Source organism: Abrus precatorius, unplaced genomic scaffold, assembly GCF_003935025.1.
Source record: "Abrus precatorius isolate BTA unplaced genomic scaffold, Abrus_2018 Scaffold5, whole genome shotgun sequence".
Taxonomy (NCBI): domain Eukaryota; kingdom Viridiplantae; phylum Streptophyta; class Magnoliopsida; order Fabales; family Fabaceae; genus Abrus; species Abrus precatorius.
This window is the reverse complement of record NW_020874395.1, coordinates 15,468,399-15,756,756: the sequence shown is the minus strand read 5'-3', so window position 1 is coordinate 15,756,756 and position 288,358 is coordinate 15,468,399. Positions and strand designations below refer to the sequence as shown.

Genomic DNA, 288,358 nt, shown 5'->3' with positions numbered 1-288,358 from the left:
AACTCATTTCTTAAAATTAACAAAACTCTATCATTAACAAATATACTTTTAATAATAAAAAAGGGTAAATTGGGGTTCTAAAATATAGTTTTGATATTTGATCTCTATATAATATTTTGAAACTCCGAAATAAAATCAAATAGATTAACAAATATGTAGTTATGTGATATTTTTTAATTTGTTTTCACTTACAAAAGAACAATTGTAAATTTGTTAGAAATAAAATAAAGAATAGAGTAACAATTTAACATGCATTAACAATTTGTACATGAATGCATGTCAAGAGGATGGTGTATCATTATTTCTCTTATCAAACCAACCCGTCCTCTCTATTAAATAAAGTTTCCACATTGAATGTGATTATGAAATAAAGCCTCCTCTTCTGGAATAAAGGTACATTTCTAAGTGAGGCATCAGGTACGTGTATCTAATCCATATATGGTTCTATGGAAATATTTTACCTCATTTTTCTATCAATCTATTTATCAAAAAATATATATGTATTAAATGAGAAAGTTCTTTGTTATACAAAAAATGATAATAAACAAAATGATGAAACATTTACTAGTGCAATAGAATAAAGGTAAATGATGAGAAAACTAATCAGAACCTGAAACAGAATCTACGAATTCTCCATTGATGAAAAGCTTAGTAAACTTGAGTGTTGGAATCTTGACAAAAGGGTCTATGTGGCTGTTGCCATTGTTGAGATTTTCCATCCTTATCTTCTTCTATGATTGTTGTGATAAGCACCAAATAAGTTTATGGAGAAAGGAGGGAGTGTGGTTGGGTATGTAGAGGGGGCACAACAGTTATTTATATGAAGCACTAAACATATGCATATCTCACTTAGGTGTTTGCATAATGTTTGCTGCAATTAGGGTGGTAGAGTGGTTGTTAGCTGCGGAAGATCATGTGGTAGGTGACTGAAATAGGTGGAAAGATATCAATCTCAAAACAGTTTAATTTGTTAGTAATTGGCACCTTCTAATACAAAGAACTCACCTTTTCTCCTTTGCATTTCCCACTTTGAATGCCACTTCAGGGCCAGAATTTGTGGGCAATGCAAAGAATGGTGTTAAACAGAATCAAGAGTGGATGGAAATAATGGACCTCAGTAACTGTGTGTCCATTCTTTTATACTAAATTACCAATTATTTTTTACTGTTGCACATACAGTTTTTAATAAATTTATTATTTATTAAATAGTCTTATACACATTGGTGGTGTTTGGAAACATAAACTTGTAATTTATTTAAGAGTTCATAGTTTGTTTTTTTTTTTTTTTAAATAAGCTAATAGAAACATTTGTCAACTTCAAAATATAAGCCCTCTAAAGAAACCTCATAATAAAAAGAATATTTTAATTTTAAAAAGCTTATTATTAAAGTAGCATTCAATTTATAACTATTAATAATTTGATCTAGTTTATACTTTTATCCATTTAAATAAATTATACATAAATATAAATCATGAATCTCTCTCTCTCTTCATTCTGGTCTTTTAATATATTTTAACTAATTTTGTTAAATAGCTCTAATTTATTTAACTATTTGTAAAATTATAAAATTTCAGCTATAAGTTATAAGTTTTCACTTAACTTTTCATCTATAAGCTTTCAATTACTTTTACCAAGCAAAGTCATTATCTTATTATTTTATTGTAATAATATTAATTACATCATCTATAAAGCCTAATATTAAAGGAATATAAAGAATTTCTTATTATTTATTATTTTAAAGAAATTAAAGTAAATATTTACCATTGAAATATATTAAAAGTTTCTTATTCTTAAAATAAAGAGTCACAATTTTTATATGAAAATAAATTCAAAATATTAGAATAAAAACTATTTAAAATTCATTTCATATTAAATATTTTCTAGATCTAGTTGTATAAATTATGTCCATTTTTAAGATCTACGGATTTATTTATTTTTTCTTACTTAAGGAATTTTTTTATATTGTTTCCCCTCCATTTTATAGTATCATTTAATAATTATATTATTGTCTTGACTTTTTTAGTAAAATAATAAAGTTGAAAAACTAATTATAAAAATAAATAAATTAAATATTTCCCCTAAAGTCATGGCCAATAAAAATAGATGTGACATGTCAAAGTAAAACACGTGTCATATTCTAGTGGATTATTTTTATTTTATTGAATATATAAATTAGAGATTGACAAGATAAAAAATAGACTTATTCTTATGTGTGTTGCTTTTAATGTTGAAGTTTTAATTTAAAATTTTATTTTTAATTTTTCCTTTATTTTGACCAAAATTAAATATTTACTTTTTATATTAATTTTAATTTTTCTTTCATATTAATCAAAATTAAAATTTAAAATTTATTTCTTAAAATTTTAAACTCTAGTCAAATGAGAGGAAATAAAAACTTTAATCTCAAATTCAAATTTCAATCCATGAAAAAAAAAAATTAAAAGTTGAGCTCCAATTAAAATAAACTTTTATAAGAGAAAATATATTTTTTAAATTTAAATTTCAACAATCAGAAATAACAGTTCAAACTGTGTTACGTGTTAATTTATAATACGTAAATAACAAAAAAACACATTATAGAACATTTTATGCTAGTGAGTCAATAGCAATGTGAATGATGTCACTTTTTAGCATGTGGTGTTTGTTTTTAAATTTAAAATTTTGGAATAATATAATTTAGATAAATAGTTTAAAATAGCATATTTCTAATAAAAGAAAGTCTATTGGCTTGTCCATTATGTTTTATCGTTTATTATATTTTAATAATTTATTTTTATTTCTTATTTGATTAAGAGATCTTATTTAATTGTGATCCAACAATGGACCACATAATTTACCATAAAAGATACTTTTTATTGTCATTAAAAAAGAGAAATATATTATACAAATGTTAAGATGTCATTTTTAACTAGTTTTAAATTACATAAAGTTTCTTTCACTAACCTAATAAATTAATAATTATACCAACCATTTAGCCGGTGCTATGTTTTCAATAGCTGATGATGCTACCTAACGAGATTAATTATTCTTTTTTAAAAACAAATTAAATGACTAATCAATATATAATCACAACAACCAGTGAACTTTTACTCTACCATCCTCATATCCTTTTAAGATTTTGAATCATTATTGATGAGATGTTAGGTGTAATAAAAGTTATATCCTTCACCTTGTAACCTATTTTTTAAGGATAGTTAATTTTCTTTAAATTCTGAATAAAAGTTGAAATATGTAGCTAAGATAGGTTTTGTGTATAAGAAGAACCAATCCTGTGATTTTCTCATTTCAAGTACTCAACTTACTGAAATTTTTATAATTTAATCTTCATATTTATTTTCCATTTTCCATGTAATCTTATGTTAGCCTCTTGTTAATTGGGTTCATTAGGTGTTATGCTTCATTTCCTTTCTAGTCTTTGCTAAATATCAACTTTTTCCTATTTGATCTTTTTAAATATTACAAATTTCTTATTTCATTTTTCATTTTTTTTTAGCGACATAGGCATTTAATGAATAAAACAAATGAAATCCTAATAAAACAACTACCATAAGAGAAAAAAAAATTGAAGACTCGAGCATTTTGGGTTTATAGGTAAAGCCTTGAGGAATTCTCCAGAACACCCAACATCGCAGAGTGGGCCACCCATTCTCTTGAGCTTTGTGGACTGTGTGGGCTATTATTGGGCCTGCACCATGCCCAGTGCAGAGTCCTTGTTCTGAATTCTTAATACACTCCACCAAAAAAATAAAAATATAAAAAATTCTTAATTCAGAATGCATTCTGCAAACACGCAGTGGTGCACATGCTGTGCTTCTAAATAGAATGGATTTATCTGTGCTCCATTATTGGTTTTTACTTCAGGACTCTCTTTATTTTTTTTATATATGTTGTCCTTATTATCATGTTGACTAATTATTATCTTAAATATTAAAAAATGCGTAAAAATCTTTTATATTATCTAATATTATGACGTCAGCATGCACTTATTAAGGTACGAGTGACATTCTTGGTCAATTAGTGTGTAGCAGTAGTTAATAATGCTATTAACACCCGTTAACTTGTTTCACCTTAGAATTAGAACAGAAACACCCTGTTGGCGGCTCTACGTGTTTCATGGTTTGCAGGTGACATGGCTTGCGTTCTTATTTCATTAATTTAACAAAATTGTTATTTGTTTACATCCAATTACCCTCCAAAACATGTGTTTAATGTTACTTTGAGCTCTGAAGCTTCGACAAAGCTATATAATTGAGATACCTAATAATTGTGGAACGTTAAACAAAAGAACAAGATTTTAAACGTAATATTATTATTGACACTGTTAATGTTGTTCTTGAATAATAGGTAGCATTTTACTTTAATAATTTACATTAAAAGTGATCACTAATTCACTTTGAATGTGATTCTTTTATTGGATACTGGTAGAAGGCCTTCTGTTTTTGCCAAATGAAATAATAGGAAACATGTCAATGCATTTAATGCATGATAAGATTGCGTAACGGCACATCTAACTTTGTATTTTGTGGGGTTTTTTTTATTAAAAAGACAAAATTATGAGCCATAATTATATTCAGTAAATAAGATAACATATAGATAAGTATTATTGATTATTGATTTGAAATTTATTATATTTATAAAATATTTAAATTTAAATGAAAGGCATAAATTATTATTTACCTGTTTCTTTTAAAAGAATTAGTTTTACATTTTTTTATAATTCAGTTTCTCCAACTTTTTTTTTGTTTTATCTCTAATATATTTTTAAAATTTAGCACATTTTGATCCTTGGGATAAATGGTGGTATGGTTATGTATGAAATTGTCATACATTATTAGTTTTTTGTGAAGTAAGTGAGAAAAATCAAAATTAAAACTCGAAAAAGTATAAGGAGTAAAATTAAAAATTACAAAAATTTAAATAAAAATTCTCATAAAAATATAAAGATAAAAACATATTTAAACTAATTATTTTTAATGCTCGTTTCCAGCGTTCTCATTTTGTTTCGAGTTTCTTATATATTACACAAATATTATTAAATTAAAATTTTACATAATTATTATGGAATTTAATAAATAAATATATAAATATATTTTAATAGGATAATATTTCTAAAAAAAATATTTATTGCGGGTTTGGGGAGGACATTTTGCATCGCCAATATTTAAAAAATGATATATTGAATTTGAATACATTTATTCGTAATTCACAAGTCAAAATCCAAAACACACGTATTTTGTCTTTTTCTTTGAACGGGGGTTGGGGAGAACGGTAGGAGATACGCAAGGATTCAATAAACCAAACTCGTCCCATTTTTTATTTTTAAATAAATAAAAGATAACTTATTATTTACATTTTTTTATTTCTGAGAAAATATCAAATTTCTTAATATATATAGTGAAAAAAAGAAGAAGAAGTTACTTTTCAACAATTTTTACGTTAAATATTTTTTTACATATTAACTCACTTCTGGGATAAAGTTCATTTCATTCTTTATTAATTATTTGTCATTTTTATCAAAATTTTAAATTATTAATTATAAAAATAAGATTAAAAAAAACTTAAACGCTCGCATATATTTATCATAATATGATAGTAATTTCTTAGTTTATATTTGTTTAATCATTTATGGTATCGTAATTATCTTTAGCTTAAATTTACTCTAAATTTTTAAATTGTTATATAATTAAATGGAGTCCTCACATAAATTTTCTTTCTCATAAAATTATTGTCCACATCTTTAGTGAATTTAAGATAGAAAATAATTTAAAAGGTTCAAATTTTAAAAATTGATGAAAATTGAAATACCGTGTAAGATGATGCTAAATTTTCAAAATGGGAAAATTAAAATGTTAATAATTTTGAATGAAATAAATGTATATTCATCGATGTCGAGGAAAGCATGCACTATAATGACTTAATCAATTGAGTTTATAAAAAAATTAAGAAAAAATGACAATTAATGTTTTAAAAATAATTTTAAAAAGTCGAAATACAAACTTATGATTGAAATCACTTTGTATTTTCATGGAATAATTACGATGACGTGTTTATTATATTACCCATCTTAAATAGAGAATTGGGAATGATTATATTATAAATATGAATATTTAATATAGTTATTTTATTCCAAATGCAAAGAAAATTTACTGTTTTGATATTCATTTAGATATTCCTATTACTAAATATTGTTTGTTTAGGTGTTATATACAAGTATTAGAGTAAATTGCATGTTGCAGATGATATCCACGTTTTACTAAAATAAGTTGTGTACGGATCCACTTTTGTGGTGCTGAGGCAGCTCTCCACATAAATATTTTCATATTATATACAATAAAATATTAACCTTAATTTTTAAGAAAATAATAATAATTTTATTTTTTATAAATGTTTATCACACTTTTATAATTTTAATAAAATAAATATATTTTTAATTTTTAGATGCTTATTTATTAATTAAACTTTAATACTATGCTTCGATCTAACGGAAAATGAGTAGAATATAGTGAAGAAAATAAAATAATAAAAAATTTTATTTATTTGAAAAAAATGAGAAGACAATATAAAACAGGTAATTTATATTAAAAATATATTTTTATATATAATTAAAATTTTATTGTAACAAATAATTAAACATTTTAATATACTCTTTTTTCTTGATTGTGAATTTTTTTATTTTATATTTTTTAAAAATTATTTTGATAAAATATAAAACATTCTCGTCACTTTTTTTACACAAAGTCTCACCATTTTGTGTGAGAAAAATTTTTAGTGAGTTCCAAAAAAATGTATATAAAACAAAACATTTAAACAGATTAAAAAAAATACACTTTTTTATGTACATAATATTTTTACTGAAACCAATAAAGAATAACATTAACCTTACACATATCATATGAATAAAAGTATATCCATAAAATATTACCCACATCTATATTTTTTATTTTTTCATTTATCTACTAAATATAAACCAACTTAATTTAAAATAAGTATTTAATTAGCTTTAAAAAAATTTAATCCTAAAAAATTTAAGTATACATGCATCTCAAAAAATAACCTCCAACCGAAGGAGATAGTTTTGTATTTACAAATAATTTTTATTTTTATTTTCTAAACCAAAAGACCTTACATTTATCCCTTTACTATCATTTCCTTCAACTTTGTTTTGACAAAGTTTAAATTCTCTTATTACAAATTTTTCTCTCAATTTTTATATTTTATATATTTAATATTGTGTATGGTGCACCTCTCTTTACAACTTTTTTAATGTCCTAATAGTATAGTATTTTTTTTTTCTTCTGGTTTTATTCGACTAATTTTGAGTCTTCTAAGTTTTAAAAAATATAAAGAAATTACAATTTTTTATAATATTAAAAAATATAAAGATGTTCAAAATTTTCAAAAGCTAAAAACTCTTAAAACAACAATTATGAATTATGATATGTATTTATAGTTTTAACAGTAATACGTTATATTTTTAATACTACCACCGATTTATGTGTATCCTTAGCTTTAAATTTCTAGATCTATTATTGCCTTAGGTGACTAGAAGTTACCTAATTCTGGTATATGAAAAAAGTACCATTAATTAGTTATAAATACATTCTTATACTCGTTGAATTTTAAAACTGTACCTTTCCAATGAGATTAATTATATTTTTTAATTCTCTTAAACAGTGAAATTTAATTGCTAATTAATTTTTTTTATCTTCTCTTTTATTCTTTTCACTCTTGACTCTATACAAAATTTTAGAAACTTACATAAATTTAAGAGTAAATCATTATAAGTTTTGACAACTTAAAAAATAAAAAAATAAAAACTCAAGCTAGTTGGCATTTGACTCTCGTTTCATGTAAAAAAAAAAGTTTAAAAATAAACAAATTTAATTTATAAATGTGAGGATCAACTTTTAGAGTTGAATGAGAGAGCGTTTTTTTTCCATGAATTAGAGTAGTTTCCATAAATCTCCACATGTGAAATGATTTATTGTTGGATTGAATTGAAAATTTGACAATAATTTTTCAATGTTTGAATCTTCATTTTAAATGGCTCTATCATCAAAACAAGTTTTGTGATGTGACTAATATTGTTTACACAATATTTTTATTTTAAGAGTGTTTTCATTTTCTTAATTTTTAATTTTGTAAGTTTTGTTATTTAGTTTTATTGACCGGTTACAAATGTGCTTTTTTCCTCTTAAGTTTAGAGTGTTTTTCATATTAAATAATTTGGTATTTAACTTTTATTTTATTATTTTTAATTATTATAACAATAATTTTTTTTCACTTCTGGTAAATTTGTGCAAGATAAGATTTTAATTTTATTATATTATTTATTAGTACATTTGTGTTCGTGAATATCAACCACTCACATAAATTTTGTTATTTTATCTCTTTTTCATTTTTTATTTTAATTTAACTAATAAAACAAAATCAACTACAATTCGTCACTTATTCTTGTGATGTCTTTCTTACCAAGAGGTCCTACTGATTGTAAATACATGCATTGCAACAAATTACAACTCTTTTTATATGAATATGATATTTTGAGAGAAATTACAAAAATATGATAAATTTTTAAAAATAATTAATGATGATTTTTTAATTTTTTTCGAGAATCGCCGTTTATTTTTTTTATATTTTAAAAATTGTCATGGAGGAGTTTTAATTTTTTATAATTTTTAATATTTATTTGAAACTGTAAATTTTAGTACTTTATATTTTTTGTCGTTATGTTTCTGAATCTACGGTCCTGTATTAAAATTTACCATCAACAATTATTGAATTTTATATTTTTGTAATTTTTTAAAAAGCATCATATTTTGATATATTATTTTTAAAACCCGTAATTAAAATAATCAACCACAAATTAGACCTTAAATTCCAAAACAAGTTAACCATGCAAAGATAAAGGTTAAGTAGAGATGTAAAACTTTCAAAATTTATCAATACAGTTTATTAAGCTTTTTCTTTATGTTACTCGTAAATTACAACATATTAAAATCAATCACTAGACTATTTATAAATCAAGTATATTTATCTTGATCTTTAATTTAATAACTCAAGTTATCATACTTTGCAGGAGTAAAATGAAAGTGAAGAGGAAGAAAAATGGAACCTTCAAAAAGTGCTGTACACATCAATTAAAGAAGTCAAATCAATAATGCAATCTAAAGACAAGTATAAAATTTTAAAACTATAATTTTGTAGAATAATTTAAACAAAATTAAAATTTACCCTTTGGATGAGAAATTAGTGAAATGGTCCAATATTTATCCAATGAGAATTACTACAATTAATCGTATTTTTTTAACCATTTTAAGATTCTAAAAATGTAATCCATATATATTGTTAATTATTATTTTTAGGTGTTAATTAATTTTTTCTCTTCAATCTAACAGAAAAATCGATTTTGATTTTTCTTTCCAGTAAGAAAATATTAGCATGTTTTACTTTTGGGATCGCTGCTAAACATTTCTTTGACTTTAATGATGACAAAGTACATTATTTCCACGCTAATTGATTATAAACCCTTTTCAACAGTTATTGGTAGGCGGTTAGTTGATTATTTCTATTTACCTTTCCAGTTTTTAGGAAGAAAATCTTAATTCATACTTCTTTCGAATTTTCTATTTATTTGTTTTTGTAATATTTTTATTTAAAATTTCAAGAAACTATTGAATATTACTATTTGAACTATATATATATTTTTACCAAATTTTTAAATATTTATTTATACACTTATTGTAAATTAAATAAATTAAATAATAAAAGATATTTTAAAATTGAAATAATTTTATAATAAATGCTAACAACATTCTTAATGTATTTATTACATATATTAAATACTGCATTTTTATTAGACATTTTTAATGTACACTTGAAATAATCATTAGGATAACTCAAATTTCATTAACACGAGAAAGAAAGATAATAAATAAATAAATTTGCACCTTAATTTTTAAAATGATTTTTAATAATATAATGAATGATAATTTTTTTATTCTATCAAATCCACGTTAAAAATCACAAAATATCAATAGACTTTAGATACAATCAACCTCACCTTAACTATATTCATGCATGAAATGTTGGATTCTCTCTAACTAGTTGCAATATTTAGAAGGACGGTGAAAGGGATATGGGATAAATAAATTCTGTACATAAATGATGCATTTAGATAAGGAATTGAATCAAGCACTAGTTTAATAGATTTCTATTATGTGAAAGTTAATTTATAAATTATATAAAAATGAGAAGACTAAGATTAGACGTGTTACAAATAGTTATTGTTGGAACATTTATGCCTTCCCTATAGTAGATGGGAAAGGACATAATATTAAGACATGTAACTCTGCTTTTTTACACCCAAGAAATCAAATGTGGTAGATTTTACTACAATTTCCTAGTCTCACTATCTTAACTCTACTCATGCTTGATGAACCCTAAATAAATGGAACCTTCACTAACAAACAAAGGTGTGAAAAAGAGAGTAAATTTCCTGCAATCAACAATTCAAAAGGGCATATGCAAAGGTGCTGAGAGAGGGAAAATACCATACTTTAAATAGAGGACGATCCTCCTTCAGTAACATTAGTGCCATTAAAAAGGATCAAGCAGTAACAATGGCTTGCATTGAAGGATCATTGGTGAAAAATAAAGCTACCATGTTATCCTCGAAGAAATAACTTAATCTTTTATTCGTCCCTGACAAAAAATTGAATTTGTTAATATCTTTTGACTCACATTAGGTCAATGAATACAATGTGAGGGTTAATTAACCAAATAACTAGGGTACCGAATGTCAGGCTACAAATTTGAGGAATTAAATGTAATATTTAAAAACTAATAATAAACAATTAAAGTTAAAATTTTATTTCAATAATTTATACAATAAAAATTAACACATATTATCAAGATAAAATTATAATTTTAATTAAGAAATAATACTAAAATACTTATAAAATTGTACTTACATTTAATTTGTCAAATTAGAGAGAGTCAAGGGAAAAAAGTGATTTGGGTCCAGAAATAAATTGTCTATTATTCATTATTTTGAAAGGGGCACAGAGACTAATGTGTCGTGTTTGGCACAACGTGCCATGTTTCTGTGACTCTGTCCACTGGTTGCTCTTGTCTCTATATAAAAAAGTTCCTCTTCCAATTTCTTCAAATCAAAACAGTTTACTTCAACAAGTTGCCTTGTGATCTTGTCTCTGCAAAAACATGACTGGTCTCTCCAATGGCCACGCTTCTTCCTTCTTCAAGATGCCCCCAATCAAATTCACCAAGCTCTTCATCAATGGAGAATTTGTTGATTCCCTTTCAGGTTCATAATTACTCTACCTCTTTAATTTCCTTTTCTTTCTCTTCTTATAACTTTCTATATATACTTTTCTCTTATTCATCCTTCTTCTCTAATCTCCTTTCTCTTATCTTTCGACCCCATATCATTTTTCACGTCAAAACACAATTATAAAATATTATATCTCATTAGATGATATTAACTACATAAATATTATTAGTTTGATCAAAAATTACTTTTTTAAAAAATAATTAAGAATACGCCATAGAAAATATTAAACGATAATTCCAAGGTAGATGAGGATAACAGCTTGGGTGTATATATATAGGTTAGGTTGATTCATTGGTTGGTGTAAAGCGGGTGAATAGATAAGAGTTCCCCAGCAGCCGTTATTCTCAACCCATATTAATAAATTTAAAATTTTATTTTTTATATATACATTTACAATAGCCGTTATATTTACATCTATCTCTTTTACTTTATTTATCACATCACATAATTTTTCTATCTATTTTTTTTATGTCACCTCTTATCATGCTTATTGATCTTTGCAGTATTCATAATAAAGTAAACTTTAGCTTTATGTAATTTATATTTTAATTAACTGTAAAGGGTGAAAAATGATTGCAGAAAGCTAAACACGAAATATTAAAGTGCTTTATTTAAAAATAAATAAATTTGGAAAACATTTTTGTGCTATTGTGTTTAATTTTTTTTTATAAAATTGGGAAAAAAAAAAAAACAGGAAGGGAGTTCGAAACAATAGATCCGAGAACCGAAGAAGTGATTGCGACAATAGCAGAGGGAGCAAAAGAAGACATTGATGCTGCTGTGAAGGCGGCACGTGTCGCTTTCGACCATGGTCCATGGCCTCGCATGCCCGGCGCTGTACGTTGTCATTTCTCCTTTTCTTCTCTTTAGAATATTATTTGTCGCTATTTCGTAGTAAATGTTAATTATTGTTTTTAATGATCAAAAGTTCATTATTTTAAAAACAAAATAATTAATATTTTTCATAAAATTTAATTTAATTTTTAATGAACTATTACGTCTGTCTATTTCTTGATAATCTTCATAAACTTTTTAGATGCTGCCTCTGTTTCATTTGACTTTCTCTCTCTCCAGATGAGTTCCCGGAAGTTTCAGTCACTAATAAATTTTTAAAAAATCAATATCTTAATATTAATTTAAAGGTTAAAAGTATTGTTCATAAGTTTTTATGTTTTTAATTTAATTTCTAAAATTAAATTTAAGCATTTAAAAATAATAAATTTTATTATGAAATATTATTATATTATAGATATTAAAAATGTTATCTAATAAGTTAAATACACATTAGTTAGAATTTAATAAACTTTTAATTTTTGATACATTTTAATAAATTTTTATTTAATTTGCTAACTAATGTACGATACCCTTCATTAATTATGCGTTTTGACTTTTTCCTCCCACTTGTCGTTAGAGGGAGCCTCGTAGCAATGGTAGCAGAATGCACGGCCATTGATGTGGTTGACACATAGTTTGCATTTATTAGAAATTAATTTAACAAAACTTTCAAGAAAAAACAAACCATATGTTGATACGATTGACGCATAATTGGATTTGAAGTAAATTGAATAACAACAAGTCGTTAGTCAAATCGTAGAAATGCTTGATTATTTATTAGTAATTATTTTATTTGATTGGTTTATTCTGAGGATTTTTTTAATCTTTTGGATTAATCGTTCAAATGAATAATATTAAGTTGATAAAATTATGCCAGCATAAGTTAAAATTGTATAAATAACATTTAAATTATTATGTAATTTAATGAAGTCAGTAGCATATTTTATGTATTAGAAATAGATTTTTCTGGATACATTGTACTAGGAAATATGAACTTTGTCCATACTAATGACGTATGAGAGCATTGGACCACTCAAGTCAACATGGTGACAACGTATAAAATGATTCAAATAATTTTATAATTATAATTAACTACTATAGCTTTTATTTATTTGAGCTTTCGTTTGCATATGTTTAATTTTAATGTTTATATCTTTATCCTTGAACATCCACTCTGATTTTCCTTTTCTGAACTTTAGTTAATACAATTTTATTTCTAGAAAACAAATAATCTTTGTTTTTATGAATGATTAGTTTTGTAATTTAACTTATTAAAGTGTTAATGTTTAATAATTCAAAACTTAGTGATAAAATAGAGATTTATATTTAAAAAATCAAAATTATGCAACCCGTGTTTTTTTTTTTCATTTATTAATTAATCTTAGCTGACGAAGAAATTGAAGAAACAATAGCGAGATCCTACATTCTTTTTATGTGATACTGATAGGGGGGAAATATACTTTCCATTTTAAAATATTTAAAATTCTTAAAAACCCCTTTATTACCACTTTTTTAATTTTAATTTAATTTATAAATCCTGTTGAAAATCACCTTATCAGAGCACAAGTGGAAGAGGGAGGGAATAGTAAAGCATTATTAAGCCATCTCTTACACGAATAATTTAAGTCGGATAAAGATTTTAATCGGTGGGAAAATAAAAAGTTCATTTTTAATATAATAAACATTTAAAATTTTAATAAAATATTATATTTGCAAATGCTTAAAATTGGAGTAAGATTAATATTATTTTTAAGAAAGGGATGTGGTTTGAGTACTTAGCATTAAGGATGACTGACTATTGAAAGTCAAAAAGAGCCTAATAGAACATATCGTGTATTTTGAGTTTGACTTATTTTATTATTTTTCTTTGGTCTTTGAGTTTGACTTCAAATATGAACAAAAACTCTAATGCTGGGCCGACGCTACGTTCCAAAGAAAGATCTTTTCAACTTTACTCAGTCCATTTCAAAATTCCACGCCAATGTTAATGATTTTGACAATCTCAATTTTTAATATTCATTTGAAATATATAAAAAAATTTAAAATAATTAGTATATTTCTGTATTTTCAGTGTAATAAATATTTTATTTTTTTAATAAAAAACGTTATGGTTTAAAATGTTCAAATTAAATTAAGAACTCAAAATAAACAAATATACATAACAAAAATAGATATCAAGTATAAACGCTTGAGTATACGTTAAAATAGCCGATTATTGAAAAAAAAAAAAGAGAATATTTTGTGCTTAATGTTTATATAGTATATTAAATTTGATATGGTACGAAAATCAGGAAAGAGCAAAAATTATGATGAAATGGGCAAACCTTATTGATGAGAACATAGAAGAAATAGCAGCATTAGATGCCATTGATGGAGGAAAGTTGTACAATTGGTGCAAGGCTGTTGACATTCCTGCGGCAGCAGATACCATACGTTACTATGCTGGTGCTGCTGATAAAATTCATGGAGAGGTCTTAAAACCCTCTAGAGAGTTGCATGCGTATACTTTAATGGAACCAATTGGTGTTGTGGGACACATTATTCCTTGGAATTTCCCAAGTACTATGTTTGTTGCCAAGGTTGGTCCTTCCTTGGCTGCTGGTTGCACTATGGTCCTCAAGCCTGCTGAACAAACACCTCTCTCAGCTTTGTTTTATGCTCATTTGGCTAAGCTGGTATGTTCCTTCAACAAATGCTTCATTTCATATTGATCTATTTGGAAGAACTTATCAACAGATTATGAAAATAGCTTATGGTTTCAATAAATATCTTAGTATAATTTATCAAAATAAATTATTTTTAATTTATTCTAATAAATTTGTTACATACACTATCGTTTTAAAAAACTTATTGCATATTTTAAATAAGTTTTGTATCCAAACACATTCATAAAATATAATTGGCATTTACAAGTTTATTACTACAGTTTAAGCTAATGGGTTTTCCATGCTTGTTTATCTTTTAAAGGCTGGAATTCCAGATGGAGTACTCAATGTGGTACCTGGATTTGGCCCAACTGCAGGTGCTGCAATAAGCTCACACATGGACATTGATAAGGTATTTTACTTGCATGTCAAACACTAAGAAGTAGCATGGTTTAAAATGAGACTAATAGAAATGGCTTGATTGTGCATGTGTATACAGGTCAGCTTTACTGGTTCGACAGAAGTAGGACGTGAAATAATGCGTGCTGCAGCTAGTAGCAATTTGAAACCAGTTTCACTTGAATTAGGAGGCAAATCACCCCTTTTAGTTTTTGATGATGCTGATGTAGATAAAGCTGCTGAGCTTGCTCTATTGGGTATCGTATTTAATAAGGTGAAATTTCTTTTAAGATATCTTATTCCTTTTATTAAAGCAATCCAAATTAATATATTTATTCTAACATGTATTTTTTCTCCTCCTGTCTTATTTCAGGGAGAAATATGTGTTGCTGGTTCCCGTGTGTTAGTTCAGGAAGGAATCTACGATGAATTTGAGAAGAAGTTGGTGGAGAAAGCAAAAGCTTGGGTGGTTGGGGATCCTTTTAATCCTAACTCTCAACAAGGGCCTCAGGTATGAACATAAAATAGCACAATTATGTCTACATTAGCTATAAAAACATAACATATTAAGATTTTGGATATGGGTCTGATTCAAAATTAAGGAGAAAGTAGTTTATTTATATAAAAAGGCGTAGTAGTTTAGAGTCATAACCCTGTTATATATTGTTTTACTAATTATCTAACGCGTTTTCTTTGTTTTCTAGCAAACCTCCAATCATTTTATTAAGCATTACTCTTGGCTGCATGCAGAACAGAAAATGAGAGTAGTGATTATAATCCTCTTCTGTTGGCTAATATCTTTTCCTGTTGTAGGTTGATAAAAAGCAATTTGAGAAGATACTTTCCTATGTTGAGCACGGAAAGAGAGAAGGTGCCACCCTTTTGACAGGAGGTAAAAGAGTGGGTCACAAGGGTTACTACATTGAGCCCACAATTTTCTCTAATGTGAAGGTGAATTTTAACCCCACAAAAGTATAAATAGGTTCCTTCAGAATAATTAGATAACTAATCATCATATTTTGTTTTCCTTTTTTATTCATAATAACCACTTCAGGAGGACATGCTTATAGTACAGGATGAAATATTTGGCCCTGTCATGGCACTAATGAAGTTTAAGTAAGTTCTAATCTTATTTATTTATTACTATTATTGTGGTTCTAGTAGTACCAAAAAAATGCATGAAAACTATATTGAAGGATAATAAATGAACAGGAATATTGAGGATGCAATTAAGAGTGCCAACAATACAAGATATGGCCTAGCAGCAGGCATTGTGACCAAGAGCTTGGATACAGCAAACACAGTGTCAAGGTCCATTCGTGCAGGCATTGTTTGGATCAATTGCTACTTTGCCTTTGGCAATGACATTCCTTATGGAGGGTACAAAATGAGTGGATTTGAAAGAGATTTTGGATTGGAAGCTCTACATAAGTATCTACAAGTTAAATCTGTTGTAACTCCTATTTACAATTCTCCCTGGCTTTGAAAATTTTCTGTGGGTTGTGTGTGTATGAACAATAATAGTGAGTGATATAGGTGCTTTTACATATATACTTCATTAAAGCAATAAAATTGGAGCATTTTATATTACATACAACCAATTCTTTGCATGCATGTGTTTCCGAATTTATCAAAGCCCATTATTGAAACTTGAAACTTCATGTTTCTATCTTCTTTTTTTTCTCTTGGTTTCTTCTCTTTATGGATGGACAGAAAATGCATACTCTTGAATAATTGAATTGTATCAAATATACTTAGAAGTTAAATTAACTGACTATATACTTAAAATGATAAGGGACTGAGAATTTTTTATATATATATAGAATGGAGCAAAAGTCCAGAAGCAAAAAAAACTAGGCACTAAGCCTAGATCACACAGTTTCTATAGAATCTAGCCTTAAGAAAGTTCATTTAATACTTAATTTTGTGTTATTAAAATAAAGTTCATTTAATTATTATTTTTTAACATAAATATTTTTATAAGAAAAATATTAAAAATTAATAAAGGATGTCTGTCCACTAATTTTTTCTTTTGTCCAAGACACTTGAAATTTGAAAGTTATATCAGTCTTGAGTCATTTGAGTCTATTTGAATGGATTTACCTAAGAAGCTAAGCTTTTTAGGATATCGATTCTTTTTCGGCTAATATTTGAAATCTCATTTAAAGAAATAAAGTTTTTTTTTTTATCTCTCGAACTAATAGGCATGAATAAATTCAAAATATTATTTTAAAAAATAAGGATAAAATATATTTTACAAAGAAAAAGATATTGATCATGCTAAAAAAAATCACTAATCTTAGTTTTAATAATAATAACATTTTATTAAAAAATATTTATTATATTTTTAAATACTTAAATTTAACTTTTAAAAAATGATCTTAACAGAACTCTATTAAAAATAAGAAAACACTTTCTGAAATCACTTTAATTAGTTTGAATTTGATCACTTGTTTTAAAAATTGGCCCTTTTCTGACTTGACATATAAACAAGTAGCCATACACATCAAGAGCCTATGCCTATTTATTTTCCATAACTTTTAAACATTGATTTAAATGTATCACTTAAATGAATTTGCTAACATGAAAGTATCTCTGTCGTGAGGAGTATAAAAGTTTTAACAAATTTTCTATCCTACGGAATATCATACAAAATAAGAAATTAATCAATAATAGTTTTATTTAAAATTATAATATTTAGTATTTAATTATATTAAATTTTTAATAAAAATTTAGTAATATATATATATGATTTTTTATTACGTGTAATGTTAAGAAAGTTAAAAAAGTTGTTATTTTAATTATACTTTTTTAGTTATATTTGTAATTTTTAACTTAAATAAAGATAAGTCATTATAAAATTATTGTTGTACGGATAACTATAGTTTCATTTTAAATACTTTTAATTTAAAATAAATATTTACATTTTTAAAAGATAATTGTCACTTTAAACAGGTTCATGTACTGATAAATGGATTTACTGATTAAATAGATTGCTCTACATACTTCGACTCAAATAATTGGATTCAGATCCTCTCATGTTCTGGCGGGAAAATGATGTTCAAATTTGCTTAAGTAAATTTTAAACTGTTTAGGCGAATTAAAAATGACTTAAGCGAATTATGCAAAAAAAAAAGGTAAATTATGTAAAAAATAATAGCATGTTATTAAAGGATAAAATTTTACAAAATTTATTATCGAAGTTAATTTTACTCATTCAGAAACATTTAACTGTGTCAGCAAAACATGAATAAAAACTCTATTTTATTCTATTTCATCAATAGTACACAATTGTTCACAATGAAATTTACTCAAAAAAAAATTCGTTAATACATAGACAAGTCAAAAACAAAAGAAACTGAAATATTCTATTCTATTCCATTCATATCAAATATCATCTAATAATAAATAGGAGATGATGAAGATAACAAAGAAACTGAGGCATTCTATTTCATTTCATTCATATCAAATATCATCCGAGAATAAATGAGAGAGGATGAGGAGCATTCATCCTCTCCCATTTATTCTCGGATGATATTTGATATGAATGGAATGAAATAGAATGTCTCAGCTTCTTTTATTTTTGACTTGTCTATGTATTAATGAATTTTTTTTTGGTAAATTTCATTGTAAACAATTGTGTCCCATTAATAAAATGGAGTTTTTATTTATATTTTGCTGCCATAGTTAAATATTTTTGGATGAGTAAAATTGACTTTGATAATAAATTTTATAAAATTTTATCCTTTGATAACATATTATTTTCTACATAATTTTTTTTTTTTTTGTATAATTTGCTTAAATTATTTTTAATTTACTTAAGTCGTTTAAAATTCGCTTAAGCGAATTTGAACATTAGAATAATGTTGCCGTCAAACATGAAAGAATTCAAATCTTAAATAATTAGCTCTAAACGAACTTTCTAATCTGACCTAACACTACTAAAGACTAATTTATATTATCATTTTATTAATTTTACTATTTCGTACAAAAAGTAAAAAATAAAATAAAATAATCACATGCTCACAGTATAGAAAATTAATAATAGTAAAAAAAGACTTAAAAAATGAGTATTCCAAGAAGGTCGGCGGGGTTGTTGTAAAAAGAAGTTTAAAACATTATATATACACCTATTTAATATTATTTTGTAATTCGATAACGAATAACTGCAATTTTTAAAATTATATATTTTTTAGAGTTATTGTGTAGGTTTGAGATGCAATTCAACTAACCTTTTTTATAATTTTTTTTCAAATAAATAATAATGTATTGATAGTTCATTAAAGTTAAATAAATTGTGAATTTAAATGCATGAAATGTAAAATTAAAAAGCATATATTAACTTATATGTTTGTTTATAAGTTTATTTTTTATTAAAAAAATTCTCTGTCACGTGTTAGACTCATCTATAACACGAAATGTTTTAAAAGATTCTTCTTTTTTGGATCTTTCGTTCTTTTATATATAATGAATTCCCCTATCTCATTTATCTCATATCCTCCCTCAATAGTTTCTTCAACTTGCTTTGTTCCCACTTCATTGTCCTACACCAACATGGCTGATCAGGACTTCAAAATGCCCACCATCAAGTTCACCAAGCTCTTCATCAATGGAGATTTTGTTGATTCTCTTTCAGGTTCTTAATCTTAAACTTAGTAAACACTTTTCTCTCTCTATTCTTTCCTTTTATATATGCCCTTCACTTCCACTTCTTTCTGGGTTATTCATTCATACCTCCCTCAATTATTTCCCTTTGTTTCCTCATAAGTAGAGCACTACCCCAAATTAATGAAACATCACACGTCACTTCTATACATAGTTGATGAGGAAAACCAAGTTCTAAAGGTTATAGCGGTAAGATGTGTAGTAAGTGGTGAATCGATTAGTACATCAATGTTTCGAAATATTAACATTTTGTTTTAACTAATTCTATTTGAATAATAAATAATTCAAATCGGCAATAATAAGACCAAAATTATCACTTGTTTGTTTACTATAAAGTTGTAGACCCACATTGGCATGCACCAAATTTTGTTCCCTCAGTGGATTGTATAAACGACGTCTTGTGTAAACGTTTCAACTTGAATTAAAATATGTGCTAGATTCATTTTTAGGCATTAGTTTATGTAACCCCGTTATTGACGGACATCTAATTATATAAGTTGAATGGCAAACCAAAAAGGTTTATATTCTCAATAATGCTACACAACTAATATTTTATTTTATTCATATTTATAGTAAAAAGAAAACCAAGATATCATGATTATTCATGACAAAGCCAACCACTAACATTATTTTAAGATAAATAAATTGATGATAAAAGATTCATGTTCTTGGTGCCTAAGCTTTTTCGTTTCTTTGTATAATAAAAAAATAGGACGAGAATTTGAGACAATAGACCCAAGAACGGGAGAGGTAATTGCAAGGGTGGCAGAAGGAAAAAAAGAAGACATTGATGTTGCTGTGAAAGCTTCTCGTGTGGCTTTTGACTATGGTCCATGGCCCCGCATGCCCGGCGCGGTATCTTATCATTTCTTTACCCTTTAATATTAACTTATTACCATAAATATTAAAAGTAAGAAAGCAGTATGATAGAACATTCTTGTAATTTTAAAATTAAAAATACTTCATAGTTTTATACAAAGTCATAAAACTATATGTATGACAGAAACTTTAAGGAAATTAAATAATTATTTGTATTTTTATTTAATTAAGTCTGTTTTAGAGTTTAAATACATGAAAATAGACAAATATGTATATTTTTATTTAATCACATAATTTTTTTATCTCAAATTTTCCCTTCATGAAACGAACTCAGGAAAGAATATTATAATACAAGAGAAGCCATTTTCATGAATTTAGAAACTTTGTTATTTTCTTAATAATATGGATTAGTAACTCTAATATCCTTATAGTATGCTTGTCTGTTTTAAAGTTTTTCAAATTACCTAACAAAAATGAGAAAAATAAATAAACAAAAGCTTCAATTTTTACTTGTCATTTTTCGTTGTCTTTTGCAACATATTAAACATAAAATGATGGGTCAATCAGGAAAGAGCAAGAATTATGATGAAATGGGCAGATCTAATTGATCAAAATGTAGAAGAATTAGCAGCACTAGATGCCATTGATGCTGGAAAGTTGTACCATCGGTGTAAGGCTCTTGAAATTCCTTCAGCAGCAAATACTATACGTTACTATGCTGGTGCTGCTGATAAAATTCATGGAGAGGTCTTAAAACCTCCTAGAGAGTTGCATGCATATACTTTACTAGAACCAATTGGTGTTGTGGGACATATCATTCCTTGGAATTTCCCTACTTCCATGTTTTTCACCAAGGTTAGTCCTGCATTGGCTGCTGGTTGCACTATGGTCCTCAAGCCTGCAGAACAAACACCTCTCTCAGCTTTGTTTTATGCTCATTTAGCTAAGCTGGTATGTTCTTTCAACAAATGTTTCATTTCATGAATAAAACATAATTGGCATTTACAAGTTAATTACTAGAGGGTAAGTTAATTGGTTTTCCTTGCTTTTATCTTTTGAAGGCTGGAATTCCAGATGGAGTACTCAATGTGGTTCCTGGATTTGGCCCAACTGCAGGTGCTGCAATAAGTTCACACATGGACATCGATATGGTAGTAACTTAATTACATACCAAACATTTGGAAGTATCATGGTTTAGTGTGTTAAACGGATGAGATATATAAACTTGAGTTTGAATGAACATTATTTTATATAAAAGTGAGTATAAAATTATGTAATTTATGTTTGAAACGTTTTTCTTTAAAAGTAAGTTCATAGTAAAATTCAATATAAAATTATAAATACTTTAACTCAACACAAAAGTTATAATATGTGCATGAAAAAGCATTGAAAACTTTGTAAATGTAGACTTAAAATTACAATTTTACTTAGTAACTTTGATGTAAACGTAAATGCATAAACACTTAAATATGAATCCAAATGTGTTGATTGAAAGTAAAATTATGAATCGGAGTAAACATGAATGCTTAGCATTAGCTCACACGTGAATTTGAAAGTAAAATTAATTTTGGTTAAGGGCAATTAAACATCATTTTTTTTGTAGAATCATTTTACATTGAAATGAACATAATTTTATGAAATTCAAAATATGGATCCAATTCCATTCATGGACTTGAAAGTTAGACTGATTGAAAGGGATTGATTGTGCATGTGTAGGTCAGCTTTACTGGTTCAACAGAAATAGGCCGTGAAATAATGCGTGCTGCAGCTAACAGTAATTTGAAACCAGTTTCACTTGAATTAGGAGGCAAGTCACCCATCGTAATTTTTGATGATGCTGATATAAATAAAGCCGTTGAGCTTGCTCTCTTAGGTGTTGTATTTAACAAGGTGAATATTCTTTCAAGAAACCCTGTTCTTTATACATATAACAGCTCATTTTGTACATTTTCTAATAGTTTTTTTTTCTCTTCTTGTGTGATTTTCAGGGAGAAATTTGTGTTGCGGGGTCTCGTGTATTTGTTCAGGAAAGAATCTATGATGAATTTGAGAAAAAGTTGGTGGAAAAGGCAAAAGCTTGGGTGGTTGGGGATCCTTTTGATCCTAAAGTTCAGCAAGGTCCTCAGGTGTGGATATAGTAGCACATCTCAATTATGTTTTTACTTGTTCTAAAACAGAGAAATGAGATAAGTTTACTAATTAAGATTTAAGACCCTTTTTTATTGTCTAACAATTTCCTAGTGTAGGTTGACAAAAAGCAATTTGAAAAAATTCTCTCTTATATTGAGCATGGAAAAAGAGAAGGAGCCACCCTTTTGACAGGGGGAAAAAGACTAGGCAACAAGGGATACTACATTGAGCCTACAATTTTCTCCAATGTTAAGGTGATTTCTAAATCCACAAAAGAGTCAAAGTGGGTTTCATTAGAACAATTAGATAATTAACTATCACATTGTCTTTTGCTTTTTATTCTTAACAACTTGTTTAGGAGGACATGCTTATCGCAAAGGATGAAATATTTGGTCCCGTGATGGCACTGATGAAATTTAAGTAAGTTAATATTTTTATTTCTTTAAGATGCGTTTGGATAATAATTTAATTAAACATTAATTTAATAAGTTTCAATTTCATAAGAAGTTCATGTTATAAATTTGATCAAGAAACTCATTGATGTTTAGTTTATTTAGTAAGTTATATAAAAAAATGGATCTAAATACTAGCAGTTGGAATTCATGGAGTTATTTCTAGAGTCACCATATAATAGCTCAACATTTTATTTTATTTTATTTATTTATCTTTATAAAATTTTTATAAGCTCTTTTAAATTCGTTATTTTAACTTTTGTGGTTATCAGAAATATGTGCATTTGTTGATGATAACTAAATTTAAGTATTATATATGAACAGAACCATGGAGGAAGCAATTAAAAGTGCCAACAACACGAGATATGGCTTAGCTGCAGGAATTGTGACAAAAAACATAGATACAGCAAATACTATGTCAAGGTCGATTCGTGCAGGCATTGTTTGGATCAACTGTTATCTTGCCTTTGGGAATGATATTCCTTATGGAGGTTATAAGATGAGTGGATTTGGAAGAGAATCAGGATCGGAGGCCCTCCACAAGTACTTACAAGTTAAATCTGTTGTAACACCCATTTACAATTCTCCTTGGCTTTGAATTATGTGTCCTGTGAGATCTGTGTGTGTTACAAATTGTGCTGAACAAGACACGAGTTTCAGCCAATATTCTTCATTTAAGCAATAAAATTGGGACATGCATGTTTGTTTTATCCAATCTATTATGTTTTATCTTTTCTCTCTATTTCGAATGGAATAGGTCGATGCATTCAATTAAATTTATTGTTATTTCACACATTATCTATCATATTTTTTTCCTTTTTCCTTTTTCTTCCTATTTTTCTTTTCCATATACCCAATCAAGTTCATATAAGAAGTGTCAAGATATCATCACCGGATAAGATAACACGGAGGCAGAGCATAGGTTCAGCCCCGAACTCGGCACATAGAAGCTTTTTAAACCGATCCCATTTGAACCAGTTCCAATAATACCTTAAAAGTTTTCTTATAAAAATCTGATTTAATGACAAAAATTCATTATGAAAGATTTAAATAGCCTACTAAATGATATTCTTTTGATTATATATTTTTTTAACTAAAATAAAACTTCCCCCTTAACCTAACCGTTTACTTTTACTAAATTTAGATTAATGTGCTGAAATTTAATGTAAAACTTTAATAGAGGGATTAAATTAGAGAATAACAGGAACATAAAAAGTTGAAACGTAAAAGAACACAACATTATACAGTGAGATTTGGGTCCTGAATAAATAATTACACTAGAGCCTTAAATTCCTTAATCCTGAATTGCTTTCACTTAGCGATTTTGCCCCTGAGCTTGACACCGAGGACTCTCTCCATCTTAGCAAGCACGGCCTGGTTAGGCAAAGCCTTGCCATTCTCGTATTCCTGCACAACCTGCGTCCTCTCGTTAATCTGCTTCGCCAGCTCAGCCTGACTCATCTTCTTCTCCAAACGCGCCTTCTGTATCGCGTGCCGCACCTCCCCCGCCACGCGCTCCAGAGTCGCAGGTTCCGTCCCCTCGTCAAGCTTCCTCGTGTTCAGAGCTGGACCGGGCTTTCTGTTGGAACCGCCGTCGAACTTCTTCACCGTTAGAACCTCCGTTCCGGAGCGTAGGGCCTGGTTGACGGCCTTCGGGTTTCGCAGGTCGTGGGCCTTGGGCCTGGACTTGTGCAGCACCACGGGCTCCCAGTCTTGGGTTATCACTCCCGTTGATCGGGTCGGCATCGTCGCAAGTTAAGGTAATGAAAACAACAATGTCTTAATGAATGAAACGGTGTGTGAATGATGAATCAATGGGTATTATATTTCCATGCGTGAGTGTCTGGAACGTTCTATTTCCATGCGTGAGTGTGACGGTCAATTCGATTCGCGTTTTCTCCAGAAAGTTCAGTTATTGGATTTAGGAAGATGAACCATTACGTGGCAAGCGTTCTTGCTTGCGTGCCACGATTCTAAATTTAATTTAACATTTTTAAATTAGTAATAAAGACTGTATTAAAATATATTTCTATAATTCTTTGGTCAATTAAATAATAAACGTGTAAAGTTCATAATAATGCTTATAAAATTTTATTAATTTAAATTTTAAAAATAAAAGTATTCAATTCATACAATTTAAAAAATTATTATGTAAACTGTAACATTCAATCAGAATCAGCTCAAATGTGTAAGTTTGTGTTTCTTTTTCAGTATGATGCTTTATAACAAAAATAAATTGTATGATTTTTTTTTCTATTAAATTCTTCAGAATTATTTATAAATGGCTTATGACTTTTTAGAATTTTTTAAGCTTAATTTAATAGTTTTTTTTATAATTTATTAATATAAATTATTTTTAGTTTATTTTATTAAATTTTATGATTAATTTTTCTTGCATAAACTCTCGTATAGAAATTATTATAGAAATAGTTTATTAAACAAAATGCCTAAATATAACCTATATACATATTTTTTAAAAGTCAAGCAAAACTAAGCAATTAATTCTAATGCGAAATTAAAAAGTGAAGCGGAGTCGCAGTACGGTAAAAATATCTAATTCTACTATGTCTTAATAATTAAAAAAATTAATTTAATTTTAAAAATCAAAACAATATAAATTAAAATTATGTATGTTTATACAATTAAATTTTTTATTCATATTTACAAAATTATCAATCTGCTTCTATGTCTAAATTGTGAATACTAATAATTACACAAGATTATTTTTACAAGTAATTTTTAACGGGAGCTCTTTTAAAAGTATTTTCATACGAGAAAATTGTAGAATTTTGTTAATTATATTAAGTAATTTTTTACATTATATTTTTTAATTTAATATTAAATTTTGTATTTTTTAAACTGTATTTAAAATAATAAATATTTATTATTAATAATTATAATATTAGTTATTATAAAATTATTAAATTTTAAAATTGTTTATGATATTTGTAAATATTTATTTAAAATAATTTAATTTAACATAATAATACTCATATAGTACACAAAAATGTTATCAATAATGTTTATAAAATTGTATCTTATTTTTATTTTATCGCGCTTATAAAATTATTTATTTTAGAGTGGTTTAAATGTTAATGTTGTTTCTGTGTATTATTTATTTTCACATAAATTATATACTTTATGTAAAAAATAAGCTTTACTTAAAACATATACAAAAATATTAAAATATTTTATTTATTATTTTATAACTAAATTTAAAATAAAATTATAAAAATTAAATCATCTAATCGAATATTAAAATTCAAAGTCAAATTATAAAAATATTAAAATAATTTTTTCTGTTAAAAAAAATCGAATATAAGTTAGATTAAGAAATTATTAGGAGGATCAAATAATCTTTTCTTTTTCCTTATTTAAGTCAACCCGCAATAAGGCCCGCACATTAACCTGTTGCTACACTAATTTTTTTGGCGCCAAAATTTTCACTTTCTGAAGACATCTCTTCTTTCTTTTGTTTTTTTTTTTTTACCTCTGTGGCCGTTTATAGGTTACTAAACCTATCTCTCTCTCTCTATTGAAGATGAATCGCCAGAAATCCTTACTTTCATTTTTCCACAAAACCACGCCGGAAAACCGCAGTTCCGGCCTAGGGCGAGCTCCCGGTTCATCGGTTCAGCAAGCCGACCGTATTGACACTGCCGCCTTCAATCAGCAGCCGACGGCCGATGACGTCAGAGGAACCGACACGCCGCCGGAGAAGGTGCCACGTCAGGTTTTACCGGCGAGTTTCGCGCCAAGTGAGAACAAATTTGGTCCGTCCCTATTTGAGAGCATCATGCACAAATTCGTCAAGGTCGATGATGACGAAAGAGTTATTCAGAGGTATATGCAGTCAGAATTTTTTTGCCGAGAAAATGAATGTCTGTTATCTTTTTTAAGTTTTCAGTATTTTCTTCTATTGCTTTCGTATTCTTTTGCATATAAAACACCGATGGATTTAGTTTTAATAATTTACTAGAAAATAATGCTGAGGGGTTGTCATTGAACTATATAAAATTAATAGTACAATGTACATTGAAATTAAAGCACGAATAGGCATTTTTTGAAATTTGAAACACTTCAACAGAACTTCATTATTTAGCGACTTAGACGGTGCGGAACAAACAATGCTGCTGAAATTGAAAGTTGAAACAGTTCCTGAATCATAACGATGTTAGTGTGCAAATTGTTTTGCAGGAGCCACTTGTCAAATGTTAGTTTGCCTAAATCTTCATCATCGGGACTATGTACTGAAAGTAACCGTAAAGAAGCAGCTTCTCAACCTTTGGTAAAAGCAAGGGATAATGCTGCAAAATTCAAGGAAAAGACGATTAATCAGGAAAACATCATCGAGATTGAAACTGATGATGATATTACTGGACCAGTAACCCCAGGGATGCAGCCTCTTGCTTCTCATGCAAAGCGAAGTCGCGAGGATGGATCCAAGTTTTGTTCCTTGCTGGATTCTGGCAAACGAGTCAGATTTCTTGAGGAATCAAAAGCTGTGAACATGACTGAGAAGGAAGCAGAACTGGCTAGCAAGTTTGAATGGCTCGATAATTCTCGAATCAGGGATGCTAAAGGAAGAAGACCCAATGATCCTTTATATGACAGGACGACACTTTATATACCTCCAGAAGTTTTGAAAAAAATGTCAGCATCACAGAAACAGTATTGGAGTGTCAAATGTAAATATATGGATGTTGTGCTATTTTTTAAAGTGGTTAGTCAATCAAGCACTTTGAATATTGACGTTTTAATGTTTTATATTATTAATTCTTTTTTTATGCATATGCCTTTGTTAATAATAGTGTGCCATAATAAATGGTCAACACAGGGAAAGTTTTACGAGCTTTATGAAATGGATGCTGAGATTGGCCATAAGGAGCTTGATTGGAAAATAACATTAAGTGGCGTGGGAAAATGTCGGCAGGTGATTTCATGTTTATATTTGTTTGGTTCTTGATCTATTTTCCTTTTAGTTAATCTCTTAATTGAGTGGTTTTTACTTGTTGATTCAGGTTGGTATATCTGAAAGTGGGATTGATAATGCTGTTCAAAGCCTGGTTGCTCGTGGGTAAGGATGGAATGGATTTGATCTAATAGTTTATCTATATTTATTGTATGCTAAATGGAGATTTTGTGCACCATAGGGATAATCATAGCTAATTCTAGATAGATTGGAGTAAATGCATTAAGTTTCAATGATAAATTTACAAGTAATCTCCCATATTAGTCCTTGAGATTGTATGAGTTGAGCATTTTAGTTCTTAAAAATTTAAAAATCATTTGCTAGTCCTTGAATTTATAAAATGTCAGTTGTTTTAATCTTTTTTGGGGCAAGATAACAGTGAAAAAATAAAGTGAAACAATTAAAGTAAAATACTCTTTACAAAGTTGATGACTAGCGTATGCTTTTAGAAATTTTAGAGACTAAAATCTCCAACTTACACAATCTCAAGAGGACTAGTCTGAAGTTTACTTTAAATTTAGAGGTTGATGTCCTAGTTAACTTGTAGACTTAGTATGCCTTTTTCTTTGTCAAGATATAAGGTTGGACGAGTGGAGCAATTGGAGACATCTGAACAAGCAAAAGCTAGAGGAGCCAACTCTGTAAGTTTTCCTATGCTCACAGTCGTGTTGGCTACCTAGCATCAGAAAATTCATGTAGATGTTTTAATTATTTGGCTGTGCTTGATGAGTTATGCTTCAATGAATATTTTTTTAATATATTCTGTAGATGTTTTAATTATTTGATTTTATCCAATATGATGCAGGCAATTTTTTATGAAGTTCCTAATTGATATTTTAGACAGTAAACTTGATTGATAGGATAGGACTCACTGTTGTCATTTGAAAATGTTTCTTTCTTTGTTTATTAAATTATTATAACAGACTTCAGATCAATCTTTGTATAATGTTGTAACCAGTATCTTTAATGCCTACAAGTTGACTGCTTTTTTGCATGGTATGATCCTCACCACTGGATTGCAGGTTGTTCAGAGAAAATTAGTTCAGGTAGTCACTCCATCAACCACTGTGGATGGTAATATTGGTCCTGATGCCAATCATCTTCTTGCAATTAAAGAGGTTCTCACTTCTCACTATTGCTAAGTTATTCATTTTTTGTATGCTATTCTGAATATCTCTAATGTATAATGTTAATACTTTGAATTTTTTAATATGATGGTGAGTTAAGTGTTTTCTACAGGGGAACAATGGTTTGGATAATGGTTCAGTTGTGTACGGATTTGCTTTTGTTGATTGTGCTCGGCTTAGATTTTGGGTTGGTTCTATAGATGATGATGCATCCTGTTCTGCTTTGGGGGCTTTATTGATGCAAGTATGCTCACAATACCCCTTCTTTTGCCAATTCCTCTTTTGTATTCTGTTTGTTAGCTAATGTGATTCTGGAATGGGATTTTAGGTGTCACCCAGGGAAGTTATGTATGAAAGCAGAGGTGCACAGTCATATTACTTTGTCTTTAACTTGAAGTGAAATTTTGGCTTCACAATCTTTGATACATGTTTTCTGACACACTATTAATGGGTGAATTTTATGTGGATTTTCCTGAATAACATGAGCCAGGGAGCCCAATTTCTATAGAATGGGGCCCACATGAAATTTATCCAATAATAAGAAATGTATTGGAAATAATGTATTAATGTGTGTGTTGCTATAATTTCTTCTGACTTGAATGCATTATAATTCCTGAGATTATATAAGATTATTACTTCATATTAAAAAATGATGTTTTACAGGGTTGTCCAAAGAAGCTCAGAAAGCTCTTAGAAAATTCTCGTTGAATGGTGAGATGTGATATTCCGTTGTGGTTTAGGGATACACTAGCATGATATTGAAAACATTCCAGATTTTAAATGGATGTTTCTGCTACTTTATTTATTATGCTTTCCCTGGAAGCTATATGTGAATTACAAAAAGACTGGCTGGAAAATTACCATTCTGGACGATTTTGTATGATAAGTTAATAACAGGCATCTAGTATTGGTAAACTATTGCAACTTAAGTTATGCCTTGATGGAGCTAGTTTTGCTTTGACTTAAAAGATAAGTGATGTTTTAATACATACACAATACGAAATGTGCATTATGAATGACATATGCAGTTAATACTTGTAACTGTATCCCTATGATGTGGACATTACCTTCATCTGTAAACAGTCATATTTATGCATTTTATATTATGTTTATATGCCAAATTGCTTGTAATTTATTATTTGATTGACAAAAAGATTATGCACTTACATTATGACAAGTTGCATTACGAATAATAGTCTCAAATATTTGTACTTTGTTGCAGTTAGATACTTTGGCAAAATATCAACTTTTTAATATGCTCAGTTGAATTTATTTATTTTAAAATTTAAAAAGCATCCTGGAATCTCATTATTGGCTTCTGGTCCTCTTGTAGGTTCAACCACACTACAGTTCACTCCAGTGCAGTCGATCACTGATTTGGTTAACACTGAAATTAGGGATTTAATTTGCTCAAAGGGATACTTCAAGGGATCCTCTCATGCACTGGATCATGTACTGAGCAATGTGGTTCATCGTGAAAGCACCTTGTCTGCTCTTGGTGGACTGATTGGTCATCTTGATAGATTGATGGTATACTTTTGTGCTTACAATGATTCCCTTCTTGATAGGGTTAGCACTTAAAAGACTGTGTGTGTATGTTGTTTAGGATAATTAATCTGTTCTACTTTTCAATTTTCATGCAGTTAGTTGATATCCTACAGAATGGGGATATATATCCATATCAAGTTTATAGTGGTTGCCTCAAAATGGACGGTCCAACATTGATAAATCTAGAAATCTTTGGCAATAATGAGGATGGTGGCAAATCAGGCTAGTTCTTGTTCTTTTTGTGTACTCTTAATTTTCCAGATTATTTTCATTGGAAATTTCAGTATGAAATCATGACATCCATTCTGCTTGAGTTTCAGGCTCATTGTACAATTATCTTGATAACTGTGTAACTTCATCTGGAAAGCGGCTTCTTAGGAATTGGATCTGCTGTCCATTAAAAGATGCTGAAGGAATTAATAACAGGCTTGATGTAGTGGATGATCTAGTGTCTTACCCTGAGATTGTATCACATATTGCTCAACATCTTCGGAAGCTTCCAGACTTGGAACACTTGCTTGCCCGACTTAAATCCAGCCTTCAACTATCAGGCCCTCTCTTACTGCCATTGTTGCGAAAGAAAACATTGAAGCAGAGAGTGAGTTTTGTTACTCTTTTTTATGCCAAATTTGTAAAGGATATGCTAGTTATTTCTTAGTCCAATTTCTGAACAATTTTTCTATATCCATTTTTGCCCTAACCTATAATTTTAATGTTGTAAGAAAAAAAAAACAAAAACCTGCTGGCAACATCCCATTTGATTATCAAGATACTTGTGTTTGTCTCTCATATCTAAGTTGCTTTGTTAGAAGGAAAAGCACGTGGATATCACATGAACACTGAATTCAGTATTCGAGAAATTTATCCTATAAAGAAAAAAAAATCCGGTCATATTGATTGTTGAAAACTTAGTTGTCCACGCTGGCTAACCTATATACTCATTTAGGGTTTTTAGACTAATTGATATAAACAAATTTGTACTGAAGTTGAATGATTTTTGTCGTACTGCTTTTCTGTTATTTAGTCCCCATTAACTTATAATATAATACAGGTCAAAGTTTTTGGGTCTCTTGTGAAAGGCTTTCGGACTGCTTTGGGATTGTTGCTTCTTCTGCAGAAAGAGCAACCTTTAATATCATCTCTGACCAAAGTTTTTAAGCTTCCAATTCTGACTGGTAGTAATGGGCTCGATCAATTTCTTACTCAATTTGAAGCAGCTGTAGTTAGTGACTTCCCAAATTACCAGGTATTGTTCTTCCTTATTGCATTTTAAAATAATAAGAACTGAAACTTCCTCCTCATATTCTTCCAGCCCAGGAGCTATGCCTGAAATTTCTTTTTATTAAATCTGTTGATCTGAATATAGATTAAAAATTAGCATGTGCCTCTGGGTGTGCTGTTATTTCATTTGGAAATTACAAATTCGAGTGGTGACCGTTGCTGATTGATGGGCGAAATGCTACGAAGGCCCAACCAAATAAGAACAGATGGGAAAAGGTCTATTTTCGTAGGCCCAAGGACAAAGGCAAGAAAGTGTGAGCTGGTGGGGCAAGAGGAATGAATAGTTAGAAGAGAGAATGTAAGGGATAGCGAGTGGGGTTGAGGGGGGGTGTTTTCAGTTTTTCCCTAAGCTTAGGCTGGGCTTGGAGAATTCTCTCCACTGCTGGGAGCCTTGCTCTTATCTTTCTGTAATGGCATTTGAATTTCGGTTTAATAAACTCATAATTCTCTCCCATATGAATTTCATCCTATCACTGTTATTTTTTGGAAAGTTGAATAATTGATAACTGTCATTTTTATGAACAGATGTAATAGTGTGATCTTTGCATTTGCTTTGTTACTAAGGTGGCAGTCAGAATAGGACGTTTCACTTGAGAGTACGTTTAACTGTATATTTGTTGCCAGAATCATGATGTAACAGATTCGGATGCTGAAACACTCACAATACTTGCTGAATTATTTTTGGAGAAAGCTGCTCAATGGTTTGAAGTTGTTCATGCTATCAATTGCATTGATGTACTGAGATCTTTCGCTGTTACTTCTAGCTTTTCATGTGGAACTATGTCTAGGCCAGTCATAGTACCAGCATCAAAAGGAACAAGACAAGACAGTGGAGGACCTGTGCTCAAGGTGAAGGGACTATGGCACCCATTTGCCTTTGCAGAGAGTGGATGTTTGCCTGTCCCCAATGACATAATCCTTGGTGAGAATGAAGATGGGTCACATCCTCGCACACTGCTGCTGACTGGACCAAACATGGGTGGGAAGTCAACACTTCTGCGAGCTACCTGTCTAGCTGTTATTATGGCCCAGGTTTTCCCTCTTCTCCACTTTAACTATTTAAGCTAGACTAATAGACATCATTGATGAGTAACCAATTTTTCATTAAACTATTTTGATCTCACTGAATTCAAGTTATGCATAAAAAGAAAACTGTAGCACATCTTTTACCTTCTGGTAGGGAAAAATATTGTCCAATTTAAAAACAGGATGGTCATTTTACTTAGAACAGATATTGAGCGTGCTGACACGTGATATTATAAACCTCAAGCGAAGTGCATGTTACATCTTAATATTTTATACATTTTGCTCTGTCAGATTATTCTGGTGGCCCTTTTAATATGCCTCGTGCTTTTGCAGCTAGGCTGTTATGTGCCAAGTGAAAATTGTGTTCTCTCAGTTGTGGATATCATCTTCACACGGCTTGGAGCCAAAGATAGAATCATGACAGGCGAGAGTGAGTACACTTACAAAACCAAATGCTCTTTATGGTTGCATGACATGCTTGGCGGTGTTTCCTACCTAAACACATTGATGCTTCCATTATTAGAGTTTTTCAGAATTAATTGTAGTCTTAAAATGTCCATCTGTACAGATACACTTACCTCTTGTCTCTATGGATTGGTAACTCAAACTAGTTTTTTTCAGGTACCTTCTTTATTGAGTGTACAGAAACTGCATCAGTGCTTCATAATGCAACTCAAGATTCTCTTGTTATCCTTGATGAATTGGGTCGGGGAACAAGCACTTTTGATGGCTATGCCATTGCATATGCAGTGAGACTGCTCTTCACTATTTTCTGTCATTTTCTTAAATGAAAATTTGGCTCTGTTTTTAAGTACTGCTATTCTATACTTTTACTGAGTGGGCATGCTCCAAAGTTAAACACTCCTTTTAGTGCCCAGTGAAAAAGGAAATGAAATAAGAACAGTCCAAAAATAAAACTGTTTTGTGGTAACGAGGTCGTCCATCCAAAGAAAATGACGTTGCAACATATGATTGTGTTAAGGTTCTTGTGTTATCCCGTAATTTCTGCTCAGCATCACCTGAAGTAATTCATGACTTTGATAATGTTTCAATTTTCTTCTACCTTTCAATAATTCTCTGGATTTGCACAGGTATTCAGGCATCTGATTGAAAAGGTTAACTGTCGCTTGCTATTTGCAACACATTACCATCCGCTAACAAAAGAATTTGCCTCACATCCACATGTTACAATGCAGCACATGGCTTGTGCTTTCAAATCAAAATCTGATACCTATTCCAAACGTGATCAGGAACTAGTCTTCCTATATCGGCTTGCCTCAGGAGCATGTCCGGAGAGTTACGGGTTGCAGGTAGCCCTCATGGCTGGAATCCCAGAAAAGACGGTAAACATCGCTTCAAAGGCTAGTCAACAGATGAAAAAATCAATTGGACAAAGTTTTAGGTCATGCGAACAGAGATCAGAGTTCTCAACTCTTCATGAAGAATGGTTGAAGACCTTGGTGTCTATCTCACGAATAGAGGATTGTAAATCTTATGACGAAGATGTTTTAGATACATTAGTCTGTCTTTGGTATGAGCTTCAAATTTCATTTAGATCAGGCAAGTAGAGACGGGGAGCGCGATACGTAGGGTTAATAATCTGACTTGTATAGGGCAATCTGTATAATTATTCTTAATACGTTAGTGATTAAGCACATTTCATTTTGCGAAACAGGGCTTTTATTTTTTGCTTTTTGTTTGGGAGAAAGTTGAACAATAGAAAACATGCGATGGAAAGAGTTAGATAGTGCAGTATTTGTATAGGTTGATTTTATTCTTTTCAGGTTCATTTCTCAGCAACTGATCCCAAAATAGAATTGAAAAGAAAAAAACAACTCAAACTCGAAAAAATAATCATTTGACATAATTAATTACACGTTGCAATGTATTTATCACTTCTTTATTTGGTTGTTGAAGAAAGATTAAGCATTAAAACTGAGTTTAGAGAGAGAATGGTTTGTTTGGGAGTTTGGAGAAAGAAAAGAGAAGAGTTTGAATGATAAGAAAGGAGAGAAATGATGAATAAGGGATCCGGATTCAGTATCGTCTCGTTACGTGATTTTTTATTTTTGCTTAAGTCTTTGCATTTTTTGCTTAAGCGAAAATGTAAAATTTTGCCTAAATGCACGGTGCAGTTTTCGCGCAGACTGCATGGAATCCGGATCCATGAATTAGTTGTAATTGTATGTTGCAAAGTGACGTTTTCTTGATTATGAAGTTAATACCAAATATATTAAAAAAATTCTTTTATTATAGATAAAATGATGAAGAAAAAAAATATAAAAAATGCAAAAAAAAAAGAAAGAAAAAGAGAGTTTTTAACAATTTGTATCGGTGGCATAGAAAAGAACGCTTGAATTTTTCCTAAGGAATTTTAACATTACTCCAAAACAAAATGCTACTTCTCTTACAATATTAATTCGTAACCATAAAAAATAGCAGTAAGACGAAAAAACAAAGCAAATTAAATCTACCACTTCTTCACCAAACAATCCGGCAATCTTTTTTCCCATGATTCTCTGTGTCCTCACACACATACGAAACTCCCTCCAAAAGTCCCTCTCCTTTCCTTTGTACTCGGTCTTCTTCACTCTCACTGCAATCATACGGTACACAATCTGAACCCAAAAAAACCGTAAATTTCAACATTTCCGTGCACAAACAAACAGACTAAAACTATAGTTTTAGTTGAGTATGAACCCACATCCCTAACATGCAACCATAACCTTTTTTTCATCAAACGAACCATTGTACCTTCATGCATGCAATGGATAACGTAGAAGATTTCATGAACGGTTATGAAAACAAAAAGTACTCAAACAAAACCAAGAGAAAACAACTTGGACTCTCATGCATGTTAAACACGGAAGTAGGTGCAGTTTTGGCAGTGATTCGTCGACCAGAATTCAACCCTCTCTACAACATATCTTCATCAGAAGAAAGCAACGATTCATCCCTTGTTAGTTCCTTAAGATCCCTTCGTTCTCTCATTTTCAACCCTCAACAAGAATGGCGCACCGTTGACCCTTCTATTTATATCTCTCCTTTCCTTGATGTCATTCAAAGCGACGACGTTCCAGCCACTGCTACTGGCGTTGCTCTCTCTTCCATTCTCAAGATTCTCAAGTTCGGAGTATTTGATCACAAGTCCCCATGTGCAAGAGAAGTCATGGAATCTGTTGTTTCTGGGATCACAAGCTGTAGGCTTGAGAAAACTGACCCAGCTTCCGAAGAAGCTGTGATGATGAAGATACTGCAACTTCTCAGCGCGATAATGAACCATAGGGCTTCGACTTTGCTCACGGACCAAGCTGTTTGCACCCTTGTCAATACGTGCTTTCAGGTGATTTAAGACACTCCCATGTTATCTTTTGTCATGTTTTTAGAGAGAAAAAAAATTGGGTATCTAACTTGTTAGATGGTTTGAAAATGAGTGGAGTTACAAGAGTTGATCAAATGAAGGGTAGCTTAATATTTAAAGAATAAAATAAAACTTAGAATGGTTTAGAGATTAGGAGTTGATATTGATAGAACGTTATGTTATTGTTTAATTCATAAAAATAATGTTTTTTTAAAACTATTTCTACGTACAAATTCTTCTCTTTACAGAAAAGTGAGATATGGTTTCTGAGAAATAATAATTAATTATTAATTTTTAACTATTTTCGAAAACATGTATCGCCTTTATGTAAATAAGAGATTTGTAAATTAAAATAATAAAAAAATTTAGCATTTTTCTAATTCATGTAGTAAACTTCACCTTATTAAAAAATCGTTAGCTATTATCTTTGTATAAAAAACAAAGATATAAAACAATTATAATGAAACCCATCATTAGTTATGTATGTTTTATTAATTTTACTTTTTGTGTCGTTTTTTTCTCAAAACATGAGATTATCATGCTACTTCCTTTACGTGAGAGGATCCATTTTAGGTTGTTCAACAATCCGCGAGTAGAGGAGATTTGCTGCAGAGGAGTGCGAGGTACACCATGCACGAGCTTATCCAAGCTGTGTTTACAAGGTTAGCTGAGATTGAGACTAGGGAAAGAGAAGAGGACTCAGAGTCAGACATGGAGGATGAAGATGAGGGTATGGAATATGGATATGGGGTTCGTTGTGCCATTGACATATTTCATTTTCTGTGCTCTTTGTTGAATGTTGTGTCAATAGTAGATTCAGATGGGTCTACTTCTCATACTGCTGATGAAGATGTTCAGATTTTTGCACTTGTTTTGATCAACTCGGCTATAGAACTTAGTGGGGATGAGATAGGGAGGCACCCAAAGCTTTTGAGGATGATCCAAGATGATCTCTTTCACCATTTGATTTATTATGGAATATGGTCTAGTTCGTTTGTTTTGTCCATGATCTGTAGCACCGTATTGAATGCCTATCACTTTCTAAGAAGGTTAGAAGAAAGAGAGAACAAAAGCTTGAATAGAGTTTGATGAAAGAGTTTCAGTATACTAGACATCCTAGCATCACACTTTTTTTAATACATTCTTTAAAACATTTCATGTGATGAGTTCATTTTTTAAAATTCAAAATAACATTAAAAAAGTTATCAAATTTATAAGACAAGTACTTTGACTTTTTAAAATATATAGATCAATTATATGAAGTGTATGGAAGAGTGTGTTTAAAAGAGGGTGTTGCTTGCATTTCTTCTCAATTTATTTACTTATTTTATATATTTTTATTTTTGTAGTTTTATTCGTTTCCAACTAGAGGCTTTCTTTGGATATGTGCTGCTTAGAATTGCAACTTCAGGGAGCACAGTTCCACTTCAAGAAGTTGCAATTGAAGGAATAATAAATTTCTGCAGACAACCAACATTCATAGTTGAAATTTATGCAAACAGTGATTGTGATCCATGTTGCCGGAATGTGTTTGAAGATGTTGGTAGATTGCTTTGCAAGCACTCATTTCCAATGAATGGCCACCTCACTAGTTTGAACATCCAAGCCTTTGAAGGACTATTGATCGTGATTCACAACATTGCAGATAATATTGACAAAGATGGTTCAACAGGCCCTTTAGGTCCATACTCAATTCAATTAGCCGAGTATAAACCCTTTTGGGAAGAAATAGATAGAGAAGATGACTTGGAAGCTTGGGTGGAACATGTAAGGATGAGAAGAATGCAGAAAAAGAAGTTACTGATTGCAGCAAACCATTTCAATAGAGATAATAAGAAGGGTCTTCAGTACTTGAAGCATGCTAAATTAGTCTCAGATCCTCCAGATCCCAAGGCATATGCATACTTCTTTCGTTACACTCCTGGCCTAGACAAGAAGACAATAGGAGAATATCTTGGTGACCCTGACCCTTTCTACCTCCAAGTTCTCAAAGAATTCACAGAAACCTTCCATTTCCAAGGCATGGTTCTTGACACTGCACTTAGATTTTATCTAGAAAGTTTTAGGCTACCAGGAGAGTCACAAAAGATTCAACGTGTACTAGAAGCATTTGCGGAGAGATTCTTTGATCATCAATCCTCAGACATATTTGCAAGCAAAGACACTGTTCTCATCTTGTGCTACTCCCTCATCATGCTTAACACTGATCAGCACAATCCACAAGTTAAAAAGAAAATGACAGAAGAGGAATTCATTAGGAACAATAGAGCAATCAATGCAGGACAGGATTTGCCTAGAGAGTACCTTTCTGAGCTATTTCAATCTATTTCCAATTATGCAATTGCCCTTGCTCAAACAACTGTATCATTAGACATGACCCCAAGTAGGTGGATTCAGCTCATAAACAGATCCAAAGTAACATCACCTTTCACACAATGTGACTATGATCGTAGAATGTGTAGAGATATGTTTGCCTGCATTGCTGGTCCATCAGTGGCTGCTCTATCATCATTTTTTGAGCATGCTGATGATGAGGAGCTTCTCCATGAGTGCATTGAAGGGTTATTTGGAGTTGCAAGGATTTGTCAATATGGACTAGAAGATACACTTGATGAGCTCATAACATCCTTCTGCAAATTTACGACACTGCTAAATCCTTATGCTTCTATAGAAGAGACTATGTTTACCTTTAGTCATGATTTGAAGCCAAGAATGGCAACAGTTGCTGTGTTCACCATAGCAAACTACTTCAGAGACTCAATTCAAGGAGGTTGGAAGAACATAGTAGATTGCTTGTTAAAACTCAAAAGGCTTAAACTGATACCCCAATCTGTCATTGATTTTGAGGCATCAGATGTCCCAACAACACCTGTAGCAAGTGGCAGTCAAAGAGTTGCTAGCATGCTCACCCGTTTTTCGCTTCTTTCTTCAGATAACATGGATGATGGTTTGAGCCTTGGTAGTGAATTTGAGCAGAACCTGAAGATGATCAAAATGTGCAAAATAGGTAGCATCTTTAGCAACTGTTCAAGCATTCCCAAAGAATGCTTGCAGAGCCTGGGAAGATCTTTGATATTTGCGTCTGCAGGAAAAGGCCAAAAGTTTAGCACACCAGTGGAGGAAGAAGAAACAATTGAGTTCTGTTGGGATTTGATCACTGCAATAGCATTGGCTAATGTTCACAGATTCCATATATTTTGGCCAAACTTCCATGAATATCTTCTTGCAGTTGCTCAATTTCCCATGTTCTCCCCAATCCCATTTGCAGAAAAAGCTCTTTTAGGTCTTCTCAAGGTTTGTCTCAAACTCTTTTCTGCACCAAGAGATGACAAACTAGCCGAGGAGCTTATTTTCAAGTCCATAACTTTAATGTGGAAGCTTGACAAAGAAATCCTCGACACGTGCCATGAGATCATATCACAAACAATCAGCAAAATAGTCATTGAATACCCTGCAAATTTGCAGACTCAAATTGGATGGAAGTCAGTGCTGAATTTGTTATCAGTTGTATGGAGGTATCCTGAAACCTATGATCTGGGAATTGAGGCCTTGATCTCATTATTCTCTGAAGGCACTCTATCACGTGCAAATTATTCATTTTGCATAGACTGTGCTTTTGGTTGTTTTTTAGCCAAGAACAGTCCAATAGACAAAAAGAAGAAGATACTGGACCTGTTGGCTGATTCAGCAAACTTGTTGGTTCAATGGCAAAGAAACCAATATTCAGATCCAGGTAGTAATGTTAGTACAGCAAGCTACACTAGCAATTCCTCTATGGAGGACAATAGTAGAGGCCCAGCTTCTGCAAACTATAACATGAATCTGTTTGTGAAACTTGGAGAAGCATTTAGAAGGACAAGCTTATCTAGACAAGAAGAGATAAGAAATCATGCAGTTATATCTCTTCACAAAAGCTTTAATCTAGCTGAAGAACTGCTTTATGTATCATCAAACTGCATTAACTATTTCAACCTTGTGATTTTTGCCATGGTTGATGAGCTTCATGAGAAGATGTTGGAATACTCAAGGAGGGAAAATGCTGAGAGGGAAACAAGAAGTATGGAAGGGACCCTTAAGCTTGCAATGGAGCTATTGACAGATATGTACTTACAGTCATTGAGACAGATAACTGAGAGCCCAGCTTTTAGGACATTTTGGTTAGGCATATTGAGAAGAATGGACACATGCATGAAAGCTGATTTGGGACAGTATGGTCCATCCACTCTGAGTGAAATAGTCCCTGATTTGTTGAAAAAGATAATAACACAAATGAAGGATGAGGGAATTTTAGAGCCAAGAGAAGATGATGATTTGTGGGAGATTACATATATTCAGATACAGTGGATATGCCCTCCTCTCAAGGATGAGTTATTTCCATTATAGTCACAATCTTGTTCTGATTATTCATCCCATTTGGAGTCATTTTTTACATCATTCATTATCTTTTGTAGCACACTTCTTTATTTTTCAAGTCTGATGTAAAGTAATGTTATTTTATTCCGTTGTCCCGCATTATTATTGATCTTAGTGGACAATTCTGACATGAAGCAAGCATTTTCCTCTCTTACATGCAATATAAAAAGATAAAAGAAAAATTGACATGAAGCCAGTGTTGGTTGATTCCTCAGTGGGCAAAATCAAAGCAATTCTTTTTTCAGATAGGTTTTTAAACCCATGAAGCACCTCTGCTCAATGTATTACACCAACAGCCATGCATATTTGTTTGAGTCAACCTCCTTAAATTTCTGAAATCACTTTGATTATCTTAAGAATTTTACATCAATTTTCAAATTATGAAAAACGATATCGATTTATTCCTTTAAAAACGTCTAAAATAATGTAATAACTCAATCATCAATAATATCATTCAGTCCTTCTATCATACAAAGTTAACATCAATTTATTTCCTCAACGGAGGTTTACCATTGTTTAATCCTGGCATCGGTATCATACAAAATTTAGGTTTATTTACACAAAAGACAACAAAACCTTCACTACAGATAGACTTAATTACAAATTTAGTCCCTGCATTTTGGTGTGTATCAAAGTTAAAAAAAGGTTAAATTTAGCCTCTATTTTTTAAACTTTTTCATTTTAATACCTATACTTCTACTTTGTTTGGGTCCCTACATATAAAAATATATTATTTTTTTGTTTTGTCCCGTTCATGAAAAATACATTAACACCATAACTTTAATAACTGGTAGGGACCAATTAGTAATTTTCTTTTCATATATAGATCAAATGTAGAAGTTTTTCACAGGGACTAAAACAAAAAGCAAGTCAAGTACAGGGATTAAATAACAATTTAAGCCTAAAATAATTTTAATGTTATTTTGAGTTTTTGATCGGTTGAGTCTAGTAGCCACACATTAGGCAAGAGTTGCCCGAGCTTGAGAGCCCCAATCGAAATTCCCAAAAGTTGACATCTAGACTCAAAATTTCGAGGAGATGCATTCAAGATTAGCACACTATTTTTAGTTTCCATCCCTTCAAGGAAAGAAGGAACATATTTGGATGGAATGGGTTACAGAAATGTGCAGCAAATTATTTAAAAGTGAACCAAATTTATTGCAGGCTACCCATACAAAAATATTACTCTTCGTAATCAACTTCCTCATTGTGGGAATGCATAAAGGTCGAAAACCTTAGCGGGAGCAGCTCTTGTTCAGCTGGTAGATATTCCTTCAAAACTTGTGCACTCTATTCAGATATCACCACCCTTCCCAAGATAATAACTCCTAAAAAAATTTATAAAACACAATGGTATCATTTCAAATATTATAGAAGATTCAGATACCTTGCACCATTTAAAATTAACAATCAAACGTGCAAACATTGAAACTATACATTCAAACAAGATATGATATAAAGAGTATTTTATGCCTTCGAAAGCGTGAAAGCACACCTCTTCTTATGCGTCAAAGGCAAATGAATCTGTGTAATGCAGACTGCCCTTTAACTAGATCTTTTCTAATCTTGTAAGACCAAACAACGGAAGTAAGGCAAATAATTGGGTTAAGAAAAAAGGAATCCACTCAGAACGCCATTTCTTCATGCATTTCATCTTTCAGAGGAATATTTCAAAAGTACCAATCAACTATGTAGATTGCATAATTGAACTACTTAATGAAGTTGTTCGGCATCCCAAAGTGTAAATGTTGATCCAGCTCTGCATTCTAACATTTTATCGAATTGTCGATACTCACACAATTTTGTTATCCCTCAGTGCATAAGAATTTGATTAAATTATTAGATTAATCAATTCAATGCCAGTTAAGTTCCTACAAGTATAACTTCTTAATCCAGATAACTATCAGACAAGCAATAATACATTTTTGGGTTTCTGAACTACATAAATAGATACTTGAACTAAAAGGAACAACTAAAAATTCAACAATGTTCACTAATTTTTCATTTCATACCAAGCAAATCTGATCATCACAAACAAGAAGAAATCTGTACCCTCCTGCTATAACCGAATCACAGGCAAAAAACAAGCATGCCAGAACAAGAAAATACATTTGAATAGCAATTAACCTACCTACCCACCAACATTTATTCACTGAGATTCTCAGCAGAAGTGTCAGTTTCGTCATCATCCCCTTCCTGTATTTTGGCAATCTCTGCCTGAGCCCTTTCCAAAATCTGCTTCTTCTGCAGCTCCAACTCCCTATTAAAATCCAACCTCATCTTCTCCAACTCCATCATCTGCTGCCTCTTGCTATTCTCAATCTTCTCATATATCTTCCCGAACTTCTGAATCGAATCTGCCAACACCCGAAATGAAGCCTCATCCTCCTCCTCATCCACCTCCTCCTCACCACCAACACCGCCGCGAAACCTCCTCGGCACGGCAGCCCCGTCGGAATCCTCCTCCTCCTCCTCCGAACTCTCAGACTCCCCAGGACTATCCCTCATCTCATCAAAACCATTAGACCTATTCAAATACACCCTTGTATTCATGAACACATATTCACCAGAATCAACCCCACAAGCAAGACCATACTCTTGCCTTGCAGATGAAGCCATCAACATATCCATCTTCTTAAAGAAAGGCCATTTACAAGAACCCACACCAATCTCATCCATTCTACTCTTCTCCTTCTTATACCTTCTCTTAAGCTTATCCAACATGCTCCTACACTGTGCCACTGTTCTCTCCACCTTCAACTCCTCAGAAACCTTCTCTGCCACATCATGCCATTCCTCAGACCTTAAACTGTTCCTCCCAAGTTGAAGAAACTTGTCACCCCACACTTCCAAAAGCACGAACGTTTCATGTTCCGTCCATTCCTCAACAGAACTACGGTTACCGTATGAGAATTTGACACGTGGCGCGAACTCGTAGTTGGAAGATGGCACCTTTCTCTTTTTGGGGTTTCTCGAATACCCATCGTCTTCGTCGTCGTCGTAGCCGTTTTGGGCCTCGTCGTCGTCGTTTTCGTCGTCGAATTCGTCCGGTTCTTCATCTTCGTCGTCGTCTTCAACTTCCTCGTAGCGCGTAGGGACTGGTCGGTGATATGGGGGGGCTCGAATTGGGTGTTTTTGGCGGTGGGAAGGGTTTTGACGGCTCAAAGAGAAGGACTTGGGAGGGTACCTTGCATCGTCTTCCATGTCGTCCATGGAAGTGTGTGATTATTGGGATCGAAGATAAGCGTTATCTATTCTGTTGAGTTTTCTAATTCGGGATTACGAAAGAGAAAGGATTTGAGGAAGGACGACGAATTTGAATTTGGGGAAGCGAAATCGGGAGCGATTTGAAGAATGGGTGGATTGGGTTAGGGTTTTTGAGTTGTGATCAATTTGGGGAATTTTTCACTTTTCGGACATGTGTTCTATCTCGCTCGGTGTTTCTGAAGGGCAAGTGCTTGGGCTGAAGAGGATCCAATGCTAATTAAGTTTTGGACCTTCAAGATGGATCAAAATATTATTGGGCTTATGCTCATGGGTATAACTTTGATCCATATCTAGGCAAAATATATTATTAATAAAAAATTCATTTTCCATCATTTTATCAAAACTGTGTAGTTCTTTTCTTTTTGAGCTTAAGCTCCTTTCGTTTGCCAGAAACAAAAAAATCAAAACTATTGTGAATCGATTATTCATAGATAAAATTGAGGTACAGTTATTTAAATATTATTAATATTATTTATTAATCAAAATTTAAATTTTATTTTAATGATTTATAATGATATAAAATATAAACTCAAATTTTGATTGATATGGAGCGTGTAAGTTTGTCCTTGCTCTATTTACACTGTGATATTCTAACTTACTATTTCTTAGTTTTAAAACTAAAGAAAGAAACAAAACCTTTCATATATATATTCGCAACGAAACTTAGGAGCATTCACTCATTTATTCTACACGTTTTATAAGATTTGTTTTCCCATTCGTAATTTCTTAGCTTATCTACTTTTGGCCACTTAGAATAAGGCAACTTGATGCATGCAAACCAAACACCACCTTCCCAATATAAAAGGAGAGTACATGAAACCACACTGAAAACAATGAGCAGAGCAGTAATAAATTAAGTAAACATGCACTGCCACATTATAAGAATAAAAATGTACGTACACAAAATTAAGTAACGGATTTATACAAAAGAGTTATAAAAACCCATCTTAGTTTTATGATTTGAACTTTCTGAACCAATAAATTTTGAACTTGGAATTCGAATGCAAAATATTCAAGCCAGAAGAACCGTGTGTACGTATCTATATTTATTTATATTTTTTATTTTAAGGTCAACTTTCTGCACAAACACACAAAAAGTAGTGAGCAGAATAGCCAGAATGCTTCTTAAATATTTAAATGAGGATATATTTAGGTGTTCTTTTGTGTTAGAGAATATATTTTTTAGTATTTGTAGAAAAAGAGAATAGATTAAGTCACAAGACACTGTAGCCACAAAGTATAACTGTCCGAACAGATGATGGAGACTGGTCGTGTTCTTACATTTATGGCTTGTCTTTTTAAATTACTAGTTGCGAATCCTGCATCTATGTAATTCAAGCTTCTTCCTACGAGTATATACTCAAATTAAGATTGCAATTAAAGGGTTTAAATTGCACGTACTCTGGTTTGAGCAAAATGTCTCGGAACCCACGTTGTCATATTCATTACCCCATCACCGTCTACCACCTATTGATGGGTGCCACCACCCTGACAAAATAATCACAATATATAATATTTTAGCTAATATTATGCCAATATACGTATTATTCTGTATTTTGGTGTCATGCATATTAAGTGATGGACCGCTCGTCAGAAATGGCCTCCACACTTGGCAGAGGTACTTTACTGTAGACACAGTACAATGGCTGCATGAGGAATACAAGGTCTTTATATATACCCACTCAAAGACAAAAGTAAAATGCTAGCAACATTTTTTAACTCACACTTTTAAAAGTTATTGAAAATAAAAACCACACGAGTCTCCTTTTTTATTCAATAAGTTTCACCAATAATTTAATAAATGTTAATCAAAATAATAAAAAAGTATGTTAAAATGTAATTAATAAAACATTTGTTACTAACATTCCTCTAGAAAAAATGATAGTGTGGACATGCAATGGCCAATCATGAATGCGAATGGAACGTCACGTTACTGGGCATGTGGTAGAGCTGGACTATTACTACGAGGGAAGGTAACTTGTGAGGTAGCAATAAACAACACTCTCCTAACCCTTCAACTGTACATTAAATAATATTCATCTTTTTACATTTAGAAATAAAGATTATTATCTAGTGGCATTTGTTTTCTCATGCACGCGAGAACTATATAAATGCATGCATATAGATGGTGCAAAATAGAGAGCCCTACACATACATGGTGTTGTGAGTGAGGTGTGTGTATAACATATTAGTATTAGTAGCCAAGTACACAGTTATTACAAGATCGTCATGGAGAGGAAGTTCATTTCGGTGGTTATTTTGGGGATATGTTTGGTGTTGGGAATGTCCCAATATGTAGAAGGAAGGAACTTGAAGAAGAAAGCAAAGGAAGAGGTGAAAAAGCCAGAATGGTTCTTTGATAATGGAGGGTCATCGGTTGGTAGTGTTGGAGGAGCTGGTGGGTATGGAGGAGGTAGTGGGTTAGGAGGTGGAGATGGAGGAGATAGTGGTTTAGGAGGTGGATATGGAGGAGGTAGTGGTTTAGGAGGTGGATATGGAGGAGGTAGTGGATTAGGTGGTGGATATGGAGGAGGTAGTGGTTTAGGTGGTGGATATGGAGGAGGAGCCGGAGGTGGTAGTGGCATTGTGGGTGGAATTGGTGGAGGTATTTACAAAGGGTTTGGAATTGGAGGAGGTGTCGGAGGGATTGGAGGTGGTGTTGGTGCTATAGGTGGAGTTGGTGGTTTCATTGGTGGTCACAAGAATATTGTTGCCGCCAATAAGCCTTAAAAATTTTTAAAAAGTTAAGTTCAATTTGATTTGTGATAGTAATGAAATTAATAGTGTTTTATTTCCACAGTTTCGTTTTGCTATTGTTAATTTGTTTTCTTAATTTTTAGTAACGTTCTGTACCCACAAATAAGGTCACCATGTACCTGGATGCTTCGCCGTCATTTGTGTAAAAGACCTAAAGAATATTCATGTTCTATATTAGCTATATGTTACATATGTGCCATATCTTACCAGTTGTCAATGGAGTTCATGAAAATTATTTGATTATATACTATGAAAATATATGTGAGTGGGTGGTGAATGTATTTGTGTTATGAGGATGCTGGCTTGTGGTGTTAATTTGTGTGATATGATCTTCTATAATTCTCATCAGAATTTTATGAATTACATTCGTCAAGCATGTTTGGTCATTCATTTGAAAACTTTCAAATCAAAATTTTAATAAAAGCTGTCTCTTATACATTCAGATCAAAGCATGACTTAAAGATCGATCTTCGTTAAAATAATAGGTCGTTAATGAGTCAGAAGCAACTAAAAGGATATATAAATGAAAAGCCATGAATTTAAAGTATTAAGATATTTCTTAATAAGGTTGATGACGCCTTCACACTTTTAAAATAGATGTTGTTTGGATGTAAGAAAGAGAAAAATAGGAAAGAAAAAAGAAAAAAAGAGTGAGAAATTAAATAAGAGATATGGTGTGCGATTTGATAAATAATAATAATAAAAATGATGTAAGAAAAAAGTGTGAAAATATTATTGTTGTTTTAATAAACAAGATAATTAAATCGAAAATTCAATATCTTTGAACTCATAAATTCTAATAATTTTCAAATGAAAAATCAAACACATTATTAACAATCTTTAATGATTGGATCATAACAATTACTTTCTGCAGTTTCTTTTAAAATTGAATTGGGATATTCAAATTCTAAAGTTCGTGCATATCTAGTTAATTCACTTGACGTTGTCTGGTTTAAACATGAAACAATAATAATTATATTTCCACTTGGTTGAGCTTTTAGTGAATGAATATTGAAACAAACGTGTTTCAACATTGAAGTCAACAAAGTAAGTCCCATCGATCAAACTAAATAGTTTTACAATAACTAGATTAAGAAAATATCTCATAACAAAGTAAAAGTATACATAGTTACTTGCAATAAGTATAATAAGGAGCAAGGTGCATTCTACTGTAACACGCTCCAAGTGGCTCTTGAAATTAAGAAATAATGCATGGCTTTTTAGTACGGATCACTCATATTCTCGTAGAAAGGAAACAACTTGTGGGTTTTTTGGTAAGTTTGGTGCAAAGTAACCAATCTCTTATTCTTGGAGGTTGAGTGGATAGAAAAGGCATTTTGTTCCCCTAATACCATGTTTTCTAACTTTAGTTTTTGGTTGTAATATATACATAAAACCCATGTTTTACACTTACTTTCTCTTGTATTTTTTTTATTATTTTGCTATCACATTAATCATCACACATATATATATTTTTTCCCTTGTTCCTATTTCTCTCTTCTTTTCCCCCACCCAATGCCAAAAATGTGAATAATTCTGGCCTTGGAGCAAGTTAGTTAATTTTACACAAACTTACCTAAAGTAGGCTTATTTTTAAAGTGAAGGATGCATGTACTTGAATTCTTAGGATTCACAATCATGATTTATATCAATCAAAGATGAAAAAAATTAATTGCTCAACAGTACATATTGACCATAAGATACATATCAATATTTTCTTTTCCATGTGGCTATAATTGAATAAGGAATATTGTGTAACTAAATATTGACAATCATTTTTATAAAATAAAAAACACTTCCCTATGTTTTCAGGTGAAAAAAAAAATTGCCCTCTAATAATTTAACTTCTAATTTCTTCTCTTGAGCCATATTTAAATACTTTTTTTATTCTTTCTTGTTTCTTATTGATTAGTACTACACTTTTTTTCCTATATTTTTCAAGTGGCCTTGATCTTTGGCTTCTGAACAAATTAAGATGGAAAAGTCATTGCTTATTGTAAAATGCGACGTTACTTGCCAAAATGGTTCCAAGTTTCTCTTTTACTTGATACGTGTCAGCAAATACACAGACAGAAGTCAAAATGTTTACAATGATAAAAAATGAGGAATCGTTCAGTTTTCTTTTCCATTTTGAATGTACACGGTGTTATTGGTGGCCATGCGTGTGTTTTGAAGAACTCAGTTGAAAATCACTGCCGAATAAGGTGTCATTCCCGTCCAAATAAGAAAACATAAAGGTCCTCTTAGAAATCTTTGTCAAAAGGGCAATTATAATCGAATCCCAGTTCTTTTTATTTTTAAAGCTAATTAATTATTACACTTTCTTTTTGAGGAGTGGTTGAAGTTTTTGCGTATATATCAAAGATACGCTTTCAATGGATAAGACTATGCACCCCTATTTGGTGGTTTTTAATTTGATATATTCTTTGCCACTCAATAACAGGGTGATTGTGGGGTGTTTATCTTTGTCTCTAAAATTTTTATAAAATGATTTTATTTATATCCAAATTTATTGACAAGAAGATTAATAATACACTTTTTGATATACTTTTTTGTCAGTTAAAATTTATTAAAAATTATAAAATTATGAGTGATAAAAATTAAATTACGAGTAAAAAGTACATATTTTTTAAAATAAATTTTAGTTAATAACTATAAATGTATTAAAAAGGATATATTAAATAATATATTACTAACATTTTTCACTTAACTAATTCAAAATTTTAATAAATTTTTTTATTTAGATGTGAACTTATTATATTAATTAAAAAAAAACTCATACTTAAAAATTTGTACATTTTCTCCTCATTTAATATTATTTTTTCACATTATTTATAATAATTTTTATCTCTTTCTTTCTCAATGAAAACATGGAGTGTGAAAGTAAAAGTAATAATTTATTTATTTATCACATTATTTAAATTTTTGTTTATCTCTCTCTCTCTCTCTCTCTCAATGAGATGCATACATCTTAAAGGAGTTTCAAATTAAAAAATAATCCTCATAAATGTCAAAATCCTAGGCAAAGTTGTTTTAAAATTTGACCTTTAAGAACCACGAAGAATCAAATTAATAAACTCAGACACAAAAGGCTACTTTTGGGTTGGTGTGGGCGTTGGCCAACAAAGCAGAAGCCCACCAAAGGCCAGATTTTGCATGGACGTTTCATAGCTTTCTCCCAGACCCCCAAAAATATAAACTTACACTATAATAGATATCACACATAAAAGTAAAACTAGGATATCAATTTGAACAAATCCTTAGGATATATAGATAATCACTCTAGTTAAGTTGAAGATAAAAAAATACACATAAGCTAAGTCAGAATCGCTTATCTTTAAATTAACTTTTTCATACTTTAAAACCATTTTTCTACAAATTAGTTGCATCTGTGTAAGCTAGGAGACTTAATTCTTGTTTTTGATTCAAAATGCAATGTGTTTCATATCAATATCATTCCATATATTGGCTGGTGCTATATCTATTTGGCAGTGGATATGTACACCATTAATTGCTGACTTTTGTTTTATATGTTCAGATTTAACGATTTTAAAGGGGAGAAATTAAGACCTGTACTTTCGTGTTTTAAAGGATTGATCTTGACTAATAAACAAATACGATTGGTTAAAAGAAAAATTTCTATGGGAAAGTATATTTTACTATACACCCAATTCCAATTCCATGAATGAATAACCTTTGGACGTTTCCATAGTCACTGAAGCACAATGCAGGGGGTGGGACAAATTTGAAAGTTTAGGTAGGAGTTGGGAAACTAAAGATAATAAGAATAAAGATATTGTTAAGCAGCTTGCATGGTTACACCACCCAGAAAAAATGTATTAAGCATGATCTATATGGTTAATTATTTTTATAAAGTTAATTATTTAAAGAAAGGCTACTAGTTTGCCAAAGTCAAAACAATTTTTAAATTGTCATTAATTATTTAAACTTTAAAAAGTTGTAATTATTTTCAGATCATATATTGTAAAAGAAAACATATATGTCATCTTTGAGGAAATATTTATCTTAACTCGCTATTTCTCCTTGATATTCTCATTATAAAAAATGTGATTAATTATTTCACTTCATAACTATTAATATATTAAGAAAATCATTTTTTTAAATTGTCAAGTTAGTAAATTGGCTTACACGTCACTTATTGCCGGAGCAAACCAATGCTATAAATATAGAGTACGTGTTTTTAATATATAATATAATTTTAAATTTATTCAAGAGTTATATTTTTTAATAATTTGATAAAAAATTAAAAAAAAGTTTGTAGATTAAATTTGGTAGATAAAAATTTATTTTAAACAGCATTCAAGTTATTAAAAATTAGTTACCATCTTTCAATTTTATCTCCATGAATTGTTTGGTAGATAAGACATGCTAAAAAATATAATAAAATATGAAAGTTAGATAAGAATATAATAGAATAAGAGTAGGATAAATATTTATCTTATTTTATAATTAATATATACCAAATATTATATTTTGTTATTTAGTTTTATTCTCATAAGATAAAATTTATATTAAAGAGTAAGATAACATAAACTTATCATATCATGTAATTTAAATTAATGTTGAAAATTAGATAGAGTAAAAAAAATTATCATATCGTGTTTATCAAATGAGACTTTAATCTTTTAAATAATTTACATGCATATAAAATAATTTTAACTTACTCTATCTCTTATGTAAAATCACCACTTGTGTTCACTCTTTTCTTTATTTTTTTGTTTTAATATTATATTAATATTATAGTATATAATTTTTTATATTATATAATATATTTTAATTAATTATAACCGCTTTAATTCAATTAGCTACTAATAATAACTTATAAACTTTCAATTTATATATCAATTACAAACAACAAATTATAAACTTTCTGTTAATTTTATAAAGAAAAAATAGTTAAAAAAGTTAAAATCTCCAATTTACAACCTATCCTTGGTCCCTCTGTTATATTGGAATGCAGTGCAATGATTGAGGTTGTGGAAATGATGTGAAAAACACTAATATATCATAGAAAATAACCCACCAAATAGTCACTTGCGTTTCAAAGTTGAATATAGTTTTCATTTTTGGGTTGTGTGAATGTGTGTTGAATGTTTCGTGTTAAGTTGGGTGAGTTGACACCCCCCAATCTTCTTTGAATATTAGCCAACTGAGGGAGGGCTTATTTGGTTGTTTGAAGACATACTCAAACCCCCCAATTTGTCTCTTTTTTGGAAGCTTTGAGGCATTAGGATTTCGCATTCTCAGACTCTCTCTTTTGCGACAATATCTCCATTGATTTCTTGGCTTCTTGCTCATTTTAGACATCTTTTTTCAGTTCCTTTTGGCATTTTTACAAACATCAGACTAATTTCCTTACTCTAAGGATTGTTTGGATACTAGTTTAAAAGAGCTTGCGTATTTGTATAATGATGTAGCATAACATTATATATTTTGATATAGTATAAACAAAACAATTTTAACATGCCGATGATTTATCAGATAAGTTCTCAACCCGAGCTAAAAATAAAAATAATAATAAAAGAGAAGGCTATAACACGATAAAACTATAAGATTTACTTCATTTTTATTTATTAAATTACATGAAAAAGTATAATATACGTAGAATATTATTTTTAAAATATTTTTTTTCACATATTAAATAAAACTTTTCTAAAAGAATCAAAACTAAAGAAAATTAAATTAACTTGTACATTTTAAATTCTCCTTTAAACTAAAAAATATCTAACCATACACAAACTTAGTTAACTTAGCTTTATGTGTATTTAATAAGATTAATGTGATGTACAAAGGTCAATATTTGTCAGCAGGAGAGTCCCACGAATTGAAACGAATGTGTGTCTGGGGAAGGCATTATTTTCCTGGATTTGATTAATTGTTTGAAGATCATCACTAGAGATTCTTCTACATTACAATCACATCACGTTCCACAAATTTGCCCCTTCAAACATGCATGCACTGTCTCCAAAGGCTGATCTGATCTCAAGTGTTCAAAATTGAAATTAAAGGAATATTTAAATCTCTTTACATTATAAAATATCTCATTTCAATATACCAAATTTACATCTTTATCTCCTTTATGCCACTCAAGATTAATTTAATCTATACCTCTCACGATGAACCTATAAATGGTGGTTACAAGTATGACAAGTGTTATAATAAGTATAGTAATGTTAATTTTTTGTAACATTAATTAACATTCTTTGGCATACAAATTTTATTTTAGCATTTTTTTTTCTACTGTATATGAAATTTAGTAACATAATGTTATTCAGGACATAACTTTTTTTACTCAAGGTGCATTACACTTGGCAGCATGCAGCTTACGAGAATAACATATATAAGTTTTTTAATTTTTTCTAACAATTTTTTATATAACCTATAATTTTAAAAGATTATTTAAATAAATTTTATAATTAAATTATAATTTTTTAAATATATACCAAATGAGAGACAATGTTAAATTATAATTCACTTACACAAAAAAAAAAAAAAATGTTACTAACAAAATTAAATTATTAGTATAGATAATTTGAATTGTATTACCAACATGATGTATTATACTAATAAATAATTTTATAGTACAAAATATTATTATATATTATTAATACACAAATATTAATTAGTATAATACATTATTCGTTAGTGTAGACATTTATATTTTAATAATTTAATTTTTGATAGATAAAATTCATACTAATAAAAATTATCCTAACATTTAACAAAATTTTATGTATTAATAAATGGAATTTTTTTTAGTTTCTTAAGAATGGTATAGGATTGCCTCTATTCCTAACCTTCTGGTGAGGACGAACAGTAGAGATTGTAGGGGTATTTAGAAAGCTAGCAAACTGAAATACCATAATTTAAAATACCCTCTTTATAGTTGAATTATAACTTTTAATATTATATTGATTTTAATTGCTTAGTTTATTTTTAATTAATCGTTTTAGTTTAATTTCAATTTGAAAGTTTCTATATAGTTTGTTAAGATATATGTTATATTAATTTCAATTTAAAATACCCTAATGCAAGTAGGGTGATTGTTATGTAACGATGTATCTTAAAGCTTTAGTTTATAATTTGTTTTGAAAGTGTGAATCGAAACGCAAATAATTTATTACATTTAAGCACTTATGCCGTAATCTTTTATGTAATAACAAGTTTTTAATCAAAATATTTATTCAAACACGTCCTAATATAATAAAACCAAATAAGTTTTGGAAAATCAAGTTTTTAAAATATAATAACAATAATTTGAGTCTTTTAATAATTTTCAAATGGAAATATAATTATTTATAAATAAAATATATACTTAATTAATAATCTTGCTTTATGATTTCCGAGATACATTTGTGTTTGGTTTCTCGTCTAATTGGAAGGCGATGCAATGATTGAGGCAATGGAAGTGATGTGGAAAGCAGAGTATTATTGAGGAACAGCCACATTCACCTATGCTTAAAAATTGAATATATAATATAATGTTTTCATTTGGTGGGTGAATGTGTAGCACACAATTCAGCGTATTTGAGTTAGATAAATCCTTCAATATTGGCAACTGAGGGAGGCTTATTTGGTAGTTTAAAGACATACTCTAATCTCAACAATACCCTCTCTTTTGGAAGCTTTTTGGAATTAATCCTAAGATTCTCTCTTAGGCAACCATTCCAATTGGTTTTTGCTCATTTTAATTGGATATCCCTTTCAGTTCGCTTTGGCACTAGTTCATGTTTCTGCTTTGTTTCTTCTTCAAAATTCAGTTCAATCAAATCATTCTCATTTTTCTTGATTAAAGTTATGCATGTTCAATCCATAAGGAAGCAACTTTGTGCCATATAATTTAAAAGGTTAAGGTTAAAGGTAATTCCTAGGGTAGAGGAAGGCTTTACTTTGTTTCTTGATGTGATTACGTATCATATTCTACGAAGGTCACCTGAGATTCTTATACGTTCAAGTTTGTCAACAAAAGGGTTGCTTCCCTCAGTCACATCATGCCCACCAAATTTGCTCCTTCATGATCTGTTTATGCATTGCAATTCATCTTCTGTCAATTAAGATGTCAAGACAGAGCTCTCACACTTTTAAGTTCGATGTTACTCTAAAAAATATAATGGCTTAATTATACTTTTAAGTATCTATACATTCGTTTATGTGTAATTTTCATTTTTTTATTATAGTTTGATTTTTTATTATTCAAGTTCAATTTTTCATGTTAAAATTTTATCTAATAATTAATAAAATTATAACAAAAATTTAGTATATTATTGATTTATATAAATTTATGAAATATATATAATTAAATAAAACAATTTTTTTAATTTATACAAATTAATAATACATCATATTTCTATTATATTTTATTAATAATTAAATAAAATTTTAAAATATGAGACTTAATTAAAATAATTAAAAATTAAATAAACTAAAATTTAGAAATTAAAACTACAATTAAACACAAAATAATTTAAATCCAATTACTCATAACACAACTTATATTATAAATGATTAAATCTACTCATTTCAAGAACATATATTTAAACCTATATCCCTAGAAGAATAGACATTCACTTTTGCTAACCATGACCCTAAATGAAATTAGAGAATACTATTTTTTATTTATCTATTTAAAAATAAAAAAAATATAGATAAAGAAATCATATGATTTTATTGATGGGTGTTTGTTAAATTTTTACATTTATCAAATAGTATAAATAATTTATATAAATAAAATGATATTAGTACAAAAATAGCAATTAATAATATCATCTTAAACTGTTATATAATTAGATAAATAGAAACCATTTTTTTCTTTTAAGGTAGATAAATAAGAACAAAGATATATAGTACATTATAAAAGAAAAAATGAAACAAATTATTTAAATATGCAACGTAACTCAACTAGAAAGTGCTTTGTAAGTTCTCTCAATTAGTTTTATTTTAGATGTCACTTAGTGCTAATGTATATATTTTAAGAAAATATTTAGTTTTATTATTTATTATAATGAAATAAATTAATTTACTGAAATATTCCTATTTAAAATACTATAATTATTGTACTACGCTATTAGGTAGTCAAAATTATTCTTAAAGTTTGTTTGATTATGTAGTTTAATTAAGTGTTTGTTCAATAATATATATGTGTGTGTGTGTGTGTGACAGATTTTAAATATTGAAATAACAAATAAATGAAAATGAAAATCACTTAATACTAACTTTTTTGAAAGAAAAATGAAAAAGAATTATTGTTACTGAATAAAAATAAAAGAATTATCAAAATACTTAATTGTCATAATTTTTAATGTAATGTATCATAATTTTTTTAAGAATATATACTAGTTTAATAGAAACTAATATTTTAAGAATACAAGTTAACAGAAACTTTTTTACAAGTTTTGCATTTATAAATCACTGTTTTGAGATGAGCTATAGGCTATACATGCATAGGCTGATAAATCGTATTCCAAATTGAATATAAAACATATTAATATTTAAATTATTGGAAAAACATTACCATTTAGAGGAATTAATTACGTAAACATCGATGGTCACATTCTCGTAATGGCACTAACAAGCAACGAGTGAGTGGTATGAGCACAGTAACAACATGTGGACAATAATCATCCAAATGCATTATAGAGGGATTAACGTTGTTGCTGACGATTGCATCCACTGTAATAATTATTCAGCAAAATAAGAGAGATAACGTTGACAACCATTATGTTATGTAACAAAATATAATGAGAGCAGAAACTTATAGATCATATTTCCAGAGATAACTTATAGATCATTCTCTTTCAGGACAATGCAACGATCCACTCCACCATTAGTTCTATCTAATTAAACCATAATGGGTTACAATAAATATTAAAAAATATATATTTACTAACAAAATGTTCGAGTTTGTATAAACACACTTGCAAGAAAATGATAATTCTAGTGCTTCAAAGAAAATATATATATCCTTGAAAGAAAGCATATCCATAGGAAAAGGAATGTTGAAGCATGCAATAATTTTAGTCTCCATGGCTAGCTTGTAATGCCGTTCACTTTAGGAATGGAAATTTTTATTTTATTGGTGTCACGAGTTTAATTGAAGTTAGGCCACGATCATAGTTTAGTCCTACGCAATAATTATATCAAAATACCTTCTTAAGACATGGATCTTTATTATTATATTATGTTTATAGGTTTGAGTAACCCCTTAACTATACTCTATTGAATATACTTTGACTATGAAAAACTAAAACTACCTTTTTACTGACTAATCGTTTTTTATTCACTAATTCTTAATTTCTCAAATTACCAAAGATGAATAGATGATAGAATGGGTTTACTAATTTTCTTGCCGAACAATTGATTTCATCTAAATTTTTAATCAATATCTTTTACAAGAAAGAATCTTCTCACACTAATATAAATTTAAAAAAATTTATATTTAATTTAAATTTTTTATTTAACTTTCATCTAATGATAAAAAATATAATAAATAATAAATCATTAAATATAAAATAAAAGACTCAAATTTAAATGTAAAAATTTTAGATTTATACTAAATTGAAAAAATTATGCCCTTTTATATATTTTTTTATTAAATTTCTTGTATACATTAAATTAGAATAGTTAATGTCAAACCAAAAAAAAAGTTATAATGACAATCTTAAATACTTCATAAGTCAATTACTATTTTTGTTTTTATTTTTTATTTTATTTTTTTTATACTTTGATCAACAGCTAGGCACTAGTAAAATGTTGATACATGGTGTCTTCATCTCCGCCAAAGAAAAAAAATAATATATATATACTATATAAGCACATCGATAATTAAAGTAAAAAGATGAAAGAGAATAATAAAGTATAAGTCTAAACAACTTAGTAAAGCTATTATTTAATAAATTTCAATCAAATTAATGAAACTTTGTTTATAATTTGATTATAAAATATATTAAAAATTACTTTTTCTAATGCTTTTTATAAAAAATAAAATAGAACATTTTTTTGTTTTTATTATAAAAAATAAATAATAAATTTTAGATGTATTAATTGTTAAATTTTTTTATATTTTTTTATTAGTATCATTAAATATACAAATTACTAACTATACCATTTAATATCATGAGTATTTTTGAAATAAAATTTATATTTATGAAAACATAACTAACTTAATTACTTTTTTTTATTTTAGTGATTTATTCTTTTATTTTTTATAAAAAGGATTGAAGGGTTTATGAAAAAATTATAAGCAAATTCAAAATAAATCTTCCAAAGGTTACATGCATAAAAACTTATATCACAGTTAAACATTTAATTTAATAAACTTACTTTGACAAATTTTATTATAAAAATTATTAAAAAACAATTTAAAAAGTTTCGTAAGTAAATTATATGTTGTTTTTATATACTTATTATACAGTCGTAATTAAGTTTCTACTTTACTAATTTTTCTGATAAAAAAAAACTTAAACTCCTTCAAAACGGCGTAAGAAATTCAAGTTCCAAAGCACACACATTACTTATAGAGACACAAAATAAAAAATATTAAGAAGAAAAAAAATTTGCCAATGAAAAATCTAATCAAAGGCCGAAAAGGTAACCATAGTAAAATAAGTTTGGGTCACTTTCTTTAAGTAATGTAAGTTGTAAATTTATTATAAAAAAAATCAAACTAAATTTCCAAAAATTATTTTCAGATATTAATTTTTTTTATATCAATCTACCTATAATACGGTAAGTATTTGGTAAGGACTAGTTTTTCTCAATAACGATATTAGTTAAACTTATTTTTGGATCATTTAAAATAATATGTTTGGTATTACAGTAATTGGAAAAATTGATTATAATCAATTATTATTTTATCATGCATATAAAAGAAATTTAAATAATTCAATCTTGATCAATGTCCAATCTGGAGTCATCTAATTAATAATAAATTCTAACATTAATATGTAATAACTTTAACAGCACAAAGTATTAAGTTTATCAAATGATGATATAAAAATACAATACTATTAAATAAATTTATTTTTGTCTATATTTTTTTAACCTGTTCAATATTATACAAAATAAAAAGTTATAAAGTAAATTTTTATTAAAAGTTATAAAATTTAATATAATTTAATGTATTAATTATATCAAATGCTTAATTTTCTATAAAAATTTATTATATATAACTTAAAAATATTTTTTTTAATTAACAGAATATTCGAATTATTTTTTTCAAGCTGCATTTTGATTATTGTCTTACAATCTCATCCGATATATTTTGTAACCGTATCATTTTTAATAATTTACTTCATAAATATATTTTTCCATATAACTCAAATAACATAAATTATATGAAAATAATTTAAAATTATAGTTGAACATAGAATTAACTTTATTTTATAATCAACTTGATGAGACAATTGTTAATTATTATCTTTCGCAATCAAACCAAACATATACCATGAGTCAATATATGTGTACGAATCGACGAAGAAACACAACATAAATAATAGCTTAAAAATAATACCAATTTAATAACAAATATATGAAGTATATATAATATTTAAACAAAAAACCTGACTTCGCCACACCGAAAAGACTTAGTAACTAAATCTGTAATTATTAGCCAAATTCGATCACAAAACGACAGAAGCCAGGCATTAGAGTAGGACAAATTTCATCTCACGAAATTAATACTTTTAAATTATGTTACCTTTTATATTTATAAATTTTCTTAATCATAGAAATATTTTTATATTTATGAAATAATAAGTGTATATATATTTATATTTAATGCTTACTTTATTAAATAATAAAAAGTATTAAAATATTTGTAACATAACTTAATAAATTTCTCTTTTAAATAAAGCATGTATATATGTTTTTACTCTTTTAGTATCCTAGTCTAACAATATCTGTGATTTGATTTCAATTAATTTTGAGATAAAATAATCCCTAATTTGATTCTGAAAAATCTTGTAGGTAGTAATTTAATTTGATTTTTTACAGTTTGAATTAGACTAATGATTTTTTTTTCTCTTGTCTGTTTATTGAAAAGAAAATGTTTATGGTATAAGTTTTCCAACAATAATTGGCTGAGCTTTTGCTTTTACGCTGTTAAGCTCCATTTAGAATAAAAAAGACAAATTCTTACATTATCAAAAATATAAAGTGCTACATAAATCATTATACCTAATAAAATATTTTTCTCAGAAAAGAATTCATGAGTTTCAATTATTTAAGCTTGATTATATAATAAAAATATTTCCACCCTATCAATCCATACGTCATTATTTTGTCTAAAATTATGAATATATAGACATAATATTAATAACATTTTTTGACTTTCCATCGTTTAATGTGTAGATAAAATGTCTTAGAGTGAAAAAAATGTAAAATAATTCAAACCAATATCATAAAGATATTAAATAATTAAAAAATAAAAAATAGAAATTTTATTAAACATATAAAAAAAAGCTGATTTTCATTATTTTAGTAAATTTTTAATAAAAAAAATTTATTAATTTCTAACCCTGGTTAGCATTAGCAAGACCAGAAAAAATATATAAACGTTGCAGGATCAGCATTGATTCCATGGCAAGGAGCAGATCAGCACATTGCTGAACTGGACACTGCAAATTAACAATGGGTTAAGCAAGAAACAGCGTCAAAGTCAGATCCAAAACCATCTCAAACTTCGCATCCTCGAAATTCTCACATTTATCCTCAGCAAAAGAATTTAAAGAAAATGAAAACAAAACACCAATTTACACACGAGTACTAGAAGTGTTGTCGTAGGACTCAAACCACTGTTGTGTCAACCACACCATCTACACGTACGCTAATTACCACGAACCCGAAATAGTTGCCACTACTCAAGGCCTATATATACTCACATTGCAACCACTTGTCTCACACACCAAACTACCTTAACTCACACACCTCTACCCCTTCTTTTTTTCCTACTTTTTTGTGTGGTGTGTGCACATAATACCCCTTTTATTATGGGTTCCATGGATAAGTCTGAGGTTGATGATCGTTATCATGGGGTAAACTTCACGACCCAAAGAGGGTTTCGTGCAAAATTCAAATCTGGTTTGAAGGAAACGTTTTTTCCTGATGATCCCTTTAGGCAGTTCAAGAATGAAGAGAAGCCATTGCGAAGGGTCATCAAAGGGGTGCAATACTTTGTTCCAATCTTTGAGTGGTTACCCAATTACACTTGGCGCCTCTTTTGCTCTGATTTGATCGCTGGCTTAACCATCTCTAGCCTTGCCATCCCTCAAGGCATTAGCTATGCTAAACTCGCCAACCTTCCTCCCCTCATTGGTCTTTGTAAGAATTTAATTATTACACCTTTTTCTTTATTCATTGATTTTAATACAAGTTAATGCACCATTAATTTTGTAACTTCACACTTTCTCCTTACACCATTTTCTTCATTTTTCCTAAATTTGTATACTCATATGGTTAAGGGATTGAGTTAATTGATGTAAATTTTACAACAGAAGAAAAATGGCTAGCTAATCCACTAAATAAATTTTGGTCATTATTTATATATATCTATACTCATATGTTTAGAATCTCATGGATCAAATTAATCTATATGGAACCTCTTTTTTTGTTTAAGGTTAACTTTTTGATCAAACTGATAGAGAATTAAGAACATTTGTTTTGATTTGACGTTGGGTCATTGTTGTAATTGTAATATCAGATTCTAGCTTTGTCCCACCTCTAGTATATGCTGTTTTTGGGAGTTCTAGGCACATGGCAGTGGGGACGATAGCGGCAGCATCATTGCTTATTGGTCAAACTATAGCAACAGTGGCAGACCCAGAAGAAGAGCCAACGTTGTTTCTTCATTTGATTTTCACAACCACCTTTATCACGGGCATATTCCAGGCTTGTCTGGGCGTTTTCAGGTGAGAAAAAAAAGAGTGAGATAAGCTAACAAGTCATTTTCCTTAAACTACCCTCTGATGCACATGTGATGATGATGATGATCGATGAGTGATTCAGTTGGTTTGGATGTGTTTGGCACCAAGAAAGTAAAATAAAACTAACACAATTAACAAAGAAAGTGTATGTATAAAAAGCTGGCTAATGCAACTCAATTATTTTCATTCTACTTTTGTGTGGTGGCGTGATGAGAATGAGAAAACACCTTGCAGGTTGGGTATACTGGTGGATTTCTTTTCCCATTCTACCATCAATGGATTCATGGGAGGGACAGCAATAATTCTCATCCTCCAACAACTAAAGGGCATTTTTGGCATGAAACACTTCTCTACCAAAACCAACGTGATAGCTGTAGTGAAGGCCATCCTCGCCAATAGACATGAGGTTAGTATATGGAACAAAATAATGCCCCTTTTTTTTTTCTTGACTGATCAAAACAGTAAAAGGTTGCATATGAAATAAACTATTACATATAAGGATAGTTCCTCTAAAATGACAAGGATATCTCAACTTCATTTTAGCCTTTTTCTAAAATGTAAAAACACCGAATTTCACAATCTCAATCACCCATTTACACATGTATTTGAAGTAAAATTCAAAAGTAATAAATTATTAATCACTAATTACTAGGAACGCGTACCAATACTTTAAAAAGAAAGAATACTAGAAACCTCTTAATAAACTTCTGTCTTGCTTATTTAGTCAAATCTAGAAACACTACTATACAACACATCATCTAAAATAGACTAACATGCATGGCTCTTATATACTGACTCAAAAATTTGACCAATTTTTTCAATCTACTTTTTAATTTCTTTTGTTATTTTTCATTTGTTTCATTACTTTAATCAAATACGTACCCTTACCATAATTTGTGAGAAATGATTTATTTTAAAAAAATTGTTGTTTCAATAAATATATTTTGTAAATAACGTGGCTCCTCTTTTTATTTATTTAACAGATAAGGTGGGAAACCACTGTTCTTGGCGTGATCTTCATTGCTTTCCTCCAATTTACTAGGCACCTGGTGAGTGCTCTCTTCTGAAGTTATAGTCATTCTCATTTGAGCTTTCACTTTTGCATATATTTATTTTGTTAAGAAAATTGAAAAGTCGCTTGCTGAGAAGGCTTTTTAGTGCGCCACTGGAACTTGTTGGACCTATAGCATTCTGAAGTCCAGAGTCTATGAATAAAATTATGGCACGGTCGAATATTAATTTTATAAAGTCACGTTAAAGACAAAGAAAATGTAGCAATATTTCATAAAAGCCATACATCGTATTTTCCCATATTAGTGGTATTTTAAATTATATTAATATATATATGTATCAATAGAAAAAATTATTTTTGACTGAACTAAACAGTGTTGTATAATTTATGTAATCAATTTTACTGGGAGAATAAAAGTTAACTGTTATCAACATACGCATCTAAGGAATTCTAACAGATGTATTGAAAAAAGTATTCTAACTAGGTTTCTCTTTTCTGTATAATCTCTCAGAGGAATAAGAATCCAAAACTATTTTGGGTACCAGCTATAGCTCCAATGACGACTGTAATAGTTGCTGGCATTTTCACCTACCTTGTCAAGGGCCAACATCATGGAATTCAAATTGTGAGTTACATATAATCAGTCATTTTCAGTTTCTAAGTAACTTACGTGTATATATATACCACAATATTGTTTTGTTCTCATGAATAAAATTTTTATATAGGTGGGCCATCTCGATAAAGGATTAAATCCCTTGTCCATCCAGTATTTGAACTTTAATAGTAAATATTTAGCGGCAGTGGTTCGAGCTGGCCTTATTACTGGCGTCTTGTCATTGGCGGTAAGCAACTAAAATCTCTAATATCATAATCAATATTTTATTTATTTATTAATTTTTTTTATGTACCCAGGAAGGAATAGCAATAGGAAGAAGCTTTGCTGTTACTGATAATACACCTCATGATGGGAACAAAGAGATGATAGCTTTTGGCCTTATGAACTTGTGCGGTTCTTTTACTTCATGTTACTTGACCAGTGGTAAGTTTTTATTCAAACATGTATGAACCAACCATGCTATTAATAATAGGAAAATTTCTATATATCCTTTCTAGCTAATACATGTTTTATCATTGAATGAATCTTTTGGGGGGTTACATAAAAAAATGAGAGATGGATCGAGTCCATTATTTTAACAAAATCATAGACCAGATTCTCAATAATAAAGACTGTGTTAAAAATTAATTTAAAAAGCATATTGTTAACTAAAATATTTATAATTGTGATGGCAACCTCTCAAGAACCTTGATATTGTTAAAAAATTAAAGATAGATGTGATTTATGTCATCACAACTGTAATTGCAACATAGTTAGTCATATATGTAGGCCTTAAAAACTTTGATATTATGATCATAGATGCAGAGTGCAATTCAAAACCATTCTACTAACACTCCTCTAATAATGTTTGACATATTTTATACCAAAAAAATTATTTTGCTGAACTTTACATCATTATTAAGGAAAATTAAGTGTTTTATGTTAACATTTGTGGTCCCTAAATTTATTTTGTAGGACCATTTTCCAAGACTGCAGTGAATTACAATGCAGGGTGTAAGACTGCCATGGCAAACGTGATACAAGCAATCGTAATGGCACTCACACTACAATTTTTGGCACCACTATTTGGCTACACCCCTCTTGTTGCTCTATCAGCTATTATTATATCTGCCATGCTGGGCCTGATTCATTATGAAGAAGTTATCCATCTCTTTAAAGTTGACAAGTTTGATTTCGTTATTTGCATGGCTGCATTCCTTGGAGTCGCCTTTATAAGCATGGATATTGGCCTCATGATTTCTGTGAGTACCCAAGATTTTCCAATTTCTCATATCAGTGTTGTGAAATTAATAGAATTGAATTAGCTAAACAAAATCTAACTTTGTTAATTGTTCTATTTGCAATCAAGGTTGGACTTAGTGTGCTTAGAGCACTGTTATACGTGGCTAGACCTGCGGCATGCAAGCTAGGAAAATTGCCTGATCATATGGGCTTATATAGAGATGTTGAGCAATATACTGCTTCAACATTACAAGGAATTCTAGTTATACAACTTGGTTCTCCCGTTTACTTTGCAAATTCTGTATACGTCAAAGAAAAGTAAGTTTTGGATTCACTTATTAGCTGATAAATTAATAATTCTTGATATATGCATCCCAATTGAACATTCTAAATTTTTGAAAATTTGCATTAGGATTATGAGGTATATTCGGAGTGAGGAAAGCTCTAGTGGAGATGTGGTTGAGCATGTCATACTCGATTTGTCAGGTAAAAAGAGCGAAAATAAAAAATACACCCTTTTGATAATTCTCATGAATCAATATGTTTTTATAAAAAATGTTTGTGGTTATTATACTCATTCATAGTTTACATGCTTAATTTTATATAGGAGTGACATCCATTGACACAACTGGTATTAAAGGATTGGATGAGACAAATAAAATATTGGGGAAGAATGGAATTAAGGTACCACCACATGGATTTCAAGTTGTTGGAGTTGATCCTCCAAATTGATTATGCAAATGAATCAAATTAGTGAAAGAAGTTTAAGTGATTTATGCATTTTTTTTTTTAATATTGTGTAGATGGCGATAGTAAACCCAAGACTGGAGGTGATGGAGAAGCTAATAGCATCCAAGTTTGTTGACAAAATTGGGAAAGATTCGTTCTATTTAACATTGGATGATGCAGTGATGGCATCTCAATATTCACTTCGTTTGTCAAAGACAAATAATACTCATGAAGAGATAGTGGTTCATGATCAAGATCATGCCTAAGTACAACAAACAAAACTAGATTGTACACCGGTAGTTAATTAGCTTTTGGATGGCCAAATGAATGTTGTATTATAGTACTATACAACTATTTATGGAATTGAGAAAATAGTTCCTAGGGAGCTTTCCCTATCTCTAAAATTACAGTAACATATATTCACATCTTTTTTTGGATTAAGCCAAAGATTAATTTAATTAACTAAATACTGATATCAATATAAAAAATAAAATGACCCTAAATAAAACATAATGTGCTCCAATTTTCTTGTCTACAAGCTCTAAAAGATGCTCTTGTTAGTGAGAATTCCAACATGGAAATATGTATATTAGATAGTGCTTATGTACATGAAAATGATGGCCATTCTCTCTATATTGGATAGTGCCTTTATTGTTTTTTGGTCGAATATTTCTTGCATTGAAAGAGCCGAAGCTCAAAAGCCCAAACCTGTAGCCCAAAGAGATCAAGTCTGTCCTTGGCGTCAAGAGTGATCTCCTTTTTTGGTCAAGAATTTGGGGCCCAAAAGAACCTATACACACAAACACCAAGCCGTAAAGGCCCAATACATGAATCTCTTTCAGCAATCAGGCTGGTCCTCTTGTCTTCTTCGTGAAGTGTGATCCGCTGATGAGATTATAGTGAAGCTGTTGGGCTCGTGAAGGATGTGAACCATTGGTCAACCCCATTAAAGGCTCAACGAAAGACCTTGTACAAACTTTGTTGGGCCATGCCCAAAATTAATTACTTTATAACACACTGATTAACAAACACTTGAGCATAAAAGTTAGATAAATGGTAAATAAAGAAACAAGTTATGATAGTAGTAAAATAAAATGATATAGAAAGGTTATGAAGAAATAATACCATCAGCCACCCAATAGAAATATTCCAAAATGCTAAAATTGTTGGATCCTTAAGCTTATGATAGATTAATCGAAGCTACTATGTCCTGAATCATTTTAGTTTGGTGCCCCTTTAACGCTTGGTGTGAAACTTCAGAGATGAACCTTATGGAGTAGTCTGCATGATCTTTTACTTCATCACAGAAACCAAGTTTTTAATGGCATGATTTTCTTTCAATAATCTTGCATTTTATTGGATGGTCATAATGCTATGGTGGTTGAATTTTTCATGGCTTATATGTTTTGCAGGCTGTTTGTATGCTTCTTACCTAGAAATCTTCAAATTTTATAGCAATAAACATTTAAGAAATTATTTTCTTCAATTTAAAAAATCAAATGTCATTTTCAATCTCATATAAGAGATCCTATTATTAAATAGTGGTAAGTAGTTATCAAGTAAATTTCACTTAGCGGCTTTACGTTTTTTACTGTTTAGCTCTGCTAATCTATGAATACAATAGTTTTTACCAGATTATAGACTCCTAGGCTTAATCTTGTCCTAATCTATGAATAAATAGTGTTTGCCCCTATGTTTGAAAAGAGAAAATATGTATCAAATAAAAAGGCCCAAATGCCTCACTAGAAACACAAATAGTGAGAAATTGTGATTTGGTAGTTCTATATGCAAACTCTCCTTATTGATCAACTATGCAATACAATTATAACATATTCTAGGTTAAAATGTAATTTATCATAAACACAAATAAGTTAACTCATTTACAATTGATTTAATCAACTAATTTGGAATTTCACATTTGTTGAGATAGTCAACGTATGAAATTCACTCTAATTACATGAATAGTGTGATCTGTGATTGAAATTGTTAAGACTAAATGATTAATGCCTAATATGTTGAAAAAGTTGGACGCCAGTATTCATTGCACATCAAATTTGCTATTTCATTTGGTTAAATTTTTAAAATTTAAGCGTTTTAATGTGCAAATTGTACCTCTTAACACTTCAATGACTTCTGTAGTTCCCAATGGCAGAGCCACGTTCCAAGGAATGGACTCGAATGGTTTGTTACTGATCTAACCTTCTTAGAAAATGAGAATAGAAAGTATGAGAACCAAGATTCACCATAGAAGAGGACACTGACTGAGCTAATAGTGTTGTTATGGCCATCTAGTTGGAACAATACAGTGACATTTTATGATTTTATGTTATCACTAGAAATTCTTAAAATTTTCCTTTTTTTTTTTTTACTGCCATTTTACCAGAAAATGGAATAACCTCGTCCCTTGACATATTAAACCTTATCCATACCCTGACCTGTTTAGGCATCAACCAAATAATCAAGAACTTTTGCCTCATGCTTATGTCGTGAGTGTCAAGTAATTCTTCATGAACAATTCCTAATATTCCATATCTCTTATCTATTGTCTTTCTTTCTTTTTCTTTTCGCATACTTTGTGTTTCTAAACCTCCTTTTTTGTTTTCTAAATGTATTATTCTATTATTTAACTTTATGATCTTGCATATTCGTATAAGTAAATTTTGTCTACTGTTATAATCTTCATCAAGGTTGAAAACTAGCATTCTTTGTAGCCATAGCAAGAGAGAACCTAATCCAGAAAAACTTAATAATACTCTACACTGTATGCATAACCTGATCATACATAGAAAGATATTAACCAAGGTTAATGTCATACAAAAGGAATGTCTTACATGTACAAAAAATTGCTGTAGATTGTATGTAAATGCTCTACAACTTGTAGCAGGTTGTCAGTGGGCCATAAAAAGGTCATTCACAGGGACCAAGTACCTCAAATTCTATTTGTTTTTATGTAGTTGTAATGAATCTCTATAATGCAAGAGTATTAAGTAGAATAATTGTAGTCTAGCAAAGTATTTGTTATTCCTTGTTTCTTCTGTATATGCCTTCCCAGATTTTGTTCTCTTCTTTCACTATTTTGTTATTAGCTAAATACCTATTGTCATTCACACGCCAATGCCCCCCACTATATTAAAGAATGTCCCAATCATGGCCAATCATTTGGTTACCTTTTGATAAGCATTACTCGGGCATAATATAAAAGTGGTCGAAGACTTGAGGATCCAAAAAATTAGCGAAAATTGTGCTCTCCTAAACCCATTAACTTTTAAACAACAATTTCTTTAACTACTCACTAAAAATTAATAAATAATAATATTTAATATTATTAATATATTAAATTATATGATATCACAAGATTTTTCATAAAAATCTTATATATAAGTTTCTTTTGTTTAGCTTAAACAAGTATGTTCCATTTGAGTAAAATTATCATGAATAATAAAATTTTTCATTGAAATTCAAACTTTGAGATATAAATTAAACTGATACAACTTTTATCAGTTGATTGACATGTTTTGTGATATATATAAGTTTTTATTGTATGTAATTTAATAAATTATTTAAAGAATTATAAGTATATTTTGGGCCGTATATATATGCACGTATCTTAGCTGACCGTTTCTGAAAGGCATGCGAACTGAGCTGGCATTGAAAAAGGTTGCGTATTTCTTATGTTGGGTGCTATGGAATTTCCTTCAATACGCGTATGCAACGAATCTAAATTGTCATGGTTAGTTTGAACAATACAAAGTTGTTTGTTTTTGTTTTAACGTGCCGACAAGTTCTTGGGTTAAGAAAAGTATTAGTTTTGTGTTCTTAGCCGCTTCTATTCCATTCCATATCTGCTTACTCTATCTATATTCAGATGAGATAAGAACGGATCATAAAAAATGGAGGGGAAATTAGGAGTTGGTGGCTCTCATGTTCTAGTCAATAACTTATGTAGGATTTAAGCATGATTCTGATTCTCCATTTCATTTCGGAAGATTAAATATTGATTTAACTTCAAACCTCATAATGATTTATGTAATCATCAAAACTCAGATGTTTGATCCGAGTCCATAATTTTATTTCGTGTGGTCCAAAGGTTTTGTGCCAAATGCAATGTATGTTAATGCAGGTCTAATGTATGAATGCAGAAAGAGTGGAAGTTTAAATTTGAGTAACTTGTTTATTTAAAAGGTCCCATTGATGAATTAGATAATCAATTCTTATCGAAAGAAAAAGTTGGTGTTACCATTGAATACATTTCAATTTTTGTGCACAAAAAATCTTAGCTGTTTATGAAGTAATAAAAACTGATTCATATATACCCTTTAACTTAATAGTTAATTTATATGCTTGGGAAAAAAGAAGAGATTAAACTTTAGAATTGATAATGGAAATTGTGCACTGTTGGTGTTGATGGTGAGAAAAGAGTGAGAGCAATGGCACCAAACAGGGTTCGAGGATCTTATCATGATGAGGTAGCAATGCCATAAGATGAGAGGCAAGCACATGGCACCCACACGGACACTTGGAATTTAGGGACCGCCACAAACTTTGCCTCTGTCTTTTCATTTGCTGTTCAATCTTCTCTTCCCTTTTATTGTGCGCTTTGTAATTTATATTCCTTAAAATATTGGCAATTTTCGATACTTGATCCATTCTTGAGCCGCAAATTTATCTTCCACAGTTCATGCAAGGCTTACCCTAACATGTAAGGCATTCACATCACGAGATAAAAAGTAATGACGGAAAAATCATTGATGAGTCACAAACAATTATACAACTAGACTTAGCACACCACCTCAAACTAAAAAAAAAGGTTATTAAGTTGCAAGTTTTTAACATTGAAAATTGCCCTTAAGCACTTAGAGCTCGGTTAGAATAAGAAGGTAAGATAAGATAGTTTATCTTATCCTAGTTTGTATCTAATGTTTATTAAATAAATATATATATATATATATATATATATATATAATTTATCATGTTGAGTTATCTTATTTTGTGTTTATAATTTAAATTTTTCTCTTGAAGAGGATAATGAGTTAGAAAATGTCAAGATAAAAATAATCTTTTTTCTATTACCTTCTTACCATACTTTATGCTATTTTTAATATTTAATAAAATAATTATTTAAAACTATAATTTTAACATTTTTTATAAAAAATAATTTATGAACACTTTTTAATAAAAAAATATTTTACTCGTTTTATAAAATATAATTTTAAATTTTTTATAGTTTTTTTGTTTTAATTATATTTTTTCCAAAAATAAATTTAGTTATAAAAAATTAAAAAATTTATAATTTAATATTAAAATTTTAATTTTATGCATACACAAAATATTTTTTATTTTAATATATATTGTATTAAAAATTTAAATAAAAATATTTTTTAAAATTATATTAGTTTTAATAAAATATTAATTTTATTATTTAAAATTTTTATATTATTTTATTATTTTATTATTTATTTTAAATATTAAACAAGATAACATAGTGTTATTTATTGTATTCTCTAAATATAAATCAAACATATGATAAGATAAAAGTTTATGGTCCTCTGTTCTATTCTTGTTTAATTTTCTATCTCATCATGTTAAGGTAAACTTTCAGTTTTACATAATTTAAAACACTACGATTTTAAATACCCAAAAATTGTGTTAAAATTTTAAAGTTAAATCTATTTTCAATTTTATGGAAAATTGTGTTTCAGAATATGACATTCTTCTTAAGTTGAATGAAACTTTATGAATGAGTTTTATGTTTAAAAGAAAAAAGAAAAATGCTTCTTTACTTCTTTCACTCTCAACTTTAAGGAGAGAAACAAGCAAGAGAATCGAACTGAACTATCTTACGTACTTAGCTTTCCTTATTGTCTTTTTCTCTATATTCAGTCGAAAGTTATTTAAACATAAGCCAAGCAAGACAACCAAAGGCAAGAAGACAAAGTCTACGAGGAGAGCAAAAATTAGCATAAACAATGGTTTTCAGATAAAGAAAATACGGTTCACACAAGACAAAGAAGTAGACCATGAGTTGTACTGCAACAATACCATAAAGTTATATATTTGGTACACTCACATATTTGCATCAATATATCTCTAGAATATGATAAGTGCAAAGCATTCGGTGAAGTTTTATTCATGAAAAATTTAAGTGCAGTCTTTAACTATTTTTAATGTTATTTTTTCAGTCAAAAATACAATTTGATTTCAATATATAAAAAAAAAGGCTGTATTTAATGTTAGTAGAACATAATTGTGATTTAAACAAAATTAATATAAGTCATTTTCAATTAAATATAATCAAATTATATGTTAGTCAAACACACGCCTAAAATAATATATGAGCCCTAAAAGACCTTTACTTTGGTAGTTTCAGATTATACCTGGCCCTTTGAAACCTGTTCAGGTACCATTCTGGCTATCAATATCAACAACATGACTCAAAATTGTCACATTATAAAGCTCACTTGTATTTGTTATTTATCAGCTTCCAATTAGTTAAGCTCTAATTGTCGTTACTTAACTAATCCAATCCATAATCTTCCACTTATCTTCGTGTCTCTGTGGTTAAGCACTTTTTATCAACTGTAAACTATTATATATGCCTACCTGTGACATGAAATATCGAATATTATATTTATCTATAACGCCAATAGGAAAATTTTCATAACATACTTATGATATAGACATATACTTTCTCATACATTTTTTAATATATTTTAAATTATTAGTTAAACTTTCTTAAAAAATATATAAATTTTCCTTATTTTGTTTTTCCCTGTTTGATTTTATATAGAAACATTGATTCAATTATATTATTATTATTATTATTATGATAATCGGATACTTACTTTCAAGTAGTATTTTGTTTTCACAATTTCTAAAGGTGTTCATTTTTTATCGACATCTTTATTCCTGTTTTCCTTTGCTTTATCTTTTATCTAATGCAATTTCAATTGCTTTACATGATACATCCAATTTGAAACCTTTTATTTAAAATTTAAGTATTTTTTCTCTTTTTTATTTTATTTCGTCAAATTTATTATAATACATTATACATGTATAACCACATAACATATGTATGATCTAGTAGTTTATCTTTTATGTAATTTATTGAAATGTGAAGAATTATTTATCTTTGAGATTAATTCGGTATATGCCATCAATGATGACGCAGTAAATTATATTTATACGTAAATGATTTAAATAATCTAAACTATATAATAATAGTAATTAAAAGATAATTAGAAGCTAAGTACGCGTTTAGTAAGTAAGCCGTTAAGTGTAATAAATAGAAAATACTGAATCAAATTGTGATGGTTGTCATTTTCTTTTCTTTTTCTTGTTCCATTTATATTTTTGAAGGGTTGTAATTCCATCACATATGCGAAATTGACTTTCTTGACATAAGCTAATTACGATGAAAGGAACTTGCATACAAAATGTCAAGGGTAAATTAATAGCTTATACGCACATGTTTTGTTTCAAAGTTCAATTTATAATAAATGCGAAGACCACTTGGAAGAAAATTAAAGGAAGCAAGGTCTCGTTTGATATATATTGTAATAATAACGAATGATATGATTAATTTTTAAAAAAAAAACTGAAAAGGAAGGATAAAATTAATGGAATGAAATTGTAGGATTTGTTTAAAAAAAAGTATTTTCCTTTCCATTTATAAGTATAGATTTGGTAAACTTTTAGATAAATTTTGAAGAGAAAAATTAATATAAAAATAAGTAAAATATTTTTCATAAATTAAAAAATGACTTTTTTATTAAATTTATTTAAACTAAGGTTAAATAGATAATAAATTTAAGCCCATCCCTCCGTTTCCTTCTTATTATAGGTATATAAAACAAAAGTCAAGAGTTCAAAGTCCAAACATGATGAGCATTTTGAGCATCTCTCGGAGAGTGGAGAGCACGAACGGTTCAGAAATGATATGAGAGAATAAGGATTTGTTAATATATACATAATACTTACTTTTTTTAAAAAATATTATACTTGTAATGCATTTAAAAAAATAAAATTTTTATTTACTAACATATATTTTTTAATTACTAAAAAGTGTGTGTATATCAGTAACTGTGAGTATATATATATATATATTAATTTTTAAAAAATTATAACTATTAAAATATTTTTTTTAATTGAGAAAAAAAATTACTTGACAAAAGCTTATTGAGGTGCTTAATTGTAACCTAACATCTTAGAAGTACAAATATATATATCTCTATTAAAAGTAAAATAACTTCTTAATATCGTTTTGAATAGTATTCTCCTACATTATTTATTTTTGTAAAAAATGTCACTAAATATAATCAAAGAGGTATTGAAAATTCAATGTCAGTTTCTTTGAAGTGGCATGAATGAATTAAAGAAAATAACTTGGGTTAAGTAAAAAAGAGTATGCAAGTCAAAAAAAATAAAAGAGGTTTGGGATGAGAAATGTGGAATGGTTTAATTGTAACTTGTTGGGTAAATAAATTTGGAAAGGATTAAAGTTTCCAAATTCGTTATGCTTTGATGTACTATGAGGTATGGATCATGTGCTAATATGTTAATTTTTTTGGAAGTAGCTTATAAGGCTTTAAATTGGTAAAGGGATGTGGTTTGGGTTTATAAGCAAATCAATGGATAGATAAATTCTAATATTACATGAGTACTTAGTTATAATTGTTCTTTTATTTTTTGAAAGGATAAATTGACGGTAAATAATGCATTGACAAACTTATACCAAAGTTATTTTCAACAACTAATAAGGAGAAGCATGTTGTAAATAATGAACAATTTGAGACGAGTCAACGGGTGTGGAAAATTTCTTGGAGAAGACAAATTTTCATGAGAATATAATTTACAATAGCAATTGTGGGAGATTATAGAGGGTAAGAGGTCGAGGAAAAATATGAATGACATGCTGACATGGAAGTGTAATGGTAATAAGAAATATATTGTATAATTTGTTTATCACTATATTCATTATTTCTTCACTACATGTAGCGATTTGAAATTATGTCTAGTACAAGTTTTATGCAAAATTTGGAAGGTCAATACAAAAAGTATTGATATTTGTTTGGTGTTTGTTGCTTTATACAATTCCGGTGTGGAGGAATTTGACTAAATATGGAATGACGATTCACTCGAAAGCTTATGGACATATTACATATCTTTTTGCATTGCAATATCTCTACAAGATTGTGATGTTTGAATAGTTTGGAGTCAGCTTATGCTTATCTAAAAATTTGTACGAGACATTACTGAACATGTGTGGAATCCAACATTAAGGCAAAAAAAAAAAGAGTTACAATGGTATGGTTTACAGTAGTATGAACAATTTAGCTTAGGCGAAATAATATTTTTAACAATAGTATGTTAAATGCTAATGAAATGTTTAATTTTGTTAAGTACAATTATTGGAAGTAGCTTGCAACTGTGTTATTGAAAAAATTAATTATATATGTAAATTTGATTGATGATCCCTTAACATGTATTGTTAATTATGTTTAGAGTTGTAATGGATTAAAATATTTTTCGTATTCTAAACTTGTTCTTAATAAAATGTTGATGCATAACAAAAAAAAAATATATTTTTTAAGTTAATGGACTTATATTAACAAAATCTGTATAAATCTTTAATGTGTAAAGTGAGAAAGTATATTTTAATTTATAATTATACATGAACAGTTAAAATCAAAAAAATTTAATAATTACATAATTATTTTAAAATATCACATTTATTTGTACTGTTTATAATCAAATTTAATATTTAAAATTTATCTTTTTCGCTTTTAAATTTAAAAGATAAAACTCTTGTATATCCATTATATATATATAAAGAGAAATAAAGAAAAAATAATAAAAACACATTTACGGTATGATATTTTTATATTATAGTTTAATCGTCAATTGTATAATGATTATTTAAAATAATTATAATATAGAGTATTCTATATTAATATAATTAAGTTAAACTATGTAATGTAACAATTTTTTTTTTGTGAAACCAAAAAATATACAAATAACATTAATTGACAAGTTGACCCAAATTAAAATGTAAACTAATCTGTAACGATGAATAAAATGATGTTCAAAAGATCGAAAAACAACAAATAATGAGCGGTGTTGAAGTCAAAAGTAACAAAAAGAGGAGTCAGCTTCACCAAAATAATAATATTTTTCCGTCATTTACGTCGCCGCATATTTTTCATCCGGGTAACAATATAATTATGCAACAAACTATTAATATCTTATGGATTTAATTAACTAATATTCGTAAAATAATTTTAAATAATTTTTTTATCAAAACTATATTTCAAGGTATTAGAATTATGTGATATACTTATTCTTAATATTTTTTATATTTTATTTTTTTAACTAAAATGTTTAGTATACTAAGTAGCATTTAGTATAACTTATAGAATAAAAAATAAAAAATTTAATACACTAAAAATATTAAATATTATATAGTTTAATTTAGTTTTATCATTTATTTAATTTTTACTACATCTCTTTGGACACACGTTGAAATATTGTATTATTTATATACATTTATTAAATAAGTGTAAAATGGAGTAAAATTACCTCTGTAAAATATATTTTTGCTTAAAGAAAAGATAATAATTATTGAATTTCAAATTTGGTGGAAGAAAGAGAAAAAAAATATAGTAAATAATATATAAAATAAATATTTGTGTGAAAATATAATTATGTTTTTTTTGTCTGAATTCTGAATTAAGTTCAATGATCTGCAGCTATTTATTTTCAAATTCCAATTATAACTTAATAAGAATAAATTGTGATATAGGTTTTTAGAGATTGTTTAATATTGGTATTGAATTTCAGCTAGATTACTTTACTTCCATATTAGTGCTTAGACATAAATATTACAGTGGATTATTCCAATTAAACATTAATTAATTATTGGTTAAATCCTATAAAACTCGTTAAAATAATAAGATCATATATATAATAAAACTATTTTGTAGTTTATTTTATAAATCTTGTATCTTGACGGTTGATTTAATCAATTCTCTTTTTAATTAATTGGATTCTTATTTCATATTTTAGTAATTTATTATTATTTTTTTAACTATAAATACCCTCTGCTTGAAACAATATTTTTTAGCCGAGTACTATGTAAAATTACTATAAGTAAGAAAACTTATCCTCTAAATATTTAACACTCTTTTAGAAAAGAAAAAATATTAATAAAATAAAAAGTAATAGCTTTTTAACTTTCTCTCCACTAATATGCACTTAGTTGGCATTGCAACTATTTTTTTAATAATATACATGATTATTCTAACTATAAATAAAAATTACCAAAAATTTGATTCCAAATCATGTGCATAAAAAAAAGTAAAAATAAAAGTGTTTTAATAATTGTATACTAAGGAACTAGTCTTTAAGTATTGATAAATAAATATTTTTAATTCACAGCAAATACAAAATCATCATTGACACAAAAATTTAATAAATTATTTGATATAAAATAAGAACTTAGGTTCAACGCATTTATTCAACACAATTTGCATAAACAATCATATCCAAAAACCCCAGCTAATTGTTGACAGCTTGCTTCATCTTTCCTTCAAGAAGTTGCAATATTTTCCCACCGAAAAAGGTGTACCAAAATATTTATTGGGCTAATAATAAGTTGATTTTGGTCTTTTAGACACGTTATTTTTAAGCTGTTAAAATTTATTATTCAATCCATACCAGATCAATAGGATCTAAGTTTTGAGTTTTTTGACACAAATGAAAAAATTATTTTATTTAAAATTAAAAAAAAAAAAATATATATATATATATATAACTTAATTCAAATTTATATTATATATTAAAATTTAAATCTCAATCCATATAATATAACGAGTATAAATATGTCATGCCGCATTTTTAAAACGTTACTTACCTCAAATTTAGGAATAATTTAAAAACTTTATCATTATATGTTCTACTTTACTTAACTTTGCTTTATTATTTAATTATTGAGTGACATTGTTTCCACTTCGCACCAAAGTTATATTATATTAGTACATGTATTTGTACTTTTTTGTATACTTTTAAAATAGATAATTGAATAACAAGGGATGGAATAAATATAACACCCTGAAAAAGGAATAAACGTAATAACTCAAATAAACAAATAAACAAAAGAAAAAATGATTGTAAAAAAAAAAAACAAAGTAGCACATGTTGAATGTTTCACAGTCAACATGCAATGAGGTTTGTGGCCCCACGTGGGTCCCTACGTGGAACGTTGAAAGCACGACACGTGTTGACTCAAAACCCAACGTCTTACAGCTGGCATTGCCGGCTGGCAATTTTGTCTTACTCTAATGCTTTTACGCTAATACGTGGCAAGTACTGCCACCTAAGATTCTTTCCATTTACCATCTTATTATTTTTTATAAATTATTTCAACCTTTAATTCAAAAGTATACTTACAAATAAATTTAATCATGAAAATATTCATTAAATTGTAATTAAAAATTTATGAAAAGATGTTCAGACTTAAGCTTATTTAAAACAAATATATATATATTTCGTTAAAACTCTAAAAACTATCTATTGTATAAAAAATTATATTATTTTGAATGATTACTATAAAATATCTGACTAATTCGGAACTGAGATATCTCTACAAATAACTATTTTATTTATTACATGATTTGGTGAGCATATCGACATTAAATTATGTACAAAATGGGAGTCGTTGCTTGCCGCCGATACAACTTGTTCTTAATTTATTTTTATTTATGGCTAAATCTATGGTGAAAATAATATTTTAACCATAGTTAATTCGAGATAATGAACGACTTGACCAATTAGCATTCACTATTACTATGCAGATGAATTGACTGATTTCTCTTATATAGGGACGATTATAACACATCAAGATTTATATTTATATAAATATAAAAAAAAGTATATTTGTATAATATTTTACCCGTATATTACATCAATTATTTCAAATTTCATATGTATAACTAGTTTTTATATTTTATAACCAAATGACAAATATATAGTAATTTTATAACGATCAAGGGTAAATAGTAAGTTTGTTGTGTTTAGTAAAAGAGAAATTTTAAAATATAATTTTTCTAAAGTATTAATTTATAAATAAATAGATTAGAAGTTTCCTATCTTTAAAGGTTAGAATAAACTTTCTCACGGTAATTGAGTGTAAAGTTACTAGTTTTTCTCGTAACATCCGACAGAATGTTTATTTTTATATTGATAATAATAAATATATTATTCTACGAAATTAAATAATAATTAAACATTTTTTTTCAAATTCTTATTCTTATAAATGAGATTCTCAATAAAGTAGTGTAATTAAAAATAAATAATTATCTGTACTAAAAATCATCTAAGCAAATACACGATGGTAGGAAAGGCATAGGGAAAGAAAGGAATAAAGTATCTTTGTTTGGTTTGTCTGGAGGAAAAAGAAACGAATCACTTGTTTGATTATTAAATTACTTTTCTATGGTATTAAAAAACTAGTTTAATTAATTTGGTATTTACACTTTTTTTTAATTTTTATATTTGATCTCTTGTTTTTATTTATTTAAAACCAGACCTTCATAAAATACTTGTTTTTATTTATTTATTTTAATCATTCTAAATATTGTGTGTTTTTATTTGGCTTCTCAATTAAAGAGGTTTAATTAAAATTTTATATTATTTATGGATTCAAAATGAAAAGTTTGCAATGTTTAAATGGATGAAATAAAAGGTTGCATAAATTTTAAAAGGATATAATGAAAAAAAAATTACAAGAAAATTTTTAATAAAAAATGTATTATGAATGGTTAATTTTAAAAAAATAAAATTAAGAAACTAAATAAAAAATATATTTTTTAAAGAAAAACTTGCTCAAATTAAGAAATTTGAAGCAATTTTAAGTTATAATAATTTACTAATAATAAATTAAATTGTCGTTTGAAAATTGTAATTTACCGCAAATTGATGGTTAGTAATATATTAAACTGCTTCTTAAAGCAACAAATTTTTATAATTAAATATTATCATAATGTAACATAAATATAATTAATAATAATATTGATTGTCCACTTCGAGATAACTAAAAAATAATATGACATCATTAATATTAATAAACAAGAGTTGATTGTTTAAGATATAATATATTTATGAAATTATTTTTTTATACTTTATCACAGGTATATTTTAAGATTAAATTGTCTAAAAATAATGTATATATTATACTTTTTATTATTATAATATTTTTAATTTTTACCCACATCTTTCTTTATTCTGTTCTAATCTGTAAAACTAAAGATATCACTTAATTTTTTTTACCTTGTATAAATTTTTAGAATTTTTTAATACCTATTTTGATATTTATAAAATTTATCTCAATTATTTTTTAAAATTTAGAGCTTATTTAATAAAATACCTGTGAATGAGCTACTAACTAATAATAGTGTGAAGGCGTTAGAATTTTTAAATATATGCATAAGGTATAACTGAATCATACCCTTTTATAATAAAATGTGTATTCGGGGTATATTATACGCTTATTAATTATTATTGCCTCGCCTAATCAAGTAACCCTTTGTAGAAGAAACCATAATTATAATTTTCTAATGATGAACTATCATTACAATTTTCTTCTATGTATATATCATTGTAACTATTCAAAGAGCAACAAAACCTAATTAAAACCACCGCTTAAATATAGTAAATGATAATTTTAGTGCTTAAAAGAGAAAAAAAAAAAAGAAAAAAGAAAAACTGGTAGAAGTTCCAAAATAAGAGCTGCATTAATCAAGTTTATGATTCCCTAAATGGAAACACATCACACGTGGTTGCAGGTGTCTACAGATAATAATCTACACTGTATTTTTCCATCAAACAGTAGCAGGAGTCGTTTGTTTATTATTTTAAGAAATATAATCCATTTTGTTAATCATAATCACTTATCACTTAGCTTATATTTAGCCGTTTAAAATGATTTTACTCAGTTTAGATATAATTGTTTGTATTAAAGAATATTTGTGGTTTAAATTTAATAATTACACTTGACACAATCTTGAAATATGAGTAATCAAAAGAAATATACTTGATTGAAAAAATATGTAAAGAATGTCTGGAATAAAAATAAAATTTTAAGTAATTTTGATGGTGTAATAATTTCTTAAACTTGAAATTAAAAAAATGGTATTGAAGATTTGAAATTTGAAGAGAAAGAGAGAGGTTGTGAAGGGCGCCGACGATCCAGGCGGGCAAGACGTGACGCGTTGGGCCCAACGAGGCTCTCTCGTGTTTCGCGGGCCCCATTTCCTGAGCCGCATCAATGCTCATACGGACGCGTAACATGGGAATTGTCCCTCGTTGCAACGCTAATTCATAAACCTTCTCCAAAAACGAAATTGGGTTCTTCTCAAAAATAATTATTATCTCACCTTTTTATTCTTATAAATTCTCTATTTATTAAATAAAAATACTGAAAAAAGGGCAACCTATTTCTTATACAAAACAAACGCTAGGAGTTACGATTAAAAAAAAAATTAAAAATTGTTTAAAGAGTAATTGTTTTAGTTTAGATTTAACGTATAGTGAAGAAGTATTTTGAACTATAGTAAATATTTTGGTTTAATATTAAATATGTCAAATAATTTTTGACTCGGTGGACAAGTACCTGGAGATAAAGGGAGACAAAGATACTACGAGAAAAACAGTTCAATTAAAATTTGGAATGTAATGAATTTGGAGATATCAACAATAAGTCTAAATAGTATTACAATTGAACGTTGCGTTTCGATTAAGTAATTGCCACCTGTCGTTACTAACATTTTATGGTCCAAACGCGTTTTGCGTATGAAAGATGGTATTAAATTATTATTATTATTATTATTATTATTATTATTTAACACTCTATTGTATTATTTTCGTGTCTTTATTTGTTGTTACAAAATAAGACAAACATTAAAAGCATAGGATTGTGAGGAATATTTTTATCACTTAATTTATCTCTTTATTTAATGTTACACTTTTTATAAGAGTTTTTCATGTCAAATACAAATCATTATATTTCCAAATGCGTCGATAAAATCATTTATATAAATAAATAACACTGTTAATAACTTGTACACCGGTTGATTCAAAGAACGGGAGGAGATAAATTTTAACGGTGGAAGAAAGCAGAGAGAACAATTTTTAATGAACAAAAATACTATATTTAGTTCGTAAAAAAGATGAGGGAGAGAGAACAAATATGTTTAATATTGTATATTTAAAATAATAAAAATATTAAATAACATGAACATTGTTTGATTAATCTATTTCTCCTTTTATTTCTTTTAAATAACAAATCAAACATTAAAAAAATAAATAAAAAATCATAGAATCTTCTTTTCTCCCCTTACCTGTCTTCAATTTTTCCCCCCCAACAAAATACTATGTTAATGTTAGGAAAACAATAAATCTTGCGCTAATGTTGCCGCTACGAATTATGTTTCATAAACAGATCACATGCTCACTTAATCATTTGAATTTCTGGCAGTTAAAGATTTTAATGTGATGGGCTCGTTGTTATAGTAAGTCAATTAATTTGTAAGAAAAATATTTTGTAAAATTTAGTATTCTTATAAAACAAAATACAGGTTCCAGAGTTGGCCCATTTTAGTTCGATTACTTTATGTGATTGTTTAATGATTTAATTTAGTTATTAGTTTCTAATGATAAATTTCACGTTATCAATGACCTTATAATTATGTAATATTACTTTATAATTTAATGATATACTTAACCTATCATTAAATTACTTATCTTCCATGGGTCCAGTTACTCTCCTTTCTGAAACAAATTTTCAAGTTAATTGAAGACCATGAAAAATTAACTACTTTATTAATTAGAATGAAAATAGATATATTTATAAATATTCATAAAAAGGGAAATCGGTGGAATCTAATACTTGGAAAGGGCCATAAATTAGAAAGGCAAAAGGGCACTTCCTGAGTTATCGTCATCACGAGAATGTGTAATATGGACAAAAAGTCCAAGAGGTGTGAAATAATTTTATGTACAGAATAATATTCACAAAGTATTTTTATTTAGTTTTACATCAAATTAATTTAATAATAAAATGCATTATTATTTTTCTTACTTTTTATAAACAATGTTACCGGCTGTTCATTTACTGCCTCAGGTGTGTGATTTGACAATGGGCACCGACAGAGACAACAACTTTCGCAGGTTATATCATAAGCAAAAAATTCGATGCTTAAATTAAATTAAATTTCTTAAATTTAAGCTGCTTCCAAATTCGACGATCATGCCGCTAACGGCTTTTCTAATTATAATTTTCTGTAGAAATGATGTGTCAAAAAACTGGAAGTATACACACCAACCACGTATAACAATGATCAGAAAAACACATTAAAGAATTAAAAGTAATTTATTATTTAAAAATCAATATATTTTCCTTTTAAAAAATGTAATTAATGCATATTTGGCGCACTCCTCGTCTCTCTCCGCGTCTACCACTTTATTCAAAGGGTGAGCGAGTGAGTGCCAACTAAGTTTAAAAATTATTAATTGGTGTTGATAAAGGAACTATAAAACCTTCCGCAGTGTAAATAGTCTTCCATTTTTGTCGAGAAAAATAATGAAAAAAATGCAACACCACGAAATAAAATCCGAAATATAATTAAATTTTTAGAAAAAAAGGTGAGAAAGGAGAATCTGTTGGGCTTTGAGCTGTGATATAGCTGTCCTTTTGATGAATTATTTCATGCCCACTCTCTCTCTCTCTTCACACTCATATACGCTCTCACACAGTTCCAAAATCCCTAAAAACAAAACCCCCTTCTCTCTCTCTCTCTCTCTCTCTTTCGGGAAGCCCCCAACACCGAAATCCATTTCTTCATAGCTGCATTTTATTCAGATCTCAAGGTGGAAACTTTCCCAAAACCCCACTTGAAATCTTGATATTAGGGGAAGAGAGGAGTGAGTGTACAACTGAAGAACAGCATTTGCCACTGTGATTTGCTGCATCAAATGCCTCATGTGAGATGAGGAAGAAAGGCTATTCCTATTCCAACCTTCTTCTCCTCATTGCTTTGTTCATAGCCACACTCTCTCTCAGTGCCTCATCGCTTTCAATCTCACACAATGGAGCCCTCACAGACGCAGAAGCCTCGTACATCAAACAAAGACAACTTCTCTACTACAAGGACGAGTTCGGCGACAGAGGAGAGGAAGTAACCGTAGACCCTTCTCTCGTTTTCGAGAACAACCGCATCAGAAACGCTTACATAGCCTTGCAAGCGTGGAAGCAAGCCATTCTATCCGATCCCAAGAACCTCACCGGAGACTGGGTCGGTCCCAATGTCTGTAATTACACCGGCGTTTTCTGCGCTCCTGCGCCGGACAACCGCAAGATCCGCACCGTCGCCGGCATTGACCTCAACCACGGCGACATTGCCGGATACCTTCCGGAAGAACTCGGTCTGCTCGTCGATTTAGCGCTCTTCCACATCAACACCAACCGCTTTTGCGGCACAGTGCCTCACAAGTTTGACAAGCTCAAAATCCTATTTGAATTAGATCTCAGCAATAACCGCTTCGCCGGGAAGTTCCCCAACGTGGTGCTGCACTTGCCGAAACTCAAGTTTCTAGATCTGAGGTTTAACGAATTCGAAGGAACGGTGCCTAAAGAGCTCTTCGATAAAGACTTCGACGCGATCTTCATCAACGACAACCGCTTCGTCTTCGACTTGCCGGACAATTTTGGGAACTCGCCGGTGTCCGTGATTGTGCTGGCGAACAACCGTTTCCACGGGTGCGTGCCGGCGGGAATAGGCAACATGAAGAGGCTGAATGAGATTATTCTGATGAACAATAATTTCCGGTCATGTTTGCCGGCGGAAGTGGGGTTGTTGAAGAACTTGACAGTGTTCGACGTGAGCTTCAACCAGTTGTTGGGGCCATTGCCGGAGGCTATTGGAGGTGCGGTGAGTTTGGAGCAACTGAATGTGGCTCACAATATGCTCTCTGGGAAGATTCCTGAGAGCATTTGTAAGCTTCCAAATTTGCAGAACTTTACTTATTCTTATAACTTCTTCACCGGCGAGCCGCCCAAGTGTCTCGCCTTGCCGGCTTTTGATGACCGGAGAAACTGCTTGCCGGCGAGACCGTTCCAGCGTTCGGCTGCGCAATGTAAGCGGTTTTTGTCTCACCCTGTGGATTGCAACTCATTTAAGTGTAAGCCTTTTGTTCCTTCCTTGCCTCCTCCTCCACCACCGTCACCTGTTTATATTCCACATTCTCCCCCACCACCAGTTTACTCTCCGCCACCGCCTCCGCCTCCGCCAGTATACTCTCCACCACCGCCTCCGCCAGTGTATTCACCGCCACCTCCACCACCTGTGTACTCTCCACCGCCACCACCTCCTCCTCCACCACCGGTTTATTCTCCACCGCCGCCACCGCCACCACCTCCACCACCGGTTTATTCTCCACCGCCGCCGCCGCCTTCACCTCCCCCTCCGCCACCGCCGGTATATTCTCCACCACCACCACCGCCTTCTCCTCCCCCACCGTCACCACCACCACCTTCGCCGCCTCCTCCCGTGTCATCACCGCCTCCGCCACCATCGCCTACTCCATCGCCACCATATTGTGTAAGGTCTCCACCACCTCCGCCACCAAGTCCACCACCGCCGTCACCTCCACCAGCTCCGGTTTTCTCCCCACCGCCACCTGTGCCCTACTATTATAGCTCACCTCCGCCACCGCCGCCGCACTCGCCGCCTCCGCCACCACCTCACTCACCCCCGCCACCGGTTTATCCCTATCTATCACCGCCGCCACCTCCTCCAGTTCACTCTCCACCTCCACCAGTCCATTCACCACCACCACCTTGTATAGAATCACCTCCGCCACCACCTCCTTGTATAGAACCACCACCTCCACCACCATCCCCACCACCCTGTGAAGAGCATTCACCACCACCACCATCACCACATCCTGCTCCTTACCTACCACCACCATCCCCATCACCTCCACCACCCCCTCTTCTATATAGTTCACCACCACCTCCACCTCCCACTCCTGTTTATTACTACAATTCACCGCCGCCGCCGCCACCTGCGCCTGTATATGAAGGGCCTTTGCCACCTGTAATCGGAGTGTCATATGCATCTCCTCCTCCACCACCCTTTTATTGATTCTTTTGAGAACTTTTCTCCTCTAACCCCTTAGCAATCAAATCAAAAACATTCCAAGTTCACACTTTTATTATTGATATTGTTATTGCTGCCCATTTCTTCTTCCTGTGCCATGTCAAGTATGCAAATGCGACTCTCGTCGCATGTTTAGGGGCAGAGAGAAACAACAAGGGTTTGTCTAAGGCTGCATGTTTTCAATAGAGAAAAGGTTACAGTGGATTCAGGTAAGAGGAGAAAGTCTCTCCATATTGATTTGAATTGTTATGGATATTCGAGTTGTGAAATAAAAATGGCAGAGAAAGAGTAGGTTGCAGAGAAAAATGTGTATGTATAGGGATCAATTTGGAGACCATAGTTTCAGGGTTGCAAAGACAGTGGCACTTCTGCTGCTGCTGCATGTTTGTGGAGTTTATTGTTATTGTCTCTCTTATATCATACTTTTTTTACTTTTTTTAATTTTGTTTCTTTTGCTTTGCAATTTATAGTATAATTTATGAACATTTTACATGTATTGATTTTCTGAATTGAGGTCATTCCTTTCTCTTCTCAGTGTCTCAAAATATTTCTCTGCTATGGGAATGTTGTGTGTGCTTTTGCTTCACTTACCTGCATTTGTATTGTTAATGAGACTAGCATACTTTCTCATATGACCAGTATGTGTTTGTTTGCACCTTTTGGAGCAATACGCCTTAATATGGTTTTAGCAAAATTTCATTCTATCCATTATCTTTGCAAAAAGTAAAAGAGAAACATTTTCTATGTAAATTCGTTTACAACATTACGAAATGAATAAGATGTTATGAAATTTGTTTAGCCTAAGAATTAATTGCAGTTGGGCCTGTAATTATGGTGGTGTTATCAAAGATTATGCTTGCGGTTTGAAATGGTCCTCAATCTTGGATCGAGGTTTTGTGACTGCAGGTCCACATTTCAGGTCTCCATGGTGGGACCTGAATAGCCATCCCAAGAACCACATTTCATTTATTTAATTTGATGAACCCTTCTTTTTCACTTGATTAGCGGTATCGTTTAAGATTACACCCCATGTGCACCTTTCGTCACAACTCTCATATTTGAATTCAAATCTGTTTACTTTATGCACACTATTTCCCCATTGGATTTGATTGTGGACATAAATCCTGTTAAGCTTGTGAAAGCTCATTCCGGTTTTAAGTTTCCTTCTCATCATCCCATCTTTAATAAAACTCAACCTTGCTTTTGTCATAAATAACTATACGTTGCTTTTACACGGTCATAATTTATCCTCAAATTAAGATTTAAATCACATTACTTTAAATTTGTTTTCAAATGAAATTAATTTTACAAAATCAAAATCCTAAATTAGAGTTTGTCATTTGGAAGTTGGAACATACACTTTATATCTATTCTAATAGCTTTTGTCTTTTACGACCAAAGAAAAAAAAATCTTTTGTCTTTTGCTTTCTGTTGGTTGTTCCTCTTGTGTGTTACCCTTTTCATCCTCCGCTTCCCTCCCTCGGGTGTTGTCCACGAAATTAGTCTCACAATAAAAGTAAAGCCAAGATGAAAGTGAAACTTTTGTTTTGAACGGGGAAGAAAGTGAAACTAAATCCAAATCAAATGAAGTTACTATTTCATGCTTATCTATTTGAATCCCAATTTTGTAAATTATTCACAAATTGAGATAACTTCTCTAGCCTAAGTAAGTTTAGGATATTACTCATTCTTCAAAAGGGACCTTGGAATTGCAAGGAACACTTTGTTCTATATAATATTACTCAGAACCACGTGGAGTGGGATCAATGTTTTTTCTCATCAAGGGCCCTCAGTTTTCATGGCAACCTCTTTACAAAGAAAGTTTCCACTTCTTTCTATGGTACATTGTAGTTCATTTTCTTTTTCCTTTTTTTTTCTTTTTTTTCTTGGAAGAGACACGGAGTTTAATAGAAGACAGCGACTTTTCCTTCATATTAGGGTAAAAAGGAAAGTGGCATCTAATGAATTTGTTTGCACTTAAAAGAAAATTGTACATTGCGGTTGCTATTTGCGCTTTAAAATGTACTTGCTTTAACGTGTTTGCGAGGGGATTTTATGCACTTTTTTTCATACACATAAGTACCCACTTATTGGAACAGAAAAAAAATAGCTGGATTCATTAAACTAATTTGAACTTCTATACGATACTGAATTTTTTATACACCATTTAATTTAAAATGCATGACAAGAATTTCCCTTTTTAAAATTTCTAGATGGAGAAGGCAACTTTGTAGCTTGAGTCACTTTCTCAACAATGGAAACCATGGCAAGTGAGAAGAAAGTTCTATATACCTTGGTGGGTTTGGCCTTTCAATGAACTCTCCATACCCTTTATGTTAGGGGAAGTAAGGAAGTGGAAAGAAGTAAAAGCATGCAACTTCCACTTGTCCTAGCTACCCTTGGCTAAAAGGAAAATTGCAAAACAAGCAGGGCATATCCCACCACCAAAGGGATAGTGACGTAAATGATAGGGGCCCTCCACATATAAATTCACATGGCCTGCAAAGGCTTTTCACATCCAACATGTAATGAAAAATATTAATGTTAGAAGTTGGTTGACTTGTTCTATGCCTCAACCCGGGACATTACTATTCATTTAATTAGGCTTCTAGGACAGCCTGTGATTAGGTCAAGCATATTTAATGGCATTTCATAAAGTGACTCATGATATTGACCCCATTGTCACATTAAAAAGAACAGACGAGTCTCTGTTTCAAGCAAGAAAAAGAAAAATGCTCCTAAGAATTTATTTTAAAAATATACAGGAATTTTGTTTTTCCAAATCAACTGAGATTTACCACTACCCTTTTACAGATACCCACTATATAAAAATCTTTAATAACATTAAGATCCAAATTTTCTGTTGTTCCTATTGTGATCTGATTAGCTAGAGAAGACACTAGATATGGCATATTGCAATCAAGCTTAGTTTAGTACTAGTATTTTTTTCAGTGTTCCCAATAAAGGAACACTATTTAATTATTTTTTCCACAAAGAAAAGCAAAATGAGGGGTAATCAAAGAGAGAGTTAACTCTTTTAATTCTGTAGGTAATTCATTAATTGATGAGGGGCAAGAGGGTGGGCAGTGCCAACTAATTCATATATGCATACACCTAATCATAGGCATTATTCATGGGTGCACAAAATGTAAAGGCAATGCTGACAGGTAGGGGTTTGTATAGTGTAATAATAGTTTAAGTAAGTACCTGTGGCATTTTTGAGCAACCTATTTTTTTCAGTTTCCATTTTCCGCTAATCCAATAATTGAGAAGTGCACTCACATAAATGAAAATGGAAAAACTGACACTGTAAAAGATATAACAGCAACTTAGATGAAATAGAAAAAGGACAATTTAAATTTCCCTCAAGAGGTGTAGACATTTTTGCCGCAATTGATGGTCAATCTGAAAGTCACAATTCAGTTACCTCAGTTCCTACTTGCTATTCTTTTCGTTAGGCCCCGCAAATATTCAAATAATAATAAAGAAAAGGGTGTTGAGAAAAATAAAACCTTGGAAAATGATGTTAGCACCCATTTTTGTTTGGATTTTGATGTATAAAGCATAAGAATATGACCCATTAAAATTTCAACATTGAGAGTGTTTGCTCGTGATTTGCGTATTTGGTTTATAATTCTATATTACATTGACAAGCTCGGGTCATTTATTATGTAATTCTATTTACATAATTTGGATTGAAGAAGATTATAAATATGGTATTTGAAATTAAATAGTTCCTTCTAACATTAGATTAGGACAATTTCATGTTTTATTCATAACATTCGGAGTGTTTTTGTATAAAAATTATTATTAACTTGTGAATAAAACTATTTTTTGAGAATTTTTTGTAACATATAATTATTTAACTTTTAGATTAACTTTAAAGCCCTGCATACGCTTGTATGTTTAAAAGTACATACTTTGCGTTTCTCTCATGATATCAAAAGCACTACAAATACTAATAATTTCATTAGAACAAGTGAAGAAAAAAGGTCATATGCAGCACTCGTGATAATAATCTGCATAAACAAGTCACCGGCAAGATTCGCGTGATTTCCTATTTCATTGTTTTCTCTTGTTTACACTTTACACACATTTTCTTTCACTGCAATATTTTATCCAAATCAAAAGTCTCTAATATTAAATGTATTTTGATAAATCTAATGTATTTCAGGTGAAAAGGACTATATATGCAAACTAGAGTGTTAATAAGTATTTAACAATTTTGTTAATCTCACATCTTATAATTGAGTTTAAATATTCAAAAATATGAAATTTTATTGAACAAACAAAACATTTATTGCATTCAAGATATAAAAGTGTAATAAATAATTTTTTAATAAAATATTATTATTAATTGTTTAAACTCAACCCTATGGATTAAAGTTATATTTTTCAATATTGGAAAGGAAAATTGTGTCCCATACTGAATCTAGAAAGTTGTAAATTGAAAGATTTGGATTTTCAAAGAGAGAGTTTATCATGTCATTAAGTCAATCCTTAATATCATTGCTTATGAGTTATGGCTAATCTATCTTTATCAAAGGCCCAATAATTTAAGGTCTCTATAGATGGTTCGTTCTAAGGCCCTTCAATTTTGGTCAATGCCCAGCAATTTGTGTGGTTATAGACTTAAGATTCCATTATCATTGTTTAAAGTTTTCAGGCTTTTCCTTTGATCATACAATTGTACTTTATAGGCTTCAAACCATTGGATGAACCTTGGAAGCCATTTAGTGGAACTCTGTGTTTTCGCCACTAAAGAAGATTAAAGTCAAGCCCATAATTTTTTTTTTTTCCAATCAAGCAATTAAGGCATAACCATGCAACAAAAGTTGGCTTGTAAAATTGTTACTATCACTATGAGATCTTTTAAAATGATATGTAAAATTATCTGTTGACCTTTGAAAAAAAAATCTATTTGCCTGTCTATTTATAGATTTAAGATAATATTAATTATTATTTTTTAATCACATCTTTATTTTTATTTAATTTTTAAATACTTTACATGTTTATTGTAATGAGAGAAATAATAGTAAATGTCATTAAATAGTTAAAAATGATTTTAATATAGTCAAAATATTAACCTTTTTTTTAATACATGTGTTGTTATATTATGAATAAACAAAGAAAATTTGAGGTAATATTGTATTTGATTATAAATATTGTTCTTAATTTTTACTTTTCATGATGAACATTAGGAGACTAAGGATACATACAAACAGATACCTTGATTCTTATCAAGGACTAATTTATTTTCACACTGGGAACCATTAGTATACGACTTTAAAATATTGACATATCTCTGATAATCCAAAGTGACTAAAAAATCTACTCTTTCAAAATTTTCTCTATCAATTTTCAGCATAAGAAAGTGTTCATAACTTCTGAGAGTTTCATAGGCCCAATACGAAAAAAAAAAGTTGGTGATACATTGTGAGTTTCTTAGTTGGGCCTCTATTGTTGGGCTGTTTTGTTAGTGCTTTCGGTTTTTCATTCTGGATCAAAACATTGGTTAAAATATATTCTGGATCAAAACAGAACAAATCTGAAGAAAAAACACTTCAAAAAATAATTTTGCCCACGACCAAAAAATATTTTAAGAAATATAGTTTGCTAACATTCCCATTTTAGAAAACAAATACGAGTATAATAACTTTCTAGCACGGCTACAGATATTAAGATATCATACATTATTTAAAAATATTATTTAGAATATTTTTTAATTATTTTCATTTAAGATAACTTTTAATGTTAAATTAAGCTTAATTTATTTATAATAGTGTATTAAAATTTATCTACTCTTAATGTTAAGCCATATCCTAAGAGCTTCCCATTCTAATTACAATCTCAAGTGTTAGATCTAAGTCCACTTTTAATAATAAGCACTTAACATTATTTACACCATTTAATAATGTTATATAAACTATAATTATACTGATATTTTGTATAAAAAAATAATCAAATGGAACATATATTTTGTAGGTTACTTATATAATCTTTCAAAAAACAGAAGGTCTTTAACCTGTTGAAATTTGGAAACTTGAATAACGTCATGGTGAATTTGGTCACACCTGTTTGTCATTTTCCCTCTCCTTTTTCTTCTTTTGGTAGAAATTAACAAGAAACGTTTTCTGCTTTTAATTTTAATTATAATTTATGTCAAAGTTTTATGATTTATCCAAGACATGTGGGGCATCCTTCATTCGGCGTGACAGGTAAATTGTGTGTTAGAGTGAGACACAAAATCCTTTTCATTCTGTTAAGAGATCATCGACCTTAGACTTTGGGAACCACATGATGACCCTTAGAAACATGTTTCTTAGCTAATGAATGACATGACATTGTGAAACTTAGATATATAATTTTATTATAAGGTGAGAAACTAAGAAATTTTATATGACTTTATGCGTAAAGGTTAATCGAAGTTAAATGATTCGTATACATAACAATCGTGTCAGAAAATTGCGAATGAATTCTCCAAATGTTAAGTGCATGAGAAGTTGCTTGTAAGTAATTCTCAAATACAAGTTCTCAGTAATGTATAATAATTTATTAATTTGTGTAAATAACTTATAAAATAAAACAAGAAAAGCAAAGAAATATGTCATATTGCTAAACACTTTAGCATTATAATTTTGTTTGACAAAAAATAAATTATTGATATGAATATTCAAAATCTATATCAATATAATATATCATATTAACATATAATTTCCTTAGTACAAAATATTAACTGACACATCAAATGTTATACTGCGTTATATCATTAGCATAAATTCATAATTTTATAGTAACAACTTAGTTTTTATTAAATAATTTTTCTTTAACAAAGAAAATTCTAGTGTATAAATTTCTGTTAATTAATAAATGATAATTTTTTCTGTAGTATTGGGAGATGGAAATGTTCTACTTGGAGCATTTCTGAACATTATTGATAGCATAGGAAACAACGTTAATTAGCGTCTAAGGTTTAAAAAGGAACACAAATTTTATTTTAAGCAAAAAGCTCCAAAATAAGAATTTTGTTGGGTAGTGCACATTAAACAATATTTCTTTCAACTTTCATGTTTCATTATTTAAGATTTAGTGCATATTTCGAAATTAATTGAAATTATGTTATGTTATATTTCAACATAAAAGTTATAATTTATAATAATTAAAATAAATTTACATATATTACTGAGCACATTGATCAAGTGAATAAATTGTTCTCTTTTTAATACAATTATATTAAATATTTAGAGATAGACTTTCACTGCTCATAATAATTCTACTTGTAATTAAAAAAAACGTATGAATAAATTTGACAGTAATTTAAAGACACATTATTTAACTCTTTTATGATGAATAAATGTATAAAGTGAGTTAATTTAAAATAATAATGAATAAAACTTTATTTGATCATTTTATATTCCTTTGTGGTCTTTATAAGTGATGGAAGTAGTGAACCAGACAAACACGTTATTGTTATCTGCTTCACCCTTTCTGAAAAATAAAGTCCTTTTTACTTGTCTTATTATTTGGGTTTAAGTCACGTTCGGATTATTCTGTAACTATGCGTGTGATGGACAATAATCAAAGTGAATTTTAATTATTCAGTTGAAATTATTATGCATATGCTATGAGCATTTAGATTAGGTACTTTTTTTTATTTTTATATGTATAAATGTCAAATTCCTCACAGAATCCTTATCTCTAATTGCATTTTCAGTTATTCTATGGTCAGAATCGGAGCATTGAGAAGAAGCATACATTCCCTTTTGCCACTATTGATGTTTATGTGTGCGTGAGATACCGAAAGACAGTGTTCACTTGCAGAATTGCAGAAAAATGGACCACTCTTTATTTCCCTTTTAGAACATCAAACAATAATGGATGGACAACGTGCTTTCAGTGCCCAAATCCACTAGTTTAAAAGAACCTTTTCTTCCCAACATTGGACCTCCCTAATTTACGTACAACACTCAAATTATCAAGGGATTCAAACCAATTTGTATTTGATATTATCATGCCAAACAAAAACAAAATTCAGTACAAAGAAATAAAATTAAGAGTATGGATCAGTGCAAAATTATTTAAGTCTCTATATTATGTTTTTGTTTTCTTATTTTACAAGTATTTTATAAATAAAATCAACTTTAAATTAAAAAAAAAATAGATTTTGACTTTTTTACTTTACATGTCTTTTAATGAACTATCTGACTCATTTGAACTAACCTATCACGGATGATAAACTTGAATAAACCTAGCTAAAATAGTCAAAATTCAATTTGAGTTTGCATAAGTGGTGTCCAAATTAACAAGGCCCTTTAAAAAAGCTTTACAAAGCTCAAATTTATTTTAAATTTAATTAGATTGAGTACTAAGAATATCTAAATTTACTCTAAACTCAAATTTTAAAGTTCAATTCTTACATTTTATCTTGTGAATTTAAACAAACTTATTTTTATCGACTTTACATGTATCTTTGAAAAATTAAAATTTAATTAATTAAAAATACACTTTATTAAAAAATATATATGATTTCTGATTTAGATCTTCACAAATTAAACTTTATTGTTTACATTCAATATATATTCTTTCCACCCTTGTAAAGAGAAAAGAGTAAAAGTGATTCGTTTTAAAAAAAAGCCGAAAATATATAACTTTCATGGTAAATTATAATTTATTACATATAAGAACTTGAAAATCATGAAGTTGAGAAGTCAAAATGGGAAAAATAAAACTCAACAACCTCTTGCAACGTCAAAAGTCATGTTGCAATTAATGTGGCTACATGCACGCAACAAGAAACAATCATAGAGAGTCCCATTATCAATCAATGTTATTATACCAAACACATAATAATGTCAATATCTAGCATGAAATCAATCATTCAATTCAGCGTGAAACAAACACTATAATCTATCTTCACACTCATTTAACGCCTGGATGCTACTCAATGATTACTATGATTATGATCCTTATACCACCAACCCTCCTAGCAGCATGCCAACTTGCTTTTGTTCATTTGTCTTATAATTAAAAACACCCATTAATTAATTTACATTTAAACACATTATCGCTTTCTAAATTTTTGGAAAAGTGTACAATAAAAAAGTATTATTTATTAAACACAGATACGTAGAAGAAAAGTACGTGCTTATGCTTGTAAGAAACACAAATATCTGTCCCATTTGGGGTTATGTAAGCACAAATAAAATATATGTATAAAACAAGATAAAACTATTGTGATTAAATAATAAAAAATATGTATAAGTGAGGTAAAAAATGTTGAAGTGGAGGAATAAAATAATTGTGATGGGAAGAATAGTTACCTCGAAAGGAACAACAATTGGAAGGGAAAAGAAAGTGCACGAATTAGCTTAAGCTTACGGCGGGAGAAAAGAAGCAAAAAGCTAAGAAAGAAAGCAAAGAAAAACCACCGAAAAGCAACCTTTTACCTATGTGTCGATGTCTCTAAGTGTCTTTGATCTTATTCATCATTTTTAACACACCCAACAAACACATGCACCACCAATTCTCTCTCTGTGTTTTGTTGTCTCTCTCAATGGGGGAGAGAGAGAGAGATTGTAAAGCCTGTCCATGAACGATTCAGTGTGTTATTGATGACCCTTCTTCTTCAATTCTCTTCTCCAATATGCTTTTGATCTTCAGGTATTGCTCATCACATTCCTTGATTTGTTTCATTTTTCTTTGTTTCCATCAACTCCATTTGCACCTCACAATTTATTTCAAATAGCAATAAACTCTTATCCCATTACATGAAGTGGGATATATGCACCTTACAATTGATTAACGATTTCATTATTTTTTTTTCATGTAATCTATGAACTCTTGCATTTGTTGCTTTGATCATGAAATATGAATTCTCAGTAGTTTCATGCTTAGCATTCTACTCTGTCAATGCTTTCATAGACAAGCTTATCTGTTTTTGTTTTATCTTTCATTAATCTGTGGCCAGTATTTCTGTTGTTGAATGTGTTCAGAATTGGAACCATTTTTCATCATTCTGTGAAATATTTTTTTCTATAAACTATTATAGTTTGTAACAAATACAGAACAGCTAATATATATATATATATAACACGCATAAGTCCGAACGATGTCTTGTTTGCCGAGAAAATCACAAAGGGGAAATAAACCAAAATTTGGACGCTTACTTCGAGGTAAAGGAAAAAAATCTCTCAATTTGTTTTTTGGAAAATATCTCAGCACAAAAGATTTTTTTTCCATATTCAAAATTTAATTTCATTACTCATCCTACTTGCGTTTCTTTATCCTTTTAAATTTCAAAATTGATAACTGGTATTAATTGAATTATTTATAGTTTAAGAATCTTAACAGGCTTCTTGATGAATTAGTCATTAAATTGCTAACTTATTAATCAAATTACTACTAAAATGGTTAACAGTTGTTAACGGATATTATTTATTTGTATAAAGTCACTTTACCCTTTCTCTCTCCTTCCCCCTCTTTTTTTTTTTTTGCTCTCAAAGACAACCCTCAAACACTACTAAGGAAAAACACGATAGTGATAACAAATGACGTGAAAAAGTTGTTTCACTTTTTTCCAACAAATAAAACTTAAAAAAGTAAAGAAAAAAAAATCATGATAAACTGTAGCTAGTAAATCTTCCATGATGAAAAGCCTTCTTAATGGAATATAATTTTGGTAATATGAATGTAAATCCACCAAAAAAACTTGCTTTTCTATAAAAGCATTTTATATTATTAAACATAAAAATATACCATATAATAATACTAATAACAAAAGGCAGTGGGCACAAATATGTGTGAATTTTTTTCGAAAGAATCTTTGGAAAAAAAAATTCTTGTCGAAATTCACAAAAACAATGCTTTCGTGAAACATACCATATTCCACTTGAAGAAGCTGGAGGCTTTGAATTCAATGCACACTTCGGGTAAGACTTTAATGAACGAAGGAATGTTCTATTGAATATTTTTTCGGGATTAGATTAATTTTTTGCTAAGTGAATTATATTCAATGAAGTCATTGAAGGAGGAGAAGAGAAACATAGACAAATATGATGGAATTTTACTCCTAGGCCAAAGAAAAGGGAATTTTAATAATATGGTAGGCATACCAATAAATTTGGGGTTTAGTGTTTTAGTCTATGATGATAGGTAAGATAATGCATGGCCAAAAATATAAATCTCAGATGGGTAGGACCAAGTGAAAATAACTATATTATTCTATCAATTACGTGAAGATAAAGTGACCAAGAAAGCTAATTGTTGTTCTTTTAAATATTTTGTTTGATTCGAGGCATAGATGAAAGGTGATAAATTTTCCATGACAATGGCGAGTCTTTTCATGCATTCTACAGTGCAGGGGAGAAGAATAGAAGATCTTGATTAGTGGGGTGGAGCCCATTTCTTCAATCTGTGATCCATTCATGCACTGTGAAGTAGCAATATTGCTTTGTTGAAGAAAAGATGGAGAGTGGTGAAGGCAATAGTAGTAACCAGAGGTGTGCACTGTTCAAGGATTCTTCATGGTACAGTCAATTCACAAATGCATCCAATCCATGGATGGCAAGATATGTGTATGGTTTGATTTTCTTAGTTGCCAATCTCTTGGCTTGGGCTGCTCGTGATGAACTTTCTAGCATTACTGCTTTAACACAACTTAAGGGTAAGATTGCTTAAATCCTTGAAGTGAATTAACTTTTATTTCCCATTACCATGACATTAAGTTTTATGCTATTTTCACATTTGACTATGCCATTTGTATTCTATGATAGAAATTTTTTTCTTCTTGACACGTTGGCACATGTTATCAACATACTCTTTTTAGCATATTTTTTATTAGTTAAGATTTATGTGAAACTAATTAAATTATATAACACGAGTCTCACTTTTAATTTAACAGTTTCACACTTTCACTAGAGGTTTAAAGTGTCTTGCTATAGCATAATATATTCTTTTAATGCCTACAGCAAAGTCTAACATAGATTGCACCCACAGGGTTAAAAGGATGCAAGGTTGGCAAAGACTGTTTGGGTGCAGATGGTGTTTTGCGTGTGAGCATGGGTTGTTTTGTATCCTTTTCCCATTTCAATTATACATTATGCATCAAATCCGGTTTATAAAGCCCTTGTTGTACAATAAGGTATGTAGAAATGAAATAAAACTAAGCATTATACTAAACACTAATTAATTATTGATCTATAATATTTATAATACCATGTAGATTGAACCTTAATTCTTGATCAGTTATTTTATATGATAATGTTTTGGTCAACTGCTGGCACTTCTAAATTGAACGAAGGAAGAGATACATGGCATTCTGGATGGTGGTTGGTCAAGATTATTCTTTGGGTATTCGTCACAATTTTCCCATTTTTACTCCCTTCTGAGTTGATTGAGCTATATGGTTGGTAAACCTTCCAAGTATTATGCATCCTCTTTGATATAAATAAGGGTTTGTGTAAGTTACCTCATGGGATAAATAACTCCATCTTAGGTAAACTAATGAAGTTAAGACGTTGTATTAAAATTGTATGAATTTTATAGACAGCCTCATTAGTCCATCATGGATAGAGTTATGTCTTCCATGGGGTGACTTAGACAAATCCTATAAATAGTGTTGCTTGTACTACCTTTGAAAATTGTTCCTCTTACATAATGTTTTTTTTGGGGGCAGGGGAGATTGCACATTTTGGTGCCGGGTATACTTTTTACCCCTACCAAATTATTTCACTATATCTTGTTTTAGACTTACATGTGATTGTTTTTAACTGTCTGTATCTTTTTCAGGGTTTTCCTCCTAATTCAACTAATAAGCATAATCAGCTTCATTACATGGCTGAATGATTGTTTCAGCTCTGAAAAATATGCAGAAAGATGGTACGTTTTTCTATGCTACAAAGCTAATTGAAACACTAGCTTTTCTGAGTATGAAAAATTATGTATGTATGTCTGTGTGTTTATGTTTGTTTAATTGAATTAATTATACATTTTACAATATTAAATAATTTTTAATTTATTATTAAATTTCAATTTAACAATACGTGTACAATGCACAAAATGCTTTCATGATATGTTTACATTAATTTTCAATTTCTGGGCAGCCAAATACAGGTGATGTTATTTGCAACTATTTCATACTTTATATGTTTGGTGGGGATCATTTTGATGTACATTTGGTATGCGCCAAAGCCATCTTGCCTCCTCAACATTTTCTTCATCACTTGGACCCTGGTACTTCTCCAACTCATGACAAGTATATCGCTACACCCAAAAGTACGCTCTATTTGCAGGTCCCTTTTGCTTGCTCAGATCACATGATCTTCCATTAATATAATAACTTTATGAGGAGTTTCATTCTATTAATAGGTAAATGCTGGCATTCTAAGTCCAGGGTTGATGGGCCTTTATGTTGTCTTCCTTTGTTGGTGTGCAATTAGAAGGTAGGGATTCCAATCTTTGCTTTACTTTTGGCTTGTGTTGATATAGCTGGCCAAAGCATGTGGCTTCTAATATGTAGACCTTTTTATTTGGCAAATGCTAAGAGTGGAATCAAAAATGAGTTTTTTAATTGAAAGTATGAGAATCCACTCCTTACATGATTCTTAATGCACTCTGAACATGAATTTTAATAAAAAAAATGATTTATTAAGTTTTAGTATCTTTAGAATACTTCTTAACAAGAACCCTTTTTATTTTTGTGAGTCCTCTTAATTTATTGTCTTCATTTTAATTTTGAATTTGAGCTTTAAAACATATTTGTGCATGCAGTGAACCTGCAGGAGCTGACTGCGTCAGGGAGTCAGAATCTGCAAACAAAACAGACTGGCAAAGCATCATTGTAATATTTACTATTTCATGTTCAAATGAAGTATGAACTTAAATGTTGGACTTGCTCTTTACTCTTTAATCATGATAACTGTGAATCAAGAAATATTTATGTCGATTATGTATTTCAGTATCTTGTTGCTTACTTGATGATATTTTTCTCTGCTTGCTTTGTATAATATGCAAAATCGTGAGTCTCTGGTCCAGTTATATATGCTCATCACCCTTGAATATATGATTTGTTTTTGGATTTGCATCTTCTTCTTATGTTAATAACTAATGCGATAATGTCACATTATTAAAATGGCTTTTATATTGTATCTTTTTCTCTTAACATGATAAAATCTAACAATAGAAAGTCCAATTTCATTTCTTTTTTGGCTTTGTTGTAATTTATACTTTTTTCTTCTAAAGGGTTGGTAATTTTATTTTCTGAACCATTAAAATGCATTACCTCGCATTACTTCTTTATTGTTGGCCAACATATGACGATGACTATTGGCAGAGTTTCGTTGTTGCGATACTAGCAATCGTTGTGGCAACATTTTCTACAGGCATAGATTCCAAATGCTTTCAGGTTTGTTACAGAATCTATATTGAATTTTGATATCAAGTTCTCCAATGCATATATATATCTGACCAATCCTTACAGTTCAGGAAGAGTGATGCGCCAGGAGAAGATGATGTTCCATATGGTTATGGCTTCTTCCATTTTGTCTTTGCCACAGGAGCAATGTATTTTGCAATGCTATTGATTGGATGGAATAGTCACCATTCAATGAGAAAGTATGATCCTACCCTACATGTAATAGGCTCATAACATATTTTGTGCATCTTACTTGGATTTCTTGTTTTGCTTTGTCACCCAAAAGAAAAATAAAGGAAATGCATTGCATTTGTAATTATTAATAGCCAAACGATCATATACAAATCTAGATGCTACCTAACCCAATAAATGTGGTACCCGTGAGGTTTGAGAGGCGTATTATTTTCTGTGACATAATATTGTCATTCTGGATCCGAGTACTTTATTATACTAATATAGTTGTCCGTATTGTCACTCCCAAAATGTTGTAGTAGCATGTTTAGTTGAAGCTTATTATCAATGAGTTTGAACTTATGTTACAAATGTTTATGAATTTATGCTTGTTTTAACGCAATTAGTGATGAGTTTTTCACGTTTATAGATTTTTTAACGAGTGTGAAAATAAGATGTAATGCCAATATTCTTCTGCAGATGGACAATTGATGTGGGCTGGACCAGCGCCTGGGTCAGAATAGTAAATGAATGGTTGGCAGTGTGTGTTTATTGTAAGTATATTTTTAGATGAATTACTCTCTGTTTTTTTTCTCCACGAAACTAGGCCTAGCAATATTATATCTGAATTTTATCTAAGCAAAACTAGAAAAAAGAAGAGTTATACAAATCTCTTTGTGACACATTCTTTATGGAATGAAACTTATTAAATTGAGGTGGGACCCACATTATTTATTTGAGAGAGAGTTTATTTGATAATAAATAGTGTATTAAAAAAAGTATGAGAAATTATGTAGCTGATTTTCTTTATGGAAAATTTTAAACTTAAGAGAGAGGGACTTTTTTTAATGCAAAACACAATGTGTGTAGTTTCTTGAGCAAAGTAAGCTTTTGTATTTCTACAGTATGGATGCTAGTAGCTCCAATCATATGGAAGAACAGACATGCTGAATCGACATGAGCATGAACCTCCCTGTTATCCAAGTTGTGGTTTGATATTGTGAGGATTAAGATCTTCATATATCTGATGCACATGTAGTGGACTCCTCCAGCTGCTCCTCCTCTCTCAGAAAGGGAAAAGAATTGCAAATGCAACACCCATGAAATTTTAAGTCAGAAGCACTGGTTCTGGCAATTCACATGAGCTGTTGGATTTGTTAGTCGAAGCCATGCAGTTTCTCACTCCAGCAAGGGATAGCACAAAGAAGTATACACCTTTTTACCTGTTCATTTTTTTTTTTTGGGTAACATTTTACCTGTTCATTTATCACTGATGGAATATAAAGTAACTTAACAACCATTTAGTAGATCCTGCCTATCACAAATTTCATTTATGATTTGTCAATTTATAGTATCAGTCACCAAATAATGATCATGTCACAAATAATAAACACTAAGTTCAACCACTTCAATATATATTGTTAATTGTTTACGGAGTATATTTTAAAGCATCACCTGGGTTAAAATCGTTCCTAGATTTTCAAAATTAGCGATTAGATTCCTTGTACCTACTTCAATATAGTTTTTTAACTTTTAACGGAAATAACCCCTCTATAGTGAGATTAAGTAATCAAGTTAGGGGTTTATCCACTTTTACATTATAGTGAATTAAAATCATGATATATTTCGTATTAAATAAAGAGAAAATTATTTAGTTATTCACCTATGAAAAGTCTTGTATATTTTTGAGTAAATTAAACCCTCCTTTCTCGAGAAATACTTAAATTACAATCGTCTCTCTTCTTACTTTAAAATATATACTCCCCTCTCTTGAAAAATATATATAAGTTACACTTTCGTTTATTTTAGCATTAAAAAAATCCCTTAACAAGGTGAATAGTTATGGAAGTGTCTCTCGAGAATATTTTTATTTTCTACAATTTTGAATATCCCATTATTAACGCTAGTATTTTAGAAAGTAAAATGAAGTTATACTTACTTTTATTAATAACTTTGAAAATTCATCTAATATCTTTATTTTATCGTCTAAGCTCCCAAATTTGATAATAGACGTTTGAAATAGCTATTAATCATGTTGAGAATCATTGCGCGGCGAAAAATATTTTAAAAAAAATGTTCATTTGTTTAAAACAAATGAACTCGAATGGGACCCTTATCTATGAATGGAGGAATGATTTTTTAAAATAAGAGGGAATGAAAATACCTTGGAAGAGAGAAATATAATTTAGTTTTTTTTTTTTCAAGTCGTTTGACGTGAACTTAATCTCATATGAAAAATGACGTGGTCCTCGTTCACTAGCAATTTATTCGAGGAGCTTTCATACGACTAGGCTTTGTGGGTGCAACTTCACCATCATGGTTAGCCCCAAGTCCCCACTACTAGACACCTTTTTGTTTTCTGTCCAAACACTAGCCACTAGCTGAACGGGATGTGAGAGCCGCCGATTTCCAAGTTCTTCACGGACCTGATTATAAACGTGGCTGTGTAGGAAAAGGACTTGTTGGGGTATATTTAATTAGGCTTCGCATTTGCCGGTGCATGCAGTGATATAGAATCAGCCACTATCACAAAAATTTCGGCGAACAGAATGCGGCATAGAACTGTAGTGGCAATAAAGATGATTTCATGTACTATCCACAAAAAAGAAAGACCTTACCAAAATTGAGATTACAAAATCATACAATATGGTAAACGAAAGAAATAACACACGTAGAGGGCACCAAATAAGCATACATCATCACCCAATCTATACTACAATTACAAATGAACCCGTGGGTGCACCAAAAAAAGGAGAAAATTGTCTCCTCGAATAGTTCTCTGCACCACCCCCTCCTCTCCCCCCCCTCTCTTTTTCCTTTCATCCACTCTTTAACTCAGTCATTTAACGACCCTCTTCCCAGAAGGTAGATTTTGTCTTCACCTTTCCTATAGCAATAACAATTTACACGGCCAAATGCAAATATTTGACTTCGACCCGGTTAACACAAATTTCTCATTATGCGTAAGTGTATCACTTCCGCTGACAAACGATAGGACGAAACTTACACATAATTTGTACTGTGAGCAACAAGTTGATGCTTGACTTTACAAGTCGAGGTGGACAACCCTTCACATTATCCGAATGGGTTCCCCTGTGGAGGGAAGGGGTTAGAGGTGGGAGTAGATGATAATCTACCAGTCAGTTGCTGATCTGGATTTGACAAGCCGAAAACTGCTCCCTGGGTACCAAAATTCCCAACTTCTTGCCTACGCATTCAGTTAAAATCGTTGAGTGACAATTTAAGCAATGCTGAACAACAAATAATCATAGATTTTATCCATATAACTCTAATAAATTGCCCCTTGCACAAATCATTTCAAAAAGTAGGACTAATAAAAACTGAGGTGTCAATAATAGCACTTAACATCTGCCCATGTAAGAAACAGCAGAGAAACATGCAATGCTAAAATGAATTTTCTATGAATAAAGGGTTCACCATATCATTTAAGTTCATGCTTTGTACAGCAATATTTGGGATAGATAAAGGATAGGACCCAAATCCAAGAGCTAGTATACGACTGAAACTAAAACAGCCAATTCAAGAAATAAATATTATCATGATTAAAGAGTCGTTTACCTTGGCATTGGCATGTTAGATTGCATTTGTTGCCCCATATAAGCCCCTGAGATTTTCACATTGTTCAGGATACAGATAAAAAGCAAACCTTAAGCATTGAACAAATAATTGAAGACTGGTAAAACGATAAACATACTTGGTCCCAATGTAAATGGATGAGTTTGTGCTTGCACAGGTAGAACTGATGGAAATGATGATGGGGGGGCAGTCCAGGCATGTGAAGGATAACCCAGGTTTGCAGGGTGCATTGCACCTGAAGGTGGTACACTAGGCAGGGCACCATGCAAGGATGACATGGAAGGAAACTGCATGCAAGGAATTAACATATTAGAAAGTCAGTATCTCACACTTCAATGTTTCAGACTTCTCAATGTGAGGAGATCATTTAAAAAACAGATCAAATTCTCAGCATTTACCCGATATCCATTATTCTTATACAGATGTAGTTCAACTAAAGGCAGGATGCAAGCTTCAGAATGTGAAATACAGCTAATTAACCAGAGATGAAAAAACAAAACTTCTGACTCAATAGTGGACAAAATTCCAACCATCATTTATCCACAAACATGCTCTATGGAAGAGAAAAATCCTAAATTATCAATATTAAATGTAAATGGTTTAATACAATAGTCCACATTATACACCAAGGTTGACAATGGTATGAATATAAAGTATGAACTATTATTGGCAATAGCACAAACAGATGTTTTAAATAAATGAATGAAAACCACATACAGTTGGGGCTTGATCTGGGGTTGGTTCACTGCCGACATCAAATGGATTCATTGACTTTGATGGCTGTGGAAAACTTGGTACAGGCTGTAATAAGCAGGCAGAAATTTACATAAGAGAAATGCTCACACTAGTGTGTTAGCCACAGATTAAGCATGTGTTTGGTTTAATTATTTCTGGGGAAAAATAGTCCTTTGTTTTTTCAAAAAAGTTCTTTTAGAGTAAGCTTTGATTACAAACTGTTGTGAACACAAATAAACTAATCCAAACACACACTAGGATAATCTGGTAAGCTAATTATTCTGGATCGTAACAGTACCACCATATTATTGTATTGCAGTGAGATACCCATGCCATGGGGAACACCCATTAGCCAACCTGGAACTGGAGCAGGGAAGGAAGAATATTTCACAGTGAACAGATCCTGCATTAACCACAACTAACTGTAAGACAAACAATATACACATGCAAATGTGCACACATTATAGGCAAAAAAAGGACTAAACAATACCTCGGGAAGTTCTTTTCTTCCACTTGCTTTTACTTCCACAGACGGTTGTGAAACAACAGTAGATATAGCCTCATTGGCAGGCTTTGAGGCATGATGGTATGTAGGGGGCATTGGTGTGCTTGGATGCCCTTGCACTGCAGGCACAGGAGGTACATTCCATGGCTGCAAGATATTTCCAGGAAAGGGTTAAAAAAAATACCAAATCTGAAATTGACAGGCAGAACATTTTGAGATGATTGCCTAACCTGATTATTCGCAGTACCAACTACTGGTGGTGTAAATTGTTGTGTAGTAGACTGGTTAACAGCAGCAGGGAACAGTGGTTGCTGATGCTGCAAACTGGCCCACTGTCCTGCATTATTGGGACGTAATACTGATGTCAGTCCAGGTGATGGTACTGAAGCAGCATTGGGTGGGAAAGCTGAGAAACCGCTAACACTTGTGGCTCCAGGAGTAGAAGTAAGAGATGAAGCTGGAATAGATCCTGAGGAAAAACAGACGGGTCATCAGTTCTTGGTAATAATATCACACTGCCCAAGGAATCACAGTTGCAATAAGGGAGGGTTACCTTGGACTCCAGAAACATGAGTAGGTAAAGATGCTGGCACAGACAACTGCGACAGCACTGATTCAAGTGGATTTAGATTTGAGGCGCTAGGAGTTGCTTTTGCATCAGGAGCAACATCAAAAGAAGCCCAATTGTGATCACTGGTATTTGCTGGTTGCACAGCAGGTTGAGGCACGGTTGTTTGTTGTTGGGCTTGCGGAATTGATGGAGCAACTGGAAGCTCAGGATCAGCATCAAAATCAATAAGGCTCTTAGTAGTCTCAAGTTTAACTTCTACTGGGTTTTCATTGTTGGATGCCATGCTACTTGAAGATGCAGTTCTCTGAAATTATAAACAGCCAGTAATAAGATTTGCATTGAGAAACAAGTTTTGCTACCTTACTAAACTAAACAGAAGTTATGTCAAAATAGTTCATGCTAAACAAAGTAAACAGTAAACATTGAGCCAGATCTCACAGAAAATTAACTCCAATGAACAGTGTGTTCATGTTACTGTAGATTGACAGGATTCCTTCATCGAAGAAAATCTTTAAGTATACAATGATAACAAATTCACAAGCAGATCAAAACAGTACATTAAACCAAAAACGTATTCAAGGGAGTAAGAGTGAAAATATCAGCTGCAACTGACAAAACATAATGAATTTGTTATAGCATAGCATCAATGATAAACAGATCACATGTAAATAAAGAAGAAATTCCACATCAAAGGCATGTAGTATCATATCAGGATTCACCTGTGTCAGGGCTGAGCCATCAACAGCTCTTCCACTGTTTGGTTTGGGGGGTTCACTTATCCGAAGCGGTACTACATTTTCTCCCAAAATCTCTCTAACAGGTCGAACCATAGGTGGGCTTGAAGAACCCATATCTTTGACTCGCTCAGGAGATTGGTTTTCCACCTTAAAATCTCCATCCAATGTTCTACGATCTTCACGACGCCAATCATTAATTATTGGAGGACGACCAGGACTTCTCTTATAATCACCATATTGCCTACTTTCTTGATCATATCCAGGACTTCTCCCACCTGGACTAGACCTGTCACTATAACGACGTTCATATGCATCTTCATATGGAGGGCTTTTGGATCCTCCTTGATAGAAATCATCTTTGTCACCCTGTATAACATGCAACATAACAAAAGAGATGAGAATGTTAGCCTTATTTGATATATTGGAGCAATTCTAAATCAAAAACAATAGTACATAAGTTGAAATTGAAAATGTAATAAACCGTGAAATATAAACTTAAAAGAAATAGTTAATCCAAAAGGGGGCAAGAGACATCTTACCGATTTGACTCTAGGTGGTTTGTCATAAGTCTTCTCTCCAGTGAATCTTCTATCCACATAAACATGCTTAATAAAGTCTCGGAGTCTGTCAACATTACTGGCACCAAATATGCTAATCAGAATAAATAAATAATGCACCCTGCAATTATACATAAACATTACAGCCAAGTAGTTACCTGCCATCAGGGACAGAATGACGTTGTGCGTCCCATTCTTTAAAATAAATTTCTTTTGCACGCTTCAAGCATCAGACAAAGAAGAAACCAACTTAAGCATGTATGATATCAAACCAACTGAAAAGATATCTAGTGTGAGTTCTAGCACAAACAGGTAACTATACCTGATTTCCTCCTTCTTGAAGTGCACTAACTTCTTGTGAAGTAAATTTAGCCATTGAAACTGATTTTACTCTATGTGTGAATTCTCGGCTGTAAATCAAGTATCAACAAAAAAAGCAGTTAACTTTCAAAGAAAGTGAGGAGCTAGAAAGGAAATGCTATTGTTCTCTCTCCATACAGCATAACATATTTTAAACAAAATGCAGTTTCTACACACAAGGAATATGAGAGCTTGCACATTATTAGATTATGTGAGATTTAAACTCACGACCAAAAATAGTACAACAATATACACAAAGTACACATTTGAAACAATCACAAGAATTTTATGAGCTAAATAAAAGCAAATGGGAAATTCAGTCCACTAACATCAGCAACATTGATCACCAAAGCAGGCCAACATGAACCACCAAAACAAGTATTCATAATTCAAATCAAATCATAGAGACAGTGTAGACATATAAATACTACAATAAGCAAAAATCTTGTAAGTACTTACTGTATTCCACTGCAGTTTGTGCAAACAAACGTCCAGAAATTTGTGCACACATATTGTGGTCCCTTCCAAAAGAGAAAATAAAATAATTAATGTAAGAGACCTTTCACTGTATCAAATGCAATAATTTCCTTTCTAGGTTATGAAGAATGAAATCAGAATGCTCTAAAAGTTGATTAGTAATTAACAACACTTAAATCAAAATCTACAAAATGATTGTAAAGGAATTTAAGCAGAGATTCAAATTTATCCCTTCATTAAGGATCATGAGATCTAGGGAATGATCAACAGGTGATGGGCACAGTTATCATCCTTGAGATTTTGGTAGTCTACAGGCACAGCCATGCATTAAAAATGGTAACATTGATCTGCCTGTCAATGACGAAATAAAATCCATCTGCCACAGGCTAACGGTGATATGGAATCTGTATAATTGAGGAAGTTTACACCCTCAAACACCCCAATGACCTATTCTTAGAAATATATATTAAATCCTTGCTACCATATTAGTCCTAAATCAAAGGATCAAACAACATAGGCAAATCCTAAAGTAACTTAATGTCAAAATGTCTCACATTGGTTAGAAATATGACTAAAATGCTCCATATAAGACTTGGGGTGGGGCTTGGCCAATCCTTCTCCCTTAGCATTCAGAAGTGAATTAGGCTTAGTCTGTCTTTAATGCTTAATATTCAATTTTATATAATCCATACACATTAGCCAACCTCACTTAGTAAGATAACACTTGGTTGCTATTATACACATCTCCCAAAGCATGCTAGAAATTTTAACCTTCCTTAGAGGCCTTATAAATTAGTAGAAAAATTATCTTTTTGCAATAAAAACCGTTGAAATTGAATGACTAATCATATTTGAAATATTTTGTTCCTGTTCATCAGATGAAAAGATCAATTAACTTGTTTGTTTTATTCTGAAACGCTCAGTGTTAATAATAGCTTCATTGCCAATGCAACCTAATCCAGGGCTAGTGACTCCTATTTAGATAGTCATAAGAAATAGTACTATATACCCACTGGTGTTCTTCAAATAACTGTTTAAGCAAATCTGAAATAATTTAGCACTCTTTTCACGAAGCTTCTGGAATCAATGTGTCATCAATACTCGTTAAGCAGTGTAAAAATAAGGAAAGAGTATACTGTGTCAGTATCTGTCATTGATCTTTAAAAGATAGTTCTATAATAACCACAAATTCAAGTGTTTGTTAACCAATTTCAAATTACAAAACTCATAAGTCCAAGTTACTTAATAAATAGCCTGTCGTTTGCCAAACGACGGTTACTGCGATGCTAACAACTAGCCACATTCATAATATGGACGTTTGCATTCCCAGAATCTAACTAGAAAATCCTATAAAAAGACAAAGAATACGTTTCTTTAGCAAGTAAATCCACACTCCTACATATCTAACCCCACACTCGTAGAAATTTCAACCATTTTTTTATTCCATGTACTAGCATTTGTGCCCTGATTGTAATGGAATCATCTTCCAACAATTACCAGACCGTGATAAACATTTACTCCTGAATTTTCAACTCAGTCAGCTCACATGCATATAAACCATGTTACATTGGTTGTCCCCACCACTGTCTCACAGTCCAGTGACTTCAAAAATTTTGCATGTCATTAATTTTAATGTTAACGAATTATCTGGAATTATTAATATTTTCTTGTTTTCTATTTCCTATTCCTATTCTACCAAGTTAGCATTTACTCCTGAATTTTCAACTCAGTCAGCTCACACGCCATATAAACCATGTTACATTGATTGTCCCCACCACTGTCTCACAGTCTGGTGACTTTCAAAATTTTGCATGTCATTAATTTTAATGTTAACGAATTATCTGGAATTATTAATATTTTCTTGTTTTCTATTTCCTATTCCTATTCTACCAAGTTAGCATCAAGTCGCATTTACCGAAGCTAAAAGGAACAGTAATAACGCATCGAATTTGTTAGAAAACTCGATTAACATCTTACCAGACTGTTGCAGTTAATGCATCTGCGATTGGGTTGAAGCTTGAGAAGACCTCGAATCACGCGCTCGTTTTTCTCATCTTCTTTCAACCGACTCGCCATCTCCACTCTACACTGGAACTTCAGTACTGCACTTCAGTCGATAAAAAAAGCATGCGAGCGAATCAAGTTAAAGTTCAAATCGAAAATCACGCATCCAAAAACAATGATGCAGAAGAATTGAATAGACCATGGATTTCTTAGGCAACAATTTTACGCAGACACGAAGAACAGCAGATCTGAGAAAAAGAGAGTTGAAGTATAAACCCTAAGAGGTTGAAGAAATGGAATTGGGAACTGACCTGAGCAAACAGTTGGAGACTTGAATTGAAGAGAAGAGACAGATCAACTAAGCACAGCTGAAACCGAAGAGAGAGAAAGGAAGAGAGAGAGCGCAGATCCTTCTCAGTCGCCCAGTCGGTAATGTAATGACGGCTTTGTCCAGCTCAGAGAGGTTTTAGCACCAAATCTCTGCGCTAAACAGTTACTTACACCCTCTTTCGACGTGTTATTATTATTATTATTATTATTATTATATTTTTTATTCAGTAAAATTTCATGTTAATTTATTTTTTCTAAGTTAGTTAAAGCAAATATATATTTAAGGTGCGTTTAGAAATATAATTTATTTAAATAATTATTTCATATTTACTATATAAAAATTTATTTTATAAACTAACTATAAAATATTTCATAAAATATAAAATTATCTAAATTAATTGATAATTTAAGAACTATTATTAAAGAAATTAATTTTATAAAATTTAATAAAAAATAAAATTAATAATCATTTTATTTTAACAAATAATATACTTTTAAAATATAAATAAATGTTAGATTTTAAATAATACTTACAATATTTAAGTTATATAAAATTCAATATACATAATTATGAAAATAATATAATATAATTTAATCATTAGATTAATCAACGTTGTATTTTATAAAATAGATTATTAAATTTCACTATAAAAATTAGTCTCATTAAAATATGAATGTTTTCATTATAGAAGATTAGTTTAAGAAAAATAATGTTAAGTTTATTGAATAATTATAATTTTGTTAAAATTATAGACAATAATAGTTAAATTTAAAGAATGTGTTGATATAATTAAATATGTGATGGTATTTATTTTACTAGTTTAGGGTGTTTATGGAACATGAGATGTTGTAAGAAATGGGCCTACTTAGGGGAAATTAGAAGAAATGTGTCCACGCCAACTGGTTTGGTCATACATGGCGACTATTAATTAGTTTAACATTTTAAATATCCAATTTGTGCTTTGAATTCATGGGTTTCTGTCTAGATCATGACATTGAAGTTTATAAAGACTGAACCAAACATGCACCATAGACAATAAACATCTCGTGTCAGGTCAAGGCCTCTCATTACTTGGATTGAAAAACTCGTGACTTCACCTCACTGTTCATCTTATTCATTTCATTTCCCATTTTTCATTCAAATTAGAGTAAATAATCATGCATTATAAAAACAAATTATAGTTGTGCAATCCAAAAAAAAAAACTCACCACTCACAAGTGGTAGTTGCAAAAAATTATATACTTAAATACACTTTTAAATATCCGTGAATATAATTAATTTTATTTTTATAATTTTATTTTTTTTAAATAATATCACTGTTTAATAACAACATAATAATATTTAATTATGTGACATTAATAATTTTTTTAAATATATAATATGACATGCGTACGTACATGTCATTTATAAACAACTCTTATGTTGCTGTTGTATAAACTAATTATATTATTGTTGTTAATTTAAATTATTATATTTTTACATATTTAATTTTTAAGTATATAAAGTTATTTACTTTTTAAAAATAGTTCTGTCAGTTGTTATCAATCCATTTAAGATAGAAATAAATTAAAATTGAAATGAATAGTAAAATACAAAAATAGAAGATAAGTTATGAAGTTTAAAATTAGAGGCTAATTATAATTAAATTAATTTTAACAGCTCATGACATTTACAACCTTCATATTCTATGTAAATGTAAATCACGGTATATAAACTTATAATCAGACAAAAGATATATTGCCAAGGATGTCTTCAATATAAAAAATAAAAAATAAAAATTTCTTCCACTATTCTTTAAATAAATGCATTGTTCAAGCATCTCCTTAAAGCCAAGTAAGCTTATAATATGATCAAATTTTTTAAGTTTTTTTTGCTCATAAACATTATAAAAATTTACAATTTTGTAATCAATTTTTACTCATTTAAAAAATTATATATACAGTATCGACGTTAAACGCAAAAGAAAAAAATAATATTATCAATTTAAAGTACACAAAAGGATAAATTAAATATTAAATTATGATCGTAACTACATGCATAACAAAAATTCTAAATAATTTTTCATAGAAGATATTGAGTTATCAGCATGTCCCTCCAACAGATGATTCCAAAATCAGCTGTAGCAGCTAGTATTAGTCCATCAACTTTGGGTTAGCTGGTAGAAGAGTCGATGTAGAACTGCATAGCAAACTCTGCCATCCATCTTTGTCACATGATGGCTAGGGAGACCTGCAAACCTAAGAGCTGGTATCGATATCCTTTCTCAGCAGTATTTAATTGGGACATCGACCTTAAAATTTTGAAGCCTCTCTCTTCTATTATAGCTTAAGCTCCAAAAGTATTTATATATAATTCCAAATACAACGTATCAAGAAGAAAGAAAAATATTCAAGACTTATAAACCACATCAGAATATAAAAAATTGCAAGATATTACTGACATATGTTAGGAAATGCAAAAGGTAGACAAAAATTATAATTGACAATCATCCAGTGATATGGTACTTTGCTAGAACTACTAAAGTCAGTTAAATATGTACTAAACCAAATACAAACAACTGTAATAAGTTAAAAATTATAGTAAATTAAAAATTATTAATTTATTATTGAACCTGGTTACACACTAACGAATATTATAATATTTGTAAAAAAATTATTATTTGATAATTAAGATTGTAAAATTTATTTTATAAAATAAATAATATTATCTTTTTAAGTAAAATACTATTATATTCTTTGTTAACACTAAGAATATTAATAATAAGAGAGCAGCATATAGACTATTATTTAATAATAGATTAAAATTTAATTATTAAAAGTACATACTTTAAGTAATCAATTTAGTCAATGAGTTAGTGACAAAATAAAGAAACACAAGATTAACGGTTATAAGACAATGGAGTAAAAATCTTTGTCAAATGTTGATAAAATTATTGTAAATATATTATTATATATTTCAAGCAAACTTACTACACAAATAGTAAATACAAAGATAAAAAGAAATTTCTTCTCTCTTTCATATTTAAAAATTAACTTAACAGGATTAATCTCAGTATGTCACACTATTAAAATTTTTTTATAATTCAAAAAATTATTAATAGGAGCATAATTTAATTTTTTTTATTTGATCTGATATATTTTAGTATAAAATAAATCTGATATATATAGAAAAAGATATATTTATAATAATATAAATTTAAAAATTTTTACACTCAATCTAAGTCTTTCATTGTAAAATAATAAATTTTATATGCTAAAGTAAAATGTCAAGTATGTCCAAAATATAATAATAATAATTTTACTTGAGGTCAGGTCATGTGGGTGACCAAAATATATTTTGCTATACCTATTTTTGTTGAGAAAAGAAAATTTGTTATATTTATGAGCACATCTTATTCTATGCATACATGTGTGTGAAATGGACCTGAGTTTTGACATGTGTGTGAATGGATTTAGAGCCGTTTTTTAACTTTTTGAGACCCTAGGCAAAATAGAAAATTAGGGTCCTTTAAAAAAATTATACAATATAATAAACAAAATAAAAGTATATATTAATAATTTTATTAAAATAATACTTTTTTTTAAGGGGCTATAATTTTTTCTAATAAAATTATAAAAAAAATATTTTTCATTCAAACAACTTTTATGTTATAATTAACTACAAAAAAATAAAAAAAATAGATTCTACAAGCATTTCGAGATGCAAAATTATTAATGATAACATTAACATTAATATTTTTTAAAAATTCTTTATCGATTGATAAAATTGTGAGACTATTCAACGGTTCTTGTGACATTGATGACTTTAGGTAAGTTTTGATTAACTTTAACTCTAAAAAACTTATTTCAGTTGATGATATAATCATCGGGACCGTAAAATAAATTCTATAAGTGATTAAAACATTTAGATAATAATTTGCAAATTTGACAAACTCAATAATTATTTAATTTTTTTGAGAAAACTAAAATTTTCCATGAGCTTTAATGTTAAGAATAGTAAAATTTTGGAATTAAATGAAGTTTTGAGTTTACAGAAGTCAATGAGTCGAACATTTATAGAAAGTGAGATGCGAAAAATTAAAAAGTCTTTTTATTTTTTCTATTTTTTCCAACTGCAAACTATAAGAGCTGAAATTTTTTTTCAAGTGAAAGTAGGACACAATTTTTACTTTGGGCCCTCTTTTAAGCTTGGGCTCTAGGTGATCGCATCTCTAAACTACCTTCAAAATCAGGCCTGAATGGTCCTGAGTTTTGATGTCACTGATCGCGTTGCACAGGGTTTACAATCACAAACAACATCTTGGTCACGACAAACAAAAAAAGAAAGAAATATTGTAAATATAAATTTTTTTAGATTATTTATTAATTAGAATACATTATAAATATAATGTTTATATTACTTATTATAAAGTAAAAAAATTGCTGATAATTCATAATAGGATTACAGAGAAAAAAATATTAATAGTGAATTTAAATTAAAATATTTTATTTATGTGACATCTAATTTTTTATGTATGATAATTAAGATGATGGATGCTTTCTATATATTCCCAAATGGCTTATCAAAAGATATATTAAAAAAAAACAAAGTAAAAACTGTGGCGTTCGTAAGTTACCTTAAAAAGAATAATTGTGAAAATTTGGAAACCAGATCAGTTACAATCTTGTTTAGTTTGAAAAAATGAAAAGAATGAGTAAAATAAGTGATAAAAATTAAGCAAGATTTTAGATTATTTAATGATCTCTTATAACGATATTTATGTCTTAAAATGAAATATAATTTTTAACTAAAAATAAATAAATATATATTTTTTACAAATGGAAAATTGTTAGTCATGTATTTTTTTTAATATAACATAAAACCGTACTAACACACTACTAAACTCAAATATATGTGATAATTAAATTTGGCAAAATTGTAAAGATTAAATTGCCAATATTTAAATTTAGAAGATTAAATCGATAAATGATTTATTTTCCAATAATAAAAATACCAGTTGTTGTGACTTATAGCTACATATGTAGCAACTAACAAGCTATGGAGTATGGACTATCCTAGTGGAACCTTTTGTGAGCCAACAAACAACGAAATGTCACATCACCCACTATATATCATGAACACATGCTTCTACATATACTTATAGTCTTTTATATAAATTAGGCAAGGTTGTTCCATTCTAAATGCTGTGAATACGTTACAATATGTTTGATCTTACAAAGCTAAAGGAGACACAAGTGCTATCTCCTCCTAGTCCCAGTGAAGTGACTCCTTCTATCTATCCATGCAAAAGCAAAATTCATGTGACTAACATTCAACCTGACACATGAATTAGCCCTTAGCATTTGTTTTTCAAAATTCTCCTTCTGCTTCCATTGAAAGGTTCCACTGTCACATGGACCAACCTGTAATAAAAGAGTCTTTATCTAACACAATTATTCAATGAGTCAATAATTTGTAAACGCTTCTTATCTCATGGCATCCAATAATGCATTACCGCATGTCCCATCTTGCACCATCATATAGTCAATGTGAAGGCAAAGATGTCCATAGCTTCTCATTTGGGTCTCAATGGGTCTCAATTACTTACTCCATCATTTGTCTCTTTGCCCCATGCATTTAAATTTGAGATTAAATACGATGCACCGATAACCTTTTTATAATACTATAATCACATGACACATTATTAAGTGTTTTTCAAGTAATAGTTGTAATGATTTAATTTTTTTAATAATATATTTAACACTATACGATTGGAGAATAGTATAAGGAAGTTATTATGAGTCAAAAATTAAATCCTTCAAATTTTTATAATGGCTAATCTAGAATGTTAAGCATGCAAAGTCTCTCAATCAAGTATATTTTCTAATGATTTAGGTCCAAAGATAGAGAGTGATTTGTCACCTAGACACCTAGTGTTTCTAAGTTGTTTTTAAATGGTTTTATAGATTATCCGATTCATCTCTGTTGCCAATGCATCACTGTGCACTATCTCTGTGAAGATTGTTTACTACACTTTGTATCAACACGAGACAACTTCAGTGCACTAATACAATCGTCCGAACTGCTAAGAATATGTGGCACGCTTATTCTCTTGTTTCAAAGCTTATAGTTTATTATTAATTTGGATGATAAAATCGCTCACTACATACATATTCCTTTCCTCGAAATTGGGCTAAGCCTCATCACATTCACAAATAAAGTTTCTCATTACTACTTCCTGTCCTGTGTGATCCTTTGTTTCTTCCTTTTAATTTTCTAATTCTTGATCATGTGACAAGTTTCTCCTCTTTTAATACGCATCAGTTTCTTCCATAGTCATGTGTCTCCTTTTATGACACTAGTGGGTTTGTTCTAAGGATAATTATGAGATGACATAGTGCGTTATTTAAAATTTATTATAATGTATTTCCAGTCACAAAATCACTTATTTATATTTACGTTTGAATGGGTATAAACTCGCGTTTAAATATTATTAGTCTCAACTTTTACATTAAATGCACGTTAATAATTCTTTTAATTTGTTTTGAAAACACACTGCACCGATCATCCAATTCATAATAACTAAGATTCGTGAGTTGTGACTGATAAAAAGATTTGTAGTCATAGTGTGTGACAAATAATGTCATCCTAGTTGCGTCCTTGATGGTTTGGTAACTTTGGCCTAGTGTTTGGTGGTTCATCACACGACAATCTCTAACCACACTGGAATCTATTTTCTATTGTTATTCCTCGTAAAATTCATTGGGTTTTGTGCTGCTTTTGGCTTCCCCAATAAAATTTGACCTTAAGCTTCACTGTTACCCCACTCCCCTTATGTCTCTCTCCTCCTTAATAATAATATATAAGATATTCTTCCTACCCTTCTTTGGTTGAGACTTTAGACTTATGTGGAGGATTTTTTAGTTGTTAGAACAGAACCCTTCTTTCTATTCAGATTTGCATTTGCCTGAGAATAAGAGGTTGAAATGGGGAAACTGGGAAGGATGTTGGACACATTCTGTCTTTCTTCGGGTTCAAACACTTGCTTTTGCATGAACTCCATGGAACTTGAAGATGAGTTTGAGACTAAGCCCTTAATTGTAAGTGGCAGTGATCATAAACTAAGATTGAAGGATGTAGTAGCTGGAAAGCAAACATTGGCTTTTCAATTGAAACCCCAGGTGAGGCCTTTTTTGTCTTTCTTTCTTTTTCCTACTCTCACTATGAAGTTTCTATTGAAATACCAGTCATTTTTCTTTCATACCAAATGAAAAAAGAAAACACGTTTGATATTATATTAGACAGCTTCTTGCATTAGTTAATCTAATATCTTCCTATTGACCAAATATGTAGATAGTGATATTGAGGGTGTCCATGCATTGCTATGGCTGTGCAAAAAAAGTTGAGAAACATATCTCAAAGTTAGAAGGTGAGCATATTGCCATTTATTTTTTTCATGTCATAAAAAAGCTTTTTGGCTCAATTTAACTGTCACAAAAAGACTAAAAGGTTATATGATATAACATTACTAGTAGTGGTAGTGATAGTGATAGGCATGTAAGCCTTTTGCTTTATCTTTCTTCAATTTTGTGCTTATGTTTGGTGTTCTTTTTCTAAATTTCATTCGAAGCTAAGCCAAATTCTGTCAGATATTGTTGAACATTAAGATGAATGGGGTTGCCCAAATGTCCACTAGAGGAGAGAGATTATGTTAACCACTCCTTTTGACAACATCTACAAAAAAAGTCAACATTATTATTGTTTATTTTCAGTATGTGGTATGATTGTATTTAGTTTGCTTTGTATATGTATGTATTCATAATAACTTAATTTCAACAGGAGTGAGCTCTTACAAGGTGGATCTGGAAACCAAAATGGTCGTAGTCATGGGCGATATTCTTCCCTTTGAAGTGTTGGAAAGTGTATCTAAGGTGAAAAATGCTGAGCTTTGGAATTCACGTGCTAGTAATTAAGGAATAATTTTGGACACTGCATCCATCTTCAGCAGATTCAACAAAGACTAAAGTTGAAGTAGAATCAAGGAGCTCTTATTTTTCTGTCTCTTTTTGTTGTTGTATACAGTGTATAATATTAATACCATCATTACCATGCCGAGCTCCATTAATTGTTCTGCTTGAAACCAAATTTAAAAAACTGAAGTGTATCGATTGTGAAGGTTCATATATATGGCCATAGAATTAATGATTAAATTTTCACTTCTGTGTGACCAAGTTGCACCCCTCCAAAAGAATCATATTATACTTGGCATTTTTTGTTATTTTTAACACTTTTTAGGAGCTTGCGCTTCAAATTTATTTCCCAGATCACAAATATATGCCGGGGGAAACTTGAAACTAATAGTACTATAGCAGTGACCAGAACTTTTTAAGGCCAGTGATAATACTGACATATGATTTAATAAGGTAGAAAGATTAAAAGGAAGATTCATTATGTACGGTTCTCTGCTAACTTGAATTAATAAACAAAAATGTGCCCTTTGTAGCAAACAAAATAAATTCAATTTGAATGCACAATTAGTTTTGTTTTCAGTAAAAGTTTTATGTTGCTTTAACCAATAACATGGTTGGTCAGATATAGAAAATTTCAAGGATCTAAATTAAAAAAGAAAAAAAAAGTTAGACCTATAACACTGAAATAAATTTAAGAAAATAAGTACAAACTCAAGCAATGGGAAAAAAAAACTCCTCAAACGTGAAATATAAGCTCAAATTTAAGATTCATTATAAGTGAACGTACCTCAAATTTAAATTGTATAAAATATTTTATACAAATGGATTACTCAAACTTAACTCTATAATTACTCTCACTCTCAAGTTCAAAATCATAATTAATTATATTATGACCATACAACAGGCTCCATTTTTTTTGCTTATGTACTCTGACTAAACTAAAAGAGGTTGAATTGAATCACAAGCAAATCTGCTTATTGCTGAACACAGATACAGCAGACCCACGAGGGAGAATAGCTTCACTGACATGCCTAATGTAGCCGTCACCATGAAATAATTTTGTACTTACCTTCTCTCCTTTTGCCTTTCTTCTCACGCTACTGAGCCCCCATGTTAGTATGTTACAAAACATCATAGAGAACAAAAACACACAAGTACAGCTTTGTGGTTGCTTCGCAATTTATATAAAACATGGAAGCAGTGAGAGACAAAAAAATTGAGGAAAAGAGAACGGTATCTCTTACTATTAGAGGGCTAAATTTGTTTGTAGCGTAATGTTGTAGGACATGTGCAACAATTATAAAGGACAAGGGACATGTATAATGCTAATATGATAGATCCACCTCTAACTTTTTAGCCACGTCAATGGAATTTGCTTGGAAAGTTGTTAATTTTACAAATCAATCAACCCAGTAACATGTCACATTTATAATGCTTGTTGTACAAGCGACAAGGAACCTGATATTTCTTAATTAAGATCTTAAGTTTGAGTTGTGATTCTATGAATGAAAATACTAGATGTTGAAAGAACTTTTACCCATTTATGGAAGCATCTAAAAGAGCTAACAGAAACTTTTTAAAAATAATTTGCAACTCTTGTAAGATTTTTTTGGCTTATGTCAATGTAATTTATTAAAATAACCTTTTTTAAATTTATTAAAATTTGTGTCTAAATCTTAATGATTTATGTGATAACAATTTATTGAATATATCCTTAAGTAAAACAAGTTTAATTAAGTGGACTCGCTGGAATTTACTCAAATTAATTAGACCCAAAAATAGTTTGAAAACACATACCAAAATGAATCTATTGATTTCTTTTGGTTCCTCCATACATTCATGTTTGGGCTAGGCTCATTAGATAAGGTGGGCCTCAATCTAGATGCGATCACAGGCCCAATTTATGACAAAAAAAGTCAAATGAGAAAGTCGTTTTTTCCGTTACGTGTTGAAAGATTCTTCTATAGATTATCATATACCCTCATCAAGTCTCGTTATTCTCGTGACAGATACAGAAAATTGACAAATAAAAAATAAATAAATAATAAAAATATCTGTCTCATTTTCTCACATAATATATACACAGGAAAATTAAAAGAAAAAAAATTGGATTGAAACAAAAATCACAATGAATCCAAAAATTCTCGTCTTGCTCGCGCTTCTGCTGAATCTCATATCCGATTCGTTGCAAAACCCTAACCCTAAAACCCTTAAATCAAAGCCATCACCGGCTCACGTGGAGCTTACAAACTACGGCTTCCCCGTTGGTCTTCTTCCCGCCACCACCGTCTTGGGATACGCCGTCAACGAAACCTCCGGCGATTTCTCCGTCCGGCTCGGTGGCGCGTGCAAGATCACACTCCCTCCAGACAACTACGTCGCCACCTACTCCGACACCATCACCGGAAAGATCTTGAAGGGGCAAATCGCGGGGCTCGACGGAATTAGGGTTCGCGCGTTCTTCAAGTGGTGGTCCATCACCGGAATCCGCTCCTCCGGCGACGACATCGTCTTCGAAGTCGGCATGGTCACGGCGAAGTACCCCTCGAAGAATTTCGATGACAGCCCCGCATGCGAGGGCCAGCACTCTGCTTCGTGAGAAGGTAAGGGTTTTGTTTTATTTTTTGCACCTTCATGATGCTTAATTAGAGAACCTTGAGTTTTAGTTACATGCGAATCTAATTTATAATATGTGAGAATATGCAAATTTGATTTCAAATTATCCCTTTTTATGTAAGTTTTTCTAAGGTTTTCTAAAGAAAACATTATAAAAAATCAATAAACAGTAATTTTTATTAAAAAATTGTAGTATTTAATGTTATTAATGCGCTAAATTTAGTGATATAATATGATTTTTGATAAAAGCAAAAAATTATAGGTTCTTATTGTCTGTCCAATGCCACACGTTAGAAATATCGTTTTCATATATATAATTTTTGTTTGATTTGGTTATTCTTTTCATTTGGTGGTCTTTTGTGTTGTAATGTAAATGAGAATAAAGCTTTAGATAGGGATAGAATGACAGAGAGAGCTCTAATGTTAGATAGTGCTTTCATTTTCATGCCTTGAGCTATTCAACTATTGGCTCGTTACATTGCAAAAACAAAATGCTGACATGGGGCCATGAAAATATTGAATTTTACTTTGTTGGTTACTATTATCGTCTTCACTTTCAGGGATTTTATATCATGAATCTGATTGGTAGCTTTTAGACAATGTGTTGATTAGAACTACAAACCGACATTGGCCTTTCTCTAGGTTTTAGTTTTTGGAGACATAGTATATTAATATCATCATTAAGCTTTAGAGAATATTGGTAACGTGATTGGATTTGTATTAGTATGATTAAAAAGATAGCAATTATTATGAATGATTTTACTTGTTATCTAAGCTTCGATTAATTTTTTATGGATTGTTTTGTGCCGACAAATTTTTCTTTTCTTCAACATGAAGTACTGCAGTAAGTTTTTGTTAAGGCTGGCAAAAGCTTTTGTAGTGGGTTAATTATGCTTTATTTTCTCTGTTGTATTAGTTGATATCAGACTTTGAAATAATTCTAACTTTTTTCTGTTTTTATTATACCATTGTCTACTGTCACCCTCAATTTTATTTAGTATTCCTGCTTGAAGGTTTTTGGTGCTGTATGAGAATGTTTATCTGATTTTTTTTATAAAATTATTTTGTTACACTATCAATGGTTTTTCTCAATTAACCTTATTGTCTTTGTTGTCCTATCCTATAATTTTACTGATAAATGATTTATGTGGATTGGTGGAATTTAATGTTTATTTATTTTCTTCACTCTTTTAGTATAGTTGTTCCTGTTCTTGTCTAGTTAGGTAAATTGCAAAAGAAATTCTGGCAATTCCTCTTAGCTTTCTATTGGCAGTGGCACATACTAAATCTGTCAACGGGATCTTTTTGTTTCCACCATTTAGATATTTGCTTTGGCTTTTTGGCGTTGGCTTGCCCACAATATTTTTGAGATACTCTTTCCAGTTCCACCTTTACCGTATCTACTAACTACCGTACAAGAATTTGACTTGCTTACTTTACTTTATTTAGTTAGATCCACTTGATTAGTGACTATTACATGGACTTTGTCTGGCTCTTCATAGGTTCGGAGCTGCGTTTAAGCTCTGAAGTATTTTGTCCATTTGGCTGATTTCATAGACCCACAGTTTTCCGAATGTCTTGCTTCATGTCTCTGTGGTTCTTGTTCCAATGTTTAACCGTGCTTAAGCTCCATTTGTCAGACAAAGGGAAACCCGCTGAGCTTTAGAATATGAGCTTTGCAGCAGATTCTAGAATCTTCCTTCAATCTAAGAAAGGGAGCGTATTCAGTTGTTTGTGACATATGCGCATCATAAGAAAACTTCATGCTGAAGCCATGCACGGTTGTTTGGTGCATATTCCTTTTCCCATGCTCTTTTGGGAATACAGGACTGAGATGTCAAACTTTCTTTTCTTATTATAAAATATTGTTACTATATTTTCTTTCTAGGTGCATTGATAAAAAGGTTGCTTTAAATCTCAGAATCTGTTTTAGTTGACTTACTATGAACTATGATATTTAATATGCTAGACTAGTTACGGTCAAGGCATTCTTTCTTTCTTTCGTTTTTAACTGCCTTCATCTTTTTGTAGTCTACCGAATTCATCTTATTTTGACATCTTATCTTCCTTTATGCAGGGTATTAGCTACTTATTCGCAGCCTTCGTGTGTTATGTAATGAGATAGCGTCCACTAAGTGCAGATAATTCAAAAGCCGCTCGTGTTATGTATAATATTGCAAGATAGTGCTTTTGTATAATCGTATTTATGCTAAGTCGAATCTACTTTGATATCACTTGATGGTCACGTTACTCGCTGGACTAGTTAATAAGGCCACTTTGGATGTTTTTTATTAAATATTCTCTGTTGCCCATCTATGTAGTATAGTATAATATAATGTAGTATAGGATGGCTTGCCTTTCCAAAGTCAATGCCGTGCAAATATGTCCCTCTTTCTTCTTGGCTGAATGATAGCCTAAATATGTGCTTGTAGAAGATGAAAGAATAAAAATAAAGAGTGTATTGCGATTATATAACATCGATGTTAAGGAACAAATTGAAATTGGTGTTAGGTGGGGAACTCACCTTGGACCGACATGTATAAGGATTTGATGCCACCCTGTTCCGAGTTTGAAGGAAATAAACAGTGTTATGTACGATTTCGACTCATGCTTTGAGATACAATGTTATCTTAGATTTTTTTCTTATTTATCCAATGTTCATTTTTGCCACAATAAATTTGCAATTAATAAAATTTTATATATAATAAATTAATATACAATAATACACAAATTAAATTATTTAATACAATACTCATTAGTCAAGTTAAGAGTGAAATGTAACTAAGAATGAAAATAGATTTTATACATGTTAAATATCTATAGTAGGTTTAGGCTTTTATGTATAAAAAATTCTCATAATATTTGAAAAATATAAATTATGAAAATATAATATATTCATACTTATTTGTTCACATTAATATATATACACATATTATATTAAAATTAAATTAATTATTATGTTTTATTTGAATTTAAATGAATAATTTCATGTCTTATTTAAAGTATTTTTAAAATTTTATTTATTTATTTATTTTATAATAATATTTATGATTTATTATTTCATAAAATAATGTTAAATGAAAATATATTTTAAATTTTTTTTTTCTGAATATTAATATTTTATTAAAGATAAATTTAGAATGCAAGACTACTTTAAATCTTTATAATTTTTTTAAAAAATTAACAATATATGTCAAGAATTATTAGTTCAATTCATAATCAAAAGGTATTGCTGCAAGCCACTTTTAAGATATATATTATAAGCATTTGATTCAAGTTTTTATCTCTTCATAGAATTATTTTTCATAAATTTGGATCGAGCCCATAAAAAGTTAGAATTGTATTTCTTCTTTCTTGTCTTATAAAATTCACTCTTAACATTTATTCTTTTGTTAATACGTGATTGGCCTAATAATCAAGTTATCAAATTTGTAAACTCTTTGTGTCATATTTTTATTAATTTTTTCTTTATTTTTATAAAAAAATTTAATGTATTCCAGATATTAAATATTAAATAGCATAGGATAAAGATAGACAAACATAAATTTAAATACTCAACATATACACCTGTAAAAAGTAAATTTATTGTTTATATTTTAATAAATTGAGTTAATAAAATATCAAATAGATAAAAACAAGTGAAAAATTCAACTAATTATATACAATCTCGCATATAATATAAATTTTTGATGATTTCAAGAATGGAGCTACAAGAATTATGTCATTTTCCTTTAGACGTAACAATTATGTTTAAGAACTAGTTAAGCACAAATATTAATAACAAGAAAATGATCATGTGAATTTTTAATCAAACTAAGTAGGTATTATATAGTAGTTATTTTAAACACTCATTTCGTGAAATATTAAATAAGACAATTTTTATAGATAACTTCATAAAACATTTGATAATACTTTCTAACAGTGTACCAATGGCCTTGAGATTTTGGATCAAAGTTGCAATATCAAAATCACTTTTGTAATCACTGCTAAAAAAGTTACTTTTGTAATTTTTCAATTAAATCATCGACAAAATACTGTTCTCTCTTTGAAAACAACATTTGCAGACCAATATTTGTTTAATTAATAAAAATGATACATTTTTAACCAAAATTTTGAGTTTATATTTTGTAGAGTATGTGTGTTCAGAGAACTTTACAGTATTAAAATTCGACCTCAATTGTAACATTATATTTTGTAGAATATGTGTTCTGATTACAAGTAAATATGTCAGTTCAATTTATAATTAATCATTATAATTTGTATCACTTGCACAAAGTATTAGTGACTACGTTACCTTAACATTACAGTTAAATGTATTAGTGACTACATTACCTTAACATTACAGTTAAATGACAGAACACACTAATTAATGTTGGACACGCCAAAATTATTTTGTTGACATGTAATTTTCTTGATTTTAAATATTTTTTTGCTACATATATTTGAGTTTTGAATGCCACTAAATAAGAATGTATTAAAATACTTGAAAAAACAATTCCCTGATTTTATATTCAAATTTTCTGTTTTTATATAATATTTAAAAACAATATATTAAAATATTATTTTAAAAAAAATTATAGAAATGTAAAATTAAAACATTACTAATGACAATTTTTAGTGCATGCAGAGAGATTTATGAATAAATAATTTAAAATTATAGAAAACTAAAATTGATGATTCTTATATCACCATTAGCATTTTTATAAAAAGAATAAATAATCATTAAGAGCAAATTTTCAAAAAATAATAAAAAAAATTAAACTCTAAAAAATTGTCCATGACAGTTTTTTAAGCTTAAAAAAATGGTTATTTTTTAAAATTATATTTTTATAATTTTCTTAAAATCTTATATATATTTTTATATTTTCATACTAAAAAAATCCTTCTATATTATTTATTTCAATGTATTATTGTGTGTGCTTTCAAATATGATGATATCACGCATGCAGATGAACTAATTTGTTAGAAAAGAAAACATAGAAATAAATAAAAAAAATATATTTAAAATAACAAATATAAATGTAAAAATTGAATCCAGTAGAATCTAAGTATAATTATTATTAATTTCAGAAAATATGAGTGTAATTTTTGTAATAAAATAAAAATAATAATAATTTTTGGATAGTGTTACGTTGACGCGCAACGAATAGCGCGGGGAATACACCTACCAATGAGGTCAGGAATCACTGCTTAACGTACATTTTTTTCCTGCAGGTGCTGCCCACAACCTATAAGGGCTACGACCCCCACCTCAAAATAATTTTTTAAAAAATTAATCAATCCATTAATTTTTTAAAAAATGTTGTTAATATTTTTTTTTCATTTTTATTAATATCTTTTTTCATCTGTCTGATCTAAAAATACACTCATTTTAAGTTTTTTTTTTATAATATTTTCATCATTGATTAATTTTTAATAATTATTTAATTTATAAATTTTAGTGTTTTCTAACGCATAAATTTAATGTATACTTTTTAAATTTAAGTGATTTAGTTGTTATTGGTTAATTAAAATTTTATCTTGATAAATTATAATAAAATTAAATATAAATATTATTAAAATAAAAATATAATTTTAATTAATAAATAATATAAATTTTTTTTTATCCTTTTTAATCGATGTTATCCGTTTGGTTATTATTTATCCACATCGTATTTTTAAAATTTTGTTAAGATGATTTTTATTAATTAAAATATATTTAAGACAGATCGAATGACGTGAGTACCACTGATATTTTTCTATTAATTGTCCAATAAATTCGTTAATAATAAAAATATTTTTAAGTAATACTCAAAGATATGTTTTAAATTTAGTTAAATACAACGTTAAAAAGAAAAGCATCCTAGAAATTAGTGAAATCAACATAATTTGTAAAATTAGATAGAAAGTGTGATTTAAATATTGCATTTTAAAATGATAAATAAATTTTCGCTTATTTTAAAATTGAGTTAATGAAATCATTTATTTTAAGAGTCATTAAATGAACTAGTTTATTTTAATTATAAATAATTTTTTTAGAACAATATATAGGTAGTGAAGTTTGTAAAATTAAATATGAGATTTGGAATATATATATATATATATATATATATATATATATATATATATATATATATATATATATGAAAGAAAATGGTGTTGGTGTTTGTTTAGTTTACAATTATACATTTTAATAAATAATAATTAAAATTTAAAAATATATTTTATAAAATATTCTTTTAAATTATATGCATGGTAAGCTGAATTAACTCTTACCCGTTATTATTCACATGTTTAGTGATGCTTTACCATCACTTGAGGAGATTGTTTTAAAAAAGTTATCGCAGAATCAATTACATGTTCTAAGCAAATAGATAAAAAATCTTATAAAACTTAATTTCTAAAAAAGAGTTTGTAAGAATAAGGCCAAAAGCTTTATTGGTGAATCTCTGTTCCATGCAATGGTGAGAGCATGAAACCTGAAAAGCCAATAATCTCTGTCATCTACACTCTCTTTCCCTTCATTTATTCTTTTATTTTAGTTTTCTCAAACAGAGGCTGATCCCACCAAATCAATCTCTGTCATCTACAATCTGTATCAGATTCCTCAAACATCGTACACATATTTTCATGGTTCTTATGATCGAGTTACAACATTCTCTACACTATCATGCACATTTCATGGAATCCTTAGAGTCAAACATAACACAAACTTAACACTAAATTTTTTAGCACCAGACATCACACATTCAATTATTTTAATTTGAGTTTGATTGAATCATTATCAATTGTTGAACTTTGCTTTCAAACTTTTATCTTTCAACTGTTTAAGTTTTAATAATCATCATTTCAAAGATTCAACTTTAAGAAATTGTTCATCTAAAATATATATTTTAATTTAATACAATATATCAATATATGAAATTAAATTAAATTCAAGAAATTGTGTTTTAAATGAAATAAAAATAAAATTTTACATTAAATGCTAGAAAATTATGTGATTTGACGAGAATACAAATCATTCTTAAAATATATTTCTTTAATTTTTAAAAATAAATAACTTATCATTAATGTTAATAAAGAGTAATTATATATTCTAAATTAAAAATACACAGAATGATAAATAATCAAAGTGAACATTTATTAATATATTCACTCATGTGAAAAACTAGATGAGTCTATTTTTAGTATAAAGGAATAAAAGTGTCCTGTTAACTCAAATCTTACAATAAATAAAGATATAAAAATAATAATTAATATTTTAAAAAATGAACATTTATTTTTTATAACCAAGATAAAAATAGTAGTAATTTCTATAAAAATATTTAAAAACAAAGATTCAAAAATACAATTTAAGGGTAAATTCAAAATAGCTTAGCATATGCTTATTCGACTAATTTTGAGAAAATAATAAATTTATAAAAATGTAAAAGAAACAATGTTTTCTTTAGAAAAGTTAATGACCAATTTGTTTGGCATTGGTTATTGAGTTCAATCTCTTTCGTTGACAAGCACAGCTGTTGATAGGGATTACGTAAAACAAAAGCAAAAACAGATGCAGATGCAGTGAATTGGATTGGATGCTTTTAAAATTTTCAAGAAAGGGGCATTAATGTCCATCAAACTTATTTTAAAACTGAAAACGACTAGTTGGTGTGATAAAACGAAACAATGACCCGAATAAATATCAATGAATAACGATGTATTTTTATTATTCATAAATATTAAGAATTATTATAAAATGGAATACAACTGAAATTCTTTGGACATTGTTTTAAAAATTTAAAATAAAGTCCTTTATTAAATTTATAGTAATGTATTTTCATAATTTTAACATACTTTAAATATTGTATTTATTTTTCAATTCTTTAATAAACTTATTTTATTTATTACACGACTCATTTTATTTCAATAATTTTGGAATTTACTAAAAAGTATTTCAATTAAAAAATTAATGATCATTTCTTATTAAATTTAGACTGATGTTATAATAAAATTAATGATCGGGGTATTGCCGTGACTTGTTTATAATTAATAATTTTTAATTTCTCAATTAATATTTCAAAAATTCTTCCTCATGTGTATATTTTTTTTTTACAAATTTTAGTATATAACAAATCATATATGAAACTGTATTATTAACATTCTTTACATAAAAAAAGTGTAAGGAGAGTACTAATATATAATTAGTTTGTTATATATTTATTTTTAAATAAAATCCAAAATTCAAATATATTGTATAGAAAAAATTTTCTACTAAAGAAACTAATTCAATTATATTTTTATAAAACTTAACACTTTTAATCTCTTTTACTATTGCAGTATAATAAAAAATTAATATGCAATAATCTCTCAATTAATCACATATTTTCCTAAAATGTCAAACTTTTAAAAGATAAAAAGCTATTTTTAAAAATTAAAATTGGATGAAATATAACAACAAAAAACATATTTGTTTAATATATTATCTCCAATAAAAAGTTGGAGGAGCAGCTGAGGGCTATCCATACCCATGCATCCACACAGAGAAAACCGAACACTTCAAACTACCACCATTTCCACGCGCCACTCTTCGCGCGTGAGCTTCCTCCCTCCCTAAAACGTGAGCGAGTCGTACAAGTTGAACTAGCTCTTCTCTTTCTGTATCGAAACGCAACAACACAAACTAACAACCACCACCATAACGCTTGTGTCGCTGAAGATTGATGACCATAAACCCTTGATTTCTCTCCCCATTCTCTCAGGTCAGTGGTTCTTTCAAATCACTCTTTCCTTTCCTCCTTTTTTTCTAATTTGTTTTCTCGATTCCTTTTCCTTGGCAGATTCGTTTTCGTTTTCCACCTTCTCCGCTTCCTCTTCCTTATCTTAACTTCTGCACCGTGATTTTCGCATAAACGCGCTTTATTATTTTTTTCTTTATTAAATTTTTTTGTTCATAAAACTGAAAAAAATAAAAAAATAACACGGAGCCTCTCTTCGATTGTTAATGTGCGCAAATGCATGTTAGAAAAACGGTTAAATCGTGATTTGTGCTCTTTGTTTTAATTCTGCTTTCCTTTTACGTTCGGTTTCTCATTTATATATCTCTTTTTGTTTTATATTGTTTCGGAATTTATTTATAATAATAATAATAATAATAATAATAAGATTTTTTTTGATTGCTGATTTCAATGGGATCTTTTCCACGAGGCAATGTGGATTTAAATTAAAATGGGTTAGATAATACAGTTTTATTAGGAATCTGATGTTGCAATTAATATTTTATGGTTGGTGTCATGTACTCTTAAGTTTTATGCTCTGTATGTTTTGCTAGTTTAATGTATTCAATTCATGAGTTACATCGTGTTATTGGTGTATTTGAACGGTGGTTCCACCCTCTCATGGTAAATCATTAGTTTGTTGCTAGTTAAATGAAAGTGAACGATCCAATAAAATTTTCAAATGTTTGATAATAGTTGTTTGTTGTTCATCTTTTTGAAAGTTGAATCGGTAACTTAAGCAAGGTAGAAGTTATGTTAATGCTTTGGATAAATACTGTCGTGTGATGCCAAAATATAGATTTTACTACAATGATTCCGTTTTTTGTCCATTTGGGAATTGAGTGAAGTAATTATTCATGACATTCATTTGCTGATTGCGATAGCCTAAACACCGTTGTAATGCTATTTTTCTCTGCTTGTCAGAGAACGGCTGTTCAATTGCAGTATTCATCGGTTGCTAATGGATTTGGAAGAGAAGTTCCCTGCTAAAGGTATGTTTTTGAGCTTCTTCTTGAGTTTGGTCTTTCAGTATTCTTAAAAGTTGCTACAATTTGTTTTCCCTTTCTGTACGTGATACTGACTGGCTGAACGCTTAGTGTGCGCTAGCAGTTTTCTAATCTAACATGGGTTTGATTTTAAATGCCTGCTGAAATTGGACTTTGGAAAGATGCGTACTGTGTGATTTGTCTAATGATGATTCTCTTATCTTATGAGTGTTTTGCTAGTTGCTACTGACAAACACACTGCTACATGTTTTACAGTATTCTAATTATACAGTTTCTTTTGCTTTCTTCCCTGATAAGGGCTAATTTTTCTGTAGTCGCAATCCACTGTATAGTTTAAATTTTGAAAGTGACTTCTTATTGGAAAGCCTTTGTTCTAGTACCATTATTATCACTTTATAGCCTCATGGTTTTTTGCCTTGTAACTTTTATGTGAGTGCTTCATCAGAATTTTTTTCCTTTTCTTGGCCCAAACATGAAATCTGTTTGGCTCATTTGATGCAGTATATTGTAAATATGAGCTTAAAATGGAGTAATAAGATGACATGAAAGCTGAATACTATGTACAATCTAGAATATTCTATTTTCTGCAGTGTGATATATCTTTGGAAAGTACTTGTGGCTATGGGCTGCAATGGATAAAAGTAATATCTAATTCCCTATTATTCTTTTTTGTTACTTGGAATTATATTTTACTAAATAAAAAAAAAAATACTGCTTGTCCTTTGTCATATGGGAGTGTTTTACTTTGTGAAACCTTTGTGATACTTTATTAAGGAAAATAATAATGACGAATTATTTGGCATAAGACATACTCATGATTTCAGTACTAACTTAGGTAAGGTTATGAGGATTGTTGATAAAACCAATCTGAGATTTTTTTAACAGGATATGTTTTTGACCTTTCCTGTTATGTTTGTTCACAATATGAATATCCATTTATTTATTTTTCCTTGAAACCGTAAGCATATTAGTTTTGGTGTACCGGTTATGTTTTGTTTTTATTGTATGAAATATGAATGCATTAATGTGTGTTTCTGTTATGGAATTGAAGTGCATAATCCTCCCAATTCAAGTATACATTGAAGAATTTGATAGTGTTATAAATGCTAATATGTGGTTGTGATTATTGAATTTAGTCCTTGCTTAGATAGCTCCTCAAAAAGTGATTCTGTTGCCCACTTTGTCTTGTTGGCTACCAACTTAATTTATTTGGGTATTAAAAGTTTGGCTGGAAGTAATTTATACACATATTACACAACTCATTCTACAGAAGATAATTCTTTCAAAGTACATTCCACTCATGTAATACTTTATTAATAGCATGTGTTTAGTAGAGTAAAAATAGTGGGATTTTATCAGAACTGCTAATGTGTGCTAGTGATATATACTACAACGTTATCTATTTCTACTACATACTGCTTTTTGTTAATCCCAGCATGACTATTATGTGCATTGAAAAGAGGTACGTCAATCAATCTACAAGCTGTCAATATATATGGTTGCTTTGATTAAGTTGGCAACTTGGCATTCCAGTCTTCCAGCAAACTTGGACATAGAATTAGGCTACTTGATCAAATTTGTCATATAAACAAGGTATTTAGTTGTATTTGAGCATAGTTTAGCCTTGCCTTGTCTTCCACCAACATGCCCACATTGTATCTGGAGATCCATTACTCCAGGAATTAGGCTTTTGCTGCTATTTGATTTAAATTTGTTGTATAACTAGGTGATAATCTGTATTTGGGCATAGTTTATCTTGTCTTCCACTAACATGCTCTCAAACCACATTAAACAACTTTTTATAGCACAAATTTCAGAGAAAATCTTCCATTGGATAATATTTTCTCATAGTTTAGTTCATGATCGTAATATTTTATATCAATTTGAAATTTATTTGTAACTGCTTGCAAGAAAATATATAAGACGAGCATAGGATATACTTTTAAAGCATGAGAAAATATAACTTTTAATTATTTACTTATTGAGGACCAATTTTTCAAATATCTGACAGGAAAGATCAAGATGATTAAGTATACTTCAATGTTTCGATTGATGTAGAATACATTCCATAAAAATATTTTGAATGGTGTACATGTATAAAGATTTGCACCAGTGTTAATTGAGATGTGCATAATAAATTAAAAATTAAAGCTTTAGCTCTTGCTCCTTTTTCCTCCATAGAGTGTAGTATATATAAAGGGTTATTCCAAACTATAGCAGCTGCACGTTGGTCTTGGATTCCCCTCCAGGAGGAGTTGCTACATTGTTGACTATGGAGATACTCCCCCAGTATCAACTCTGTCAGAATATCTCTTTTCTTTTTCTTTTTGAATGGTAGGGAGGATCTGGTGCTTATGAGGTATCAGCTTTCTCATTCTCTGCTTTTCCAGTTATATTTCCTCTATGTAGTATTTTAGGTATTTGGATTCTTTTAGAATGCCTGATGTGTTCATATTTTTTATGCTTCATGTCCTCACTGTGTATGATTAAACTATTGGCGAGAAGTTTTGATCGCTATTGTTCAGAATGTATTTTGGAGATTGTTCTATAGTTTTAACCAATTCTGGGTAGCTCGATTTTTGTTACTCCTTTTTTATGATAACTTATAATCTGATTGATTGGTCAAAATCTATGCAATTCAAATTGAGGAACTTGATTCTGGATCTTCTTCTCCTTAGGCTGCTGCTGCTTCTTGACCAAATGATAAAACAATTACCGTACAAGAAATAAAACAGCTTTATGTAACATTATTTGGACAGAATGTGCTACGGTTTTTTTCATTTTCTTGGGTTCTCCTACGAAACAATTTTTGTCTCCAGAAATAACTATTCATAGATTTTTGTTTTTATCTTATTCACACAATTTCAGTGCTTAATTTTTTTTTACATTGAGTTCGATGTGGATTGAAATCAGCATCCATTATCTCTTTTCCCTTGTTCTTGGTTTCCATCTGTTATGTACTATTTTGATAATTTATTTCCATTCTTCTATCAAATTAGGAAGGGTTATGGGGTATTCTAGTGCAGGTGCTGTAGCTACTACTGATTGATGCATACATGATGATTAGGTAGAAACAAACATAACCTGGTGAGTTTTGCTCCAGTGGTTGGATTTCCCTATTCTTAAGTCTATGTATGATGTTGTAAATGAGGCTCAAAAGTGATGAAGGAAAGTGGGTATATGTGTGCTAATAATAACACAGGTGTTAGAGTGAGAATGAGGCTATATGTGCCAAGAGTAGCAGCAAAAGTTCGAATTTGATGATAATATAAACAACTGGGGCCATGATTTTATTTGTGAAAGGAAATCAAATAGGCTCTGTTGAAGTTGATCTTTAGGGTTACATTAATATGAATGATAGAGTCAATTATGGAAAGATGAAGTTCTGTCCAAGATTGAACTACACCATCATCACCCTTCCATTCATATTTCACTGGTGGAGAAATATAATTTATTATTTGTTGCATTTAACTTTCTTTCTGGATTAAACTGCTATGTTTGTTATTTCTCTTCAATTAATGTACACTAAATAAGAGTTTAAGTTTCATTGTTGACTCTAGTTAAATTTTCCTTTCTGTTTCCTCTTCATACTTTGCTGTTGGTTGTTATTTCTGTTCAGCTTCTGGTATTCAAAGCCTTTCATCGAGTGTGCAAAGTACTCCAGAAAAAAATAGCCATTCAGATGATGCTTCAAGGAGTTCTGAACTCCTTCAGGAGTTCCTAAAATCTGGTCCAAAAAAGGAGCTTCTACGAATGTGCTTTGATAAGGACAAAAAGAACGTTTCTTCGAAAGGCAGGATGACTGAGACTAAGTCAACTGGTAAAATTGTCAAGAAACAGGACTCAAAAAAGGTTTCTGGTCTCAGCAATCAGCCTTCTAGGAAGCAACAACGCAAAGGCGAAAACCCTGTGCGGTTTGTACCAGCTCCAGATCCACCTATTGAGTTTGGACATTCAAACTCCTGGATCTGTAAAAATTCTGCATGCAGAGCAGTTCTATCTAAAGATGACACATTTTGTAAAAGGTGCTCTTGCTGTATTTGCCACCATTTTGATGATAACAAGGATCCTAGTCTTTGGTTGGTATGCACATGTGAATCTGCTCAAGGGGACTCCTGCGGGTTGTCTTGCCATATCGAGTGTGCCCTTCAACATGAAAAAGTAGGAGTTGTTGATCATGGACAACTTATGCAACTCGATGGTGGTTATTGTTGTGCATCTTGCGGCAAAGTTACTGGGATACTTGGGTGAGTAATTTTCCTCAACTGATGAGTTATAGATATTATACCCCTATTGTTGTTGTTACAGTGAGGCTTTGGGGAATCATTCTGATTTGTGTGTTTCTGCAGTGAAATATTATCATGCTGTGTATATATTGAATAAGAAAATTAAAAAAGAACCTGCACATATTTCTTGCCTTTCCTGTCCATCATTCACTTACTTGACATGCATGCCACAATGAAGCAGACTTTCAACTACTACAGTTTTTTGCAATTCTTGATGTGTCTTTTCCAGGTTTCCTAGAAGAATGAGTTTCATTATGGTCAATATCAGTTCTTTTAATTTGATTGAGAACATTTAAAACACTTGCAACTTGTGTGTTGTTGACTAAATTTTTAACCCTATGTTGATGGCATTTGTGGTTCACGTTTAATACTGGCAGATGTTGGAAGAAGCAACTAAATATAGCAAAAGATGCTCGGCGTGTAGATGTACTGTGCTACAGGATATATTTGAGCTACAGGCTTCTGGATGGGACTTCAAGATTTAAAGAATTGCATGAAATGGTAAAAGAGGCAAAGGCTAAACTGGAAAAGGAAGTTGGTCCCGTTAATGGGGTTTCTGCCAAGATGGCACGGGGCATTGTCAGCAGACTCCCCATTGCCAGTGATGTACAGAAACTCTGCTCTCTTGCTATTGAGAATGCTAATAAGTGGTTGGCCACTGTTCCTGATGTAAATCCAGAATCCAGAGGTTGGAACTACTACTACTTTTTTAATATATGTAAATTCTTTTTGCTTGCCAAGCAATGATTTGTGTGGTATGTGATATGATGAATTTCTTTAACTCACAGAGGGTTCCCTTCCCGCTGCCTGCAAGTTTGTTTTTGAAGAGATAACGGCTTCCTCAGTCAAAATCATTTTAATTGAAATGTCAAATGCATCTTCTGAGGACATTAAGGGATACAAGCTCTGGTATTACAAGAGTAGGGAGGAATCACACACAAAAGAACCTGTTTGTGTGTTTCCCAAATCTCAGAGGAGGATTTTTATCTCCAATCTCCAGCCTTGCACAGAATATACTTTTCGGATTGTATCTTTTGCAGATATGGGTGACCTGGGTCATTCTGAGGCCAAGTGTTTCACCAAAAGTGTTGAGATATTGGAGAAAAATTCGTCTACATCAGTTGCCATGAATCATAAAAAGGAGAATCTTCAAAATGGAGGCAGCTCTTCTGACTCAAAAATGGAGCCCAATCCCTCAATGGCAGACTCTGGATTTAAGGTTCGAGACCTTGGAAAAATTTTGCATCTTACATGGGCTCAAGAACAAGGTTGCTTGGAGGGGTTCTGCTGTGCTGATATGAGAAATTGCTGTGGGCAAAGTGAAATGATCAAGCCCAGCAATCCACAGGAGCAGCTGCCTTCAGTTTCACGGGGCCTTGATCTAAATGTTGTTTCAGTGCCTGATTTAAATGAAGAACTTACACCTCCTTTTGAGTCTTCCAGGGATGAAGATAATGGTTGCACTTTGCAGCAGGCTGTTGAGGCAGATGATGATGCTGCTTCTCATGATCTAGAGAAAAATTTAGCAAGACCACATGGTAGCGGTGATTCCCAAACTTGGAACCATGGGCCAACTGGAGAAGTGCCAGCTGTTGACTCTCGTGTAGATGCTGGTAGGAAAAGGATAACAAGCACAAATGAAGAGACCCATGATTGTGACAGTACTTTGATAAATGAATCTCCTATACACGCATCTGAAGGTTCGTTCTCCTTAGATGAAAACTTTGAGTATTGTGTGAAAGTAATTCGTTGGCTAGAATGCCAGGGTCATATCAAACAGGAGTTTAGGTTGAAATTGCTGACATGGTTTAGTTTGAGATCAACAGAGCAAGAACGTAGGGTGGTTAATACTTTCATTCAAACCCTGATTGATGATCCAAGTAGTTTGGCAGGGCAACTAGTTGATTCCTTTTCTGATATTATATCCAACAAGAGGCGAAGAAATGGATTCTGCAATAAGGCTGTTGCATCAAGTTAAGGGTGTGGAATCCTGTTAGTTGAGATCGCTAATTGCTTCAAGACTCCCACCAATTCAAAACGACAAATCACCCCAATTGTTTCTGCCTCGTTGTACAGGCATTTTTTATTACTCACCGTGATTCATTTTATTGGGACAAGTTTTGTCCTGCTAAAAGGATTTGCATTGATGATTGCTGAGACAGTAACTCATTTTTCCTCGAGGGGAAAAAGGATCATTGGATATGAAGTCTCAGGATGTAGAAGGCAATTGGCTATTTACTAAATTACTGCAATTATTTTTCAATTATGAAATTAGTCACGATAGATACTATTGTTGAACTTTCATCTCATTACTTCCATTTGACAAGCAACATGATGTATGGCTGATTTTATTCATCCTTTGTCATTCTTTTGTTATCTTTGGTGTTGTCACCCACTTCTCTCTAGTGTGCAGGCAGAAAGCTCTGCTTCACCCATTGTGGAAAGAGTAAGGCTGCTTCTACTTCTACTATGGTTATCTTGATGTGGGTCTGTACCATGTAACCCAACTGTAACTTAAGTTGCTGGCACATAGAAAACGTTGTAGTTGTGTGGGGCTCGGAAGCCATGTTAAAACTAAGGAAATGATTATACAGTTGCAGCTACTTTTTAATTGAATTTACTTATAAAGCTAAAAGGGGAATGAATGAAGTTAATTTTTACCTCTTCGTCTAGTGCCATACTAACAGATTTCAAATTTAAATGCGAGTTAAAATATGTAGTTCACCGAGATAATTATAATATAAAACTAGAATTTGGGCTATTTTTTTTCAGGAAAGAAAAATTCATGAGTAATGAGATTTAGTTAACGAGGATTGATGAAAGAACTTTTATAATAGTTAACTAACTTATTCAATTTTTCTTTTTAAAAAAGAGTCATAAAAATCGTACACTATATAGAGATTGCCTAATAAACTTCTCTCGAAATTAATTTTACTCTATTTAGGTCTAGAAAGTTAAACTAAGTATACTTATTTAATCAGATCTGAGTTATATCTTAAATTGATCCAACCGGTGTAATACAACAAATATTTAAAGATTTCTTTTTACAAAAATTAAGAGTAATTTATAAAATAACTTAAATAATATTTTATGAATAACATAATATTTTTTTTTTGCTAATAACATAATGATTTTTATAGTATTATATTTTTAAAAATTATATGATAAAAATATCTAATTTTAAATTTTATTTATACAATTGAGATTTAGATACTCTGTTTCAGAAATCTAGTCGACCCTCTCGACCTAGTAACACAATATACATTTAAATTTCTATGCAATATATATATTAAAGAATTTCTATTGTTTTTTTTTTTTTTTGTCAAGAAAGAATTTCTATTTGGTTTTCATTTTTGGGTTAGTTTGCGACGGAACAATATGCTTTCAGGTTGGTCTGCCAATCCACATACCACATCCAACTTATGTTGGTCCGTGGGTTGGCGGATTCACTTATATTTTCATTAATTTTAGTAAGAAAATTTCATTTATCATCAGGAGTAGATATTTTCGAATATTTTTTTATATTTCAAACATATTTTTTTTAATATTTGCATATAAAAAATAAAAATAGTAATATATAATACCACGTACATATTAATTTGAATATACATGGATTGCGGATTATATGAGCATTGAAAAAAGAATTCATTATTTTATAAAAATTATTTTGGCTGAGAAAACGAATTGAAATTGTAAAATAATAATAATAATAATAATAATAATAACTATAAAGTAGCAACTGAAAGATGAGGCTCACAAACTGTCACTGATCTCAGCCTCTCTTTCTCTGAGACACAGAGACAATGCAAATTCTTCATGCTCCATCTTCACCACACCTTTCTATCCATAGCTCTAAAGCACCACACTTCAAATTGGGTATGGCACTCATTCTCTACATCTACATACTCCACCCTTTCATTTCACTTCCTCATCACAATTCTTCCTCTCTTTTTTTTGCTTGTTCTTGCAGGTTCAATTTCTTGTGTGACTGTAAGGTCTTCTCCTTTGTTTGTTGTTCACTTTTCTCTTCAGTCTCAAAGGGACCAACGTTTATCATGGACCCTCCATAAAAGGGTCATCTTCAGTTCTAGTGCTGCCAGAGCTGCTTCGGTTGAAGGTAAATTTGATTCCTTTTCTGTGCATGAAACATGCTTCATTCTAGTCATTGACCTCAAGTGTATGTAAAAGTTTTGGAATTTGCTTTAAGTTTTGCAAACGAGGTTATGGGCATTATGAATATCATTGTGGCTGCATGTTTAGTTAATGGAACTGTTTTAGAGAGAGTAAAAAAATTCAATTTCCTAGTTTCTGGGATTTTGGGATATGTGTAAATCCAATGCTTGATCAACCTTTAGCTCACAAAAGTTTGGTTAACTTGTCATCATATCCTAGCAGGATTGATATGATAAATGAGCAGAACTTCTTCCATTTTTGGTTTGAATGGATGACTATAGATTCGCATAGTTGTTTTTTAGCAATAAACCTATTCTTAGTATTTTTTTTAGCAATAAATGAGCAGAGCTATAGTATTGTTGTTAAACACGATTATGAATCCATGTCAATGTTAATATGTCATGTTGTGGATTTTATTTTGTTTGTGAAATGGATATTTACACTGTTCTTAGAAGTTGGGGGTTAGGTTAGGAGTTCAATGTATATGCCTCTTTCAGTGGAAGATTTGGCTGGTGAGGCAATCTATACCTCATAAAATAATGATGAATGAATAAATAAAATCAAATGTTTATGAAAATCCATCCTAAATTGTCTTTCCAGGAATTCTTGATATATTGGTTGACACTTGACAAGGACTTTTGTGTGTGTAAATAAGCTTTTCAATTTTCATATCTTTCATTTGGATAAATTTCAAAAAATTATGGCTGTGATCTGGGACATGGATTAAACGTTTTCAATTGAATTTCAGAAGAATTCTTTTCATGGACTGCTCCAGCAGTTTATGCTCACATGCATGCAGCAAGTGCTTTAGTCTTTTGAATGCTTAGAAGGTTGAAACAAGTGGGATTGCATATCAAATGAAGATTTTTAGAGATGTGTGTTGCAATTGTCAGTAGGATAGAATTGTAAAGAATATACATTCAATAAGTTTTTCCCAGCCTACTCATGTATTTGGCTACAAATGATGGCTAATGAGCCTTAAGTTGTTCAGCCACCAGATGACCGAGAAATTATCTATTAATGGAATACTTGTAGTTGCTTCTTGCCTTAATTTTGTGGATTTTCATATATGCAGTTGGTGATTCTTCAGTATCAACTGGAACAGCTGAGGATGATGTGTTGAAAGCTTTGTCTCAGATTATTGATCCAGACTTTGGAACTGATATTGTTACATGTGGATTTGTGAAGGATCTGCAGATTGATGAAGCTCAAGGAGAGGTCTTAAAAGAACAGGCCTAAAACTTTTTGCAACACACATATAAATGATAATGTTCTTACCCAAAGTTTTTTTCTTTAAATCTCAGGTATCGTTTCGGTTAGAGCTCACTACACCAGCATGTCCAATCAAGGACGTGGTAAATGACACAATTGCCATTGTTTGAGCTATAGCTGATGTAGGTTAGAGTGGTAGACTTTTCATTCTGTAAATACATTACATAAATAAATTATTGCATCCATTTTCCATTCTAAAGAAAGAAATGTTTATTACTTGATTGTGTCCTGTTTTCCCATCCTTAAATCTGATGTTTGAGTGTGAATGAATCTATATGCATGACAGTTTGAGCAGAAGGCAAATGAAGTGGTGGCAATGCTCCCTTGGGTCAAGAATGTAAAAGTCACAATGTCTGCACAGCCAGCAAGACCTATATATGCTGAGCAACTTCCAGCAGGTCTACAGACAATTTCAAATATTGTGGCTGTGTCCAGTTGCAAGGTTGATTTTTTTGAGAGATTTTTCTTCATCATATGCTGGTCTTGTTATATTAAGTTATTTTCCTTAATTTTTTTTATTTTGGGGGTGGGTGGGTGGGTGGGTTTCTTGCAATAACTTTTCCTCAAATTTGTCCCTTAGTACTGTTGATTAGAGACTTTGTGGTATCTAAATGAGTTAAATAAAACCTTTATTTTTCAACTATGGGTTGAAGTTAAAATTTTTTCTTGGTCAGAATTATGAGCCAATCTATTTACCGTGATTTGCATTTCATGTCATGAGTGCCTTTTATGTCAAACTTTGCAGGGGGGTGTGGGAAAATCAACTGTAGCAGTAAACCTTGCTTACACATTGGCTGACATGGGTGCTAGAGTTGGTATATTTGATGCTGATGTTTATGGTCCAAGCTTACCTACTATGGTCTCTCCTGAAAATCGACTGTTAGTAATGGTAACATATAATAAACCAATTGATTTATAATATTTAGTTGATTGAAGTGCTGCAAACACAATTGTTGAGGGTCTTGCTGCAGAATGCAGAGAAGAGGACCATAATTCCAACTGAATTCTTGGGAGTGAAGTTGGTATCTTTTGGATTTGCTGGACAAGGACGTGCAATAATGCGTGGCCCCATGGTTTCTGGAGTCATTAATCAACTTCTGACAACTACTGAGTGGTACACATTTCTGAAAAGCATTAAAAAGAGTTACTAAGCAGGGAATGGGGAAAAAACTACTTGCTATATTGGCTTAATAAACCATGTCTTTTTATGGATTTTACATTGTATTTATTGTATAATTCCAATATTATTATATTATTCAAGTTCATTGGTGCACCCTATATTTAATTTTTGACCGAGTTCAATAGCGTTGTATAATCTATATAGCCGATCTTACCTAGTGAGATAAGGCTTGGTTGTTGTTGTATTGGTCCACCCCATAGTATGTATTGGAGTTAAATAAACTATGCTCATATAGTAATCTTCACTATTAGTCCTCTCCAAAAATTTAGATTGATTATAAATGGGTGCTTGATACATGGTCTTGATTTGTTCTACACAATGTAGGGGCGAGCTGGATTACCTCATTATTGACATGCCTCCTGGAACTGGAGATATACAGCTCACTTTATGCCAGGTTCTGGACTTGTGGACTCATATTGTACCATTTCATGCTTGTTATTCCTTTAGCTTGTTTCACATCACATTTATATTGCACTAACAGTTAGATGAATTTGTGCCAGCCTGATCACCTTTGGGCTGAAGTCTGGCTCAGTTGTCAATTCTCATTCACTTTGACTTTGGTTATATATTTCTTTAGATAGTCCCATTAACTGCTGCTGTAATTGTTACCACTCCTCAAAAGCTGTCGTTCATTGATGTTGCGAAAGGAGTTCGGATGTTTTCAAAACTTAAGGTGCTTTTTTACAGTTTGAAGACATAATAATTCCATTTTGTTGTTTTTATATCATACTTGTTACCATATTAAACTTTTTTATCCTTCAGTTTTATATATATATATATATAATCAGTTTGCCAAAGTATTTGTTTGTCATAATTTGAATCATGCATATTTGGTACTATTTAGTTTTGATGCTTATGTGTATTTTTTGTCTGTTGATGTATAAGGTGCCTTGTGTTGCTGTTGTGGAGAACATGTGTCATTTTGATGCTGATGGAAAACGATATTACCCATTTGGTAGAGGTTCAGGTTCTCAGGCACGGATAACATCTCTGATTGTTAACTTTTTATATGCTTAATCATATATAAGGAAGAAAATGCAGACATGTTTATGATACTCAAAACAATTATGCACTTTCTGTGGCACATGTTTGATGGTTTGATCATATTTTGCAGGTTGTTCAGCAGTTTGGAATACCGCATCTATTTGATCTCCCTATTAGGCCAACTGTATGTCTCATTTTAACATCTTGTATACTTTAAACTTTTCTGCTCTGCTTGCACATCTTTTTATACTACTTGCGAAGTGTATCCCTATTTTGCACAGTTTAATGAATTAGATGAGCAGAAGACAATACTACACCATTTCCAACCCCCAATAATGCTAGGGTGATTAAAATGGGATTAGCATAAGCATTTCACGACAAAATTGACTTTGAAGAGAATACAAAGTCCTTCAGCTGATCTTCCTACACAAAGATCATTTTTTATATCCACTTTCTTCCTTCATAAGAGTTCCTTTCTACTTAACTCTACAGCTATTTTACAACAAGAGTAGTTTCAATGAGTATGGTGGTTTTTAATGAGTTGTGGGTGGCGGCGCCATGGCAGAAATGGCATTTATCTGCAGGAAAAATGGGTTGGGTTGGGCGTTATGTTTTTACCCAAAATGCATTATGTTTTTATTATTTGAAACTTCTTTTGTTTTGTTAACTTGATATTTGATGATTTTTTATTTTATATTGAATTATGCTTTGAAAAAGTTGTATTAATTTATTTACTTCATTTCTTATGACCCGTATTATTTTTTTATATATTTTTTTATGTTCACCATACTTCCATCATATCCTGCCATCGTATCTGCCATAACCATAATTTTATGACATTTTTTTGGCTGTCTGGTATGACCTGTTATCCGCCATTGATAACATTTTTCGAAGTTGCTCTATAGTGATTGGTAGAGGAACATGTGGTCTGACCATTTACAGGGTGTCCACATTGTCCACTGCTGCTTCTTGTAATACTCCTTGTAGGCTGAAGTGTGACAGTCATCATCTCCTCTCAGTACAGAAAATGTATTGGATGTATTTATTCTCATCATAATATCCTTTCTAACTAAGCCCAAGAGTTAAAACGTTAACTTTTTTTTTATTTGGCATATCCAATCCTCATATAAGCTGTGTTCAAATTACATGCAGAAGAGAGGAAGATTATAAAATTTGATACTCATCTTGCAGTTTGAAGGCATTGTGTTTGATATGTTTTGACAGTAGTAAGTAAATCACCAAAAATAGGTGCCCTTGTGCTTGCTGACTTGTAAATTTAATAGGAGTATTGCTTGGTGACACATTAATTGTACGGTACACAATGTGTTTGTTTAGTTCTTTAAAGGTTTTCCCAAGCCCTTAATGTTCTTGCTGTGTTGCTAAATGCAAACTAAAATTTGAGAACAAGCCAAGTTTATGTGAATAATTGTCACAGCTCTCTGCTTCTGGAGACAGTGGAACACCTGAAGTGGTGGCTGATCCTCAAGGTGAAGTTTCCAAGATATTCCAAAATCTAGGAGTATGTGTTGTTCAGCAATGTGCCAAAATACGCCAACAAGGTATTCTGTTTATGCTTGATGATGTTTGAGAAGAAAATGCCTCTTATCAAATCAATTAATAACAAGCTACTGAAGCTAGTTCTTCACGTGTCTGTGACATGTTAGATTTTAATCTGTTGACCACTGATCAATTTGTGTTCAATGCATACATTAAACTTGAGAAGTATGCAATATTAATGGCGGTAATTGAAGAAGGTCCATGCAAAGGACTGACTAACCCTGTAAACCAACCTTAATCCTGTTCTATATGGTTTGGGTTTATCAATTTGTGAGTCTTACTTTGGATGGATTTGAATTAGGAAATGTAAAATGTTGTATGGTTAAGTTTGAGTTGTTCTTCAACCCTGACCAATCAAGTTGATGCACACTCTTACCAATGTAGGAACTTCCACATATGTAATACCTAATGTATTTTATTGGGCATTAAAACTTCCCAGGCAGATAGATACACACAAACACCTTCTTTAAGAAAATACCATTTGAGTCTTCCAACTGGCAGTTGGACCAGATTATAAAAGTAAAATAAGACTCATGGAAGTCTTTGGAGTATTATTGTAAATTTTACTGTTTTAGGACAGATTATTTCCACTTTCTTCAGATTTGTTGCTTCATTTCCTTTTATTAGTACAGTTTTGCTTCCAGTAATGGAGCTATATTTTAGGCTAGTTCATATGAGCATAAGTATATAATGTAAAATCACTTTAGTACAATTGTAATAAAGAAATAATATTCTGAAATTATTCATTATTTTTTTTTTTCCATTGATAAATACTCTTCAATTCAGTCTCAACAGCTGTCACCTATGACAAATCAATCAAGGCAATCAAAGTGAAAGTACCAGATTCAGAGGAAGAATTCTTTCTGCATCCTGCAACAGTGAGACGGAATGATCGCTCAGCCCAGAGTGTGGTATGTGGGATAATTAAGAGATATATTTTATTTTCAAAATTATTCAAAGTTAAATAATAGTTTAAAATTAACGTTGCCTAACTTGTATTCTGTTAACATAAATATACATGAGGATGATAAAATATATGAATACTGCTGAAACTATTTGTTACCAAAGCAAATATTGTGGCTGCAATAACTTGTAACTTTTCAAACATTGCTCCGTTAGAAAGTTGTAAATTGTTAAAACAAAATATCTCAAACAACTAGGCAGGAATAGGAAGTAGACCAGAGATTCCTGAAGTGATTGTCCCCTAAGTCGTGGAAAGTAGAGAAGAAAGACGAAAACAAAAGGAAAATTAGATTTTAGGCATAGCAACAAGCTCAGGTGTCATATGTAAACTGTTCATTGTTCATATACTACATAAATAGCAAACTGTGTCAGTACATTGTTTTATGCTAATATATTATTTTGACACTTCAATTTGGCACTTTTGTCTGCAATTCAGTAACCTTAAATTCAAAGTCTCTTAGTGTCTGATTGGATGCAAGGTGAAATAGAGAAGAAAGAAATAGAAGAAAAAGAAATAAGAAGAGCAGAAATAAAGTGAAAAATATTAGATATTTGGATAAGTTGAGATAAGAGGAAAGGAAATGATAAAAAATTATTGTGACGTGTTTGGATGAGTAATAAAGAGTGTAAAAAGAAATAATTTCGTTTTATTAAAAATATTCATAAAAAATTAAATTGGGTTAAAAAAATTTAATTTTTTAAAATTTAAAATTTTCTTAATAAAAAAATTATATATTTTTTTTAAAAAAACCCTGCCGGTTTCTCCTCCCCTCCCCCCTCACTATTCATTTCCCTTATTTTTGTGGTGGGGCCCCCAAAAAAATTCCCCCCCTTTCCATGGATAGTCCAAACAATGGAAGTTTTAATTTAACACACTATTTCTTTCCCAATCCTATTTCCATAGCATCCAAACAATCCATTAATGACAGAGAAAACTTGAATTCCTAAACTCTGTTCTCTAATGTATGTTTTGAATTGAAAAAGTAAAAGGAAACTTTGGGATGGAAGTTGAAATATGTGAAAAGTCCATAACAGAAACTTCGAATACCTTTGACATAACATAAAGCCAATAAAAGAAAAAAAATGTTGCTTTCCCAGAAGAAAAATTGCACCTTGACTGGTAAATGCTAATATGTTTGATTTATTTTTATTCATATATGCATTGATCTTTTGCATGTTGTCATACTCAATTTAGTTATCCATCTCATCAGTAGCTAATTTTATTTCAATACAGGATGAATGGACGGGGGAGCAGAAATTGCAATACGGTGATGTTCCTGAAGATATTGAACCTGAAGAAATTCGACCAATGGGAAATTATGCAGTTTCAATTACTTGGCCTGATGGATTTAATCAGGTAATATATACGTCAGATGTGATAATCCCAGGAAAAAGAAAGCTTTAAATTTTAATTTTAAATTATCAACATATCAATAGTTCTTGACTGCAAATAAGGCTTGAATTGGGCTTTATGTAAAGGAAAATAGGCTTAAAACATTAACATGTGTTTGACCGAACTATATGGTGTTGAAATGTTAATGCTGTACCATTAATAGTAATAGTCATCACATTTCGGCAATTATGACAATGGTCAAGTTTAGGTAAACTTTAAAGTGTCAGAAAAAAAAAATTCTCATATATTAGAAATAATTTATTTTTCTCTATTTTTTGAGAATTTTTAAGAAGCTCGCTCGTTTTACTTTTCTGACGTATGACAAAAGTTTTGTTTGTTTTTTATATTGATTACTTTTCTATAAGAACTTTTCTTGAAGTTTACCCAAACTGGGTCAATATCTCAGCTGATTGACTCAAGCATATTGGTAAATGCAATCAGTATTAGTGAGAAACGGGAACTAGTTGTTTTTTGTTAAGCAATTGTGTTATGTAGTTAATACTGTCTTATGCTATATGATGCAGATTGCTCCTTATGATCAGCTGCAGACAATGGAACGGCTAGTGGATGTTTTTCAACCAACTGTACAAGCATGATATGTTGGCTAATGAAAACATCAGATGAATTGTATTGATGTATTTGTTGGGAATAGCAAAATCATGCATATATGATAGCCTCAATAGTCTTTCGATTCTCCTTCAACAAGTAGGGATATTGGTAGGGTTGATAGAGCATTCAGTTAGTTATAGGTTGGCCTTGAGTTTCATTGAACTCCTCAAAGTAAAACAATGGGTAATTTTAACATTTGTCTTTTCATCTACTGGCCTAGTACCATAGAACTAATTTTTTTTCCCCAGCTAATAGTAATTTTATCTAATGATTTGTGGGTTTCATTTTGCAAATATCGATTCCAATGTTAACTCAACATTTCACATATGTGAATTGATGATATATGTTAAAACACAACTTCACATGCAAGCGAATCACACTACAAAATATGTGGTTGGGCCAACAAAATAATCAGTTCAATTAGCCTAACATGGCCAATTCTAGCCCGAATTTACCATAATTAGTTATAATTATTAAGTTTTTTTTTCTAATTTTGCCTAAGTACTATTTTATAGAAGAAGTTCATCAGTTTAAGTAATTAATTTTAATTTTTTAAGTAAAATAATTTTAATACAGGCTAATTAAATGAATTCTTTAAAATCAATATTTTCTAAACTAGAATTATATAATTAAAGAACGAAAGTATGAGCCAACGAGCTAGTTTGAATAGCCCATGGCCTTCATATTGTTAGACTAGAGCTTGTTTGTTTTCCAGTTAGAAAGTTAATTTTTCCACTTCTAATATAAAATACACGTTTCAATAAAAATATATGGTTCAAGTTAATTTAGGTACATATTTCAATCATGTTGTCAATTTAAAATTAATTTCATCAAATTTAATTTTATACTTTAAGTCAAACCGGCACTAGACCAATAAATTACCCGTCAACTTTTCACATAACCCTTTTTTTTTTTAATTAACCACACTCCTTTTTTTTTATCATTTTTGAAAATTTAATTTTAGAATGCATTAAGCACACCATCTTTTAGGATTAAACTTAAAAGAAAGTTTAATGTATTTAAGAATTAAATTTTTAGAAGTATATTTAATTCATTCTAAAATTAAAATAAAAAAATGATAAAAATATGGTGTAAAAAACAATTCTCTAATTTAACAGAGTCTTTATTACAGGTTGACCAACATTTGGCCTAGCCTATAATGTCCTGGTCTGGGCCTACTTTCTTAAATTGACACTCCTAACCTACCATAGTCACATGCCAAGAGGATACTATGATTAATATGTTTTGGGTAGGACCCTTTTGTAAATTACTTTATTGAGAGTTGTGGACATGAAGTGTGATTGTGTGAATTGAAATGGATTTTCCTACATTAATATAATTATTCTTTAAGATTTGTAATCTTCAGTAAATATGTTTAAAATTGATAATCTAATTTATAGTGAAAACTTTGATGTATAATTTAGTAATTCTTGGACATGATTGCATGTTTCGGAATCGAATTTCATGTCTTTTTTGTTCTTGAATTTATAATATTCTAATAAAATCCTATTCAAGAAATTTAAATCCAAGACCACAGAGTTTTTCTAGAGCATAACATTGTGAATCTAAAGACACATGAATTATGTTTTATGGCGCGTTGTGTGAGGATAAAATTGAATCCTATGTCATTTTAGGGTTCATAATTTGGTTTTTAATATAGATAGTATACCTTCAATTGATATTTGACTTCCCTGCATGTTGTTCATGTTAATCTAAAAAAACAAAGCTCTCAATCAATAACATCAAATTCGATTTTGTTTTACATGAGAATTCTCAAAGAACGTGTATTGTTCACAAATGCATTTCTAGAAAATTTTCGTAAACTATAAATAGCATGAAAAGCATAATAATTGTGAGGCTTTTGTGCATAAATGAGTTTAGAATTAGTTTTAATTAAATAGTATGAAACAAGCTTGAAAGTTCCTCCCATGGTGGAACACGTTTCCTAATTGCATGTAGGTTGAAGGAGAAGAATATTTGACCATGTCTAATCACGTTCTTAGAGCATGAAGAGGTTGACCTAGTTTATGCCCATAGGTGAATTTTTAGTGTCATTTTGTTGTGCTTCATTCCACTCTCTAATTTTATTTTATTTTTTGTAATTTTCACCTTTTTTCTAAAGATTGAATTATGCATTATATTTAATTTCATTTTTGGACGATATTTAGATAAAAGTATATTAGAAAAAGTGATGTATCATATTAAATCTCATGACGAGAACTCTCCCTGTATAATTATATAAAATTTTATGCTCTTAGCATATAATATATGTGCTTTAATATGCTTGTCTTTTGAGTTTTAATTTAAAACCCACTTGGTGGTTTTATATATATTTTTTAGTTTAATTTTTTTTTTTAGGTTAAAAGTTGTTTGAATATCGTGTTCTAAAATCTTGAAATTTAATACTAAAAAGAGAAAACTCCTAAAATTATTTTGAAAAGTTTCTTTTTGTCATAAATTTTCTTCATTAAAAATTAGTTTTTATATTTTTATTTTCCTTGACTTATCGTTTTTATATCAAAAAGATAAACCCAAAATAAATGGGCAAACACAACCTAAATCATGATTTTGGGTAAGAAAATTGATTCACAAGACTTTTATGAATTACTAAATGGGATTACCATAAAAGTAGATTACTCATACTAGTTTTTGTAGAATGTAAATTTTTGATTAAATATATTTTTAATTCTTAAAAGTACATTATTTTTTAAAATTAGTTTCTAATTTTTTATTATTTTTAATTTTTAACTTAACAAATAAATGTGGTTCTAGTCCTTAATAATTAAATTTTATTATTTATAGTTTTTAAATATTTCAATAAAAATATGCGATTTTAGTTTTAGACTCTATCTCTTAGTAAAGAGCCAAAACTACTTTGTATTTAACTTAATTCAAAACTACATTCTTAGGAATTAGATATTAGAAAAAAAAAGGCATATTGTTACGGTCATATATTAAAATGTATTGATAATATAAAAGACTATATCAATCATATATCTTAATATGTTGACAGTGTAATTTTTACATTGAAAATAAATAAAAATTTATCTCTCTTTCCCTACCTTCCTTTCTCTCTCTATATATAATATGTTGATGATGATTATTTTGTTTGGTACAATAATGGTGATTATTTGTTTAAAATTTTTATTTTCATAAATGTGATATATATAAAATATATCAAACATTTAGTTATTTTAAAATTAATATAAGTTTCTTTAACTAATATTTTTTTTCTATATATTGGAAATACATGCATTTTATTGCATGTTATGCTGCTACATATCACTCAAAGGAATTAGTTAAGAAAACTATTAAAGAGTCTTCTTTTTTTTTTCATTTTTTTAAAAAGTAACTTTAACTAAAAAAGTATAATAGTTGTGTATGTATCTTTTTTATTTTAAAAAATAAAGAAATAGAAAGTTACAGAAAAGTTTTCTCGTTAAAAAAGCAAAAGACTTGTTTCAGTACTCTTCTCAGAAGCTAAAAGGAGAACTTAGAAGAATTTTATAAAAGAGCTATATCGTTATTATTAATAAAATTTAAACAATAAATAAGCTTAAAATTAACGTTTAAACTCAAGGTCTTAAACTGAGGTTTGTGAATTGCGACCATAATATTAATGTTTGAAAAGTATCTACAACAGTATCGCTATTATAATTGTGATTGACATATAGTTTTTTTAATACATTATATCTTTGGGTGTATCATAACAAAAATTAGATTATAATTTATAAGAATATTATTTTTAAAGAAAGTGAGTGTATGTTAATAATTATGAGAGTTAATGTACACTTATTTATTTATCAGCAAAAACATGTATATATATTAAAAATTATAGTTATAACTTGGTAATATAAATTTTAAAAAAAATAAATGAGTACAAATTTATATTCAAAATATTAAGATCTAGAAAATCTCTACAAGCTTAATAATAATTTTAAATTTTGTTTAAATTATGTATATTTTTGTAATGTGTATTTAAACACATATAATAATAACATAATTTAATTTATTAACAATATTAAATATTATCATTTTTAATAAAAATAAATATATTTTAAAATTTTTATTACGTATATATTGAATACATATTAGAAACATACAAATAAAGATATAATTTAAAAAAATTGACATTAACTTTTAATTAAAGTTAAAATTTATTTTATTAAAATATTTATATTTAATACTAAAATAAAATAAAAATAAAAACTTAAAAAAGTCAATATAAATTTTATCTTTAAGAAGATTATTGTAAACAGAAATGTTAACAAACACACTTTTTTTTTAATACACTTTTCGTTATTAACTAAAATTTATTAAAAATTAAAAAAAATATAAAAATAAGACTCACATAAATTTTATAATTGTCAATAAATTTAGTAATAGTATAAAATGTGTTATTATGTTATTAAGTATAATAGGCATTTATGGGACATACTCTTTCACATATGACTCCGACGTTGTGGATATAATTTCAGGGAAAGAGTAGAAGATAGCGTCGTATTAAAAGACTATTAAAAATGCTTCGTTGAGTCACATTTGTGGTAGCAGTATTAGGAACCGCCCAATTAATGAAAACAGGACCCAATACAAGATTTTTCCAAGACAATAGTGATGCTTTTATGTTTAATTTCTACTGCTCAGCAATAGAGGGCTTGCATTTTCACACGCTATTGCAAGAACACCCTTTCCCCCCCTTTATAGCTTTTAATTTCTCATCTAACTTTCTGCTCCCACAGGTCAATTCTCGATCTATGTGATGACCATTTTTTTGACGTTAAACGGTTGCTTTATTTATTATGGTCTGACTATGACATTCTTCATTAGAACCCGTGTGTCATTACCCTTTCTGCCACTCAATTTGGCTCCTCCTTGAAATTTTTTCAGAATTAAGTTCCCCTAGTGATAGAATTGACTGATACAGTTGAATTTTATATGATTAATACTAGTTAGATACGTTTCTGTTCATTACATTTGACGTGTTTAACGATGTTAAATTGATCTTAACTGTGCTTCATGCATGTTTTCTTTCTGCAATATTTGCAGCTTTAGCTTATTTCAAACCTTTTCTGTCTATTATTTACTTTTGGTATCAATCGCTTTCTGTTTAATGGCATTTCCTTTGGGGCGATGCCGAGGTTCAACTTGCAAAGATTTATATGTTTCGATGCTGATATTTTGATCCTACAATGATTTGACACAAGAAAATGATTTTAATTTTTTCACTTTATGTCTGCACCTTTTTGCTTAAAAGGATTTTGTAAAATGCTTACTTACTTTTATAATTTAAAAAATATATTTAACAAATAAAATTATATTTTTTCCTATCAACACAATTTACATCGCAAAGCATGTTATATTCATCATCCCAGGCTGGTTATAAGAAAAGAAATAGAAAATGTATGAATTTTACAATGTTATGTAATGATCAATTTGGATAAGAAAAGTTCTTAAAGGCGAATCTTTTAACTTTACTTCCTTTTCTTTGTTGATAAAAAAAATTATTATACGTAAATGATAAAAAAAAAATTCTAACTTTTTGCAGCACTTTATACACAGCATATCATGCCCCCTCCAAGCTCCACGTTACTAGAAAGAAAACTGAATACACTCACACCACAAAAAATGGTGAGAAAAGTTGCTATCATCTTAACTATTTTAACAACGATTGTTCATCATATTTCGATGCACAATGACATTGAGTGAGGCTAAGTTTCGTGAATAAAAAAAGCAAAGCATCAACCCTAGCTAGCTTTTTATCTCACGTACGTTTATTCCAATTGTATGATTCCATAAATGTAATTGCTTTATCTTGTGAAACCATGAGAACTATTATTCGTGCATGAATCCTATGGTGTGGTTTGAGTTGAGTCGCTAGTTGGAGTTGATGCCTAAAATGTCCGAGCTCAGCCATGCATGGTGGTAGAGATATACTTGCAAACATATTCCTATGTGACACTTGATGATTTTAATAATACCCATTTTTTTAAAGGTTTTAGACTACGTCGTATTTTTAAGATTAACTTCTACTTATAATTCGTAGCCGATGGTGACATGACAAAATTTACATACAATAAGACTTGAATAAAAAACTTTTTATACATATAAATGATATAGACTTTTACACTGCTATGTTAATTATATTAACCTGTTCGAATTACAACAGACGAATACTAAAAGAAAAGTTTCTAACATGTTTTTAATTATTAATTAAAATTTATTAAAAATTTAAAAAATTATGTGAGTTTAATTTTTTTTTTATCTTTAATTTAATATTTATTTTTTCTTATTTTTAATATAAATTTTAACTAATAACTAATATATTAAAAAGAGTGTATTGGGCAGCATTCATCCTTATAATAATGCCCAGCCTAAGTGCTGTTTTTAATTTGATTCTTTATAATTTTCATTCTTTTAATTATATGATGTTTTTCAAATAAATCAATTAACTAGACAAATTAAACCTTAGAATAACAAGACGGGAAGAAACTAACAAAGAAAACAATGAATAGCAGAAAAATTATATAAAGGAAACATTTTTTATATTAATGTAAATTTAAAAAATTTTATACTCAATCAGTTAAAGTATTGTATATATCACTCTCTTATCTAATATTATATTTGTTTCTATTTATCTATTCAAAGAAAAACAAATAAATTTTGTAGATCGATAAATTTAATTATTTATAAAAAATAATAGTTAAACTTACTAATTTACTCTTTATTTATAACTTATTTTTACTATTAAATTACTCAAAAAATATAAACATTTAATATGAAAAAAAATAATATTGTCTTAAACTTACATAGAAAGATAAATAATAATTTTTTTTGACAAATAAATAACAACAAAGATATCATATAATAACAAATTGCTTACCGATTTGTTTTTATTAATCGTTTTTAACAATGAAATACAGGGATAAAGATTAATTTGATTCTGAACTGTGAAGAATGTATACCAATGAAAGTGACCTTCCTTTTGCAAGAAATGAGATTTTTATTTTTATTTTTGGTAAAGACACAAGATGAGATAAACAGTAAACACGCATCTATTAATCATGTTTGAAGAACCTAATTAATGTAGCTGTATTTAATGTGTTTTCTTCATGTTTTTCATGTTTCAAGAAACAAATTAAGTACTGTTAGTTATCATGTATTTTCAATACTCTACATATTGTGGTCCGTTCTATTTTGAATTGTTGTTATGTCTTTTTATTTATTTATTATTATTATTATTTCGTTCCAGTTTGGATATATATAAGATATTCAAATAGATTTCTTTATCATTTTAAAAGTTATATATGAAGTAAATTTCTGGAGTTATATGATACAAATACTGAGAACTAAATCACCGAAAATTGATCAATGAAATAATGAACAGAACAAGCAAACCAACTGAAAATGAGTTCTATTATAAAATTCAAGATTAAGTACTAGCATTCGAATTCACTTAAATTGTAACGAATCTCTTTTCATAAGTTTATTCAAAACAATATAATAAATGAAAATTGGCGTGTAACGTGCGATTGATGAAAAATGCAATAATATATTGAAAGAAATAGGATAATATAGAGTGTGTTAATATTGTCGGTGATGCATATTCCATGAAGCAAAAAATATGGACTAGACAGATGTGCAGCAAATTCTTGTAAATGGATTGCTGTATTTACATAAAATGAGAATCTTAAGAAAAAGGAAATGCTTTTTTTGTTTTTTCCTTTTTTTCTTTTCAGTGAATAAGAAAAAGAAAAAGGCATGACACCCTGTAATGACTAATGACTTGGGAATAATTTATCAGACTAGTTTGTAAGTAAAACAACTTAATTGGACCGAATACACCACCATTCAATATGTATTTATTTATATTTAACAAAATTTATATTAATACATTAATTTCATTAAAAATTTAAAATTATTTATCTAATTTAACTCACCATCTTAAATTTAAATCTTAGAAAATATATTTGTATTAAATATTTAATTTTTTATGATTTATAAAATCCTACTCAACTTAAAACGACAACACCCGACTAGGATTACGCACTCTTAGTGTGAGTCATATCCATGATGTTGGTGGCTGTCACCAATGTTCACCGACATTTCCATGTATTTGTAGCGTGTAATAATTAATATATCTTGAATTTATCATTTATTTTTTATAATAAAAATAAAAAAAATTTATTTTTTATAAAAAAAACTGAAAAGAGTAGGTAAATAGAATGAAAATTTATCATGACTCGAATACTTATACTGTATTATCTACTGTAATATTCAAAAAGTAAATATGAAGTAAACTGTGTAAAAAATATAACTTTAACTGCGTCCTTTGTTTATTTTAAATAATTAAAATAAACAGCATAATATTAAAATTATAATCCAAAAAAGTTATACTCTATAATAGTCAGAACATATATCATCTAACATTTCATAATAAATTAACAGTTTCATTTTATTATATCCGCCTATATGTTATTAGGATTTTATAAATCAAATGAATATTGGAGAAATTATTCAAAATTAATAAATATCAAAATAAAAAACAACTTTCAACTAATAACTAAAAACTAATATTTTTAAAACATTAATTACAATTAGTTTATTACATAATTTTTTTATTCAAAAAATATTTTTAATTAACAAAATAAATAACTTTTCGACCAGCTAAAGTTGTAGATATTTCTCAAACGGATTGAAAAAGATTGATACCCACCGTAAAGTCCAAGCAAAAAGGTTCGTGTTTTCAGGTTGTTCTTAATTGGGTCTCACACGTTATTTAACTAAGGGATAAATAAAAAAATTCCACATTCCCAATTAATTAAGGAGTTTGGATGTAAAGTTTAAAAATGAAAGAAATAACATTTCTAGTTAATGCCAACTTCCAACTTTAGGAAATTTAATGAAAATTACTCAATTACTTAGTATAGCATATAACAGTTACATTTATATATACAGTAATTTATATAATTTTTACTTTACTTTTTATTTTTTATTATATCATGTTATTTAATATATTTTTGTATTATTTTCTCTTCTATCTACCTCGTACACCCAAAAATAGTGTATGATTAACTTTTTTTCTATAAAATACGGTGTGAATCATGTATTGACGTTGTTTGCTTCTTTTAAATTTTTTTCTTTTAACATGAAAAATGAATAGTAAGGTAAAATAAATAATTTCAATTTATGATTTAAGAGAAAAAAATCTTTTATTTCTTCCTTCTGCCCCAGTTTTAGTATCAACTCTTAATATAATTTGAAATTTAATAGAAAACGTTATACTAAGAGATAATTTTAACAACAAATTTTGTTTATCAGAAACTGACAATTTTTTTTAATGAATCTTGAATGGAAAAAAAGAGTGCATCAATTAAACATGCAATAAGTAGAATAAAAAGAAAAAAATCATAATTTTTTTTTTTTAAAAGTATATATGTTAAAAAAAATAATGAGCATAGTGTGAAAATTGGAATAATTGGGGGCATGTGGGTGTAGTTGCCTAACTGAGAAAGGAAGAAAGTGGGTACTTAAAATTTAAAAGGCAAAAAAAAGGTAATAATAATGGCAGAAAAAGGTTGGCATTGGACTTATTCACTTGCCACCAAATGTCACGGCGCTATCAACATAACACGACAAATGGGGCCTTTTCTCTCTAATAGACACACCCATCCACCATTTCTTTTTTCCTTTTCTTTTCTCACCAACCAATCAACCATACGTGATGCTCAATCATCGCCTATTTTATTATCTTATATTATGATTTCATGTAATCTATCTTATTTTATTCATCATTTTTTTAATGCACAATGTACGATGATTTTAAATATAAAACGTTAGGTATGGTATTCATATATATATATATATATATATATATATATATATATATATATATTCTTAAGCTTTTTATATGCTCGTAGAAGTATGCTGTAATAACTTTAATATTGTGGTTTCATGATTATCTTGTACCATACCACTCATAAAATATGATATTTAAATTCAAAAGGTTTGGCAAGAACCCCACTATGTTAACTTTCAAATATGTTGTCTCTTTTAATTAAAATTGATTCATGTCTAAATTCAAAATTTAACTAAACAATAATATTTAAGAAAAGTAAAAAATTAATATGCTTAATATATATGAGATAATTGTTGCATGATTTAGTTCAAAATAACTTCTCTTAAGACAGTAATTAATAGGACATGTACATATGCTATGTGGAAAGAAAGAATACACATGATGCAAGCAAAATTGAATTACTTTTACACTTCTATTTAAAAGTATGTGCTATAAAAGTTAAGAATTGAACAGTGAGCTACTAGTAATTAAGAACTCTGAGGAAAAAAAAAAATATCAAAATACAAGGTATGAAAGTTTGAATTTTCTTATTTCAGTGGGTAGCCTAATACAATCAGTACCTCCGCAGCAATATCCAACACTATTCCTGATAAATGTCAAACCCAATAAATGATTCCAACTATCCAAGAATTTGGTGATAAATTGACTGCTACAAAAAATTTAAAAAGGTTTTTAATTAAAAAAAATCAATTTTGATGCATTTTTAATATAAAATTTATATTATTAATTAATTAAAATACACAATAAATATAATTTAAATTGATTATCATAAAAATTACTAAATTTGTTGATATAATAATAATTTTAAAATATTTCTAATTAAATTCTTATAAAAAAAGTGCAAAAAGATCTTAAAAAATTAAAGTTATTTTTTTTATAATTCTATAATAGTTACATCATGGTTTTTTTTTTAATATATTTATTATATATCTAAAGGAAATGTAAGATTGGTGCGGGTTTAGATTATGACAGGCCAGATTTTTAATGAGGGCGTTTTATTTAATTGATCACAATTTTTGGATGCTAATATTACATTTTCTCAATCCCCGCATGGGACAAATAAAGTGGCTTCACTGCAATTCATTCTCAAGTTATCACAGTACTATTTCAATGGTTAAAATTGTATTTATCTTTTATTATATAGTATTATAAATTTCATTCAATTTGTCTTTGTTGTTGTTACGTGTTTATTACTAGATTAAGGTGGTACTATGTAAGAACATTTCCTCAATCAATTATTTAATTATACAGTATGTGTTTCTGTTAATTGACACCGAAACAACATAAAACTAGGCAATCATAATAGAATTTAAAAAGTTAGACATGATTTTTTTAAATATTCAGATTGAACCAAGAATAGATCTTCTCTATTAAATTTCTAAATGACTTAATTATGAAGAAAATTTGCTTTTATCTTTGTTTTATATAAATATTCATAAATTTTTAAAAAACACAGCCTATTTAATGATATTATAAAGAGATAAATGGATATAATAATTCATGTAAATTTTCAATATAAACGATAGAATATTTATTTTGGTTAAAAGCTTACTTTTGTGTTAGATTTCAACTTATTTGATGATTATAAACGGAGAAATACATATAAAATATTCACACGGTAAATTCTGTAAAATTTCAATATAGGATGATTTATTTCCAATTAAACCTTACATTTGAGTTAGATTTGAACTTATCATAAAATCCTTTTAAATTAGATTAATGTTTAATGCAAACATGACAATATTTAATTATAAACACATTGTGGATTTTTTCTTATTTCTTAAATATAAATATTAAAGGCATTAGTTAAGAAATTCAAACATAAAAATTATTATTAATATACTTTTTTACATGATTGATTGTTTTTTAAAAAAGTCAATATAGTTTTAAAAGGTAATTAATTTATCAGATAAATATTTTAAATTTTTTTAAAAATTACTAATTATAAAAACTGCCTTAAAGAATATATTAGAAAAACAAATTTCTAATATTTGAGGTTATGGCATTCTACTGGAGCTGCATAATATTGCATCCTCACTAAAATCTTTCAATGTTTTTTTGACAAAGGAAAAAAAAAAACATTTCTCTTGTTGTATGGCTATAAATAAGGGCCAGATCAAAGGAAAAGGCAACATTAAAAGCCACACATTCTGCAGTAGTTAGCTCTTTCTCACAGTGGTTTTGTGCCATTAATTTTGCTTGTTATGGAACCCAACGTTAACCCAAATATGTTGTTAGGACAAAAGTGGCTTCCAAGTGCTTTGAATGCCACAAGCCAAGGATTAGGCACTGAAACTATAGTCTTTGCTCATGGCTATGGAACAGACCAATCAATATGGTATAAGATCATTCCCTTCTTTGCTCAAAGTGAAAACTACCGAGTTGTTCTGTTTGATTGGCCCTTTTCTGGGGCTGTGAATGATCCAAACCTTTATGACCCTTTGAAGTACTCTTCCTTGGAAGCTTATGCTGATGAGTTGGTGACCCTTTTGGATCAGATGGACCTCAAAGATGTCACCTTTGTTGGCCATTCCATGTCTGGTATGATTGGTTGCTTAGCCTCCATTCAAAGGCCTGAACTCTTTAAGAGGCTTGTTCTCGTTTGTGCTTCTCCAAGGTACTCTTTGCTTTTTTTCTCTCATGTTTCTTTCTCTTCTTCAAAGCTTGTAATACATCCTTTGCTTATTATGATTGTTGCTTTTGGATACTTCATTTAGTATTTAGTTTGAGGAAAATAGAATGAAACTATGAAAGGAGATAAAGGGTTTTTACCAATATCTTATTTGGCCTAAAATTTTGGAAAAAAATGAGAGGAATAATATGTTTTCTTGCTCAAGTCTGATTTCCCAAAGATCTAAAGATAGAAGAATTATTTTTAATTTGATAATTTCATTTGACTATCATAAATATAAAATAGTAACATTATTTGTTTTCTCTTATCTTCTCGTGTGAATCAAATAAACTCTCCTTCTTTTCTTCTTTAAACTAAATAAGGCATAAGAAATTGATTAGTGCTTTTATTTTTTTAATTTAAATTTAAAAACTTGAGTTGATTTTTGGGCTAACTGGAAATCCTTGAGTCAGCTGTTGAAAAGCAGTAACTCCATTGCGTTACTCATTGCTAATTCCAACTCATGCACTGTATTAGTTCGAGTTCTTTTCTTTTATATCATCCTCCTATCTTATGCTTTCTTTCTTTTTGGAGAATAACAAGCATTAATTAATAAATTAAAAGTAAAAATATATTATTTTATTTTATTAATATATATTTCACATGATTTTTATTAAAAAATATTTATTTATTAACCGATAATTTTAAGACACTTTTTAATAATTTTTATTTTTTAATTGTACCAATAAGTATTTTAAAAATATTAACTCAAAAAATATTGAATACATATTATTAAATAATTTAAATTGCTTTATTTTTTCTGTTTCTTTACTAATACTCTTACTATTGCCTTACAATTTTACCAATTTCTTTTATTTTCCCCCTCTAATATGCATGTATTGTCCTTTCCTCACATTGTCACTGGTATTTTATTAGTTGTCTCGCTGATCCCATCATCTATATATTGTTTGAGTTTGCCTTGGGTTATACGTTAATTTTTTATTTTTTTACTTTGACACTTTCTATTTGAGCATTTCCCTATAGAAATTGGAATAATTTTTATCCCCAAAATTCTGCCATGGACCCCAGTCACTAGGAATATATAATATATAGTTGTAATGGAAAAGGAACAAATAAGTAATCAACACCATTCCACCATGCAACACACCTAACAGACTGGGCCACTCGCAATTTTTGACTGTGTAGAAGATAAGGATACATCATATCCCAAATAAGCAATATTTTTTTCTCTATTGAAATGAATCAATGAGTTAAAGAAAATTTTTAAAAAAAGATGAACCAACCAAAACATGTGGTCTCAACGGGATTGGGGGAGGGAGACCAATTTTTATTTGTATTTTTGTGGTAACCTTTTTAAGCGTGGTGGGTTTGATGCACCCAATGTTTTCATCCATAAAAAATCTTAAGTCTTAACTAACAAAAGAAAACAAAACTTCACTTTCCATTCCCACTTTGCTGACTTCAATTATCTCGGCACATACTTTTGATAAAGTATGATTTGGAAGATTGCTTGTTAGCTCCTTTCGAAATTTGAACCACCATTTAGCCGGCCAAGTCAGAGTTCCATTTAGAAATCAACACATATTCCATTAGCAAATTAATAATTCTTGGATTGCTGTTGATTTAGATTAAAGTTTTATATATATATATATATATATATATATATATATATATAAACTTGAATGTTTGGTTGTTTCAAATTTCAATATAATTAATTTGATAGGTTAATTTTGAATTATTAAATTTAATAAAGATGTATGTGTAAGAAGTTCATTTTCCCCCTTGACTAAACGGGCCTCAACTCATTTTAAACTAATAATGCATGTGTTTATAACTTTTCACTTTATATTTTTTTATTTTAAAAAAAGTTAAATCCATAATTCTTACATTCCAAGATATTTTTGTTGATTTTGAATTTTAAGGCATTGGTTGTAGTTATTGTGATATCAGTTGTTGCTGGATGGGCTTGCACCAAACTAAGATTTGTGCATATTAATTAAATCACTCACTTTTAACCTATTTTTAATTTCATTTGAATGATTCTACCAAAGCAAACACCTTTATCTTAGGATTTTTAGTAGGAGTTATATTATTTATATAATATTTTTATAAAATACTTCCAACTTTTTTTTCTCTATTGTACAAAGAAACAAAATAATATTTCTCTTTAAATAACTATGTAAAAAAAAAAAACCATATATATATATATACAAACTCAACCTAAGATCTCTATCTTACTATTTTTCCATCTTAATTCTCAAAAAGGAAAAAAAAATACTAAGATTTATGCCTCTAACTTCTTGCCATATGATACAGGTATATTAATATAGAAGACTACGAGGGGGGCTTTACAAGCTCAGACATTGAGCAGTTATTGAAGGACATTGAGTCCAACTTTGAAAACTGGGTTTCTGCCTTCTCCTTACTAGCAGTGGATCCAAATGATGAGCCATCTGTGAACAAATTCAGAGAGTGCTTGAAAAGAATGAGAGGTGATGTTCCAGCACCCTTAGCCAAGATTGTGTTCAATAGTGACTACAGAGATATACTTGAGAAAGTTGAAACTCCATGCACTATCATTCAGACTTCTAGTGACATGGTTGTTCCACATAGTGCAGCTCTTTACATGGAGAAGAAAATTAAAGGGAAAGCTACATTGGAGATGGTAGACACTAAAGGGCATTTTCCTCAGCTAACTGCACACCTTCAACTAGTTAATGTGCTTATGGGTGTTCTGGGCTTTGGCCTCACTCAAATTTAGATGTGCCTTAGCTTATTTGGGTAGTAATTCTCAATTTCATTCCTTTTTGTCACCTTAGTTGTACCCCTTTCTGATTTAATATATAGATTGATGAATTAGTGTTGATTAGTTTCGTGCAAGTGTACTTTTCGTATCTCTTCTCTTGTGCACGCTCCAAGTAAAGTGGGGGCAGTGAATCCTGATTTTTTCAACTTTATGTTGACAATGATCTTATCCATTTGATAGATTTCATCTTCAACATGATTTGGACCGCACTATCTGTTTTTTTTAAATCGTTGTAACTTTAAAAAACAAACCGCCGCAATTTTGACTGCATAAAATCTAAAGTGTCAGATTTAGCATGGAAAAATTCTTTGAACACAGTTGTTATTTAATGTTTCAATTGTCCTTTCACACTAGCCCTTGAAAAATGAAAGTACAAAACAAGTATCCAAATTGAAGACGATATCACTGGAAAAGTAAAATCCATGAGAATGATATAGTACTGAATTAACTATTATGGAGTTTTACCGACAAATACAAAGGATAACAATAAGAAACATAAAAACAGATTAATGCTTGGTACGGTGAATAGTCATGATGCTTTCTGTGTTAGGAGCAATCTCCTATTCTTAAGCTTCGTAAGAGATCCAAATATCCTTGATGTTCAGGACTGATGTATCTGCAATATCAAAAATATCTTTAGAATAATCATTTAAGACAACAAACAAGGGCAAAAGAACTTGCTTTTTTATACAGTATTATTGCAATATATTGTGTTCCCAATATATATTCATAAAGCCTGGCTGGAAATTCCAACTCCATTGTGTATAGAACAATGACCAAAAGTTTTACATACAAATACCATACGGTTCCCAGAATAGAACAATGACTACATTACCTTTGCATTTTATATGCACGTTGATATAGAGTAGCTTTTAAACTTCAATTTTTTCCTTCCATTTAATTATTTACATTAACATACACGGAAAAAGGTACAGAAAAATATAGGCAAGGAAAGAAATACCCATGGCGAAACAGGAAGTCAATGATCACCAGAGAGCAATTCGGCTTGAAAAACTGGGTCTTGCGTATAACTTCTGCAACTTGCGTAATAGGGATCAGCTTGAAGCTATCAACTTCTCCATCTGATATTTATTGAGCCAGTTATCACAAGGAGTGATCATGGCACCAATGGAACATAACAGTAAGATTCAAGAACCTGTAAGGCTTACCTTCATTTTTAGGTATGAAACTTTTCGGAAGTTTTAAATCATAACAGAATAGAACATCTCTCTTATATCTATCCCCATCAATGTCCATATATGAAACAGCACTGACAGGTATCGCTCTGTAAGAAAAACAATTAACAGAATTAGACACAGAAAGAAAGAGTACTACTTATTTGGATTTTGTCATTTGGCTTATGCTTGGAAAAGAATGGTCTAGTAGTCACTCCTAATAGGCATGTCAAGCATAGACACAATACGAAATTCAGTTAGCTCGCCAATCGAATTTCATACACTAGAGGAGGGAAAGAGGAAGGATGAAATGAGTTGGTTGGGAACTTACTGTATAGAGATGGACTTGGGTATTCCTGCTTCCTCTTCACATTCCTTTATAAGATTCTCCTGACAATCAATACCATGCGGCTGTGACAATAGCAGTTAACTCAGAAACTCAATAATATTACATTGAGCTAGAGGAAATATTTAACGGTAAATTCATCATAATAGCCACTATTGATTTTCTTATTTGATGGGTGCATATTAATAACACTGTCCAGTTCCTGACCAGAGGCAAAATGATTTATACACAAGGTAATAGTGATCTTGAGGAGAAATGTTTAAACATTGAGAGGCTCAGAACAGAACTACAAACCAGTCCTCCAGCAACTAGATGATCAAGCATTCCAGGATATGTAGGTTTCATGTCACTTCTCTTCCCTATCCATAGGTGCTTCTGCCCATCCAGTTCAACATAGCCACACATATGGACTCCATAGACCTAATCTTTGAAGACAAATAATAGATAAAAGATGTTATAGCCAACAAGAGCTTTGGGATATTAAAAAACAGGTTAAAGATGAAAAATTAGAAACAGCAAATTTGTTTGAAGAGAAGTGACACAAATTGTAAATAATAGAAACTGGACTACCAATTTGAAATCATGTTATAACACATATTATGCGTTCATACCAAATTAGTTTGAAAACAGGCACCTTAAGAGCTAGTTCTGCTTTTAAGATAATATCGCTTTGTCATTCAATTCTTCCTAAATGATGCCAACATTAAGATTGCAAATTGGTAACATTCAATTCCACAAAATTAATGCAGGTTCAATATTCAACTTCAATTTGACAACGAATAATGTTCAATTGATTCATCTAACAATTTTAATCATGAAATTGATTTGGCAGAATTAGTCCACAAACAACATGAATGAGGGGAAATGGATTTTCTCCCAAAAATATAAATTGTGGCTACATATGCTTTTGATGATTAGAAAAGAAACAGTCAAAACTATGATGTCAGCATAACACCTGCTACAGAATTCATGGTGTAACAGGTGAATATACAACTTTAAACATTTGTACTAACTACAAAATATTTAGAAAGCAGGTTTGGTAATCAAGTCCCGAAAGATATTCCCATGTACCTTTATGCCAAAATAAGGAGCTGCAGCACGTTCTAATGAAAAGAAAATTGGTGCCCCAAATGACGATGTCACAGGGTAAAGCTAGTAAAAATGGACAAACATATGTTAGTTACTTAGGCATTAGAAAAGCATAGAAGAATAGCGAAATTTATCACATTCAATAGTTATCATGATTAATACCTCATTTCGTATACCTGGAACATGCTCCTCTCCCAAACTCTCTATTACATATCCAACGGCATTGGTTCTTTCCTCTGCTGTCTTCAGCATTGGATGCAATGAAACACAGTCACCATAGGAGCCTCCATTGTATTTATCTTTGGGAAAAATAAACACATCACCAAATCCCCTCAAATGCTCCACAAACCTGTAACACATTTGACATTTAGCAAAAAAAGCTTCACTACCACATGCTTAGGTGCAAATGCTGCAGTTCATTTCATCAATCATCATAATAAATAAGATAAGGTAAAGAATTTATTCAGCTAGAATCCAACAATGAAACATTCACTAATAATAACCAAGCATGAGATTACACATGTTACAATAGAAAGATAGAATTGAAGTAAATTTTACCCATTGTGAATGAATCCGATAATGTTGTCCTCAATGACAAATGGTAGGAATTCAGATTGTTTCTCCTGTAAGCAATTTCAATGTCAATAACACAAGTGTACCGTACAATTTAAAATGAGAAAGACCCAAATTCTAAAAATCATAAAAATAAAAACGTTACTGAAAGGGAGAAGGAAAAAAATGCACAAACGCACAATTGGGTGTCTCAATTTACAGTTCCACAGAAAAAGGGCAAGGTACTACTAACTTTGCTTTGTGTTTTGTTTTGAAACAAAAGGGAAAAGTAGCAGTGATAAGAACTTACAGAACCACGATTGCATAGATGGACTTTGTGGAAGTATCCTTGGAGATAACGAGAGTGATCCTCTGTTTGAGATTCAGATACGCGAAAAACATCGTCCCACGTGAACGTTGCTGACGCAGAAGCAGAAGAAGAGACAAAGCAGCGTTTGGTGGGTAAAAATGTGAAGGGAAAAGGGTAAGAGGGAGGGGCGAAGGGTCGTGACCTCAAAGACAATGTACCAAACTTGCATAGGCAGCAAGCCATTCCCATCACTCTGCTTTCCTCTTTCTCCACCTCACATATATATATATATATATATATATTTGTAATTTTTAATTAAAATTTTATTTTATTAATTTATGATAAAATTAAATGTTTATTTCGTATTTGAAAAACAATTTTAATTAAAAAATAGTATAAAAAATTATACCAAAATTTTGTTAGATGCAATAGAAATTTGATATTCTTATGTTATTATTATCCAATGTGCTCCTTTTATTGAGCTTTTCTTTTCTTTTAATGTTTTTTAAGTCGAAGATCACAGGGAATTCTCCCCTCAAAGGATTCGAAATTAATCTCTGCTAGGGATTTATGACAATCATTTGCTTGATAAAATTTTGCACATTATGAAGTTAGACAACTGAGTTGTGTTTATATACTTTATTGTTTTCCTGTTTTCATTGATTCTTTGTATATTAAACCGTGGCAATAGTACAGGTTAGCTTGTTGATTAACTTGTCTGTGAATGGTTGAGAAGAAAATGACAGGGAACACTTCGTCTCCTTTTTTAGTTGGGAATTGGACAAGTGAGAACAGTCAATTAACACGATGGCTTGAGATTGTTGGGGTTAATAAAAATGTTATGTAAAATGATCCATGTCTTTTTCGAACCACTTTCATAGAAGTAACCATATGCAAGTCCTCTAACTAAAAAATTTATTGAATCAAGGCTTTTAAACTTTAAACGTTTGTATTTGGCAATTGACAGAAGACATTAAAACCACCAAACTATATTAGGATATTTTATTTTTGATTCGTATTTAAAATTATTCTTGTAGTTGTCCTTCAAACATGTATTTAGGGAGACTACTTGTCCAAAATTAATATACCAGGATTTAATTGTGAAACTTAGTAATGCAGATCCAAGTTTTATAAGCAACCAAATAGTTACTTCTTCATTCTTTCTTTTCTTTGCTATATATATATATATATATACACGGAGAATAATATTATTATATTAATATAAATTTAAAAAATTTTACATTTAATCTAAACTTTTTATTTAATTTAAATTTAACGGTAAGTAAAATAATAAATTATATCTCATTAGATTTAAGTTAAATAAAAAAATCATACCTCTTTTTCTCTCTCTATATATATATAAATCAATGTTTTCCTTTGAGATAAAGGATTTAATGTGCAATTTATATTTCTTATAACCATTTTTACTACATTTACTCTTTGGAAGTTACAAGCTTAAAAACTTGATGATATATACTTTGTTCACTACAACTGCTCTTCAACTTCAGCGAAATCGAAGACAATTTAAAGACAGTGAGACTACTTGTCTAAAATTAGTTGCTTGACAATACATTGTGAAGCTTAGTGATATAGATAAGAGTTATATAAACAATGAAAAGATGCTTACACTTTATTCTCACAATCGCTTGCTATCCTATGTAAAATTTGAATGTACTTCCTTTGAATAAAAGATTTAATGCGAACACTTCTAGTAATTATTACTACTTTATTTGCTCTTGCATTGTTAGAGACCTTAAAACGATGACGTATATTTTATTATAACCACAATTACTCCTCAAAGTTAAAGAGTATAAAGTTTGACGAAACACATTTTTTAAGTATGTCATTCATGAACGCAGGAAAACCAGTTGAAAAAAAGCCAAACTACTTTAAAATTAACCATCCAACATTACATTGCAAAGTTTAATGGCAAAGATAAAAGTTATGTAACCAATCAAAGAGTACTTCCAATTTTTCACTTTTATTCTTGTTTGCTACATCTTCAAAATTTATTTATTTTTTCTTTGAGATAAAATATTTAATGTACAAATGTGTGCCTGTAATAACTATTATTACTACATTAATTCTTGCAACTGTTTGCAGCTGGAAACTTGACTGTGACTCAGTTTGACTAAACTTGTGAACAAATCTTCATTAAAAAAATTTTAAAGAACAAATAATTGTTTTATAAATTAAATTATTTTCTTAAATTTTAAAGAATTAAATAAGAGAATTTCTAAAAACTAGAGAATCATAAGTTAAGAGAAATTTAATTCAATTTATTACTTAATTTGACTCTATAAATATTTATTAAAATGTTTATCTGAACTTCTCCGCATATTTTTTTTATTACTAACATTACTTCTTCCGTGTTGGAGGTTTGATCTTGTCATGAATAAAAATATATAAAATATCATAATATGAGAAACACCTGGTTTAGCCAAACAATGTTCCACTAAGTTGGATTCCCATGGGCTTATAGACTAAGGATATCAAGTGCATGATCATGAATGTTTTTATTCTAAAGATATCAACTGCAAAATTATGCATAATCAAGTGTCGAACATTTGAAGGTTGCGAAGCATTCACAAAGGATCGGCAACAACAGCAAAATAAGAAAAGCAAAAACGCCAAGTTTGCATTGTCTCTAATCACACCCCAACCCCCATCCATATTCAGTTTGACAGTACACAAAATTCATTGGTTTATCTAACTGAACTTACATTGGTTTATTAACTAAATTAAACTAACGGTTATGACAAAGCCAAAGCAACTCTATTTCCATCTTATTGTAATATAATCTTCAAATTCCAACAGGAAAAATTGATTATCTTCATTTTTCATATTCCTCTGCAATGTATCTCTTTTTCACAGTTCCATCAAATTGGGTTAATAGCCTTGGACTCCCTTATCAGTAGATGTAAACCACCAAACCACTATTGTATAAAGGGAAAATAATGTAACATGCAAATCAAGTAGAAGCTACAGCTAATCATAATTTTCTCGAATTTTCTCATGAATCAAACTTTGAAAAGAAAAACACTAAATCTAAAAGAGAAAAACAAGGGGAGAAACGCTTGAAAATGAAAAGCAAGTTCAAAACTTTGAGGATTCGTCAAACTCGTTAAATCTGTCTTGCTTCTTCCTCATCAATTCAGCCTCATAATCTCTCAACCTTTCATTCATTTTCTCCTGCATTCAACCCAAATACAGAAGTAACAATCTTTGAAGAGAAAAAGAAAAAGGGTTTCAGATTATGGCCATAAATTTGCAATTGAGAAGAGAATGATGGTATGCGAACCTTGTAATTGGTTTCAACACGGTGCATAACATAGAATCCGAGGATGCCTCCTAGGATTGTGCCAGTTATGATCCGAATGTAACCCCATTTCTGAGAACCAGTCCTCATCATCAATGTTTCTCTTCCTCTCTTGATTCTCTTCGATTTTTATTTTTGTTTACAGGGTTTAAATTGAAAGACCCCAAGTCCAAAGCTCTGTTCAGGGGCCCAAGACCAACAGAGCCCAGTTTGCTTAAAGAACATGGGCCTGGAACAGCAGAAAGCCCAAAACCCTAACAAATGAAACACCAGGGAAGGTGAAAACATATGGGAGATTACTTTTTTTCACCACCTTTTTTTCTATTTACACTATTTTTTAGTTTGATTTTTAAAATTTTAAATTTACAAAGTGTATTGAATATCTTCTATAAATTAAATTTTGAAAGTCATTTACAATTTATTTTAGAAATAAAATTTTAAAAGTAATTTTGTAATTTTAGAAACTAAATTTTGGAAGTTATTTGTAAATCATTCAGAAAATTAAATTTTATAAATATTTTATATCTTTCGAATAGTAAATTTTTAAAGTTTACTTCTACAAGTTTTTTTTTTCTATTCTACAAGTTAACCACTCATTTTGAAAATGTTACTTCTACAAACTAGAAACAAAAAATGAAATTAAAAATAAAAATTAATTTAAATATTTTGATTTTGTGATAAATCATGCAATATGTAAATGTATAGATGAGTAGTCATCAACTTCAATTACTCGTGTAATGTTAGAAGCTTGAAATCTTAATGATTCATATTTATTATCACTAATTATTTCTTTAGATTTAAAAGTTAAAAAGTACGATAGTATATAATATGTGACATTCATAAATAGAAATATCAAAAAATGATTCAAAAAGAGTGAGATGTGTAGTTATTACTACCATTACTTTTTTAGATTTATGGGTTGAAAAGTCTAATAATACATAATATGTAACCTTCATAAATGGAAACAATAAAAAATGATCCAAAGAGAGTGGAATATGTGATTGTTATCACTAGTTATTCCTTTAGATTTAGGGGTTAAAAAGTCTCTGATGATACATTCATGAACAGAAACAATAAAAAACGATTCAAAAAGAGTGAGATGTGTCGAAAACTACTCGATACTTTATTGTAAAATTCACTAAACTACTTTGTTTTCACTCTCTCATTTATTGCATTTCTAGTACTTTTCTATATTTTCATTTATTTCTTTAAATCATTTTGTTTTATATAATATTTTAATTTTAGAAAAATCAATGACAACTAAGAAGTAGTTAAATATAATAGTAAGTGTCAACTTAACTTTGAGACTCTACTAGTTCACTATTATTTTAAAATATTTTTAAAATTCTTTTTATTTTGCTAATCATAACTTTTTATTAATTTACACGGACTATACTTATGTTATTTTATGTAGTTAAACTTATTACGTTCAATAATAATATCTCACAATGAATGACTAGTAGTCATGCAAATTAAAAATATTAGTCTAAGTATATTTATGTAAGTGTGTCTTTGTTGTGGTTGGTAAATAACTTTGTTTTCTTCCTTTTGTAAGGAAATAATGAATCTTCAACGTTATACAGTCTCATCTCTAATTATAGAAATGGTCAATTTACTATTTTATTGTGGCATTAATTGTTGTTTTTACACCTTCTCTATTCTTATTAATATAGCTCGTTGCATCTTTTATTATATGTCATAAAGCTTCACCTTCAATTACTTTGTATTGCTTAATTGCCTAGAACAATATTACTGAAAATAACTTTAACTATTGTGACAAAACCTATCAAAAGATACATTTTATTTTATTTTTCTCTTTCTTTTTATTCATTTTATATTAGTTATCAAATAATTATAAGTATGCAGTATTACTTATAGTAACTACTTGGCTATGCAGTACCACTTTATATCATTTATCAAATATCTCTTCACTTCAATTCTTTCTGTTGTGACATGAAGATTTTAGTTATGTATTTATCATTAAGGTGGCCACTGAACAGAGCGCTGATGACAAATCTCGGTTCTTCTTACTGAGCAAGCCTAAAATATCTAATTTACATTTTATCCAAAATTACTTAGCTTACTTTTTCTTTTCTTTACTAACAACATTTTAGTGATTATAAAAATTATGAGCACTTTGGAACGTGTGATTTTGTTTTTGTTTGTCTATTTGATAAAACTTGTGTTATTTTTAAGTGTTGTTTACTAATTAAATCTAAAATTTTATTTTAATAAAAGATTTACATTTAATATTATCATATATTGTCAAGATAAAATTATAATTTTAATTGATAAATAAAACCTAACACGGTGAATAAATTGTACCTAATTTTTGTCTTAAAAAAATAATAAAAGTGTTTATGGACACAAATTTTTTTAAATAAATAATTTAACTGCATTTAACATAATGGGTCGTTCAAACTATTCATTTAAATAAAATATTATGCTCATTAGTTTAAAAAGTATATATAAAAACTAAATTTTTGAATAGTGTTGATTTTATCCTATATATTTTAAACCTGAATTAAATATATGATTTTTAGCTTCACCTATTTTAAGTTTGTAAGAACTCACCAAAAATCAAGTTTGACCGATTTTGAATCCCGTTTTAATGAGCCCGTAACCCGTTATATATATTTGAGGTAGTTGCAATAGTCAAATCATGAATTATACCACACTCAAAAGTGAATTAAAATGGTTTAACTATTTCAGTATTATATTATTTTAATGTTATTCTTGAATTAAAGCTAAAACTTTATTTCAATAATGTAATAAAAATTAATTTTAAAATTCAATTTCAATGATGACTATATCATAACTATATTTTATTTTATTTTTTTTCAAAAGTATTTATTCATTCTTTCAATCATATTGATAACAATAGTTTAATTATACAATTTTTTTCTAAATTTTTTAATTATATTTTTATGAATATATAATAAAATAAATTTTATTCAATATTTAAAGAATAATTAAAAAGTAAATGTCAAATAATTTTTATTTTTATATAATAAATTTTTTAATAAGGCTTTGAATTTTTGACTTTTTTTCTCATGTGTACGTAGAGGTACAATAAACACGGCTTTTTAAAAAAAAAAAACAACTAAACTTCTAATTATTAACTTTATTCTAATAACTCAAATTAATTCTCACTTTACCATGCATTCCCCCTCTCACTCTCTTCTCATTTTTAAGGCAAAAGAGAAGGCTGGAGAAGATACAAATTATAAGAGCTTGTTTAATTTAGTATTGAATTTTAATATTTAAAATAATATTTTAAAACAATTTTATAAAAAAAATTAGAAAAAATAAAAATAAAATTTGTTTGATAATTTATTTTTTAAAATTTTTTAATTAAACTTTTGTTAGTTATAAAAAGAAAGACAGAAAAATAAAAACAAAAACAGTTTAAAAAGAGTTACATTAACAAACAAATTTTTCTGTTCTTTATTTTTAAAAATAAAAAATTATATTTAAAAAGAGAAAATAAACAAATTCTAAATTTTTTTTGAATCTAAGTAATATATATTTTTTAACACTTTGTTAATTATTAATTAAAATTTATTAAAAACTATAAAAGCATAAAAAATATATATTAGAAATAAAAAAAATGAAACTATCAATAAATTTTAATCAATAATTAAGAATATATTAAAAAATATGTCATCAAATGTGTGTGTGTTATTAATATTTTTTTTTTCTTTTAACTTTCATTAAAAAAACATGACCAGGTGTCAAAAGAAAATAAAACCAAAGAAAACACACATTCTAGAATATATATATTTTTTAAGTAAAAGACTTTAGAAAAAAAAAACTGGTGAGGTCCACATCTTTTATTATCTCTTTAATATTGTAAAAATACATTAAGAAAATGACAAAGTATAATAAATGGTAAAATATTTCTGATTTTAATTATATTTCATTATATTATCATGATTTAAATGTCATTTAATGTGTTTTTTTTTTTCTTCATTCAAATTATAGAAGAAAACGATTCTTTATTTTAATTTTAAAAAAAGTTTAGTTTGGTTTTGGCACCTAATTTTTATAAATTAAAATTTTTTTTATGTCAAAAGTTGTTATGTATCACTTTTTTATATCATGTCTCAATTTTTTTATTGAATTATTTCATCACTAAATACTCTAAATTAGAAGAAAAAAATTAAAATATTTTTTAGAAACTAAAATTAAATCTAAAAAAATGTAAAATAAATATTTAAACTAATATAACATAAACGATGATCCAATAAAATGTTATTTAATACTTTATTGAAACGGTAGTTTAGTCAAAAGAAAAGGAAATACTTATAAAAATCATGGTCAGAAAGTCTATAATGAAGATTTGACTTGGACGCAAGCAAATAAATTGATTATATTTCTTTTATAACGGATGGACTTAATCAATATTAATTTTATTAATTTGTTAAATTGACATAATTATTTTATGTTACTGGACTAAAATAAAGTTAAAATTCTTTAAATAAATGAAAAATTGATTGTTATATTCTTGTAATTTAATCTAAATTAAAAACATATAAATTTCTTTACAGTAAAATTGGCTAAAAATTTCAAAGTAAACTTTAACAAGGAGTTTAAATTATTTTAATTTTCTAATTTTTTAAAATTTCTTATTAATATATGAATCTTAATTTTTTAGACCACAAGTGTCTTTTATTAAAAATAATTGAATCGAATAAGATTATTATATTTTTTTATTTAAATATTTAACACAACTAAAATTATTAAAATTCAAATTTAAAATTACAATAAAAACATTTACTATTGCATTTGCATTGCTTTACAAATGACAATTGACTACACTCTATGTCACACCATTATATCAAAAGTCTCCTCCACTCAAATCCAACACTTCTAAATTTTCAATCTTTAACTATACATTTCATATATCTGGAAGAAATTCATTTAGCACATTACTTCCTTTTTCTGTTTAGAGATTAGGTATGTTTAAAAAATTTTACATTGTTAAATCCTATGCTAATTATTTTAACTTATTATTTAATCATAGAGTTATCAATGTTTTTAATGAAGAATCATTCAATATTATTTGATTCTATGTCATTAATGTAATGTACGTATAAAAAATATTTTTGTAATTTTAATCTATTAAATGTGTGATTGTGATCGTAAGTTCATAAATCAATGTGACTCATTAGAAAGGAATAAATATTTATTGACTTTGAGCCTTAGTACAAGAAAATGTAAATAATAAATAAAATAATTAATAATATTCTTCTATTAAGATTAATTATCAATAATTATACTAATATTAATGTCCAGTCCATTTGTTAATTTTGTATATGTGGTCAATAAAAGATTACATTTCAGCTAATTAAAGTTTATTTTGTTTGCTAAAAAATTCATTTAATAAAAAACATTTATTCAGTAAAGTAACTGAAATGGGTAGGTACTAGCATTTTTAAACTACTTATTTACTTTTATTACATTCAAAAGGAAAAAAATATAAAAATAACAAATAAATAAATATCATAATATTCATTATTGTAGAAAATAAAAATTGTTAAATGTCTTGAGAAAGATTTAACAAAGTCATTAACTTTTATTTTTTTCTAAAAAATATTTATAAATAAGAGTAAAATTCAAAAATTATTATCCTAATTTCAAGATGATAAATAATTTAAAAAATTAAAAATAAAAATGATATTTTTTTGAAAATATATAACTCTTCAAATTTTGGTATACTTAGTTATATAGCCTATAGGCTAATTTTACCACACTTTCAATTCAATAAGTTCGTTTTTTCTTTTTAACTTTTAGCTAACTTTTCATCTTTGAGCTACCTTATTAGCTAGTTTTGCCAAATATATTTTTAATTGTATTCTTGATCTTTTTAGTTTAGCTTTTGTGTAATTTTGACACCCTCCAATTTTTGAGTTAATTATTTTTTACTTAAGGTTTTTAAATTAATTTTTTTAACATTTGAGAGTTTTATAATAAGTTTATTATAAAATAATTTGAAATGCTTAAAAAATGTAAATTTTGAATTATGAATATATATATATATATATATATATATATACGATATTTGGATTGGAGTGTTTTAAAGAAAGAAAAGGTTAAATAATTTAATTGATTAAATTTATTAATATTTTATGTAAAAGATAAGAATTGAGTGTTTTAGGAGGAAAAATAAAGACAAAAGGGAATAACTTTGTGCAAATTTAAAAATAAAACAACTTAATTATTTAAAAAAAAATTAATTGCATTTTTAATTTTTAGTTTAATTTCTGTGTGATTTTAGCTTTCTCCAATTTTTAAGTTAATTATTCTTTTATATTTGGGGTTTTATAATAAATTTATTATAAAATAATTTTAAATGTTTAAAAGTAAAAAAAAAAAGTATTATTTTAGAAAAAAATAAGATGTCAAAATTAGAATATATATATATATATATATATATATATATATGAAAAATGTTCTTCTTACACTAGTATAAGTTTAAAAACTTTGAGTTTTTTATTTAACTTAAATCTAATGGTCAGTGAAGTAATAAATTATAATCCATTAGATGTAAGTTAAATGAAAGACTTAGTGTAAGAAATTTTAAACTTACACTAATGTGAGAAAATATTGTCTCATACATATAACTTAATTGATTTAATTTATAGATTTTAAGTAAAATGATGAGAATTGGGTGTTTTAGGATATGAAAGAAAAAACTAAATTTGTACATGTTTAAAAATAGAATAACTTCATTAACTCAATAAAAATTAGGAAGACTAAAATTTCACAAATGCTAGGCTAAAAGGACAAAATATGAAATTAAGTATAAAAACTATGCATAATTTAAATGTTTTGCCTTAATGATAAAGCTTATGATGTGTAAATGTATGCTCTTAATAACTAACAACTACAATTACTTTTATAATGTATGAAGCCTGAAATCACGGTGACATATATTTGTTAATATTGCAGTTACGCTTTCAGTGTTAAAATGATGAATATAAAAAATCAAAAGTAGTTCAAAGAAAGTGACGTGTCTAAGCCTATTCACTTAGTATATAAAGTTCAACGATTGAGATTTATAATAAGTTTTTATATAAAAGATAAGAATTGAGTGTTTTAGGAGGAAGAATATAGACAAAAGGGACTAACTTTGTACAAATTTAAAAATAAAACAACTTAATTATTTCCAAAAAAAGCTTAATTGCATTTTTAATTTTTAGTTTAATTTACGTGTGATTTTAGCTTTCTCCAATTTTTAAGTTAATTATTCTTTTATATTTGGGGTTTTATAATAAGTTTATTATAAAATAATTTTAAATGTTTAAAGTAAAAAAGAATAGTATTATTTTAGAAAAAAATAAGATGTCAAAATTGGAATATATATATATATATATATATATATATATATACGTATGGAAAATGTTCTTCTCACACTAGTATAAGTCTAAAAACTTTGAGTTTTTCATTTAACTTATATCTAATGGTCAGTGAAGTAATAAATTATAACCCATTAGATGTAAGTTAAATGAAAGACTCAGTGTAAGAGATTTTAGACTTACACTAATGTGAGAAGATAGTGTCTCATACATATAACTTAATTGATTGAATTTATAGATTTTAAGTAAAATGATGAGAATTGGGTGTTTTAGAATATGAAAAAAAAAAAACTATATTTGTAGATGTTTAAAAATAGAAAAACTTAATTAACTCAATAAAAATTAGGAAGACTAAAATTTCACAAATGTTAGGCTAAAAGGACAAAATATGCAATTAAGTATAAAAACTATGCATAATTTAAATGTTTTGCCTTAATGATAAAGCTTATGATGTGTAAATATATGTTCTTAATAACTAACAACTACAATTACTTTTACAATGTCTGAAGCCTAAAATCTCGGTGACATATATTTGTTAATATTACAGTTACACTTTCAGTGTTAAAATGATGAATGTAAAAAATCAAAAGTAGTTCAAAGAAAGTGACGTGTTTAAACCTATTCACTTGGCATATAAAGTTTAACGATTGAGATTTATAATAAGTTTTTATGTAAAACATAAGAATTGAGTGTTTTAGGAGGAAGAATATAAACAAAAGGGACTAACTTTGTGCAAATTTAAAAATAAAACAACTTAATTATTTAAAAAAAAACTTAATTGCATTTTTAATTTTAGTTTAATTTACATGTGATTTTAGTTTTCTCCAATTTTTAAGTTAATTATTCTTTTATATTTGGGGTTTTATAATAAGTTTATTATAAAATAATTTTAAATGTTTAAAGTAAAAAAGAATAGTATTATTTTAGAAAAAAATAAGATGTCAAAATTGGAATATATATATATATATATATATATATATATATACGTATGGAAAATGTTCTTCTCACACTAGTATAAGTCTAAAAACTTTGAGTTTTTCATTTAACTTATATCTAATGGTCAGTGAAGTAATAAATTATAACCCATTAGATGTAAGTTAAATGAAAGACTCAGTGTAAGAGATTTTAGACTTACACTAATGTGAGAAGATAGTGTCTCATACATATAACTTAATTGATTGAATTTATAGATTTTAAGTAAAATGATGAGAATTGGGTGTTTTAGAATACGAAAAAAAAAAAACTAAATTTGTACATGTTTAAAAATAGAATAACTTAATTAACTCAATAAAAATTAGGAAGACTAAAATTTCACAAATGCTAGGCTAAAAGGACAAAATATGCAATTAAGTATAAAAACTATGCATAATTTAAATGTTTTGCCTTAATGATAAAGCTTATGATGTGTAAATGTATGCTTTTAATAACTAACAACTACAATTACTTTTACAATGTCTGAAGCCTGAAATCTCGGTGATATATAGTTGTGAATATTGCAATTACACTTTTAGTGTTAAAATGGTGAATATAAAAAATCAAAAGTAGTTCAGAGAAAGTGACGTGTCTAAACCAATTCACTTGGCATATAAAGTTCAACGATTAAGATTTATAATAAGTTTTTATATAAAACATAAGAATTGAGTGTTTTAGGAGGAAGAATATAAACAAAAGGGACTAACTTTGTGCAAATTTAAAAATAAAACAACTTAATTATTTAAAAAAAAACTTAATTGCATTTTTAATTTTAGTTTAATTTACATGTGATTTTAGCTTTCTCAAATTTTTAAGTTAGTTATTCTTTTATATTTGGGGTTTTATAAGAAGTTTATTATAAAATAATTTTAAATGTTTTAAAGTAAAAAAGAATAGTATTATTTTAGAAAAAAAATAAGATGTCAAAATTGGAATATATATATATATATATATATACATATGGAAAATGTTCTTCTCACACTAGTATAAGTCTAAAAACTTTGAGTTTTTCATTTAACCTATATCTAATGGTTAGTGAAGTAATAAATTATAACTCATTAAATATAAGTTAAGTGAAAGACTCAGTGTAAGAGATTTTAGACTTACACTCTTACACTAGTGTAAGGAGATATTATCTCATACATATAACTTAATTGATTCAATTTATAGATTTTAAGTAAAATGATGAGAATTAGGTGTTTTAGAATATGAAAAAAATAAATAAATTTGTACATGTTTAAAATTAGAATAACTTAATTAACTCAATAAAAATTAGGAAGACTAAAATTTTAGAAATGTTAGGCTAAAAGGACAAAATATGCAATTAAGTATAAAAACTATGCATAATTTAATTATTTTTCCTTAATGATAAAGCTTATGATGTGTAAATGTATGTTCTTAATAACTAACAACTACAATTACTTTTACAATGTCAGAAGCCTGTAATCCCGGTGACATATATTTGTTAATATTGCAGTTACACTTCAGTGTTAAAATGGTGAATATAAAAAATAAAAAGTAGTTCAAAGAAAGTGACGTGTCTAAGCCTATTCACTCAGCATATAAAGTTCAACGATTGATATTTATAATAATTTTTTATGTAAAACATAAGAATTGAGTGTTTTAGGAGGAAGAATATAGACAAAAGGGACTAACTTTGTGCAAATTTAAAAATAAAACAACTTAATTATTTCAAAAAAAAATTTAATTACATTTTTAATTTTTAGTTTAATTTACGTGTGATTTTAGCTTTCTCCAATTTTTAAGTTAATTAATCTTTTATATTTGGGGTTTTATAATAAGTTTATTATAAAATAATTTTAAATGTTTTAAAGTAAAAAAGAATAGTATTATTTTAGAAAAAAATAGGATGTCAAAATTGGAATATATATATATATATATATATATATATATATATATATATATATATATATATATATATATATGGAAAAGGTTCTTCTCACACTAGTATAAGTCTAAAAATTTTGAGTTTTTCATTTAACTTCTATCTAATTGTCAGTGAAGTAATAAATTATAACCTATTAGATGTAAGTTAAATGAAAGACTCAGTGTAAGAAATTTTAGACTTACACTAATGTGAGAAGATATTGTCTCATACATATAACTTAATTGATTTAATTTATAGATTTTAAGTAAAATGATGAGAATTGGGTGTTTTAGAATATGAAGAAAAAAAAACACTAAATTTGTACATGTTTAAAAATAGAATAACTTAATTAACTCAATAAAAATAGGAAGACTAAAATTTCACAAATACTAGGCTAAAAGGACAAAATATGCAATTAAGTATAAAAACTATGCATAATTTAAATGTTTTGCCTTAATGATAAAGCTTATGATGTGTAAATGTATGCTCTTAATAACTAACAACTACAATTACTTTTATAATGTATGAAGCCTGAAATCCCGGTGACATATATTTGTTAATATTGCAGTTACACTTTCAGTGTTAAAATGATGAATATAAAAAATCAAAAGTAGTTCAAAGAAAGTGATGTGTCTAAACCTATTCACTCGGCATATAAAGTTCAACGATTGAGATTTATAATAAGTTTTTATGTAAGACATAAGAATTGAGTGTTTTAGGAGGAAGAATATAGACAAAAGGGACTAACTTTGTACAAATTTAAAAATAAAACAACTTAATTATTTCAAAAAAAACTTAATTGCATTTTTAATTTTTAGTTTAATTTACGTGTGATTTTAGCTTTCTCCAATTTTTAAGTTAATTATTCTTTTATATTTGGGGTTTTATAATTAGTTTATTATAAATAATTTTAAATGTTTTAAAGTAAAAAAGAATAGTATTATTTTAGGAAAAATAAGATGTCAAAATTGGAATATATATATACGTATGGAAAATGTTCTTCTCACACTAGTATAAGTCTAAAAACTTTGAGTTTTTCATTTAACTTATATCTAATGGTCAGTGAAGTAAGAAATTATAACCCATTAGATGTAAGTTAAATGAAAGACTCAGTGTAAGAAATTTTAGACTTACGCTAGTGTAAGAAGATATTGTCTGATACATATAACTTAATTGATTCAATTTATAGATTTTAAGTAAAATGATGATAATTAGGTGTTTTAGAATATGAAAAAAAAAACTAAATTTGTACATGTTTAAAAATAGAATAACTTAATTAACTCAATAAAAAATAGGAAGACTAAAATTTCACAAATGCTAGGCTAAAAGGACAAAATATGCAATTAAGTATAAAAACTATGCATAATTTAAATGTTTTGCCTTAATGATAAAGCTTATGATGTGTAAATGTATGCTCTTAATAACTAACAACTACAATTACTTTTACAATATCTGAAGCCTGAAATCCCGGTAACATATATTTGTTAATATTGCAGTTATACTTTCAGTGTTAAAATGGTGAATATAAAAAATCAAAAGTAGTCAAAGAAAGTGACGTGTCTAAACCTATTCACTCGACTCTTCAATATAACTTCAACGATTGAGATAAAAGTTAAATAAATAATCAAAGAATGCCCATACTTCATTCTGGCTTTAGTTTGCTACATCTTCTTTTCTTCTCTACATTTTCATTTGTCTCTTCAATTCATCATCTTATTTTCTGTAGCATCACAAGTTCTTGAAAAATCAATGACAACTAAGAAGTGGTTAAACATAATAGTGGATGGTAACTCAGCCTTGATGCCTTACTGGTCTATTATTGTTTCAGAATATCTTGTAAAAATTGTCAGGTTTGCATAATTCTCTCTACTCATGTATTGATTAATATGCATTTGCTTGTTGTATTTTTCATCCTATAACCAACGATTAGGTACTCAACCTCTTGCTACTTTTTTACATTCATTTCATAAAGATTTTAAATTATTGACCATGAATCACAAGTGTGCTAAATTTATAAATCAATTTTCTATCCTTAATATTATTTATATATCATAGATTTTTGTAAAAAAATTTACCAGTGACATTTTTTTTTGAATCGATTGAAAATGAGATGACTATACGAGTAAAGAGGGAAAATTAAAATAAAAATAAAAATAAAACAAAACTTTCAAGTATTTCAATTAAAATTATTTCAAATAATCAAGAAAACCTTTTACGAAAGAAAAAATTCAACCTTTTTCAAATAAAAGATTTATATGGTAGTGATTAGTGAAAAAAAAGTTTCTTGCGTACAAATCCTTTAATAAAAGTTTAGTTTTTTTTATTAGTAGGAAAAAAATAACCTCAAAGAAGCCTGAGCAAGTCTTGTTAATTATGTTGGTAAAATAACCAAATTCTAAAATCTCATTGTTGTTTAAAAAAAATTTAAATTCTTCTATCTTTTATGTTTACAAATTTTTTTAGTTATTAAATAAAAATTATATTAGATACATTATTTTTATATTTTTAGGAATATATATATATATATATATATATATATATATATATATAATACTTTCTCTCTATAAAGTAGAAAAGTAGAAGAAGAATTGTTAAAAAGATTTGTGAAAAGATGTGGCAAAAGATTATTTTTAAGTTTAATTTCTTCATTAATGTTTTATACTTCCTTCAATAAATAAAGAGTCAAAGTATTAAATAGGATTGGAGAGTTTACTCTATCTCTCTCTCATGTTTCACTCAATGACAAAAGAATTTAATGTAAAATTTAAATTTAGTAAATAGCAAAATTATTTTAATAGAATTGCAATAGTGTTGACTTTGACTGAAAGTAAAAAAAATAAATCCTGATAAGTGAGAAATTAATTTCTCTTACGTTTCGGAGATGGGATATTTAAAACATTTATTGGAGGATTAATTTAGGCAGTAAAGCTTAATGTATTTAAATTCTATGTATAACTTGGTACCTTATATCATGCTAAGTAATAATGCTCTACTATTACACATTATGACACAAAATGAGGAAATCATCTAACTAGTAATAACTTCAAATGAATATGAATTAATTGATTACTTTTAATGTTCACTGGTCTATTTATCAATCTTCAACCTAGCTAGTAGAATTCCCAACGTTGTAAGGATCATGGTGCATAATTTGCGTATATATAGCCGATTTGTTAACCTTTGTTTTGTGACTGAAAATGGGGGCAGCTTAATTTTCTCAATCAATGAGATGAATAAGTAATTTATAGTTTATGAGTAAATTTTGTTCTCACGTGTATACCTTTTTCTTTGTTGATTGTGCAGGGCTTTGTGTGGCAACTCAGGAGAACAGGTAATTTTGAAACTTATAAGTCTTAAACCAATAATTTTTTTATTTTGATTTTCGTGTTACAATTTTTTTGCTGGAAACTTGTATGAGTACTTACTCAAACGGATCGATTTCAAAACAAAGTTTAAGCTTTCTTTTTATGCACCCCATATAAACTAATCCAATACTTCACTTGAAATAGAAGATTCACAATCATGTATTAGTCCTACATTAAGGTGTTAATTTAGTGTGAAGGTACGCATGCAAATATAGTCTAGCTATCAAATAATCCACAAAAGATGTCTTGCCTTACCTTGCATCATTTGTCAGCAGGAAGCTAATCAAGCATCATGTGACTTGGGACTTGTCATGTTTAACACCAACTCTGATCTAGGTATCTCTTTTATCTTTTTCATATTTTTTATATAAGATATTTTGCCTTATTCAATGTAACATATAGTAGTTGTGTACTCTAGCATTGTTATTGCCTTCATATTTATGAGACACATTATCACCTATTTGAAACATTTCTATAGTAAGCTTAGGTTATATATATGGTAATATTTCCTCGTAGGAAAGGGATCTATCTCTCAATATAATTTTTGCTTTGAGACAAATCCTAAATCCATTTCCTTTTGCAATCCTTTATGCAGGTTTTGACACCCAATTTATCCATTGGACAAGAGATGTGGATTATTTTTTGGGCGCCCTATGGCTTTTATCTTTCAATGGGGACAGTCAAAATCAACATGCCATGGTAGAAGGACTAGCTGAAGCACTAGCTGTATGTGAACACATGCATACTCCTTTTACTTCTTATTCCATTAATATATTTACTATCTAACATATGGAATCATGAAAAGGGACATAACAATCTTAATATTGTGGCCTAATTAACCAGATGTTTCCAAAGCCCTCCAATCAAATGACACCACAAGAATACTATGATGGAGAACGGCACTGCGTCCTGGTTACAGCGAGTGATCCCATTCCAAGAAAAATGCTATTGCCAGTTCCTAAAATCCATGAAGGAAATTATGTAGGAACGCAATTAGAGACTTCCATGGTTGATTTTTTGGATGTGGCTCAAATGTTTGGCCCGGTAATGCCTTAGAACACTGTTTTTTTTTTTGTCTAACCATAGACTTCTATTAATTTACACTGACTATGCTCATGTTATTATATGCAGCTGGCGGTAACCCTTTCAATAATAACTCCAAAGCAACATCCAACTTTTGGAATGATATTTAGTTTGGTAAAAGCTAATCTTTGAGACATTTAACATCATTTCACTAATATCTTATTCTTAGGCCTCCCAAAATGTAAAAGCTTTTGGGTGTATTTTGGTTGGTACGTACATAACTTTGTTTTCCTTATTTTGTAGGGGAATAATGACTCTTCAATGGTAAGCATGCCCATCTCCAATTATAGAATTGGTAAACTTACTGTTTTATTGTCAAAAAATTTTAAGGAGGCACGCCGAGCCATTCGTGGGAAAAGAACAATAGATTTCTGCACAAAAGAAAATGTAGAATCAATGAAGACAACATTTGATATGAGACATTCTATGGCCTTGGCTAGCGGTGACCAAGGTTCTCTATCTTCTCCTTTTGTTTGTGCGTTTATATGTACATGTGGGTGATAGTAATTTGTGTTTTTCCCCATTCAACTGCATCTAGTTTTTGTATCACTTAATTGCCATATTTCCATATTAATTAGAGAATAGTATTGCTGAAAATAGTTCTAACTACTGTAGAAATAAAATTCTTTCGCCAAGTGCCATAAAAGAAATATCTTATTTTCCTTTTCTGCTTCTTACTATTCATTTTATATCAGTGCTCAAATATTTATAGGTATGCATTATTATTTATAGTAACTAAGTTGTTGTTTCTTATGGAGATTTTAGTTCGTTGTTTCACTTATATCACTTGGTGACCACTACTACCACTAGGCAATGCCTTGATGACAAATCTCGGCTCTTCTTGTTGGACAACCCTTTAATTTAGTTTTAATTCTAATATATATTATATTAAATTTATCCAACACTATGTAGCTTACTTTTTTACTTTCTTAATACCATTTTAGTGATTTCTACATAAATTAACAGCCCTTTGGAACAAGTGATTGTGTTTTAGTTTGTTCACTTGCCATTATGTATCAAGTTCTTTGAAACATTCCTTCCTTTCTTTTTGTTTGATTTTTCAGAAGACTTATTCTCAGCTGGTAACTTTTCCATTGAAGGGCAAACCATTGGAGCTGCAAGAAATAATAGATTTGTACGTGTGGCCGTTGGAGTTATTTTTCCCTTTTATCTTCAAGGAGTTAAATTCCTTTTAAAGTGTTATTATTTTTCACCTTGAACCTATTTTTATGTATTTTTCATTTGCTTTTTATTAACATGAAATACATTTTTTTTTTCAGGAGAGTCTAAGCCCGTTGCCCTTTGGTGTCCCAAATGCTACAATAAATGATGAGACACATGTTCCTTCTTCCAGCTACTCCCAGTCAATGAATGTGTATGATGATATTATGGCTGAGCTAGGTGAAAATGATATTTTTCTGCCAAAGAAAAAATCCAAGGCATGTGTAACAACAATGGAAGAGGAAATGTTAAATGACCTCTTTCAGCCAGAACAGTCAATTCCATTAGATGAGGCCATTAGAGCAATGGAAGAAGAATTTAGACAAGTGTTGGGGGGTATTGCAACACAAAGTGCAACAACAAACCAAACATCCACTGTTGACTTGACCTCAATTTCACCAATGGTACCTAATGCATACACTGCCAATGCTGGAGAAGGGTCATCAATTGGACTAATTCAGGAACTTGGAAGCAATAGGGGTGTAGTGAACAATGTTCTTAGCTCAGAAAACAATGCAATTTCCAGTTTCTTGTTGCCTCAAAACAATCCAAATTTGAGGCCTGTTGGACCACAAGCATGGTATCAACCAAGTGGTGCAATGAGCACAGCAGATAGACTAGGGAATATTGTTCATCCTCCGAAGGTTGGTTCTTCAGTTGGTGATCATTCCATTTTCCCTCATACAACAGGGAACCCATCTGTTCAATCTCAACCGCATTCATCATCACCAAGCCTCCCAATGCTTAATCCATATGGTATTGGTAACCAACATTTTCCTAGTTACCACAAGTACCAACTGACTGGGTTTGGTCCACTAGGTACACCTGCAATAGGAGGAAGCCCTTTGCTTCCTCCTGCACCAATAATGGGTCAATTTAATCCAGAAAATTTTTGGCCACGCCCACCATGTCTTTCAGATCTTCGACAATTTCTGAATGCATGGGAGGTAAAGTTGCTAGATTCATTATTTCATTAAAAGCCAAAATAATAAATGCTATGATAATGCACGGAAAAATCTTGAAGATATTTGTTTCCTATATATATATATATATATATATATATATATATATATAATATAATATAATATAATGTTTAATTGATCATTAAATTTGGCAATTTGGGTTTAGAGCCTTGATCACAAATAATTGGTTTACAATAATCTTTTCTCTTGTACATCCAGGGAACTTTGGTTGGAAAAATTCTCTCAAACCGATCATCCCTTCATAAAGCAAAGGTATGATAGAATCAATTAATTTGTAAAAGAATTTTTCTTGACCTAGAACATCTAGTTTGTAAGGTGAGATCCAGAGTGGCTTTTGTTCCTACGTTCGAACAACCTGCATTCTATCAAGTATGGGAATTAATTAACTACAGATTAGCTGAACTATTTCCCTTTTTCTCTCTGTGAAACAGGCCATGAAGAGAAACACAGCATCCTTCACGTAAGTGTGTCTTCTATATATTGTCCAATCCTAATTTCTTTAAGAAAACCTTGGGTGTTACATTCCCCAATTAATATAGCAATATTTGTAATTAATTTCCCTCCTTTTAGTCAATAATTATCAACTTAAAAGTCTATGTTCATATAGGTAACATTTTTCATCACCTAGATGTTAATGAATCCTAACTAACAACACACATTTTTCTGTATACTTGCATCTTAAAAATTTATCCAAAAAGTGAGAGGCATTGTTTACAAGTTAGATTTAGGGGTAAATTAAATGGAAAGGAAAGATTTCAAAATACCATTTCTTATTTTGAGAGCTTTTAAAAACAAGATTTTTTAGATACTCTCCAAAATCTCTCTTTTGTAATTTTTTTATTTTTTTTAGTTTTCTAATTTTGGGAGATTTTTAGCATTCAAACAACAAATTAATTTAACCTCGCTTCCTGTGTCTTTCAATACATTTCATATTTTTTTTTCCCTCGTAACTACTAAACAAAGCCTAAAAGCTATTCTTCAAAATCATTCGAAAAAAAAAACCATTTTTGCATAATGTCTTAAGTAACGATCATCTATTTTTGTTGCTCTTTGCAGTCTTACTCTTCAATGGCCGACTAGGCTGGAGATAGCCCTCTTCTTACCTCAGAGGGCTGTTAACCATACGAAGAAGTAATTTTATGACACAATACAGTTGTTGTCTTTTAAAATTAACATTGATTTTTGCGAGGAAATCTTATATATAAATATATTCTAATAACGTTTAAATGCAGGATTTGTCGTGGACCTATAGATTACGTGTTCTTGCAGACATTGCAGTTCAACAATCTTGACTTGTACGACTATTTGATGGAGAGAAACATGGTCAGTCATCTATACTTAATATAAAATGGTCCAAAAACATTTTTAATTTCAATTTAATGGAGTTGTTTCCAATTCTAAAATTTTCATTTGCTTTGTGGTAGTTTTACTGCAAAATTTAATAACAATTTATTTGACTTCAAACATTTTATCTTGCAGCAGCAATGTGCATAAAGTATTATTCAAATACACACACAAATGAAATATATTCTCTCCCACTAAAAATTAGCATAAAGAGGAACAAACGATCCATTTTCTGCATGGGTTTTGTTGGAATATACAAGAAGATTTTTTTCTGATGTTAAATATGTCAATGCAGTGTGCCAAGATTGATCTCCCTTTTCAGACTTTGATCTTATCTACTACTGAAAGCAAATATCATTACTTAGGAACAATTTTCCATGGGGTGAGTATGATGTTAATATTATTATTTTCTTTTCAAGTTTTCATCTGAATGTGCCTTTTTCAATATTTACATAATTTGACTAATAAATAAATGGCAGGAAACGATGTTCGTTGAACCACTCTTCGAAGAATGAATGTGGCTCTCGAAAGAAGTCAAAGCTAGAAGTTGAAGGAGCTGCTGCAGGAGTTTGAAGAGCATTGATGGATAGGAGAGACCAGTCATGATATCATACTCTTCATTTTTTTCTTAGTTCTTTTTTTTTTATGGCTGTTATAACAGTACTAATTGCAAAAGTAACAACAGTTTCACAGATATACAACTATACATATTTCCTATAATTGCATGGAATTTAGATAATCTCACATTCATTATGGTAAAGTAAACTGCGACTATTTGTCTGTGAGAGAGAGGGAGAGTGACATGTTTTTAAGTATCAATACAATCACTGGCCTGAGGAAATCCATTGACAACATCAAATTGTCAAGAATAAACACTAGTGGACTGAAAGCATACATGATACAATATTAATCTAGACTAATGCCTTTGTTCTGTTTTGATGATCAGAACACTATTTTACAATGTACATTTGCAATATATTTTCAAGTACTATTTTCCTCCAAACGTAAAACAAAGATTTGTAGGAAAAGAGGACTCCTAGTATACAGAGAAGCTCTATATTCGAACATGCAGGTACTACATAAACTCTCGAAAGAAGTGGCAAAAGTACTTCACAAAGGAATATGAACTGTCTATAAGTTGTTTTGTATAATCTACCCGCTAGCTGCAACTTGTCCTTTCTTCTTTGGCCTCACAACAGCCTTTTCATTCAAATGATGCTTTGGATTAGGATCCACAGTCAGCAAACGAGACATAACATATGACAAGAGTTCTTCACGGTGGGAGAAGGTGAAGTCCAAATGCGCATATTCAAACTCATTATATGAAACATCTACCCCAGCACCCTTCATCAATTTATAGTGCCGTTTTACCATTGAAGGCCTTATCACCTTGTCCTTCTGTCCAGCAACAAGATCAACAGGAATGTCAATGAGTCCATAGTGCTCACCCAAGTCCAAAGGCACAGTTGAACCATACACCTCCATGTTAGCAGATGCACTCCCATAATCAAACATTCTAAATCTTGCAGTACGCTTCATCTGCGCAAGATGGAGAGCAACACGGAAAGATACTCCTGGCATGTCATTCATGTTGTAGTGTGGTAATCCTAAAACTCCCACCCAATTTGAGCTGTCTCCACCAACAACATAACTCATTAAAGTTTGAACCAGTCCTCCAACTGCAGGTAGGTTATGCAGATCCCGAGCTAGCTTATTGACAAGCATACGAAAAAATCTGGTTGGTATATAGAATGCAGGCACAAGAAGAGACAAAACAGGAGCCAGTATAACTAATAGTAGGTCCGCCGCAGAAAATACCATGTTAGAGTCATCATGAAAACCAGCCGGCGATAGTAAAATCAATCTTGAAAGTCTATGGGGCTTCCCTTCTATCCTTTGTGTAATAACATACATCATCATAGCAGCTCCTCCCAAACTATGGCAAATTGCACAAAGCTTGTAAGGCTGATCATCAATAGTTTCCTCCTCAATATCAGGTTTACTAAGACTCAATTCAGCCGTTTTTACTTCATGGATTTTCTCTATCATAGCAGGAATATCCTTTGTCCCATGCTCATTGATGGAGTACCTCCAATATCTGCATTACATCAATTTCCTAAGAATATAATAATATAAAATCCAAAGCCAGGCCGACGCCAAAAATGAAAATCAGACATTTTGTTCAATTAAAGGTAATCCATAGATATAGAAGGGGAAAGAATGGGAAGAGAATAATTCCCCTTATCTGGAAGTAAGAATTTTATCAAGTTTGTTGTTTCCCCCCAAATTGAGGGGGAGGACGGGTGGATGAGGGGAATAGCTTTTCTTTTTCCCTTTTTAAACAATTGTCATTTATTATATACTTTATCCCTTTCCACATTAATCATCCAAAACTTAGGGAAGGTTAAGCTTTTCAATTCCATCTATTCACTTTCCATTTCTTCCCTTCCATGGTCTCTGTTTCATTCTTTCTAAAAATTTCCAAACATAGTCTAAAAGATTTGCTTCATGAACTTACTGACGTGATGATATGTTCTTGTTGACATGTTCCCGAGAAACCAAACCTCGGAAATTCCCTAGAAATACATCATATCCTGCAGATAAAACAAAATATACATGTAATAATTCCAAAACGGATATGTTTGCCGAAGTAAATATGTTGACAAAAATAACAAACCTTGGTCATAGGCTGCAAAAGCAGGAGAGCCAACAATACCATTAGATACCCAACTGAACCTCAGAAAGAATAAGCAATATATTAGAACATAATTATAATCTTGATTGCATTAACGGGTTAAGTACATTTGAGAAGAATGGATTTGAAGTCCTAACTTTATGGTCTAAAAAACAAAAAAATTGATAACCATGTAACTGAACAGTAAACATAATTTCAATAACAAACAAGTTTAACTTCAAGAAAAGACAGTAAATCTCATTAGTCCCTATATATATTCACAATTTACACATACAGTCCCCCATTGAATGAGGTTCATATGGTCTTGAGGCTTATAGGGGGGACTCCTACTCCCCCATTTGAGATGTATTTCAAGGATAAAACTGAAAAGAATAATTTTCTTTTGGCCAAAGGAGATAATACATCAGCACACCATGACTTTTAACGAATAAAAATTTCAGTTGTCACTGACTCTATCTGTTAGTAATACAGGCCATGTCATCCCTCCATACACCAACTAACATATCAGAGAAATTACAATGACAAGAACACCTATTGTCCTGGTTTATTCCAATTCCTAGAATAAAACACATATTCCCATCCCTAGCAAATACTGCAATGCTAACCTTAATTTAAGCGGTACAAAAGACCTCTCAACAAGCTATGCACTAGTGAGTTCAGCATTCAAATATTCTAAATGTTCTGGCCTTTGGTAAATAACGTCAATTCCATTTAATGGACTGTTTCTATCCTGCTAATACTAAGACTCATGCACCTATTGATTTAAATAAAGCTCATAATGTAACAAAAATTATGCATAATTTCCTACACAAGTTGTTTATTCTGATGTCATAACAACATTAAGCAAAAACACTCATTCTTCAAATCATGAGCTTTTCAAACACAAATATACTGTATAACTCTTTCAACTGATATAAGTAAATTATTAAAGTAATCACAGAATTAATTCAGAACCGAGTAATGCAGGGATAACCTCACTCACCCCATTGATGAATCCAAAACGCCATGCTGAAGATAAACAGCTTTCCTTGAATCTCGCCTGTGAAGTCAGATTACAGGCATTAGACACTACACACTGCAGAGAGAACACTTTTTTTCCTAGAAATTATACAGACATCCTTAATCATCTCCATTTCCACACATTTTTCCACACTCTTATCTGACTCCTGTTCAAAGAAATTAACTATATTCGTAATGAAACATAATGAGGGTTTCCTCCAGCCCTAGACATGAAATTGCAAGCTCTCATTCTCATCCCATGATACATTTCTGTCGAGAATGAGCAACTGCTTAAGTTTGAAAATAAGTATTATCAACAGAAAAAGACAGAGTCTCAAACATAAGGCAATTATTGCACATATCTGATGTAGTTCACTCCAAACAATGAAAAAAAATTGAGATATCAAATATGCCAATTACTATCATGGATGATGTATCCATTTATGACTTTTGAATAAATAACCATGTGTGATGCATTTAATTTTAACTTCAGCAGAAGATGAAAATCAGTACAAAACTCAAAAAGGGTATATCATTAAATCTATGAAGATCCATATGATCTCCCTAAAGAATGAATTATTTTTACCTAGGTATTCTTTCCAAAAGAAGAATATATCCATCGGCAGTTATCACATGAATGGCTTCGTATGGATACCTGCCATAAGTAGAATGAGAAATCATGAAGCAAACAAGCAAAACTTCAATACAAAAAAGAACAAAAATGTAAAGGCCATTACCCAAGATCTGTTATGACATCCTGACATGTCCGGGCATCTGTATTCAAAGGCTGATACTTGATATTCCTCTCTGTAGGTTTTGGGTCATTCTCTCCTAGTGTAGCAGTAGAAATGGAAACATTCTCTACACCGTCACAATCTTCTTTAACACCACTTTCATGAGATGAAAACAACCTGAATAATGTCCCAAAAGCTTTTGATGGGGAAAGAAGAAGATGTGCTGCCTTGTGAACAACATCAAAGACAGCTTCTATACATAACTCTGTGCCTAGATGAAGATCCTGATTGACAAAATAAACTTAGCAATAAAAATTTATCTTCATAAGAAAATTATTTAAAACATATAAACATACACCATACAACTTAATAGATAATGAAACTATTGCACAACCTCTACAACTCCACGTCTCCTATCAGTAGCACGGTGGATAATATGATCCTTGAGGCTTTGCATCCTCTTATGTGCATGTAAATGTGATGGGCGCTTATTTCCAGAGGTAGACATGGCTTTTGACACCCTAGAATAAGCTAAGTGGAAAAGAAGAAATGGAATGCGCAGCAATAACTTTACAGGAAACAAAATCCAAAGTAAGATATACTGGATCCAATCCATCTTATGCCTACTGTATTTGGTAAAACCACCTTCTGCGGTTCTAGAACTCTGAGGCGCAGGAGATGGAGGGTATTCATATTCATCAGTATATGTATCAGTGTCTTCTTCTCCAGATGAGTATTCAGGGCTTGAATTATCAGAATCCACAGAAAGTTCATGGATGAACTGGTTGAAAGAGGACACACCACTAGAAAAAAAAGAAAACAAAACTCAGGGCAAGGGCAACAATATAATTATATAATGAACAACGTAGCCATCATGAAGCTCTAAAAAAGGCATTCCTCGCACAATGAGATAGAAAGAATGTTACAAACTCTGAACTTTTAAGGAATAAAAAGAATATATATTAAAAAGAAATAGGTAGACTGTAAAGTATAAGAATGTAACATTTAAAACAATGATAAAATACATAGTCAAATAAATTTACAAAATTTCTATATTTATAAAATAACTCAATAGTCTTTGATAGACTCAAATATCTAAATAAAAAAAATAATTAAAAGAATTATACTAGTTCTTTATCCTTGTATACTAACTCCTTGGCGACAATTGTTTTCTAGTTTACTATACTTAATTCTCTGCTAATTTCCTTGCTCCACTTTCTGTTCTACTTTATTCTTTCTCTAATTGTTATTTCTTTCTTCTTGTCTGAGATTAAAACTTTGAATCCTTAAATCAGAAAATATAAAGTCTGAGCCATTCCTTCCCAAATTTGGTTTACTCACTAATACAGTTCCTTTATGCTTGCATTCTTTCCTTCTTTTTAAAGTAACCATGTGTGGTAGGCTGCAACCTTCATAACAGGCAGATGAACAGAGCACTACACCAGAATCATGTGGATGTAAAGGGGTGAAAGCATGCAGAGGTGCATCATTAATAAATGACCATCAATAGATGCAACCACTTAGTAAATGACACAAGAAACAACCTATAATAGAACATACAATGTTGGAAAAAACATTAACAAAAGAAATTATAATAACTGAACAAGTGACTTTGAGCATATAAGTAGCAAATATAAGTATATAAAATCAATTAAATAAGAAGAAGAAAATAAAGAAAAAATTTCACACAGAAATTAATAATGTCAATGAAAACTTACTTCTCCATCCAACGGGGAAAACGTGGTCCACGGAAAGTTGGCCTGAGTTCCCAACCATGAATACCTTCAAGTATATTAGCTTTGCCAGGTAGAAATGCCAACAGAAGGGCAGATACTCCATTGATTAGCCTCACAATATTGTTTAAGGTCTCGTAAGTAAATGCCTTCACAGACCTGCACTAAAAACCAGATGAAAATGCTCATCCTCTTCCAAATGAACAATAGATTAAGACTGCACCCCATCCTCAAACATATCAATCCATTGTATCATTTCCAACAAACTGAAAAGTATTAGGAATTTAGGACTCCAAAATTCTTTGCCACTAAAAAAAGTCTTTTAAATTGATAATCAACGCCTTAAGGCTATATAAAATACCATCCTTACCAACAAAAGCAACAAAATTAAACAGAATTACTTTCGCCAAATTTTTTATATTAGCAATGACCACCCCTCACACACACATACAGAGAGAGAAAGGTATGCTTAAACCTTGATTGTAGCATTGAAGCATAACAAAAGCAAAAGGACTTAATTCCATCCAACAAACAAACGTTACCCATTGAACATTCAAAATAATACCAAGCATCCGGTCAGTACAATTACAGCCAGACAGAAACTATGCCAACATAAAAAAGAGAACAAACACGCCCTTATCATTGAAACATTTCCTCAAGCACCATCATAATTAAGCTCCATACAAAAATAAAATACACACACCCCATTTCATTTAAGACAGATATCCAACAACCATGGTAAAATATTTACCCCCCACATAGAAAAAACAAATGGCCTTACTCTTTGGTTACAGCAAGAGCGTGATCAACCAACCGTTGCATCATGGGGTTGTTTTTTCCCTTCCAAAGTTTCTTTCTTTCTTCAAACCTTCCCAAATCTAAGCACTAGCTCGGGTAAGAAACAAATCCAAAATATGTGGAAAGTCGAGAAATTTGGCAATACCCAGAATCGAATCAAAATGAAAAACAACAAAATGGAAGCAGATATTGAAATGGAGGGTCATGGATTTTTTAAAATCGGTCACTGACCGGTATTCAAGGGAAAGGTTCTTAAACAACACATAGCAGACACACGAAACTTTGCCTTACGAGGTCGGTGGTTTCTGTCTGGGAGCCACGTGGAGCCTTTTGATTGGTGAAAATGCTCTGTGTGTGGCGTTTTGGCTACAGTTCTATACTTTCATCACGTTGGTGTGGATCACGATTACACGTAATGTGTGGGTCCCGAGGATTTATGTAATGCTGCTATATTTTACTTTGTTTTATGGGAGGGAATATGGACCGTTGATGGAGTTGAATGTGATGAAATGAACGGTAATGATTGAAGAATGGACTTCGATGAGTTACACGTGGATTATGCAATTGGCTCTTGCTTAAAAGCAGCAGCACACGCTATGCAACCGGGGAATCTATGCCTTTCAATTTGACTGAAAAAGGTAAATGCGTTTCTCCGTTTTCTAATTTTGCATATTCAAATGATTCATTTTAAACTCTTAACTTTTTTTAAAATCATTTTTTATGAGATAAAATTAGAATTTTTTATCAACAAAATTCATAACATTAGTTAAAAAAATTTATTATGTGCACAATAAGATAACTTTAACTTTTTAATCTATACAATTAAGCCTATTTGAAAACGTCCGTAACCTTTGTTTTGCCAAAAAATGAAGGAAAAAAAAAGTTTTGATAAAATTTATTTTAAAAAGTGTGTTTCTTTGTTACAGTACATTGATAAACAGGCCATTAATAGCAAAACATATGTTTTCTTCACAAAATTTATTAATATATCAAACATTTATGTTCTTGTCTTAACTTATTTTTATTATTGGTGGATTTGAATTGATATCAAATTCACTCGAATATAAGTTTTTATATTAAAATGTAACTTAACATAATTTTTAAACAATTTTTTTAAGTTGGTTTATTAATTTTATTATTGATATTCAACAAAAGTGCAAAAACTAGCACTTCTATTTAAAGAAGGAAAAAAAGGAGGAAATATCTACGGAATGGACGGAATCAAATCCATAGAAAATTGGAGTCAATTGGGTGTGCAGTGAAGTGGAGTTAGTTGGTCCAGAATTTTCGTTTTATTTTTCTTTTACCTAACGAAACTTTAATCATATGTTTCACGAAGAACATAACATCAAAATAACGTTTTCATTGCGATATTGAACATGAAATTTTCCTAAAAGGAGGCAGCGATGGACAAGTTTTGAGCCAACGTTGTTTGCTATCTCTTTCCACACCTAAACTATATTATTAAACTGGGACAAGAAAATTTTCATCGTGCAACTTGTTTATACAAACAAGTTATAAACATAACAGGTCAAAATAAATCTTTAATTAAATATTGAATTAATTTATTGACCATTTTCAACTTGTTATTTAAACATATAAATGCCATCAAATAAGTCTTTTAAAGAATTAGATTACTAAATTGATCTTTAAAATCGTTATCAAATTAATCTTTTAAAACTTTTGTGACTAAATTAGACTTTATGTGATCACTTTACTTTTTATAAAAGCTTATTTAATGAAGTTTAATTTATCACCAAGTTAAACTCTCTTTTTTTATATCATTTTAACCATTTTTCTAAGACCAATATAATAGTATTTTACATCATTTAATGATTAGTTTAGTAAACGATGATACATTAATTTTTTAAAAGACTAATTTAGTGATAAAACATTTTTAAAAAATTCTTATAATATTTAAAAAAAAAACTATTGAATGACTCAAACCTATTTAAAATCTTCAGGAATGAATAACAATGACGTTGGTACTGAAAACTGATTTGAGAAAATCTAACAAAAGCTACGTGACATTACATGTATTGTTTGTGTCTGTTCTCTTGCTTCTAACATTTCTCACCTCAAAAAATTTGGATGTACACGACGTGTCACCATATTAACGTTTAAAATCAAATTCAGTGAGAACCGTACAAAATTTTCTACACCCACAAAAAATATGAAGTGTGGTAACGAGTAACGACAAATGCAGCATTGGATTATTTCTCTCACACTAGAACTAGATGCTAACGAGCTATTCTTAGGTGCTATTTGCTAAGTGCCAACCACCACAAAGGGCAACCATGGAAGCTGCATTATACACTCCATTTGCTCTTTCACCCAACCAAGTATTCAATGCGGCGAATTATGGTACTATGCCACATCCACTCTCTTCGAATGGATATTTAAAAAAATAAAATAAAAATCTCTTTTTTTTGTTAGAATTTTTAGAAACATGTGATTATTTTTTTGAAGTTGAAGTTAAAGTAGAAATTTTAGTGGTCTTTTTTATCTTTTCTTTTGAACATACGGATTAGATTCAAAATTGTTTGCTTAATCTTCATTCTGTTTTTTCATGAACTGGTTGTTTATGTTATGAGATTTTTCCCCAAAAATTGAGGAAGAGAAAATGCATGATCATATCTTTCAGTTCTTGGATAGTTTAAATTTTATGCACCCTTAATAAATAGAAGGTTCAGGGTTCATATTTTAATTGCTATTAGCTCTTTAATCGCAGGAGATAAAAATTTTCCTTTGAAATATAGCAGAGATCGGAGTGTTGTAATGGCAGTGGCAACCCCTGGAATATTAGGGAAAGGTGGTGGGTTGTTGGAGAGGCCAACCATAGAGACAACATCTCCTGGTCGGGAATCTGAATTTGATTTAAGGTAATATTATAACACCATTAGGAGCACAATTGAGAGGAATCTAACACTTTATTATACAAGAATTGAAGAAACATGTTGAAAATGCTTCATATAAAATAATTAAGAAAGTTCTGGTTAGTTGGTTCATAAAGCAAAATCTTTTTTAGGTGAGTTTTGCTCTTTAATTTAGTTAGATGTTAAAATCCCCAGCTATGATGCATTCAATATATCATAAGATCAGAAAAGGAATTTTGGGGTAGTATAAAGTTAATCCATTTGCATAATGAATCCATTTATTAATTATTAACACTTGATACAAATTTATATTTTAGAATCAGTTCATCGAGAGAAAGTGTATCTTTTACTTTGTTTGGACTAATCTCTTGCATTGTTTTCCTATTCTGATAAATTCCTTCTTTTCTCCTCTTTTTTGTCCATCTTGTTTGCATTTTATTTTGTTTCTAACCTGAGGCCAAGGAGAAGCACTGGTGTCTTTTTTTTTTTAACTTTAGTATTTGCATTTGATTTTGTATTTGTTTTTGCTTTCATTTTTACTTTCTGATGTGCTGAGACTAGAAAGGTTTCAAGAATTGGCTAGTTCATATTCCATAATTATCCTTCAATTGAACTAAACTACTACAGCCAGATGTAAAAAATGAGCTTAGTAACTGATCCAACACTAATGAAAGCAATACTATTATCATTGGTTATCTGAAAGTGAGCAAAGTGAAAGTAACCTGTGTCTTGGGAGATTTGCAAGTATGCCGTTAAGTTTACTCAACGTTTCATTAGTTGTTTGCTATATTAGTTATGAACTAACACTTTAATCGATAATAATTCCACTATCCACGGATGGTTCAAAATAAATAGCATGTTGACAAAGATAGTGGAAATCGTTCTTTTTGTATCAACATATTGTTAGAGAACCACTATATTTGTTTTGGAGATTATCTAAAGGCATAGTTGTCAAAACAAAAGTGGTAGAATGGTTTCTTTCACTAGTCTTAGGAAAAGAATTGTAATCATGAAGTAGGAAAATCCATTTTGTGGAAACTTGTTCCTGTCTCATTTCATCACATGTTTTGAAGCAAAAGGGAATGATCAAACCTTTGAAAACATGTTTCCTCACAGGAAATCGCGAAAAATGGCACCGCCTTATCGAGTGTTGCTGCACAATGATGACTACAACAAGAGGGAATATGTGGTGAAAGTGCTGATGAAGGTGATACCAGGAATGACACTTGATAATGCAGTTAACATAATGCAGGAGGCACATTGTAATGGACTTGCAGTGGTGATCATTTGTACTCAAGTGGATGCTGAAGATCACTGCATGCAGTTAAGAGGAAATGGCCTTTTAAGTTCAATTGAGCCTGTTGATGGTGGGTGTTGATAGACAGAAAGATCATTGACATGAGATTTGGTCTAATAGTTTCATTGGTATGATCATATATAACATATCATATCATACATTGTCCATATACTGTCCACCTTTCCAACCATTAAAGATAGTTGTATAGAAAATTAATGAGGGGGCAAAGGAAAGGGATAGTGCTAGTTACTATACATACACAGGACATAAATTGCTACAATCGGTAGCATTACTTGGATTCAACATTTAATAACTTATACTATCATTAGTCCCTGCATGGCCACCCTTCATTTAAGCAAGGCTCTTGTATAAGCAAGAATCAGAACATAGCCTATAAAATGGTTGTCTCTGATAGGAATAATAAATGTTTGTATTTTGGACTAAGATCAGTGGTTGAGGGACTAGGATTAAGCAAATAAAAAAGTGAGAAATTTTTATTAAAAAATAAAGTATCTATTACATTGAGAATAAAAAGGTATAATAAATATTATTTTTTAATATAAATCATTGTTTTTAAATGCTTTAAATCAGTTCTAAGTTAAGTAAAATGTTAAGATGAGTGGTCCTTGTTTTGAACACAGGCACATTTCAACAGTAATGCACACATATGCTTCATCCCACACATCAAATGTAAAATAAAATTTTAAGAATTGCAACCTAACAACTTGAGAATTTTTTCCCTCATTCATTATTAATTTTATATAATTGTTTTGTTCTCATCATATTTCTTTTCCCTTCTAAAATACACCATTTGTCACATGAAAAATTGTCTAATTTTAAAAATTAACTTCAAAAATTAAATAATTCTTCATTTTTTCTTCTGTAGAAAAAAAAAATCTTATTTGATGTTATTTTTGCCACATGAATCCCCACACTAGATGTTTACAATTTTTTACTATAATAATATAAATTCAAATTTATTTATCAAAATAATATTATTTAAAAAGTAATTACCGAAATAGATAAACTTAACAATGTTTAAAAAGTATTAAGTAAAAAGAATAGGTATCACGCACTAAAAGCATGACACTTGCTAAATTTTTGTGTGTTACTTCTTAATACATAACACATCCTGATGAGTGTTACTTATGAATGTTTGAGATTTTAATTTCAATTTTTTTTTATTTTGGCCAAATTTGAAAATTGAAAATTGAATTTTAGTTTCCATTTTACATTGATTTAAGTTTTAATTTAAAATTTTCTTTCACTTTAAGTAAAATTAATTTTGAAGCTTAAATTTAAATTTTTCTCTCACTTTGTTTATAGTTTAAGAATAAAAATAAAGAAATTTTGAATTCAAATTTTAGTCAAAGTAAAAGGAAGAAAGTAAATTTAAATTTCATAATCAAATTTAAATTTCATGATCGAATTTCAATTTACATAGCAAAAAATAAATAAATTTCAAATTTAAGCTTAAATTAATCTGAAAGGGAACTAATATTTGAATTTGAATTTTAAAATTTAATTTAAGTGAAAAGAAAATTAAATTTCAAACTCAAACTTTACCGCTAAAATTTGAATTTAAATTTTAAAATTTGATTTAAGAAGTAATATTGTGCATCACATGTCCATTTTTAACATTTGAATGTGAAATAAACAAAATAAAAAAAAAATACTAAAATATGACACGTGTTTCACTCTCATATTTAGTGTCAATTTTTTTCATTATTTTTAACGAATGTTGAATTCCCTCGTTTTAGTAATTAACTTTATATTATATTATTTTATAAATAGTTTTTAAAATTATATTATTATAGTAAAAAAATTTAATATTATAAGTCACTTAAATTTTATTCTAAAACTTTAAATTATTTTCTAAAAAGTTTATTCTGTTATTTGACTCTTAAAAGAAAAAATAAAATTAGTTTTTGAATAAATAATTTGACATTTATTTTTATTTACGTATTAAAATTTTATTTTTATTTTTATTTTCATGTACATTCTTAACAAAATGTTATATGAGAGATAACAATAAAATATTTTTTAGTCACGTTGTACTATAATATTATTAATTTGCATTTTTTTATAAAATGGAAAAAAAACTTTGTAAGAAGTTATTTATAAAAAGTTAATATATTTAATAAATAAATAATTTAATTGTACTTTGGGTTCTTATATTTTAAGATATGTGTGATTTTGATTCTTTTAATTTTAATTGTTTATTTTTAGTCTTTGTAATTTTTAAATGCTCAGATTAAATCATCTATTTTAAAATTAATATTTTTATTATATTTCATAAATTTTATATTATATTTTTATTTAAATTTTTTGTATATTTTTTATTTATTTGTATAAATTAATAATATTTCATATTTTTATCATGTTATTTAATTATTAAAAAATTAATTCCACCTCCTACGACTCTGCACCGTGGGCCACAACCTCGCCCTCGTCAACTATGACTGGATTTCTTGTGGCTCGGACTAAGGGTATGAATTAGACATGGATGAGAATGTAGGAAATTTTTTATTTTTTATTTTTATTTAACATTTAAGAATATTATGAAAAATTCATCAGTTAAAAAGAATTAAATTCACTACAAGAATAATTTTTTTAAAAAATTAAAATTATATTCTAATACTTTTTTAAAAATTAAATTAAAAAAGTTAAATGTAAATAATTAAAATTAAAAATATCAAAATTGTACCACGTTAAAATATGAAAAGCTTTTGACCTAATCCAAGTGACACTACGTATGAACTTGTGCAACAACCTCTCAAAAGGATGAAAGTAGAGGTCAAGAAGGATTTGAATATTATTAAATTTAAGCAATTGTAATTATGCAAATGAGTGATGTCTCTTGTATGATAGACAAAAGAAGGGATTCAAATTCTCACTTTATATTTAATTTCCAAAAATTGTTGAGATATTTTGTTAAACTATTTTTCTTCTTCTTAAGCTACCCAAAAGTCATAAATATCTCATAGAAACTTAGAAGGTTGGGTAGGTGCTGTAGCCACCGAAATCATAAATATAATTATTCCTTATCTGTAGTTATTACTCTTTCATGTTTTTTTTTTATATGACACAATTAATTAGATTATGCACAATAATAAAATAATTAAATTCTTTGAGTTTCTAATTTTTTAAAATATTATCCCTTTTTTTTTTTTTGCTAATATATCCCTTGTTTTAATAACATTAAATTTAACTCTACTATTAATATTTTTTTTTTCTTATGTTTAATTTAAGATTCTACTAACTTTATTAAAAAAAACAATACTTTATTAAAAAATTTACTAAAATTCTTCTACAAAGTACTTGTTTAAATGACAGGTTGATATTAAAAAAAATATTAGAAACTAATTTTTAATAAACTAAATGTTACTTGAATTGGTTTTTTTATAAGATAATTTTTAAAATTTATAAGTTTTTTTCCATCAACTATCTCTGTTAAATTATTAATAAAAAATTACAAATTAAATAAATTTTAAACTTGCTATATGAATATGAATTTCTTTCTATTTTAACAAAATCATATATCAGACGATTCGCTTGAGCGCAAAATAAAAAATAAATATAAGTATTTTTTATGTTTCAACTTTTTTATTTAATATTATTAATATAAATTTAATGATATAATTAATTTAAAAATATTTACTCGATTAAATTATAATTTTTTATATAAAAACTAAATTAAAAAATTGTATAAAGCCAAGGGAATAAATATTTAATTCTATACTTTACAAACCATGGGCAAGTAATGCAAGTGATTACTTAAAGCATATGAAGGGGCAAATATATTTGCCAACGAAGTCAAAATAAATTCCAATGACATGTTAATAGTTCTATTTGTTTTTGCCTGGGGCACGTCATTCATTCGAGTTGACAATGGAACAGGGTTTATTCTACCAGAGTAATTAATTATTATTATACTATTTTTTTTAATAAAAATGTATTTATTTATTATTTTTATTAAATTATTTTATTAAAAATTAATTGAAATTTATTTTAAATATAAAATATATATTTTTAAAAATATAAAATTTTATCAAATTAAATTATTTTACTTTAAAAATAAATTTTATCAAATTAAAATGAGACAAAATTTAAATTTGTAAATATTTATTAATTTTTGTTAAGTTTATAAACTTTTATTTAAGTTTATGAATTTTATAATATTAAATATTATATGTCTACCATTTTTTATAAAGGTGGTGTTGCATTTAGTTTTTTTTAATACATTCATTTTATTTAAATAAACTATTTTGAACATTATTTTAATAATAATTAATGATTTAACAAATTTAGCTAGCATTTTTATTGTTAATTTTATATCATTACTTTAATCTTAAAAATATTTATTAAATTTATGATATTTTTAAAATAATTTTATATAGATAAATAAATAAAAATATTAAAGTATAAAAAATTTTATAATTAATACTTAAATAAAATTATAAAATAATATGCTAAAAATTTATTTATAAAATATATAAATAAAAAATATTACTATAATTTAATAATTATCAATAATATATATAAAAATAAAATAAATATGTAACTTAATTTAAAAATAAATTATTTTAAATATTTAATGATATACAAATTTAATTATTTTTTACTTATTTTTAAGTAATTTTATTTATTTATAAGTTTATAATAAAAATTATGTTATATAAAATAAATATTTTTAATAAATTATAATAATTTTTTAAAGATAATTAATTTATGAGTTAATTCAATATTTTTAGTTTTATAAACTTTTCACGTGTTGAACTTTTTAGTACAATAAATCTTTTAACCCTAATTCATATGAATTAAGCTAAATCAATTAGAACTTCTACGTGTATATGTTAGAACTATTCAAAACTAAAATACAATTTTACTTTGTCAATTTAACGTCTAATGAAAAGTGGAGAGATAAAGTAATATATGTTCCAAACCGTAAGTGTGCAAGTAGAACAACTTTTAACATATACAAAATTGCATATAATAAAAATAATAACTTTTAAAAAATTTTAGTATTTAATAATATCAATACATTAAATTATATTAAATTCTATATTTTTTAATAAAAATTATTTTATATATAATATATATCATAAATTGAAAATAATTTATTTTAAAAATACAAAATACAATAATTTTCAAAATTTCTCGTAAGTATAAATTATTTTTAATTTATAAAAAAAAATATTTTTTATATTACTTTTTTATATAATTGATTTTTAAAAGTCTATTCAAAATAAACCATGCTAAATGTAAAGCTGTACAGCTTTTCCAAGTTATATATATATATATATATATATATGTGCAACATAACCCAGTGAATTAGTAACATTGTTGCGTAGACACGCTAATCTGCACATCTTTTATACACATATTCTGTGTCACCAGTCAATTTCAAAATGTTTTCTGGTGAAGGCAAGGCAGCACAACCACCAAACTTCGACGCTCCACCCACTGGAAAATGGACTACAGGTTTATTTGATTGCTTTGAAGACCCTGGAAGTTGTAAGCTCTTTTGAGAACTCACCATCCCATGTACATTATGTGTTAAATTGTTGCATTTCTAATTTTCATACATTTACTTATGATTGCTCTGAGATGAACTAAATATTAGAGAGAACACAAAAACAAAGACGGTATATATCAATGGCTATGACACAAACAAGTATTTTATTACATACCTCTACGAGTATATTTCCTTGGTATAACTGCTTATATTACTTTTTGGCAAATGTCTGGTACAAATTTTATATACGAGTATAGTTCTCAGGAAACTTGATGACTAGTAAAACACAGTTAGTCTTCCAAAATTACTTTTAGCTCAATTTTAATTATGATAATTTTGAAAACCTTTTCCCCTTTGTTTCATGAAGGTTTTTCTACCTGGTGCTGTCCAAGTTACACCTTTGCTCAGAATGTTGAAATAATAGACCAAGGAAGAACATGTGAGTAAACTCAAATGTAGAAATTACCTACATACACAGTTAGTTGTCTCCCTCATAAAATATTATACTTATTTTCCTAAAAGAATGGAGGAAATAATTGCAGCTCCTACAATTGCACGCTTGATCGTTAGTGCACTTGGCTGTTTTGGGTGTGCATGCTTATATACATACAGATTCAGAAGCAGATTAAGAGCCCTCTACAACTTACCAGAAGAACCATGCACGGACTTTTGTGTTCATTATTGGTGTTGTATTTATGCTATTTGCCAAGAGTACAGAGAACTTAAAAACCGTGGACTGGACCCCTCAATAGGTATACATATAAATATAATTACTCACCCCCGTATATATATATCCACAACATTACCTTATATACAAATGCAAACAATTATATATGTATTCTATTCACAAGGTCTAATTATATGTATCTAGGTTGGAAGGCAAACGAGGAAAGAATGAGAAGAGACAACCAAGTGCCTCCTCATGTTGCCCCGGCCATGACTCGCTAGAATTGCTCACAGATCATGATTCATGTTCTTGTCTAGACCTTGTGCTTAATTTTCTGTTCGTGACTCCCTCTGGGAGAGCAATAACTAGGTTTTGTGTACGCTATGTTATGTGTTGTCTTGATTTGGTAGTTGTTTTGTATTAAGACTTATTGAAAACGTGCTTTATCTTTAAGAAGTTCTCATATTTGTTTCAGTTTGAATAAGTCAAATTATCTTAAAATCTATTATCATAGTAGATTATTTATTTCTCCTTTTTTTTCAGCTGAGTTATTAGTCATGATTATTAGTGTTCCTGCTAGAGAAACACTGATCTTCAAGTCTCTACTCTGAAATAATGACATCATTCTGACTGTTGCTGACGTGGGGAGGTACCTGCAAAAGACACTCTGATGCTGAAGTCAGGATTCGGTTCTGAGTAATAAATAGTATTTAATAATGAAAAATCAACCATTTACCTGTACTTCCTACCTTCCTTTTATAGACATTATAATGGGCTAATGGGTCTGCTGAGTCAGCCTTGATTTTAGCCCTTTTCTTAAAGTAAATAATATTTTAATTATTATCCTTAATTGGATTAATTACCTTTAAATTCTGACGAGGTATTCGGTCAAACTGGGTCGAGTAGGTACTCAGTTTTCTTTTTCTATATGTAGGACGAGCAGTTGCCTATCCAGTAAGTACACTAGCCCCCCAAGCCCGAAGAGGTATGATGTCAGGGCTAGAAAATATATAAGTAACAAGCACATGTAAACGAGAGGGTACTCGGTTTAGTGGGTGGTTAGGAATACTAAAGGGGGTATTCGGTTTTTAAGAATGGAAATAAGCCAAATAGGGTATTCGGTTTAAAAAGGATGATCTTTTAGAATGCATACTGAAGGAGGATTCAGCTTTTCAAAAAAGTGATGTAGACCGAAGAAATAATTAAAAAATAAAGAATAAAAAATCATAAAAATAAATAATAAATAAATGAAAAAAGATTATTCTAGAACTTCAGGTTTTTTAGGGTTTCCTCGATGTGCGTGTATGAAACGAAAAGGTGTACGAAACGAGCATGAGTCCTCCTAGGGAAAGACCAGTATTCCCTCCTTGTACAGTTCATAGGTACGAGTGGGTGCATGGTGAAGTGGCCACCTACTTCTCTCGGTTTAAGAAAAATAAGAGTCTTCAATCTTTCATGAATCATTGTGAAATTTCCTTATAGGAATCTTTTGATCCCTACCCTATATCCATTAACCCTTGTCGAGGAGATGAAACCGGGAACCCTGAATTTGTTTTTTTAGGAGGTGCCGGGATGGCCGACACCTTTTTTGTATACGAGTATATGTTTAGGGAACTAGGAATAAAGTTGCCCTTCGACGACTTCCAAATGGGAGTACTCAGGGTTTTAAATGTAGCGCCAACACAACTCCATCCGAATGGATGGGCGGCTATTCAAGCATTTAGAGTACTTTGTAAATTTCATTATATAGAATCTAGTGTAGGCTTATTTCTTTATTTCTTCTGTACTCGTCCATCAGACTTAGCAAGATGGATATCTTTAATAAGGCAACAAGAATTGCCACTGTTTAAGCCATATGCTTAATCTTTTAAGAGTTTTAAGACCGGCTACTTCAAAGTAACCGTCCACCCTGTAGGTAGAAACTTTTTCTTTGATAGTGAGAATAATCCTCTCTTCCCCTTCCACTGGACCCAAGTGCCTTGTCGATATGACTGGATCCCGGAGGAACTGTTGTCGGCCAAAGAGCTATCAGCTTTGAAGTACTTGAAGTCTCTTCCCCGAGAGCTTCCTGTCCGACACATCCTTTTAGTGTTAAAATCTCCTCACCCTCGTCTGGACATGGATGGTATATTTCGTCTTAATGACTTAGTTTTTTGGAATCAAACTTTGTTGATTTGACTTTTTGTTTTTATTGTAGGCTTAATGGCTCAACGCGGTATTCACGTACCAACATACCGTAAGACCTTGAAGTGCAAGACACCTAAAAACATACCAATTGAGGAACATCGAAACCCTCAGCTCGATCATGCGCCAAAGATAACTGGGCCCTGTCCTCCTCCCCGAGACCTGGTTATTGCCGAGAACCAACCCAAGAGGCGTAGAGAGAAAGGAAAGGAGAAGGAGAAAAGTAAAGACAAAGAGGCCGAGAGGGAGAAGAAAAGGAAGCATTCCCACTCGGGTAAACCGAGTGGTTCGGATGGGGCACGAAATCAAGCCCGAGGTGATTTGGTATCCGGGGCTGGCAGCTCTTCCAATACTGTCATTCCTCCATTCTTCTTGACCGACACCTTCCTCATCCCAGGAGTACATTTTGGACGAGCAGTTGCACCTGACTTGCTTTCAGATGCAGGAAAGGAAGCGGTCAACAACCTAGACCTCGAGTCTCTGTGGAAATGTTACTCGGAGTTTCAAATCTGATCCATGATGATGCTTCGAAGACTAGCTCTGGAGCCGACACTTGAGATGAGGAAGGTGCAAAACGAGTACTCCATCTCTCAACAAGCTTTAGCAGATAATGAGGAGATTCGGCTAAATCTTGCTGAGACCAATAAAGCTTTGGAAGCCGAGGTTGTTCAATATAAGGAACACTATCATATAGTGGAGAATCGGCTCCAGGCTACCGAGCAAGCACTGAGGGCTAAAGAGGAAGAATTGGAGGCTTGGAGGGTAAAATCTTTGGGATTGGAGGAGGCCTTGAGGGTCAAATCTGTTGAAATGGAAGAAGCATTGGCCGTTGAAAGGCAAAAGGCTGATGTTGAAATGAAGGCCTTTGCCAACAAGTGTTCAGTCCAAGTGGCTATTGAACACGAGTCGGGTTTTAACCATGCCGTTCGTCAGTGCTATGGCTTCTGCCAAGTGCCTGCTAATTTCCATTTCGATCTTACCAGAGATTTTTTCGGTGGTAGGTTTTTACCATATAATGATGTGGATGATGATCTAGAACCTGACACCGAAGCCCTTCCAAGAGTTGATAACAATGCTGAAGCCCCTGTTATTGATGCACCCGGTCCTGACGTCTCTGGTCCAGATGCTGGAGAGGAGGGAAATTAATGGTTTCTTGATTTTCTTTTGTATTCATGGGCCGATAGTGCCCCAATTTTGTAATCACTTCAAATGAAATACAAGTTTAATTCTCTTTTAAATTTTCTATATAAAACAACTAAGCCGAATACTCATGTTTGTTTCATTTTTTGGCCGAGTACGGTACTCGTGACGGATTTAATGAATTCAACCTTAGCCGAGGTACTTGTAATAATTGATTCATTATTGGCCGAGTAGGGGTATTCGGGAGGGGATTAATTAATTCAACCTTAGTCAAGTAGAAATACTTGAGAGGGAATAATTAATGATTCATCCTTAGCCGAGTAGGGGTATTCAGGAGGGAAATAACTATTTCAACCTTGACCAAGTAGAAGTATTTGGGACGGAATTGTAGTAATGATTCGTCCTTGGCCGAGTAGGGGTACTCGAGAGGGAATTAAATTCAACATTGGCCAAGTAGAAGTACTTGGGAGGGAATTGTAATAATTAATGATTCATCCTTAGCCGAGTAGGGGTACTCGGGAGGGAATTAATTAATTCAACCTTAGTCAAGTAGAAGTACTTGGGATGGAATTGTAATAATTAATGATTCATCCTTAACCGAATAGAGGTACTTGGGAGAGAATTAATTAATTCAACCTTAGCCAAATAAAAATACTTGGGAGGAAATTGTAATAATGATTCATCCTTAGCCGAGTAAGGGTACTCGGGAGGGAATTAATTATATGAATTTAAATCAAGTACTTGGTAGAGAGATTAACTAACCCACGAAAACCTCATATTTGAGAAGAAATATTTTATTGATAAGGTGCCTCATTAAAAACCTTCCCAGGAAAACCGTTTTTCACTTTCTTTTAAGAGGACAAAACCTGGGCGAGGAAAAGAGTGCACAGTTACATGTTACAGACATTCTACTAAAATAATGCTTTAAGTGTGTGACATTCCAAGTTCTCGGTATAAACTTCCCTTCCAACGTCTCCAACTTGTATGCGCCATTGTCTAATCTTGCCGCTACCCGAAAGGGTCCTTCCCAGTTGGCTGCCAACTTCCCTTCTCGCCGATCTCGTCGCGCGTCTCTAGTTACTCGCCACACTAAGTCGTCCACATAAAATTATCTTGGGATAATTTTGGAATTAAATTTCTTGGCCATCATTCTTCTACTAGCTTCAGTCATTATTGCTGCTTGGCCGCGTACTTCATCTAGCAAGTCCAGGTTGACAGCTAGAGATTCACTATTGGCCGATTACTCAAAGTTCTCCTTTCGAAAAGATGGTTCTCCAATCTCGACCGGTACCATGGCATCAGTACCATAGGTTAGTCGAAAATGGGTTTCTTTTGTGGTAGTTTGCGGTGTACAGCGATAAGCCCATAGGATCTCAGGTAGTTTTTTTGCCCATTCTCCTTTGGCCGACCCTAACCTCCTTTTAAGTTCATGTAAGATGACTATGTTTGCAGCCTCGACCTGACCATTAGTCTGTGAATGTTCAACAGATGTGACCCTGTGTTTAATATGAAGCCCTTCTAAAAATTCATTAAAGTGGCGATCTGTAAACTGCAGTCCGTTATCTGTTATTAATGCATGAGGAATACCGAATCGTGTAATAATGTTTTTTCATGTGAACTTTTGAACATTGTTAGCCGTGATGGTGGCGAGTGGTTCGGCTTCTATCCACTTAGTGAAGTAACCCACAACGACTATCAAGAATTTACACTGTCTTTTTGCTAAAGGAAAAGGACCGAGAAGATCCATACTCCAAATGGCAAAAGGCCAAGGAGAACCGACAGGATGAAAGATGTCGGCATGTTGGTGTAAATAAGAACCATGCTGTTGACAGGGAATACATTTCTTCACAAATGTTTGGTAATCCTGGGCAAGTGTTGGCCAAAAGTATCCAGCTCTTAATATTTTAGCAGCCATGGTTCGTCCACCCGAATGGGTACCACAAATACCTTCATGAATTTCCCTCATGACATAGCTAGCTTGGTCTTCATCAAGACATTTAAGCATTGGTGTGGAAATTCCTTTTCTATATAATTCTTTGCCGAGAAGGAGATACTTAGCTGCATGCATCCTTATTTTCTTTGCCGACGCTGAATCCGTTGGTAAGCTGCTGCTGGCAAGGTACTGAATAATGGGGGTCATCCAATTATGAGACATATTTTCAATGTCAATGCACTCTTGTTTGGCGATGCTAGGTTGAGAAATTTCTTGATGTATCACCCTTTGTAATTGCCCAGGTTTCCTTTGACTAGCAAATCTAGCAAGCCGGTTAGCTTGTTCGTTCATTGTCCTTGGCGTATGCCGAACATGTATTTCATCAAAATAATTCTTTATACTGTTGAATTCTTGATAATACTGGAGCATTACCAAATCCTTCACCTGATATGCTCCATTAACTTGTTCGGCTACTATTTTTGAATCACTCCAACAAGTAATACATTTTATTCCAACTTCTTTTGCCAATTTGAGACCGGCTAGTAGAGCTTCATACTCGGTTTGATTATTGGAGGTTTTAAATCTGAACCGAATAGATTGCTCGATTGTTACAGTGTTGGGCCCTTCTAGTATAATTCCTGCTCCACTACCCAGTCGGTTTGATGATCCATCCACGTGCAAGTTCCACATATTCGAGTTGGTGTGTGGCGGAGCAAAGAATTCATTGATGAAATCGGCGAATACTTGAGCTTTAAAAGGGCCTCGGTTTTCAAAATGAATATCGAATTGGGACAACTCGATCATCTAGGCTACCAATCGACCAGCTAACTCTGGCTTTCTCAAAACTTTAGCCATTGGGCATTCTGTACGCACCACCACCTGATGGCTTTGAAAGTAATGTCTTAACCGACGAGCCGTATGGATTAGGGCTAGCACCACTTTTTTCATCAACTGATAACATGACTCAGGGCCTTGAAGTGTTCAGCTAATAAAGTAGATAGGGACTGGTTCAGGCATTTCTTGTAGTAATACTGAACTGATGGCATTTTCTGAGACGACCAAATAAATAATTATCTCCCTTTCAGGCTTCGATTTCGCCAGAATAGGCGACGCTGCTAGTATATTTTTATACTGTATGAAGACAGTTTTACATTCATCGGTCCAAATAAATTTTTGGGATTTTTTAAGTAAATTAATGAAAGGCATGATGGGCAAAAATCTAGCCAAGGCGGCAATACGACCAGTGAGTCGTTGAACCTGTTTGACATTCAGAGGACTAGTCATCTCAATAATGGCTTGACATTTGTCAGGGTTCGCCTGGATCCCCTGCTCTGACAACATAAACCCCAAAAACTTTCCACCAGCGACACCAAATATGCACTTCTCGGGGTTAAACCGCATACCATGTCTCCTGGCCTCCCTGAATACTTCCTCCAAATGAGCAAGATTTTGTTCCAATACCATGGACTTAACCACTATGTCATCCACATATACCTCCAGGCATTTACCCATTTGCTTTTCAAAATTTTTATTCATAAGTCTTTGGTATGTAGCACCTGCATTTTTCAAGCTGAATGACATTACCCGATAACAAAAATTTGTAGAATCAGTGATGAATGCAGTTTTTTCCTCATCTGGTGGATACATTCGAATTTGATTATACCCAAAGTAGGCATCTAAGAAGCTCAACATTCTGTGGCCTGCTGCACCGTCTACTAGGGCATCAATACTCGGAAAAGGGTAAGCATCCTTTGGGCATGCTTTGTTTAGATCTGTGTAGTCGGTACACATTCGCCATTTGCCATTTACTTTTTTGACCATGACTACATTAGCCAACCAAGTAGAGTATCTGACCTCTCGGATAAAACTGGCCTGTAGTAACTTAGCAGTCTCTTCCTTTATCGCTTTCGCTTTGTCGCCTCCCACTTTCCTTTTCTTCTGTGCTATCGGTTTGGCCCCCTTATAAACCGATAGGTGGTCACAAAGAAATGCAGGGTCAATGTCGGGAATGTCTGAAGCTGACCAAGCAAACAAATCGGCATTATGTTGCAATATTTCCTGAAAGGCCTGCCTCTCTTGTATAGACAAACCAACCCCCAAAAAGTGACATGTTCAAGCTTCGGTCCAAGTTAGAAAGGCTATTTGTTTTCATTAGGCTCAACCTGATACCTCTCATCTATTTTAGGATCAAGTTCAACATTTAATTCCTCTCCCAACTGAGGGGATACAATGTTGACATCTTGGCTACCCCATGAAAAGGTTTAAGACGTAGGCTTGCAAAGTAGCATTCTCTATGGACTGTAACGATTCGGCCCCTTTCAGAAGGAAACTTCATGGCCAAGTGCGGAGTTGATATTATGGCCTTCAATTTGTTTAGGGATGGTTTACCGAGCAGTATATTATGAGAGGTGTTTGCATGCACTAATAGATAAGTGACTTTTATACGTTTTCCCTCATGCTCCGACCCGAACGAGGTGTACAGGTCAATACAGCCCCAAGTCTCCACTCGTTCCCCAGAGAAACCTACTAGCGGTTCATGATATTCTCTGAGCTCTTCTTCTGAGATGCCCAATTATTTAAACGTATTCCAATATAGAATGTCAGCCGAGCTACCCTGGTCAATTAGTGTTTTCCGGACAGTACAATTAAGAGTGTCTACACTAATGACCATGGGATTATCCTGTACCGGATCCACTCCTTGAAAATTATCGTCTGTAAATGTAATAGGCGGGATTCGGATTCTACTGCCCAATGAAACGTTATTAACAAAACGAACCTGCCAAAGATGCCTCTTTCTTGCCGAATGAGTGGGTCCTCCACCTGCGAACCCACCGGCTATGGTATTGATCACCCTCTTCGGGTATTTTTCTCGTTCATCAGATCTTCTTATAGGAGGCTCTCTTGATCGGCTCCGCTGTCTCTCAGGTTGCTTATCCTCGTACCTTCTTGAGGATTGGGGATATCGATCTCTCCCTCTTTCAATGTAACCGGTAGGGTTTGTTTGGACAAATCCTCGAAGATGCCCATCTTTGATCAAATCTTCTATTTTATCTTTTAAGGCCGTGCACTCTTTTGTCGTGTGACCCCTGTTGCGATGATATCGACAAGATTTACTCTTATCTGCCTGAGGGGGTGTTTGCGCGTCTTGCCATAGTCAGAATTTTTGTTGCTAAAGCTTGATCAAGTACCCTGGGTCTGTTGGTATTGATTGTAGTGTAAGAGGGGTATTTAGGCCCCCTAGGCGGCCTATCAGACTCAACTTTTCTTTTATTTTCTTGACGGGGTTTAAAGGTTTCTCTCTTATCTGCAATTTTTAAATTAGATCCCTGATCCATACGAATTTGATGTCGGTATTTGGCTAATTTTTCCATTTGCATGTACTTTACTGCCCTACTCCTTAATTCATCCAAATCAGCTGGTGGTTTTTTGCAAATACTGTTAACAAAAGGCCCAGGCTTAAGGGCCGTTGTAAGGTGGTGCATGGCCACAGCTAGTTCCAGATTGTGGATTGAAAGGGTTACTTTGCCAAATCGTTCCATGAACGCTCGAAGTGATTCTCCTTTTTCCTAACGGATATTGATAAGAGCCAGGGATGTCAAGGGGTGAGGTTGGCTTGTAGCAAACTGTAAGTTGAACCGTCTTGTGAGGGTTGTGAAGGAGTCAATAGATGAGGGAGGAAGTCGGGTGAACCAAGTGAGAGCTGGTCCTCTCAATGAAGTGGGAAAAATCCTACACCATAAGGATTCAATCTTTGTGTACAAGTCGACCTGAGTTGTGAAAACATCTAAATGTTCTCCGGGATCAGTTGTGCCATCATATTTCTCTATTGTTAAGCCTCTCTAATTGTCCGGTAGTTTAGCATCCAAAATATGAGCAGCAAATGGGCTTCGACTTACTATATCATCTCGGTCATTCTTAATTTCAGATTGTATTCTCGGTTTTTCTTGTAATGCTAAGGACTCCCCCTGATCCTGGGCGAGAGGTGTAGTTTGGGAAGGGATATGTGTTCTTATTTCTTCTCTCAAGTGGGCATTTTCCCTTCTCAAGACCAAGATTTCCAAGGCATCTTTTTCTCTTTCTTTTTTCATCTTCATCATTCCTGTTTTGAGCTGCATTAACACCGCTAAAAGGCCTTCATCGGTTCCTCCTTCTACCAGAACCTCAAGTGTCGGTTGTGTAAGTGTAATATCTTATTGTTGTTGTCGAGAAGTTCCCCCTGCTGAACATGTCCATCCTGTTGGCTTCTTGTTAGTACCATATTGATTGAAAAAGCAAGGCAATCGTACCCCACGGTGGGCGCCAAAATGTTCCTGCTAGAGAAACACTGATCTTCAAGTCTCTACTCCGAAACAATGACGTCCTTTTGACTGTTGCTGACGTGGGAAGGTACCTGCAAAAGGCACTCTGATGCTGAAGTCAAGATTCGGTTCTAAGTAATAAATGGTATTTAATAATGAAAAGTCAACCCTTTACTTGTACTTCCTACCTTCCTTTTATAGACATTATAATGGGCTAATGAGTCTGTTGAGTCTGCCTTGATTTTGGTCCTTTTCTTAAAATAAATAATATTTTAATTATTATCCTTAATTGGATTAATTACATTTAAATCCTGATGAGGTATTCGGTCAAACTAGGCCGAGTAGGTACTCAGTTTCCTTTTTCTATATGTAGGACTGAGCAGTTCCCTATCCAGTACAGTTAGAATTGTAGAGTATAACTTTTTAGTCATTTATTTTTAAATGTATTAAAATAAATATAGCATTAAAACTATGACCTTTGGGTACTAAGTGTTGGTGCTAAACTTAATTGTTTTGTTTTGATTTTTTAGAAATAAACCATTTTTTGATTACTACTATTTTATTTATAAATTATATGCAAAGAATTGTATTCATGAGAATGCAATGATGCTGGAACTCATATACATATCCTAGAAGAGACAAAACATAAGCGTTAAAACATCCAAAGAAGACAACACATATCCTTAAATTGCACCAATCCTTATACGTTATTTTAACCCAACTTTAACTTCATACGAAAAAACCAAAGATGTAATTATGATTAAGCCGACAATACAACCCAATTCATAAGTTGCCTGCTTGAGCACTGTTTCCTTACAAAGTAAGCCAATGAATTAATATCAAAATGACATTGTTTAAATAAAATAAAATAAAACATCGAATAAGTTCCTGCCTAAAATTTCATTTTTACTTATTGTAACTTTTTAAATTGTTATTGACGTTATTTAAATTGAATAATTTTAAGATTTTACTAAAATAGTTTTTCAGTTTATTTTTTTTATTTTTTCCCTAACTTTGATTGCAACTCATAAAGTGAATAGTGAATTGTGTTAATTATTTGGTGATCAGAAGACTCGTGATAATCCACCCAAGCCTTGGCTCTACATGTGTTAAGATATGGACATCATACTTAACAATTAAAGTAAACACCTGATTTAGCATTCAAAAGTATAATTGTGGTTATATTGAGTCTCTTTTGTTGAGACAAAAATAATTCTTTACTAATAAAATATAATCAAAAGACTAATTTAGCAAAAATATATCATTAAAAGAATATTTAATACAACATATATTTTTAAATACTGATTTAACCCAATATGTTTGAGCTAAATATTAACATAATATTGTGTACATCGTTAAACAAGGACTTTTTGCTAATTATTTTTCTCTTTTTTTCATCTATTTCGGTTAGCAATTCAATTAAAAAAAGCAATTTTTTTCCAAGTATAAAAAGTAAAGATTGGAGAGGAAAATAGAAGCAGGATGTCAAAGTGGATTAAAATGAACACAATAATAAAAAATTATAAAAATTTAGAAAAAATATTAAAAAGATATTTTAATTTTATTAAAATTAATATTTAATTTATATAAATAATTATATTTTTTAAAAATAAAAATGTTCAACAGATCGATTCACTATTAGCTTACTTTAGCATACTAAAATATAATAGGCAAGGCAAATCGACAATTATAAAATATTCAACCTAATCTGTTATTTTTAGCGAGCATCAAATCCAGCCCAATTTGACATACCACGCAAAGCGTAATTTACCCCTAAACTTTCAACAATACTCAGAACCACATGGTCTTTTATTTTTTAGCACAATAAACCTTGGCCCAACATACACAGAAAAACCAAATGTAGGCCTAAAGCTCAAAGGACCAACTTGGCCCATCGATTACGAAGAGGAACCTGTCTCCTTCTAAACTCGCACCTGTAAAAAATACTCATGACAGATAATGATATCAACCCAGCTAAGCTATTACATCAATTAACTTCACAAACACTCAGATCCGTTTTTCTGATCTCACATTACCGCACAGAGAGTTTTTCGTTTGTTGAATATAGATAGAGAGAAGAGAAATTCCAATTCTGAAAATGGAGGCTCCGGCAAGTGGATCCGGATCCGGACCCGACAGGGACAAATCAAACTCTTCCTCCTCTTCTCCGATCTCCGTCGTCTCTGCCATCTGGAAAGGTATTTCGCTAAATCTTCGTTCATTACACCGAAAACTTCACTTACACTCTTTCTAATTTTCTATCAATTTTCGTGGCTTTCATCTTAGTTTGTGCGCGCGCTGTGAATTGACTTGGGGATCTTTAATCTGTGATGTGTTGGCACATTGTTTGAATTGCTTGATGATTATTATTGGTGCAACTGCGATGATTTTGTGACTTTGTTTTTTACTCTTCAGATTTTGAGTTGGAGAGGGAGAAATCTATACTGGATGAACAAGGGCTTCGTATTGCAGAGAATCAGGAAAACAGTCAGAAAAATAGGCGCAAGCTTGCAGAGAACACTAGAGGTGTGCATGCTTGGTGCTTTCACTGCTGTTTTCAAATTATGCTAGAAAGTGGAAAACATATGCATAATGTTTTAGCGTTGTGCCAATTAAGCATTTGACTGGGTGCTGGACATAGTTAATAGAATTCTAAGCTTTTATTATGAAATCAGCATTCAGTAAATGCTTGACAACTCACCTTGGATCCCATACTCATCAAGTTACCATAGTGACTTCCACAAAGGTTATTGTTCAGATATCTCACATTGGCCAGGAATATGGCCCAAGTACTCTTTATAAGGCTTGAGTAATCCCTCTCCTACAAGCTAGCTTTTGGGAATGAGTTAAGCCTAGTTTTCTGATAGTTATGTTGTCATTAAATTGGAACTAAGGGAGGAGCATTGCTTTGTTCTTTTTACGTGCTCCCAGTGATTTTTGTTTTTTTCCCCTCCTTATTGGTGTTGATTGTTTGAGGTTCTGAATGAATGTGTCTGAGAAATTACAAATTATGCTGCTTACAGACTTCAAAAAAGCTTCGCCAGAGGAGAAGTTAAGTTTGTTCAATACCTTGCTTAAGGGTTATCAGGAAGAGGTTGATAATCTAACTAAGAGAGCAAAATTTGGAGAAAATGCTTTTCTCAACATCTATCAAAAGCTCTATGAAGCTCCAGATCCTTATCCAGCTCTTGCATCAATTGCTGTGAGTTCTAGCATTTCACTTAGGTGCCCAATGCTTTTTGTTCTCTAGATTTTGTGTGTATGTGATAGAATTTTTGTAATATTATAGGATGTATTTTATACACATGCGTGGGCTAGTTATGAATGCAGGTCTAAATCTATTGATGTATTAATGCTGATTTTAGCGATGGGCACTCGGCATGTCTTCCACCATGGAATGCTTGCATATTGTAGGGTGTTTCCTTGCATCAAATCTATGTTGGGACAAGATTGTGTTTCTAGTGTCTTGTGTGTTCTGTCCACTAATGAATTTAAGGAAGTTTGACATCCTTCTGCTTTATATATATCAACTAAGACCTTCATCATTATTTTATTATGCTTCTAAGAATTTCCGTTCTCCTTGCTTGCTAAATTGTATGTATGATACCTGTGTGCATTGACACTTGTTTATGTATTGACAGAAAGCTATGTGCATATCTGCTTATGCTTGTTGAAGTTCTGACATGTTTTTGTTGTACAGGAGCAAGATCTCAAGTTATCTGAGCTTGAATCTGAAAACCGTAAAATGAAAGTTGAGCTTGAGGAGTTCAGGACAGAGGCAACTCACTTGAAGAATCAGCAGGCTACAATACGAAGACTTGAAGAGAGAAATAGACAATTAGAGCAGCAGGTTATCGTTGCTTCTTATATTGTGTATACGATTACATAATGTCATTGTGTCTTTCATTTGGAGTAAAGTACCTGTTGATAACTTTACATGTTGCTTCCCATTTTTGGTCATTTATGCACTAATGTATTAGTGTGTTCTCAGGATCCTATTTTGCAACCTGTTTTATTTTTGTTATGAACCAACTCTCCCAAAAGTTTAAGCTTTTAGATGAAAGCAAGTGATTGGCTTCTAACATATTGCATCTCTAACATTAGTATCCTTTATCACTGTTTTCTATCCAATTAAATTTTGTAATAACTTAAGGATGAAAAAAATTAGGTGTAATTACAAGTGTAGTGTTAACTAAAGGTTGCTTTACATATGTGCTTCATCTAATACTGTATCCTGTAACCACCCTTAAATCTACTTTTGACATTACATAACTCGTTGCATAAAACAAGCATGAAACATGCTACTAACTCAACCTCAAAAGAAGATAGCTCAAGGTAGAAGTATCGTTCAAGTCTTATAAGGTATTCTCATAATGTTCCTAATATTTGTGAGATATCTTAACACGCATCCCCATACACTCGTACCAATGCATAATTTTTCCATTTGTGATGAAGAATTCTGTTAATTCTGATGACTGCCCCCCTAATGTTTACCAATAAATTTTGGCAGAAAGGTTTTTACTATTTATATTTATAACATGCAACAAATTGATTTTAACTTAACTCTCAACTATCTGTCCAATTGATAGAAATCCTTTCAAACTGTGTATTGATATTTTGTTATGTTGATACATTTGCAATGTGTCTAGAATTCTCGAGATCCCCTACATCTTTAAAATTCAATTAGAAATTAGACCTAGCTGTTTTTTATGATTTTTAATTTGTTATTTGAATTCATGTGAATCAGATGGAAGAGAAAGTGAAAGAATTTGTGGAGATTAAGCAACGCAGTCTGGCAGAAGAGAACCAGAAAACGATGGAAGTTTTGAAAGAAAGGTGCAATCCTGTCTGGTTTTTCAAATTGTTTGTTTATTCAGTTTATTTCATCAAATGTTCTGCATTTTGGTATACTTTGTTAGCATTCCAATTATTGCCAAGGTGGACTGTAGAAAGAATGGAGGAGAAGCATGGGATGAACACCCTGTGTGAGCCAAATAAACTATGTGGCTCAAAGCACTACCTGCACACATGGTAGGGTGGTGAAAGCAAGGATAGGAACAAAATCAATTAAGTGCATGAAGTATAGAAGGCAAGGTAGGGAGAGGGAGAGGGAGAGGGAGGGGGAGAGCAAGGACTGAGTGTAGGATCGAAAGGGACATTGCATCATTTGCATGTCTTGAATGACATTTTTCTTTTATTCTTTGTTGTTTGTAAGTGTTTCCATTAACTTTATGTATGTTGCAAGTGAGGGAGAGTCTATGCTTGTGAATTTGTTTTTGTAAATATCAATAACAACTAAGTTTCATTCCATTAGGTATGTCAATTAGATAGATAATATAATGTCATTGAACTTGATTAAAAATCAAATTATTTGATATTATTTATTATTAGATCTCTTTTAATAATTTCTTTTAATGTTCTTTTGTGTTTTTTTTATATCCTTTTTTAATGGACTAAAAATCATGTTATTAACTCTCCTTATTAGTATCTCTAGTAACCTTCTTTGCACGTGTCTAAACCACCTTAATTAATTCTTTTGTCATGGGTGATACAATATTCTCTCATATATAATTATTTTTATCCTGTCATTTTTCACTTAATTATTCATCCATTTTAGTGTTTTTATTTCTGCAACTCTCATCTTTTTCTTATATTATTCTTTTAAAGTCCAACATTTACTACTATACAGAATAACTGATCGTAGTGTTATTCTGTATAATAGTACAAAAAAAATTTCTTTTTAGTTTGATAAACACTTCATAATTATAAATAACTCTTAAAGTTTTTTTTTTTTTTTTTTTAATTTAGCTACCCAGTTTGTATTTTATAATTAACATTTTCATTAATTTTTTATATCATTCTGAAGAATCAATTTCAAGTACCTAAACTTGGAGATTTATGGTATTATGTTATCTCTAATTTTAACTTCATAATTCTCATCTTGTTTTTATGTTAAATATACAATGCATATATTTTGTTTTAGTCAAACGAAAACTCAAATTTCATAGTATGCTATAGCTCAAATTTTGAGTTAACTTTTTTTATTCCTCAACTAAGACTGATATTTGCAAAGAGCTTATACTTAAGAATAATTTTTTTGCATGTCACTCAAATACATCTAAGACTAAGTTAAATAAGTAAGAACTCAAAGCATAGTCTTGTTGTAAACCTATCCCTAACAGTTCTTAGATATACCTTTGGAAGTTCTCACTTGTAATTATTATTTCATATATGCCTTATATAGCTTGATTATATTCTACACGAACCTTTTTTTTTTTTTATAACTTTTCATAATACTTCTCTTGACACACAATTATATGTTTTTTTCAAGTCAATAAAAATCATACATAAATCTTTTAGTTCATTTGCTTGAATTTCTAATTCTATATTTCTATTTGCCGAATGTTAAAAAACTTATAAAAATAGTTTTTTCATTTGTTTTTGATGTCTTGATTCGCAAATAAGTTTTTTTCTTCATTAATGATATATCTAATTTGGTCTAAATTTATGGATTTTATTCCCCCACTTTTGACAAGTTATATATCTTTTACTATTCTTTATTTTAAGATATTGATAGAATTTCTCAAAAGATCGTGTTTCACTTACCGTTATTCTTGTTTAATTTCTTGCATTTCAATACCTTGTCCAATTTTTAGCATTATTACATACATATGGTCATCGTCCCATAATGACTTTGGTTGCGATAGATGACCCATAAAAAGTTTTAAAATATGTCTTTTTATCTCCAACCTTCTTGTGCACACTTTTGTTTTACGACTAAGATTTCTTATCTTTTGGTCCGAAGCCTTTAAATTCACTTAAAGGCATTTTAGTAACTCTCTTGACCTTCTTAAACATTTCATCCCAAATGAGGTTTGCATTAGCTTGTGCTTTCCAATTACCTTATTTTGTTAATTGCTTCTTAAAGTTCAACTGTTTATCATCTTTAAGTAGCCCCTATTTGATTCTTGGTTGTATAACTTGTTGAGTTTTCTATTTACCAATCTTAAAACACACATCAAGAACCAAGAGTCCAAGACCCTATGTTGCATAGTAAGACTTTCTCCTAGAATCACTTTGCAATTACAAATTCTTTTTTCTACACTATCAAAAAGGATTTGTTTTATGACATTGAGTACCTACTCTTATAAGTAATAAGACACTACTCATACTTAAAACAAGCGTTCATAATACTAAAATCGTATATCATTAAGAATAAATTATCCTTTTTCATTTAATTCTTTAAAATAAAAACTACCATGATCCCTTGAAAATTGTTTTGCCTCACCACCAACATTCACAATTAAGTCTCTACCTATAAAAATTCTTTCAGCTTGTGAAATGCCTTGAATCAAACATTCTGAATCTTTCCAAAACTTTTCTTTTGAAAGAGCTTCTAAGCCTTGTAGAACATAACACTAATGATATTAATAGTGTCTGGTGCGATTAATAACATCAAAGATATGATCTCATCTCCAATTCTTTTAATCTTTAATACATTCTTTTCTAGGTGTTATTCACAATGATGCATACTCAATTCTTTACCTTGGCTTTCCCTTTATACCAAAGTTTAAAATATGTAATATAAAGCTTCTTAGCCTTTTTCCTAATCCATTTTGTTACATGATATTAATTTTTCTATGAATCATGGTGTCCATTACTTCCAAAAATTTTCTATCAAAGTATCATTTCCCAAACTAAACCTAATCAAACATTCCTAGACTATGTTCTTTACACACATTTGTTTAGCCAAATGTGAGGTTCTTTGTTCATTAAACACTACATTTGAGCACCAATACAGCGGCACTAACTCATTTGACATTGTATTTGAGCCATAAAACATGTTACTTTTAGGTATTGATCTAGCCCTAGCGTGTTGTTGTGGGTGATTCTACACAATTCTTTTTCTTTGCCTAGGCTTGGGACTAGTTATGGGACCATAGGCAGAGTTTGTCAATTTGTTATTGTAATTAGGAATTATTCCCACTTTTTCTATAATCAAATTCCTAGGTTCACATCAGTTTGTCCCTCTTCCTCTGTACACAGACTAACTACTATGTCTACTATACTCTATTGGAACTGTCCTCTGCTATGTCATTGCTACCTGGTCTGAAGATCTCATTATTCCGTGCAGGGAACAAGCACTTCAAGACCAGTTGCAGCATGCCAAAGAAAGTGTTTCCAATATGCAGAAATTGCATGAACTCGCACAAAACCAGTTATTTGAACTTCGTGCCCAATCTGGTAATCATAATTTTCATTTGAATTTTAATCATTAGCTCCACTTGAATCTGTAACATCGATTATTACATTACTGTATAATCTCATATTGTCACTATGCCTTTCTTTCAACTTCTTAAAATCATGATTCTCCCAATATTATTCAATACTGAAGAAAATGATATATTTTCTTGAAATTTTCAGATGAAGAGAGGGCAGCTAAGCAATCAGAGGTCAATCTTCTGATGGATGAAGTGGAGCGAGCACAATCAATGCTTCTTAGTTTGGAAAGAGAGAAGGTGCAATTTACAAATTTGTATTTGATTTTGAAGTGCGTAGGGTCAATTTCTTGGGTTTTTACGCTGTTAGGATACGGATGCAGTTTATGCATCTATTCCACAATCAACTCTTAAAATAACTAAGGCTTTGTTTGATATGCAAATTATGGGTGGGGTTGGAAGAAGGAAAACGAAACGATGGGTCCCTTGTTTGGTATCAATTCATAGGTATAGGAAGAGAATTTGATGAAGGAATTTCCATGTGCCCTGCATAGCTTCTGTAACAATAAGTGGAATGAGTCTTGTCTCAAGCTGCTGAATATTGATGCTTTTTGTATTTAGTCAGACTGTTTGTTCTAGTGATACTTCTGTGTTTGTGCAGGGGGTTCTTCGATCTCAGTTACAAACAGCAAATGAAGAGACTGAAATTAAGAAAAGGTATGATGGTGGTCCTCGTTATTTAAAAAATAAGAATATTCTGTGTTACCCACATCTATAAAGCTATAATAGTTGTACAAGTCTACACATATTTGCCTTTCTAAAGTCAACGTTATCTATGTTTTAACTTCCAAATCCTACATAGAGAAATATTATTTTTTTGGGAGTTAAATTAAAGCTATTTATTATAACTATACTATCCAGTTTTAGCATCCCTTTTAATTTGAATAACATTTCTGTTCTGCATTTCCTTTAAAGATCCTTTGGTCTTTGTTCTTCCAAACATGTTATTTAAAAGCATCCCTGTTCGATTTGTTAGATATTTGCTGACTCAAATATTTTCCTTTTTCATCAAGCAAACCTGTTTTATTTTTTATCATCATTTTACTGTTCTCTTGGAACCAAATGAGAGTTACAAATACTTATTCCAAAATATTTGAGTAGAGATGCATATTGAACAGATTATCACATTTCTCTGTATATGCTAAGAAACACACCAGAAGTTGTTGGATATATGTGGATGTTTCTTTGTCTCATTTATTTAATTCTGTATCTTTAGCTTTATCTGTTATTATTTAAATTATTTTGCTCTCCTGTAAAATGGCTTGTAAAACAAACTCATACTCAATACAATTCAGAGTATGGTATTTGAAACGAACTCCATTCTTCACCTTTTTCTGTTATTAGAAGTGATTCTTAGGGAACCTCTACCTATTAATCTTTCCTTGGAGAAATTATTGCCAGCTAACCAATGGATAAGTATAGTCTCCAAAAGAAACAAGACCATGTTTTTGTGTGAATTCATCATATAGAATGTTATTCAGGGTTATGAGCTACTTGCCTTAGTTGCATTTTCTGTCTATCGGCCCCTCTATCTATATATGCATACGCACTCTTCAATACTGCTCAAATTCTTGTAATTTCTTACAATTTCTTTTACAATGAACCACAATGTTCAGATTACTGTTGGTTTTTATTTTGCAGTGATAATTTTGACTCAAACAGTGCACTTGAAAATTCTTTAAATGCCAAAGAAAAGCTAATCTCCGAGTTGAACATGGAACTGCACAATGTTGAAACAGCCTTATCAAATGAAAGAGAGGAACACGTGAATGAAGTCAAGAAACTTACTGCAATGCTCAATGAAAAGGTGTTATTTCAGTTGGCTACAGTCTTTTGATTACTTCCTTAATGTGATATTCCAATTCATTATAAGTGATTATGAATACCCGCAGATGATCCTATATATTTTGGTTTCAAGTTGGCCAACTCCCACGAGTTTTGTTCAAGTTGATACATTAGCAATTACAATCCATTTACATGGCACATAATTTTATTCTTCCATGGTCATAAAATTTTGAAACTATTTCTTTTACTGTTCCTGTAATAATATTCTCATTTCGTATTGTGGTTTGGTATGGGGGATCTTGTGAACTTTTGCTTTAGGATGATGGGAACTTCTTTTCCATTGCTTGGTATAGAAGTACAACATGAAAGTGTTCTTCGTTTGTGGACTTTTGTGTATGATATTAGACGTATTTGTTCTGCCTATCGAAGCAATTATTTCATATTATGAACAGTTACAATACATGTCTGCCAATAACTTTGAGAGTACATAATTTCTTTAACTTTTCTATTGATTACCCTTTTCTTAATGTAGGAGGCTTCTCTTGACGAGATGAAGAAAGAACTTCAAGCGAGGCCAACAGAAAAAATGGTTGATGATCTGCGCAAGAAAGTTAAAATTTTGCAGGTGATTTTATTGTTCCCTATATTCTCCATTTACCATTTGGTGACCTCTCTTGTTGTGCATCACCATTTATATAACTATTTGTGAGCTACGTGTGCAGGCAGTGGGTTATAACTCAATTGAGGCTGAAGACTGGGAAGTTGCTACGAGTGGGGAAGAGATGAGCAAGATGGAGTCTCTTCTTCTTGATAAGAACCGAAAAATGGAACACGAACTAACGCAGTTGAAGGTGTGAATGTGGTTTTCTTAGCAATAGGACATGTCCTGCCCCTGAAAACAAAAAAGATTTTGAAATAATAATGAAAGAAATAGTCAACCCACATAACACCGGTCATCTATATAGGGTAGCTTTTGAAGCAAGAGCAGTTAGGAAAGGGTCCCATGTACTTCCTGCATTTAAATATTGTTCACATTGTAGAATTAATAACAATTTCATGTATAAGGCTGTTATTTAAGATGATATTCAGATGTTATTGCTTTGCATTTTGAAATATCTCTGTTATTCAGACATAGTGCTTCCATTTTCAGGTCACGCTTTCTGAGAAGACATCCTTACTGCAAACAGCAGAACAGAAGATAGCAGAACTTACGATGAAGGTTAATGAACAACAAAAATTGATACAGAAGTTGGAAGATGATATATTGAAGGTCTGGAACAAATACCACTAACACCTCTGTTGCATATCAACCACTTTAAATAGAATATGAGCAGTTCTTGTCTGCTAATTTCTGTTTATGCTTTTATATGATTTACAATGAAATCTTATGATTTTATTTATTTAATGCACTTAAAAACCCCTTTTTGTACAGGGATATAGTTCCAATTCAAAAGACCGTAAAGGGAACTTCCTTGATGACTGGGATCTTTCAGAAGCTGGTGGAGGTGAGACTTCTGAGGTAAGTTCATCTTTTGTGCTGCTATTCTTTCTGCATTTACTTTCTGAAGAATAATCTTCAATAAAAACAAAGTATCATGCATGCAACAGTTAAAAAGATATGCTGTCTCAACCACTGTTCATTACTGCTGTTTTCTTTTAGGAAAACAGAAAATCTTAGTACTCATCAATGATTTGTTGTGCAGAGTTGAATTGGTACTCAAAGGAGAAATACAATTTCATTTTAAGACACACTTTATAAGAGAGATGAAAACCATCTTAGGCCTTGTCTTAACATCTTATACTTTTGGGATAACGTTTAGCATGGCATGAAAGTCTCTTTGACCAAGAAAATAGATTAATCCTTATCATTGGCAATCTCTCATTCAAATTTAACTGAACTTTATTCATGCTTCAAGTCAACTGGCTTTGTGTAAAGGGATGTGCATCATTTTTCATCTATTTCTTAACTGCTTAAGTTTTTGAGGCACATGGTTTAATGACTCAATATATATACTTTCATATTTTAATGATGCTTTTGGGTACAAATATTGATTTTCTTAATAATTGATCCATGCAATTGGAAGATTAAGAGCTTCTTTGTTTTCTGTTTTTAAGAAAAAAAATTTATTTTTAAATAAAATCTGTTAGCATAAATTTTATTTTCATTTTCTTCTTAAAAACAGTTTTTTAAAATTGTTTTAAAATATAATTTTTAAAAATTAAAAACCGATACAGAAACAAACAAGCTCTATGATTTTGGGAAACATTGAAAAAAATTATTTTTCTGGATAATTAATTTTGTAGTGAATAATCAATCATTCCCAAATATTCTGTTATTTTGCATTTCTGTATATTTGGATTTAAAGAAGTCTTAAATTGGCTCTTTTGCATCAGAATACAGCAGAGCAAAGGCAAGTATCCTTAGACCAAGATCAGAGTTCAATGCTTAAAGTGATCTGTAATCAGAGAGATCGATTTAGGACACGCTTGCGAGAGACAGAAGAGGTATGTTTATATCAATATTTACTCATTTATTTCTATTTGTTTCTATCTGACATTATTTCAATCAAATCTTAGATTGTGGATACGGCAGTGTTGATTTGGGTGAATTCTTCACTTTTAATAGGAAATAAGGCAGTTGAAGGAGAAGATTGGGGCATTAACAGTGGAACTGGAAAATACCAAAGCTGATAACGTCAAACTATATGGGAAGATTCGTTATGTACAAGATTACAATCTTGAGAAAGTGGTTTCTAGGGGTTCTAAAAAGGTTTTTGAATTGTGCTTTGTTGTAAATCATTCCTGTCTTTCTTCAAGATAATCTTTTTTTCCCTTTTACGCTGAACTTCAGATCTGTTTGTGATTTTTTGCTCAGTATGCAGAAGATCTTGAAAGTGGTTTCACGTCGGATGTTGAATCTAAATACAAGAAGATATACGAGGATGATATAAATCCTTTTGCTGCATTCTCGAAAAAGGTGACTCATCTTGACTTCTTTAATGAATTACAGCATTAGAGAAATAATTGGCTCACACGTTTTAGGTGTTTTAGGTGGCACAGCTTCACTACTCTAATGACAGTCTAAAACTGCTCAAAAATATCTTTGAAGGAAATTTCTATCTATTCTAAGGTCGATGCTGTCAAACAAAACCTCACAACTGTTTGTGTTAGTGAAATAACTTGAGTTTTCAGGTGTATTATTACTGACATTAAAAAATGGTGTGTCTATTCATCAGCTACAGAGAAGAATGCCTGTTATTATGTCCTTGATTGAAAGTCTAAACTTGTATTGGTTAAACATAAATTTAAATAGTTGTTCCCTGTTGAAGCTATTGAACACTGGACTCTCATGTATATATCATCCTCTCTCATCTTGCTCTTTACCTAGAAAAGGGTGGGTGGATTGGGATTGGAGGAAAAATAAGGAAGTGATTAATTAGAAACATTAAAAAGTTATCTGTCACTGTGTTCTCTAATCAGTATTATCTATTTCTGATTATGAACTGGTCCATCTGTTTTACATATAATTAGGAAAGGGATCAAAGATACAAGGAGTTGGGATTCAGGGACAGAATTACACTCAGCAGTGGACGTTTTCTCCTTGGTAACAAGTATGCTTCTGCCTAATTTCAGACATTCTTCTATGTTCCTGTTTTCTTCTGCACAAATAATTTGTTAATCTGTTTGATATCGTAATTAATGGAGGAAAAATAACTTTCTCGATTCTTCTAATACATTGACTTGCGAGCTCATAACTCATCATTAATTGTTTCGTTAACTGATAAAGAATCCTCTTTCAGGTATGCCCGGACTTTTGCATTCTTTTATACCATTGGATTGCATATCTTGGTCTTCACTTGTCTCTACCGAATGTCTGCTCTCAGTTATCTTAGGTAAAATATCTTATGTCTAATTTCATTGTTATTATAACTACTATAGATGATGAATTTCAGTGACCCTTACCCTTCTCTTTTCCTGCAGTAATGGGCCAGAGGAATCCCTGATTGGAGAGAGAAATATTGATCTTCCACGAGCACCGTAATACAAATCAATTTTCAGAGGTCGTTTTCTCTAACTGAACGGTGTACGTGGTGTGTTTGCAACCTCTTTTCAGTGGTCATTTTTCACAAACAGAACGAAAACATATTGTCAATATTCAAATATCAAATATATTGTACATATCACTGTTGTTTTATATTCTATACACGGTTGCGATGAAATAGAGGCATTTTTTTTTAATCTCGAGAATGGCAAAACACTATAAAATTGATGTAAAGAAGTATGGACTGAAAATCAATAAACTTCAACGTCGTAATTATATTAATTGGTAAATTATGACTTTTTGCTATATGATTGACGTTAGATGGTAATTTTAGTAACAATTATACTTTTAATAATTTTTTACAATTTTTTCATTTAATCAAACGGTTAAATTTTTTTTTTTCATACAGATAAAATTTGTTTACAAATATCTAAAATTTAATACACAATTATTCAAACAATATTATATGATTCAATAATTAAATTAATAAATTTATATTTTATAGTGTTAATGTGCTGGTGTCAATTAATTTATCTAATTATTTTTTAAAAAAATAAGAAAAAGGGGACCAGGATCCCACCCACTAATAAAATGAAGACAAACCTTTTTATCGTATACCTGTTCTTTTCTATTCTCTTTAAGGCGTCTCAGTTTTGTTAGAGTGATCACATCTTGGCAATAGTACTCTCATTGATCGTGGATTTTGCAAAAGTTTGAAATGACAATAGGGTCCTAGGCACATGGATTTTGGTTCTAAATAATTTTCTTTTCACTTGAATTTTGCATTTCAATAAATATTGGAAGCAGTACGAATTATTTTGCTACAGGGATTTGATAAAGATGCAAGGTATTGTCAAGAGTGCTTAAAAAGTACAGCATATAGTAGTTGTTGACTTTGAAATAAACAGGGTCGTCTTGTAAAGTGATTAACAAGGACTAAATTCCATTTTCAACAGTGAAAATTGTGCCCCCAGTGGCAATGGCCAGGAAACAATTGATAGCTAAGTTAATTCAATGTTTATTACATGGCCTTAATAGTTTCACATTACTTGAGGGCACTAACAATATTTAAATTATCATAACTCCTTGAGTTGACTAGCTATACACTGTCTAACGTTACTGAACATCCATTCTTCTTTGGTTGTTTGCTGTGGAAGCTACACTTTAAGGAAAGTTGGTTGTGTTATTTGGCGAAAAAAGTTTGTTACGTGGTAACTTTTCTAGTGATTTTATGGATGGCTCTACTCTTCAATTGGTTAAATGATTCCACTTTTGACCATACCAGAAAAAAGGGTAAAGAAAGAAAAATATCATCAAGCTTTGATGTCATGTTCATCATGATTCCTTATCTTCAACTGTGATGTGCACTCCTTCATAGTTCATACGTACCCTAACTTGCGTTTGAAAAAGGGTTTTGTCAACCTCTTTCAAAAACGGTTTATATGTTGGGTAAATTTTTCTTTTCTAAAATTGCCAAATGTTTTCATAGACTTGTTGAAGTTTAAAGAAGGCTCACAATAATCTTTTTCAAGAATTGGATGTATGAAGGGAGCTGTTGCCACTACGTCAAGCAATCTTCACCTATTTTCGGGAATAGAACCTATCTTTAGAGAAAATAAAAATACTATTGAACAATAGTCTGATAGCTGGAATGTAATTCAGTTATTTAAAAAAAAAAATATTTAACTTTTCTTCTATACGATGATTTTCTTGTAAGAGTTAATCTTTCTCAAATCAGGTAAAATTATTATAAATAGAAAAAATATCTTCCTAATATTAATATAGCTATAAACCCCTTTTCCAAAAAATATAGCTATACCCCAAGACTCAAAATTATTTTTCAATTAACTACATTTTTAACACTGACTTACCGTCATCTTTTATAATCTTGATTACATACCTCTTTGAATTATCCCAACGTGTAATAATTGGTTGGCAAAAGTTTTTCATGCCTTATAGATTTATATCTTTTTTTAATGCAGTCCAACGACACAGCAAATTTTCAGCATAAGAATTACCACAAACTCACAATGTGAACACATCTTCCTTAATGCTTTTCTCATAAATTCATTATAAAACAGTAGGAAGTGATGACCCAGGCAACATGAAACAATGGATGAGGAAAAGCTCCAAGATTTGAGGCTTTATTAGTGGCATAACACGTGAAGCATTTTTACAAGTGAGATAACATATTTTGGGACTTGCACTTACTTTTTGCAGCATTTGTAGTTGACCAACTTGCGTTTATGCATTTTGTCAATGGCATTATTGTGGAAAACTGATAGTTCTTGCTTTCAACGTTTGCAGTCCAACCAATGCCTTCAATTTTCGAATTTTCTTTTCTTCCTTGCATCCCAAGTATCCACATCGTCATGCAAAAATGACACCATTTTGATTAAATTCATTACGTTAGACATGAAAATTATTACCCTTGAATGAATGGGGAAATAATAGGAATTAAATTAATCAAATTTACATCTTTAGGAACCTAAGCAACGTTCAACTATTGGTGAATTTTCTTTGCATGAAAGTTTAATATTATAATTTTGTACATGTTATTTAAAATCGTAATGCCTAATTATCAAATTAATTAGATATTGTAAGGATTTTGTAATTTGGAGTTACCTCCCACTAACCTCTGTCGTTAGGGGACGTCTGAAAGTGAAATTCTTTCAAGTTTATTAAGAATATTAAATTCTTATGTTTAGGATTTTTGTTTTAAAAATTATATTAAAAAATTATATTTCTAAGAATATTTTTAATTAATTTTTTTGAAAAATATTTTCCTAAGAATGGTAAAAATTTAAGATTTTCACAGAAGATGGAATTTTTTTTATAATATAAAAAGTTAAGTATATCATTCAATACTCTTAAATCTAAATTAAATTTATTTAATTTTTCTATTTTACCATCATTTATTTAAAAATTTTACTGTGAGATTACTATCATAAAATAAAGATTAAACACATTGAACCCATGTGTGATTATCGATTAATTACAAGAGATAAATTAAAAGGGTCTTTAAAAAATATAAAGAAAATATCAGTTTTTAAATAAACTAATAACAGTATTACTTATTAATAATGTGAAAGAGAAAACAGGAAATGAAAAATAAAATTGAACATATTTGATATTCTTGAAATGAGGAATGGGAAGTCGGTGGGTTCCAGCTGTCGAAAATGGCAGAAGACATGATATCAAACTACACACCATTATCCCTATTTACTACGATCCATGAATTCATGCATTATTTTGCCGACAATCACGGCTTCTTGACCCCACAATTTAATGCAATAAAAATTGGGACCCTCCATTCTGCATCTATCACTATGAGACCACACTTCAGATGACTTCCCATAACTATAATTCATTTTTATTGAAAATAAAATATTTACATTTTTAAATCATAAAAAAATATTTTATGTATACTTTTTTAATAAATTAAGTCAAATAATGTAAAAATAATCATAAAAAAAAGCCTATCCAGCTTCCGATGTGACCAGTTAGACTTGGCTGTTTTCTATTTAACAACAAAAAAACACATTATTATAATCTCACGTTACCTTTCATCAAGAGAGTTGTGGGTTTGTAAATTCTAGCACATAGACTTTGGTCAACACATTATAATCAAAATTTGTTCTCCTTATGCTTGCATGAAGAAACAAATAGACTTCGGTCAACACAGTGCCAGAAAAAAATCGAAAAAAAAGAGATGAGGAGACAAACATCCTCAATCTTTGTTTTATCCAAATATAAGAGATCCACAAGTCTCAAAACAAACCCATGTGAAATTAATCATATATAATTGTCATATTGTGTTTCACTAGGTGGCCTACATGGAAGCCTTAGACAGCACCACTACATAGTACAAAGCTTGAAAAATCCAATCTTCAAACTAAAATGGCCCCAAAGCTTAATAAAATTTGCAAGCCATTCCATTGAGTATTTCAATTACAAACCATTTTTCTCAATATATAAGAAAAATAACCAAACATCACTACTTTATGCTCCCACACAATCCAAATTCCAAAGGCAAAACCTTCTCTCAAATTAATTTGAGTGGGTCCCTTTAGGGTTTCATATCCCCACCCAAACAATTCAATGCTCTGAGGAAGAGCCTTTCTAAGAACCTAAACCTACCATATAAATATCATCATAATTTATGATATTAATAATTAATACTATTAAATAGAAGGTGTGGGGTTAAATATGTAAATTACACATCTAGCATTTGTTGGGCGAGAATCCCACTACAGAGTTTGCAAGATCGAAAGTGACACGTGTCCCTTGTTGCTGCACGTTCCCTATGATCGACAACGCCGACGACGTCGGCGCCAACGCGAAGCAGTAAGTTCCGGCGCCATCCACCGGAATTAAGTAATTCTTCGCCGGCAACGACCACGTCTTCCCCGCACCAAAGTGAAACGACAACGTAGGAACGCGCACGGATTGCAAAGACGACAAGTCGTAGCACGTGTCGAAAAGCGCCACGCCCTCTGCGGAACGCAGGTTCTGAGTCATCCTCCGGAACGCGTCGCGGACCGAGTTATAAGCCTGAGTCTGCAACCGAGTTATTGCCGTTCCCGAGTCCACGATGATCCCGCCGGCACCGGACTGGTCGACGGCGAAGGCCTCCGGCGGCACGGAGATCATCTCGCCGCCGACGCTCATGCCGGTGAGTTCGACGTAGTAGAACGTGTTCACATTTCGGTTCCTCAGCATCGGCGCGGTAACCGAGTCACCGGGTCGCGCCGAGTTAAACTCAAGAGTGGACGATTTTCCCGAGTCACGATCGACTAAGCAGTAAGAAAACGACGACGCTTTGATCTGCGAGGTTAATGAGAGAGGCCCACCACCAAGCCCAAGAAGCCCAGCGGCCGCAACGAACAAACCCTCATTATCATGCCCACACCCCATTGCGACCCGATTAACCGACCCGGATCCACCGAAAGACACCGTTTCAGTTACGTATTCCCCAACGGTAAACGAACCGTCGCCGTAAGAAACTTGGTAAAGACACCTTCCGTTACGGCACGCGGAAACTTCAAGCGCTTGACACTGTTGCGCTTCGCAGGTTAACGGGTCGTACGAGGATGATTTTGACGGGTCGAAAACCGGGTCAGATTGTTGGTAACAATCAGAGCAAGGCTCGCATTGGAGCCAGTTCACGTCGCTTCCGGTGTCAAGAACCATGTAGAAGGGTTTCGCGGGCTGACCCACTCCGACCCGGGTAAAGTACTCGCCGCTGCCTTGGCCGGTGCCGGAGGAAACCGGCGTGGAGAGGTCTTCGGGTCGGAGCTCAGTTTGTGTCGGATAAAAGTCAGATTTATTGACGTTTTCGAGGGCAAGTTGGAGTTTCATGGTAAGCGAGTTGACTCGGGCTGAGTCACGGGCGAGGCGGGCATGGACGAGGGACTTGTAGTTTTGGTGCTGTTCGTTGAGGATGGTCTCTCTTGGGTGTAACTGTAGAGAAAAAGAAGAAGAAGAAGAAGAAGTGGGGTTGAGTTGGGTTTCTTCTTGGTTGGTAGGTTCTAGAAGATCAGGGTTAAAGGAGAGAACTTGATGAGCTTGGTGGAGTGAGGCAGAGACATCAAGAACATTGGTTGTGAATTCAGAGGATGTGTGTGATGGGGTGGTGCGTGAGGATGTGGAAGATTGAAGTAGAGAAAGGGTTGTTATACAGCAAAGGGTTAGTAACAATGGCATGTTAAGATCCATTTTTGTGGTTCTTCTGAGAGGTTTTGGAAAGAGGGAGTGAGTATGGAGTGTGATGGTGGGTGCTTTGGCTTTATTAGTTTCAAAAAAGGAGTAGGCACAGAGAGAGAGGTGCTTGCATCATATTGATTTGTTGGTTGGTGGATGAGAAATTAAAGTGAATGTGAAAAGAGTTTGGTAATGCATCTATTGAGATTATTAATTATAAATGGATCGCTAATTTTGTTTTTATCTGTGTGTTAATGGAAAGGTTAAGTTTTCTCTCTTTTGTATTTACGCTCAAATCCGTAAATGTTTAGTTTTTACTTTTGTTTGATTACTATTGGCATTGTGGTCTTTGAATAATAATTAGACAAGTTTGAGGACATTGTTATATAAATCATACTATTATTTATATAATTCTTTTTTTTCTGTAATATGTATATATGTACATATTAATTTTTTCCCTTTTTATTAGTTAAATAAAACTATCTTAGATTCGAATGCAAATTGTAATTATGTTTAGCTTAGTATAGCAAACTAGGGTTCGTACGAATATTTCCTCAAGAAGAGAGATATTTTTTTCTTAAAGGAAACCCTGTATTATGTGGAAGATGTGAACAGTAGAGTAAAAAATATATTATTATTGAAGAAGTACTTTAAAAATGTTAAATGTGACCACAATTTAGATATTCAAAATAAGGATGAATTCAACAACTTTTATAAAATATGCTCGAGCAGTTTTTGTGAACTTCGATTATTATTATTATTATCAAAATAATCACGTAACGCTGCTAAAATTAATTATAGTGAATTATATATAATTTTTCTCATTACAAGCTAGAACCAACAAATCAGAAGAAATTTATTCATCAAATTTATGAAAGAATTGAAAAAAAATGTGAAAAGTTGATTTCAATTTGGTTAACGTAAGTAACTAACTATCTAATAATACAAGAATAAAATTTTATTGAAAATAATATTGATTATATTTTTATAACTTTAATATAATATTTTTTTTTTCATAAAACTCAAAAACCCCTAATGGAACTACAGTCGCAACTAATACAATCCCTGTCAATTTCTTTCTCACTGTTAGTTCACTTTAATTAGAACCATTTGTCCATTAAAAATTTCTCAGTTTTAGAATTATCTATAACAATATATTTTATCACATAACATGGTAATGCATTTCATCATTGGAATGTCATTATCCATTTCGATGCTCTCAAACTAAATTGGATAAGTTTGTGAGCTATAATATACTTACTGTATGAATTTTTTCCCCTCGTTTCATGTTGTTTATGCTAAGAAAAAAATTGGTTTAGCATGCTTTTCAATGAATAATTGATAAGAAAAGTTAAAACAATTTGGTACGAGATGGTAAAAATTTAGGTGGGAAATAATTTATTACTTTCTTTGTATTTTAAGAAGGATGTAATTGAAGTGTATTTAAATGTTGAGTTTGGTTAACTTCCGTCTTTAGCATTAAAAATAAATAGTTAATAATAATAAAATTTTATTAAAAAATTATTATATTTTTATAATTTTAATATAATAATTGTGTATTTTTTTATAAAAAAATTATTTATAAATATTTAAACTCAATCTTAAAAGTTGAAATTAATAAAAAAAATTATTTAATAAATTTTAAATTCAATTAAACACACTATTAATTGTGAAGAGTGTAGTAGGCTAGAGTGAGTTTTCTTGTGTGGCACTTTGATGTTCATATAGTAGCTAGCAAGGACGGTCATAATATTTGCAGTTGGGAAAGAAGCATCATCGAAATAAATAAGTGAAATTTAAAACAAATTAATCAATGCTCTAAGAATACTGATTGTATCACTGATACAAAAATTTAAAATATAAAGATTAAAGAGTGAATATTAGAAGTATCAAAAGCCATTTTTCTTAAGTATACCAAATATCACATGATTTGATTGGTTAATACGAAGAGAACTGGAAAAGTACTTAATAGTAGGTAGAGTCTAGACTTGACAACAATGGGCATTTATGACTCCGGCTGCACACCCATTCTTGTGAGGCATTTATGGGACAGAATAATGATAGTTTCACACTTACATTTGTGTAAAGAAGATATATAAACATGCATTTATTTACACACTAAATTATATAAATTTAGTTTACCTACTTATCACCCTTTTTTAATTTTTTTCATTATATTAAAAATATTATAATTTAATCTCTATATAAGTCAACGTTTTTATATTAATTTTTACCATTAAAAATATATTTAAAATGTAAAAAATAATATATAAAAAATAAAATGTAAGTGTTAATTATAAGAGTTAATTTGTAAATAAATATTAACTTAAAAATCATGTATTTAAACTAAAATACCAAATATAAAAATACAAAATTTTTAAAATTTAAAAGTTATATTTTCAAGCAAACTTATATATAGTGTAGTTAGTAATTATAAAAAAAATATTTTTCACATATTTTATAAAAATTAATATAAAATAAAAGATTATAATAAAAATATTAATATTGATACTTTATTCATTTATTTGAATGTAAAATAAAAAAATTAATTTCAATTCTTAAATTTGAGTTTGTTAATCTTATATTCAAAATACACTTAAATTTTGATTAATAAAAAATTAATTCTATTTAATAAAATTTTATTAACTTCACTTCTTTGAATTAAGTTTAAGCTTCTCAAAGTAAGTTTTTATTTTAAAAAATATATATGCATTATACTAAATTTATAAAAGTGTAAATAAATATTTTTCATTTCAATAAAATTTTCTTAAAGTTAGTTGCTTAAACTTAGTCATAAAAGTTCAAATTAATATTTTTTTATTTTATCTTTTATCATACCTTCAAATAAATAAATAAAGTATTAACATTAAATTTTTTATAATTTTAATCATATATCAATATTTATAGAATATTTAAAAAATACTTTTTCCTTTATAAGAAGTAAAATATTTATTATCTTTAGGATATTAAATTACACTAAATATAAATTATATATATATATATATATATATTCTAGAATTTTCTAAAATTTTATTCGATACTTCATTTGTTTTTTTATTATTCGTTAGAATACACATTTATTTTTTTATATTAAACACTTGTATATAAATTAATTTATAATTAATATTTACGAGTTTTTTTAATATATTTTTATCATACTCATCTAACGCTGTCAAAATATTTTTAACAGCAAAGACTAATCTAACATTTTTTACTCATGTAGGGACTATATTGTAACTTTTTTTGTTTAAAAATTAAATTGAAAAAAATGTGTCAAATATATAGACTAAATTTATAATTTAACTAAAAATATAAGTACTAAGTGTAGATTCAGTGATTGCAAATTTTAAAATTAGTTATAATTCTTTTTGTAAGATTTTATTTTTATAGAAATGATTGTTTTGAGTTGAAAAACAACTCACAGTTAGAATCCTGGAAACCCAAAACTTTGTCAGCCCAAAGCTGAAGTAGCATCTTATTTATACTGTCACATATTTGTACCACAGATTATTGAATAGAGTTAGTTGCTGAGGAATTTGTATGTGCAAATATAGTACTGGTAATTTTTTGTGCATCAGATTTCTGGAGTTTTTTTTATGGTGCCTTTTCATTTGGCTATTAGAAAATAAAATTCGAGACATATATCAATTTACAGTTATTTCATACATATGAAACAAATACACTTATTGCAATTTTGATACCTTTCTCAAATTCTCACGATGAAAATACGTGTTTATTTACTTGCAAGTATGTGTTACGAGGTACGTAGATGACTTTGATTATTTTTTTCGATTAATTAATTGTGATGGCTGGGAATGTTGAACCAATCAAAGTGGTGCATTGGATTAACGAGATTATACATCACATTCAAGCCTTTCCAACGTAATTAGTAAAACAGAATCGTGTCTACTAATGATCGAATGCATGTTTGAAAACACGTTAAAAATAATGTAAATATAGATTTAATGCAGAAGTTACAAGTAAACGTGGATCCATGATCATTCAAACTAAAATTCAAACACACACTGAGTTGATTCATTGTGTTGTAAAATAATCTTGCTCTGGTCAAAGCAACGTTATATTAATTGCTGGTGATTGAGAACATGAAGGGGAGCATCTCATTCATTTCATTGACAATAGAACAATAAAATTAACCTATCTTAGTCAACCAAATGCAACTCAAGATCCAACTAATGCACTATTATAAAAGTAAACAATAAGCAGTAGATCTGCCTCAGCACTGTAAATGGTGAGGACCCGGAGAAGCATTGCATTACTAATTTATTTTTCTAAATTAAGCAAACTTGGCAGAAACTACAGACCATATTAGATTGAATATTTCAGCTTAATATAAGCTAAAAATTTTCAAATATCATAAATTCTCTATATGCACAAAATGACATCCTCCTTCATGACACCAAATATACTTACCTACATATGAGAGATTTTTAAAAAGGAATTCTATTACTTCATCATCATGGTCAGCATCTCACTAGCAAGCAATCTTAAGGAAACAGGATAGCTAAGGTAAAATTTCTCAAAGCTCGAATGTGCCCATGTGGTTTGCTTAATATTAATAAAGTCACAAGTTATCAAGCATAACAAGATTCTTGTTATGTGAAAGAAAAAATATTCTAGGATACAATCATGATCTTTTGTGATGTTTTCCAAAAGCTCTAAAAAAATAAAGAATATAGCCTCATGTAAGCTTCTCTGAGGATTAGAATTGTAGAATTATGACAAGGATTTGGTGGTTTGTGATCAGATCAGATATATTTTCAATATATTTTAGTTTTATAAAAATGGTTCAGTATTCTATTTTATTTTAAAATCTATATATAATATAACACAAATTCAGCACCTGCTCTAAGACACTACATCAAGATCAAATATTGAAAGTAACAAACGAAAACTTTTTTTTTTTGTTTCTGAAGAAAAAATTAAGGGAAAGAAGTAGAACAAGTGTAGCTATGAAGAGCAAAAGCAATGGAGTCTATATTCTAGCATGTGCCAGTTAACACTCAATTTCATATGAACGATCGCAAAATATTCCGTTCAAAACTTAAAACGTAACCTACTCAAATAACAGTGGATTCTTTTTCTTTCCCTAGATATTAAGTTTAAAAAACCAATTGACACAATTCTTAAAACAATCTCTCCTATCTCAACCACCCCTACACATCATTATTAACCACAGGATCTTCAAAACCCAATAACCTGAAAAGGACTTCATCAACGAACTTTAGTCTTTTTTGTCTGACCTCCTTGAACCCGAAATGCAGCACAGATTTTCCTCCAGCAGCGGATGGCAATGATTGAGGGTATCACAATCCAGGATGCATTTGCACCAATATAGTATGCATAATAGTAAAATGTGTTTGCAGAAAAATTATCACCTTCCAAGATTGCTGTTATATAATATACAAAAGTTCCATATAGCTGGCCCAAGGAAATGGCAAACTGAAGTATATAGCTATAAGATTTCCCAGTAGCTATAGCATATCTGCAATCCATATTGACAACACAAACAGTGAGGCGAAAAAATTGAAAACCAAGAGAAGATAAAAACAGGTCAAAGGGCAACAATATAGCATTAGTATTTTGCGATGTCTTTTGTTCTTTATTTTCAACTTACACTGCTAAAAGACTAGCTGGACCCTCTAAAACAGCTGTTATCCCTTCAACAGTAACCACTCCTGCATCCCTTCCTGCATACCTTGAATCCCCTTTGCTATATTCCTTCCCTGTTCATTAAAAAACTTTCATCAACTAAAACAGCAAAATCCTCCAAAGGTACTTCAAATTCTAACAAAGATATTTCCGTGATCGATGTCAAAGAACAATTAAGTGACTTACAAACTTCAGCAAGGTAGAAGCCAGTCTTATCCTTGAAAAACTCCGGTGCAAAAACAAAGTAACCTTCAAGAACCATGTGTGTGAGGCCCGTGAATGCCCACCAGCACATTAGCAATCTATCAACTTTGGTTTTCTTGCCCCCTGGGAAAGCAAATACATACCCATGTAAACAAAATCAGAAAACCCAATACCATTTCCGCAATTCAGATGATAGAGACTCAAATAGGAATGATAATGATATTGTCATGTGAGTGCCTGGTGAAGAGCTTAATTGAAAGAAAATATGCACTCTAAAAAACAAAGCAACTAACAGAACATATAGAGTAAACTGAGAACTGATATATGATTCCTTTAATGTACAAACAACAAATTTGGCTTATAGGATTTAATCTGATATTCTTGTTGGAATCAACAATCATCATTTAAAGTTAATCACATACTGTCAAGAAGAATTGAAAAATAAATCACAAGTAGAGCAAAGTTAATCACAAGGCCACATTGTATAATCTTTAAATCATACAACGATAATCTATTCAGCCAGATATGCAAATGAAAAAAAGAAAAAGTGGATCTAATGTTCGACAAAAGCAAACAAAGATTCAAAGACACATTGTTCACCTTTTGAAAAAAAAAAAGAAAAAGTAGATCTACGTTATGTTTTGATGTCATCATAGTTTGCAACAACAAAAAAAATAAAGGCATTTTTCGGATAATTGAGCTAATCTAGCAAATGGGTCCTTCAATCAATAAAAGATAAAAGAGAAGGAACATGAAGGGGTACCTGAGAAGAACCAAACGAGAGAGACGACAAGGAGGGAAGAGATAGCGAAGACAGAAACAATGTTGGACATGGAAAGAAAGCAAGGAACGTAACCGGGTAACTGCAAATCCCGTGGGACATAGGGATGAGATCCTCCTTCCATTTCCACCGTTATCGAATCAGAGGGTTGTGTTTATGTGTTCTGCTGCCCAGTGTTGACTGTTGAAATAGACAGAGTCACTAAGGCAATCGTTGTGGTTGGTCGAAGGGATATAAAAGTCTTCTTATGTGAAGTGGCCCAACCATGTCAGCCTCCACGCTCACTCCAACTCACCCAACCAAATTATATCCAATATTATTATTATTATAATTATCGGAGAGAAATGATGTTTTAGCCCCGCACAAGAATAATTTTTATAAATAAAAAATTTGTATATAAATTTTTAAATTTGTACAATAATTAGTTTTTTCTTTTAACAATCATATTAAATTATCTATTAATTCTTATACAATATTTATTTTAATTTAGTTTCTATAAAAAAAATTACATATTAATTTTTATACTAAAAATTATTTTTAATTTTGTTCATATCATTATACTGATATTTTTACTTAATACCAAATGATATTTTTTTTATCATATTTAGAAGAGCATTTTAAACTTTTTAAAAAAATTTATATCATTTTCAATTCATTACATTAAACTTCGTTATATATATCTTTTTGTTTTAGATTTAAATAAGAAATATTCTAAAAAGATTTTATGTTTCATTTATTTTTATGTGAGTATCACTTTCAGTATTTTTATAGTAGAAATTACTATTTATTTGCTTCATCATATTGTTCTTATAATTTATTTTATCATTTTTATTCTAATGCTTTTTTTTTAATATAGTCAATCTGTAGTTATAAAAATACAAAAAATATTATAATTTAAAGAATAATTTTAATTTTCTTACAAGTATATTAAAAATGCATAGAAAGAAAGTTTTTAACTTTAGACATGATGAAGCAAACTAAATAGTGACATTGAAGATAAAAATACTAGAAGTGATATTTATGTAAAGATAAATTAAGATATAATATTCAACATGGAAAAGTATGAAGTAAAATATAAAATTTATATGAAGAATATATAATACTCCTTTAAACAAAAATCACTTTGACACTAATATAAAATTGTTCTAGTTGTTGGGTGAAAGGTAGACTTTTTGCCTTTCCTATTAATTTTATTATTTTATAATTTTGTATAAGATAAAATTACAAACCCTTTATTTTACAATATTTGTTCAAAAAAATTACAAACCATCACCTTTACAATTTTTGAATAGACAAAATTGTAAATCTTTACTTAACACAACTATTTCAAGTCTCTAATACACATAAAATAAATTTTTATATTTATAATATTTTTTTTATCTTTTTATTCTTTAAGTTTGTTAACATAGAATTTGGACAAATAGCTCACTTTAGCCCTATAAATATTTTCATTATTTAAAGTTTCATATATTTTCAACTTTCCTCAATTTTTTGTTTAATTCTGTTAAAATCTTTTTTTGCTGTAAAATACATTAACCAATAAATCTTTCTTCAACTTGTTAAAAGAATATTTTTTCTTTAACTAATCTTTTATTTCTCTTCATCTTTTAGCATAACTTCATTTTAATATGATTATTACCTAAACAAACTATCAGTTCTAATACTTTACATAATGGGCCATAAATGGGCTTAAAACACAATCTATAATGGGCCTTCAACAAAAATCTTCATTAACCACAAGTGCAATTAACCATGAATACTTTAACATCCATTTTAGCCAATCTCTTTCCATGGAACATACAAGGTGTTTAAGACTTGGAAAGATATTTTATCAATGGGTATAAACAAATCACACAAGCATGCATAACCTAACTTTAAAATTATTAGATAATATATATTTATCATTTATATGTTTTTCAACTTTTCATTCATATTAAATGTAAGTCTCCTTCATCCTACTTGACCTTAACACTAATTTAGTTTCCATAAGAAACACTGGCGGCTGTAACATTGTTTGAAGAGGCAATCTCCTTCTCAGGAGGATAGTACCAAAACAATAAGATATCAAGCGCCAATTTAACAAACATGAATTATTTTGCGTTGAAAAGTAAAAATATGAATAATCTTTCTGATTTATATGAATCTCAACTTCATCATATATATATATATATATATATATATACACACACATAATGTAATCTCGCGAATATTTCATGTTCTAAAAATAAATAATAAATTATTTGAAAAATTCAAGCTTGATACTAATTTTTTTAAAAATTTATTGATTAGAAAAAAGAAAAAGAAAATTCAGTTACTAATAATTTCCTATCAAATCTAGATATTTACTATCATTATAATTGCTATTCTTATTATGTATCATGTGTTAGAAGTTGGATTGTAGTAGCCCTTAATTATTTTTGGATAGCTGTAAACTTGGTTATTTTGCCTTTTGAGTAGTAAAAAATCATGTTTTTTATTAAATAATAATAATGCTAGTAACATATTCTAACACATGTTTTTTGTAATACAAACTCTTATTATTAGTTAAAATTAAATAAAAACTATAAAAATTATATAAATCTTAGTCTTAAATTAATATTTTAAAATTATAATAGTTTTTAATAAATTTTAATTAACAATAAAGAATGTATTATTAGCTTATCTTTTAATCAAAATAAAAAAAAAGTGTTAGCATTTTTGTTAAATCAAATAATAATGGGTAAGTGCCGACGTAGGTGAGATGTATAGAGGCTTAAATAATCCCAAACTATTTTATAAATATGAGAATTTATAAATATAATTTTTACTTATTCTCTTGACATGCCTTCCCAAAACACTATAATTTTTTTTTTCTCTAGCCGGTAGCTTACCCCATGTTGCACGTATCATTCCAAGCATACAGATCTCACGACAAAATAATAATAATAAAAGCACATGTTATCTCATCAGATTCATCCGATTTACCTTTTTTTTTTTCGGTCCAAGATTTTACAATACTCTTAAACGAATGTTGGATCCAATCGGACCAATCTACGTGACAACTGGGGAAAAAATGCAAAGGCTTAATAATATTATACTTACGAGGAAGATGTCAACTTGGCCCAAAAGAATTTTCATATTTTACATTAATATTTTTGCATAATACTTTTGTACTTTTTATAATAGTGAGAATGATTTAAAATAGAATATATAAAACAAGACGAAGATGTGATTTAAATGAATAAAAGAATGAATCATAAAGATAATGTATAAAGAAATAATATTTCTTTTATATTTTATATTTTCACTAGATATCAATGGATTTTGTTGATTAGGTCAAGTCCGTTTAATTAATCTACCATAATCTAGTGCGAATAGCAAAGCAGGCCCAATATTTGACCAAACTTTGATAGTTACAGCTCCAATCAATAGTATGGTGATCTCATGATTATCACCAAACATTTCCAGGACCATGTTTCCTTCAACATTTGCAATCTCATGGATCGTTTTGACCGTGATATTCATATTATCAGCAACGCTATTGCGAAGACGAAGGGAACATCACAGGAAACAACCACCAGGTCCACCGGCTCTATGGGTTTTAGGTCACCTCCACATGTTGGGTCACCTTCCCCATCGTACTCTTCGAACTTGGTCCCAAAAATATGGTCCCATAATGTCTCTTCGTTTGGGACAGGTTCCTACTATTGTGGTCTCGTCCCCAGAAGCTGCTGAACAATTCCTCAAGACCCACGAAACAGTTTTTGCGAACAGACCCAAAATTGAAGCCTCCAAGTACTTCTCTTACGGCTACAAGGGTATGGTGTTTGCTGAGTATGGGACATATTGGCGCCAAATGAGGAAAGTGTGCACTTTGCAGCTTCTGAGTGCGTCTAAGGTTGAGTCCTTTGGGGCTTTGAGGAAGATGGAGGTGGAAGCAGTGGTCAAATCGTTGCAGAAAGGGGCAATGGTGGGTGAGGTGGTGAACCTCAGTGAAGTGGTGACGGGGCTATTGGAGGATGTTGTGTATAAGATGGTGTTGGGGTGTAGTAAAGATGACAAGTTTGATTTGAAGGGGCTTCTTCAAGAGGCTACGCTCCTTGCTGGGAAGTTTAATCTTTCAGATTTTGTGCCTTGGCTTCGGGTGTTCGATATACAGGTTACATTTCTTTTTAACTTTGATTTATAAACACACTAATACTTCTAATGATTATTTAATATCTTTCATTTTTCTTTTTTTTTTTTCGATTATATTATATCATTCGTCATGCTGATTTTTTTTTCTCTCTCTTAAAATATAAACACCTATTAGGATTTAAGGTGCCTATTAAACACTTGTTTTTATTACTTGGGGCTTATTTATTTTAAAGTCATAAAATTAATTACAAATTGTTAATAAAGAAACACATGTTCATGTAAAATATGTGATTTAAATTCATTTATATAGATGTTTCAATTAAATTTAATGATTTAAAATTAAAAGTGATTGATGCTTGTAATTTTAGAGAATAATTAGATGTGTTATCCAATTTTTGACACATGTTTTAGAAATTAAGTTTTTTAAATTTATTTATGTTCTCTTCTTCTAGTTGAATCGGTCGACATAAAAGTGAAATTGAGTAATGACATTGTCAATTACAGAGATTTGAATGTGTTGTATGCCCTCTGTTCACACTTCACAGTTATCGGTCTGATTCTTAGATGGGTGTTTTTGGGTTCTATTTTCTACACTGTCACTTAGTCAAATTTAAAAGATGTACTGAAAATTGATTTTCCAATGATGCCACCTGAAAAGAAGTTACTTAAGTCGTGAAGTACATCTTTTGGATTTCAGCTTTTTTCTTTTGTAAGATTTGTCTTAGTTACGCAAGACGTAAGCAAATAGATCTTAAGTGAATTAATAAAATTTTTATATAAAAGTGAAATAAAAATTTAATATATTTTTTAATATATAATAAATTAACTTCTGTAGTTTACATAAATTTTACTCCATATAATAACTACACAAACACCTTTTAATCAACCAAAACATATATACTCATGTTTGACGGTAACTGCATAGGTCTGTTAGAAAGATTTAAGGGAATTCCTCCCTTTATTTGCACCTTTTGGTGTCCTTACAATCATACTGAATAATTTAGCTATGTAAATATCATTAATAGGGACTAAGACGAGGCTTCAAGAAAACCGGTAAAGCACTTGACGAAGTGTTGGAGAAAATAATCGAAGAACATGAACAAGCTTCCATTGAACAAAATGGCAGCCATAAGGATTTTGTAGACATATTACTCTCAATGATGCACCAACCCATTGACCCGTATGATGAACATAGCCATGCCATTGATCGAACAAACATCAAGGCCATTGTCTTAGACATGATTGCTGCATCATTTGAAACTTCTTCAACTGTTATTTTGTGGGCATTATCTGAGCTATTAAGGCATCCAAGGGTGATGAAAAAGCTCCAACATGAGCTAGCCACTGTGGTTGGAATGAACAAATTGGTGGAGGAGAGTGATATAGTAAAGTTGAGTTACTTGGATATGGTGATTAAGGAGACCCTGAGATTGCATCCTGCTGGATCATTCATTACCCGATTCTCCAGAGAGGATACTATGATTAATGGTTATCACATAAAGAAAAATTCAGAAATCCTAGTAAATATATGGGCCATTGGGAGAGATCCTAAGGTTTGGTCTGATAATGCTGATGTCTTCTATCCTGAGAAATTCATTGATAACAATATAGATGTTAGAGGATATGACTTTAAGTTGATACCATTTGGTTCTGGTCGTAGAGGGTGTCCTGGGATAAACTTGGGTCTTGCTACTGTTAAACTTGTTGTATTTCAGCTAGTGCATTGCTTTAATTGGAAGCTTCCATGGGGCATGACTCCTGATGACTTGGACATGAAAGAACAATTTGGGCTAACAAGCCCAAGAACCACACCCTTACTTGCTGTGCCAACATATCAGCTTCTTAGTATGGCCCAAAGTTAACGAATCAAATTGATACTAGTTTGACGTACAATATGTTGCATTGTGAGTGAATGCTCATTTTTCTTACTTAAGAGATTATAATAATTTTTTTCCTGCACACTTAAATAGATGAGATTTTTGGGCTGTAAATTTATGTCTAAAGAAGTTAATTTGCAGTGAGAACGTGTGAAAATAAAATTAAGATTATCTTTTTCTTTCTAACATTATTCTTTCTTACTCATTTGTTCATTATAGTTTTAGGTTAATTTTACAATACATTATTAGTACAATATTTTATTACACACTTTTATAAGAAAAGAACATTCTTAAATAAAAGTATGATATTTTTATTTTATTTTATAAAAATATATCATTACAAATCAATATTAAATTAATTTTAAAAAACTAGATTTATACTAAACTGATTTTTTAATTTATTATATTTTTTAAATATTTTAATATTTTCAATATACTTTCTCATTTGTTGGTTATGGTTTTATGTTAATTTTACAATACATTATGTACGATACACTATTACACATTTTTGCAGAAAAGAAATATTCTTGAACAAATTTTTTCGACATTGAAAACCTCTACTAATCTTTATACTACTAAATATAGTGTTAACATTAGTTTGTTTCATTACTATATGAGAAATATTTTTTTAATCTTTGAGTATTAATTTAATATTATTGCATTACTAAATAGTTTTACATTATAAAATGTAAAACTATAATAAATAAATAAAAAGATAGAAAGAATAATATTAGAAAAATTATTTTTAATTTTATTTCATACATTCTTAATATAAAATGAAATATTTTATTTATTATTGTAAATTTATAATTAAAAGTCTCGTATCTTTAAATATAAATTAAATAAAAGTTACAAATTTTAAAAAATATAAAGAGGTATGAAGATAGTCTTTCCCTCGAGATAATCCCTAACATTTATAAATTTTTCGTAAACTCTTCCACCCTTACTAGTACGGAATTGTACCAGCACCACGCATTAGTATATATCTCTCAAGAGCTCACATAGACACATACCACGTGAAAATCATGAACCACGAAAAAAAACCTCCATCCATTTAATCTGACGGCAATTTTATTAAAATAATGCAATTTTAAAAATTATTTTAAAAAATAGGGTTAATTTAAAATTAATTTTTCTCTGAAGCTTCTTTTTGCCACATAAGTGGATGTATCAAAAATTTACACACGATACTATTTTTTTTTTTAAACAGTATCGCACATATCAGGTCGATATCTACTCCAATAATAACACGTATTAAGCGCAAAATGAAAATCTCACTTTTTTTTGGGACGATAGTGCTATCTTTACTTTTACAGCGATATTACTATCTCCATATCAAGTCTGATAATAGGTGAGATGTTGACACGTGATATTAATTTAAAAATATTAAAAATAATAATTTAAAAAATACTTAATATTATAAATTTAAAATTAAAAAATAGATTTGAGTGTTTGGTATAAACACTTTATATAAATATAACATAATTTGTGTAAATTAAATTAAAAAACACTTATATTATATTTGTAACACCTTATATTTCTTTTCTTAATGTATGATAAATTTTCATAAAAATTTAAATGGTAAAGTAAATTTTCTTTCAAAAACTCTCTAATAAGAAAGGGACATTGAAATGATATAAGGTTCATATAAGTTCTTTAGAAAAACAAAGATTCTAAAATTTTCATCAACAACAAAAAGAAATAGTAGTTTTACAACTATTTCAAAAGAATGCTATAAAACTGAAAAGATCTATTACATAACTCAAAATAACTAAGTCCTATAGTAGTTCTCATCCATCCATGCACTGTGAGCCTGATACTATTCGTCCTGGTTTCCTGAAAATATTGTGTAAGGGTGAGTCTCTACCCTACCACTCATACATAACACATATTCATCACAAAACAAATCTTATCACAATTAAAGAAAACATCATGACATTACATATTACAGTGTCATATAAAGCATTTTCTCATCTCAACACATATTATATTCCACAAATTCACAATTTCTTTTACTTTTATCTGTGCTTACCGTGCCCTGTGGCAACAGTTATTCGATACCTCTATCCTGAGGTCTTACACATCCATGTAAATAGTCGTCGGATGGCCCAATGTAATACAAATACAACGCATGTAATAGACGGCCCCTTAGCAAAGGTAATGGTCAGAAGTCAAGTCGAAAAATGAGTGTGTGGCCATGTGGTGCATTCGAATACAATATTCCATGCACAATCCTGAATGTCACTCACCACCCTACATTTCCCCAAGATATCACACATCGTCTTCATCTTCCACTTTCCTAATGTATCTTTGTAACTATTTACATCATATCCTTTTTTCATCTCATACTCTTTCAAGTATTTTCACATGTTCACATATGTATTTCTCATGTTCACATATATTTTTCATCATATTTTCACATACTTTTCATCAAATCATAGCATATTCACAATACATATCATTTTTTTCATGAAACACAATATATTCAAGCATGAAACATCCATCTCTTTGTATATTTCGTGTCACAGAATCATAAAATCATATCAACCATCCTCAATATAGCTTATTATGCCCTATTTGAACATAATATCACATCTTCATCATGTATTCCTCATAAGATTACATAAACAACCAATTATTCTCACTTTTTACTGATTATTTCTCATAAAACAAGGATTATTCCACATATAATCACATACATAACAAGATCTATGAGAATACAAGTAATAAACATAACAAAATGATAAAGTCGAGCCCCCTTACCTCAAAATAGAGCTTTTACAAGAATTTAACCGAAGATTTAATTCTAGAACGGAGGTTTTCCTAAGAATACCATGAACATCTATAAGAAAAAGAAGAAGAAGAGAAACGAACGGTAAATCTAACTTCAAACTTAGAGAAACTTACTTGAAATCCTTTAGAACGAACATAGAATCACAGATCTAAAGAGAAATCTAAGTTTGGGAGGTTTAGTGTGAGAGAAAATGGCGAGATATGGCCTCAGAACCTTTGAGAACCTTGAATAAGAGTGAAGAAATAAAAATTTCATTTGAAACCCCCTTTTTTTAGAAAATTTTCAAAAGTTATTGTTCACCGCCAGAATTACTGTTCATCGCTGGAAACATCGTTCACCCATAAACACTGTTCATGGTCACTGTTTACGTCGAAAATACTGTACACACGTACTGTACACGGATGTGATGTTAGCCATGATGTCACTGATGACGTCATTGTCACTGTACATACGTAGTTTCACTGTTCATACGCGGTTTACTGTTCATAGGCGATTTTACTGTTCACTTTATATATAATTGAAATAGATTTTGATAGAATTTATATATATATATATATATATATATATATATATATATAAATTCTATCAAAATTTATTTCAATTATATTTTAACAAACTTTATTTTATTTAAATCAAAGTACAAGATGTTACAATATTTTTATTTATACAGGGTGTTTGGTATAGATATTTAAATCATATGTTAAACAATATTATTTTTAAGTATATATTTAATTATTCTTGTGAAATTAAGTTTCATTGGATACCATATTAAGACTTTTTATGTTAGTTAAATATTTAATATTTTTTATGAGCTAATTAGTAGAGTAAGTTAAGCTTAGTTCCTATAAACTTTATGGATAAGATGCTTGAGCATGAGCGGGTATTTAAGATTTCTCGTATAAATTAAAAATATAGTTAGCGAAACATTTTTTTATCTATGAATTTGTTTTTAAAAATTCAAAAAATATGAAATTTTTTGTAAAATTATAAAAATATGATTTTTTTCAAAAATTGTTATTGGAAATGTAGTAACGACTTTTGATATATTTTTTGAATATTTAATTATTTTTTTAAAAATTATCATTAACGACTTTTATTTTTTAATAAATTTTTAAAAAATTATTATTAATAAATTTTGAAACTTTTTAATTTTTTATCTTTAAATATTTATACTGCTTTAAAAATCGTCAATAACAATTTTTAAATTTTAAATTTTTGTAATTTTATAAAAAATAAAAAATATTAAAAAAAGTAACCTATAATTAGCATATTTTTTATAAAATAAGTCTTATCCTATGACATATCTTTCAAGACTGACGTAAACGTAACTTTCTAATAAATGCATGTCGCTGTTTAGGCTGTCTAACACTGACTTTCAGAGAGATTGATTGAGTTACTCGATTCATTACAATGATCGAGTTCATTGCATGTGCTTTTCGTAAACAATTGCACTTATTATCTTACATGTTTCTTGCTGTCACGTTTCATTTATATTTACTTTTTTTGATATATTATTCTCTTATTATCTTTTATTAATATTTTTTTACTCTCTAATTATTTAAATAGTATAAATATTATATAAAAAAATACATTAGTAAAAACAATAATTATTATGGCGTTAATTTTTAAATGAATAGGTAATAAAAAAAGAAAACTTTTCTTCTCTTTGAATATATTCTTTTTTAAAAAATCTCTTTTTTTATGTCCACATACCAAGAAACGAATCTTTTTGACACCATAATGCATTTTAAAACTATTTCCTTGAATAATATTTCAATGTTAATTACAAAGGACCCAGATCAATTAATCGTTTTATAAAGTTTGTGCTACCACGTGATCAGTGGGTAGAGAATTTATTTTATTTTCACCTCGTACATCATTTCTATATAAATACAAGTCCCTCTCCTCTGTTTCCTCCTATCAATTAAGGAAACAATTATATACAAATGTTACTTCAAACATTAGCTATGCCTACATTAATAATCCTTGTGATATTCATATTCACTCTATATGTTGCTGTGTTGCATCCAAAGCAACATAGAAATCATGGGAAAATCGCACCAGGTCCTAAGGCTTTGCCAATCATTGGTAACCTACACATGCTAGGGAAACTCCCACACCGCAGCCTTCAATCCCTTGCAAAAAAATATGGACCTATAATGTCCTTAAAGCTAGGACAGGTTTCAGCCATTGTGGTTTCTTCTCCTGAAACAGCTGAACTATTTCTCAAGACCCATGACACACTTTTTGCTAGCAGGCCGAAACTTCAAGCCTCAGAATCTCTTTCTCATGGTAGCAAGGGCCTTGCTTTTTCTGAATATGGTGCCTACTGGCGCAACATGAGAAAATTGTGCACTCTACAACTTTTGAGTGCATCAAAAGTTGAGATGTTTGCTCCTTTGAGGAGAGAGGAATTAGGAGGATTGGTGAAGGCACTAAAAAATGCATCAGCATCGTGTGAAGTTGTGGACCTTAGTGAGTTGCTGGGAGAACTCATTGAGAACATTGTGTTTAAGATGATATTGGGACGCACTAAGGATGATAGATTCGAGTTAAAGGGACTTGTTCATGAGGTAATGAACTTGGTTGGTGCTTTCAATATTGCAGATTACATGCCTTGGCTAGGCTTGTTTGATCCTCAGGTATGAAATTCAATTACATGCTTTGGTTATTCTATGATTTGAGAGCCATACGCGTATCTAGTTCCAATCGATTACAAAATATCACTTTGTGATTGACTGTGAACATAAACCCGTACAGGATTTGAACTTTATAATAAATTTTTATTTTTATTTGGGCATTCAAAACTTTCCCCATAGAATTAGTTCATAGTTTTAATATAATGATCAATACTTAATTTTTGAAAATAAATATTTAATAATATAATCATTGAATAGTAGCTAGAAATAATTTAAGTCGTCTCTGGAAATAAAAATAACAGAAGTTTAACGTGTGTGAAATAAACAAATATCAAAATAATAATTTTATAGATTTTGCTTTGTATTCGTTATAAAAGAATGAAACATTTTTTTTATCATCTTAATGACTCGTTTATTTAAAGTTTAGAAAACATCGTGAAAATAAAATAAGTATAAATAAAAGGGAACTTTTTACACAACCATTTTATTGTTTTTATTAAAAGTTTAAAAAATAGAATAAAGAAAAAGTATAAAATATATTATAAAAGTATGTTAGAATTTATATAAAAATTTTAAATATTTAAATAGTAAGATTATAAAATCATTTTATTTTATTTTATTTTATTTCATTTAATGCGTTATGAATATCTATCTACCTAATCAATAATTAGAAATAAATTATTCATTACGTAGTTTTTTATTCTTTAATATTTTATTTGAAAGTTAATTTTTAAAAAAATGAAAAAATATTTATATGATAATTATGTTTGTTTGAGAGTTTTTAGATGAGAGATGAAGAGTTTATATACTTTCTAATCTTATATTTTTAAATTTATCAAATTTTAAAAAAATTATATTAATTATCTTTCTTCCTTCATCTCTTATCTTTTTTTACTCTTTAAATTTTATCTTTCTCTCACTTCTCAAACCCCTCAAACAAAGCTTAAAAAGAATTAAAATACGGTTAAGTGTGTTAAAATTAATTAAGTAATAAATTAGTAGAAATAACCTACATATATTTGAACTGATATTTTAGCAAAATAATTTAATGATACTAATGTAACTCAATTTAGTTCAATTCAAAGATTAAAATATCCATAAATTAAGAATGTTGGCTCTAATTGTATTTTTATATTTTATTTTTTTATAATTTTTTATCATTATTTATTTGAACTAAATCTTTTATATATTGGATTAGATCTTCATGTTAGAAGAAATTGTAAATAAACGCAGGATAAAAAATATTTTTTATAATTTTTATCAAGTTATACATTTGTTAAATATTAATAAAAAATGTTAAACCAAGAATGCAAAATGCTAGAATATAGTCATAGCCAATTAATAAATTTTTGTATATTATGTATTTTTTAATTATATATATAATATTAAAAAGTAATTTTATTATCTTAAATTTCTAAGATTAAATTTAAACTTTAAAAATAAAAAAAAATGTATTATCTCTTTGTATTTTTAATACAATAAATATTTTTTATTAAATATTTATTATTTGTAAATATTTAAATTTAACTTTTAAAAGCTAAAATCAATAAAAGTGTTTTTTAAAAAAATTGTCCATGGACTAGTCTTTCTCGCCCATAATAACCTATAAGAGGCTTGCCTGTACTAACAAATTTTTAACCTGTAACTTTATTGATTCAATCTCCCTAGGTTTAAAAATTTTGTCGGTCCACAGTGCACCTAAGTTGAATTTAAGTAATAATTAATAATAATTTTTTTAAACAAAATATTTTGTAAGTTTAGATACTTAAAGTCAGTCTATAATTTTCTTAATAACAAAAAAGTGTCAAGAAAGTATTAAAAAAATAGAATATTTATTCCTAGTGTACTCACATGAAATATTATATACACAAATATTGCCAAATCAGGGACTAACAAGACGATTAAAGAAAGCAAGTAAGGCGTTTGATCAAGTCTTGGAGCATATTATCGAAGACCATGAACATCCATCAAATAATGAACAGAAAGGCTCTGGCAAGGACTTTGTGGACATTTTGTTATCACATTTGCACCAACCCATTGATCTTCAAGACGAACAGAAGCATGTCATTGATAGAACTAATATCAAGGCTATTATATTAGACATAATTACAGCAGCATTGGACACCTCTACTGTAACTGTTGATTGGGCTATGTCAGAACTATTGAGGCACCCAAGTGTGATGAAGAGACTTCAAGATGAGCTAGAAAATGTTGTGGGATTGAATAAACAGGTGGAGGAGAATGACTTAGAAAAACTGCCCTACTTGAATATGGTAGTGAAGGAAACATTGCGATTATATCCTGTTGCACCTTTGTTATTGCCTCGTGAGTCTAGAGAGGATGTTACTATTGAAAGTTATTACATAAATAAAAAATCAAGGATCATAATAAATGCATGGGCAATAGGGAGAGATCCTAAAGTTTGGTCACATACTGCTGAGATGTTTGATCCAGAAAGATTTGCTAATAGCAATGTGGACATTCGTGGAAATGACTTTCGAGTTTTACCATTTGGTTCAGGTCGTAGAAGTTGCCCTGGGATTCACTTGGGTCTAACTACTGTTAAGCTTGTTCTAGCTCAATTGGTTCATTGCTTTAATTGGGTCCTTCCACTGGGTATTTCTCCTGATGAGTTAGACATGGATGAGAACTTTGGCCTCACAATGCCAAGAAATAAGCACTTACTGACTATGCCAATTTATCGGCTAGTTGATTGATAAGGTGCGATAATAAGGTCGATTATGCAGTGTATCTAATTAGTTCTTTAATAACGAATGTTTTGCTGGTTCTATAATTAAGTTTTAAATTAATCTACTTCTGTGTAACTTATTATGAAAAGTAGTCTACTTAACCTGCTCAAAATGGTGAGTGAAGCTAGAAGTTTTGCACTCTCGCTGACTTACCTAGTTCGTTTCGTTATAATCTTATAAAATGTTATTTTTAATATTTTTTTTAAATATAATTATTTATTGGTTAAATATTAATTTTTTTATATATAAGTTATTATTAATTTTTATAATTTTTTTCTTTTTATGTTAATCTTAGATAGATTAGTCTATTAATCTACTGACTTTCTTTTTTGTTTTTAGTCTCTAGCAGGTTAACTCATTAACCCACCGGTGCATCCATAAACAGTGTCACTAAAAATTCACTTTAAAAATCAGGACACAATGACCCGACAGAGGTAGGACACACTAGCTCGCTTTGCCACACGTTTTACCTAAGTTTCATGGCAGTATTCGGCTGAGATGATGTTCTTAAACCATTTTTGAATTTACTCTTTGATGATGAGGAATTTGAGGGGATGAAACACGAATCTCTATTTAAAGCTAAAAGGTGAGAACCCTGATCATGTGTCCTTAGAATTGGTAAAGCGAGTTATTTATTTAATTCGATTGTGAGCAATAAACTTTAGCAAGCAAGGTTGTAAAAGCCTGAATTCAATTTATAGCACACTCCCTACATTAGAAACAAGCAGCAGTGTTCTAATTATGTGGTACACTTCACAAGATAGATAGCGGTCATCAATCATTGCATAAATCCACATCTGAAGTTATGTTTGGAATATAAAGTAGAAGTTATGTTCTTGTTTGTTAGTTCTCAAAGGTTAGGTTGTGGGTGCTCCAACTATTGAAGTTAGTACACATTGACTGGGACGAGAGGATTTAGGTTCTTTATAGTTATGGTAGAAATTGGATATTTAATTCTATTTTCGTTTAAGCAAAAATAGTCTCTTTTAAATAAAAATACAGAAAGTGACAAATTTTTTTACCTAAAATTAGTTTAAGCAAATTTTTTTTATTTAAACGAATTTGACAGATTCGTTTAAACGAATTATTTTTGCTTAAACGAATTTTGTACATTTGAGGAGATGAAGGCTACATGTGAGGGGAAGAGAGGACTGAGGATGAATAAAGATAAGAAGAGCGAGTGATATAAAAATGATAGTGGAGGGAGAGGAGGATGGAAAGTTGAGTAAAGAGGAAAAAGAGAAAGATAGGTATGGGATAAGGTGAGAGTGAGAAGAGAAAGAAAGAAAAGAGTTGCACATAAGATGAATAAAAGAGGGAGTTGGGAAAGAAAAAAAGGAGTTAATTATGAGAGAAGGAAAAAAGTTGAATATGGAAGTTAAAGAAAGAGTATTAGGCATGAAAAGAAGGATAAAAGAAGATGTAAAATTTATTTAAGTAAAAAAAATTTACTTAAGCTAATTTTACTTAAAAAAATTGATTATTTTCTGTATTTTTATTTAAGTAAATTTATTTTTACTTAACAAAAATTGAATTGGATATTCAGTTCTACCCATACATGGAGAGAATCTAGATCATGATGAGATGAAATAATTCCATATTACGAAGAAGCAACAAAGTAAGGAATTGATCATGATAAAGAAAATATAAAGGAGTAATATATAATTTTTAAGTTTAAACATATTTTTAATCTTTATATTTTAATAGATTTTAATAGATTTGTTGTATTAGTTTGTCTAAATTATTTTTTTAATCTTTATATTTTCATAAATTATTGTTTTAAGTATTTTTTTATTGACATAATTCAATTAAAACTTGACATCTGACAATATCCTAGTGAACTAAATCAAAAGTAAAAATTAAAAATAAAAATTTATAAAAATAGATAAAAATATTTAAATAAATTAGAATAAAATATTTATTTAAATGGAAAAGTTTAAAATATATTTGAGTTTAATTTTTAAATAATTACAATGACGTCACACATTCATTTTAATCATTAATTTATTTTTTTTAATTTTTTACTGATATTTAATACTAAAAATAATAAAGTGAATGATGCTTTATAAATTTCTAGACTAATAAATCTCAAAAACTAAAATATTTAATTTTTATAATCCCAAATATTAATATAAGAGTTTACTCATTATTTTACATTTTAATCATTTACCTTCACTTTTTGCATTTAAGTTCTTTACTTTCATCTTTTCCTTCTGTCTTTACCCATGAAAATTTACAAAGAATTTGATTGTAATTACTATTTAAAGTAAAAATATACATCATTTTTCTTTTCAATTTCTTAAAAATATCCATTACAAATTAATTGTCTGTGAAGGTATATTCTTGAGAACAAAATTCATAAGAGATAAGCAAAATTTAACAATGAAGCCTAATACACTATGAGACTTCAAATGTTTCGGACAGAAATTAGAAATGATTATTTATTTCAGAATAATTTTTTTAAATAATTCTAAGAGGATAAATTATACAATTAAACTTTTATTATTATTATTATTATTATTATTATTATTATTATTTATTGATATTGTTAATTTTTATGTTCAAGTTAAAACTTTGCTAGTCGATATCCCATATTTAAATTTTTTTATTGTTATTAGAAATGTTTTATCTTTTCTAATATAACAATAAAGTTTGTCTAATGTACATTTAAAATTATCAGTAAACTGGAAATCTATATCTCATATTTAAATTTTTTTTCCAATATGATACAGAAATTGAAAAGCAATAAATGAGAAACTACAATTTCAGGAAGAACAGAAAACGAAAGATAATAAACTTTTTTTCCTTGACCAACATAAATCCAATTCTGACATGGTGCTCACATGTATGTTGGGAAAATCATAAATGATTAGATTATTAAACATAAAATAAAATCATTATTTTTTATTATATTTTAATTTACTCTAATTTATTTAAAAAAATTTCATGAGTCCAAATGTGGAATGATTGCACGGGCATTTTCATCATGGGTCATGTGAAAGTGGTGTACTGAATTATTGTGGTAAAGTTTCATCAGAATATCTATCTGTCTTGAGTGGCTATGGATTCAAGAGGGACACTGAGAGGGACCTGCGTTAGGGGTAGCCACACAATTCCGGTCCAAATTGGGGGTTCTATTGCCTCTTGAGTTTTTCTAGCTTCTTACAACAAATTTTTTGCCTTTATTATTTAATTATTATTTTTTAAAAATAAATTATCAAATTATTAGTTTTCTGTCTAGAGTGAATCTGACTAAGTAATATAAGTTTCATCATTATCATCGACGAATTTTTTTATTTCCCGTTACTTCTCTATTTTAGCTCTGTATAAAACCCAACCGCTACTTCTCTATTTCCCGTCAAGCAAACAATTAGAGATGTCACTTCAAACATTAGCTATGCCTACAATCGTAATCCTTGGGATATTCATATTCACTCTATATGTTGCTATATTGCATCCAAAACAACATCAAAATAATGGGAAAAATGCACCAGGTCCTATGGCCTTGCCAATTATTGGTAACCTACACATGTTAGGGAAACTCCCACACCGCAGCCTTCAATCCTTAGCCAAAAAATATGGACCCATAATGTCCTTAAAGCTAGGACAGGTTCCTGCAATTGTGATTTCTTCCCCTGAAACAGCTGAACTATTCCTCAAGACCCATGACACTCTCTTTGCAAGCAGGCCTAAAATTGAAGCTTCGAAATTTATTCTTAAGAACAAGGGCCTAGTGTTTTCTGAGTATGGTGCCTACTGGCGCAACATGAGAAAATTGTGCACTCTACAACTTTTGAGTGCATCAAAAGTTGAGATGTTTGGTCCTTTGAGGAGAGAAGAGGTGGGAATATCGGTGAAGAGAATAAAAAATGCAGCAGCGTTGTGTGAAGTTCTGGACCTTAGTGCGTTGGTGGGAGAGCTTATGGAGAACATTGTATATAAAATGGTTTTTGGGCGCACTAAAGATGATAGATTCGACTTAAAGGGACTTGTCGAAGAGATATTGAGCTTGGTCGGAGCTTTCAACGTTGCAGACTACATCCCTTGGCTTGGTGTGTTTGATCCTCAGGTATGAAATCCATTCACACATCTGCTATTTACTTATATTAGGATTTTGGAAGCTAGAAGGTAAGAGATTCTCAAGCTTCATTGTCTTGCTAGTCTAAAATATTTTAAGCAATTTTAAAGATGACATTATATTACTTATATATACTCTTTTATGTCTGAAATTTTATATCTTAACTCTCTCGTATATGTGGTTCATATGAGATTTGTATTTCAATTTTTTTTTCTTTGGACTTATAACTTTAAGTTTTTGGCCTCTACTTTAGGTGTTGTTTTGTTTTTTTCTTTCTATTTCAAGGTTTGTATTTTTTTTCTTGAATTTTTTTTAATGCACCTGTGACTTGTCTAATTGTTATTTTTTTTTTACCACTTTTAAAAAAAATTGGGCCATTTATTTTTTATTAGATTTAAATTTTGATACTATAATATAATTTTGAAATGTGGATCTCATTCAGGTTTGAGAGAAAATTTGAATTCAAGTTTAAATGACTCTATTGTCTAAAATATTTTAAATAATTTAAAAGTTAAGACTTTTATTTACATATTATTTAATGCATTGTTACTCACTAACACGAAACTTTATATCCTACTAACTTATCATTTTGAGATTTCTTTTAGTAAACATCATCATTAGATATAATATTTTAAAATAATTCTTTAGTGATAATAATAAAAGTTAAATATATTTGAAACAAAACTAAACAATTTAGAAATAATTTTATTAAAAGCTAACATAAAAATGTGTTTTCAAATTCACAACATTGTGATATTAAAACAATTTGTAGTGTGGAAATTATTAAAATTCTTGCAAGGCTTTTGTAATGAAATAACTTTTAAAGTATTTTTTTATTCTATTATTTATTATTATCCTAAACATTAAAGAAAAACAATAGCAACACAATGTTTTAAAATTTTATCTCTAATTCTTTTTATGAGAAATAACAGTCATTAATTTTTGGCTCAAAATATAGGAAATAAACAATAATTTTTAAATTCATTCATTAATATTTTCTTTTTATTTCTTTATTGGGTTAAGAGTTAAAAATGATTAGAATAAGTGTGTCTAGTATTTCTCACGCATGAAATATATATAATTTATACAACCATTGGCACGTCAGGGACTTACAAGACGATTAAAGAGAGCAAGCAAGGCATTTGACGAAGTCTTGGAGCAAATAATTGGAGACCATGAGCATCCACCTGATGATGAACAAAAAGGGCCACGCAAGAAGGACTTTGTGGACATAATGCTATCACTTATGCACCAACCCATGGATCTTAATGATGGACAGAATTACGTCATTGATAGAACTAATATCAAAGCTATTATAACAGAAATGATTGGAGCATCATTGGACACATCTGTTACAACAGTTGAGTGGGCTATGTCAGAACTCTTGAGGAATCCAAGTGTGATGAAGAGACTTCAAGATGAACTAGAAAATGTAGTGGGAATGAACAGACATGTGGAAGAGCATGACTTGGAAAATTTGCCCTATTTAAATATGGTAGTGAAGGAGACGTTGCGATTATATCCTGTTGCACCTTTGCTAGTGCCACGTGAGTCTAGAGAAGATGTTACCATTGAAGGTTATGACATAAAGAAAAAGTCAAGGATCATAATAAATGTATGGGCAATAGGAAGAGATCCTAAAGTTTGGTCACATACTGCTGAGATGTTTGATCCAGAGAGATTCGCTAAGAGCAATGTTGACATTCGTGGAAATGACTATCGAATTTTACCATTTGGTTCAGGTCGCAGGGGTTGTGCTGGGATTCATTTGGGTCTAACTACGGTTAAGTTTGTTCTTGCTCAATTGCTGCATTGCTTCAATTGGGCACTTCCATTGGGTATTTCTCCGGATAACTTAGACATGAATGAGAAATTTGGCCTCACAATGCCAAGGAGTAAGCACTTACTAGCTGTGCCCACTTATCGCCTTGTTGGTTAAGTTAAATGTGGATACAAACGTGCGATAATGTCGATTTAAATTTATCCTTAATTTCTATTTTTTGTCATGCAAAATATTTACATGCTTAATAAAATAATTTAAATAATGATTTTACGTCACATGTTTTAATCAATTAAGGTAAACTAAATTATTAATTAAATCAAGTTATAAGGTCATAAAGTCTTTCACGTTACTTAAACTTTACCTAGTTTCATTTTCTTTAGCCATTTATCGATTACTTATTTTTTTACACTCGTTAAAGTGTATATAAAGACTCAAAACTACGAAGAGCATTTACCACTCGTTTTTTTATGAATTATTACATGCAGAAACGCAAAACAAAATATTAGATTAGTGACAGGAGAGAACTAAAGCTAAAGAAGTAATAGAGTGTGATGAGTTTAGTAATTAAGAGAGAATAAATTATTGTTTTAAGTTTTTTTTTATTGACATAATTCAACTAAAACTTGACATCTGACAATATCCTAATGAACTAAATCAAAAGTAAAAATTAAAAATAAAAATTTATAAAAAAATAAGGACTAAAATAAATAAAAATATTTGAAGAAATTAGAATAAAATATATTAAAATGTAAAAGTTTAAAATATATTTAAGTTTAATTTTTAAATAATTACTGATAAGTTCATATTTGAATATATTTTATAACTGATATTTATACACTTAAAATCTATTTTATATATATTTACACTAATTATATTATTAATTGTTGCAGTTTAGCTAAAAGTTATTATTAGTGCATTATGGAGATATTTTAGATAAAAATTAGATATTTTTAGTCCTTAACAGTGCTATGTGAAGTTGTGTTTGAATTTTGAATTTAAAATTTAAACTTAAATATGAAAATTTGGAGGAATTCTGATTGTGGATAAAACCGATTTGAAAAGATAGAGCTCAACTGACTAGAAACCAGGCACAACCTATATAAAGAGGTCTTATGTTTCACACTTAACACTTCCACTTCTTTACACACCTTCTTCCCCTTCTTAGTTCTACCCAAACTCATTTTTGAGAGTCATTGAAGACCATTAGTAATGACGACAAGCTTTCCCTTGGAGTTCAAACAAGTGATTGAACACTCCTTCGAAAAATAAGAACTTTCTTTATCTTCTATTTTTCTGGTTTTTTTTTTATTTGAGTTTTTCTTTGTGGTTATTATTTTATTTATTACGTTTTTTTTAGTTTATTTTGTTATGAGTACTTAAACCCATAGCTAGGGTTATGACGAATCTTACTACAAACTTTATGTGATTTTTACTTTAATGTTGATATTAGTTTTCTTTTAATGTTTAGTTTTATTCTATTGGATTATATTGTGTATGTTAAGATTTAATCACTCTTAGCATTCTATAGTTAATTGCATTGTAGACGATCGTACCACGTGTAATTAACGAAACTATAGGATAAAACGAGAGAAGAAGATATGTTAATCATACTTAATTCTTTTCTTTTAGCTGTTATTAAATTATCAAACTCATAGGGTTTTCATACTTTCTCGACCAATTACATTACATGATCATTGGGGGTGTTTGCTTAGAGAAAAGAATATTGACATTGCATAATCACTGGGTGTTAATAGAACTAATTATGAGTGGTTGACAAATATTTGAATACCAATATCAGGATTAAATTAATTACAACATAAAAAAGTACAGTAGGTGAATCCATATGATCTCTCTCATACATTCTATTACTATTCTTTTAATTTATTGTTAAAATTAAACTCTGTTTTTTATCCGTTAAAGTGCATTCTCTTTATCCATTTATCGATTACTTATTTTTTTGCACTCGTTAAAGTGCATATAAAGACTCAAAACTACGAAGAGCATTTACCACTCGTTTTTTATGAATTATTACATGCAAAAACGCAAAACAAAATATTAGATTAGTGTCAGGAGAGAACTAAAGCTAAAGAAGTAATAGAGTGTGATGAGTTTAGTAATTAAAAGAGAATAAATCTAACATGTCGATCAATTTTAAGTGTTGACAAGTTATTTTCGATCATTTGTACTCATCTGATAAAAATTATTAATAATTGTCTTTTTCTCATCAATCTTACCTGATCAATAGCACGTTCCCTTTGTTATTTTCTAGACTCGGGTGTAAAAATATACATGCCAAATCCACTAGGAAAACTTTAAATAAGACAAATTTAGAATAAAAAAAAGACAAATCAAGAATAATGGGATAGTTCTTAATATATGGGAACAAAAAACTATCCCACGTTAAAACTACGACAATTGATCATCCTCATTGATTATTTTGCTTTAAATTATCAGATATTTAATTGGGAAAATAAAAGGCGACAAATGAAAAAAACCACAGCTAACGTGAGAGGACAGCCAACGTCAGTGGATTAAGGTTCATAGAAGGGACATTCCACACGTTAAAAAAAATACTCTCTGATACTATGATAGAATCAAGAGTCCAATTAATAACGAAATCATTGATTCAAGTGAGTCTATTTCATAAAGCAAAATATCACTTATATATATATATATATATATGCTAAGTTGGTAGGATATAAAGTCTCATGTTAATGAGTAGCAACACACTAAGTGGTAAAGTCTTAATTTTAAAATTATTTAAAACATTTTAAACAAATGAGTCACTCAACTTTAAATTTAAATTTTCCCCCTAACTCATGAATGAGATTCACGTTCCAAAATTCTGTCATAGTATCAGAGTTTAAATCCAATAAAAAAAAGAGATAAATTTTGTGATACTCTTAAAAATTTTTAGAATATCATACTTAAAAAAATTTTAATTAATAATATTTAGAATCTATTTAAATAATAAATTTATTTAATAATAAATTATTATATTTATTATATTTAAATAAGTTAAACAACAGTTAAATTTTCAAATAAAAATAAGACGTAATTAAAATAAAATAAAATAATTAAAATAATAATATTATATTAATATATTTTTTATATTTTAATTTTATTATTATTATTTAATTATTATATTAATATATTATGTTATAATTTTTTATTTATAATAAACAAATTATTTAAATATAAATTATTTTTTATTTGAAATCAAAAAATAAAATAAAAAATTTAATATACAATATAATAATAATAATAATAATAAGATCATGTGGTAAATAATATAATTTTAAATAAATTATATATAATAATATATATTTTTAATTTGCTGTGTGTTTCTTTTTTATTGGTATAAAATTTTTAAATATGATATCCATAAAAAAAATTTAAAGTACCACAACACACATCTAAAAAATAAAATAAAAGGCTCAAATTATAAAAAAATGGTCAAGTAAAAAAAAGTTATTTTATTTAGCATTCCTTAGTTTGCTGAAAATCATTAATATACTTATAATTATAACTCATTTATTTTTCATTGATATCTTAAAAGCATCCATTTATTGGTCATTAATATACTTAAATTCAATATCTTAAAAGCATTGATTTAGAACTAAAAAATTATTTTTTTTATGAAAATTGCAATAATGCATTTACTGCTTTGTAATTGATACAGTGTATCTTAACATAATCTTCAATGTAGTAGTAAATTAAAAGGAAACGACAAATAAGCTATGCTGCTTTTGGTGTCCAATTTTCACACTGATAAATAAAACAAATATCATTAAAAGCAAAAAAATTATTATAATTAAGTCACAAAACTCATTTAATGTTTATTTTGTATTATATTATTTAATAAAACATATTTAACATTTCATATGCATTTAATTAAAAATATTAATATCAGTCTTGAAAACATTTTTAAGCAAATAAAAGTAATAAATTTTTATTTAAAAAGTGTATTTATTATATTAAGAATATAAAAGTGTAATAAATATAATTTTAATTAAGACTAAATATTTTAAGTACTTTAAATCAAATTTAAAAGATGATGTTCATAAAATCAATAAAAGAAAGTCACAAAGAAACAAAAATAGCCATTAAAATTAATATTCAATAAGCTATACGAAATGCGTTTCATAAAAGAAATACACTCTCCATTTTAAATGTTTTATTTCACGAGATAGACACACTCATTCAATATATAAACCTTGAAGCAAGATTTGCTTTCACAACTAGATGGCACTGTTAGTCTTTCTTGTTCTTAATCTACTTACACCATGCTATGAAGTTTATGCATGGAATAACAACAATCTGCCAAAAATGCAGCTGGGTTATAAAAGATCACAAAATTCGAAGAGCATTCTTGTACTGCTATTTTAAACTTCTACTATGTTTTAACTCTTTGATTGGAAACTATTCTTAACTAAATGTGCTTCCATGTTTTACTTTATTGTGCAGCCTCACATGGAGAGTGACTTCGATTGTGTCGGTATTTACAAGCAACTTGCTTTTAAGCATCATTTGCTGAAAAATCATAAAATTCAGGTAATAATTAATGTTCTCAACAGATAAACATTACATACATTAGTTTTACTGTTTCATGAGACTTATTCATCGATTGTATTGATCCCATATCATGAGTCTTTGGGTTATAAGAATTAGTTAGCATAAAGCTTGGCTGGGACGAACAAAGGGAAGGGAAAGAGGTTTTACAATTATTTTTATTAGATTAAAAATTTGAGGGGGAAAAAAAGAATTAAGGAGCTAAAATTTATACAATCATCCCTAGGAACAAAATCAAATAGAGGAATTTCATCTTTCCATCCCCTCATTTAAAATATTTTTTCTTCCTTTTTCTCTCAAACAAAAAAATTGTGTAATGAAATTTAAGATTTTGTTTGTTTAGTAATTCTATCAGTAATTTGCTTTGTTATAGATTATAATTTCTTTTATGAAAAATTAAACATATAAATCTTATTTTTTACTTTAACCTTTATATAAAAATTTTAAAACTTATTTTCTGTCATTTGTCGAAATTATAGTCAACGATATTCAATGTTTATTAACATTAATTGTTGAGTTGGCCCTGTGAACTCATGTAGGACAAATGCCCATTAATTGTTATTATTGTAATAAATGATAAAGATCAATTCATAGCTTATTTTTATGTAAGAATTAGAATTATTTTATATATAAAGACAAAATAAATAAAATATATTAAGATAAGGATTAAAATTTTAATTTAACCTATTTTTTTTTCAATTTAGTCATGCTCCCATGATTGCATTTGAAACTTGATTGAAGTTATACTCCTTTACAAACCTTGTAAATCTTATTCTCATGTTTTTTTAATGGATTTTTAATTTTACAAGAAGTTTTTTTTTTAAATATAAAATTGTTATCTTATTTTCATCTTATTTTATGTTTATAAAAATTTGTAAAGAAAACTATAAAAATGAAAAAAAAAACATTTTTACTAACTTAGACGGATAAGTTATTCTCAAAAAAATAAAATTGTTATTTACTAATAATTTATTATTAAATTAATTCTCATCAGTGTAGTTTTTTTTTTTCACTTAATATTAAACTATTAATACAGACATTATGATTTTATAATAATGAAATGATATATTATCTAACCAAAAATTCTATTAGTGTAAATATATTTATATACTATCAACATTAAATGCCAGTATAGTGTAAGTAACATTTGTTAGTATAAATCTTTGACATTTATATTAACAGTTTGACTTTTGTTAAACAAAAACTATATATAATAATAAGGCTGTCTAGTGCTTGACTAAAAAATGACAATTATTTTTGGTGTATAATACTCTGATATTTCCCTTACATTATGGTTATCTCAACTTCATAATTCAATCACTTATGAATTTCATTATTTTCTGATGGTCAAAATTATTTTTACTGGTGAATATTTTTTAACCAAAATATTTTTGAACATAAAGTATACATTTAAAGTTAACGTAATTTTGTTCTGTTATTCTTTGCAAGCTTAATTCGACCTTTCTAACGGACGCAATGCAAAATAGACGATCATATATTGGGAATGTTTTTAAAATTCACAACTTCACCAAAGGATGTCCAACAGGAAAAGTACCTATTCACAGGGTAAAAATAAAGCAACAAATGAGCAATGATTCTTCAAAATTACAAATGGAAGAATTGCATCAATTTTCAGAAAGTGGTCGTCACCGTCACGTAAGTGGATAATCATTGACTGATTATATTAATTCTAGTATTTGCCTTTGGAAATCTAGTGCTTAAAATTGTTTTTCTTATCTAAAATATTATCCATTTTTATTTTCATTTTTATGTATTTTTCATTTAATCTCTGATTTTATTGAAGTAAATAGTTTTAGTCCTTGTTATTAGTTAATCTATTAAATGATTATGTGAGACAAACTAATCATTACAACAAACACCTGTAAAATCCATAGGAACATTAGCTAGCAAACCAAAGCTCACAAAGGCCAGATAGATCTTAATCTAACTAGTAAAAGTTTGCTAAATAATGTAACAGAACCATTTCATATAACGATCCACAAGAGCAAAATAAAATCATTTACAGTAGCAGCCTTTAATTTCTACACAAACATAGCCTACAAATAATCGTAAAACTATGGCCTAATTGAGGTGCTCGATTTAGAGCAGTGCAAGAATAGATAAGAGAGGCAATGTGCATCTCCTTCGATAAATGTGAATTCCGGTCCTTTTAAATCAATAAATCCCGAGAGAGAGAGAAAAAGGAGGAAAAAGTTTAACTTCTTTAATTTTTTCTTCTCTTTTACACTGTGAACTGAACCAAAAAAATTTAAAATCCGTTCTTTTCTACTTCCTCGATCGATTCCACACAATCCAAATCACTCCCATCCATATTACTAAGATGTGACAGCATATGTTGCTTTCCTTCACTTGGTAATACTAAATACACACCTAACCATGTGAACCCATCTTCCATGCATATTTGGTACACATGTTTGCATGTGAAGTAAATGATTTAGTACTATTTATTCTTTCTCTTTACACAAAACACAACCCATCATCACTGGGAGTATGAAAATTTTCTTGATAGATTATGTTTGGGTGTTAACCTCCTCAAGATCACTGATCTCCACGCTAGTGCCTTATTAGCCTCAAATATGACACCTACATGCATCCATCGATACTCTTTGTAGTTTTCATACAACTATACACTTGCAATAAGGGTTAAATAATAAGTTTCTCCCACTAAATAAACTTTTCTCCTCATTTAGGATGTCACTCCCACAATTCTCCCACTAATCTACTCATCTAATTCGCTGTATGTTTCGTTTGTTATGACATTCTATATAGTCTTTCAAACTTTTTTTTTCTAATTTTCCTTATATAATACTACCTTAAAAGATTATCTTTTCTTTTACCTAATATTTTTTTAAAAACCAATTTCTTTCAGTCATGGAATCATCCTCCACCCTTCCTAAGTCCCCTCACCACCATGAACAATATTTCTTACAAACCAAACCTTAATATCCTCACTTTCTCCCAAATTCTACTCCTCGTATTTGATTGAAAAACTCTAGCCAGAGAGCCTCTTTTCATTAAGAAGACACCACTACTATTTGTTTAATTAAGAGGGCTATATTGAACTTTTTTCAGTCATTAATACCAACCCGTCTTATTGCTATTCTTACATATACTATTTCCTATTTAACTCAGAATATTTTTTTAATCAAATCTCTCATCCTAAAGAAAATTATTTTGTAATCTCTTGAAGATGAAAACAACCTTTTTAAGCATACGATACAAGGAGTGGTAAAAAATGGGTAAATTATATAAAACATAACTCGGCATTACCATCGTACCTCCAAAAGAAATATGGCTGGGAATAATTACCACATTGTTATTTTAACCATTTCATCTATTTGTTTAATTTTTTTATATTATATGGTATTTCCCGTAATTAAATTCAGTAAATTTAAGTCATGCAGGTCAACAAACTTTGGTTTATCTTCTCATTATCGGAAGGCCATCTTATCTATGCATGTCTTGGACATAAATCTGATTCTATAAGAATCTATTGATACTATTTATATAACAGAGATGTTAAATTTAAATCATATATATAAAAATTAAAATATGGAGTCTCCGTTACTTAATATACGATGTTATTTTATTATTCTTTAGATTGTTACCCTTGACACAACTCAAAATACGACGTATCGTGGAGCAAGTGCATCAATTGGTGTGTATAATCTATCAGTTGAACTGAAGCAATATAGCTTGTCTCAGATTTGGATTCAGAGTGGTCCACCGGCGGAAGCTAACATTATTCAAGTGGGAATTGGCGTAAGTTAATACATGTTTGTTTTATGACGTTGTTATAATATATATATATATATATTGATTTTTTTTATTATGCTCATATATTTGTTGCTGTTTTTAATCTACTTACTATCATTACTAATTGCTTAACGAAACAGGTTTATCCAGACTTATATGACGACAACATGCCACGAATTACTGGCTTTTGGACTGTAAGAAACTCAAGTTTATAGTTTTAAAATTAAAATTACTTGAAATAGTAGTTGTGCTAAATTAGATATATACATGCAGGTGGATAATTATAGAAAAACTGGATGTGTTAATATTATATGTCCAGGTTTTGTGCAAGTGCACCCCAAGATTACTTTCGGAGCACCCCTTATACCTTCGTCTACAATTGGATCACAGCACAAATACGATGTTTTTATTAGAGTTAAACAGGTAATTATTTTGAACATATTTTTACTTTTTTTTTCTACAAATGAAAATATTTATTAATTCGATGACTTCCAAAAATATTGTTATTTAATATTTTTTTTGAAGCAGTTACATTAACATCCAAAAGTTACAACCTATGACACTCAGTATATACGTATCTTTCTTTACTAATATTGATATATAAGTACATCTATTTAATATTTATTTTTTGTTAAACAAAAACTATATTAAATATCAATTAATGTTATCTTAATATTTAATAATATTTTTTTGTGTAAGTAACCTTTTGTTTATAATTTATATCCTAAAAGTTATTGTGGTCCAATCCGTCTATTTAATAATAATTAAAAGAGCTAATAGCAAATGGATTTAAGCTTTTTCTTGAATATGATCGGTTCATGCACTTTATGATTTAAATATTTGTAGGATGAATCAACAGGACATTGGTGGTTACGTGTAGCAGGGCTTGACATTGGGTATTGGCCAAAGGAAATATTTACTCATTTACGTGAAGGATCATCTTTGATTAGATATGGAGGCGAAACCAATGCACTCCCTGACATGACTAGTCCCCCAATGGGTAGTGGAAAATTGCCACAGACCAAATTTCGTAACTCAGGTTTCTTTGCAAGACTTCAAATTGTGGATTCAAATTACAACGAAAATGATGTAAATCCTCAAGACATGAAGTCACATAACGATGCTAGCTCGGATTGCTATGATTTGTTGTATCATGGCTATGAGGGACAGCACTATAGGCAAGCTTTTCTCTTTGGTGGACCTGGTGACCAATGTAGTAAATGAAAAATAAATGGTTTGTATATTATTAATAAGTTAAATTTCAAGGTATTTTATATGTAAAGGGATATTAACAGTGGCAGAGTTTCATTAGAACCAAAGGGTGAGCATGGCTCCCTCAAAAGTATTCCTTTTCTTAATAGATTAAAAAACTATATAATAAGTGTTATTAAATCATAACAAGCTAATGGATTAGCGTTGATTTTTTATACAATAAATATCATTAAGGAAAAAGTAGTATAAATTATAAAACGTTACAGCATTTAATATTTGAACTCTAATCAGTTTTTTTTTTTTAACTTTACAAATAAATGGAGTTGTAATTATTTGGTTATTCACGGATAAAGAATATTTTTTTCTACCATTAATTTTCATATCTTAAAGTTTTGCTGTTACTTGATATCCTTACAATTTTTAATGTTATTTTAATTAATTTTACGTTATTCAACTTAATTACGATGCTCTTTTTATTTATCACTTGTATGCCTCAATCGTTAAAATAATTTATAATTTGTTGGCTTATAATTAAGATAATTGTCTGACTGATATATTTAAAGAAGTTAATTTATAAATCAATAGTTTTTTTAAGATAAGTGCTAATCCAAATACTAAGATTATTTTTTTAATGATTCTCCTTTTAATATTAAATCATTTTTATTTTGAAATTTATGTTAAACTAAAGTAAACTATTCATTCAAATTTTACATTGAAAATTTTAAAGAAGAAAGAAATAAAAACATATTATAAAATAAGAAGATCTATTTTACATTTACATACCCTAATAATATGTAGTCTTTTGAATGTACTAAAAGTTTAGGCAGTTATATTTAGAGTGTTATTATATATCTTAAGATGACAAACATGTATTGTTCTAAGGTTAGAGTACCCTGATCTTTACTCTTTATTAATAAAATTATATTTTGCTGATAAATGAGAAATAAATGTTTCGAGGAGAGGGTGACTTAGCAAACTTGCCTTACCTAGATATGGTGGTGAAAGAGACCTTAAGGTTATACCCAATTGGACCCTTGCTAGTGCCTCGAGAGTCACTAGAAGATGTTACTATTAATGGGTATTACATAAAGAAAAAGTCAAGAATTTTAATCAATGCATGGGCAATTGGGAGAGACCCTAAAGTTTGGTCAAATGCTGAGATGTTTTATCCAGAAAGATTTATCAATAACAATATCGACATTATGGGTCGTGACTTCCAACTTGTACCATTTGGTTCAGGTCGCAGAAGGTGTCCTGGGATGCAATGGGGTCTAACTACTGTTAGACTAGTTCTAGCTCAATTAGTGCATTGCTTCGATTGGGAGCTTCCATTGGGCATGTCTCCACATGACTTAGACATGACTGAGAAATTTGGTCTTGCAATTCCAAGAAATAAGCAATTGCGAGCAATGCCAACTTATCGCATAGTGATGCTTAATTAAAGGTTTAAAGTTCAAATTAAATTATGAAATTGCCTTCGTGAAGCTTTTACTCCTTTTTTTTTCTTAGTATGGATTGATGATGTGTGCATTGGGCTTATCTGTAGCAATTGGAATAAACCTTGGAGCCAGAGATGAATGTGATGTTTTCTTATTTGTGATGAGTCACTGCATGTAACTTCCTAATTCAGTGGGTTTTCAGAACCCGTGTAATATACAAATACTTGTTAGTTCGTATTTTAGTTTTCTTTGGACAAATCTGCTTGCCAATTTACCCATATTACAATTAAATTTAGTTGCTCCTTGTGTAGAGCTATTATTCAAGCAAGAGAGTGGAGAATTTTCTTTATTTATTCACTTTGTAAGGCTAATTTTTGCATTTTAATTTAATCTTTTTTACAAAAGAGTTTATTTTATGTTTAACAAAATATCATTTTTGTTTTTTTCCCTAAAAGATAGTTTTGTGTCAGTCTCTTTCGTCTAGTTTGAACCAGTCGTTTTTTGGTGATGTTGGAGATATGTCTTTTTTAACAAAATATCTAATAATTTTTCATAATAAAATATATAAATTAATAACTTGTACATGGTGGGAATTCCAATCCTACCCGTCTCTATCTTCTCACCACAATTAATTGAACAAGTAAACAAGAATTTTATTGCTAATCAAACAGTAATATAGCTAAGAAACACTTTGCATTGCATAACTTACAAGTTTAAACAATGCAGCAATAAAAACAAGTTTTTAATTTCAAAACCCAAATTTCTGGTGTAATACAAATAAAACATGTAAATCGGCAAAATATGTAGATATTAAAAAGCTTACGGTGAGAACAATAGCACTGTGCCGCCTGTTTTGACTGTAGCTCAGAAGCACATTAATTGGGTTCAAAAATGTACTAAAGCATGAAAATAATTGTATATATTTGAGCCATAGTTTTAGTAAATTACTTTTTTTTTTCCTTTAAAATGCTTGTATCACACCTTTTTAATAGAATTTTATTCTTTAAAAAATAAATTATCTTATACTTGACTCTATTGTAATATAAATGATTTTTTTAATAATAATACTAATAATAATATTATTATTATACTAAATTGTAGAAAGATATATAATATCATTCGATGACGTCAAAATCATAATTATTTATGAACATTAAGATGTTTATTTTATATTAAAAATAATATTTAATTATTATACCTTAGTGTATGTACAATTTTTATTTTTATAATTTTAATTATTTATATTTACTATTTTATTTTTAAAATATTTAATTAAATTAACTAATTCATTTCAAAATGTTATCCGATAATTAAAAACAATATGATAAAGATATGATATTTTATTAATTTATACACAGAATTAATAAAAATATATAAATATTTAAATAAAAATATAAAATATAATAAAATTATTGATTTTAAAATAAAGAACTTAATTTGAACATTTGAAAAATTAAAAAGACTAAATATAAACAATTAAAATCAGAGAGACTAAAATGTACATATATTAAAGTATAGAAAGCAAAATGTAATTAAAGCAAAAAATTACTAAAGTATTTCTCATATTCATTCCTTAAATATAATTTTTTAATGAATGAGTGTAATTTACTCAAATAATTTTTTAACCTTTTGAATATAATTGAATCTAGATATAAGATTCAAGATATAAGATTCACATAATCTTATAAAAGATTTATAATTACATGTAATTTTATAATTATTTTTACATCTTACCTTTTCATTGTTAATAAAAAATAATGAAGACCATTTTTATTAGAAAATGTATGTATTATTTGATATTTAATCATGCATAAGTTGGTCTTCGAGTGTGCAAACTTATTCACAATTTCACCCTCCCATTACGTGTTTGTTACTAGAATTGTGTCGTTTGTGCTTTCAAAGAAAATAACGAATGTTGAGAGTTAATGTTATATTTTCACAATTGGTATAATTTTAACATAATATATAAAAATTAACATTTATGAATAATTTTAATAAAATATTCTCATTAAAAAAAGGTAACAATTCAATATTACTATGAACGTAGAAAAATTTTAGGCATACTCATAGAATATTGTCTAAAATTCTTAAGAATCATTCTAACATGCCAAAGACATTTATAACATCTAGAAATCATGATTCCTCAAAAACACAATCCTAATTAATGAAAAAAGATTATTGATACCAAATAACTCCTAACTCATACCAAATGTTTTTATGGTTTAATAATATAAAACAATTACAAAAAATTTACACTTACCTCAAACTAAGAAAATAAAAAATTTGTTTTAGCATATCCTTAAAGAGTACATGAGATATATAAATATATAATTAATTGTTAAAAAAGATTTTTTCTTAATACACACATGGGTCCAAAAAAAAATAATATGATGTATCAAACTTAGTAAAATGATACTACTAATATTTTTTTTTATCAAAAGTAAATTTTATTAACCGAAATGTTGAATCTTGTAATTTTATCATGAATATATAATTAATTTTTTTAAAAAAAATTTCTTAATACACACGTGTCAAAATAAAATAATATCATGTATCAAACTTAGTAAAATTATACTATTAATATTTTTTTTAATCAAAAGTAAATTTTATTAACCTAAATGTTGAATCTTGTAATTTTATCATGAAGATTATGTGTATAACATTTTACACAATTAAGAAATTTGTAAATATCTAATTTAATAATATTTATTTGCTTATATTTTAAAGAATATATCATATTAACTAATATTTAAATTATGTAAAAATTTATAAAATTGATATGATTTATAGGAACTTTAAATTACATAATCATATTAACAAAATTTAATAAAAGAGTTATTAAAAATATCATTTCATCAAGTTATTTGTAGTATATTATACTTATACTATTAATTAAAACTTAATTTATATAATAACAGTTTAGTTTGTGCTTCATTTATGGTATCTAGACTAAGAAGGATATAGTAATGAACGTAAATTTGATGAGTGTTTCATATAACCACGACAAGGTTTATACCAAAATTTTGATAGGCTACATACATCTTTTTTCTCTTTTAACATTTTTTTTTTTGTCAAATCCTCGTTCACATTTTCATTGATTTATTACTTTTTTACCTGTAGGAAAAGTTAAGACGCAACTAAAAAGAATTTAATTTATTTCTTAAACGGTAAAACAAATATTAGTCAACAAAAACATCGCCATTCTTTACAGCGACTCAGCAAAATAAGACATATACATGGGAGCTTGATATTCCACTTTGTTTTTATATTTTTCATTTTCACACTGGATCGAGATTTCTTTATGTTTCACAGCAACCATGAGAGTCATGTTAGTTATTTTTATATTTTCGCTTATCCTCGTGTTGCGGGAGGGAATCCGTTTCCGTTCACACGTACCAACTACCAAATATTCATCAAGTGATAATATAGAAAAGTTACTGAAAAAATATTAATAAAAGGTTTGATCTTTGTCTGCTCTACTATCTGACTTCGGGGAGCTGGAAATTTAGCTGATGCGATATATTTTAATATATATCTTGGACAAACGCAAGTACAGTGTTGATGGAGCTGTTGCGCGCATTAAATGTAGATATTCAAGACCTATTCTGAAATACTGTATATCAAAAAAATAAAATAATAATATATAATATCATATAGTATAATATTATTAACTTTTGATGAATCAAGTCATAAAAGTATCATCGAGTCCATACTAAGACTATGGCTAACTAAGAACTGAATTTATTTCTTGCCAGCCACGGTTAAGAACTCAAGATCATAATTGTATAAATACCCAAACCCCTCTCAATTTACTATCAACCAACCATCAGAAATGTTACCTCAAACATTGGCTATCCCTATAGCACTCCTTCTGATATCCATTTTCATTATATCCTTTGCCTTCTTGTATTCTAACCAACGCCAAGATGATAAGAAAAATCCACCAGGTCCTAAGGCCTTGCCAATTATTGGTAACCTACACATGTTAGGGAAACTACCACATCGCACCCTTCAAGCCCTTGCCACAAAATATGGACCCATCATGTCCTTAAAATTAGGACAAGTACCAACCGTTGTGATTTCCTCTCCTGAAACAGCTGAGCTATTCCTCAAGACCCATGACACTGTTTTTGCTAGTAGGCCTAAAACTCAAGCCTCAGAATACATGTCTTATGGCTCTAAAGGGGTAGTGTTTTCTGAGTATGGTGCATATTGGCGCAACCTGAGAAAGGTGTGCACCACACAACTTTTAAGTGCATCAAAAGTTGAGATGTTTGCTCCTTTGAGGAGGGAAGAGTTAGGACTACTTGTGAAGTCACTTGAAAAAGCAGCATCCTCACGTGAGGTTGTAAACATCAGTGAGCAAGTTGGGGAGGTTATATCAAATATTGTCTATAAGATGATACTTGGGCGCAGTAAGGATGATAGATTCGACCTTAAGGGGCTTGTTCATGACGCTTTGCACTTGAGTGGAGTTTTCAACGTGGCAGATTATGTACCTTGGGCAGGTATCTTTGATCTTCAGGTATGAATCTTAACTACGTTCATAAGTGGAACACATGATGTGATACAAAAAATAAACCCTTATATGATGGTAATTATTTTAGTAGAAACAGAAAATCAATTGCATAAAAAAAAAAAAAAACAGTTAAACTGTCTTATCCAGGGACAGAAGAAAATATTCTAAAATTCTATAAGTTAAATAAGCTCTCAAATTCATTTTAACAATATCATCTGCAATAATATTGAGAAATCTATAAATATATTTTAAGTTAATTATTTAAGATTTTTGAAATAATGTTTGAATATAGGATTTTCTTATTTATAATAGTAAAATTTTTATTATATATATATATATATACACTATTGTATTTATAGCCAAATAAATAATTTTTTTAACTAAAATTTACTACTTTCATAGTTTAGACTAAGCCTTGAGAACAAATGTTAACAAAATCTAAAATATAATCAGGCTGCATTTTTGTCTTGTGACCTTGCGATGTTTAAATTTGATTATGCTTTTGTAATGGGTTTTAATTGGATTATACATTAGTAAACTTTTGTATGCTTTGGAAATAGTAATTAATAATACTGAGCTGCGGCAAACTTGATTACGATTCTTATAATAAAATATTTGTATGCTACTTAATCAATTTCATAATCTATATCAGGGACTAAAAAGAAAATTCAAGAAAACAAGTGAGGCATTCGATCAAGTGTTTGAGCAGATCATCAAAGATCATGAGGAAGCTTCTAATAGCATGAAAAATAATGTGCATTACAAGGACTTTGTGGACATACTGCTGTCACTTATGCACCAAAACATGGATCAATATGAGCAGAAACATGTGATTGACAGAACTAATATCAAGGCTATTATATTGGATATGATTGGAGGAGCATTTGACACATCTACCACTGCAATTGAATGGGCTATGTCAGAACTCTTAAGGCACGAAAGGGTCATGAAGAAGCTTCAAGATGAGTTAAATAATGTGGTAGGGATAAAAAGGCAAGTAGAGGAGTCAGACTTGGCAAAATTGCCTTATTTGAATATGGTAGTGAAAGAGACATTAAGGTTGTATCCTGTTGGACCTTTGCTAGTGCCTCGTGAGTCCCTAGAAGATATCACTATTAATGGTTATCACATAAAGAAAAAGACAAGAATTTTGATCAATGCATGGGCAATAGGACGAGATCCTAAAGTATGGTCAAATAATGCCGAAATGTTTTATCCAGAGAGATTTGTTAATAGCAATATAGACATTAGAGGACAAGACTTTAAACTCATACCATTTGGTTCAGGTCGTAGAGGATGTCCTGGGATACAATTGGGTTTAACTACTGTTGGTCTTGTTCTAGCTCAATTAGTGCATTGCTTTAATTGGGAACTTCCATTGAACATGTCTCCAGAGGACTTAGACATGACTGAGGAATTTGGCCTTTCAATTCCAAGAAGTAAGCACTTGTTGGCTATACCAACTTGTCGCCTATTCAATAAAGCTTGATTAATAGTTTCGAATCTATAATTTAAGTGGACCAAGTTATCTTTGTAGAATGTTTTGTCTCCAATTTTTTCAGACCTGAGAGATTAGTCATTTATAATATGCTCGTAATATTGATCATCCTAGATAATGTGTCAATATAAATCAAGCTTATCTAGTTCACTATATATGCGTGGTACGGTCAACTTAAATTACTTCGAAGCCTAAATTATAGAGCCGCAACATAATCCATATAGTTTGAATGCACCACCACAAGCTCTGATTCTATATTAAGTTTATAATAATATTTTATTAACAAAATATGTCTATAAAAGACCGAATATTAATTGAATTTATTAAAAAGATATAAAAAAGTTTAATATATAATGATATTGTAATGAATGATACCAACCCCACCACTTATTGTACCTTCTCAACGCTATTGAATATTAATTGAATGAGTTCATCGGTCAATTATAACATCGCCGATTCATTTTTTTTATAATTGATGGAAGAACTTATTCAATTAATAGCAGCGGTGGAGTTGGAATTTTGCACCAGATGATCAAGCCAAAAAGAGAGGTTAGGCAGGGAATAATTTAATTTGAGAAAAAGAACTTTATTTTTTTGTTCTCACCCGGACAAACAGAGTTCATTCCACTTATAAATCTCATAATTTTTAAAATGAAAATGTCAACCTCATTTGATAATAATAATATATTTTAAAAATTATTTATTATATTATTACTTTTACATGTTTAAACTTAATTTTAAGAGTTAAGATTAATAAAATGACAAAATTAAGTACAGTATGGCTTTTAAGTGTTGTTTTTCAACCAAAATTGATGTTTTATCTTGATAATTTATAATATTATTAAATATAAATATTTTATTAATATAAAATATAATTTTAATTAATAAGCATCCCAAACAGTACCTAAAGAATAGGATATAAATTTTCTCCATAATTATATACGAAGTAATTTTTACTTTATATCTTTTAAGACAAAAGTTTTTAGTCATTGATTAAAAGGCTATTTATTAAAACCATAAACATTACTTAAAGAACCACTGTTTATTAAATAGCATTTGTGGAATTGTTATTAAAAGCTTATTTATTAAAATATCATAAAGCATCGATTAAATCATGGGTCATGAACCCCAAGCCATTGATTATTCCCAAGCAAATGGCCCAAAAAAGTAACCACTCAGTTCATAAGCTACAAATCAAGACCCATTTCCATCATTGAAATAAATGCAAGAGTGGTTGTTATAAAATTGTGTGATTTTGATTTTTGGTTGAACTGTGACAGGGGAGTAATCAAGCCTTTGCCTAGAGTTGCTAAAGATCAAGTGTGTGTTAAATGGATTCTTTCCTCTTCTGGCCACTTGAAGCTCAATGTGGATGGGACTGTTTCTTTATATTATGATCGTATTGATTGTGAAAGAGTGATTCGTGACAGCAATAGTAAATTTATATATAATTTCTGCAACAAATTAAATAGATGTATCCTTCTTGTTGCTGAACTTTGGAGTCTATTTTTGAGTTTTCAATTAGCTTCTTTGAAAAATATTCATTCTATATGGGTGAAAAGTTATTCTAAAGAGACCTTATCTCTAATGTTGTATGTTCAACATCCTAATTACCCTCTAATTAGATTAATTACTAATACTAAGGACCTTCTCAAACCAATTAGATTTATCTATATTTTGAGAGAAGTTAACTTTTGTGTCGACAGATTAGTCAAACTAGATTTTGAAGATTCTTTACCTTTATCTTATTTTGATATTGCTCCTTGTTCGTTGTTTAGACACTTGTGGAAGCTAGTCTGATAAGGCCTTTCTCTAGTCTGTTTTATTTTTTAGGGCTATTAGCCTTGCTGTTTAGAAAAAAAAAAGTTTGATATAGTGCTTGATTTGGTTGTATAAGAAGTGTGAGTGAATAAGTTTTATATTAGATAAAAATGACAAAATTGGACATAAAATAAATTTCAAGGATATAAACACAATGTTTAAAAGTTTTGGATTATATGTGGTATTAATTTTGCTTATATGATTTATTTGTATCTCATCATTGACAGAGATTTTTATAATACATAAGCTCTCTCTTCTTTATGTCTTAATAATAGTATTTGAGACTCTTGAGACGTCATAGCAATTAATTAGGTAGCATGTGTTGTTGTCTTGTTGACGTAGTTAATGGTAATATAAATTGAGAAGAGTATCAGTGAGTCTTGTGCCACCATGAATGCTTGTGATAGATGTTAAAATTCTTTCGTTGAAGGAAAAGTATGAGGAGAAAAGGACTATTAAAATAGTAAGTGTAAATAAAAAAAATCTCACATTTAATAAAAATATGTCCAAAAATTAAAAATCATGAGATTTTAAGTTGAATGTAATATTTAACCTATATGATTTCTTTGTTACTTATTAGTGAGTATATCTATGATATTTAATTTCTTGTATGTCTCAAAATAAGAAGCTTTTGATCCAACAAATTTAATTTTTAAATACTCAAACAATGTTAACACCTATTTGATATATTTTTTCTCTTCTTATCATATTGTATCATTTTATCATTTTTTTCTCTTCTATTTATTTAATCAATAATTTATTATCATTAAATTTATATAAAAAATAATACATAATTTTATTTTAAGTTAAATTAATATTTTAGTCGTTTAACTATTTTATTTTATTTTAATTTACTTCCTTATCTTTAATTTGTCACTTTCCTTCATAATCAAAACATTTGCAATGCCAAAAACTAATTATTATTGTCACTAAACTTATATAAAAAGCATACATAATTTTAGTTTAAGCTAAATTAATATTGTAGTCCCTTAATTATTATTATTATTATTTCAACTTGATTCTTTAACTTTAAAATTTAAAAAGCATGAGTACCTAATTTTAAAATTTAAATTAGGTCATTGTCGAGGACTCATGAAAAGGTGTGGGTACAAGTTGACTTGCACCTTAGTCTCCTTAATCTCATCGAGTGTTTCGGTGGAAAAAAGTGACTTAGGAAGAAAAAATCAACAAAAAGAAATGTATATATGTGTAATTTTAATATAATTCTTAATAAAATTATTATTTTTAATTAATTTTTTAAACCATTGATTATCAATACACTTTAACATCTGTTTTCTTTTCAAAACGAAGAAATGTTATTCCAATGGCGTCGTTTTCCCGTCACAGAGACGGTTGGAAGAAACAAAAAATGACAAAATTGAATGGAAAAAAGAAGAGGTGGAATCCTAGAAGATGGTAGACAGTGTACAGAACACGCAAAAGAAATAATGCATATTAAAATATTTTGTATGTTTTAATAATTATTTTTTACTGGATTTATATTAATTGTTCTGGCATTATTTTTATTTATGATATGTATGTAAAGTATTTAAAAATTAAATAAAGATAAAAATTAAAAAAAAAATTGGGAGTAGTCGGAAAATGACAGAAGTGAAACCTCTGAAGTTTGTCTCCCATAACCTGTCTGAAAGGTCAAGCCAATCCTTCAGTTTCCACTTTCCGGCTTTTGTATTTTGTAATATTTTTTTAAAAACTAATTATTAAAATAATATTATTTTAATAACTTTCCACCATAAACGTCACTTCAAATCTCACTTCTTCTGTTCCAAAGCTACTTTCTACTTTGCTTTGTTTTGTTTCACTTTGAATTGTTTACTTAATTTTGCTCATCTATGTTTTGTAGTCTGTGACAAAGTTCCGAAGCACCCTGTGTCCAGCAACCTTTTGTTTGAATTTTTCGATGATATGGGTACTTACTCTCCCTACTCCATATTATTGCCTAAAAAGTTTGCTCTTTTATCTTATTTTTTAGGTTATTGAAGTCCGAAGCTACAAGAATAGTCATAATCCAATGGCTTAAGATTTTATTGGTTACAGTATTTTATTAAACTTTTACTTTATGAAAAATAAAATAATCTCTGGAGATTCTGTGAAGTCACTCTAATCTAGATTCTAGAAGTTGTTTCTTTGCTGCACATCTTGGTTGGCTGTATTGATCATTTTATTAGGAGATGTGAAAGTTAGCACGGAGTTTTACTTCTACCATGTTCATTCTGTTAATTAGAATTTGATTAGCGGCTTTTCTGTCACTTTTTCTATTTATTTCATTCATTATCTCTCACAATAGTCAAAAGTTGGCATTGTCCTTCTAATTTTTGCTTAACTTATTATTTTTACTTTGTTTTGCGTGATGCCACCATGTTAGTGGTGGTGTTTCTGTCGTTGGTTGAGGATATCTATTGCTACGTAAGGCTTGAATATCTTGAAATTTTTTTAAAAAAATACATGTGGTTTTTTTTTACGAGGGAAAAGAAATCTGCATCTATCATTAATTAAGATAAATTTTTCTAAAATCAGCAATTTACTCCTACAATCTTGTTTGGGACAAAGCATGATTATTTTTGTTGCAATGTTTTAAGCCACCTTCCACTCCGTAATCACCCAACTCTCTTTACTTTTATACCAGGAAATTGTGTCATGCCAAGGCCATGGCTAACTTAAGATCATAAAAAAAATTCCCTATTGATAATCAAGCCAAGAATCAGAAATGTTACCTGAAACATTAGCAATCCCTGCAGCCCTCCTTGTGATATTCATATTTATTCTATCTGCTGCTGTGTTGCACTCAAAACATCGCCAAGATGGTGGTAAAAATCCACCAGGTCCCAAGGCCTTGCCAATTATTGGTAACCTCCACATGCTTGGGAAACTCCCACACCGCAACCTTCAAGCCCTTGCCACAAAATATGGACCCCTAATGTCCTTAAAGCTAGGACATGTCACAGCCATTGTGATTTCCTCCCCTGAAACTGCCGAGCTATTCCTCAAGACCCATGACATTGTTTTTGCTAGCAGACCTAAAACTCAATCATCGAAGTATATATCTTATGGCAGCAAAGGCTTGGTGTTTTCTGAGTATGGTGCCTACTGGCGCAACATGAGGAAATTATGCACATTACAACTTCTGATTGCATCAAAAGTTGAGATGTTTTCTCCTTTGAGGAGGGAGGAGTTGGGAGGATTGGTTAAGTTTATCGATAAAACAGCAGGCTCGCGTGAGATTGTGGACCTCAGCGAGTTGGTACTGGATCTTATTGAGAATATCACATATAAAATGATATTTGGCCGCAGTAAGGATGACAGATTCAATGTAAAGAACCTTGTTCGTGAAGTACTGAACTTGGCTGGAGCTTTCAATATTGCAGATTATGTGCCCTGGCTAGGCATGTTTGATATTCAGGTATGAAATTCAACAACATATACTAAACACTGTGCAGAACTTAATTGCAGAATTTAAAGTACTTTTAGTATTGTTCTTGAAATAAAATTGAAGTCTTTATCTCAGTAGTCAGTGCCAGCCTTTATTACACAAGTTATCGAGATAAAGCTTCAATTTGATCAAATAACAACACTAAAAACATCTAAGGTATTGCACTAAGTTTTGCCGTAAAAACTTGGCATATCCTCTATGAATTACTTTTGACCCTGATCACATATTCATGCTGGATAAGTTGCAAACGATCTTTATCAGTTTAGATTTTATTGTTAGTTTTAAAGTGGAATTAAATTATCCGTTAGTCTAAACTTTTCAATTTGATCCCTTTTGTACAAGTTACATTACTAGTTTTTCTTTTGGGATGAGACTTTCCTTTTTCTTATTCACTCCATGGTTTATTATCTATGATTGTATGCTATTGAATCACTGCTGCATCAGGGACTTGCCAGACGATTAAAAAAGGTAAGCAATTCATTTGATCAAGTCATGGAGCAGATTATCAAAGACCACGAACAATCTTCTGGTAATGAACAGAATGGCCAACGCCAAAAGGACTTCATGGACATATTGCTAGCGCTTAAGGATCAACCGCTGGACCCTCAGGATGAACAAGGTCATGTTATTGATAGAACTAACATCAAGGCAATTGTCATGACTATGATCATTGCAGCAATTGACACATCTACTACTGTGGTGGAGTGGGCTATGTCAGCACTCTTAAAGAATCAAAGGGTGATGAAGAAACTTCAAGATGAGTTAGAAAATGTAGTGGGGTTGAATAGACAGGTCGAGGAGGATGATTTGGAGAAGTTGCCTTACTTGGATATAGTGGTGAAGGAAACACTACGATTATACCCTGTTGCACCTCTGCTAGTGCCTCGTGAGTCTAGAGAAGATGTTACAATTGAAGGTTATTACATAAAGAAAAAATCAAGGGTCATAATAAATGCATGGGCTATAGGTAGAGATCCTAAAGTATGGACAAATAATGCTGAGGAATTTTATCCAGAAAGATTTGCCAATAGCAATGTGGACATGCGTGGACATGATTTTAGACTCATACCATTTGGTTCAGGTCGTAGAGGGTGCCCTGGGATTCATTTGGGTCTTACTACTGTTAAGATCGTTTTAGCTCAATTGGTGCATTGTTTCAATTGGGAGCTTCCATTGGGCATGTCCCCTGATGACTTGGACATGAATGAAAAATTTGGCCTCACAATGCCAAGAAGTAAGCACTTGCAGGCTGTGCCGTCTTATCGGCTAGTTGGTAAAGTTAGAGAGGAATAAACTCAAATGGATTTGGTTCGTAGCTAAAGCAAGGTTTACTTAACCCATGTAGCATCAGGTTAATGTTTTCCCTTTTAGTATTATTAGTCCTTGTAATTCATTTTACCTATACTGTATGTGAATTTATTTTACTTTTATAATCGAATGTTCCAAACTTTCAATGTGGCATTTTTTTTCAGTGCAATACATAGAAGAGCCATGTTATATATCTCTAAACAGTATATTATTAACAATTTTCTAAATACTTTATAAAAAAGTATTAAATAAAAATATAAATATATTTAAAACATGAAAAATATATTAATATTTCTTTATTTAAAGATTAAGAGAATTATTGAACAGATGTTATCGAAAATATCTATAATTAGTTTACATTTAAGCTTCCATCGCTAATTCCTAACATAATATACTATTAGCACTCAAACGAATCATGGGAAAGAAACAACAGAATATACAAACTCACTCTGATGGGAGATCACGGCATAGAACAAACCGACATCATGAAAAATAATGTATCTTGACAAATGAAAAACAATTTGATCCCCACAATTGAAAGTACAAAATGAAATTAATCATGATGCCATTCATAAGTGGAAACAAAAAATGAGATACAATTGACGTCACAAGATTTCCCAAAACATCATTATTCTTACCATCAAAGACATAAAGTAATTCTTAATTCTTACAAGACAATAAAACAACCATACATTATTTCCATTTTTAACATGTGTCATTTTTCAACGATTCGGTTTGATAATCTTCATCTTCAATGATCTTTGTCCAAATTCATAACAACGACCTGGTGGCTGCTCACCCCTAATTTTAATTAACACCACTTTCTTTGGCAGTCATATAGATTCGAATCAAATCCTTGGAGGATTTTTCTTGGATGTCACCAAGATTCGTGATCCGACTTCACATGTAAAAGTCCACAAGCGTCAAAATGATCATAACAAAACAATTAGTAGTTATCTAATGGAGGATCGTCCCAAATTGCAAAGTAACACTAGTCCTTTTCATGTGCTCTTCAACTGTGCTAAATATATATCTAAGGATTCAAACAACAAAATAAGAGATTTGGACTACTTCAATGTTATTGAGTTACATAATACCGTCATTTAAAAAAGAGGAGAGTCAAATTTATTTATTAAATTCTAAAATCAAACATGACAAATACTTATTAATAAAATTTATCTTCTTTAACGCTATATTTGGAAGAGTTTATGAATAATTTATAAGTTTTATAAATTCTTTTTAGCTTATTATAATAAGTGTTTTGGTGTAACTAATTAAAATAAGTTTTTTTTTAACTCATCTTAATATTTTTTTATAGTTAAATTTATGACATAAACTATCATTTCAAAAAATCTTTATTGAATAAGTACCCTATTATAATATGATCGATCATGTTATGTTACATGTCACAATGATCTAAATTCATATAAATACAACCAATCCTCTTTCCCATCTACAAAAGAGGTAACACACACTTCACCTTGTCATTTCATTCTCCTTCCCAAGTTCCAACAAACTAAGACCAATTCACCACAACATGTTCCCTATATGGATTCTCATAGTCCCCATTGTCACGTTAATATACATCCTATGCACCACCATGTCACGGCCAAAACAACCACCTTGTCCGCCAGGACCGCCACGCTTACCAATCATAGGAAACCTCCACATGCTAGGTACCCTCCCTCACCGTTCCCTCCAATCACTTGCAAAACGTTACGGTCCCATAATGTCCCTAAAACTAGGAAATGTTCCAACCATTGTGGTTTCCACCCCACAAGCCGCAGAGCTATTCCTAAGGACACATGATACAGTCTTTGCCAATAGGCCCAAGTTTGAAGCGGCTCAATATACGTACGGCCCAGAAAGCGTGGCCTTTGCTGAGTATGGTGCATATTGGCGCAACGTTAGGAAAGTGTGCACTACCCATCTTCTTAGTGTGTCAAAAGTTGAGTCCTTTGCACCGTTGAGAAAGAGGGAAGTGGAAGCAATGGTTAAGTCACTGATGGAAGTAGCAGAGGCGCGTGAGATTGTGGACCTTAGTGAGAAGGTGGGGGAACTTTTGCAAGATGTTGCATGCAAGATGATATTGGGAAGGAACAAGGATGATAGGTTTGATTTGAAGGGCATTCTTCTTGAGACTATGAGCCTTTCGGGTACTTTCAATTTGGCAGATTATGTGCCTTGGCTTGCAGTGTTTGATCTTCAGGTTAGTGTTCTAAGAAACAAATGATATATTATCACGTTGGCTTCAGATCGCTCAACTTCACAATCCAAATTGATCAAAACTAGAATCAAACATCAAAATAAAATTTCATCACCTAATTTAATTTAGACAAATGTTAACAACTATAAGTTTAATTAACAATATCCTTATCTTTACAAAAGGGTACTTTTATAAAACTTTATGAAATAATTTTGTTGTCTCGTTTTATAAAGGCAATATCACCTAATGAAGTAAATACGTTCAAAACAATAACATGGATGATTATACTAACAAAAAGTTGGCCATATGGATGCACATAGAATAACTTTAAAGAATTTTTTTTTTTTCAAAATCTACTCTAAAATTTTTATCAAAGAAAGATGAAACTAAAAAACGATTAATATATCCAGTTTATAATATTTATTACAATAATTAATTATGCATTTTGTTTTGGTCTTGGCGGCCCCTAATTTATAGGGATTAACACGACGCTTGAAGAAAATCAACAAAGCACTGGACAAAATGCTAGATGAAATGATTGATGAACATCAACTAGCTCCTAAAGCACAAGGGCACCTCAAGGATTTTATTGACACGTTGCTTTTCTTAAAGGACCAAGCAATTCATCCCCACGAGGAACACGCACGTATAATTGATAGGAGGAGCATTAAGGGTATTGTGTTTGATATGATAATTGGTGCAATAGAAACATCCAATGCTGTAATTGAATGGGCAATTTCAGAACTTGTGCGACACCCAAGGGTGATGGTAAATCTTCAAAATGAGCTAAAACATGTAGTTGGAATAAACAACATGGTGGAGGAGATTGATTTGTCAAAATTAAGTTATTTGGATATGGTTGTGAAGGAGACCCTAAGATTACACCCAGTTGTACCATTGCTAGCCCCTCATGAATCAATGGAAGATATAGTGATTGAAGGTTATTACATTAAAAAAAAGTCTCGAATTATAATAAATGCATGGGCTATAGGGCGTGATACTAAAGTATGGTCACATAATGCTGAAGTGTTTTATCCAGAAAGATTCATCAATAGCAATATAGATTTTAAGGGACATGAATTTCAACTTTTACCTTTTGGGTCTGGTCGTAGAAGTTGTCCTGGAATGGTAATGGGGTTGACCATGGTAAAATTTGTTTTAGCTCAATTGGTGCATTGTTTCAACTGGGAGCTACCTTATGGCATGGATCCTCATGAATTGGATATGAGTGAGAAACCTGGCCTATCAACTCCAAGAGCAAGGCATTTGCTTATGATTCCAACTTATCGTTTAATTCATGAAACCCTGGTGATGAATGAGCTTAATTTAGCCTTTTAATATCATAAGAGAAAGAAATTAAAGTGCCTCGTTGGTGTATGATCATTTTAATAATTGGCACTAAGTATTTGTTATTGTACTGTATTTTAGTTTGGAATTTAAAAGGTCATTTGGTTTTAGGAAATATTTTCTATTTTTATGTTATGTTTTTACTTTTATTTATAAAACTATTATTTTAATTTTCTATTCTTATTTTTAAGGGTTTGAAGAAAAAATATTTTTTTCACTATTTTTATAGCAAAGTTTGAAAATTAAAAACAATAAAAGATATAAGGTAGAGTTTTCTAATTTAAAATAATATAAAATTGAAAATATTTTCTGAAATTAAATGACCCTATATTTCTTCCTTTATAATTAAGTTCACTAGTAGTTTTTTTTTTCCGCTTAATTAAGGCCGGCTTTTTATTTAAAATAAAATTATTAGTTAGCACTAAGTCTATGTCATGAACTCTAAACCTATCATCTTATATATATATATTTTATTTCGTGACGAAAGATTACGTTAGTTATTGTCTTGTTATCCGTTTTTAATCATTATTTTTTCATGTTAGTTAATTTTAACTTTGTACTTAACAAAAACATT

General features: G+C 29.9%; 28 protein-coding genes across 51 annotated transcripts in view; 20 read left to right on the top strand and 8 right to left on the bottom strand.

Moving 5' to 3' along the window:
• Positions 1–719, bottom strand: part of LOC113867879 (aldehyde dehydrogenase family 2 member C4-like) — a 3,569-nt gene extending 2,850 nt beyond the window's left edge. Inside the window, exon 1 of the mRNA XM_027503382.1 lies at positions 611–719. Within this exon, the coding sequence (XP_027359183.1) occupies positions 611–719 (109 nt within the window). The remainder of the gene's footprint in view (positions 1–610) is intronic.
• Positions 720–11,084: 10,365 nt separating this feature from the next.
• LOC113867327 (aldehyde dehydrogenase family 2 member C4-like) lies at positions 11,085–16,825 on the top strand. Its single transcript, XM_027502583.1, has 9 exons — positions 11,085–11,327; positions 12,049–12,191; positions 14,480–14,863; positions 15,156–15,245; positions 15,333–15,506; positions 15,606–15,743; positions 16,046–16,183; positions 16,287–16,348; positions 16,445–16,825. Exons 1-9 carry the CDS (start codon positions 11,225–11,227, stop codon positions 16,716–16,718), a joined length of 1,506 nt encoding a protein of 501 aa, XP_027358384.1. The 5' UTR covers positions 11,085–11,224; the 3' UTR covers positions 16,719–16,825.
• A 2,874-nt stretch (positions 16,826–19,699) lies between these two features.
• Positions 19,700–23,896, top strand: LOC113866797 (aldehyde dehydrogenase family 2 member C4-like). Its single transcript, XM_027501595.1, has 9 exons — positions 19,700–19,868; positions 20,610–20,752; positions 21,284–21,667; positions 21,778–21,867; positions 22,433–22,606; positions 22,705–22,842; positions 22,963–23,100; positions 23,205–23,266; positions 23,623–23,896. Exons 1-9 carry the CDS (start codon positions 19,700–19,702, stop codon positions 23,894–23,896), a joined length of 1,572 nt encoding a protein of 523 aa, XP_027357396.1.
• A 713-nt stretch (positions 23,897–24,609) lies between these two features.
• LOC113868102 (multiprotein-bridging factor 1c) lies at positions 24,610–25,094 on the bottom strand. The gene has a single exon (XM_027503667.1). It carries the CDS (start codon positions 25,042–25,044, stop codon positions 24,610–24,612), a length of 435 nt encoding a protein of 144 aa, XP_027359468.1. The 5' UTR covers positions 25,045–25,094.
• A 1,701-nt stretch (positions 25,095–26,795) lies between these two features.
• LOC113867393 (DNA mismatch repair protein MSH7) lies at positions 26,796–34,924 on the top strand. 2 transcript variants are annotated; one of them, XM_027502688.1, is made up of 17 exons: positions 26,796–27,141; positions 27,496–28,021; positions 28,136–28,231; positions 28,320–28,375; positions 28,845–28,911; positions 29,302–29,388; positions 29,510–29,641; positions 29,726–29,759; positions 30,061–30,108; positions 30,731–30,927; positions 31,041–31,167; positions 31,266–31,543; positions 31,997–32,191; positions 32,851–33,258; positions 33,586–33,682; positions 33,874–34,001; positions 34,344–34,924. In XM_027502688.1, the coding sequence occupies exons 1-17, from the start codon at positions 26,840–26,842 to the stop codon at positions 34,818–34,820; spliced, it is 3,255 nt and encodes a 1,084-aa protein (XP_027358489.1). In that variant the 5' UTR covers positions 26,796–26,839; the 3' UTR covers positions 34,821–34,924. The 2 variants fall into 2 exon arrangements, with proteins under 2 accessions (XP_027358489.1, XP_027358488.1); XM_027502687.1 differs by having other exon boundaries at positions 29,293–29,388.
• A 1,095-nt stretch (positions 34,925–36,019) lies between these two features.
• On the top strand, positions 36,020–40,996 carry LOC113866795 (ARF guanine-nucleotide exchange factor GNL2). The gene is made up of 3 exons (XM_027501594.1): positions 36,020–36,595; positions 37,187–37,662; positions 37,963–40,996. The coding sequence occupies exons 1-3, from the start codon at positions 36,020–36,022 to the stop codon at positions 40,994–40,996; spliced, it is 4,086 nt and encodes a 1,361-aa protein (XP_027357395.1).
• Positions 40,997–41,926: 930 nt separating this feature from the next.
• On the bottom strand, positions 41,927–44,471 carry LOC113867412 (trihelix transcription factor ASIL2). 5 transcript variants are annotated; one of them, XM_027502725.1, is made up of 3 exons: positions 43,469–44,464; positions 43,170–43,429; positions 42,104–42,354 (listed from the first exon to the last, which is right to left on the bottom strand). In XM_027502725.1, exons 1-2 carry the CDS (start codon positions 44,237–44,239, stop codon positions 43,172–43,174), a joined length of 1,029 nt encoding a protein of 342 aa, XP_027358526.1. In that variant the 5' UTR covers positions 44,240–44,464; the 3' UTR covers positions 42,104–42,354; positions 43,170–43,171. The 5 variants fall into 5 exon arrangements, with proteins under 5 accessions (XP_027358524.1, XP_027358525.1, XP_027358526.1 ...); XM_027502723.1 differs by having other exon boundaries at positions 41,927–42,354; positions 43,158–44,471; XM_027502724.1 differs by having other exon boundaries at positions 42,062–42,354; positions 43,162–44,464.
• Positions 44,472–46,522: 2,051 nt separating this feature from the next.
• On the top strand, positions 46,523–47,023 carry LOC113866794 (glycine-rich protein 23-like). Its single transcript, XM_027501593.1, has one exon. It carries the CDS (start codon positions 46,523–46,525, stop codon positions 47,021–47,023), a length of 501 nt encoding a protein of 166 aa, XP_027357394.1.
• A 13,949-nt stretch (positions 47,024–60,972) lies between these two features.
• Positions 60,973–65,961, top strand: LOC113868006 (probable sulfate transporter 3.5). The gene is made up of 12 exons (XM_027503555.1): positions 60,973–61,387; positions 61,767–61,974; positions 62,224–62,395; positions 62,973–63,038; positions 63,513–63,626; positions 63,727–63,843; positions 63,914–64,040; positions 64,572–64,858; positions 64,966–65,156; positions 65,251–65,324; positions 65,446–65,522; positions 65,642–65,961. The coding sequence occupies exons 1-12, from the start codon at positions 61,057–61,059 to the stop codon at positions 65,831–65,833; spliced, it is 1,956 nt and encodes a 651-aa protein (XP_027359356.1). The 5' UTR covers positions 60,973–61,056; the 3' UTR covers positions 65,834–65,961.
• A 17,343-nt stretch (positions 65,962–83,304) lies between these two features.
• On the top strand, positions 83,305–86,855 carry LOC113867385 (leucine-rich repeat extensin-like protein 4). 2 transcript variants are annotated; one of them, XM_027502678.1, is made up of 2 exons: positions 83,309–84,971; positions 85,593–86,366. In XM_027502678.1, the coding sequence occupies exons 1-2, from the start codon at positions 83,606–83,608 to the stop codon at positions 85,760–85,762; spliced, it is 1,536 nt and encodes a 511-aa protein (XP_027358479.1). In that variant the 5' UTR covers positions 83,309–83,605; the 3' UTR covers positions 85,763–86,366. The 2 variants fall into 2 exon arrangements, with proteins under 2 accessions (XP_027358477.1, XP_027358479.1); XM_027502676.1 differs by having other exon boundaries at positions 83,305–86,855.
• Positions 86,856–95,106: 8,251 nt separating this feature from the next.
• Positions 95,107–101,766, top strand: LOC113867118 (probable serine incorporator). 3 transcript variants are annotated; one of them, XM_027502150.1, is made up of 13 exons: positions 95,107–95,437; positions 97,077–97,439; positions 97,772–97,845; positions 98,021–98,180; positions 98,451–98,475; positions 98,564–98,653; positions 98,878–99,049; positions 99,143–99,216; positions 99,545–99,614; positions 100,107–100,178; positions 100,254–100,387; positions 100,839–100,912; positions 101,264–101,661. In XM_027502150.1, the coding sequence occupies exons 2-13, from the start codon at positions 97,241–97,243 to the stop codon at positions 101,317–101,319; spliced, it is 1,200 nt and encodes a 399-aa protein (XP_027357951.1). In that variant the 5' UTR covers positions 95,107–95,437; positions 97,077–97,240; the 3' UTR covers positions 101,320–101,661. The 3 variants fall into 3 exon arrangements, with proteins under 3 accessions (XP_027357951.1, XP_027357952.1, XP_027357953.1); XM_027502151.1 differs by having other exon boundaries at positions 95,152–95,437; positions 97,132–97,439; positions 101,264–101,766; XM_027502152.1 differs by lacking the exon at positions 95,107–95,437 and having other exon boundaries at positions 97,130–97,439; positions 97,781–97,845; positions 101,264–101,403.
• Positions 101,767–102,952: 1,186 nt separating this feature from the next.
• On the bottom strand, positions 102,953–110,400 carry LOC113867117 (probable ADP-ribosylation factor GTPase-activating protein AGD14). 5 transcript variants are annotated; one of them, XR_003505141.1, is made up of 15 exons: positions 110,213–110,387; positions 109,875–109,999; positions 107,880–107,941; positions 107,383–107,470; positions 107,219–107,280; positions 107,043–107,139; positions 106,486–106,869; positions 105,749–106,070; positions 105,426–105,664; positions 105,181–105,342; positions 105,048–105,093; positions 104,673–104,756; positions 104,074–104,242; positions 103,938–103,983; positions 102,953–103,566 (listed from the first exon to the last, which is right to left on the bottom strand). XR_003505141.1 is itself a non-coding variant. In XM_027502147.1 (15 exons), exons 2-15 carry the CDS (start codon positions 109,971–109,973, stop codon positions 103,434–103,436), a joined length of 2,052 nt encoding a protein of 683 aa, XP_027357948.1. In that variant the 5' UTR covers positions 109,974–109,999; positions 110,213–110,400; the 3' UTR covers positions 102,953–103,433. The 5 variants fall into 5 exon arrangements, 3 of the variants coding, with proteins under 3 accessions (XP_027357948.1, XP_027357947.1, XP_027357949.1); XM_027502147.1 differs by having other exon boundaries at positions 104,989–105,093; positions 110,213–110,400; XM_027502146.1 differs by having other exon boundaries at positions 102,958–103,566; positions 104,989–105,093; positions 109,875–110,004.
• Positions 110,401–117,197: 6,797 nt separating this feature from the next.
• Positions 117,198–118,193, top strand: LOC113868109 (protein SODIUM POTASSIUM ROOT DEFECTIVE 2). Its single transcript, XM_027503675.1, has 3 exons — positions 117,198–117,392; positions 117,565–117,640; positions 118,051–118,193. The coding sequence occupies exons 1-3, from the start codon at positions 117,198–117,200 to the stop codon at positions 118,182–118,184; spliced, it is 405 nt and encodes a 134-aa protein (XP_027359476.1). The 3' UTR covers positions 118,185–118,193.
• Positions 118,194–120,267: 2,074 nt separating this feature from the next.
• Positions 120,268–123,225, top strand: LOC113867525. The gene is made up of 2 exons (XM_027502905.1): positions 120,268–120,785; positions 122,873–123,225. The coding sequence occupies exon 1, from the start codon at positions 120,310–120,312 to the stop codon at positions 120,778–120,780; it is 471 nt and encodes a 156-aa protein (XP_027358706.1). The 5' UTR covers positions 120,268–120,309; the 3' UTR covers positions 120,781–120,785; positions 122,873–123,225.
• A 6,012-nt stretch (positions 123,226–129,237) lies between these two features.
• LOC113867792 (VIN3-like protein 1) lies at positions 129,238–137,487 on the top strand. 7 transcript variants are annotated; one of them, XM_027503272.1, is made up of 6 exons: positions 129,306–129,520; positions 130,460–130,527; positions 132,760–132,901; positions 133,542–134,789; positions 135,206–135,516; positions 135,617–137,457. In XM_027503272.1, exons 4-6 carry the CDS (start codon positions 134,296–134,298, stop codon positions 136,804–136,806), a joined length of 1,995 nt encoding a protein of 664 aa, XP_027359073.1. In that variant the 5' UTR covers positions 129,306–129,520; positions 130,460–130,527; positions 132,760–132,901; positions 133,542–134,295; the 3' UTR covers positions 136,807–137,457. The 7 variants fall into 7 exon arrangements, with proteins under 7 accessions (XP_027359068.1, XP_027359073.1, XP_027359074.1 ...); XM_027503273.1 differs by having other exon boundaries at positions 132,763–132,876; positions 134,162–134,789; positions 135,617–137,434; XM_027503269.1 differs by having other exon boundaries at positions 132,763–132,901; positions 134,162–134,789; positions 135,617–137,434.
• Positions 137,488–138,576: 1,089 nt separating this feature from the next.
• LOC113867793 (fe-S cluster assembly factor HCF101, chloroplastic) lies at positions 138,577–147,318 on the top strand. Its single transcript, XM_027503275.1, has 15 exons — positions 138,577–138,704; positions 138,799–138,945; positions 140,077–140,219; positions 140,306–140,356; positions 140,560–140,715; positions 141,019–141,162; positions 141,245–141,387; positions 141,778–141,847; positions 142,031–142,126; positions 142,339–142,428; positions 142,568–142,621; positions 143,873–143,996; positions 144,781–144,905; positions 146,192–146,314; positions 146,875–147,318. Exons 1-15 carry the CDS (start codon positions 138,632–138,634, stop codon positions 146,944–146,946), a joined length of 1,611 nt encoding a protein of 536 aa, XP_027359076.1. The 5' UTR covers positions 138,577–138,631; the 3' UTR covers positions 146,947–147,318.
• An 11,471-nt stretch (positions 147,319–158,789) lies between these two features.
• LOC113867496 (strigolactone esterase D14-like) lies at positions 158,790–162,428 on the top strand. Its single transcript, XM_027502860.1, has 2 exons — positions 158,790–159,432; positions 161,764–162,428. The coding sequence occupies exons 1-2, from the start codon at positions 159,020–159,022 to the stop codon at positions 162,206–162,208; spliced, it is 858 nt and encodes a 285-aa protein (XP_027358661.1). The 5' UTR covers positions 158,790–159,019; the 3' UTR covers positions 162,209–162,428.
• Positions 162,429–162,552: 124 nt separating this feature from the next.
• LOC113867734 (nudix hydrolase 20, chloroplastic-like) lies at positions 162,553–165,986 on the bottom strand. The gene is made up of 9 exons (XM_027503183.1): positions 165,726–165,986; positions 165,422–165,486; positions 165,026–165,212; positions 164,846–164,926; positions 164,069–164,194; positions 163,760–163,839; positions 163,423–163,538; positions 163,215–163,335; positions 162,553–162,869 (listed from the first exon to the last, which is right to left on the bottom strand). Exons 1-9 carry the CDS (start codon positions 165,972–165,974, stop codon positions 162,800–162,802), a joined length of 1,095 nt encoding a protein of 364 aa, XP_027358984.1. The 5' UTR covers positions 165,975–165,986; the 3' UTR covers positions 162,553–162,799.
• Positions 165,987–183,196: 17,210 nt separating this feature from the next.
• On the top strand, positions 183,197–187,902 carry LOC113866793 (mediator of RNA polymerase II transcription subunit 25-like). Its single transcript, XM_027501592.1, has 12 exons — positions 183,197–183,356; positions 183,474–183,674; positions 183,762–183,827; positions 183,957–184,164; positions 184,778–184,848; positions 184,994–185,881; positions 186,116–186,169; positions 186,349–186,377; positions 186,974–187,048; positions 187,150–187,240; positions 187,557–187,643; positions 187,741–187,902. The coding sequence occupies exons 1-12, from the start codon at positions 183,327–183,329 to the stop codon at positions 187,774–187,776; spliced, it is 1,836 nt and encodes a 611-aa protein (XP_027357393.1). The 5' UTR covers positions 183,197–183,326; the 3' UTR covers positions 187,777–187,902.
• Positions 187,903–187,984: 82 nt separating this feature from the next.
• LOC113867146 (gastric triacylglycerol lipase-like) lies at positions 187,985–194,565 on the bottom strand. Of its 4 annotated transcripts, XM_027502219.1 has the most exons (10): positions 194,455–194,565; positions 194,204–194,316; positions 193,408–193,581; positions 192,084–192,492; positions 191,693–191,973; positions 191,542–191,610; positions 190,939–190,995; positions 189,939–189,991; positions 189,780–189,855; positions 187,985–189,359 (listed from the first exon to the last, which is right to left on the bottom strand). In XM_027502219.1, the coding sequence occupies exons 2-10, from the start codon at positions 194,245–194,247 to the stop codon at positions 188,414–188,416; spliced, it is 2,109 nt and encodes a 702-aa protein (XP_027358020.1). In that variant the 5' UTR covers positions 194,248–194,316; positions 194,455–194,565; the 3' UTR covers positions 187,985–188,413. The 4 variants fall into 4 exon arrangements, with proteins under 4 accessions (XP_027358020.1, XP_027358019.1, XP_027358018.1 ...); XM_027502218.1 differs by lacking the exon at positions 194,455–194,565 and having other exon boundaries at positions 194,204–194,447; XM_027502217.1 differs by lacking the exon at positions 194,455–194,565 and having other exon boundaries at positions 188,002–189,359; positions 189,939–189,997; positions 194,204–194,447.
• Positions 194,566–196,374: 1,809 nt separating this feature from the next.
• Positions 196,375–198,973, top strand: LOC113867599 (ATP-dependent Clp protease adapter protein CLPS1, chloroplastic-like). The gene is made up of 3 exons (XM_027502997.1): positions 196,375–196,584; positions 196,952–197,102; positions 198,213–198,973. Exons 1-3 carry the CDS (start codon positions 196,518–196,520, stop codon positions 198,472–198,474), a joined length of 480 nt encoding a protein of 159 aa, XP_027358798.1. The 5' UTR covers positions 196,375–196,517; the 3' UTR covers positions 198,475–198,973.
• A 4,831-nt stretch (positions 198,974–203,804) lies between these two features.
• On the top strand, positions 203,805–204,859 carry LOC113868154 (protein PLANT CADMIUM RESISTANCE 12-like). The gene is made up of 4 exons (XM_027503728.1): positions 203,805–203,910; positions 204,279–204,350; positions 204,454–204,663; positions 204,783–204,859. The coding sequence occupies exons 1-4, from the start codon at positions 203,805–203,807 to the stop codon at positions 204,857–204,859; spliced, it is 465 nt and encodes a 154-aa protein (XP_027359529.1).
• An 11,223-nt stretch (positions 204,860–216,082) lies between these two features.
• On the top strand, positions 216,083–228,433 carry LOC113867040 (protein CASP). 3 transcript variants are annotated; one of them, XM_027501970.1, is made up of 19 exons: positions 216,083–216,331; positions 216,549–216,659; positions 217,157–217,335; positions 217,834–217,983; positions 218,881–218,969; positions 222,268–222,377; positions 222,558–222,652; positions 223,014–223,069; positions 224,054–224,219; positions 224,730–224,822; positions 224,920–225,048; positions 225,348–225,467; positions 225,630–225,716; positions 226,592–226,702; positions 226,824–226,967; positions 227,073–227,174; positions 227,729–227,808; positions 227,998–228,090; positions 228,179–228,433. In XM_027501970.1, exons 1-19 carry the CDS (start codon positions 216,232–216,234, stop codon positions 228,237–228,239), a joined length of 2,076 nt encoding a protein of 691 aa, XP_027357771.1. In that variant the 5' UTR covers positions 216,083–216,231; the 3' UTR covers positions 228,240–228,433. The 3 variants fall into 3 exon arrangements, 2 of the variants coding, with proteins under 2 accessions (XP_027357771.1, XP_027357772.1); XR_003505124.1 differs by having other exon boundaries at positions 216,088–216,331; positions 226,775–226,967; positions 228,179–228,384; XM_027501971.1 differs by having other exon boundaries at positions 216,101–216,331; positions 225,630–225,720; positions 226,599–226,702; positions 228,179–228,363.
• A 3,438-nt stretch (positions 228,434–231,871) lies between these two features.
• LOC113867094 (protein ASPARTIC PROTEASE IN GUARD CELL 1-like) lies at positions 231,872–234,109 on the bottom strand. Its single transcript, XM_027502089.1, has one exon. The coding sequence runs from the start codon at positions 233,955–233,957 to the stop codon at positions 232,464–232,466; it is 1,494 nt and encodes a 497-aa protein (XP_027357890.1). The 5' UTR covers positions 233,958–234,109; the 3' UTR covers positions 231,872–232,463.
• Positions 234,110–238,916: 4,807 nt separating this feature from the next.
• Positions 238,917–240,776, bottom strand: LOC113867878 (probable 3-beta-hydroxysteroid-Delta(8),Delta(7)-isomerase). The gene is made up of 4 exons (XM_027503381.1): positions 240,580–240,776; positions 239,799–239,939; positions 239,578–239,686; positions 238,917–239,445 (listed from the first exon to the last, which is right to left on the bottom strand). Exons 1-4 carry the CDS (start codon positions 240,719–240,721, stop codon positions 239,175–239,177), a joined length of 663 nt encoding a protein of 220 aa, XP_027359182.1. The 5' UTR covers positions 240,722–240,776; the 3' UTR covers positions 238,917–239,174.
• Positions 240,777–244,028: 3,252 nt separating this feature from the next.
• On the top strand, positions 244,029–254,746 carry LOC113867069 (cytochrome P450 CYP736A12-like). The gene is made up of 5 exons (XM_027502030.1): positions 244,029–244,735; positions 245,739–246,287; positions 246,348–246,555; positions 251,437–252,026; positions 253,910–254,746. The coding sequence occupies exons 1-5, from the start codon at positions 244,049–244,051 to the stop codon at positions 254,738–254,740; spliced, it is 2,865 nt and encodes a 954-aa protein (XP_027357831.1). The 5' UTR covers positions 244,029–244,048; the 3' UTR covers positions 254,741–254,746.
• A 3,401-nt stretch (positions 254,747–258,147) lies between these two features.
• On the top strand, positions 258,148–277,642 carry LOC113867035 (cytochrome P450 CYP736A12-like). The gene is made up of 5 exons (XM_027501956.1): positions 258,148–258,842; positions 259,957–260,506; positions 271,408–271,622; positions 275,569–276,159; positions 276,806–277,642. The coding sequence occupies exons 1-5, from the start codon at positions 258,150–258,152 to the stop codon at positions 277,640–277,642; spliced, it is 2,886 nt and encodes a 961-aa protein (XP_027357757.1). The 5' UTR covers positions 258,148–258,149.
• Positions 277,643–282,034: 4,392 nt separating this feature from the next.
• Positions 282,035–287,775, top strand: LOC113866792. Its single transcript, XM_027501591.1, has 4 exons — positions 282,035–282,893; positions 283,368–284,191; positions 285,852–286,440; positions 286,915–287,775. The coding sequence occupies exons 1-4, from the start codon at positions 282,201–282,203 to the stop codon at positions 287,773–287,775; spliced, it is 2,967 nt and encodes a 988-aa protein (XP_027357392.1). The 5' UTR covers positions 282,035–282,200.
• The last annotated feature ends 583 nt before the right edge of the window (positions 287,776–288,358 follow it).

What these genes read in the sequence shown, in the direction of transcription:
- LOC113867327 (XM_027502583.1), top strand. Translation starts at nt 11,225, where the DNA reads ATGACTGGTCTCTCCAATGGCCACGCTTCTTCCTTCTTCAAGATGCCC. An exon ending in GGCCTCGCATGCCCGGCGCT is followed by an intron (nt 12,192 to 14,479) that starts GTACGTTGTCAT and finishes TACGAAAATCAG; the next exon opens with GAAAGAGCAAAAATTATGAT. An exon ending in ATGCTCATTTGGCTAAGCTG is followed by an intron (nt 14,864 to 15,155) that starts GTATGTTCCTTC and finishes TATCTTTTAAAG; the next exon opens with GCTGGAATTCCAGATGGAGT.
- LOC113866797 (XM_027501595.1), top strand. Translation starts at nt 19,700, where the DNA reads ATGAATTCCCCTATCTCATTTATCTCATATCCTCCCTCAATAGTTTCT. An exon ending in TAGGTGTTGTATTTAACAAG is followed by an intron (nt 22,607 to 22,704) that starts GTGAATATTCTT and finishes TGTGATTTTCAG; the next exon opens with GGAGAAATTTGTGTTGCGGG. An exon ending in ATGGCACTGATGAAATTTAA is followed by an intron (nt 23,267 to 23,622) that starts GTAAGTTAATAT and finishes ATATATGAACAG; the next exon opens with AACCATGGAGGAAGCAATTA.
- LOC113868102 (XM_027503667.1), bottom strand. Translation starts at nt 25,044, where the DNA reads ATGCCGACCCGATCAACGGGAGTGATAACCCAAGACTGGGAGCCCGTG.
- LOC113867393 (XM_027502687.1), top strand. Translation starts at nt 26,840, where the DNA reads ATGAATCGCCAGAAATCCTTACTTTCATTTTTCCACAAAACCACGCCG. An exon ending in GCGTGGGAAAATGTCGGCAG is followed by an intron (nt 28,232 to 28,319) that starts GTGATTTCATGT and finishes TTGTTGATTCAG; the next exon opens with GTTGGTATATCTGAAAGTGG. An exon ending in TGGGGGCTTTATTGATGCAA is followed by an intron (nt 29,642 to 29,725) that starts GTATGCTCACAA and finishes ATGGGATTTTAG; the next exon opens with GTGTCACCCAGGGAAGTTAT.
- LOC113866795 (XM_027501594.1), top strand. Translation starts at nt 36,020, where the DNA reads ATGGATAACGTAGAAGATTTCATGAACGGTTATGAAAACAAAAAGTAC. An exon ending in TTGTCAATACGTGCTTTCAG is followed by an intron (nt 36,596 to 37,186) that starts GTGATTTAAGAC and finishes GATCCATTTTAG; the next exon opens with GTTGTTCAACAATCCGCGAG. An exon ending in GCCTATCACTTTCTAAGAAG is followed by an intron (nt 37,663 to 37,962) that starts GTTAGAAGAAAG and finishes TTATTTTTGTAG; the next exon opens with TTTTATTCGTTTCCAACTAG.
- LOC113867412 (XM_027502723.1), bottom strand. Translation starts at nt 44,239, where the DNA reads ATGGACGACATGGAAGACGATGCAAGGTACCCTCCCAAGTCCTTCTCT.
- LOC113866794 (XM_027501593.1), top strand. Translation starts at nt 46,523, where the DNA reads ATGGAGAGGAAGTTCATTTCGGTGGTTATTTTGGGGATATGTTTGGTG.
- LOC113868006 (XM_027503555.1), top strand. Translation starts at nt 61,057, where the DNA reads ATGGGTTCCATGGATAAGTCTGAGGTTGATGATCGTTATCATGGGGTA. An exon ending in TCCTCCCCTCATTGGTCTTT is followed by an intron (nt 61,388 to 61,766) that starts GTAAGAATTTAA and finishes TTGTAATATCAG; the next exon opens with ATTCTAGCTTTGTCCCACCT. An exon ending in CTGGCGTCTTGTCATTGGCG is followed by an intron (nt 63,844 to 63,913) that starts GTAAGCAACTAA and finishes TTATGTACCCAG; the next exon opens with GAAGGAATAGCAATAGGAAG.
- LOC113867385 (XM_027502676.1), top strand. Translation starts at nt 83,606, where the DNA reads ATGAGGAAGAAAGGCTATTCCTATTCCAACCTTCTTCTCCTCATTGCT.
- LOC113867118 (XM_027502151.1), top strand. Translation starts at nt 97,241, where the DNA reads ATGGAGAGTGGTGAAGGCAATAGTAGTAACCAGAGGTGTGCACTGTTC. An exon ending in TGCTTTAACACAACTTAAGG is followed by an intron (nt 97,440 to 97,771) that starts GTAAGATTGCTT and finishes TTGCACCCACAG; the next exon opens with GGTTAAAAGGATGCAAGGTT. An exon ending in ATTGCACATTTTGGTGCCGG is followed by an intron (nt 98,476 to 98,563) that starts GTATACTTTTTA and finishes TATCTTTTTCAG; the next exon opens with GGTTTTCCTCCTAATTCAAC.
- LOC113867117 (XM_027502147.1), bottom strand. Translation starts at nt 109,973, where the DNA reads ATGGCGAGTCGGTTGAAAGAAGATGAGAAAAACGAGCGCGTGATTCGA. An exon ending in ATGGCTCAGCCCTGACACAG is followed by an intron (nt 106,071 to 106,485) that starts GTGAATCCTGAT and finishes TTATAATTTCAG; the next exon opens with AGAACTGCATCTTCAAGTAG. An exon ending in TCCATTTACATTGGGACCAA is followed by an intron (nt 103,984 to 104,073) that starts GTATGTTTATCG and finishes TGAAAATCTCAG; the next exon opens with GGGCTTATATGGGGCAACAA.
- LOC113868109 (XM_027503675.1), top strand. Translation starts at nt 117,198, where the DNA reads ATGGGGAAACTGGGAAGGATGTTGGACACATTCTGTCTTTCTTCGGGT. An exon ending in CTTTTCAATTGAAACCCCAG is followed by an intron (nt 117,393 to 117,564) that starts GTGAGGCCTTTT and finishes CCAAATATGTAG; the next exon opens with ATAGTGATATTGAGGGTGTC. An exon ending in ACATATCTCAAAGTTAGAAG is followed by an intron (nt 117,641 to 118,050) that starts GTGAGCATATTG and finishes TAATTTCAACAG; the next exon opens with GAGTGAGCTCTTACAAGGTG.
- LOC113867525 (XM_027502905.1), top strand. Translation starts at nt 120,310, where the DNA reads ATGAATCCAAAAATTCTCGTCTTGCTCGCGCTTCTGCTGAATCTCATA.
- LOC113867792 (XM_027503267.1), top strand. Translation starts at nt 130,497, where the DNA reads ATGGATTTGGAAGAGAAGTTCCCTGCTAAAG. An exon ending in AAAGTTACTGGGATACTTGG is followed by an intron (nt 134,790 to 135,205) that starts GTGAGTAATTTT and finishes TAATACTGGCAG; the next exon opens with ATGTTGGAAGAAGCAACTAA. An exon ending in TGTAAATCCAGAATCCAGAG is followed by an intron (nt 135,517 to 135,616) that starts GTTGGAACTACT and finishes TTTAACTCACAG; the next exon opens with AGGGTTCCCTTCCCGCTGCC.
- LOC113867793 (XM_027503275.1), top strand. Translation starts at nt 138,632, where the DNA reads ATGCAAATTCTTCATGCTCCATCTTCACCACACCTTTCTATCCATAGC. An exon ending in AAAATCGACTGTTAGTAATG is followed by an intron (nt 141,163 to 141,244) that starts GTAACATATAAT and finishes GTCTTGCTGCAG; the next exon opens with AATGCAGAGAAGAGGACCAT. An exon ending in TACAGCTCACTTTATGCCAG is followed by an intron (nt 141,848 to 142,030) that starts GTTCTGGACTTG and finishes ATATTTCTTTAG; the next exon opens with ATAGTCCCATTAACTGCTGC.
- LOC113867496 (XM_027502860.1), top strand. Translation starts at nt 159,020, where the DNA reads ATGGAACCCAACGTTAACCCAAATATGTTGTTAGGACAAAAGTGGCTT. An exon ending in CTCGTTTGTGCTTCTCCAAG is followed by an intron (nt 159,433 to 161,763) that starts GTACTCTTTGCT and finishes CATATGATACAG; the next exon opens with GTATATTAATATAGAAGACT.
- LOC113867734 (XM_027503183.1), bottom strand. Translation starts at nt 165,974, where the DNA reads ATGGGAATGGCTTGCTGCCTATGCAAGTTTGGTACATTGTCTTTGAGG. An exon ending in CTCCTTATTTTGGCATAAAG is followed by an intron (nt 164,195 to 164,845) that starts GTACATGGGAAT and finishes TTCAAAGATTAG; the next exon opens with GTCTATGGAGTCCATATGTG. An exon ending in ATCTAGTTGCTGGAGGACTG is followed by an intron (nt 163,840 to 164,068) that starts GTTTGTAGTTCT and finishes CTATTGTCACAG; the next exon opens with CCGCATGGTATTGATTGTCA.
- LOC113866793 (XM_027501592.1), top strand. Translation starts at nt 183,327, where the DNA reads ATGGTAGAAGGACTAGCTGAAGCACTAGCT. An exon ending in CATCCCTTCATAAAGCAAAG is followed by an intron (nt 186,170 to 186,348) that starts GTATGATAGAAT and finishes TCTGTGAAACAG; the next exon opens with GCCATGAAGAGAAACACAGC. An exon ending in ATTTGATGGAGAGAAACATG is followed by an intron (nt 187,241 to 187,556) that starts GTCAGTCATCTA and finishes ATGTCAATGCAG; the next exon opens with TGTGCCAAGATTGATCTCCC.
- LOC113867146 (XM_027502217.1), bottom strand. Translation starts at nt 194,247, where the DNA reads ATGATGCAACGGTTGGTTGATCACGCTCTTGCTGTAACCAAAGA. An exon ending in GCTCTTGCTGTAACCAAAGA is followed by an intron (nt 193,582 to 194,203) that starts GTAAGGCCATTT and finishes TTTTTAGTGCAG; the next exon opens with GTCTGTGAAGGCATTTACTT. An exon ending in AAGAACATATCATCACGTCA is followed by an intron (nt 189,360 to 189,779) that starts GTAAGTTCATGA and finishes GATGTAATGCAG; the next exon opens with ATATTGGAGGTACTCCATCA.
- LOC113867599 (XM_027502997.1), top strand. Translation starts at nt 196,518, where the DNA reads ATGGAAGCTGCATTATACACTCCATTTGCTCTTTCACCCAACCAAGTA. An exon ending in ATTCAATGCGGCGAATTATG is followed by an intron (nt 196,585 to 196,951) that starts GTACTATGCCAC and finishes CTTTAATCGCAG; the next exon opens with GAGATAAAAATTTTCCTTTG. An exon ending in GAATCTGAATTTGATTTAAG is followed by an intron (nt 197,103 to 198,212) that starts GTAATATTATAA and finishes GTTTCCTCACAG; the next exon opens with GAAATCGCGAAAAATGGCAC.
- LOC113868154 (XM_027503728.1), top strand. Translation starts at nt 203,805, where the DNA reads ATGTTTTCTGGTGAAGGCAAGGCAGCACAACCACCAAACTTCGACGCT. An exon ending in CTTTGAAGACCCTGGAAGTT is followed by an intron (nt 203,911 to 204,278) that starts GTAAGCTCTTTT and finishes TGTTTCATGAAG; the next exon opens with GTTTTTCTACCTGGTGCTGT. An exon ending in TGGACTGGACCCCTCAATAG is followed by an intron (nt 204,664 to 204,782) that starts GTATACATATAA and finishes ATATGTATCTAG; the next exon opens with GTTGGAAGGCAAACGAGGAA.
- LOC113867040 (XM_027501970.1), top strand. Translation starts at nt 216,232, where the DNA reads ATGGAGGCTCCGGCAAGTGGATCCGGATCCGGACCCGACAGGGACAAA. An exon ending in CGTCTCTGCCATCTGGAAAG is followed by an intron (nt 216,332 to 216,548) that starts GTATTTCGCTAA and finishes TTTACTCTTCAG; the next exon opens with ATTTTGAGTTGGAGAGGGAG. An exon ending in ACGAACTAACGCAGTTGAAG is followed by an intron (nt 225,049 to 225,347) that starts GTGTGAATGTGG and finishes TTCCATTTTCAG; the next exon opens with GTCACGCTTTCTGAGAAGAC.
- LOC113867094 (XM_027502089.1), bottom strand. Translation starts at nt 233,957, where the DNA reads ATGGATCTTAACATGCCATTGTTACTAACCCTTTGCTGTATAACAACC.
- LOC113867878 (XM_027503381.1), bottom strand. Translation starts at nt 240,721, where the DNA reads ATGGAAGGAGGATCTCATCCCTATGTCCCACGGGATTTGCAGTTACCC. An exon ending in TCTCGTTTGGTTCTTCTCAG is followed by an intron (nt 239,940 to 240,579) that starts GTACCCCTTCAT and finishes TTGCTTTCCCAG; the next exon opens with GGGGCAAGAAAACCAAAGTT. An exon ending in CCAGCTAGTCTTTTAGCAGT is followed by an intron (nt 239,446 to 239,577) that starts GTAAGTTGAAAA and finishes TATGGATTGCAG; the next exon opens with ATATGCTATAGCTACTGGGA.
- LOC113867069 (XM_027502030.1), top strand. Translation starts at nt 244,049, where the DNA reads ATGTTTCCTTCAACATTTGCAATCTCATGGATCGTTTTGACCGTGATA. An exon ending in TTCGGGTGTTCGATATACAG is followed by an intron (nt 244,736 to 245,738) that starts GTTACATTTCTT and finishes TATCATTAATAG; the next exon opens with GGACTAAGACGAGGCTTCAA. An exon ending in TAGGCTTGTTTGATCCTCAG is followed by an intron (nt 252,027 to 253,909) that starts GTATGAAATTCA and finishes TTGCCAAATCAG; the next exon opens with GGACTAACAAGACGATTAAA.
- LOC113867035 (XM_027501956.1), top strand. Translation starts at nt 258,150, where the DNA reads ATGTCACTTCAAACATTAGCTATGCCTACAATCGTAATCCTTGGGATA. An exon ending in CAATGCCAACTTATCGCATA is followed by an intron (nt 271,623 to 275,568) that starts GTGATGCTTAAT and finishes CAAGATGATAAG; the next exon opens with AAAAATCCACCAGGTCCTAA. An exon ending in CAGGTATCTTTGATCTTCAG is followed by an intron (nt 276,160 to 276,805) that starts GTATGAATCTTA and finishes AATCTATATCAG; the next exon opens with GGACTAAAAAGAAAATTCAA.
- LOC113866792 (XM_027501591.1), top strand. Translation starts at nt 282,201, where the DNA reads ATGTTACCTGAAACATTAGCAATCCCTGCAGCCCTCCTTGTGATATTC. An exon ending in GCTGTGCCGTCTTATCGGCT is followed by an intron (nt 284,192 to 285,851) that starts AGTTGGTAAAGT and finishes GCCAAAACAACC; the next exon opens with ACCTTGTCCGCCAGGACCGC. An exon ending in TTGCAGTGTTTGATCTTCAG is followed by an intron (nt 286,441 to 286,914) that starts GTTAGTGTTCTA and finishes CCTAATTTATAG; the next exon opens with GGATTAACACGACGCTTGAA.